Source organism: Macaca thibetana, chromosome 6, assembly GCF_024542745.1.
Source record: "Macaca thibetana thibetana isolate TM-01 chromosome 6, ASM2454274v1, whole genome shotgun sequence".
NCBI lineage: Eukaryota > Metazoa > Chordata > Mammalia > Primates > Cercopithecidae > Macaca > Macaca thibetana.
Genome location: NC_065583.1, coordinates 49,651,170 through 49,880,815, shown reverse-complemented (window position 1 = coordinate 49,880,815; position 229,646 = coordinate 49,651,170). Strand labels below are relative to the sequence as shown.

The 229,646-nt window shown below is 41.5% G+C and overlaps 2 protein-coding genes across 8 annotated transcripts; both read right to left on the bottom strand.

Annotated features, from left to right (window-relative positions):
* Nucleotides 1-9,883: 9,883 nt before the first annotated feature.
* On the bottom strand, nucleotides 9,884-149,886 carry MEIKIN (meiotic kinetochore factor). Of its 2 annotated transcripts, XM_050792843.1 has the most exons (13): nucleotides 149,588-149,886; nucleotides 149,366-149,459; nucleotides 148,880-148,967; nucleotides 146,843-146,903; nucleotides 136,716-136,844; nucleotides 125,361-125,480; nucleotides 120,451-120,490; nucleotides 115,429-115,493; nucleotides 84,665-84,739; nucleotides 61,947-62,023; nucleotides 58,318-58,437; nucleotides 21,717-21,843; nucleotides 9,884-10,024 (listed from the first exon to the last, which is right to left on the bottom strand). In XM_050792843.1, the coding sequence occupies exons 1-13, from the start codon at nucleotides 149,691-149,693 to the stop codon at nucleotides 10,002-10,004; spliced, it is 1,125 nt and encodes a 374-aa protein (XP_050648800.1). In that variant the 5' UTR covers nucleotides 149,694-149,886; the 3' UTR covers nucleotides 9,884-10,001. The 2 variants fall into 2 exon arrangements, with proteins under 2 accessions (XP_050648800.1, XP_050648801.1); XM_050792844.1 differs by lacking the exon at nucleotides 58,318-58,437 and having other exon boundaries at nucleotides 149,588-149,864.
* A 4,223-nt stretch (nucleotides 149,887-154,109) lies between these two features.
* Nucleotides 154,110-216,613, bottom strand: ACSL6 (acyl-CoA synthetase long chain family member 6). 6 transcript variants are annotated; one of them, XM_050792785.1, is made up of 22 exons: nucleotides 216,474-216,603; nucleotides 199,006-199,226; nucleotides 195,826-195,940; nucleotides 195,091-195,155; nucleotides 194,406-194,507; nucleotides 193,797-193,896; nucleotides 193,061-193,239; nucleotides 191,863-191,895; nucleotides 190,455-190,506; nucleotides 181,823-181,896; nucleotides 180,082-180,159; nucleotides 179,947-180,024; nucleotides 178,457-178,591; nucleotides 177,912-178,046; nucleotides 176,409-176,504; nucleotides 174,977-175,049; nucleotides 172,791-172,879; nucleotides 171,259-171,375; nucleotides 167,058-167,201; nucleotides 164,702-164,803; nucleotides 163,717-163,788; nucleotides 154,110-158,514 (listed from the first exon to the last, which is right to left on the bottom strand). In XM_050792785.1, the coding sequence occupies exons 1-22, from the start codon at nucleotides 216,520-216,522 to the stop codon at nucleotides 158,377-158,379; spliced, it is 2,247 nt and encodes a 748-aa protein (XP_050648742.1). In that variant the 5' UTR covers nucleotides 216,523-216,603; the 3' UTR covers nucleotides 154,110-158,376. The 6 variants fall into 6 exon arrangements, with proteins under 6 accessions (XP_050648742.1, XP_050648737.1, XP_050648738.1 ...); XM_050792780.1 differs by lacking the exon at nucleotides 179,947-180,024 and having other exon boundaries at nucleotides 216,474-216,613; XM_050792781.1 differs by lacking the exon at nucleotides 180,082-180,159 and having other exon boundaries at nucleotides 216,474-216,613.
* Nucleotides 216,614-229,646: the final 13,033 nt, after the last annotated feature.

Genomic DNA, 229,646 nt, shown 5'->3' with positions numbered 1-229,646 from the left:
GCTTGAACCCAGTAGGCGGAGGTTGCAGTGAGCCAAGATCGTGCCATTGCACTCCAACCTGGGCAATAAGAGTGAAACACTATCTCAAAAAAAATACCAAACAAAAATTAGACAGGTGTGGTCACGGCGCACACCTGTGGTACCAGCTACTCGGGTGGCTGAGGTAGGAGGGTATCTTGAGTGTGGGAAGTCAACGCTGCAGTGAGTGCCACTTGCACTTCAGCCTGGGCAACAGAGGAGGGCCCTATCTCAAAAAACAAAAAAATATTTTTTGAGAATTCATTTAATTAGGTATACAAATCAAATTTTATTTTCTTTAAGTGGCTACCAACTCCCACTGATTTGCAGCTAGAGTTTATGCTCTAAATAAGGGTCTGAAGATATTTAGAAAAGAAAATGTAATAGGCAGAATTTATATCTCTTTCAGAATTTGTCAGCAACCAAAATACTGAGTTTCAATGTTCCAAGACTTTTTTAAAGCACTATTTATTTATGACTAAGATACTGACATATTCATTCCACAATAATTTACGTTCTAGGCAGTGGGGATCTAAAGTAAAAAAGAGCTAGATTTCTAGGTGAGGAGACAGTATTTAAAGTTATTTCAGATAGTGACTACTGTTGTGAAGTTGGTAAGAACTAAGCAATGAAATGAGGGTGTCAGCAGAGTCTGAGGAGTTAACATATGAGGTGCTTAGGTTGAAAATAATTCAGTTTCTCTGTATATTACCCAAGGTCCAGAAGCTACTGGGCAATACAGGATCAAAACAGCAGTACTATTTCACCTAGACATTTCAGATAATCCTCTGGCATCAAATGCTGAAAGATTTCTAACAGAGTAAAATAAGCTGTGTATATTTTTCTCACAAAACATTTGAATGTAGAATGAAATTTTTGTATTAAAAAAAAAAGTCAATGCAGTTTTTAAAAAATAAACAGAAGCGTAGATCCTATCTGTCAATTAATGGTGCAATCATTTGGGGAAGTTTTGTTTTTACACTAAACTAAATGAGTACAAGTGGAAACAGGCTAAAGTCTGTCTATAAAGGACCAAAGACACTAAGGACTAATGGCTGTCCATGACTGACACAGAAAAGAGTAGTTCCAGGTCCCCTCAGAAGGAACTTTGCAAATACAATAACCTTGTGTGCTTTCATTGTGGGAAAAAATTGCTTCATGGGTAATTATAGATATTAATAGTAAGGGAAAAGAATATAACTCCTTGCATAAGAGACACTTTCAGTATTATCTAACCATGTAATGGTTTTATTTTTATAGTCTTATTTAGTCTTATACTTGAAAGGTACAGAAAAAAATTAGATTTATTTCCAATCATTCATCACATTTCTCCTACATTGCAGTGTAATACTAAAGTCACAGAATCAGAGAGTGCTGAAATGATACAAGTTTGTAATAAAAGAGGACACAACTATACATAATTATTCAGATTAAATTTTAAATATTTCAATTTTAGTATCAGTGAATATTATCTTTTATTTTTCCTTTTACTTAGTACTACGTCCTATCACAGAGAAGCTGAGGTGTCTTACAGGCAGCCTTTGTAAGTTTAACAAGTCAGCAAAGAGGAAATGTGAGAAAGAAAATAATTATCTACTCATTCATGCTATGTTATATCAATGTGGAACTACTGGGTTACAAAGATTAGACATAAAGCCTACACTCTCATTCAAGGGTAGAAGATTCAGTCTCCTCAAAACTCCAACAGTCTATGGATTTCTGTCCACCTGCTTCAAATATTCCCCTCCTGATAGCATAAAAGACAGGCATTCTTTACGATAGGCATTTGCTGGTTACTACATATAGGAAAAGGTGGCAATAAAACTAAAATCTTCCTCAACCACCATGTTAATAAGAATAGTCTCAATTATGCTGAATTATCATGAAACAAATTATAATTTCATTGATAACATCTCAGAACAAGACATTCAAAATCAAGATGATGAAGTAGACCTGCCTGAAAAACATTTAGATAGATGGGCTCAAGTTACCCCGCTTTTAAAAACTCTTAAACCAGCTGACCATTTATTGCTATATAATAAGGAAATGGCAGCATTCTGAAGCACCAGAAAACATAAATGGTGATTTATTCAACAAACATTTCTTGAGTCCCTCCAACATCTCAGACTCTAGGCACCGGGAATATGGTATTGAACAAGAGAGTCCTTATTCTTAGAAATTTTGTTTTTTGTGGGAAGAGACAAAATAAACAAGATGTTTGCAAGTTGTGCTAGGAGCCATGAAAGAAAGCATGGATAGCAAGCAACTGATGGAGACCAAATTTAGATAGGGTGGTCAGGGAAGGCCTATCCAAAGATGTGTGATTTTAGCAAAGATGTGAAGAATGAAAAGGAACCAGCCATAGGAAGAAGGTGGTGAAGAATATTCTGGCAAACAGAAGAAAAAGTACAAAGGCTCTAAGAGAGAAATGGTTTTGGCCTGTTTGAAGAGGAGAAAGGAGGTCAGAAGAACTAAAATATACTCTGAGAATGGGAGATGGTTTGAAATGGTTAGAAAGGTATGAGGGGCCAGATTACGTAGGACCTTGTAAATTATGGAAAGGAGGTTAGACTGAGTGTGATGGGAGCTATCAGAGGAGTTTGAAACAGGAGAGGGACATGACACAATTTATGATTCTACTGTGGCTGTTCTGTGGATAAGGAATTTTAAAAGAGGAAGAATGGAACCAGAGAAATGAAATGCGTGACTACCTGTATTTTAGGAGAGAATTGATGGTGGCGAGCAAGTTATTTTGGAGATACACACTTCTGTTAGGAATGAAGAAAAGAAAAATATGACTCCTAGGTTTCTGCTGTGAGCAACTAAGTGGAAGTTATTTCCTGATTAAAAGACCAGGGAACACATGGATTTTAAGAGGAAAACCAAACATGTTAAGTTTGGATGTATTAAGTTTGAATTGCCTATTAGACATCCACGTGGAGATATTGAGTAGAATATATGGGAAGAAGCTAGGATTAGTGAGAGAAATTTGGGAGGTGTCAGCTTCTAGACAGAATTTATATTTATGTATATATGCATGTATGTATGTTTGAGAAAGAGTCTCACTCTGTCTCCCAGGCTGGAGTACAGTGGCATGATCTCAGCTCACTGCAAGCTCTGCCTCCCAGAACTCCCAGGTTCATGCCATTCTCCTGCCTCAGCCTCACAAGTAGCTGGGACTACAGGCACCTGCCACCACACGTGGCTAATTTTGTTTTGTTTTGTTTTGTTTGTATTTTTAGTAAAGACGGGGTTTCACTGTGTTAGCCAGGATGGTCTCCATCTCCTGACCTTGTGATCTGCCCGCCTCAGCCTCCCAAAGTGCTGGGATTACAGGCGTGAGCCACCATGCCCTGTTGCAGGAAGTCCAGGACGCTGAACGGAGGGACCGGCTGAAACCATAGCAGAAGAACATAATTCTGAAGATTTCATGGACATTTATTAGTTCCCCAAATTAATACTTTTATAATTTCTTACACCTGTTTTTACTGCAATCTCTGAACATAAATTGTGAAGATTTCATGGACACTTATCACTTCCCCAATCAATACCCTTGTGATTTCCTATGCCTATCTTTAATCTCTTAATCCCGTCATCTTTGTAAACTGAGGTGGATGTATGTTGCCTCAGGACCCTGTGATGATTGCGTTAACTGCACAAATTGTTTGTAGAGCATGTGTATTTGAACAATATGAAATCTGGGCACCTTGATAAAAGAACAGAATAACAGCAATGTTCAGGGAACAAGGAAGATAACTTTAAACTCTGACTGCCGGTGAGCCGGGCAGAACAGAGCCATATTTCTCTTCTTTCAAAAGCAAATAGGAGACATATCGCTGAATTCTTTTTCTCAGCAAGGAACATCCCTGAGAGAGAGAATGCATCCCTGAGGGTAGGCCTCTAAAATGGCTGCTTTGGGGACGGCTGTCTTTTACGGTCAAAGACAAAGGGATGAAATAACCCGGTCTCCTGTAGTGCTCCCAGGCTTATTAGGATGAGGAAATTCCCACCTAATAAATTTTGGTCACACCAGTTGTCTGCTCTCAAACCCTGTCTCCTGATAAGATGTTATTAATGACAATGCATGCCTGAAACTTCATTAATAATTTTAATTTCACCCCGTCCTGTGATCTCACCCTGCCTCCATTTGCTTTGTGATATTTTATTACCTTGTGAAGCATGTGATCTCTGTGACCCACACCCTATTCATACACTCCCTCCTCTTTTGAAAATCACTAATAACTTGCTGGTTTTACGGCTCAGGAAGCATCATGGAACCTGCTGACATGTGATGTCTCCCCTGGACACCCAGCTTTAAAATTTCTCTCTTTTGTACTCTTTCCCTTTATTTCTCAGACCAGCCGACACTTAGGGAAATAGAAAAGAACCCATGTTGAATATCGGGGGTGGGGTTCACCCAATAGCGCCCAGCTGACAGAATTTACAATAATGGAATGGATGACTTTACATGAAGGGAGTGTGTATATAAAGAAGAAGGTTCAGAACTAAGACCCAAAGAGGATAACACTTACAGGTCTGGAAGAGAAAGATCCAACATAGAAGAATGAGAAGGAGCAGCAGTAAGACAAGAGAAGAAAACATCTCTAAAAAGAGAAATGAGTCAACTGTGTTGAATGGTGCTGAAAATTCAAGTGTTCATTAGATTTGTCAATATGGATATCCTGACAAGAACAGTTTCAATGGAGTAATGTGAGTGAAAGCCTGAAGCAGGTTCCAAAAGATAAAGGGGGCAAAAAGGAAGTGGTAAAGCAAATGCAGACAACAACTCTTTTTTGCTGAGATGGGGAGCAGAGAGGAGATGGAAAGGGACAACTGGTTTTCTTTTAAGATAGAAGATATTAGAGAATTGTGTATGCAACAGAAACAACCTAATAGGGATGGTGAAAATAAGCACCTACTATGTTCCAAGTGCTAGGAATACAATAGGAACAAGATGGATACAGGCCCTGCCCTTAAGAAACTAAATAATGAAAAAGCTATTACAGATTGTGATAAGTTATTTCAGGGAATCAAACTTTTCCTTCAAATATAAATTGGCTTGAAATCCTCATCTTGAATTATATTTCAAGTGCACAAAACTATGACAAAAATTATTACAACAAATATTTTTCAAACATTTAATATGCTTAATATGTGTCTGTGCTAGAATCCAGCAATACAATAAAGAATAAGACATAGTTTCTATGTTCAAGGACTTTACAGTCTAGGGAGAAAAAACAATTGACAGGCTGGGTGTGGTGGCTCACGCCTGTAATCCCAACACTTTGGGTGGTCAAAGCAGGTGTATCACTTGAGGTCAGGAGTTCAAGATGTGCCTGGCCAATATGGCAAAACCCTTGTCTGTACTAAAAATAGAAAAATTAGCCTGGCATGATGGTGCATACCTAGTAGTAGTAGTAGTAGTAGTAGTAGTAGTAGTAGTAGAAGTAGTAGTACGAGCTACTACTCAGGAGGTTGAGGCAAGAGAATCACTTGAACCCAGGAGGCGGAGCTTGCAGTGAGCCTAGATCGTGCCACTGCACTCCAGCCTGGGTGACAAAGAGCAAGGCTCTGTCACAAAAAATAAAAATAAAAATAAAAAATTGACAGGCAATTATAGTACATTTTGATAAATGCTATGATGTTGGAAACTCTAGATTTTGATTGAGTCCATTAGTCAGGATGTTCTACATTGTACATGATAGAAAACCCAAACAAAACTAGCATAAGCAAAGAATGAAATTGATTAGCTCTCATAACTGGATCTAGTGCAGATGAACAGTTCAGGCACAGCTTTATCCAAGGACTGCACCAATGGTATTGAGAATTCAGTTTCTTTTTCCCATCTCTAATTTTTCTGTGCAGACTCTATTCCCAGGCAGTGTCACCAACTGTGGACATAAGCTGGCTGCCAGCAGCTTCCAGGATATATCCTTTCAGACAAAAGTCCAAGAAAAAAAGAAAAGTCTGTCCCAGCATTCCAAGAAAAAAAGCTCTGATATTTAATCCCAATAGGATCAGTTTAGGCCTTGGACCCATCACCGAACCAATTACTGTGCCAGAGTTGAGAGGGCTAATGTGAATTGGCTTATGCCATGAAAGGCCTACCCCTGGAACTATGGGTGGGATCAATCCAACCTAAACCATATGGCTTAGAAATGTAAAATCCACTTAGGATAAAGTTAGAAGGAAAATGGATAGATGCAGGGGAAGTCACGACACATGTCCACTACCAATATCCATAACAGAGACAAAAACTTGGGATCAGCTACACAGACATGGTAACTAAAGCCATGAGTATATGAGATCACCCAGTGCAAGTGTTGCATGAGAAGACCCAGGACAGACCCCCAGGAAACACCAAAACTTAAAGATTGGGCAGAAAAAAAGGAGCCTTTGTAAGAAATGGAAGAGTGAGCTAGAGATGAGATGAGGGCCTGGAGGCTTTCACAGAATGTTTCAGAGAAGTCATTCTTTTCTAGAGGCTTTTAGGAAGAAAGTACTAGTCTATATAACATCATTAGCTGGAAGAAGTTAGGTAGGATGAGAACTGAAAAATACCCCTTAGATTAGCATCAAGGAGGTTGCTGGGAGCCTTAAGGGGAACAATGTCAGTGGAGAAACAAAGCTAAGGCCAAATTGTGTGTGTTTGGGTATGTTTACAAAGGGTAAAAGGTGAGGGGTCTGTGAGAACGTAGAAAGCACACTCTTTAGGAAACATGAATGCAAACGGATGAAGAATGATGGGTTAGCTAGAAGAACATATGGAGTCAAGGTAGGATTTAACATGTAAGATGATGAAACAGTTTAAAATTCAGGTTAGAAAATAAGAGTAGAGCAGTAGAGGTTGAAGATAACTTTTATCTGGAAAATCTGGGTGTCACACCCTTTACATAAACACATATGCTATATATACAACATAAAAGGCTATTCATAACTGAACAAACCATGATGAATGACATCTTAGAGAGGTGGGAAAAAATACCATTCTAGTTAAAAATGTAAGAATGGAAATGACATCAACTTTCATGTACTTTTTTTTTTTTTTTGAGATAGGGTCTCACTCTGTCACCCAGGCAGGAGTGCAGTGACATGACCATGGCTCACTGCAACCCTGCCTCCCAGGCTCAAGCAATTCTCCCATCTCAGACTCCTGAGTGGCTAAGACTACAGGCAAGCACCACCATTCCCAGCTAATGTTTGTACTTTTCTTGTAGAGATGGAGTCTCCCTACATTGCCCAGCCTGGTCTCAAACTCCTGGGCTCAAGTGACCTGCTTGTTTCAGCCTCCCAAAGTGCTGGGATTATAGGCATGAGTCACTGTACCTGGCTCTTTCACACACTTTTAACTGAACTTTTGGGGTACTTATGACCTGAGATTTGTTTTTAATGAGATAAAATTTTAAGATACAATTTTAAATGCTCAAAAATAAAGTTTAGTTACATGCTGAAGTAAAAGGGTTGTTTCATTAACCTTTTTTAGATCACAGCCTACATTGAAAATAGATGAAAACTATGAACCATGAACCCCTCACCCCATATTCTTTTTTCATATTCTTCCAGGGAGATTCACTGAAAGACCTCTGAGGCCTGGAACAGATACAAGATTAAGCACACAACCTTTTCTAAGGACTTGCCAATAGGATTCTTCTTTGGATTTCTCATGTGACCAGCCAGCAGGCTTCTTCTGCTTTCCATTTTTTTTTTCTGAGACAGAGTCTCACTCTGTCACCCAGGCTGGAGTGTAGTGGAGCGGTCTTGGCTCACTGCCAGCTCTGCCTCCTGGGTTCTCCTGCCTCAGCCTCCTGAGTAGCTGGGACTACAGGCGCCCGCCACCACGCCCAACTAATTTTCTGTATTTTTAGTAGAGACGGGGTTTCACCATGTTAGCCAGGATGGTCTCGATCTCCTGACCTCGTGATCCACCCACCTCGGCCTCCCAAAGTGCTGGGATTACAGGTGTGAGCCACCGCACCCAGCCTTTCCTTGCTCTTAATCATAATTGAAGTTGTTATATCCTCCACTCCTAAGCCTTGAATGCCAATGCCAATTCCAATTCCTTCCTCCCTCCGACCTTTCCTTGTGCTCTAGTCTATAAAACAAAAATATTGAATGTGCCTTTTCGGGGGAGAAGAAAAAAAAATTATACTCAAATACTCCTGCCCCATATCTTGGCTCTATCACTTCCTAAATTACATATCCCTGACCAAACATTTACCTCTCAGAGCTACCTATATTTTCTTCATCAGCAATGTGAAACTATCAAATGTTTATTTCTTCCAACCCCACAAGGCCCAATCCATGAATCAAGTATTATTCTTTCTCACAGGAACCTACCACCTGATTAGAAATTAGCAAATAATTCATTCTCATTCTCTCTCATCCTACTTGAAATATAAACTGCTTGAAGGCAGAGAAGAGGAGGGCTTCTATTTCATTCCTTACTTCCCCGCTGCTTATCACATTTCTTCTTTTAAAACTACCACAAGAGTTGCTGACTTAGTTGAATATTAATTTAGAACACAGGTCTAAATTTTATGCTAGCCTCCATCGTTAACATTTTCATCTATGTTTCTTCACAACTTTTCCATATTTCATCTTCAAGTGAAATCACAAAATCACAAATAGCTTTGTTAGTGGCTTAAAGCCTTGTCAAATCATTATAAGAGTATCTTCATAGGAATGCCTTGTTAAAAATGAATACTATACAGATTATTTAACTGCAAAATAACTCATAGATGTTACAATCTTTCTTAATCCTGAAGTTTTGAAAATTTGACTCTTATGAATGTATAATATTAGTAAAGCCCTTTAGCATCAAGGACTAATCAAGTTAAAATCTCTCCAAGTTATACAACTGGACTCTGTTCACTGTACAGGATTATTGCTTTTTAAGAAGGGAATTGTTGAGATACTGTAAGTTATATTACCAAATTTTTAAAAATCCTACCGATAGTATTAGCTAAAGAAGGTTTTTGTTGGGATAAGGTAATGTATTAAATAGTGTAGGACTGATTATACATATTATACATTCCCTACTTCAGCAAACCTTGAGTATAGAGTTTCTTTCAGTCAGACCTGAAATTAGGTCTCTCACTCATGTGGTTTCAATTAAGTTCTGTTAAAAATAGCTTGTAATATAAGCATTTTCATTTTTAGTACTTTAATAACTTCACTACTTTTTTGTTTTGTTTTTTGTTTTTGTTTTTCTCTACATTGCTTTAGAGAAAGATTTACTACTTTTAATCGTACTAGTGATAAACTTTGAAGGAAAAAAAACAATCAAAAGAAGTTACATTGTACCCTGGCATTGTCTTTTTTTTTTTTTTTTTTCCTTCTCTGACCTCTCAGGGATGAAGGCTCTTTATGAATAGCTAAAACCATCCATTTTAGTGTACAGTCTTCTAATACCAACTATTTGGTTCTTTATCTTGTAATATAAATACATATATTTAAGAAGCATATGGAAGAATTTTTTTTTTTTTTTTTTTTTTTTTTTTTTTGAGACGGAGTCTCGCTCTGTCGCCGGGGCTGGAGCGCAGTGGCCGGATCTCAGCTCACTGCAAGCTCCGCCTCCCGGGTTTACGCCATTCTCCTGCCTCAGCCTCCTGTGTAGCTGGGACTACAGGCGCCCGCCACCTCGCCCGGCTAGTTTTTTGTATTTTTTTAGTAGAGACGGGGTTTCACCGTGTTCGCCAGGATGGTCTCGATCTCCTGACCTCGTGATCCGCCCGTCTCGGCCTGCCAAAGTGCTGGGATTACAGGCTTGAGCCACCGCGCCCGGCCAAGAATTATTTTTTCTTAACTGATTAAAAGTAAATGACAAGAACCTCAGTAGAATTTCAACACAGAGATATATCACAAATAACTGGAGAATTTTTAATTTTTAATTTCATATAATTTCAGGCAGACATTCTGCTTTATAGACTTTGACTTCACATTCCTGTCTTCAAAGTAGTGAAAATTCAGCCACAGCTGTTTTTTCATGCCATTTTTATTATGATATCTGGAGAAAAAAATATAACAATAGATTACTTTGTATACAAGCAGGTGTCCAATACTTATTAATAACCAGTCGGCAGGGGAGAGAGCACTTGATGCCCAGGTCACTCTAGTTTCAGCCCATCAAAACTTAGGAAATAAATCCAGAGGCCACTAAAAAAAAAAAAAAAAAAAAAGGGAAAATTTGGCACATCCCTCATTCCTTCTAGGGCATGCTGAGGACATGTTCTCTTTGGAGAAGCAAGGAGATCTGCTCAACAACATTCTGGTTGAAAGCCCAGCAAAAATTGCTGTCAGTGGCCATCACAGGGCCTTTAACCCCAGCTTTGTAACCTGGAGCACTTGATCCAGTTGTTCTTTTCATCCCTGCCCTCAGCCACCACCCAGGAAGAAGCCTCTCATATTCTCTTGCCCACCCTTCCTTTGCATTTTCCTACCCTTTATTTCAGTTGAACCCAGGTTCCGTCCCGAAGACAGGACTGCTTCTGGTGCCTTTGCCCCCACATCTTGTGCCAAGAGATACAGAGTGGAACCAGCTTTACCTAGTTAACATTGCCACTTTCATACTATGATATACCTCATCTCTGGCCAAATCAGCCTATATCAATGGCTCTGAAATTCTGTTGCATCTAAAACTACCTAGGATTTTAAAATCCTGATATCTAGGCCATCTTCCGTACCAATTAGATCAGGGACCCAAATATCAGACAACCAGGAAGGTATGATGTGCAGCTAAGTTGAGAACCAGACACCTGTATCTTTGCTATTCAAAGTGGGGTCCATGGACCAGTTACGTCAGCATCACCTAAAAGGTTGTGAGAAATGTAGAATCAGCAGTCCCATTCTAAATGTACTGAATCAAAGTCTCCATTTGAATGAGATCCTCAAGCAATTCACAAGTACATTGAAGTTTGGGAAGTGCTGGCTACACTATACTACTCTTTACTACTCCCTGTTTACTGACCTCAGACACTGCTCACTCATTGAAGACTTCGGAAATGGTTCACAGTCATCCTCTCCACATGAACTTCTGAGCAACTTCCCAAGTGGGTAATCAGCCCACCCAACTATCTTGTCTCACCTACCCTTCAACTTCTCAGTCTTCAAATATACATCCAAGGCCATGACCTATATTTTCCCTTGCCATCACCTACAGTGCATCATTTCAGACACTTCACAATACTACAGACCCAAGTCATCTCTAACTACTATTCTTTCTTACTACCCTGCACCACTACCTATGTTAGTCACTAAGTCTTGTCAATTATACCAATAAAAAATTTCTAGTTTAGACTGGTTCTCCTAAATCCTACAGAAATCCTAAATCAGATGCCTGAGGTGATGACCTGGGAATCTGCATTATTTATCAGTTCCTCTGGTGGTCTGAGCACCACATTTTGAGATGCACTAGCTCAGATACTTATTTTTTCAACTTTGCTCACTGGAACTTTTGCAAAACTCCCACTTGGCCTTTTTGGTTTTAGGGTCATTTCTTCTCAAATCACCCCTATACTTCCTGTGAGAATGAGCAAATAAAAAGTAAATTTGGGCCAGGTGTGGTGGCTCATGCTTGGAATCCCAGCACTCTGGGAGGCCAAGGTGAGCAGATTGCTTGAACCCAGGAGTACGAGATCAGCCTGGGCATCATGGTGAAACCTGGTCTCTACAAAATACATAAAAATTAGGAAGGCATGGTAGCAACTGCCTATAGTCCCAGCTACTTGGCAGAATCACTGGAGCCTGGAGGGTCGAGGCTGCAGTGAGCTGCGATCACACCACTGCACTCCAGCATGGGTGAGAGAGCAAGACTCTGTCTCAAACAAACAAAAACACCTATATGCCTCCATTGGGCTTGTTTTACATATCTGACTTCCTCTATGAGACTATAAACTTTATAAAGACAACTATGTCTTTATATCAGTATCACCAGCAACTATTTCTAGCATATGACATCCAGACTCAACAAATGTTTGAGAATGAGTGAACAAAATAACTGGAGAACTTCATCTTTTCATTCTATAACCATATGACACTAAAACAAGAGACTTAAAAGGCCTCCAGGATGTCGAACTAGTTTGATTTCTTTATCCCCAAGGCGCACTGGCTGGCATACTTCATCTCTGTATTTTCACTAGAACAATGGTTCTGTGTCAAAGACTATACACACTTACCTGATATGTTCTTTACATGAGGTGGCATAACCAAATTTGCCAACAATGACACTAACCAGTCAGCATATTTTAGGCTTTCTACAATTTGATAAAAACTAAAGAACAGGCTGGGTACAGTGGCTCATGCCTGTAATCCCAGCACTTTGGGAGGCCGAGGCAGGTAGATCATGAGGTCAGGAGATCAAGACATTCCTGGCCAACACGGTGAAACCCTGTCTCTACTACAAATACAAAAATTAGCTGGACGTGATGGTACGTGCATGTAATCCCAGCTACTCGGGAGGCTGAGGCAGGAGAATCGCTTGAACCAGGGAGTCGGAGGTTGCAGTGAGATGCCACTGCACTCCAGCCTGGCAACAGAACGAGACTCCGTCTCAAAAAACAAACAAAAAACAAAAACAAACAAACAAACAAAATACAACCAAAGAACAGTTTTCAAAAGGGAGATGAAGGCTAAACTTGAGAAATTAACCTAACCTTTAGAAACAAATAATTATTGCATAATGAGTGACTATTATATGTCACACTCTTTGCAAAGATTATCTTAGTCCTCACAACAATTATTTGAAGTAAGAACTACTATTTTACCAAGATAGGAGGTAACAATTCTTTGAGGTAATAACTACTATTTTACCAAGATAGGAGGCTAAAATTCAGAAAGTTTAAGGAATTTGCTTAAGTAATAGTTAGAATTTGAACTTAGGGATGTCCTATTCTTAAGTGATTTCTACTACCATCTTTCAGATACTCGAATTAATATGTTTCCACTTCATTTGTCATATATCTGTGTGAATCTTCTGCCTGCTATTATTATCTAGAAAATCAAACTTCTCACTAAAGATAACATATGCATCCAGTTAAAGGCTGTGATTCTACAGTACTAGCCTGAGAGATGAATTCATAACACATAATTTATCGTCTCTTCTGGAGCTCAAAATAAAATAAAAATTATTTAAAGTTTACTATAAGGATAGCTACAGGTTTTGTCTGATTAACCAAAAGGTATTATTAGACTTCTCTAACACCTCAAAGTTAAAAGTGTCCTCTCAGGTTCCTACAGTGTCTTGTTCTAGTTCTGATTCTACAAGTAATAAGCTCTATGAACTTGGGCAAGTCACTTAACCTGGCCACGTCATTTTTGTTATATGTAAAATTAGTAAAATAAACTAATGAAATGGTTCTCAAATGTTTGTGCTTACTGGAATCACTTTCAAAATGCAGGTTCCTGTGCCATCTCTAGAGACTGTAGTTTACCAGGTCTATAGTTATTCTGGTGGAGGTGGTCAGAAGGACCATGCTTTGAGAAACCTTAGACTAGATGTTTTCTACAGCCTCCTTTATCTGGCTGTCACTATTCCAACGACTTACCCACACCACCTCCTCTATCACATCTCTTTGGTTCACTTTCAACATTGTTTTTTCTTTAATCAGCATAGTGCCAGTTATTAATGAACAAAAAGTATACTGATCACAGTCCTAGACTGAAATTCAAAGTGCATTTCACCCTGTAGTCCTGATTAGATTACTGCCAAAATAGCTAAAACTTTAAATGCCAGGACTAAAAATAGGCTGCTGCATGTTTAAAATAACATGATCACTAGTTAGCTTGGCACTTTGCTATTTTTACTAAAGGAAAGAGACAAGTGGCCAGAGGTTGAAAGGGAAACAGGAGGCAGCTGTTATGATGAGAGCCTAGAAAGAGGCCAGGAGATGGCACCATTAGTTCATTACTTCAACATTAATGGGGAGGGGAAGTAAGGGCAGTTATCTCTATAAATTAAACTGAAAAACTTCAGTCTGAACACTCAAAAGAACCCCCCAGACACACTTTAGTTCTGATTTGTTGCATACTTAAGTCCAGAATTTTGACAATATCTAATGTCAGAAACTAATATGACAAGCCAAAAAGATAAAATTAAAAGTGTTTTTAGTGTTATTTGTAAACTTTTTTTTTTTCTTTTTTTTATTTTTGAGACGGAGTCTCACTCTGTTGCCCAGGCTGGTATGCAGTGGTGCGATCTCAGCTCACTGCAACCTCTGCCTCCCAGCACCTGCCACTACTCCCAGCTAATTTTTGTATTTTTAGTACAGACAGGGTTTCACCATGTTGGCTAGGCTGTTCTCGAACTCCTGACCTCAGGTGATCCACCCACCTCAGTCTCCCAATGTGCTGGGATTACAGGCACGAGCCACCACGCCTGGCCAACTTCTTTTTTTTGAGACAGAGTCTCGCTCTGTTGCCCAGGCTGGAGTGCAGTGGTGCGATCTTGGCTCACTGCAAGCTCTGCCTCCCAGGTTCATGCCATTCTCCTGCCTCAGCCTCCCGAGTAGCTGGCACTACAGGTGCCCGCCACCACATCTGGCTAATTTTTTGTAGTTTTAGTAGAGAGGGAGTTTCACCGTGTTAGCCAGGATGGTCTCAATCTCCTGACCTCCTCGTGATCCACCCACCTCGGCCTCCCAAAGTGCTAGGATTATAGGCATGAGCCACCACGCCCAGCCCAGCCAACTTCTTCTTAAAGTATAACAAATACACAGAAATGTACACATATGTACAGCTTGATAGGTTTTCACAAACACAACATACCTGTGTAAACAGCACTGAGATAATGAAACACAATGTTACCGGCACCCTAGAATTCCCCCTTGTAATCTCTTCCAAGTAATGCCCCCACTCCAACAAGGGCATCCACTATCATGATTTCCATTATAATTTAGTTTTGCCAGGTTTTATACTGTATGTGAATAATATTAAATATACTCTACTGGGTCTGGCACCCTTTGTTAAATGCATCATTATGTGTGTAATTGTGTATATAACATGTAATATGTAACAGTTGCATATTTTTTTTTAAACATAACTTTATATTGTTGATTTTCACTGCTATATAGCACTCTAATGAATGAATATACCATAGTTTATCCATTTTGCTTAATGGGCATTTGGATAGTATCCAGCTTGAGGCTATCATGAACACTGATGCTATTAATATTCTAGTAAATATTTTTTGGTGACACATATATACATTACAGTTGGGTATATTCCTACAACTGAAATTGGTGGGTCTCCAAAGGCTTTCCACCTTTGTAATTTCCAGAGGTCAAGTAGTATAAGGGACATCCCTATTAAGGTGAAGAATGAGGTATTGCATCTGGCACCTCCTATAACCAAAAGGGAGACACAATGCCTAGTCAGCTTTTTTGGATTTTGGAGTTAACATATTTTCTCATTTAGGTGTGCCACTTCAGCCCACTCACTAAATGACCTAAAAAGCTGCTAGATTTGAAGGGAGGCCCAGAACAAAAGAATGATCGCAATAGGTCGAGGTTGCTGTGGAGCTGCTCTGACAATTGTGCCAAATGATCCAGCAGATCCAACGGTGCTTGAAGTGTTAGTGGCAGATAGAGACGCTGTTCGGAGCCTTTGGCAGGTCTCTGCAGGTGCATCACAGGGTGAACCTTTAGGATTTTGGAGTGAAGTCCTTCCATCCTCATTGGAAAACTACTCTTTTGAGAAACAGTTAAGCCAAACTTTAGTAGCAACTAAGCACTTAACCACAGGCCATCAAGTTACCATGTGACCCACGCTGCCCATCATGAACTATGTGCTATCTGACCTACCAAGTCATAAAGTTGGTGTTAATGGCTGCACACCATTATCAAATGGAAGTGGTTTATGTAAGATTGAGCTTGAGCAAGCCCTGAAGTCATAAGTAAGTAACATGAGGAAGTGACCCAAATGTCCATGGCCCCTACCCTTGCTGCATTACCTTTTTTCTCACTGCCTGCGCTGAAGATGACATGAGGAGTTCTCTACAATCAATTGACTGAGGAAGAGAAAACTCATGTTTGATTTACAAATGGTTCTCTATGATATGCAGGCACTGCCTTAAAGTGGACAGTTAGAGCACCTACAACTTCTTTCTGGGACATTCCTAAAGGAAATTGGTGAAGATAAGTCCTCCCAGTGGGCAGAATTAAGAGGAGTGCACCTGGTTGTGTGCTTTGTTGAAAGGAGAAATAACCAGATGTTTAACTATATTCTTTCTCTCTCTCTCTCTCTCTCTCTCTCTCTCTTCTGATGGAGTCTTGCTCTGTCACCCAGGCTGGAGTGCAGTGGCCCGATCTCAGCTCACTGCAAGCTCCGTCTCCCAGGTTCACGCCATTCTCCCGCCTCAGCCTCCTGAGTAGCTAGGACTACAGGCACCCGCCACCATGCCTGGCTAATTTTTTTGTAGTTTTAGTAGAGATGGGGTTTCACCGTGTTAGCCAGGATGGTTCTGATCTCCTGACCTCGTGATCCGCCCATCTCGGCCTCCCAAAGTGCTGGGATTACAGGCTTGAGCCACCACACCTGGCTGATGTTTAACTATATTCTAGAGTGGTAGCCAATGATTTGGCTGTATGGTCAGGGACTTGGAAAGAACATTGTATTAGTCAGGGTTCTCTGAAGGACAGAACTAATAGGAGATATATATATACACACACACACACACACACACACACATATATATGTATGTATATACACACACACACACACACACACACATATATATATATATATAAAGGGGAGTTTATTAAGGAGTATTAATTCACATGATCACGGAGTCCCACAATAGGCCATCGGCAAGCTGAGGAGCAAGGAAGCCAGTCCAAGTCCCAAAGCTGAAGAACTTGGAGTTCGATGTTAGAGGGCAGGAAGCATCCCGCATGAGAGAAAGATGTAGGCTGGGAGGCTAAGCCAGTCTAATCTTTTCACATTCTTCTGCCTGCTTTTTATTCAGGCATGCTAGCAGCTGAGTAAATAGATGGTGCCCACCAAACTGAGGGTAAGTCTGCCTCTCCTAGTCCACTGACTCAAATGTTAATCTCCTTTGGCAATACCCTCACAGACACACCCAGGAACAATACTTTGCATCTTTTAATCCAATGAAGTTGAGACTCAGTAATCCATCATAAGTGGGCTGAAAAATTTGAGAGGAGGCATTGGACGGACCTTTTTTTTTTTTTTTTTTTGAGACAGGATCTCACTCTATTGCTCAGGCTGAAGTGCAGTGGCACAATTACAGCTTACTGCAGCCTCCACCTCCTCGGGCTCAGGTGATCCTCCCACCTCAGCCTCCCAAGTAGCTGGAACTACAGGAGTGCACCACCACACCTGGCTAATTTTTGTATTTTTTTGAAGAGATGGTTTCACAATATTGCCCAGGCTGGTCTCAAACTCTTGGGCTCAAGCGATCCACTTGCCTCAACCTCTGAAAGTGGTGGGATTACAGGCATGAGCTATCACACCCGGCCAGGACAGACCTCTCTCAATGGGAAAAAAAAAGAAAAGAAGAAGGAAAGAAAAGAAGGATGTATCCCATAAAATTCTCACCAAAGGTGGTCTTAGCAGAGGAGGATTTTAATGATGAAGAGAATATAGGATAATCAAGTCTGTGGAAACCAGTCAGTCTCTATTCCAGCCACCTCTGTCAGAACAGGGCTGGGGAAAGAGGCTAACTGGTATCCTCTTTGCTCATGGCTCAGGAACAAAGTGGCCATGGTGGCAAGAATGGAGGTCATACATAGGCTCAGCAACATGGATTTCCACTATCCAAGGCCAACCTGGATGCCACTGCTGAGTGCCCAACCAGTCAGCAGCAGACAACAACACTGACTCCAAGTATGGCACTATTTCTCTGGGTGCTCAGTCAGCTTTGTAGTTGAGTACATTGAACTACTTCCATCATGGAAGGGGTAGCATTTTGTTCTTACTAGAACAGAAATTCGATACAGATTTGCCTTCCCCATACAAAATTCTGCCAAAATTGCCATCCACGGTTTCACGGAATGCTTTACCCATTGTCATGATATTCCATACAACATTGCTTCTGATCAAGGAACTCACGTCACAGCAAAATAATTGCAGTATGAGTCACTGCTCCTGGAATTCACTGGCCTATGTTCCCTATCATGCTAAAGCAGCTGGCCTAATAGGATGATGGGATGGCCCTTTGACGATTCAGTTATAGCACCAGCTAGGTGGCAACAACTTGCAGGTAGGGCAGAGATCTCCAGAGGGCTATATATATATTCTCTGAATCAGCATCCAATAAATGGTACTTTTTGCCCTCCATAGTCAGGAATCAAGTGGTAGAAACAAAAGTGGCACCATGCATTATTAACCCTGGTGATCCACTAGCAAAATTTATTCTTCCTGTTCTCATAATTTTATGCTCCACTGGCTTAGAGGTCTTAGTTCCAAAGGGAGAAATTCCTCCACCAGGAGACTAATTCCGTTAAACTGGAAGTTAAGACTGCCCCCAGTCACTGTGGAGTTAACAGGCTAAGAAGGGACTTATGGTGTTGACTGTAGCGACTGATCTGGACTACCAAGGGGAATCTGAACTACTACTCCATAATGTGGTAAGGAAGAATATGTCTGGAATACAGGGGATCTCTTAGGGTATCTGTTAATTTTATCATACCCTATGATTAAGGTTAATGGAAAACTACAACAACCCAATCCAGGCAGGACTACCAATGGCCCAGACCCATCAGAAATAAAGTTTGTGTCACTCACTAGGTAAAGAACCATGAGCATCTGAAGTGCTTGCTGAAGGCAGAAGGAATATGGCATGGGTAATGGAAGAAGGTGATTATAAATACCTGTTACAATCACCTGATTAGTTAGACAAGTATCTTTGTTTTCTTCTCTCTCTTATTTCTTTATCATATAATGTGAAATGTACTAATAACAGTTAACTTTATATCACAGTTTTTAAGTTGCAGGATAGCAAGAAGAAGGGTGAACATTGCCTGAAACTTTGTATCCTCTAATGGGGAAAGGGTTAGCACATTTTCAGTTTTATGCAGGACAGTTGTAGCGTGTTAGGCAAAAGTATGACTTTATTATTATCTTTATTTAGAGACTAAATATGGTTTAAGGAGATGCAAATGGATGCGTAGTTGATAAGGAATGTGCGGTGATGGTTAGTTGTATATGACAACTTGTCTAGGGTGTATTACACAATTATTCAATTAAATACTAATCTAAGTGTTGCTGTGAAGGTATTCTGTAGAAGTGGTTAATATCTATAGTAGACTTTATATAACCTTTAAGGAGATTATCCCTGATAATATAGGTGGGCCTCATTCGATCATTTGAAAGGCCTTAAGAGCAAAACTGAAGTTTATCTGAACAAGAAGAAATCTATCTGTAGACTGCATCATCGGCTCCTGCCCAAGAGTTTCCAGCCTGCCATACAGTTTTCAAACTTTCCCAGCTATACTTATACAGCTCCATAATTGTATAAGTCAATTCCTTGTTTTATTCTCTCTGGAATGGTAATTAGCATACATTAGGCCTTATTATATCCTCTATAACTTTCAACCTCTCTTTAATATTTTCCATATATATATATGTATATATAATTGGCTCTTTTTCTTTGGTAGGATCCTGACAAATACAGGATCTTGCTATTCCCTACCACTATGCTGATGTTATCAGAGATAGAGATAGAAAGAAGTCAATTATGTGCTTTCTCCTTGAAAACTTCATAACCTAAGGAATATGAAATATGAAAAGTCAGCACCATAAATTAGGTCAGGTAGCGATATATTATTGTGATGGTCAATTTTAGATATCAGTTTGGCTGGAATAAGGGATACTCAGAAAGCTGGTAAGGCATTATTTCTGAGTAGATCTGTTTCTGTGAGGATGTTTCCAGAAGAGACTGGCATTTGAATCAGTGAACTGAATAAAGAAGATCTGCCCTCACCCAAAGTGGTCAGGCACCATTCAACTGGTTGAGGACCAGAATAGAAAAGGCAGAGGAAAGGCAGATTTACTCTCTCTTCTGGAGCGAGGACATCCATTTTCTCTTGCCCTTGAACCTTAGAACTCCAGGTTCCCTGGCCTATGGATTCTGGGAGTTGCATTGCAACTCCCCAAGTTCTAAGTCCCTTGGACTTGGACTTAGTGATGCCACTGGCTTCTCTGGTTCTCCAGCTGGCACATGGCACGTCATAACCACATTAGCCAATTTTCGTTAAAAATCCCCCTCACTGGCTCGGCATGGTGGTTGACACCTGTAATCCCAGCACTTTGGGAGGCCGAGACAGGTGGATCACGAGGTCACGAGATCGAGACCATCCTGGCTAACACAGTAAAACCGCATATCTACTGAAAATACAAAAAAAAAAAAAAAATTAGCCGGGCATAGTGGTGGGTACCTGTAGTCCCAGCTACTCGGGAGGCTAAGGCTGGAGAATGGTGTGAACCCGGGAGGTGGAGCTTGCAGTGAGCTGAGATCGTGCCACTGCACTCCAGCCTGGGTGACACAGCAGGACTCTGTCCAAAAAAAAAAAAAAAAATCCCCTCTCATATATCTCTATCTCCGTTAGGTTCTGTTTTTCTGGAGAACCCTGACAAATACAATTATTAAGTATCAAATGAGTAGCACTGAATTGAGTATTCAAGGAACTTGTGAAAAAGAGAGATCTCTGTAGACTTAGAGAATGCTCAGGGCAGGTACTGTGGAGGAAATAAGTACAAGAATTAAGAATGGACATCTTGGTTCAATTGAAGCTGTACATATCTAACTAAATTTCAATTGCTTCATTGGCTGTTTATTCATAAAAATTCCAAAGTGCCACTGAGTAATTAGACGTTCTAGCTTAAGCATAGTGAGGGGAGATGTTAAGCCTTCTAAACTTAAAAACAAAAACAAAAACAAGAAAAAACAAAACAAAACAAGAAAAAACAAAACAAAACAAAAAAAACACTGCATTTGGAGTTTAGAAAGCTTAAAAGACTGAATTCCTCTCTACCACTTGGAAGAAGTATGATCTTGGACAAATTCCATACTACCTTAAATCTCAGAGCCTTAATACATAAAATGGGAATAACAGTACACATCTTATCTATTATAAAGTCATAATGAGAAATACATGAAATATAAGGTTCTTAGCACAGTGCCTTTCACAGAGGAAGTACTCAACCAATATGAGGTGAATGCAAAAACATCTCCACATCTCTAAAAAGAATGCTACTAAAATTGAAACCAAAACAATACTAAATTTCACATAACTATAAGAGGAAGTATCCTGGATAAATAGATTTTACATCAGTGTCATATGCTAATTTTTCAAAAGATAAAGTATCTGTCTTTAAAAAAATTATTTTACTCTGGTTCTGGTTCTGAAATCTGACCAGACTTTTTTTTTTTTTAATGAAGAGACAGACAGTGTCTCCCTCTGTCACTCAGGCTGTAGTACAGTGACCTGATGATAGCTCACCATAACCTTGAACTCCTAGGCTCAACTGATCCTCCTACCTCAGCTATCCAAAGTGCTGGGATTATAGGCATGAGCCACTGAGTCCACCCCTGAACAGGCTTTTATAATTTTACCATTTCCACTTTGTGCAAGAACTCTTAGAATACAATTTATATCTGAATTTCCTGTGTACATAAGGCATTTTTAATGAAAAAAAAGTTCTCTATCATTCAAAAAGTATGCTCTGCATTCATACTACAGTACCTTGAGGGATATCCTTAGGAAGAGAATATTTCTTCTTCTTTACAATAACACCTTTATTTTTCACTTGTCTAGTTCCTCCTGGTGATGCTCTAATAATACAACATATTTCTGATGCATTTGCAGGAAACTGGAAAAGAAAAAAAGCAGGTATTACATAATTCCTCCAAATATTACATTTGTATGTTGCTTTATTTCAAATGCAACTAGTCTTAATACCTGTATTTCTTAGATATTAATAATAGCAAGCATTTATTAAATGCTTACTCCACTCCTAACAGTAATTGGTTTTAAAAATATGTTCATTTAATATTCACAAAACCAAGCAAGGCAGATTATATTATCTCCATTTTATAAATGAGAAAGTTTCGGAGAGATTGACTTACTTAAGGATAGGGAGCAAGTAATGGTAGAGTTGAGATTCAAGCATGCTGAAGTGGGAGAGAAAGTTTGCATGATTTATTGAGTTAAAACACAAATTTAAATTTAACTGAGTTAAACACTAAATTCCTTAATTTTTTACCTCAGGTAATTCTGACAATTTCCCATCAGGCAGATAGTCTCTGGAATAAAAAAATACTGGCTGGGCACGGTGGCTCATGCCTGTAATTCCAATACTTTGGGAGAACAATGCAGGAGGATCCCTTGAGGCAGAGGCAGAGGCTGAAGCAGAGGCAGAGGGGGAAGGGGAGGGAGAGGAAGATGGTGAGGGGGAGCAGGAGAGGGAGTGGGAGGGGGGAAAGAAAGGAAAGAAATGCCTTATCTTTCAGAAGTGACATGTCTTGTTTTTTAGAATTCAGAAGCAGAGATGTATTTATCCAGGGCTTCTGTTATTTTAAATAAAGTCTATATAGAAACTTATGTAATTTTTTTTTTCTTTTTTTTTGAGACAGGGTCTCTTTCTTTTGCCCGGGCTGGAGTGCAGTGGCGTGATCTTGGCTTAAAGCAACCTCTGCCTCCCAAGTTAAGTGATTTTCGTACCTCAGACTCCCAAGTAGCTGAAACTACAGGCATGCGCCACTACATCTGGCTAATTTTTTTGTTTTTAGTAGAGATGGCGTTTTACCATGTTGGCCAGGCTCGTCTCTAACTTCTGACCTCAGGCGATCTGCCCGTCTCGGCCTCCCAAAGTGCTGGGATTACAGGAGTGAGCCACCGTGCCCGACCAGAAACTTCTTATGTAAATTTAAAAAAATATTTTTTAAGTTTTGTAAGTATATAGTAGGTATATATATTTATGCAGTACATTATATGTTTTGGTACAGACATGCAATGCATAATAATCACATCTATGGAAAATCAGGTATCCATCCCCTCAAGCATTTATCCTTTGCATTATAAACAATCCAATTCATTATTTTTAAATGTACAATTTTAAATACCAGACTTTTATAATTTTACCATTTCCACTTTGTGCAAGAACTCAGAATATAATTCATAACTGCATTTCCTGTGTACCTAAGGCAGTTTCCTATAGGGCCAGCAAATACCAGGTCTTATTCATTCTTTCTATTGTTTTGTACCCATTAACCATCCCCACCTACCCCCACCAATCCCCACCCCCAGCACTCAGCTATCCTTCCCAGTGTCTGGTAACCATCCTTCTATTCTCTATCTCCATGAGTTCAATTGTTTTGATTTTTAGATCCCACAAATAAGTGAGAACAAGTGATGTTTGTCTTTCTGTGCATGGCTTATTTCCCTTAACATAATGACCCCCAGTTCCATCCATGTTGTTGCAAATGACAGGGTCTCATTCCTTTTCATGGCTGAATAGTACTCCATTGTGTGTAAGTATCACATTTTGTTTATCCATTCATCTGTTGATGGACACTTAGGTTGCTTTCAAATCTTGGCTACCGTGAACAGTGCTGCAACAAACATGGGAGTGCAGATATCTCTCCGATATACTGGTTTCCTTTCTTTTGGATATATACCCAGCAGTGGGATTGCTGGATTGGTAGCTCTATTTTTAGTTTGTCTGTTTGTTTCCCCAAGACAGAGTTTCACTCTGTTGCCCAGGCTGGAGTGCAGTGGCGTGATCTTGGTTCACTGCAACCTCTACCTACCAGGTTCAAGCAATTCTCCTGCCTCAGCCTACCAAGTAGCTGGGATTACAGATGCACACCACCATGCCTGGCTAATTTTTGTAGTTTCAGTACAGACCGGGTTTCACTATGTTGGCCAGGCTGGTCTCAAACTCCTGACCCCGTGATCCACCCACCTCGACCTCCCAAAATACTGGGATTACAGGCATGAGTCACCGTGCCTAGCCTATTTTTAGTTTTTTTGAGGAACCTCCAAACAGTTCTCCATAGAGGTTGTACTAATTGACATTCCCACCAACAGTTTATAAGGGTTCCCTTTCTCCACATTCTCACTAGCAACTGTTATTGCCTGAGTTTGGGATAAAAGCCATTTTAACTGGGGTGACATAATATCTTACTGTACTTTTGATTTGCATTTCTCTGATGATCCGTGATGTTGAACACTTTTTCATATGCCTTTTTGTAATTTGTATGTCTCCTTTTGAGAAATGTCTTTTCAAATCTTTTCCCCATTTTTGAATCAGATTATTAGATTTTTTTCCTACAGAGATATTTGAGCCCCTTTTCCCTACAGAATTGTTTGAGCTCCTGGTTATTAACCCCTTGCCAGATGGGTAGTTTGCAAATATTTTCTCCCATTCTGTGGGTTGTCTCTTCACATTGTTGATTGTTTCCTTTGCTGTGTAGAAGCATTTTAACATGATGTGATCCTATTTGTCTATTTTTGCTTTGGTTGCCTGTGCTAATGGGGTATTATTCAATAAATATTTGCCCAATGTCCTAGAGTGTTTCTTCAATGTTTCCTTGTAGTAGTGTCATAGTTTGAGGTCTTAAGGTATTTAATCCACTTTAATTTTTCTATAAGGTAACAGGTAAGGATCAACTTTCATTCTTCTGCATGTGAATATTCAGTTTTCCCAGTATAATTTACTGAAAAGACTGTCTTTCCCCAATGTATGTCCTTGCTACCATTATGGAAAATGAGCTCGCTTTAGCTGTATGGATTTCCCTCTGGGTTCCCTATTCGGTTCCATTAGTCTGTGTGTCTCTTTTTATGCCAGCACCATGTTGTTTTCATAGCTCTGTAGTATAACTTGAAGTAATATCATTCTTCCAGTTTTGTTCTTTTTGCTCAAGATAGCTCTATTAGTCCATTCTCATACTGCTATGAAAAAAATACCCCAAATTAGGTAATTTATTAAGGAAGGAGGTTTAATTGACTCACAGTTCCACATGGCTGGGATAGCCTCAGGAAAGTTACAATCATGGTGAAAGGGACACCTCTTCACAGGATGGCAGAAGACAGAATAAGTGCCAAGTGAAGGGGAAGCCCCTTATAAAACCATCAGATCTTGTGAAAACTCACTATCATGAGAACAGCATGAGGGAAACTGCCCCCATGATTCAATTACCTCCACCTGGTCCCACCTTTGACACATAGGGATTACTACAATTCAAGGTGAGATTTGCGTGGGAACACAGAGACCAACTGTATCAATAGCTTTGGCTATTCTGGATCTTTTGTGACTGCATGTAAGTTTTAGAATTGTTTTTCCTGTTTCTGTGAAGAATGTCATTGGTATTTTCATAGAAATTCCATTAAATTTGTGCATTGCATTGAGTAGTATGGATATTTTTATGATATTGACTCTTCCAATCTATGAACATGAAATATATTTCCATTTTTTTGGTGTCCTCTCCAATTTCCTTCATGTTTTATAGTTTTCATTGTACAGATCTTTCACTTTTTTGGTTAAGTAAATTCCTAGGTATTTATTTTACCTATGGCTATTGTAAAAGGGATTACTTTTTAAATTTCTTTTTCAGATTGTTCACTGTTGGCATATAGAAATGCTACTGATTTTGGTATGTTGATTTTGTATCTTGCAACTTTCCTGAATTTATTTATCAGTTCTAATAGCTTTTTGGTGGAATCTTCAGGTTTTTTCAAGTATAAGATCATATTATCTGCAAACAAAGATAACTTCTTCCTTTCCAATTCAGATGCCCTTTATTTCTTTCTCTTTTCTGACTCCTCTAGCTAGGACTTCCAATACTATGTTGAATAACTGGTGAAAGTGAGCATCCTTGTCTTGTTCCAGGTTTTTTAAAAAAAAAAAAGGCTTTCAGTTTTTTCTCATTCAGTATGATACTAGTCGTGCATCTATTATGTATGGCTTTTATTATGTTTGACAGAGCAGAAGCACCATCATCTCAGACAAATACCGCCACTTTAAGTTCCAGCTACCTTTCTAGCCTCATGCATTTCAAGGAAATCATTTCTATTCTACCTACTAGCAGCCAGAAAGAGCAGACAGTAAAACACAGATAAGACAGCTCCCACACAGAGGGAAATGGGGGGGGAAGTCTCTTGGGTAACTGCCAAACTTCACCCTCATACAATGGGCCCCAGTAAAACAGTGGGCCTTAATAGGCACATTCCTTTCCCTGCAGGTGCACTAAGACAGGGAAGCTAAAAGCAGACTGGGGGCGTTGGTGGTGGGGAGGTATGCCTGCAGCTGCAGAAAGATGTATGGGAACACACACACAACTCTCCCTCCCAGATAAGCACAACAGGCCAGGCGTGGTGGCTCATGCCTGCTATCCCAGCACTTTGAGAGGCCAAGACGGGAGGATCAGTTGACGTCAGGAGTTCAAGACCAGCCTAGCCAACATGGTGAAACCCCAACTCTACCAAAAATACAAAAATTAGCCAGGCATGGTGGTGCATGCCTGTAATCCCAGCTACTCTGGAGGCTGAGGCAAGAGAATTGCTTGAAACCCTGAGGTGGAGGCTCACTTCCAGCCTGGGTGACAGAGCTAGAAGCTAGACTCCATCAAAGAAAAAAAAAAAAAGGCACAACAGAGAGACACAGAAGCAATCCAAGCTTCTAATAAACTCTCCCACTCTGAATCCTTAAAAACTCTTAGTCTATAAGACAGTGTGCCTCTGACCTAACTCGGCCAGAAGGCTCCTCTCAGGTTTGTTTTCCTAAGATAAACCTGCCTTGACTGGAAAGCTACCTTTCTTGTTTCTTTCCTTTCTTTAATTCTTACAGTGTTGAGATATGTTCCTTCTATGCCCAGTTTTTTTATTGTTTTTATCATGAAGGGGTATTAAACTTTATCACATGCTTTTCAGCATCAATTGATCATATGGATTTTGTCCTTCATTCTGTTGACACAAAGTATCATGTTGATTGATTTGCATATGCTTAACCATCCTTGCATCCCTGGGATAAAACCTACTTTGTCATGATACGGTTTTTATTTATTTATTTATTTATTTATTTATTTATTTATTTATTTGAGATGGAGTCTCACTCTGTCACCCAGGCTGGAGTATAGTGGTGTGTTCTCAGCTCACTGCAACCTCTGCCTCCCAGGTTCAAGTGACTCCCCTGCCTCAGCCTCCTGAGTAGCTGGGATTACAGGTGTGCACCACCATGCCTGGCTAATTTTTTTGTATTTTTAGTAGAGACAGGGTTTCAGCATGTTGGCCAGGCTGGTCTCCAACTCCTGACCTCAGGTGATCTGCCTGCCTCAGCCTCCCAAAAGTGCTTGGATTACAGACGTGAACCACTGTGCCTGGCTGATAAATGATCTTTTAAATGTATTGTTGAATTTGGTTTGCTACTATTTTGTTGAGGATTTTTCCATCAATATTCATCAGAGATACTGGCCTATAATTTTCTTTTTTTGAGGTGTCTTTCTCTAGTTTTGGTATCAGGGTAATTCTGGTCTCACAGAATGAATTTGGAAGTATTCCCTCCTCCATTTTTCAGAACAGTTTGAGTAGGATTGGTATTAGTTCTTCTTCAAATGTTTGGTAGAATTCAGCAGCAAAGCCATGAGGTCCTGGGCTTTTCTTTACTGGCAGACTATTATGGCTTCAATCACATTACTTGCCATTGGTCTATACAGGTTTTTGATTGATGGTTCAATCTTTGTAGGTTCTCTGTGTCTCAAAATTTCTCCATTTCTTTTAAATTTTCCAAATTATTGGCATATAGTTGCTCATAGTGGCCACTAACGATCCTTTGAATTTCTGTAGTATTCATTGTAATGTTCCTTCTTCATCTCTGATTTTATTTACTTGGGTCTTCTTTTTTTCTTAGTCTGGCTAATGGTTTGTCAATTTTGTTTATCTTTTCAAAATACCAACTTTTTGTTTTGTTGATCTCTTGTATTGTATGTTTCTTCAAATTCATTTATTTCTGTGCTGATCTTTATTATTTCTTTCTTTTACTAATTTTGGGTTTGCTTTGCTCCTGCTTTTTCTAGTTCTTTAAGATGTGTCGTTAAGTTGCTTATTTGAAGGTTTTCCTCTTTTCTGATGTAGGTACTTACAGCTCTAAATTTCCATTAGTACTGCTTTTGCTGTATCCCATAGGTCTTGGAATGTTGTATCTCCATTATTATTTGTTTCAACAATATTTTCAATTTCCTTCTTAATTTGTCATTGACCACTGGTCATTCAGGAGCATACTGTTTAAATGCCAGGTGTTTGTATAATTTCCAAAATTCCTCATTATTGATTTGAAGTTTTACTCCATTGCAGTCAGGATAGATGCTTGATATTGTTTCAATTTTTTGAGTGTTTTAAGACTCATTTTGTGACCCAACAAATGGTCTGTCCTTTGAGAATGATTCATGCATTGAGGAGAAAAATGTGTATTCTGAAGCCACTGGTTAAAATGTTCTATAAATATATATTAGGTCCATTTGTTCTACAGTGCAGATTAAGTCTGATGTTTCTTTGTTGATTTTCTGTCTGGGAGATCTGTCCAATGCTGAAAATGGGCTCTTTAAGTCTCTAGCTGTTGTTATATTGAGTTCTGCCTTTTTTTTTTTTTTTTTTTTTTTTTTTTGTGAGACAAGATTTACTCTTTTGCCCAGGATGGAATGCAGTGATCCAAACACAGCTCACTGCAGCCTCAACCTCCTGGGATCAAGCAGTCCTTCCACTTCAGCCTCATGTATAGCTGGTGCCACCATGCCTGGCTTTTTTTTTTTTTTTTTTTTTTTTTTTGGAGACATGGGGTCTCACTTTGTTACCCAGGCTGGTCTCAAACTCCTGGGCTCAAGTGATCCTCCCACTTTGGCCTCCCAAAGTGCTGAGACTACAGGCATGAGCCACCACACCCAGCCTCTCTCTTTAGCTCTACTAATATTTCCTTTATATATCTGGGTGCTCCAGTGTTAGGTGCATATGTATTCACAATATGCTCTTACTGAACTGACCCCTTTATCTTTATGTAATAACCTGCTTTGTCTTTTCTTACAGTTTTTGCCTTTAAATCTGTTTTGTCTAAGTATAGCTACTTTTTTTTTTTTTTTTTTGGTTTCTATTGGGATACAATATCTTTTTCCATCTCTTTATTTTCAGTTTGTGTGTATCTTTATAGCTGAAGTGTGCTTCTTGTAGGCAACAGATAATTTGGTCTTGTTTTCTTTCTTTTTTTTTTTTTTAATCCATTCAGCCACTCTATGTCTTTTCATTGGAGAGTTTAGTCCATTTGCATTCAATGTTGTTATTGATAGTTAGGGACCTACTGCTGCCATTTTATTATTTGTTTTCTGGTTGACTGATGGTCTTCTCTTTCTTTTTTCCTTCCTTCCTGTCTTCCTTTTAGTGAAGATGATTTGCTCTTGCAGTACACTTCAATTTCTTGCTTTTTATGTTTTGTGTATCCGTTGTATGTTTTTTGATTTGAGGTTACCATGAGGCTTGCAAATATTATAACTATTTTAAACTGATGACAACACTGATTTCATAAACATGCAAAAATAATATTAAAACTCTATACTTTAACTTTGTCCCCTCGCTTTTTAACTTTTTGTTTTTTCTCTTTATGTCTTATTGTACTGTCTATGTCTTGAAAAGTTGTAGTTATGATTTACTGGTTCACTGATTAGTCTTTCTCCTTAAGTCAAGAGAAGTTTATACACTGTGATAACAATGTTATACTATTCTGTTTTTCTCTCTGCTTACTATTACCAGTGAGTTTTCTACCTTTAAATGATTTCTTATTGTTTATTAATATCCTTTTCTTTCAGAATGAAGAAATCCCTTTAGCATTTTCTGTAGGACAAATCTGGTGTTGATGAAATCCCTCAGCTTTTGTTTGTCTATGGAGATCTCTATTTCTCCTTCATGCTTAAAGGATTTTTGGACAGATATACTATTCGAGGGTAAAAGTTGTTTTCCTTCAGCACTTTAAATATGTCATGCCACTCTCTCCTGGCCTGTAAGGTTTCTACTGTAAAGTCTGCTGCCAGATGTATTAGAGCTTCATTTTATGTTGTTTATTTTTTTTTTTCCTTGCTGCTTTTAGGATCTTTACTATATCCTTGACCTTTCAGAGTTTGATTATTAAATGCCTTGAGGTAGTCTTCGGATTAAATCTGCTTGGTGTTCTACAAACTTCTTGTCCTTGGATATTGATATCTTTCTCTATGATTGGGAAGTTCTCTGTTATTATCCCTTTAAATAAACTTTCTATCCCTATCTCTTTCTCTACCTCCTCTTTAAGACCAATAACTCTTAGGCTTGCCCTTTTGAGGCTATTTTCTAGATTTCGTAGGTGTGCTTCATTTTTTATTCTTTCTTCTTTTGTCTCCTCTTTGTCTTTTCAAATAGCCAGTCTTAAGCTCACTAATTCTTTCTTCTGCTTGATCAGTTCTGCTGTTAAGAGACTCTGATGAATTCTTAAGTAGGCCAAATTGCAGTTTTCAACTCAGGATTTCTGCTTGATTCTTTTTAAGTATTTGAATGCCTTTGTCTAATTTACCTGATTTCTAAATTCTAAATTCTGAATTCTAAATTCCTTCTCTATGTTATCTTGAATTTCTTTGAATTTCCTCAAAACAACTATTTTGAATCCTCTGTCTGAAAGGTGATATTATCTCTATTCTCCTGGATTGGTCCCTGGTGTGTTATTTAGTTCTGGTGAGGTCATGTTCTCCTGGATGATGCTGGTGTTTATAGATGTTCATCAATGTATGGGCATTCAAGAATTAGGTATTTATTATAGTCTTTACAATCTGGATTTGTTTATGCCTGTGCTTCTTGGGAAGCTTTCTTAGATATTCAAGGGACTTGGGCCCCAAGTAACACTGGTTTTTGCAGACTTGCAGCAGTACCACCTTGGTAGTGTTGGATAAGACTTATAGCAGTACCACCTTGGTAGTGTTGGACAAGATCTGGAAAAATTATCTGGATTCCTAGGCAGAGACTCTTGTTCTTTTCCCTTACTTTCTCCTAAACAAATGGAGTCTCTATCTCTCTTTGCTGAGCCACCTGGAACTGAGGGTATGATGATGCAAGCACCCCTGTGACCACCACCAATGAGACTAAGCTGGGTCAGACCTGAAGCCAGCACAGCATTAGACCTTGCCCATGGCCTTTCCCTTCAGCGTGGTGAGTTCCCTCAGGCCCCAGGCTCTCAAGGATGAACAAGCAACCAAAAACTATCAAGAATAAAATTCAGGTCAGGCGCGGTGGCTCACACTTGTAATCCCAGCACTTTGGGAGGACAAGGTGGAAGGATCACTTGAGGCCAGGAGTTCAAGACCAGCCTACGCAGCATAGTGAGACCTGACTCTAAAAAAAAAATTAGAAAACTTAGCCAGGTGTGGTGGTCCACATCTGCAGCCATAGCTACTCAGGAGGCTAAGAGAGGAGAATCACTTGAGCCCAAAAGTTGAAGGTTACTGTGAGATATAATCCCACTATTGCACTCCAGCCCAGGTAACAGAGAGAGACATCCTGTCTCAAAACAAAACAAAACAATAACCAGGAACGGAAAGAAGATTTGAAAAAGAAACAACCAGAATTTCTTGAAACGAAAAAGTTTTTGAAATAAAAAATTCAGTGAAAGGCTTAAGAAGCAGAGTAGATAGATAAAGAGAGAATTACTAAAGAAATTGTCCAGACTATAACAAATAAACGAACAATATTGAACAAAGGTTGAACAATATGGAGGACAGAATGAAGCCTAACATATAATTACCATTCCAGAGAGAATATAATAAATAATAGCTGAAAAATTTCCCAAATTGATGAAAGACATAAATCCACAGATTTAGGAAGCCCAATCCCAAGAAAAATCAGAATTTACAAAGAACAGCAAACAAAATTAATAATCAAGCCAGGTGCAGTAGCTTACACCTGTAATCCCAGTACTTTGAGAGGCTGAGGTGAGAGGATTGTTTGACTCCAGGAGTTCAAAACCAACCTGGGTAATATAGGGAGACCTCATTTTACTAAAAAAAAAAAAAAAAAAAAAGCTGGGCATGGTGGCATGCATCTGTAGTCCCAGCTACTTAAGAGGCTAAGGTGGGAGGATCACTTGAACCCAGGAGGTCAAGGATACAGTGAGCCATGATCTTACCACTGCACTCCAGTCTGGGTGACAGAGTGAGACCCTGTCTTAAAAAATAATCATCATCATCATCCACTTATGTACACATTCCAGTAAAATTATAGCATACCCCAAACAAAGAGACCTTAACAAAATCCAGTAACAAAAGATATATGTGTCAGGCCCCAAGACCACCCTCAGGCTCGGTGATTTGCTAAGACTCATAGGATTTAGAAAAGCTGTTTTACTCAGGGTTACAGTTTATTACAGCAAAAGGATACAGATTAAAATTGGCAAAGGGAAAAGACATAGGGCCAAGACAAGGAGCAGTTGTCCTACAGTGGAGTCACATGATCAGCACTTAATTCTCCCATGTGCAAAAGGGAAGCTCAGTGAGCCTTGAGGTCAGGGTTTCTATTTGGGGTCAGTCACACAGGCATGTAGTTCCTTCATGACAGACCTCAGCTACTCAGCCCCCAGAGGTCAAACAGACATAGAGTGGACCAAAACCTCAGGCATCAAAAACAAGTATTTACCATAAACCAAATTGTTTGCATAAACTACCTGACAAGGCCCAAGACTTCAGGCATACAGACATTCCTAAGAAGCAGAACACTCCAAGGACTCAGAGGTTATCTCCCAGGAGCCTGGCCACAGGACAGTCCTAAGGACCTTGGGAATGTGCAAGCCTGCTGAGTTAACCCTTTCCTGCATATACTTTACAAGGCAATGACAATTATACTATTAGGACAACTGTAACTGCCACATGTAAGTCAAAAGACAGTGGAATGACACCATCAAAGATCAGAGAGAAAATGACTGTCAACTTAGAAATGTGTACTAAGAAAAACTATCTTTCAAGAATAAAGACAAAGGCATTTTGTTAAACCTAACACAATCTACCACCAAAAATCTTCACTAAATGAACTAATCTAAATGGTGAATTTTTCTTGTTTTCTTTTTTTTTACTAGAGATAGGGTCTCGCTATGTTGCTCAGGCTGGTCTTGGACTCCTGGGTTCAAGGAGTCCTCCCCCTTGGCCTCCCAAAGTGCTGGGATTGCAGGCATGAGTCACTGTGCCTGGCCTAAATGGTGAATTTCAAAATAAAGAAAAATGGCCTGAGATGACTGTCCTAAGAGGCAAGAATAAAAGGTAAGTAAATTTAAATATATGTAATATAAACAAACATTGTCTAAATAATAGCAATAATGCTGATTATTATAATTCGGGATTAAAGAAAAGACAACCAAAATACTGTAAAACAAAAATATATGTTGGGAGTGGATGATTGAACTTAAAAGTATTATAAGTTCCTTATATTTTTCGCCAACAAAGTTGAGTTACTGTTTAATTTTTAGACATTACTAACTTAAATATACCATGTAAAATTTCAAGAGTAGGCATGATTGATAGGGTTTGGCTTTGTGTCCTACCCAAATCTCATCTTGAATTATAATCTAAATTATAATCCCATGTTGGAGAAGGTACCTAGTAAGAGGTGATTAGATCCTGGAGGCAGTTTCCCCATGCTGTTCTTGTGATAGTGAGTTCTCATGAGACTTGGTTGATAAGTGTCTGGCACTTCCCCTGTGCTCTCTTTTTCCTGCCACCTTGTGAAGAAGGTACCTGCTTCCCCTTCGCCTTCTACCATGATTGTAAGTTTACTAAGGCCTCCCCAGCCATGCAGAACAGTGAGTCAATTAAACCTCTTTCCTTTATAAATTACCTGGTCTCAGGTATTATCCTTATAGCAGTGTGAGAATGGACTAATACAATGCTAAGAAACAAAATAGAAAGTATGTTTCAAACCAGTAGGGGAAAGAAGTGAAATGGAAAAAGTTAATTTTTTTTTTTTTAATTTTTAAGAGTTTCACTGTGTTGCCCAGGCTAGAATGACACAATCATAGCTTACTGCAGCCTCAAACTCCTGGGCTCAAGTGATCCTCCCATCTCAGCCTTCTGAGTAGCTAGGACTACAGGCATGTGCCACAATGCCTGGCTAATTATTTTTTCTTTTGTAGAGACAGGGTCTCTCTATGTTGAACAGGCTGGCTTTGAACTCCTGGCCTCAAGCAATCCTCCAGTTTTAGCCTCCCAAAGTGCTGAGATTACAAGTGTGAGCCATCATGACCAGCCAAAATTGTTTTTTCAATGAATCAAAAATTGTTAAGAAGAAAAGGGAGGCATACAAAAAAACTAGATGAAAGGAAATAATAATTACAATCACAGAAACAAGTCCGAATATATCAATAATCACAGTACATATAAATGGACTAAATTTGAAAGTTAAAAGACAGAGCTCGTCAGACTGGAAGAAAAATCCAGCTATTTACAAGAGACGTACCATAAACATAAGACTATGAGAAGGTTGAAAATAAAAGGATAGAACAAGATATACCAAGGAAATAGGTAAAGAAAAGTAGGATAACTATATAGCAGACAAAATAGAATTCAAGACAAAAGAAAACATTATTAGAAACAGAAAGGCTTGCTAAAGAATGAAAACTGGTTCAGTTCACCAGAAAAACAACAATCATAAACATGCATGGAATAAATAAAAGAGCTTCAAACTACATAAAGCAAAAATTTATAGATCTATAGGAAGAAAGTAATGAATCTACCATCATAGTAGTGGCTAATTTCAACACATTCCTCTATGTTATTGATGGCTTAAATGATAAGCTATTAGGAAAGATAAATATTGAAAAACAGAATTAACAAGTTTTATTTAATTGACATATGGAGAATTTACCTACCAACAGTTACAGAATAAACATTACTTTCAAACACATGCAACATTTAATAAAAATTGACCATGTACTAGGCTGTAAGGCATCTATAAATATATTTCAAAAGAATTTGCCAGGCATAGTAGTGCACGACCATGGTCCCAGCTACTCAGGAGGCTGAAGTGGGAGGATCACTCAAGCCCAGGAGTTTGAGGCCATGAACATGCCACTGCACTCCAGCCTGGGTGACAGAGCAAGACCCTGTCTCAAAAATAATTAATTAATTAATTAATTAAGGTTAGAAGATGTAGTAACCATGAAATAGTGAAGTACCCAGAGAACAAAAAAAGAGCTGCTGTACATTAAAAATATTATTACATAGTACAAAAGCTTTAATATAAGATTTGTTTTGAGACAGGTCTGGTTCTGTCGCCCAAGCAGGAATGCAGTGGCATGATCTCACAATCTTGGTTCACCGCAATCTCTGCCCCCCGGGCTCAAGTCATCCTCCCACTTCAGCCTCCTGAGTAGCTGGGACTACAGGCACACACCATCATGCCCCGCTAATTTTTGTATTTTTTTTAGAGAGGGGATTTCACCATGTTGCCCAGGCTGGTCTTGAACTCCTGAGCTTAAGCGATTTGCTGCTTTTGGCCTCCCAAAGTTCTGGGATTATAGGCGTGAGCCACTGTGCCTGGCCTAATATAAGATTTGGAAGATAAAATTGAGGAAATCTTCCAGAGAGTAGAACAAAATGACAAAAGGTTTTTAGAAGAAGATAGGAAGATGAGAAGGCCAATATAGGAAGCCCAATCTCCATATAATAGATGCTCAAAAAAAGAAAGAAGTAGAGATTATCAATAAAATAATTTTTAAAATTTCCCCAAACCAAGGTGCTTATTTTTCCAAATTAAAAGAATCTACCATGTTCTAACACATTACATAGAAAAAGACTCATACTAAAGCACATTTCAAAGAATCCATACCAGGTATGCAACACTTTCTCTGACCATGATGTAATTAAGTTGGAAGTGAATAACAAATATATGTTAAAAGTCTTCATGCGCTCAGAATTTCTAAAATCCACATTTCTAAGGAACTCCTGGGTCAAACGAAGTCATAATGGAATGTAAAACTACATAAACCCAAATAATACTGAAATTATAACCTATCAAACTTGTTGGATAAAGCTAAACCAGTACTAAGCAATGTATAAAATAAGTTGAAAGAAAATAGAAGGAAAAAGTCAATAAAGATAAAAGCAGAAACCACTGAAACACATCATCATAAAATTTCAGAATATAAGGGACAAGGAGAAGATCTTCTGGCTTCCATAGAGAAATAGCTGATCATTAATAAAGGAGTAGAGATCAACATGGCTTCTCAAAGCAACACTGGAAGCTAGAACTATAATAAAGTTATGCTGAAAAAATTATAAAGAAAATTATTTCCACCTAAAATTCTAGCCAACTTAAATAATCAATCAAATATGAAGATGAAATAAAAACATTTTCGGTCACGAAAAGTCTCAAACAATTTCTGTAACATGTACCCTTTCATAGGAAGCCAATGGAAGATTAGCTCCTAGACTAAGGCAAAAAGAGAAAGCCATGGGATGGGGAAAACAGAAGACTGGCAAAGTGAGTTCCCAGGATGATGGTACAAAGAAATACTAGGATGGGGCACAGAGGGCAATAGCACCATATGGGAGAACAGGTCAGAATGCTCTAGGAGAGACTTCCTTAGTAAACTGAAATTTGTGGTAAATTTGGTGAATCTGAAGATCTAGAGAGGCAATACAGGCAATTGGCAAAGAGTTTAGGATAGACTAAACAGAAAAATAAAAAAGCAAGTGTTATGGGTTGAATTGTGTTCTCCTCCCAAAAAATATGTTAAAGTCCTAACCCCCAGTACTTGTGAAGGTGACCTTATTTGGAAATAAGGCCTCTGCAGACTTAATCAAGTTAAGATCACAAAGACAAAGGGGGAAGACAGTCATGTGAAGATGGGAGGTAGATATTGGAGTTATGCTGCCACAAGCCAAGAAATGCCTGAGTTTAACAGAAGATAGAAGAAAGTCCCTCCCCTCATGGCTGTGCCCTGCCAACACCTTGATTTCAGACTTCTGGCCTCAGGAAATGAGAGAATAGATTTCTGTTGTTTTAAGAAGCCACCTAGTTTGTGGTTCTTTGTTACAGCATCTTTAAGGCATTAATATAAGAAGTAAACAAGTTAATAATTTACTCTAGGACAAACACACAAAAAAGTGGTCACAGTTTACCATCTGCCATAAATTGGGTAGAATCTCCACTGATTTTAAGATTTGTGAGACTGGGCACAGTGACTCATGCCTGTAATACCAGCACTTTGGGAGGCTGAGGTGGGCAGACTGCTTGATTGCAGGAGTTTGAGATCAGCCTAGGCGATGTGGTGAAACCCCATCTCTACTAAAAAAAAAAAAAAAAATACAAAGATTATCCAGGTGTGCTGACACATGCCTGTAGTCCCAGTTACTTGGGAGGCTGAGGTGGGAGGATCAATTGAGCCTGGGAGGTCAAGGCTACAGTGAGCCACTATCATGCCACTGCACTCCAGTCTAGGCAACAGAGTGAGATCCTGTCTGAAAGAAAAAGATTTATGAAACAGAAAACAAAACAAACAAACAAACAAAAAAACCTTAAAGCCTATTTACATTACAAAAAAAAGTAAATTAAACTAGGCAATGATTGGAAATATAACAGAAAATGAGTTTAACACATTTTCAAAAGAAAAACATCTGCTCAGCAAGATTCTCATCTTCCTTTTGGTTATAAACTTTGTCACCTGACCACAGAAGTAAGCAAGTGACCCAGGATTAGCCAATTATAGTTTACTATTTCCCTGGCAATTGTAATTGGTCCAAAATAGAGGCATGTGGAACAGTCAAAGCTAACTGGAGCCCTTAACCAGGACTGAAAAACATACACACCTAGAAAGAAACCTCTCCCCTTCAATTTAGACTATGATAAAGTAAGCCACAAGAGATGGGTGGAAGGCTGTTTCTTGGGTGGAAGCCTGTTTCTTGGGTGGAAGCCCAAGAAAATGAAGCCAATCAAAGATAGGTTAACATTTTAAAAACAAGAACAAACAAAACCTACAAGACCTGAGGAGGACTTCGATTTTTTATTTTTTTATTATTTTTTTTTTTTTTTAGACAGAGTCTCACTACGTCACCCAGGCTGGAGTGCAATGGCGCGATCTCAGCTCACTGCAACCTCTGCCCCCTGGGTTCAAGTGATTCTCCTGCCTAAGCCTCCCGTGTGGCTGGGACTATAGGCGTGCACCATTGCACCCGGCTGATTTTTGTATTTTTAGAAGAGTCAGGGTTTCGCCATGTTGGCCAGGCTGGTCTTGAACTCTTGATCTCTGGTGATCCACCTGCCTTAGCCTCCCAAAGTGCTGGGATTACAGGTGTGAGTTGAAGAGGACTTTCTAACAAGATGCACTAAAGTTTGGATTCAACACTCTCCTTTCCATTTACATGAGTCAATAAATCTCCTTTTGGCCAGGCATGGTGGCTCACACCTCTAATTCCAACACTTTGAGAGGCCAATGCAGTAGGACTGCTTGAGGTCAGGAGTTTGAGACCAGTCTGGGCAACAAAGTAAGACCACTGTTTCAAAAAAAAATTAAAAATTAGCCAGTCATGGTGCCACATGCTTGTAGTCCTAGCTACTCAGGAGGCTGAAGTGGGGGGACTGCTTAAGCCCAGGAGTTTGAGATTACAGTGAACTATATCACACCATTGTATTCCAGCCTGGATAACAGAGCAAGACCGTGTCTCAGTCAATCAATCAATCAATCAGGAAGTCAATAAATCCTCCTTCTACACTTTTTATTTTTGGCTTACGCTATTTGAGTTTTTTTGTGATTGTAACTGTATTAGTCTGTTTTCACACTGCTGACAAAGACACACCAGAGACTGGGAAGAAAAAGAGGTTTAACTGGACTTACAGTGCCACATGGCTGGGGAGGCCTCAGAATCATGGCAGGAGGTGAAAGGCGCTTCTTACATCATGACAGCAAAAGAAAATGAGGAAGAAAACAAACGCAGAAACCCCTGATAAGCCCATCAGATCTCATGAGGCTTATTCACTATCATAAGAATAGCATAGGAAAGACTGGTCCCCATGATTCAATTACCTCCCCCTGGGTCCCTCCCACAATACATAGGAATTATGGGAGATATAATTCAAGATTTGGGTGGGGACACAGCCAAACCATATCATTCCACCCTTTGCACCTCCAAATCTCATGTCCTCACATTTCAAAGCCAATCATGGCTTCCCAACAGTCTCCCAAAGTCTCAACTCATTTCAGCCAAAAGTCCACAGTCCAAAGTCTCATCTGAGACAAGGCAAGTCCCTTCTGCCTATGAGCCTGTAAAATCAAAAGCAAGCTAGTTACTTCCTAGATACAACGGGGGTACAGGTATTAGGTAAATACAGCCATTCCAAATGAGAGAAATTGGCCAAAACAAAGGGGTTACAGGGCCCATGCAAGTCTGAAATCCAGCAGGGCAGTCAAATTTTAAAGCTCCAAGATGATCTCTTTTTGACTCCAGGTCTCACATCCAGGACACACTGATGCAAAACGTGGGTTCCCATGGTCTTGGGCAGCTCCACCCCTGTGGCTTTGCAGGGTACAACCTCCCTCCTGGCTGCTTTCATGGGCTAGTGTTGAGTGTCTGTGGCTTTTCCAGGTGCACGCTGTAAGCTGTTGGTGGAGCTACCGTTCTGAGGTCGGGAGGACAGTGGCCCTTTTCTCACAGCTCCAGTAGGCAGTGCCTCAGCAGGGACTTTGTGTGGGGACTCCAACCCCACATATCTCTTCTGCACTGCCCTAGCAGTAAGAACCCCACCCTTGCAGCAAAATTCTGCCTGGGCATCTAGGCATTTCCATATATCCTTTGAAATCTAAGAGGAGGTTCCCAAACCTCAGTTCTTGACTTCATCATCTGAAGCCATGGCCCAAGCTCTGCATTTGCCCCTTTCAGCCAGAGCTAGAGCAGCTAGGATACAGAACACCATGTCTCCAGGCTGCACACAGCACGGGGATCCTGGGCCTGGCCCAGAAAACCACTTTTTCCTCCTAAGCCTCCAGGCCTGTGATGGCAGGGGCTGCCATGAAGACCTCTGACATGCCCTGGATACATTTTCCCCATTGTCTTGGGGATTAACATTTGGTTCCTCATTACTTATACAAATTTCTGCAGCCAGCTTGAATTTCTCCTCAGAGAAGGGGATTTTCCTTTCTGTCACATTGTAAGATTGCAAATTTTTCAAACTTTTATGCCTGTTTCTCTTTTAAAACGGAATGCTTTTAATAGAACCCAAGTTACCTCCTGAATGCTTTGTTGCTTAGAAATTTCTTCTCCCAGATACCCTAAATCATCTCTCTCAAGTTCATAGTTCCATAAATCTCTAGGGTAAGGGCAAAATGCTGCCAGTCTCCTTGCTAATTTGCTAAAACATAACAAGAGTCACCTTTGCTCTAGTTCCCAACAAGTTCCTCATCTCCATCTGAGACCACCTCAGCCTGGACCTTATTGTTTATATTGCGATCAGCATTTTTGTCAAAGCCATTCAACAAGTCTCTAGGAGGTTGTAAACTTTCCTGCATTTTCCTGTCTTCTTCTGAGCCCTCCAAACTGTTCCAACCTCTGCCTGATACCCAGTTCCAAAGTTGCTTCCACATTTTTGGTTTAATTGGACTAACAGTTCCACATGGCTTGGGAGGCCTCAGAATCATGACAGGAGGCAAAAAGCACTTCTTACATGGTGGCAGCAAGAGAAAATGAGGAAGAAGCAAAAGTGGAAACCCCTGATAAACCCATCAGATCTTGTGAGGCTTATTCACTAACATGATAATAGCATGACAAAGACCAGCCCCCATGATTCAATTACTTCCCACTGAGTCCCTCCCAGACAACATATGGGAATTCTGGGACATACAACTCAAGTTGAGATTTGGGTGGGGACACAGCCAAACCATATCAGTAACCAAAGAAACCTCTGAAATATAATAAATTAATAATAAATTAATGTCTACCAAGTTCTAAGAAGAAAATGTTTATAAAATGTTTATCTTTGTTTCTATACAAAGATATTCTCAGATAATAAAAACTTCAAAAATAAATCACTGCATTCTTCATGAAAACCTTGTCTTCAGACACACTCTACCAACCTAAGAAATAAATAAAAGTTAACAACTAAAAAAATGAGAGCGCTATGTGAAAGATAACTGGTAGTGGATACTAAAAAAAACCATTTTATATGTTATATTTTGGTTTGGAAGGAGAGGTGTACTAAGTGTACACTGTATTTTATTTATAATCACCATTTTATTTTTTCCAGCTTTTCTCAGGTATAATTGACAAATAAAAATTGCAGATATTCAAGGTGTACATGATTTGATAATATACACATACATTGTGTAAGAAGTACCACAATCAAATTAACACATCCATGAACACACAGCTTCCCTTTTTTGTATATGGTAAGAACATTTCAAATCTGCTCTCTTATTATATTTCAAGTAAACAATTCACTGTTATTAACTATAGTTACCATGCTGTACATTAGATTCCCAGAACATACACATTTTATAACTGAAAGTTGTACCCTTTGACCAGCATCTCTCCATTTCCCCCAACCCCAGCCCCTGTCAACCACCATTCTACTCTCTGCTTCTGTAAGTGTGACATTTTTAGATCCCACATATAAGTGAGATCATACAGTATTTGTCATTTTATGTCTGGCTTATTTCACTTAGCATACTGCCATCCAGGTTCATACATGTCACCTTTCTTCTTTTCTAATGGCTGATTGGCAAATGTATGTCACATTTTCTTTATCCATTAATCTGTCAATGGACACTCGTGTTGTTCCCACATCTTGACTATTGTAAATATTGCTGCAATAAACATGGTAGTGCAGATATCTTTGAGATACTGATTTCATTTCCTTTGAATATATACACAAAGTTGAAATTACTGGAACCTATATTTCTAATTTTTTGAGGAACCCCCATCCTTTTATCCATAATAATGATACCAATTTACATTCCCATCAGCAGTGTATAAGGGTTCCATTTCCCTACACTCTTGCCTATACTTTTTAATCTGTTGTTTTTAAAATAAGCAATTCTAACAGGTATGAGGTGATCTCTCATTGTAGTTTTGATTTGAATTTCCCTGATTAGTGATGTTGAGCTCTTCATGTAAGTGTTGGCCATTTGTATGTCTTTTTTTGGAGAAATGGCAATTCAGGTCCTTTGAGCATTCTGAATACAGCTATTTGGTTTTTTGCTATTGAGTTTTGTGTTATATATGTGTGTGTGTGTGTGTGTGTGTGTGTGTGTGTGTGTGTGTATATATATATATATATGTGCTATTGAGTTTTGTGTTCCGTATATATATCTCTCTCCAAATATATGATATTTGGATATCATATATATATAATAGCAACTCTTTATCAGATATATGGTTTACAAATATTTTCTAACATTCCCTAGGTGTCTATTCATCATGTCGTTTTCTTTGTTGTACTTAAGCTTTTTTATTAGATGTAGTCCAGAATGTTTATATTTGCTTTTGTTGCCTGTGCTTTTGGTGTCATATCCAAGAAATGCACTGCTAAGACCAATACCAAGAGGGTTTTACCCTATGTTTTGTTTTGGGAGTTTTATTATGATTTCAGGTCTTACATTTAAGTATTTAATCCATTTTGAGTTAATTTTTGTATATGCTGTACTTCTGGGCACTCTGCTCTGTTTCATTGGTGTGTATGTCTGTCTTTTTTTAACTTTTAAGTTCAGGGGTACATGTAGAGGTTTGTTATTAGGTAAACCCGTGTCATGGGGGTTTGTTGTACAGATTATTTTGTCATCCAGGTATTAGGCCTAGTACCCATTAGTTATTTTTCCTGATCCTCTCCCTCCTCCTACTCTCCACCCTTTAAAAGGCCCCTGTGTTGTTCCCCTCTATGTGTCCATGTGTTCTTATCATTTAGCTCTCATTTATAAGTGAGAATATGCCATATTTGGTTTTCTGTTCCTGTGTTAGGTTGCTAAGGATAATGGCCTCCAGCTCCATTCATATTCCTGCAAAAGACATGATCTCATTCTTTTTTATGGCTGCATAGTATTCCATGGTATATATGTACCACATTTTCTTTGTCCAGTCTACCACTGATGGGCATTTAGGCTGACTCCATGTCCTTGCTATTGTGAACAGTGCTGCAGTGAACACACATATGCATGTATCTTTATGGTAGAACAATTTATATTCCTTTGGGTATATACCCAATAATGAAATTGCTTGGTTGAATGGTAGTTCTGTTTTTAGCTGTTCGAGGAATTGCCATACTGCTTTCCACAATGGTTGAACTAATTTACACTCGCACTAACAGTGTATGACTGTTTCTTTTTCTCCACAACCTCATCAGCATCTATTTTTTTACTTTTTAATAATTGCCATTCTAACCGGTGTGAGATGATATCTCATTGTGGTTTTGATTAGCATTTCTCTAACCATCAGTGATGTTGAGCTTTTTTTTATATGCTTGTTGGCCACATGTATGTCATCTTCTGAAAAGTGTCTGTGCATGTCCTTTGCCCACTTTTTAATGTTTGTTTTTTTTTTTTCTTGAAAATCTGTTTCAGTTCCTTGTAGATGCTGGATATTAGACCTTTGTTAGATGCATAGTTTGGGGAGATTTTCTCCCATTCTGTAGGTTGTCTGTTTACTCTATTGATAGTTTATTTTGCCGTGGAGAAAGTCTTTAGTTTCATTAGATCCCACTTGTCAATTTTTGCTTTGTTGCAATTGCTTTTGGCATCTTTGTCATGAAATCTTTGCCTGTTCCTATGTCTCCAGGATTTTCATAGTTTTGGGTTTTACATTTAGGCCTTCAATCCATCTCGAGTTGATTTTTACACATGGTATGAGGAAGGGGTTCATTTTCAATCTTCTGTATATGGCTAATCAGTTATCCAAGCACCATTTATTGAATAGGGAGTCCTTTTTCCTTTGCTTGCTTTTCTCAGCTTCATCCAAGATCAGATGATTGTAGGTGTGTGGCCTTATTTCTGAGCTCTCTATGCTGTTCCTTTTGTCTATTTGTGCCAGTACCATGCTGTTTTGGTCACTATGGCCCTGTAGCATAGTTTGAAGGTAGTGTGATACTTCTTCTTGCTTAGAATTGCCTTGGCTATTCAGGATCTTTTAAGATTTCATACAGATTTTAAAATAGCTTCTAGTTCTGTGAAGAATATCACTGGTACTTTGATAGGAATAGCATTGAATCTATCAATTGCTTTGGGTAGTATGGCCATGTTAATGATGTTGATTCTTTCTATTCATAAGCATGGGATGTTTTGCCATTTGTTTGTGTCATCTCTAATTTCTTTCAGCCATGGTTTGTAGTTCTTTGTGGAGATCTTTCACCTCCCTAGTTAGCTGTATTCCTAGGTATTTTATTCTTTTTCTGGCAATTCTGAATAGGATTGTGTTTCTGATTTGGTTCTTGGCTTAACTGTAATTGCTGTATAGGAATGTTAGTTATTTTTGTACATTGATTTTGTATCCTTAGAATTTGCTGAAATTGTTTATTAGCTTAAGGAGCTTTTGGGCCAAGAATATGGAGTTTTCTAGATATATGATCATGTAGTCTGCAAACACGAATAGTTTGACATCCTCTCTTCCTATTTCTATGCCTTTTATTTCCTTCTCTTACCTGATTGCTCTGGCCAAGATTCCTAATACTATATTAAAGAGGAATGGTGAAAGAGGGCATTCTTGTCTCTCTTGTGCTGGTTTTCAAGGGTAGTACTTCTGTTTTTGCCTATTCAGTATGATGTTGGCTGTCGGTTTGTCTCGGATGTCTTTTTTTATTTTGAGGTATATTCATTCAATATCTAGTTTATTGGTAATTTTTAACATGAAGTGGTGTTGAATTTTATCAAAAACCTCTTCTGCATCTATTGAGATAATAACGTGGCTTTTGTCTTTAGTTCTGTTTATGTGATGAATCATATTGATTTGTGTATACTGACTCAACCTTGCATCCCAGGGATAAAGCCTACTTAACTGTGGTGAATTAGCTTTTTCATGTGCTGCTAGAATTCAGTTTGCCCATATTTTGTTGAGGATTTTTGCATCAATGTTCATCAAGGATATTGGTCTGAAGTTTTCTTTTTTTGTTGTGTTTCTGCCAGGTTTTGGTATAAGGATGATACTGGCCTCATAGAGTAAGTTGGAGGGGAGTCCTTCATTTTCAATTTTTTGGAATAGTTTAAGTAGAAATGGTATTAGATCTTCTTTATACTTCTGGCAGAATTTAGTTGAGAATCCTGGTCCTGGGCTTTTTCTGGTTGGTAGGCTTTTATTTTTTATTTTATTTTTATTTTTTAAACTTTAAGTTCTAGGGTACATGTGCACAACGTGTAGGTTTGTTATATATGTATACAAGTGCCATGTTGGTGTGCTGCACCCATTAACTTGTCATTTACATTAGGTATATCTCCTAATGCTATCCCTCCCCCCTCATCCCACCCCATGACAGGCCCCGATGTGTGATGTTCCCCTTCCTGTGTCCAAGTGATTCAATTTTGGAACTCATTATTGGTCTGTTCAGAGATTCAATTTCTTCCTGGTTCAGGAAGGTGTATGTGGGAGGGTGCATGTGTACAGGAATTTATCCATTTCTTCCAGAATTTCTAGTTTGTGTACATAGAGGTTTTCATAATATTATCTGATGGTTATTTGCTTTTCTGTAGGGCCAGTGTTAATATCCCTTTTGTTGCTTCTAATTGTGTTTATTTGGCTCTTCTCTCTTTTCTCTATATTAGTCTAGCTAGCAGTCTATGCATTGTATTTTTTTTTTTCCAAAAACCAACCCCTGGATTTGTTGATCTTCTGAATGGTTTATCATGACTCAATCTCCTTCAGTTCAGCTTTGATTCTGGTTGTTTCTTGTCTTCTGCTAACTTTGGGGTTGGTTTCCTCTTGGTTGTCTTTTAGTTGTGATGTTAAGTTGTTAATTTGAAATCTTTCTAACTTTTTGATGTGTTCATTCAGTGCTACAAATTTCCCCCTTAACATTGCCTTAGCCGTGTCCTCGAGATTCTGGCATGTTTTATCTTTGTTCTCATTAGTTTCAAAGAACTTCTTGATTTCTGAGTTTATTTCATTATTTACCCAAACGTCATTCAGGAGCAGGTTATTCAATTTCCATGTAATTGTATGGTTTTGAACTATTTTCTTTGTCGTGAATCCTATTTAAATTGCGCTGTAGTCCAAATGATTGTTATGATTTCAGTTCTTTTGCATTTGCTGAGGAGTACTTTACTTTAGATTATGTGATCAATTTTAGAGTATGTGACATGTAGTGATGAGAAGAATGTATGTTTTGTTGTTTTGGGGTGGAGCATTCTGTAGATACCTATCAGGTCCATTTGATCCAGTGCTGAGTTCAGGTCCTGAATATCTTTATTATTTTTTTCCTGGATGATCTGTCTAATACTGTCAATGGGGTGTTGAAGTCTCTGACTATTATTGTGTGAAAGTCTATTTCTCTTTGAAGGTCTCTAACAACTTGCCTTATGAATCTGGGTGCTCCTCTGTTGGGTGCATATATATTTAGAATAGTTGGATCTTCTTGTTGAATTGAACCCTTTACCATTATGTAATGCCCTTGTCTTTTTTGATCTTTGTTGGTTTAACATCTGTTTTGTCAGAAACTTGGATTGCAACCTGCACTTTTTTCTGTATTCCATTTGCTTGGTAGATTTTCCTCCACCCCTTTGTTTGCAGCCTATGTATGTCATTGCATGTGAGATGGGTCTCTTGAAGACAGTATACTGTTGGATCTTGATTCTCTATCCAGATTGCCATTATGTGCCTTGTAATTGAGGCAGTTAGCCTGTTTACATTCAAAGTTCATATTGAAATGTATGGCTTTGATCCTGTCATCATGATGTTAGCTGGTTATTATTCAGACTTGTTTGTGTAGTTGCTTTATAGTGTCACTGGTCTGTGTACTTCAGTGTGTTTTTGTAGTGGCTGGTAACAGTCTTTTACTTTCCATATTTAGTGCTTCCTTCAGAAGTGCTTGCCTCCTTCAAGTCACATCTGGTGATGAATTCCCTCTGGTGAAAACAAATTGCTTGTCTGAAAAAGATATTATTTCTCCTTCACTTATGAATCTTAGTTTGGCCTGATATGAAATTCTTGTTTGGAATTTATTTTCCTTAAGAATGTAGAATATTGGCCCCCAATCTCTTCTGCCTTTTAGGGTTTGTGCTGACAGTTTCATTGTTACACTGACGGGCTTCCCTTTGTGGGTGACCTGACCTTTTTCTCCAGCTGCCTTTAATCTTTTTTCTTTCATTTCAACTTTGGAGAATCTGATGATTATGGATCTCAAGGATGATCTTCCTTGTTAAGTATCTTAGTAAGGTTCTCTGCATTTCCTGAATTAAAATGTTGGCCTCTTTAGCTAGCTTGGGGAAGTTATCATGAAAGATATCCTAAAATATGTTTTCCAACTTGTTTCCATTCTACTCTATCAAGGACACCAATGTGTCATAGATTTGCTCTCTATGGAGGTTTTGTTCATTCCTTTTCATTCTTTTTTCTCTATTCTTATCTGTCTTACTTCAGAAAGCCAGTCTTAAGCTCTGAGATTCTTTCCTCAGCCTGGTCTATTCTGCTATCAACACTTGTGATTGCATTATGAAATTCTTATAGTGTGTTTCTCAGTTCTATCACGTCAATTACATTCTTTTCTATACTGGCTTTTTATCTGTTAGCTCCTGTATCATTTTACTGTGATACTTAGCTTCCTTGGATTGGCTTTTAGCGTACTCCTGCATCTCAATGATCTTCATTCTTACCCATATTCTGAATTCTATTTCTGCCATTTCAGCCATCTCAGCCACATTCAGAATGCTTTGTGGAGAGGTAGTGCTATTGTTTGGAGGAATAAAGGCACTCTGGCTTTTTGATTTATCAGTTTTCTTGTGCTGGTTCTTTCTCATCTTTGTGGGTTCATGTTCATATTCCTTCAGTTTTTGAAGTTGCTGTTCTTCAGATGGGTTTTTTTTTTCTTTTATCTTATTTGATGGCCTTAAAGGTTTGATTGTGATATAAGGTGGGAGATTTTAGGGGGCCAAGGCTCAGCTCCCAGCTCCTGAACTGCGTGCTCTAACTCTGAGGGACTTGTATTGGGCCCCAACTTTGTTCTCTGGCTCCTCAAGGTTAGAAACCTACTGCACTAGGTTGAGAGTAGTTGGGGGAGGGGAGGTGCTCCCAGACTACTGGTCTCTACAATCCAATGAGTGGTGCCAGCCAAAGCATTTCACAGGTTGGTGGCAGTGGGATCCATTCTCATTCTCATGTGCCAGCAGTAGCAGCAGTGTGGTGGGGCACACACTCATCAGCTACAACAGGGTGCTAGTGGATCCTAGGGTACCTGCCACCCTCTGGGCATTTACAGCAGCAGTAGAGGCAGCACAGCTCTAGCGGAAGGGAAGTTTCCACTGGCAACTGTGTGCACAGTTCTGCTAGTGGTGGTGTTAGCACAGGGGTGGGACACTAGTGGGTGCAGGTCTGAGTGTATCCTTTGTGTGCATTCAAGCAGGCAGGGGTATATGTCTGTTTCTATGCCAGTACCATACTGTTATACAGGTATAGATTACTATTGTTTTCAAATATAGCTTGAAATTAGGAGGTGTGATGCCTCCAGCTTTGTTGTTTCTAAAGATTGCTTTGGCTATTTGAAATTTTTTGTGGTTCCATATGAATTTTAGGATTGTTTTTTCTACTTCTGTGAAAAATTACATGGGAATCTGGATAATGATTGTAATGAATCTGTAGATCACTTTGACGTATGGACATTTTAACAATATTAATTCCTCCAATCAATGAAATGGTATGTCATTACATTTATTTGTGCCTTCAATTTCTTTCATTAATGTCTTATAATTTTTAGTATATAACTCTTTTGCCTCCTTGGTTGTATTTGATCCTAAGGATATTATTTTCTTAATCTCTTTTTTGGAAGCTCATTGTTAGTGAAAAAAGACAACTTATTTTTGTATATTTGTATATTGACTTTGTATCTTGTAATATGATATTGTTTATTAGTTCTAACAGTTTTCATTGAAGTCTTTAGTTTTTCTTTCATATGAGATCATGTCATCTACACAGATAATTTAACTTCTTTTTTTTTTTGAGACAGAGTCTCGCTCTGTTGCCAGGCTGGAGTGCAGTGGCACGATCTCGGCTCACTGCAACCTCTACCTCCCAGGTTCAAGCAATTCTCCTGCCTCAGCCTCCCCAGTAGCTGGGACTACAGGCGCATACCACCATGCCCAACTAATTGTTGTATTTTTAGTAGAGACAGGGTTTCACCATGTTGGCCAGGATGATCTTGATCTCGTGACCTTGTGATCTGCTTGCCTCGGCCTCCCAAAGTGCTGGGATTACAGGCATGAGCTACCATGCCCAGCCAACTTCTTCTTTTTCAATGTGGATGCTTTTCACTTCTTTTCATTGCCTAATTGCTCTGGCTCGGACTTCTAGTACTATGTTGAATAGAAGTAGCAAGAATGGGTACTCAGGTCTTGTTCATCTTAGAAGAAACTTTCAGCTTTTTATCATTGAGTATATTAGTTGTGGGCTTATCATTAATGGCCTTTATTGTGTTGAGGTACATTCCATTTACACCTAATTTGTTGAGAGTTTTTATCATTAAAAATTTTGGATTTTGTCAATGGTTTTTATGCATTAATTGCAATGATAATATGTTTTATCTTCTCTTGATGTTTTTCATTGTGCTTTGTTGATTTTTTTTTTTTTTTTTTTTTTTTTTTTTTGCCATAGTGTGTGTTCATTCCTTTCTATTTATCTTTTGTGTATTTACTAAAGGTTTGTTCTTTGTGGTTACCATAGGGCTCACATAAAACATCCTGTAGTTAGAACATTCTATTTTAAGCTGATAACAACTTAACTTCAATCACATACATTCTATACTTTTACTCCACCCTTCCACATTTTATGCTTTAGATATCATGCTTTACAACATCTTTTTATTTTGTGTAATCTTTAACAAATGATGGTAGCTCCAACTCCACATTTCCCCTCCATACTGCCCTAGTAGAGGTTCTCCATGAGGGCTCTGCCCCTGCAGCAGACTTCTGCCTGGATGTCCAGGTGATTCCATACAGCTTCTGAAATCTAGGTGGAAGCTCCCAACTTCAGCTCTTGCCTTCTGTGCACCTGCAGGCCCAACGTCATGTGGAAACCACCAAGGTTTGGGGCTCACCCTCTTAAGCAATAACTTGAGCTGTACCTTGGCCCCTTTTGGCCATGGATGGAGTTGGAGTGGCTGAGATGCAGGGTACCATGTCCCAAGACTGCACAGAACAGCAAGGCCCTGGGCCTGGCTTACAAAACCATTTTTCCTTCCTAGGCCTCCAGGCCTGTGATGGGAGGGGCTGTTGTGAAGGTCTCTGAAATTCTCTGTAGGTATTTTTCCCATCGTCTTGGCTATTAACACAGCTCCTCTTTACTTACACAAATTTCTGCACCTGGCTTGAATTTCTCCCCAGAAAATGGGCTTTTCTTTTCTACCACCTGGTCAGGCTGCAAATTTTCCATATTTTCATTCTCTTCTTTCTGTTTAAATGTAAGTTGCAATTCAGACCGCCTCTTTGTGAACACATATAAACATAGGCTGCTAGAAGCAGCCAAGCCACATCTTGAATGCTTTGCTTAAAACTTTCTCCCACCAGATGTCTTAAATTATTTCTCTCAAGTTCGAAGTTCCACAGATATTTAGAGCAGGAGCACGATGCTGCCAGTATCTTTACTAAAGCATAGCAAGAGTAACCTTTACTCCAGTTCCCAATAAGTTCCTCAGCTCCATCTGAGACCTCATCAGCCTGGCCATCTCTGTCCACATCACTATCAGCATTTTGGTCAAAACCATTCAACAAGTCTCCAGAAGTTCCAAACCTTCCCTTGTGTTCCTGTCTTCTTCTGAGCCCTCCAAACTGTTTCAATCTCTGCCCATTACTCAGTTCCAAAGTTACTATCATATTTTCAGGTATCTTTATAGCAATGCCCCATTTCTCTGATATGAATTTTCTGTATTAGTCTGTTCTCACATGGCTATAATTAACTACCTGAGACTGGGTAGTTTATAAAGAGAAGAGGTTTAATTGACTCACAGTTCCACAGGCTGTACAGGAGTCACAGCTGGGGAGGCCTCAGGAAACATGGTTATGGCAGAATGTGAGGTGGTAGCAAGCCTATCTTCACATGGTAACAGGAGAAAGAGAAAAGGGAGAAGTGCCACACACTTTCAAACAACTAGGTCTCGCGAGAACTCACTCACTGTCACAAGAACAGCAAGAGGGAAACTACTCCCATGATCCAATCACCTCCCATGAGGTCCCTCCCCCAACATTGGGAATTACAATTCAACAAGAGATTTGGGAGGGGACACAAAGCCAATCTATATCATTCCAGATTTACCCTTTTGCCTAAAACAAAAATAAATCAGAAAAAAATATATGAAACAATAGTTTTCAAGACACCAGACATCAGACATTGAAGGACAGTATCTCCAAGACATGGAAAACAAACCATATGAGTCTTACAATTTCCCCAACTTATCGCCTTGAGAGAATTTCTAGCCTGCAGTACAGGGAGGGAAAACTAAGCAGTACCCAGGAGACTGCCTGACTTGAGGAGATGCAGCTGAGTGTCTAGGGAAACCAAAATGACTGAGTTTATAGGGCAGAATACCAGAGAGGAGAGAGCTACATACAGAGAGAACCCCAGCAATATGCATACTGTTCAGTACGCAGTAGAGTACTGATCAGTACATGCTTATGAAGAAACTATCTGAGGCAAGTAAAAGAACTATCTGAAAAGATTAGCAGAAATAGTGCTAATGCTGACACAATATTGGGAACAGTACCTGAAGATTTAATAGGCAAGAACCCTTTTTTCCTCAATTTTTTTCTTTTCTCCTTTTAGCAGCTACACAATAATGACTTCGACATTAAAAAACAACTGCATATACAAGGAAAGCTAAACAGTAACTGTGCATGTCTAGAGAAATATGCAAACCTCAGAAAAGACCTAAGAAGACCTTAAGTTTACACCTCAAGCTGATCCTTGGCACATAAGTAGCCTACGACAATGAAAACAAAAACAATTACAAAAGATGGCAAAGTTGGCCAGGTGCGGTGGCTCACACCTGTAATCCCAGCACTTTGGGAGGCTGAGGCAGGCAGATCACGAGGTCAGGAGATTGAGACCATCCTGACTAACACAGTGAAACCCTGTCTCTACTAAAAACACAAAAAATTAGCCAGGCATGGTGGTGGGCACCTGTAGTCCCAGCTACTCCAGAGGCTGAGGCCAGAGTATGGCATGAACCTGGGAGGTGGAGTTTGCAGTGAGCTGAGATGGCACCACTGCACTTCAGCCTGGATGATAGAGTGAGGAGATTCCATCTTTAAAAAAAAAAAAAAGATAGCAAGGTTTAAGAAGGGTGGAGAGACTCATTTCCACATTTACTACATTATTATATTCAAACATCCAGATTTTTTTAAAAAATCAAAAGGCATAAAAGAAACAGAAAAGTATGGTACATTCAAATGGAAACAAAATCAACAGAAACTGCCTCTAAAAAGGAACTGATTATATATCTATTCAAAAACTTTAAAACAATTCTCTTTAAAAGATGCTCAAAGAACTAAAGGAAGATGTGAAAAAAAGTCAAGAAAACTATGTATAAACAAAATTAAAATATCAATAAAAAGAGAAAACCTCAAAAGAAGCAAAAAAAAAAAAAAAAAAAAAAAAAAAAAAAAAAAAAAACCTAGAGCTTAAAAATACAATAACTGAAAGGAAAAATTCACTAGAAAGATCCAAGGGCATATTTAAGCAGGCAGAAGAATCTATAAACTTGAAAACAGGACAACAAATTCATTCAGTCTGAAGAAAATAAGTTTAAAAATTGAAGAAAAATGAACAGAGTATAAGGGACCTGTGGGACACCATCAAGCAGACCTACATGTATATTGTGAAAGTCCCAGAAGGAAAAGAATGAGAAAAGGGGGAAGAGAGAATATTGGAAGAAATAATGAGTGAAATTTTCCAAATTTGATAAAAGACATAAACATCTAAGAAGCTCAACAAACTCCAAGTAAGATGAACTGAAAGACATCCACTTATTATAATCAAACTTTAGAAAGAAAGACAAAGAAAGACTCCTGAAAGCAGCAAGAGAAGTGACCTGTCGCATACAAGGGATCTTTATAAGATAATCAACAGATTTCTCATCAGAAATGTTGGCTACCAGAAGGCAGTGGGCTGACAAGATTCAAAGTGATAAAAGAAAAATATCTGTGAACCAAATATCCTACATCCAGTAAAACGGTCCTTCAAAAATGAGGGAGAAATTAAGACATTCCCAGATAAACAAAGCTGAGGGAAGTAGTTACCACTAGATTTGCCCTGCAAGAAATGCTTAAGGGAGTCCTATAACATGAAATGAAAGGACACTAGACAGTACCTTGAAGCTGTATGAAGAAATGAAGATCTAAATAAAGGCAAATAGAAGGGGCAATTATAAAAGCTATTATTATTACAACAACAATTTATAACTCTACTTCTTGTTTTCTATATCATTTAAGAGACTAATAAATTTTAAAAATAATTATTGGCATAAAAGCTAGTATTATTGTAACATTGATTTGTAACTCACATTTTTATTTTCATAATTTAAAAGACTAAAGTGTTTAAAAGTATTATTGGCTGGGCATGGTCACTGACACCTGTAATCTCAGCTGCAGGCAGACTGCTTAAGCCCAGGAGTTGGAGGCCAGCCTGACAAACATGACAAAACCCTGTCTCTACAAAAAAATACAAAAATTAGCTGGACATGGTGGTGCATGCCTGTAGTCCCACCTACTCAGGAAGCCAAACTGGGAGGATTGCTTGAGCCTGGGAGGTGGAGGTTGCAGTGAATCCTGATCGTGCCACTGCACTCCAGCCTGGGTAATAGAGTGAGTTTCCATCTCAAAAAAAATATTAATTTATGTTTTAACGGACATGATGTATAAAAATGTTAACATCATCATCTGAAAGGGGTGGGGGCAGAGATGTAAAGGGGCAAAGTTTTTGTATGTCATTGAAGTCAACCATAAATTCTAATTAGAGTATCATAACTCTAGACTGCTAAATAAATTCAAATTAGAGTACCATAACTTTAGACTGCTAAAGGTAATCCCTCTGGTAATCACAAAGAAAATAGCTATAGAATATACACAAAAGGAAATAAGAAATAAATTCAAATATTTCACTACAAAAAATCAATTAACCACAAAAGAAGACAGTAATGTAGAAAGTGAAGGACCAAAAAATATAAAGGCATATAGGAAACAATGAGCAAAATGACAAAAATAAGTCTGTCCTTATCAGTAAGTATTTTAAATAAATGAATTAAATTCTCCTATAGAAAAACTGGGATTGGCAAAATAGATAAAAAGCATATGCTATATGTTGTTTATAAAAGACTCACTTTAGATTCAAATATATAAATAAATTGAAAGTGAAAGAATAGGAAAAGCTACTCCATGTAAATAGTAAAAAAAGAGAGCAGGGGCAGCTATCATAATATCAGATAAAGATTCAATCAAAAGGTTATAAGAGACAAAGATGAACATTATATATTAATAAAAGACTCAAGATAACAAAAACATATAACAATTATAAGCATTTATACACTGAATGACAGACCATCAAAATATATGAAGTAAAAACTGACAGAACTGAAGGGAAAAATAGACAGTTCTACAATAATAGTTGAAGACTTTAATACCTCCCTCTCAATAATTGATAGAATAACCAGGAAGAAGAGAATAAGAAAATAGAGGACTTAATACAATAAATCAATTACATGTAACATATATACAGAACAATCTTTCAAATAACAGCATATATATACTTCTCAAGTGCACATGGGATATTTTACAGGATAGACCATATATCAGGCCATAAATTAAGTCTCAATATATTTTAAAAGATAGATATCATACAAAGTATTTTGTCTGACCAAAATATAATGAAATCATAAAAAAACAGAGTTTGTAAAACTGAAAAATTCAACAAACTGTGAAAATTAAACAACATGCTCTTAAACACCAATGGGCCAAAGTAGAAATCACAAGGGAAATTAGAAAATACTTAGAGACAAATGAAAACAAAAACACAACATATCCAAACTTATGGAATTTAGCCAAAGCAGTGCTAAGAGGGAAATTTATGGCTATAAACGCTTAAATTGAAAAACAAGAAATGTCTGAAATCAACAACCTAACTTTACAACTTAAGGAACTAGAAAAGAAGAACAATCTAAACCCAAACTAAACCTTCTGCTAAACCTAGCAGAAGGATGGAAATAATAAAGATTAGAGCAGACATAAACAAAATAGAGAATAGAAAAAAACATAAAGAAAATCAATCAAACCAAAAATTGGTTCTTTGAAAACAGCAACAAAACTGACAAACCTTTAATGAAAAAATACTAATAAAAAGGGAAAGAAGACTTAAATTACTAAAGTTGGAAATGAAAGTGGTGACATTACTACCAATTCTACCAAAAAAAGAATTACAAAGAGAGTATTATGAACAATTGCATAGCAACAAATTTCATAACCTAGATGAAATAAACAAATACCTATAAACACAAAGCATCTCAATACTAAATCACGCAGAAATAGAAAACTGGAATATACCTACAGAACTAGTAGGGAGACTGAATCACTAATGAAAAAACTCCCAACAAGGAAAAGCTCTGATTCTGTTGGCTTCCCTAGTGAATTCTACCACACATTTAAAGAACTAATACCAATACTTCTCTAACTTTCCAAGAAGAGAAAGGAATGATTCATAACTCATTCTTTGAGATAAACATTACCCAAAGTCAAACAAAGTGTCTTTTCTGGACACTACAAGAAAAGAAAACTACAGGCCAATATCCATTATGAACATTGAAGCAAAAATCCTCAACAAATTACTAGTAAACCAAATTCAGCAGCATATTAAAAGGATGATAGGCCACAACTAAATGGGTTTTATTCCTGGAATGCAAGGATGGTTCAACATACAAAAATCAATCAATGTTTCTGCTTAATTTGGCAAGACTTAAATCAATCACTGTCATATATCACATATAGTAGAGTGAAAGGAAAAAACATGTGATCTTCTACATTGATGCCAAAAAAGCATTTGACAAAATTCAGTACCATTTTGTGATAAAAAACAATAAACTAAGAATTGAAGGAAACTACTTCAACAAAATAAAAGTCATTGATATGGTTTGGATTTGTGTCCCTGCCCAAATCTCATGTTAAATTGTAATCCCCAGTGTTGGAGGTGGGCCCTTGTGGGAGGTGACTGGATCATGGGAGTGGTACTTCATGGGGGTGGTCCTCAATTGTTTAGCACCATGCCCTTTTTGCTGTTCTAGTGAGAGAGTTATTGTGAGATCTTGTTTAAAAGTGTATTGCACCTCCTCATTTTCTCTCTTCCTCCTGCTCTGGCCATGTAAGATGCCTTGCTCCCCTTTTGCCTTTCACCATAATTAGAAGTTTCTTGAGGCCTCTCCAGAAGCAGGTGCCAGAATCATGCTTCCTATACAGCTTGAGAAGCCATAAGCAACCTCTTTTCTTTATATAAAGAAACCTCTTTTCTTTATAAATTACCCAGTCTCAGGTATTTCTTTATAGCAATGTGAAAATGAACTAATACGGCCATATATGAAAATTCACAGTAAACATCACATTCAATGGTGAAAGACAGAAAGCTTTTCCTCTAAGATGAAGAAAAAGGCAAGGATGTCTGCATTTTCAACATACTACTGATAGTTCTAGCCAGAGCAATTATGCAAGGAAAAGAAATAAAAGGCATCCAAATTGTAAAGCAAGAAGTAAAATTATCTCTGTTCACAGATAACATGGTATCATTGTGGAAAACCCTGAAGATTGAATTAAAAATTATTAGAATAAATAAATTCAGCAAATTAACAGGACACAAGTCAACACACAAAAATCAGGTGAACTTCTACACACTAACAATAAGCAATTAGAAAAGAAATTACAATTCAATTCATAATAGCATCCAAAAGAATATTTAGGAATTAACCAAATAAGTTAAAGACCTACACAATGAAAACTACAAAACATTGGTGAAATAAATTAAAGAAAACATAAATAAATGAAAACACATCCCATGTTTATGGATTAGAAGATGTAATACTGTTAAGATGCCATTACTACCTAGGGTGATCTACAGATTCCATTCAATCTCTATCAAAAGCCCAATGATGTTTTTTGCAGAAACAGAAAAACCCATTTTAAAATTCACATGGAATCTCAAGGGATCCTGAATAGTAAAAGCAATAATTTAAAAGAAGAACAAAGTTGGAGGACTCACACTTCTTGATTTCAAAATGTACAAAGCTACAGTAATCAAAGCCATATGGTACTAACATAAAGACAGACATATAGATCAATGGAATAGACAACCCAGGGACAAACCCTCAAATATATGCTTAAATCATTTTTGGCAAGGGGGCCAGACCATTCAATGGGGGAATGGATGGTCTCTTCAACAAATGATGCTGAGAAAACTGGATATCTACGTGCAAAAGAATGAAGTTGGACCCTTACCTAATACCATACACAAAAATTAACTCAAAATGGATCAATGACCTAAATGCAAGACCTAAAACAAAAACAAAAAACATTTGAAGAAAATACAGGGCAATAGCCTGAGCACCATAACAAAACCTTGTCTCTACAAAAAATACAAAAAATTAGCTGGACATCGTGGTGTACACCTGCAGTCCTAGCTACTCGAGAGGCTGAGGTGGGAGAATCACCTAAACCCTGGAAGTCAAGCCTATAGTGAGTCTGTGAGCCTTGATTGCACCCTAGCACTCCAGCATGGAGGACAGAGTGAGACTCTGTCAAAGAAAGAAAGAAAAGAAGAAAGAAAGGGAAGGACGGGAAGGAAGAAAGAAAAAAGGAAAGGAAAGGAAAGGAAAGGCAAAAAGCTTCAGACATTTGATTTGGCTATGATTTCTTGCACAGGACACCAAAGGAATAGGCAACAAAAGAAAAAATAGACAAATTGTACTTCATAAAAAATATAAAATTTTGTGCATCAAAGACCCTAACCAAAGTGTAAAAAGGCAACCCGCAGAATAGGAGAAAATATTTGCAAATTATGTTTCTGATATATTAAGAGATTTCTTAAAGCACCTCATATACAAAGTATCTAATGTAACAGTAATTATTTCCTTTAGTAATTGAAGGAAAAATGGAAAATACTACCTCATTTGAAGAATTTTCCTGCAAACTTGACACAGGAACAATTTCATTTGAATTAACATAATTGCTGACATTTGGAAATAGTTCTTCAAAAGATGCTTTTTGCACTGAGGACAAATCAATCTATAAAAGAACACATTATTCTTTTGTAGAAGTTAAACATTGCAAAAGCAATGATTTTTAAGTAATTAAAGAAAAGTTGAAAAATACCATCTCATTGGAAGCATTTTCCTGTAAACTTGACACAGGAACAATTTCATCTGAATACATGTAATTACTGACATTTGGAAATAACTCTTCAAAAGATGCATGTTTAGAGACAAATCAATCTGTAAAATGGGTTATAACATTCTTTGACTTTAAAGTTATTTTTTAATTAGGAATTTTTGTTTGCTATGATACATTTTTTCTATTCAGTCATCCAAACATTTATCAAATGCCTACTAAATGAAATTTATCTACTCAGCAACCATACCTCCTATAATAATTTCCCCTGCCCTTCCTTTAAATGTAAACTTCCCAGCATTATTCTCTTATCTTCATGCCTACCATTTGAACACCAGAGATTTTTAAATCACTATCTCTAACATAGAACTGTCTCCTAACTGCCATATCCATTTTTCTATCAGGTTACTGAAATCACCACACATTTCTGTACCAAATTAAAAATTTCCAAAAAGATGACTGATTGATTTAGAGATGATTTAAGGTGTGCAGGATGCACATAGTTTATACACCAAAAAAACAATACTATGCCATTTTATATTAGGAACTTTAGCATCCACATATTTTGGTATCTTTGAGAAGTCCTGGAACCAATTCCCCATGGATACTGAGGGATGACTGTATATAGTTAAGACAACTGAAAACACATGTTTAACAAAAACTTGTCAACAAATATTCATAACAGTATTATTCATAATAGATAATAAATGGAAATAAATGCCCATAAACTGAATTGATAAACAAAATACGGTATATCTATATAATGGAATATAATTCAGTTGATATGGTTTGGCTGTGTCTCCACCCAAATGTCATCTTGAATTGTAATCCCCATAATCCCCACAGGTCGAGTGAGGGACCCGGTGGGAGGTGATTGAATCATGGGGGTGGTTTTCCCCATACTGTTCTGATGATAGTGAGTTCTCCCGAGATCTGATGGTTTTATAAGGTAGTTTTCCCTGCTCTTCCATGCTCTCTCTCACCTGTTGCCACGTAAGACATGCCTCTTCCCCTTCCACCATGATTGTAAGTTTCCTGAGGCCTCCCCAGCCATGCAGAACTGTGAGCCAATTAAACCTCTTTTCTTTATAAATTACCCAGTCTTGGGTATGTCTTTATAGCAGTGTGGAAACAGACTAATACATTGGTCATAAAAAAGGAATGCAGTACCGATACCTGCTATAATATGGATGAATTTTTAAAACATTATGCTAAGTGAAAGAAGCCAGGCACAAAACGCCACGTTATATGATCTCATTTATATGAAATACTCAGAAAGAGCAAACCTACAGAGACAGAAACTAAATCAGTAGTTTCTTGGGACTGGAGGGTGGGATGGGGGTATGAGGACTGACTATAAATGAATGGGGTGATGAAAATGTTCTTAAATAGGATTGTGATGATAGTTGCACAATTTGTAAGTACACTAAAAACCACTGAATTATACAATTTAGTAAACTGAGTTTTATAAAATGTAAATTGTACCTCAATTTTAAAAATATGTTGATACTTGTAAAATAGTCACTAAATTAGTTTTGCCATGAAAAAATAATTTTGATACATTTGTTATTCATCAATACATTTTAACTCCAAATATCAACCAAGAATGAATAAAAAATGAGATACTCATTTTCTGGAAAAAGTATTGATTTTGGGGCCACTGGAAAGACTGTTAGCAGAGTATTAACAAAACCCTTTCTTCCATCATGAGCATCTCTTGGTTAAATCTGTAACTCCTTTTCCCTAGGAACCTGATAAGTGTAAGAATGTCAGCTGTGTTACTAGGCAATGTTGCTTATGGTAAAAATAATGTCTGATTGGAAAACTGTATCTCTAGGAAAAACTATAAATGCACCATAAATAAATAAATACTGCCCTACATAAAATACTTTGGGTTTCCCTGAGTGCAGGGACATTGTAATTACACATGGCCTTTGTGGAGACCATGGACGTTATGCCTAAGTGTTGTTACAAAAAATACTGGATTTCATCTCCTTGTGCCTGAGCAGTCCCCACACTGCCATGTAAGCTGCTGCATGGACCTCTGTGAGGATTGCTCACACTGAAGAGGAACATTGGATGTTTGACTGAAGACTTGATAAGATTGGATTTGATAATGATTTCTTGGATATGACACCAAAAGAACAGGTGAGAAAAGAAAAATAAATTTTACTATGACAAAATAAAAAACATTTGTGCATCAAAGGACGCTATCAACAGAGTGAAAAGGCAACCCATGGAAGGGGGCAAATTATTTGTAAATCATATGTTGGGTAATGGGTTAATATCCCAGATATATGAGAAACTCCTACGACTCAGCAATTAAAAATTCAAAAATAAACAAAGGACTTGAATACATATTTTCCCAAAGAAGATATATGAATAGCTAATTAACACATTAAAAGATGCTCAATGTCATCCTTATTAGGGAAATACAAATCGAAACCACAATGAGATATCACCTCACATCCATAACAACGACTATTACAAAAAAGAAAATAACAAGCACTGGTAAGGAAGTAGATAAACTGGAACCCTTGTGCATTTTGCTAGTGGGAATGTAAAATGGTACAGCTACTATGGAAAACAGTGTGGTGGTTCCTCAAAAAGTTAAAAATAGAATTACCATATGCTCTAGCAATTCCATTTCTAGATACATACTCAAAAGAATTGAAAGCAGAGACTCAAACATATATTTGTACACCCATGTCCATAGCAGCATTATTCGCAATTGTCAAAAGGCAGAAGCAACCCTATTGTCCATCAACAGATGAATGGATAAACAAAATGTTTCATATTCATACAATGGAGTATCAGTTCATCCTTAAAAATAAAATTCTGATGCATGCTGTAATATAGATGAATCTGAAGATGCCATGCTAAGTGACATAAACTAGTCACAAAGGACAAATACTGTATGGTTCCACTTATATGAGGTATCTAGAGTAGTCAAATTAATAGAAACACAAAGTAAAATGGTGGTTTCCAGGGGCTAGGGTAGGGAGGAGCAGGAAGTTACTGTTTAATGCATACGGAATTTCAGTTTTGCAAGATGAAAAAAGTTCTAGAGATGAATAGTGGTGATGGTTGCATAATGATGTGAATGAATATACTTCAACTGTACACTTAAAAATGGTTAAACTTATAAATTTTATGTTATATATATTTCACCACAATTTTAAAATTGAAGGGAAAAAAAGTAAGAATCCTGGTTGTTGCTGCAGTACTCTAGTTTTTCCTTCTCTTAGCACTATATAGAGTACTTCCATTGAAAGCGTGCTTAAGCAACAGGAAAACACAGATATTATTCTCCATAGGCAATATTCCCCTGATATAAGAAAAATAGAAGAACGGGGAGAGGAGGAGCCAGAAAACAGATACTACAAGTGTCAAATGCTAATACTTACCACAAAACCAGCTGTCTCTGAAGATGGAGTACTTGTTAAAAGGCCTCTGTTTTTCTTACCAGGAGTACTGGAATTTGCTTTCTATAAATGTTTTTATAAAATAGGGATTGAAAAGCAGAAAGAAATAAAATATTTTAGTATAGTAAAACTACAATTTAAAGTTAGTTGACTAGATCATAATATACGATACTAAGAAAATCCTTAATCTGTTCATTAAATTTTAAACCACGTCACAGGAAACTAAAGAATTTTCTCACTTGAGCTAGATCAAACAACGTCCAAGAAAACTCTATGTGGCATAGCAACTATATGAGAATACCTTTGTTGAAATGAATACTTTGGTTGAAATTACTATTAATTTAGAAAGAAAAGCTAATTAGAGTGTTGAGTTAGGAAATGGTGCTTCAGTTATCTTTGTTAACTGCTAAGAAAGGTATTTTACTTTCAGCATTTAATTCTTAGTATATTATTGTACTTTTTGTGGAAAGAGATTATAAGTTATTTCTGAAGCTGTGAAAATATATGTAGCAAGGATAATTGGTTTAAATATAACTTTAAATGTATACAGATACTTTCATTTATGGAACATCAAAGTTAAAGAAATTATAAAGTAGGATGTAGGCTCATTTTTTACTTCTTGAAGATACAAAGAGGCAGAAAGACAGGTAGACAAAGCAAGAAAGAGTGAAAGACAGAGTCAGGAAACAGACAAGATACAAGACCTAAAGAAAGTAACAGAAATCGAGGAAGGGACGGCCAAAAGAGAGAGATGAAGGAAGGGAGAAGAGGGGAATGGAGAGGAGATGAAGGAAGAGGTAGAGAAGAGGAGAGGAGGTAGGAGAGGAAGAATGAAAAGCAAAAGACAGAGAAGGAGAGAAAAAGAGGAAGACCAAGAGAAGGAGAGAGGAAAAAAGAGAAAGAGAAGACAGAGACCAACACAGATTGTGAACAGAGATTGAGAGAGAGAGAGAGAGAGAGAGAGTAAGAGAGACCAAGGAAAAGAGACAGAGCTTAAGACTGAGAGAGAGAGAACATCTAGGATAGCAAAAGCAAAGAAATGGGTAGAAAGGTAGAGTAGAAAGTAAGAGTGATAGACAATCAAACAGAGACAGGCAGCTTTATTTCCAGAAATCAGTTGCCTTTTCAGCCTTTAGACTCCATGAAGCAACCATGTCCCTTCTGGCTTAAAAGCTCTTAAACTGATTGTTGGTACAAGACATAATCTGGAATAGTTTATTAGGAAAATTTTTGTCAGAAATGTTTATGGGCATATTTACAATAAACTGAACACATCAGCCTCTAACTTACTAGTTATATTTAATTTTCTCATTTGAACAATGAAGGTTATTCTATATCTAGGGACTGTGATGCAAGGGTTACAAATAATATATGTAAAGAGAATCTATGGTGTCTGGAGAGTAGGAGCTACTCAATGATAACTATTATCATCATCATTGTGGCAGTCCTGAAGGTCCTCTGCTCAGGTTTCTTCAAAGAACCAGCTGTTCCAGTGCAAGGAGTGTAGTTAGCTGATAGCCCCCAACTACAACATCTTTAGAATATGCTTCAGCTTTCATGCTGAGGCCACCATCTTTTCAAGCAGCACCCAGCCAATGTCTGGGCATAACAGCCCAACACAAGACTTTAGTAATAGACAATCTTTACTCCAGAACTCCCCATTGTTGAGAGCTTCTGTCAGATCTGCATTGAAGACTGAGGCTATCCTTGCATAATCCTGCTTCTTCCCTGCCTTCCTTTCTTAGTCATTACCCCCTGATGTTTGAACTCTTTATACTGTCTGAATATCTGCTTCCCAGGGGTCTCATTTGATGTAATTGTCAACTATCAGTCCAATTTTAAAACATCAGCTTGTATGTAGCTATAAGTATATAGCTTCCCTACATTTTTCCTAGATTTGTTTATATATATATATGTATGTATATATTTCTAAATATTCCCAATCAGTACATATTTATAGTCTTTTCAAAAAATATTAGTTAATATAAGACTAGTTCTTATCAATGCAGGTTTTGGGGACTGAGTCAGAACTAAATGGTTCTACCTGCATTGCTTTCAAAAGCAGACCTATAGTGGGAAGATGGAATCTTGACTTTTAGATAATGAGAGTTTAACTGAAAATGTGTATCTCTATGTTCAGAATCTTTTCCAGGCTGAAACAAATTCATAATCAAGAAATACATTTTATAGTGCTATAAAAACATTTCCAGCGCTTCTCACATGTCCTATTATTTCAACTTGAAAAAAGATTTAAACTTAAATTATTTTCTGGAAAAAAATAACATGTCATACATTTAAGTTAAAAAATCTGCTGAAAGACAAAATAGTTTGAAATACAGGTGGAGCAGGATGGACAGTGATGCCCATCCTCCAAGGCTCACCATACTCTTCTAGGTGGCTTCAGCCTTTGGGTAACTGTAGGACCTGGACAGAGTAGGGCAGTCTCGTCCATGGGGATGTGCCCAGTTCGATCTGAGTGTCCTCATCTGCCAGCCTCTCCTGGGGCCCCAGCCTGGCATGCCCACTTGCTCACTTGCCCACAGCCTCACATGCCCAACCAGGGTGCTTCCTTGGGGCCCTTCTCATAGCTCCTTCACCAGCAGACCATGCCTCACCATCAGAGAGCTCCCACTGACCAGCCACCATGGATGCGCATCTGCCTACCTACAGCCTCCACTCCCCTATAGCCTTCCCCACCTCACTTTGCCGTCATGTACTCACCCAAGGTCCTCTCCACTGCTTTGCTGGCCCGCAAGCATGGGTGACCATACTTCCTCTCTCCCACTGGCATATGTGTGTACATGTACCCTGCCTCTTCACCACTGCTGGCGTGAGCACACCCTGCCACCACTAATGTGCGGCACTCTGCCCTGCCAATGTGGCCTGCATGAGGGTGTGTACAGAATCCAGTGCCTCACTCCCACCAGCAACTGGCCACCCTGCCCCACCACCACACCAGGATCCACACTCAAGCTAGCATAGATCCTGCTATGCTATGCCACTGCCTGAGGAAAGGCACTGGCCAGCACTCCCCATCAGAATGCTGTGGCCAGCAGAGCAGGAACACCGGGACCCTCCAGTGCAGCCAGTTCCTAAGCTCCTGAGACTAGAGAATAAAGCTGGGGGCTTGGTACCAGCACCCTTAGAGTTAGAGCAGGAAAACTAGGAATACTAAGCTGCTGCTTTGGCCCTCTAAAATCTTCTGGAAACAAACTTAACATAGACCAATGGAATAGAATAGAGAGCCCAGAAATAAAGCTTGCACACCTACAACCATCTGATCTTCGACAAAGTTGACAAAAACAAGCAATGGGGAAAGGACTGTTTTATTCAATAAATGGTGCTGGGACAACTGGCCCGCCATATTCAGAAGACTGAAACTGAACTCCTTCCTTATACCATATACAAAAATCAAGATGGACTAAACACTTAAATGTAAGACCTACAACTATGAAAACTCTAGGAGAAAACCAACAAAATACCATTCTGAACATGGACCCTGGCAAAGATTTCATGACTAAGATGCCAAAAGCAATTGCAACAAAAACAAAAATTGACAAATGGGACCTAATTAAACAAAAGAGCTTCTGCACAGCAAATGAAACTATCAAGAGAGTAAATAGACAACCTACAAAATGGGAGAAAATATTTGCAAACTCTGCATCCAACAAAGGTCTAATATCCAGGATCTATAAGGAACTTGACGCCATTAAAAAGTGGGCAAAGGCATAAACAGACATTATCAAAAGAATATATACGCATGGCCAACAAGTGTATGAAAAAATGCTCATCACTAATCATTAGATAAATGCAAATCAAAACCACAATGAAATACCATCTCACACCAGTCAGAATGACTTATTAAAAAGTCAAAAACTAATAGAGGCTGGCAACATTGTGGAGAAAAGGGGAATGCTTATCCACTGCTGGTGGGAATGTAAATTAGTTCAGCCACTGTGGAAAGCAATTTGGTGATTTCTCAAAGAACTCAACACAGAAGTACCATTTGACTCAGCAATCCCATTATTGGGTATATACTCAAAGCAATATAAATCATTCTACCATAAAGATACCTGCAAACGTATGTTCACTGCAGCACTATGCACATAGCAAAGACATGGAATCAATCTAAATGCCCATCAGTGGTAGACTGGATAAAGAAAATGTGGTAAATATACACCATGGAATACTATGCAGGTGTAAGGAAGGAGTCCAGTTTCAGTATGCTTAAGTCTTTAATCCATTTTGAGTTGATTTTGGTAGATAGTGATGATGCAGTATGAATATGTGTTCCCATCCAAATCTCATGTTGAATTGCAATCCCCAATGATGGAGGTGGGGCCTGGTGGGAGGTTATTAGATAATGGGGATAGATTTCTCTGGAATGGCTTAGCACCATCCCCTTAGTGCTGTTCTCTTGATAGACTGAGTTCTTACAAGATATGGTTGTTTAAAAGTATAGCACCTCCCCCACCCTCTCTCTCGTTCCTGCTTTTGCCATATGAAGCACCTGTTCCTGCTTTGCCTTCCACCATGAGTAAAAGCTCCCTGAGGCCTCCCCAGAAGCAGATGCTGCCAGGCTTCCTGTACAGCCTGCAGAACTGTGAGTCAATTAAATCTCTTTTCTTATAAATTACCCAGTCTTAGGTTTTTTTTTTTTTTTTTTTTTTTTTTTTTTTTTTTTTTTTTTTTTTTTTTTTTTTTTTATCACAACACAAGAACAGCCTAATAAAGGGGAGAAATAGGGGTCTAGTTTCATTCTTCTGCATGGGGATATCCAGTTTTCTGAGCATTGTTTACTGGAGAGACTGTCCTTTCCCCAGTGTATGTTCTTGATGGCTTTGTTGAAGATCAGTTAGCTGTAAATATGTGGATTCATTCCTGGGTTCTCTATTCTTTTCCTTTGTTCTGTGTGTCTATTTTTCTACCAATATCATGTTGTTTGGGTTAGTACAGCCTTGTAATATATTTTGAAGTCAGGTGGTGTAGTGCCTTGAGTTTGTTCCTTTTGCTTAGGACTGCTTTGACTATTCTGGATCTTTTTTGGTTCCATATGAATTTTAGCATTGTGTTTTCTAGTTATGTGAAAAACTACATAGCTATGTAGTTAGAGATTGCATTGAATCTACAGATTGCTTTAGGTAGTATGGTCATTTTTAATGATATGAATTCTTCTGATCGATGAGAATGGGATGTCTTTTCTCTTCTTCAATTTCTTTCATCAGTGTTTTGTAATTTTCCTTGTAGAGATCTTTCACTTCTTGGTTAAATTTATTCCTAGGTTTTTTGTTTTTGTTGTTGTTTTTGTTGGTTTGTTTTGCCACTGTTATAAATGTGATTGCCTTCTTGATTTTTTTTTCAGATATTTTATTATTGGTGTATAGAAATGCTGACTTTTGCTTGTTTGTATCCTGCGGCTTCACTGAATTTGGCTCAGTTCTAAGAGTTTTTTGTTTGTTTGTTTGTTTGTTTGTTTTTTGAGAAAGTCTTGCTCTGTTGCTCTGACTGGAGTTCAGTGGTGTGATCTCCGCTCACTGCCACCTCTGCCTCCTGGGTTCAAGCAATTCTCTGCCTCAGCCTCCCAAGCAGCTGGGATTACAGGCACCCGCCACCATGCATGGATAATTTTTTTTTTGTATTTTTAGTAGAGATGGGGTTTCACCATCTTGGCCAGGCTGGCCTTAAATTCCTCACCTCGTGATCCACCCACCTCAGCCTCCCAAAGTGCTGGAATTACAGGCGTGAGCCACCATGCTCAGCCTGTTTGGCTTTTTTTTTTTTTTTTTTTTTTTTTTTGAGAGAGAGTCTTGCTCTGTCACTCAGGCTGGAATGCAGTGGCACAATCTTGGCTCACTGCAACCTCTACCTCCTGGGCTCAAGTGATTCTGGTGCCTCAGCCTCCAGAGTAGCTGGGATTACAGGCATGCGCCACCATGCCCAGCTAATTTTTGTATTTTTTAGCAGACATAGGGCTTTGCCATGTTGGCCAGGCTGGTCTCGAACCCTTGGCCTCAAGCGATTGCCTGCCTCGGCCTCCCAAAGTTCTGGGATTACAGGCATGAGCCATTGTGCCCAGCCCTAAGAGTTTTTTGATGGAGTCTTTTGGTTTTCTAAAAATAAGCATAGGCCAAGTGCAGTGGTTCATGCCTGTAATCCCAGCACTTTGGGAGGCCAAAGCAGGCGGATCATGAGGTCAAGAGATCGAGACCATCCTGGCCAACATGGTGAAACCCTGTTTCTACTAAAAATACAAACATGCCTGTAGTCCCAGCTACTTGGGAGGCTGAGGTAGGAGAACTGCTTAAACCCGGGAGGTGGAGGATGCAGTGAGTCAAGATCGCGCCATTGCACTTCAGCCTGGGCGACAGAGAGAGACTCTGTCTCCAAAAAAAAAAAAAAAAAAAAAAAAAAAGAATAATGCAATCCCCAAAGAGGGTCAATTAGAGTTCCTCTTTTCCAATTTGGATGCCTTTTATTCCTTTTTCTTGGCTTACTGCTCTAGCTATAACTTCCAGTACAATGTTTAATGGGCATCATGGGAAGGTGGGCATCTTTGTCTTGTTCTTAGAGGAAAGGCTTTTAACTTTTCCTCCTTCAGTCTGATGTTAGCTGTGGGTTTTGTCATATATTGCCTTTATTATTTTAAGGTATGTTCTTTCTATGCCTAGTTTGCTAAGAGTTTTTCTCATGAAGGGATGTTCAATTTTATCAAATGCTTTTTCTGCATCTATAAAAATAATCATAAAGTTTTTGTTCTTGGTTCTGTTGATGCGATGTATGAAATTTATTGATTTGCACAGGTTAAACCATTCTTGCATCCCTGGTATAAAACCCACTTAATCAAAGTGTTTTATCTTTTTGATGTGCTGTTGGATTTAGTTTGCTAGTATTTTGTTGAGGATTTTTGTGTCTATGTTCATCATGCCTGCAGTTTTCTCTGTGCTGTTGTTGTTGTGTTTCTTGTCTAGTTTTGGAATCAGGGTAATGCTAACCTCAAAGAATGAATTAGGGAGGATTCCCTCCTTTTCAACTTTTTAAAATAGTATGAGTAAGATTGGTACTAGTTTTTCTTTATATGTTTGGTAGAATTTGGCAGTGAATCCATCTGATCCTGGGCTTTTCTTTATTGGGAGACTTTTTATTATTGATTCAATCTCACTACTTATTACTGGTCTGTTCAGGTTTTCTATTTCTTCCTCATTCAATCTTGGTATGTTGTATGTTTCCAGGAGTTTACCCATTTCTGTAAGTTTTCTAGTTAGTATATAGTTATTCATAAAAGTCTTGGCTAATATTTTCTAATTCTGTGGTATCAGTAGTAATGTCTCCTTTTTCATTCCTGATTTTGTTTATTGGGGTCTCCTCTCTTCTTTCCTTGGTTAATCTAGCTAGTGATTTATAAATTTTATCTTTTTGAACAACAAACTTTTCATTTCATTGATACTTTGTATTTTTTTAGTCTCTATTTCGTTTCTTTCTGCTCTAATCATTATTATTTCCTTCTGCTAATTTTGGGTTTTGTTTGTTCTTGCTTCTCTAATTCCTTAAAGTGCATAATTAAATTCTTTATTGGAAATCATTCTACTTTTTTTCTTACATAACATTAAATTTACATACGCACATACTACTTTTTTGATGTAGGTATTTATTCCTGTAAAGTTCCCTCTAAGCACTGCTTTTATGATATTCCATATGTTTTGGTGTTTTGTGTTTCAATTTTTATTTATTTCAAGAATTTTATTTTTAAGAGACAAGGTCTTACTTTGTCACCCAGGCTAGAGTGCAGTGGCACTATTGTAGCTTGCTGCAGTCTCAAACTTTTGGGTTCAAGTGATCCTCCTGCCTCAGATTCCTGAGTAGTTAGGACTACAGTCATGCACCACCATGCCTGGCTAATTTTTAAATTTTTTAGGAGACAACGGGGTTTCAGTATGTTGCCCACGCTGGTCTCAAACTCCTGGCCTCAAGTGATCCCCCCACTACAGCCTCCCAAAGTGCTGGGATTACAAGCATGAGCCACTGTTCCTGTCCTTATTTCAAGAATTTTTTTATTTCCATCTTAATTTCTTCATTGATCCAATGACCATTCAGAGGCATCTTGCTAAGTTTTCAAGTATTGTATAGTTTCCAAACTTCCTTTTGGTATTGATTTCTAATTTTATTCCATTGTGGCCTGAGAAGATACTCGAAACGATCTCAATTTTTTCAAGTTTGTTGAGACTTGTTTTGTGGCCTAACATATGATCTATCCTGGAGAATGTCCCATGTGTAAATGAGAAGAATGTTAATATGTATTCTGCAGTTGTTGGCTAAAAGGTTCTGTTATGTCTGTGAGGTCCATTTGGTCTAAAGTCCAGTTTAAATCCAACACTTATGTGTTGATTTTCTGTCTAGATGATCTGTTGAGTGCTGAGTGAGTAGGGTATTGAAGTCTCCCCCATTACTGTATTGGATTCTATCTCTCTTTAGATCTAGCAATATTTGCTTTATACATCTGAGTGCAGTACTGTTGGGTGCATATGTATTTAGTATTGTTATACTCTCTTCTAGATTGATCCTTTTATCATTATATAATGACCTTTGTCTTTTTTTTTTTTTTTTTTTTTTTCCTGTTTTTGACTTAAAGTCTCTTTTAGCTAAGTATAACTACTCCTGCTCAGTTTTGGTTTCTGCTTACATGGAATATCTTTTTCCATCTGATATAGTTTGGCTCTGTGTCCCTACCCAAATCCCATCTTGTAGCTTCCATAATTCTCACATGTTATGGGAGGGACCCACTGGGAGATAACTGAATCATGGGGTAGGTCTTTCCCATGCCGTTCTTGTGATAGTGAATACATCTCATGAGATCTGATGGTTTTAAAAATGAAAGTTTGCCTGCACAAGCTCTCTCTGCCTGCCACCATCTATGTAAGATGTGACTTGCTCCTCCTCGCCTTTTGCCATGACTGTGAGGCCTCCCCAGTCATGTGGAACTGTAAGTCCATTAAACCTTTTCTTCTTCCTAATCTCAGGTATGTTTTTATCAGCAACGTGAAAATTGATTAATTCACCATTCCTTTACTTTGAGTCTCTATTTTTCTTTACAGATAAAGTGCATTTCTTGTAGGCAGCATATAGTTGAATCATGCTTTTTTAATTATTTAGCCAGTCTATATCTTTTAAGTAGAGAATTCAATCCATTTACATTCAGGTTTATTATTGATATGTAATGCTTTCTTCCTGTTACATTCTTAATTGTTTTCTTATTGTTCTGTATACTCTTTGTTCCTTTCTTTTTCTCTTGTTTGTCATTGTGTTTTGGTGGTTTTCTGTAGTGGAATCATTTGAGTCCTTTCTCCTCCTCCTTTGTGTGATTGCTTTACTTCAGAGTTTTATAGTTTCATGTGTTTTCATGATAATAACTATCATCATTTCACTCCCAGTTGTAGGACTCCCTTGAGTTTAGTAGTAATGAATTCTCTTGGCATTTGATTGTCTGGGAAATACTTTATTTCTCCTTCATCGATGAAGAACAATTTTGCTGTATATAGTATCCTTGGCTGGCAGATTTGTTCTTTCAGCACTTTGAATATATCATATCATTCTTTCCTGGCCTGTAAGGCTTCTGCTGAGAGAGTCTGCTGTTAGTCTAATGGGGTTTCCTTTATAACTAGATACTTTTCTCCTGCTGCTTTTAGAATTCTCTGTCTTTCACTTAGACACTTGGATTACAATATGCCATGGAGAAGACATTTTTATGTTGTATCTGTTTGGGAAACCACTGAGCCTCCTGTATCTGGATGCCTAAATCTCTTGTTAGACTTGGGAATTTTTCATCTATTATTTCATTAAATAGGTTTGCAAACCTGCAGGGGCCTTTGAAAACAGTATGCTAAGAATAGATAGGGCTCAAGGACAGTATCTCCAATTGAACTTTTAATGAACTCCCATAGGCGCCAAGAAGGCGGGCAGATAAGGAAGAGCATAGAAACAAGGAACTGAGTAGAAGGTTACATCTGGGAAAAGACAGTTTGTTTTGCATTGCATTCTTTCTGCTGACGTGGGGTTTATGGGGTATAAATAAAGTGAGGCGGAGGCTCTGAGTGCGGCCGCCATGTTCTCTGTGTGTCTTTGTCTTTTGTGTGTTCTTTCATTCTCCACCACCCCCGGCACGGACCCCAACAAGTGGTGCAGCAAGCAGGGTAGCACGGGTGAGTAGGGGAGAACAAGAAGGGGAACCCCCTAGGGGCGGGTAAGGCCCGGATATTGTTAAGGGGAACCTTCTTAAGCTTTCATTATGGGAATTCCATCTCTCTGGCCTCAGAATATTTACGCCTGTTTCAAGGACTGTTGCTGTCTATAGGAGTAGAAGTGAAAGAAAAAGACTTTGAAGTGATTGTTTGCCCATGTTGAACAACATTGTTACTGGTTTCAGTATCAGACTAAAGTGCAGCTGAATCGCAGAGAATGGTTACAGGTAGTAAAAGCTCTGCTTAGAGCTCTCCAGTTAGGTGATATTATGCCTCTAAAATTGTGGACCTTGTGTAACTCTATCACTCAGACATTAGAGTTACTTGAGACTGATTCAGAGTGTGGTGATGTAGCCACAGGAGGAAAGGTATCTGAGGATTTGGAAAAAAAATAAATCTGAAATGGAGCCCATTTGTGCCAGGATAACAGAGGATTGGGGGGGGCGGTGTAGCAAAAGGGGGAGAAGAGAAAAAGCCAGCTTTTCCTTCTTCTAAGGGAAATTCTGACATGCAGTGTATTATGGAAATGCTTCAACAAATATTACAGATATATTCTTCTAATTCACCTTTGCGAGCTTTCCCTGTTTCTTTTTCTTCTGCCCTGTTAAAAAAGGATTTTCCAGAGCCTCCAACCCCCCGGCTTCCTTATCTTTACCTTTGTTTGGCAAAGTTGAAGCCCTGTTCACATCAGACATACTTTAAATTTATACTAAACACCTGTTTAATATGTCAAAACCAGTGTATATGTATATCTTATTGTTTGTTAAAATATTATGAGTATTTCAATAGTCAATAAATAAGCACATTAATATTAACTATTAATATTAATATAGTATTAATAACCCCAGCTAGGAAATTGTTATGTTATAGGGGTGCGTAGGTTCCACCAATTTACACTCCAAACAGAAGTTGACATTCAAGTTGCTTAACACATTAACTACCTCTTGATATTTTCTGTGTTTTTAAATTTTAACCATTGTATTGTGTATGTAATGATTCTCAATTTGGTATTAATATACATATTTCCTAGTGAGTAATGATGTTAGACATATAGGTTTATTGTCATTTCTTTGTTCTGCTACTTTTGGTTGGGTTATTTGCCTTTTCCTATTAATATGTTGGGATTCTTTATATTTGAGGATATGAGTATTATTATATATTATATATACTTTTAATTAAAAAAAAAATTTTTTAAGGAGCTGGATCTGTTTCTAATTATTTGTGCTTCTTTTGCTCCTAATGCTCAGTTTTCAAATGGTGGCAATAATGTCCAATTTAATGCCTTACAAATTAAATTTTTAAAAGAAATAAAAGCTGCCATTTCTAACTATGGACCCCTATCCTTGGTCTTCTTGATATTTTTTCATCAAAAAATTTGATAATTCCTATAGACTAAAAGACTTTGGGAAAGGCTTTTCTTAATCGTTCTCAGTGGTTATAATTGCACAACTGGTAAATGGACAAGACACATGTACAGGCTAAAAAAAATGTTATGTGTGATCCCCCAGGACCCACTGAGAAACAACTCACAGGCACGGGCCAATATGCTACTCTTAATGCTCAGGCTGGTCTAAATGATGTTGCCTTTACTCAAATCAAGACTTTGTTTTTAAGGGCCTAAAATAAGGTAAAAATAACAGGAAAATCTTCCCTTTCCTCTGTGAAGATTTTACAGGGCACAAATAAACCCTATCCAGATTTTGTAACCCATCTTTCCTCACCTCCCTCGGTGATAGTCCCCGCTGACAATTTAAAGGTTTGGTATCCTAATAAAAAAGGTAAGTATGTTCAAGGACAAGTTCTAAAACAGAGACGGGACTATACTCTTGTCCTTACAGGGAGCGGACCTGAATGGTTTCCTACAAAATAATTGAAACCCTGTTAAAAAAAAAACTAAATTCAACATACATTTCTTCCTTTGTTAGATGTGCCTCGGCGGGGGACTTATTTCTCTTAGTGAGGCTTTGTATAAATATTGGACTTATATTCCCTTTCCACCCTTGTATCAAAAAGTCGCCTGGGAGGAGGCGGAAATTAAGGTTTTCACCAATGACATTACTTAGATGCCATCCCCCTATATAGACAAAAACAACATAAAACGGAAACAAAAATTATAATCAACACATACCAATTTAAAGTAAAAGGACTTCCAATATGTATGAAAAATAGTCTTCATTGTCTCCAAAAATCACATAAAGCCTGGGCTGTTCGCTATAATCATAGTCATGTGACTACTAAAACTGTTATTATTGTAACTAGAAGCTTTTAATATAATCATACTGTATATAGTAATAAAACTATTCCTAGTTCTTTACTTTTTTGTCCTATTCTAAAGGTTTCTCCTAATATTAAGGTACTGGAGTGACAACAATGTCGGGAAACTAAACCCCGGATTTTATTAAAATACAATAAAATGTAAATAACTAATTGGAGTGTACACGGTAATTTTCAAATAAAATTTAGTCACATACCTTTAAAATAACACTGGGTAAATAAAAGTATTGCCACTAACAATAATAAAACCTTGGTACGGCGTAAAGGAGGCCTAAAGTACAGAGTCATCTTTGGAAGTTGTTAGCTACAGGCGATGCCATTAACACTTCTGTGGGAAATATGTCCCTTAATCTTTCTAACCCAAATAACTCCTTTCATATTCAGTTATATCAAAATACCTCCTAATATATTATTGCTTGTGTCCGTAAGCCCTACCTATTATTAGCGGGAAATTTAACATGTAATAATAATACAGAAATTGTTAATTGTACAGATACGTATACATTTTTGTCTTGCCTCAATCATTCTTGGTGGCAAAACTTTACTGGGGTTTTTTTTTTTTTTTTTTTTTTTTTTTTTTTGAGGCGGAGTCTTCACTCTGTCGCCCAGGCTGGAGTGCAGTGGCACCATCTCGGCTCACTGCAAGCTCCGCCTCCCGGGTTCGCGCCATTCTCCTGCCTCAGCCTCCCGAGTAGCTGGGACTACAGGCGCCCGCCACCGCGCCCGGCTAATTTTTTTTGTATTTTAGTAGAGACGGGGTTTCACCGTGTTAGCCAGGATGGTCTCGATCTCCTGACCTCGTGATCCGTACTGGGGATATTTATATCCTCAGGGCTCGTAAGAAAATTTGGCTACCTGTTAACCTTACACGACCATGGGGGGCATCACCTCTTGAAACTTATACTTGGACTTCTCTCCAGCGAACCCGCTGTGCCCTTGGACTTATAATTGCCTCGGTGATAAGCCTTGTCACCATCGTCTCCACTACGGCCATAGCAGGGCTCACTCTACATCAAAGTATACAAAATACTAAATTTGTACAACAATGGCACAAACAATCTCACCGGTTATGACTTCAACAACAAAACATTAACTCTTAACTTACTAAAAAATTAGACAACATAGAGCAAACATTGACATGGCTTAAAAATCAGCTCACTGTACTCAGTACTCAAATAACATTACAATGTAATTGGAACTCCACTCAATTTTGTGTAATGCCTGTGCCTTTTAACATCTCTCAAAATTGGACCGTAATCCGAAAATTATTAGTAGGCCATAAAAATATTAGTTTGGACATCCAAAAGCTCACTCAAAACATTTCCAAAACATTTCAACAACAATTACATGTGTTGTCCGGAACCGTAACCCTACAAAAACTGGGTCAGCGCCTTACTGCCTTTAACCCATAAACCCAGATAAAAACATGGATTTCTACAATCTCTGGAAGTATATTACTTTGGACACTTGAATTGGGTCTACTTCTTTTGGTAATTCGATGCTCCCTCCGTCGCCTCCAAAAACAAAAAAAACCACAGAAACAAATATGGGTTACCTTTTTAGGATTAAGGCAAAACAAAAACAAAAAGGGGGAAATGCAGGGGCCTTTGAAAACAGTATGCTAAGAATAGATAGGGCTCAAGGACAGTATCTCCAATTGAACTTTTAATGAACTCCCGTAGGCGCCAAGAAGGCGGGCAGATAAGGAAGAGCATAGAAACAAGGAACTGAGTAGAAGGTTACATCTGGGAAAAGAAAGTTTGTTTTACATTACATTCTTTCTGCTAACATGGGGTTTATGGGGTATAAATAAAGTGAGGTGGAGGCTCTAAGTGCGGCCGCCATGTTCTCTGTGTGTCTTTGTCTTTTGTGTGTTCTTTCATTCTCCACCACCCCCGGCATGGACCCCAACACAAACCCTTTCATTTTCTCTTTGCCCTCAGGGATATCAATATTTCAAATATTTGGCCACTTGATAATGTTCCATAGTCACAAAGGCATTGCTCATCCTTGCTAATTTTTTCTTTATTTTTGCCTAACTGGGTTATGTCAAAATAACTGTCTTCAAGTTCTGAGATTCTTTCCTTTGTTTGACTTAGTCTGTTGTTGAATCTTTTGAGTGTATTTTGTATTTCATTCAATGAAACCTTCAGTTCCAGAATTTCTGTTTGGTTCTTTTTTAAATAATATCCATCTCTTCGGTAAATTTCTCATTTGTATCCTGAATTTTTTTTCTGATTTCTTTGTATTGATTTTTGGAATTCTCTTGCATCTCACCAGACTTCTTTAGTATCAAAATTCAAAATTTGGAATTCTTTTTCCTGGGATTTTGTGATTCTTTTTCTTTTTCTTTTTTTTTAGACAGAGTCTTGCTCTGATGCCCAGCCTGCAGTGCAGTGGCACAATCTCTGCTCACTGCAAGCTCTGCCTACTGGGTTCATGCCATTCTCCTGCCTCAGCCTCCTGAGTAGCTGGGACTACAGACACCTGCCACCACGCCTGGCTAATTTTTTGTATTTTTAGTAGAGATGGGGTTTCACCATGTTAGCCAGGATAGTCTCACTCTCCTGACCTTGTGACCCGCCTGCCTCAGCCTCCCAAAGTGCTAGGATTACAGGCATGAGCCACTGTGCCCAGCCATGAACTTCTTTTGCATTAGGATCTGTTGCTGGAGAAATTATTGTGTACCTTTGCAGGTTCATATTTCCTTGCTGTTTCATGTTTCCTGTGTCCTTACATTAATATCTGTGCATCTGGTGTCACAGCTGCTTTTTCCAATTTTTTTGAATTTGCTTTCATCAGGGGCACATTTTTCTGAAGATGTGTATATGGTGTTGGTAGGCTAGAGCACATTTGCTCTGATTCTGGGCATATGCAGTATTATTGTCTTTGTATGATTTCTTTGGCTGTAAACAGCATCAGTGGTATCTGTGATTTCCTTGGTGGCTTAGCATGTGGTTGTTAGTGGAGACTATGATGAAGTTTTTCTGGGTTCTGGGATGCCAAGTAGACTGGTCTTCAGGTCTCAATGGTGGCAGTGGTATGTTAAGCATGCCTGTCCTTGGGCCCCAAGGCAGGATACCCTGGCATTGGTGTTAGTGGATCCAGGTAGCCAATTATTGGGCCTCTAGGTGGCTTGCTTGTATGCCAGGAATGGCAGCAGTAGGCTGTGTAGGTGGGTGAATTCTAGAGTCCTTGTGGAGTGTGCATGGCATGGTCAATGGCAGTAGCAGTGATAGGAAAATCCACTGGAACTCAGTCAACTGTGTTGGTGTTGGCATGGCTACAATGGGTTTGGCAGGCCGGTTTCCAGATCTGTAAGTGGCACATGCTTGGTGAATGCCAGCTGTAGTGGTAGTGGCAGGTTGATTGGACCTGATCTCAGACCCTGGGAAGAGTGCTTAGGTGCAACCAATGGTGTACTGGGCTGGGTGATCCTCAGACCTCTGGATAGCATCCTTGGGTACTAGGGGAGGTAGAGCCAAGCTAGGTTGTGCCCTTAGGCCTCCTCATGGTGTGTAAAGATGCTGGCTGTGGCATGCAGAGGCAGAATGACCCTGTGGCCATTGGCAGAATGCTCAGGTGGAGACAGCAGCAGCTGTGCTGTGGCCCTGCAACTGGGAAGAGTGGAGTTGCTTCCCCTGGGAATAGCCATAGGCAGGAAACTGAAAGGGATGGGCTTCATCTGAGCCTTGGCCTAGAGCAGGCGGTGGAATTTGTCTTTGGAGTGTGTGAGAATGCACAGTTGCCCCTCTGTGGGGGTGAGGGAATAGGACTGCTGTCTGTGGCTGCCTCTTCAGCCCCAGGAGGGAGGGAAGGTGAGAGAGTGGGGGTGAATTCATGGAACTGACAGTATGCATGGAAGCAGGAGAAGGACAGGTAATCATGAGGAAGTGAAGAAAAGAAAATGTAGAAAGGATTGGGAATATTTTTTATTGCTTTTGGCTAAAGAAGTGGAATTCAGGCCAAGTTCAATTAGATCTCTAGGCCATAGGGAATTCTAGTTGCCTATTGAGTTAAATTTAACTATCCTGTCTTCCTCCCTTCCTTCATTCCCATTAGTCCTCAACAATGACACAGTATATCTCATCTTAAAAGAAAAAGCTTCCTATAACCCTGCATATTCATCCAGTTACCATTATTTTTCTCTATTTCCCTTCAGAGTCAAGCTCTTTAAATAATTGTTACTTCCTCACTTTCCATGGTCTTCAACCTATTCTAATCTGGTTTGCCTCTCTTTAGTCTGCTAAAATTTTTCCTACCAAAGTCACCAGTTTCCTTCATGATTCCAAATTCAACTGACTTTTTAAAAAAATTAATGAATTTTATATTTTAGGTCAGTTTTGGGTTCACAGCAAACTTGAGCAGAAAGTATAGACTTCTCATATATCCCCAGTCACCACACATGTAAAACCTCCCCTGCTATCAAGATCCTATACAATAGTGGTATATTTACTATAATCAATGAACCTACACTAACACATCATTATCTTAAAAGGCCACAGTTTACCTTAGGGTTGGGTTCACTCTTGGTGTTGTATATTCTGTGGGTTTTGACAAACGTATAATGAGATGTACCCACCATTCTAATATCACACAAAGTAGTTTCCCAGTCTTAAAATTCCTCTGTAATTTGCCTATTCATTCATTCCTTCCTCCTAACCTCTAGCAACCACCAATCTTGTTATTGTCAACATAGTTTTGCTTTTCCAGAACATCATATAGTTGGAATCACACAGTATGTAGCCTTTTTAAAGTCACTTCTTTCACTTAGTAATATGAATTTAAGTTTCCTCCATGTCTTTTAATTGCTGGATACCTAATTCCTTTTTAGTGCTAAATAATATTCCATTGTTTGGATATACCACAGTTTATTTATGCATTCACCTACTGAAGAACATTTTCATTGCTTCCAAGTTTTGGCAATTATGAATGCAGTTGCTATAAATGTTCAGGTGCATTTTTTGTGTGGATATAATTTTTCAATTCATTTGCATAAACACTAAGGAATGTAATTGCTGGATCATATATAGGAGTTTGTTTAGTTTTTAAAAATCACCCAACCATTTTCCAAAGTGACTGTATCATGTTGCATTCTCAGCAGCAAAGAATGAGATTTCCTGTTGCTTCACATCCTCACCAGCATTTGGTATTGTCCGTGTTTTGGATTTTGACCATTCTAATAGATGTGTAATAATAACTCACTGTTGCTGTTTTTAGTTTTTTTGAAACAGAGTCTCACTCTGTTGCCCAGGCTGGAGTGCAGTGGCATGATCACAGCTCACTGCAGCCTCGACCTCCCAAGTTCAAGTGATCCTCCTACCTTCACTTCCAGAGTAGTTATGACTACAGGCCTGCACCACCATGCCAGGCTAATTTTTTTTTTTTTTTTTTTTTTATATTTTTTGTAGAGACAGGGTTTTGCCATGTCGCCCAGGCTGGTCTTGAATCCTGGGCTCAAGCAATCCACTTGCCTCGGTCCCCCAAAATGTTGGGATTACAGCCATGAGTCACAGCACCCAGCCACTCACTGTTGTTTTAGTTTGCAATTGCAATTGCCTAATGATGTAAGATGTTGAACAGCTTTTCATAAACTATTGCCATTTGTATATCTTCTTTTGTGAGGTGTCTGTTCAGGTCTTTGGCCCATTTTTCATTGGGTTTTCCTTTTTCTTATTCTTGAGGGTTTTTGCTTGATTGGGTTTTTTTGTTGTTGTTTTTGTTTTTTGAGATAGGATATCACTCTGTTACCCAGGCAGCAGTGTGCAGAGGTGTGGTCAGGGCTCACTGCAGCCTTAACCTCCCAGGCTTATGCGATCCTCCCAGCTCAGCCTCCCGACAGGGATTCTGTCTCTACAAAAAAGTACAAAATGTTGCCCAGGCTTGTCTCAAATTCGTGGGCTCAAACGATCTGCCTGCCTTGGCCTCCCAAAGTGCCAGGATTACAGGCATGAGCCACTATGCCTGGCCCTTATTGTTGAGTTTTAAGGCTTGTCTATGTTGGTTGAAAATCTTTTATCAGATATGTCTTTTGCAAATACTGTCTCCCAATCTGTGGCTTGTTATCTCATTATCTTGACATTGTCCTTCATATAGCAGAAGTTTTTTTATTTTAATTAAGTCCAGGTTATCAATTATTTCTTTTATAATTGTGCCTTTGGTATTCTATCTAAAAAGTCATCACCATACTCAAGGTCACCTAGATTTTATCCTATGTTATTTTCTAGAAGTTTCATAGTTTTGCATTTTACATTTAGGTCTATGACCCATTTTGATTAATTCTTGTGAAGGGTATAAGGTCTGTGTCTAGGTTCATGTTTTTGCATTTGGGGGTCCAGTTATTCAAGCACCATTTGTAGAAAATACCAAGTTTTCTCCATTATATTGCCTTTGCTCCTTTGTCAAAGATCAGTTGACTATATTTTTATGGGTCTATTTCTGAGTTCTCTCTCTATTCTGTTCAATTGATCTGTTTGTTTATTCTTTTACCAAACCCACACTGTCTTGATCACTATAGCTTTACAGTAGTCTTAAACACAGGTAGTATCAGTCCTTTGACTTTTTCTCCTTCAATATTGAGTTGGCTATTCTGTATCTTTTCCCTCTCTATATAAACTTTAGAACCAGTTTGTCTGCTACATAGGTCCCCCAGCAGGTTAGGTTCTGGAAAAACACTTTCTCCTGAGGCCAGGCCTTCTTACAAAAAACAAAAACAAAAACAAAAAACTTGAATGTTCTAGCATTCTGTTTCAAATAGTTCCTTTCTCCTCCCACTGCTAGAAGCATGAGAGGATTTTACTCTAACATTTACTGTGAAGACCTGATGGTAGAGCTCCTGGAAGTAAAACTCACAAAAGTGGCAAGGGGACCACCTAGGACTCTCAGATTTGTCCATATTGAGCCTCCAGCAATTCATCAACACTGTTTAGGTTTTTCTATCCTGGCAATGGTTCCCATGGAGGTTTCTGTTCATGGGTTTCTGTTTTGGTAGGTTGTGATTCTCTGTATCCTCCTGTCTGTCTCTCTAATATTTGGTGCAGCAGTTTTCTCTATGACCTTACTTCTCTGACAGACCCAAGAAAAACTGGTGACTTTTCAGTTTGTTCAGCACTTTACTTGTTGTTAGGACAAAGTGACAACTTCTAAGATTCTTACATTGCTGCACTGGAAACTGGAAGTCCTACAATTGACTTTTAAATTCCTTCCTAATACAAGAAACAATAAATTCTTGAGATGGTGGATATCCCATTTACCCTGATTTGATTATTATGCATTGTGTGCCTTTATCAAAACATCACATGTACCCCATAAAGACATACAGCTATTATGTACTCATAATAATTAATATTTTAATGTAAATAATCAAAATAACATAGACATACAAAAAAAAATTCTTTATAATACTGCACCTTCAAGCAGCACTCAACACTGTTGATCATTCCCCCTTTTGTGGGTGACATGATTTCCTCTCTTGATTTCTATGATACTACATTCTGTTTCTTTTTCTCCTCTTTTCCACCACTCTTCCTTTTGTACCTGACTATGAAGTTTTCCAGGGATTGACCTGGGTCCACTTCTCTTCCTTACTCTATAGATACTATTTCCTAGGAGATTTCACCCGTTACCATAACTTTAAAAAAATTTATAATATAGTACATCTGTTCCCCTGACCTCCAGATTTATAGCCAATGGCCTTCTCAACATTTCCATCTTCATGCATCCTCAGAACTCCTGTCTTTCCTATCACAGTAATTAGCATCTTTATCCACTAAAGAAGCTCAAAACGGAAACCTAGAAGTCTTTCTTAACATTTCTTATTCCTTCATCATTTGTATCCAATCTATCAACTCTACAGGCAAAATTATCTTGAATACATGGGTATTTCTTGATCTCTCCTATCAAACACCCTAGTCAAAGCCACCACTATCTTTCACCAAAAATCTTTGTAACTTTGTAACTCCCTACTAATGGGTCTCCCTATTCACCCTCTTGCCCCTTTTCTATTTGTTCCCTAATTCCTTACAGTGACAATCTAGTGTAGTAGAAAGAGTATAGGCTTTAGATCTGGAAAGATCTGCCACAACCTCCTCAAAAAACTGGTGAAAATCTAAACCTCAGTTTTCTCAGCTATAAAATAAGTAAAAACAAATAAGCAAACAAACAAAAACTAACTACTAACCTGCCTGGAATGATATAAAGAAAATATATAATTAATGAAAAGTCACTCAAAAAGTAGCCCTTGCTACATACAAAATAAAGTCCAAAATTCTCCCCAGAGACCTCCAGATTCCAGCTGGGCATGATGGCTCACACCTGTAATCCCAACACTTTGGAAGGTTGAGGTGGGTGTATCGCTTGAGCCCAGGAGTTCAAGGCCAGCCTGAGCAACATGGTGAAACCCCGTCTCTACCAAAAATATGAAAATTAGCCATTTGTGGCAGTGTGTGCCTGTAGTTCCAGCTACTAGGTAGGCTAAGGCAAGAGAATCATTTGAGTCCGAGGAGGTCAAGGTTACAGTGAGTGGTGAGCGAGCCACTGCACTCCAGCCTGGGTGACAAGGCAAGAGCCTGTCTCAAAAAAAAAAAAAAAAAAGATCCAGATTCCATGCCTAACATAATGATTCATAAGTAATCTTCAGCATTATTCAAAGAGAAGTTATAAAAAATGTAAAGTACACTGGTCTCCCCCATCACCCATCCACAGTTTTGTCTACCACAGTTTCAGTTACCTGTGGTCAACCACAATCCAAAATATAAGATGGAAAGTTCTAGAAATAAACAATTTGTAAGTTTTTAATTGCACACCATTCTGAGTAGCATGAAGAAATTGTGTGCCATCCCACTCAGTCCAGTCCACTCCAGGATCAATCATCCCTTTATCCAGCATATCCATGATAGACATACTACCCTCTCATTAGTTACTCAGTAGCTGTCTCAGTTATCAGATCAAAAACATGTAGTATACATAGGGTTCAGTACTATCCACATCCACTGGGGGTCTTGGGATGTATCCCTCACAGATAAGGGGGGACTACTATACATTTTCATTCTCTTTCATTAAACTGATATACAGTATATTCTTATTTATAAGCTGCATAGCTTTTTCACAAAATTGAATAATCTGTTTGATAAACTTCCAAAATGCTTTTAATTATTGATTTAAATAGCTGAAAAAGAATTCCTATAAAAGTATTGGTTGGCCAGGCACAGTGGCTCACACCTGTAATCCCAACATTTTGGGAGGCCGAGGCAGGCAGATCATGAGGTCAGGAGATCGAGACCATCCTGGCTAACACAGTGAAACCCTGTCTCTACTAAAATTACAAAAAATTATCCAGGAGTGGTGGCGGGCACCTGTAGTCCCAGCTACTCGGGAGGCTGAGGCAGGAGAATTGCATGAACCCTGGAGGCAGAGCTTGCAGTGAGCTGAGACCATGCCACTGCACTCCAGCCTGGGTGACAGAGCGAGACTCTGTCTCAAAAAAAAAAACAGTATTGGTTAAGGCTGGGTACAGTGGCTCATGCCTGTAATTCCAGCACTTTGGGAGGCTGAGGTGGTAGGATCGCTTGAGGCCAGGAGTCTGAGACTAGCCTGGACAACAAGTGATACCCCATCTCTATAAAAACATTTAAAAATTAGCTGGGCATTGTAGTGCATGCATGCCTATAGTTCCAGTTACTTGGGAGGCTGAAGCAGGAGAACAGCTTGAGCCCAAAACTGTAGTGAGCTATGATCGCAGCACTGAACTCCAACCTGGGTGACAGAATGAGACCCCATTTCTTTTCTTTTTTTTTTTTTTTGGAGACAGAGTCTCGCTCTGTCGCCCAGGCTGGAGTGCAGTGGCGCCATCTCAGCTCACTGCAAGCTCCGCCTCCTGGGTCCACGCCATTCTCCTGCCTCAGTCTCCTGAGTAGCTACGACTGCAGGCACCCACCACCATGCCCAGCTAATTTTTTGTATTTTTAGTAGAGACGGGGTTTCACCATGTTAGCCAGGATGGTCTCGATCTCCTGACCTCGTGATCCTCCCGCCTCAGCCTACCAAAGTGCTGGGATTACAGGCATGAGCCACCATGCCCGGCCAAGACCCCATTTCTTTAAAAAAAAGAAAAAAGTAAATTTAAACTGTTAGTTAAAAGTAAATTATTTATTAATGAAATTTATTATGATTTATGCAGTTATTCTGCTTCAATACTTGCTTTTTTCTTTGTTTTTTCAGGGATTGAAGGGCAAGTTTTCTCAGCAAGTAAAATCTCACAAGCTGCATTATCTATAAATAAAAACATAGTTTAGTATTCTACTTATTTCATCTGTCATTAACTATGAGTCCAAAGGACAAGAGAATTCAAATTTGACAAAACAATATTTTAAAAACCCCTGATTTTAATGACTGCACCTTTGTCAACAATTAAACAAGAAAAATGAATGTATGTTGAATAATAAAAACATCCTTATCTTAAGAGCTCCAGGTTTCAGAGAAGCAAATAAAATATATATAAAATATTTTCTTTTCAGTTAGTAGGGAAAGTTGCATGTGATTATAATTCTTCATTCATTATCCTACCATTTCCACTCTCCACATTTTCAAGCTATTTTTCTACTACAATTTTTTCTTTTTTCTTTTTTAAAATTTCAATAGCTTTAGGGGTACAAGTGGTTTTTGGTTATATGAAAAAATTGTACAGTAGCGAAGTCTCAGCTCTTAGTGTACCTGTTTACTGCAACTTTTCTATCAGCATTTTAAACATTCTCAAGCCTCTCTCATCAAAAAGTTTCCTGGTACCTCATATCCACCTCCTGCTGCAGCCCCTATATCTCTTCTTGCCCACAGGCAAATTTCTTAAAAGATCTTCCATGTATACTAACTTTATTTCCTCTCCTCCTATTTACTTCCAAATCCAAAGTATCCAGTTGCACTTCCACCAATATCAGCAGAGACCTTTCCTGTCCTACCTCACTAGACCTTACTACAACAGGCTGGAACACTTCTAACCTGGCTCCTTTTTATGTCTCTTCTTCAGTCTTGAGTCTTCCCTTTTCCCCTCTCTGGACTCAATCCAAGCAACAAATATTTATTGAGGGTCTGCTATGTGCCAATTTTGCCTATCATATGCATTTAAAGTTGTATATTCAGCTTTTCTTTTCCTTTTTTTTTGAGATGGAATCTCACTCTGTTCCTCAGGCTGGAGGGCAGTGGTGCGATCTGTGCTCACTGCAAACTCCACCTCTCAGCAATTCTCCTGCCTCAACCTCCCAAGTAGCTGAGATTATAGGCACACACCACCACACCTAGCTTATATATATATAATTTTTTTTTGAGACAGAGTTTCGCTCTTTGTGGCCCAGGCTGGAGTACAGTGTCATGATCTAGGCTCACTGCAACCTCCACCTCCCAGGTTCAAGTGATTCTCCTGTCTCAGCCTCCCGAGTAGCTCGGATTATAGGTGCCTGCCACCTCGCCTGGCTATTTTTTTTATTTTTTAATTTTTTTAGTAGAGACAGGGTTTCACCATGTTGGCCAGGCTGGTCTCAAACTCCTGAGCTCAGGTGATCTGCCCTCCTCAGCCTCCCAAAGTGTTGGGATTACAGGCATGAGCCACCACGCCTGGCCTTTTTTTTTTTTTTTTTTTTTTTAAGTAGACATGGGCTCTCACCATGTTGGCCAGGCTGGTCTCAAACTCCTGACCTCAAGTGATCTGCCTGCCTCAGCCTCCCAAAGTACTGGGATTACAGGTGTAAACCACCATGCCCGGTTCAGCTTTTCTTTATTCTTAACAATACTACCTTGAATTAAGGCACCAAAAGATTTTCTTTAGGTTTCAATAGCATTTCAATTCACCTCTGTCGGCAGTCCATTATCCTTTTATACTTAAAATGCAAATATTGTTTGCCTAAAACTCTTCAAAGCCTTTCCTCTGCCCCCAAGTTAAACTCAAGCTCCTTAATTTACCATTACAAAGTCCTTCTTTTTATGATCTGTGTATTTCTTATGTATTCCTCAGCCTCACTACTGAGGCTAATAGGGTTGCCAGATAAAATACACTATGCCCAGTTAAATGTGAATTTCAAATTAACACTGAATAATATTTTAGTATATCACATTTAATAGCACAAGCATGAGCAACATTTAGGACATACTTATCTTAAAAATTATTTGCTGTTTATTAGAATTCAAATTTAACTGGGTATTCTGTAACTTTATTTGCTAAATCTGTTAATGCTAGAGACTAATCACTCCTGCTATGTGGATCTTTGAGGGTAAGAAGCAGCAGGTAGGTTTGAGAGCTCTGTAGGAGATAAAACTAATACCAAGATTTGGAAATAGATTAGATATTAGCCTGAGAAATGACAAAAAAGGAAGCGTTAAGGATGACCCTCAGGTTTCCGGTTTGCTAAACCACATCTGTTAACCAACCTGGAGGACAATAATGTAGGACCAGGTTAGCTCTTGGCTGTGACAATTCTTAGTCCTCAATCCTCATGTGATTTCATAATCTTGATAACTTTTGTCATAGCTGGGATTATTCCTTCCTTAAAACACTCACCTCTCCTGGCTTCATCATTCTTTCCTGGTTTTCCTACTACAGCACGAGCCATTAGGTCTCAGTTTTGTTTTTTTTTTTAATTTTTTTGCTGGATATTTCTCCCTTTCCCTACCTCTAAATGTTGGAGTGTCCCATTTCCATTCACTGTGTATGCTTTTTAAAAATTATTTTTACCTCCTACATGATTTCATTTAATCCTATGGCTTCAAAACATCTCTTTGCTGGCTCCAAGTATGTATCCATAGCCCTAGCCTCTGGTCTGGAGTTCTCTAGACTCCTGCATCATAAACTGCCTTCATGACATCCCCACTTGAAAGCTAATAAGCCTTTCAGTTTTTAAATATTTTATTGAAGTATACCACATATATAATAGCAGTCACAATCTTGGTATATATGTATTCATCCATGTATCTACCACCCAGATCAAGATACAAAATATTTCCAGCACTGAGAAGTTTTCTGTTTTCTTTCCTTGTTGGCACCCTTTTTCCAAAGACTACCACTGTTTTGACATGTCACCCAGAATAGTCTTGCCTGTTCTTGAACTTTATATATATGAAATTATATAGTATATACATGTTCTGTCGGCGTTCTTTCACAAAACATTATGTGTATGGGCTGACAGATCAAATTTAATATATCCAAAAAAATTCTCTTAACCATTCTCCCAACTTGGTCTGCCCTACAGTGCTCCCATCTCAATAAATGATATCATCATTTATCTGATTTCTCAAGAATTTAATACTCATCCTTGACTTCTATTTTTTCTCTTACCTAATATCCAGGATAATCACAGATTCCTGGTATATCTGCCTTTAAAATATATTCCAAATCAGACCACTGCTACTATCATCGTTTAAAACACTATTATCTGATCACTGAAATAGTTTAATAAGGTCTCCTTGCTTCCACTCTTGCCGTCGTAGTCTATTCTCCACATAACAGCCAAAATGATAATTCTAAAATATATAATCTGAGTCTTTGGAACATAGAAAACTACCACCTCTTAGAACCTTAGGACCACAGATGCACTGGACCCAGACACAAAGAACTCAAGGGCTCTTGGAAGCTTGGAGTTTCTCCAGTTTAGAGCCTGCTCCTCTGGAGTGAGGGATAAAGCAGAAAGAATAGGTGAAACACAGTAGTTTCTCAGATTTATATTTAGATTATTTTCCATCTTGCTACAACATATATGAATATCCTAAAATGGTAATGTCAGGTGTTGTAGCTACTGACCTATGGGATTATTTAAATTCATTTAAAATGAAATAAAATGTAAAATAAAAATTATATATCTGATCATGTCATCCGTCTGCTCTAAGATGATCTAAGATGTATTTCTCAGTACATTTAGAATAAAATCCATAGTCCTTACAATAGTATACAAGGCTCTACTTTATAAAACCTGGTTAGCTCTCTGACCACAATTTCAACCATTCATCTTCCTACTCACTGTGCTCCAGCCACAATGACCTCTTTCCTCTTCCTCAAACATGCCAAGCACATTCCCATCTCATGGTCTTTTCATGTATTGTTCCCTTTGCCTGGCATGCTCTGCCTCCCAGGTTTCCACAAGTCTGACTCTCTAACTTTATTCAAGCTCTCACCTCCTCAGAGAGGCCTATCCTGATTGCTCTATCTAAAATAGCATACCTGGTTACACCTCTTTACCCTACCTTATATTCCTTAGTTACTGTTATTTCTACTTGACGTTATATATTTATTTATCTGTTTATTATCTTTTTTTTCCCACTATGTAACATTTGTTCTATTAGGGCAAGGATACTGTCATGTTTCCCAGTAGCTAAAACAGTTAGTGTCATACTTAGGTGCTTAATAAATATTTGCTGAATGAACTAAATTAATGAACACTAAATTGAGATGCCTCTAAAATATCCAAGAGGAGATATCTAGAAGGCAGCTGCATATAATGGTCTTAACCTCAGAGGAGGAGAGTCTAGGTTAAGAGAAAACCTGGAAATCCTGCCTATTACATGACACCTATACATGTCAGGCAGAAGATAAAAAGAGATTAGAATCTAGGAACTAACTCTGAAAAACTCCCACATTTAATGACTGATGTTGGCAATTAAGATTGCAAGTCTGAACAGGAGTTGCTTGAGAAGTACTTTCTTATTTATTTGTTTATCGCTATTACTAGACTATACAATCCGTGACAGCAAGAAAATAGCCATTTCTGAATTTCTTAACACTTAATAGAAGAGCCTGGCACACAGTTGAAACACAGCTGGATTTGTTGAATTAAGAAATGTGTAAGGAAGAACAAAGCAAGATGGCTGAATAGAAGACTCCACTGATCATTGCCCCTACAAGGACACCAATTTAACAACTATCTATACACAAAAAGCACCTTCATAAGAACCAAAATTCAGGTGAGCACTCATAGTATCTGGTTTTAACTTCATGTTGCTAAAGAGGCACTGGAAAAGGTTAAGAAAGACAGTTTTAAATCACCAACACCACACCTCCTTCATCCCCCGGCAGCAGCCCTGTGGTGTGTATAGAGAATCTGTGCATTTGGAAGGAGAGTACAGGGATTGTGAGACATTGCACTGAACTTAATGCTGCCCTGTCAAGTGGAGGGCAAACCTGGGCTGAACTCAGCTGGTGCCCACCTATGGAAGGAGTATTTAAACCAGACCTAGCCAAAGGGAAATCACCTATTCCAACAGTCAGAACTTGAGTTCCAGCAAGCCTTGCCACTATGGAATAAAATGCTCTGGGGCCCTAAATAAACTTGAAAGCCTAGGCTACAAGAACTGCAACTCCCAGGCGAGTCCTAGTGCTGAACTGGGCTCAGAGCCAGTGGACTTGGGGCGGGCGGGGTGGGTGGGGAGAGGGGATGTGACCTACTGAGACACTAGCCAGGGCAGCTAAAGGAGTGCTTATGCCGCCCCTCTCACAACCCCAGGCTGCACAGCTCATGGCTCCAAAAGAGACCCCTTTCTTTTGCTTGAGGAGAAGAGAGAAAAGAGTAGAGAGGACATTGTCTTCCATCTTGGATACCAGCTCAGCCACAGCAGGGTAGGGTACCAGGAAGAGCAGTAAGGCTCTAGCTCCCAGACAACATTTCTAGACACACCCTGGGCCAGAAGGGAACCCACTGCCTTGAAGGGAAGGAGGACCCAGTCCTGGCAGGTTTCATCACCTGCTGATTAAAGAGCCCTTGGGCCCTAAATAACCAGCAACGATACCAGGTAGTATACCATGGGCCTTAGGTGAGACTCTGAGGCTGGCTGCAGGTGACACTCAACACATTCCCAGCTATGGTGGTTATGGGGAGAGACTCTCTGCCTGAGAGAAGTGAGGGAAATGTAAAGGAGATTTTATCTTGCACCTTAGATACCAGCTCAGCCACAGAAGGGTAGAGCACCAAATGGGCTCTTGGAGGTCCCTAATTCCAGGCCTTGGCTCTTGGACAGCATTTCTGGATGTGCCCTGGTCCAGAGAGAAGTCCACTGCCCTGAAGGGTAAGTCCCAGGCAGCATTTACCACAAGCTGACTGGAGAGCCCTTGGGCCCTAAAGGAACACCAGTGGTAGCCTTGCAGTACTCCCCATGGGCCTGTGGTGGCTGAGGCCACAGGATGAGGCTCCTCTGCCTGTGGAAAGAAGACAGAAGAGTGGGAAGGACTATGTCCCATGGTACGAGTGCCAGCTCAGCCACAGTACAAGAGAACACTAAGTAGACTTCTAAGGGTTTTGACTCTAATTCCTGGCTCAGGACCTGCCCAGGGTCTGGGGGAACTTGCCACCCTGCAGGCAAGGACATAAGCTTCGCTGGCTTCTTCACCTGTTGTTTGCAGAGCCTTAGGGCCTTGAGAAAACATCGGCAATAGCCAGGTATTAGTTACAATGAGTCTTTGGTGAGAACCAGGGCTATGCTGGCTTTAGTACTGACCAAGTGCAGTCCCAGTATTGGGAATTGGAGGCCACAGAGGTGCTTGTGTTACCCCATCCCCAGCTGCAGGCAGCTCAGAACTGAGAGAGAGAGAGAGAGAGAGAGAGAGACAGAGAGAGAGAGAGAGAGAGATTGAGATTCTGTTTGTATGGGAGAAAGTAAGGGAAGAGAAAGAGTCTCTGCCTGGTAATCCAGATAATTCTTCCAGATGCTATCCAGGACCACCAAGGTGGTACCTCCATAAGTCTGCAAGAACTACAGTGTTACTGGGCTTTGGGTGCCCCCTAATGAAGATACAGTTTAGATCACAATACCCAAGTCCTTTCAAATACCTGGAAAGCCTTCCTAAGAAGGACAAGTACAAACAAGCCCAGAATGCAAAAATTACAAGAAATAGCTAACTCTTCACTGTCCAGACACCAACAAACATGTACCCAGCATCAGTACTATCCAGGAAAACATGACAGCTCAGTCACAGAGGGGTAGCGCACCAACGAGGTTCACCGAATGAACCAAGTAAAGCACCAGGGACCAATCCTGGAGAAACAGAGATATATGACCTTTTAGACAGAGAATTCAAAACAGCTGTTTTGAGGAAATTCAAAGAAATTTAAAATAACAGAAAAGAATTGTCTGGTAAATGTAACAAAGAAATTTAAATAACTAAAAAGAAATAAGAAGTAATGGAGTTGAAAAATGCAATTGACACGTTGAAGAATCCATCAGAGCCTTTTAATTTTTATTATTTATTTATTTTTATTATTATACTTTAAGTTCTAGGGTACATGTGCACAACATGCAGGTTTGTTACATATATATACTTGTGCCATGTTGGCGTGCTGCACCCATCAACTCGTCAGCACCCATCAACTCGTCATTTACATCAGGTATAACTCCCAGTGCAATCCCTCCCCCCGCCCCCCTCCCCATGATAGGCCCAGGTGTGTGATGTTCCCCTTCCCGAGTCCAAGTGATTTCATTGTTCAGTTCCCACCTATGAGTGAGAACATGCGGTATTTGGTTTTCTGTTCTTGTGATAGTTTGCTGAGAATAATGGTTTCCAGCTGCATCCATGTCCCTACAAAGGACACAAACTCATCCTTCTTTATGGCTGCATAGTATTCCACGGTGTATATGTGCCACATTTTCTTAATCCAGTCTGTCACTGATGGACATTTGGGGTTGATTCCAAGTCTTTGCTATTGTGAATAGTGCCGCAATAAACATACGTGTGCATGTGTCTTTAGAGCAGCATGATTTATAATCCTTTGAGTATACACCCAGTAAAGGGATGGCTGGGTCATATGGTACTTCTAGTTCTAGATCCTTGAGAATCGCCATACTGTTTTCCATAATGGTTGAACTAGTTTACAATCCCACCAACAGTGTAAAAGTGTTCCTATTTCTCCACATCCTCTCCAGCACCTGTTGTTTCCTGACTTTTTAATGATTGCCATTCTAACTGGTGTGAGATGGTATCTCATTGTGGTTTTGATTTACATTTCTCTGATGGCCAGTGATGATGAGCATTTTTTCATGTGTCTGTTGGCTGTATGAATGTCTTCTTTTGAGAAGTGTCTGTTCATATCCTTTGCCCACTTTTTGATGGGGTTGTTTGTTTTTTTCTTGTAAATTTGCTTGAGTTCTTTGTAGGTTCTGGATATTAGCCCTTTGTCAGATGAGTAGATTGCAAAAATTTTTTCCCATTCTGTAGCTTGCCTGTTCACTCCATCAGAGCCTTTTAATGGCAGAATTGATCTAGCAGAAGAAAGCATTAGTGAGCTTGAAGACAGGCTATTTAAAAATATACAGAGGGCCGGGCGCGGTGGCTCAAGTCTGTAATCCCAGCACTTTGGGAGGCCGAGACGGGTGGATCACGAGGTCAGGAGATCGAGACCATCCTGGCTAACACGGTGAAACCCCGTCTCTATTAAGAAATACAAAAAACTAGCCGGGCGAGGTGGCGGGCGCTTGTAGTCCCAGCTACTCGGGAGGCTGAGGCCGGAGAATGGCGTAAACCCGGGAGGCGGAGCTTGCAGTGAGCTGAGATCCGGCCACTGCACTCCAGCCTGGGTGACAGAGCGAGACTCCGTCTCAAAAAAATATATATATATATATAGAGAGAGAGAAGGCCAAAGAAAAAAGAATAAAAAACAATGAAGCATGTTTACAAGATCTAGAAAATAGCTTCAAAAGGGCAAATCTAAGGGTTATTGGCCTTAAAGAGGAGGTAGAGGAAAAGACAGGGGTAGAAAGTTTATTCAAAGGGGTAACAACACCGATTTTCCCAAATCTAGAGAAAGATATCAATATCAAGTACAAGAAGGTTATAGAACACCAAGAATATTTAACCCAAAGACTACTTCAAGGCATTTAATAATCAAACTCTGAAAGTTCAAGGGTAAAGAAAAGATATTAAGAGCAGTAAGAAAAAAGAAACACAACATACAATGGAGCTTCACTAGGAGCAGACTTTTCAGTGGAAAACTTACACTCCAGGGGAGAATAGCATGACATATTTAAAGTGCTGAAGGAAAATAACTTTTACCCTACAATAGTATATCAGGCAAAAATATCCTTTAATCTCCAAGGAGAAACAAAGACCTTCCCAGATAAACAAAAACTGAGGGATTTCATGAGTGCCAGACCTGTTCTATAAGAAATTCTAAAGGGGGTACTTCATTTACAAAGAAAAGGACATTAATGAGCAATAAGAAATCATGTGAAGGTACAAAACTCATAGGTAATAATAAGTTCACAGAAAAACACAAAGTATTATAACAGTGTAATTGTGGTGTGTTAACTACTCTTTTTTATTTTTTATTTTTTTATTATACTTTAAGTTCTAGGGTACATATGCACAACACGCAGGTCTGTTACATAGGTATACATGTGCCATGTTGGTTTGCTACACCTATTAACTCATCATTTACATTAGATATTTCTCCTAATGTTATCCCTCCCCCAGCTCCCCACACCCTGACAAGCCCCAGTGTATGTCGTTCCCCATGTGTCCATGTGTTCTCATTGTTCAATTCCCACCTACGGGTGAGAATATGTGGTATCTGGTTTTCTCTCCTTGTGATGTTCCCCGTGTGTCCATGCGTTCTCATTGTTCAATTCCCACCTATGGGTGAGAACATGTGGTATCTGGTTTTCTCTCCTTGTGATAGTTTGCTGAGAATGATGGTTTTCAGCTTCATCCATCTCCCTGCAAAGGACATGAACTCATCCTTTTTCATGGCTGCATAGTATTCCATGGTGTACATGTGCCACATTGTCTTAATCCAGTCTATCATTGATGAACATTTGGGCTTGTTCCAAGTCTTTGTTATTGTGAAGAGTGCTGCAATAAACATACGTGTGCATGTGTCTTTATAGTAGCATGATTTATAATCCTTTGGGTATATACCCAGTAATGGGATCACTGGGTCAAATGGTATTTCTAGTTCTAGATCCTTGAGGAATTGCCACACTGTCTTCCACAATGGTTGAACTAATTTACACTCCCACCAACAGTGTAAAAGCATTCCTATTTCTCCACATCCTCTCCAGCATCTGTTGTTTCCTGACTTAATGATCACCATTCTAACTGGAGTGAGATGGTATCTCATTGTGGTTTTGATTTGCATTTCTCTGATGACCAGTGATGATGAGCATTATTTCATGTGTCTGTTGGTTGCATAAAGGTCTTCTTTTGGGAAGTGTCTGTTCATATCCTTTGCCCATTTTTTTATGGTTTTTTTTTCTTGTAAATTTGTTTAAGTTCCTTATAGATTCTGGATATTAGCCCTTTGTCAGATGGGTAGATTGCAAACATTTTCTCCCATTCTGTAGATTGCCTGCTGACTCTGATGGTAGTTTCTTTTGCTGTGCAGAAGCTCTTTAGTTTAATTAGATCCCATTTGTCTATCTTGGATTTTGTTGCTATTGCTTTTGGTGTCTTAGTCATGAAGTCTTTGCTCATGTCTGTGTCATGAATGGTATTGCCCAGGTTTTCTTCTAAGGTTTTTATGGTTTTAGGTCTAACATTTAAGTCTTTAATCCATTTTGAATTAATTTTTGTTTAAGGTGGAAGGAAGGGATACAGTTTCAGCTTTCTACATATGGCTAGCCAGTTTTACCAGCACCATTTATTAAACAGGGAATCCTTTCCCCATTTCTTGTTTTTGTCAGGTTTGTCAAAGATCAGATGGTTGTAGATGTGTGGTGTTATTTCTGAGGCCTCTGTTCTGTTCCATTGGTCTATGTATCTGTTTTGGTACCAGTACCACACTGTTTTGGTTACTGTAGCCTTGTAGTATAGTTTGAAGTCAGGTAGCATGATGCCTCCAGCTTTGTTCGTTTTGCTTAGGATTGTCTTGGCTATGTGGGCTTTTGTGGTTCCACATGAACTTCAGTTTTTTCCAATTCTATGAAGAAACTCATTGGTAGCTTGATGGGGATGGCATTGAATCTATAAATCACCTTGGGCAGTATGGCCATTTTCATGATATTGATTCTTCCTATCCATGAGCATGGAATGTTCTTCTATTTGTTTGAGTCCTCTTTTATTTCGTTGAGCAGTGGTTTGTAGTTCTCCTTGAAGAGGTCATTTGCATCCATTGTAAGTTGGATTCCTAGGTGTTTTATTCTCTTTGTAGTATTTGGGAATGGGAGTTCACTCATGATTTGGCTCTCTGTTTGTCTGTTATTGGTGTATAGGAATGCTTGTGATTTTTGCACATTGATTTTGTATCTTGAGACTTTGCTGAAGTTGCTTATCAGCTTAAGGAGATTTTGGGCTGAGACGATGGGGTTTTCTAAATATACAATCACGCATCTGCAAACAGGGACAATTTGATTTTCTCTTTTCCTAATTGAATACCCTTTATTTCTTTCTCTTGCCTGGTTACTTTGTCCAGAACTTCCAACACTATGTTGAATAGGAGTGGTGAGAGAGGGCATCCTTGTCTTGGGCCACTTTTCAAAGGGAATGCTTCCAAATTTGCCCATTCAGTATGATATTGGCTGTGGGTTTGTCATAAATTTTGAGGTACGTTCCATGAATACCTAGTTTATTGAGAGTTTTTTGCATGAAGGGTTGTTGAATTTTGTCGAAGGCCTCTTCTACATCTATTGAGATAATCATATGGTTTTTGTCATTGGTTCTGTTTAGGTGATAGATTACGTTTATTGATTTGCATATGTTGAACCAGGCTTGCAGTCCAGGGATGAAGCCAACTTGATCATGGTGAATAAGCTTTTTGATGTGCTGCTGGATTTGGTTTGTCAGTATTTTACTAAGGATTTTCATATCAATGTTCATCAGGGATATTGGTCTACAAATCTTTTTTCGTTGTGTCTCTGCCAGGCTTTGGTATCAGGATGATGCTGGCCTCATAAAATGAGTGAGGGAGGATTCCTTCTTTTTCTATTGATTGGAATAGTTTCAGAAGGAATGGTACCAGCTCCTCTTTGTACCTCTGGTAGAATTTGGCTGTGAATCTCTCTGGTCCTGGACATTTTTTGGTTGGTAGGCTATTAATTATTGCCTCAATTTCAGAGCCTGTTATTAGTCTATTCAGAGATTCAACTTCTTCCTGGTTTAGTCTTGGGAGGGTGTATGTGTCCAGGAATTTATCCATTTCATCTAGATCTTCTAGTTTATTTGCATAGAGGTGTTTATAATATTCTCTGATGGTAGTTTGTATTTCTGTGGAATTGGTAATGATATCCCCTTTATCATTTTTTATTGCATCTATTTGATTCTTCTCTCTTTTCTACTTTATTAGTCTTGCTAGCAGTCTATCAATTTTGTTGATCTTTTCAAAAAGCAGCTCCTGGATTCATTGATTTTTGAAAGGTTTTTGTATCTCTATCTCCTTCAGTTCTGCTCTGATCTTAGTTATTTCTTGCCTTCTGCTAGCTTTTGAATTTGCTTGCTCTTGCTTCTCTAGTTCTTTAAATTATGATGTTAGGGTGTCAATTTTGGATCTTTACTCCTTCCTTTTGTGGGCATTTAGTACTATAAATTGCCCTCTACATACTGCTTTAGCTGTGTCCCAGAGATTCTGGTACGTTGTATCTTTGTTCTCATTAGTTTCAAAGAACATCTTTATTTCTGCCTTCATTTCGTTATTTACCCAGTAGTCATTTAGGAGCAGGTTGTTCAGTTTCCATGTAGTTGTATGGTTTTGAGTGAGTTTCTTAATCCTAAGTTCTAATTTGATTGCACTGTGGTGTGAGAGACCGTTTGTGTGATTTCTGTTCTTTTACATTTGCTGAGGAGTGCTTTACTTCCAATTATGTGGTCAATTTTAGAAGAAGTGCAATGTGGTGCTGAGAAGAATGTATATTCTGTTGATCTGTAGTGGAGAGTTCTGTAGATGTCTATTAGGTCTGCTTGGTGCAGAGCTGAGTTCAAGTCCTGGATATCCTTGTTAACCTTCTGTCTCATTGATCTAATATTGACAGTGGGGTGTTAAACTCTCCCACTATTATTTTGTGGGAGTCTAAGTCGCTTTGTAGGTCTCTAATGACTTGCTTTATGAATCTGGGTGTTCCTGTATTGGATGCATACATATTTAGATAGTTAGCTCTTCTTGTTGAATTGATCCCTTTACCATTATGTAATGCCCTTTGTCTCTTTTGATCTTTGATGGTTTGAAGTCTGTTTTATCAGAGACTAGGATTGCAACCCTTGCTTTTTCTTGCTTTCCATTTGCTTGGTAGGTCTTCCTTCATCCCTTTATTTTGAGCCTATGTGTGTCTCTACATGTGAGATGGGTCTCCTGAATACAGCACACTGATAGGTCTTGACTCTTTATCCAATTTGCCAGTCTGTGTCTTTTAATTGGGGCACTTAGCCCATTTACATTTAAGGTTAATATTGTTTTATGTGAATTTGATCCTGTCATTATGATATTAGCTGGTTATTGTGCCCGTTAATTCATGCAGTTTCTTCCTTGCATCAGTGGTCTTTACAATTTGGTGTGTTTTTGCAGTGGCTGGTACCGGTTGTTCCTTTCCATGCTTAGTGCTTCCTTCAGGTGCTCTTGTAAAGCAGGCCTGGTGGTGACAAAAATCTCTCAGCATTTGCTTGTCTGGAAAGGATTTTATTTCCCCTTCACTTATGAGGCTTAGTTTGACTGGATATAAAATTCTGGGTTGAAAATTCTTTTCTTTAAGAATGTTGAATATTAGCCCTCACTCTCTTCTGGCTTGTAGGGTTTCTGCCAAGAGATCCACTGTTAGTCTGATGGGCTTCCCTTTGTGTGTAATCCGACCTTTCTCTCTGGCTGCCCTTAACCTTTTTTCCTTAGTTTCAACCTTGGTGAATCTGACAATTATGTGTCTTCGGGTTGCTCTCCTTGAGGAGTATCATTGTGGTGATCTCTGTATTTCCTGAATTTGAATGTTGGCCTGCCTTGCTAGTTTGGGGAAATTCTCCTGGATAATACCCTGAAGAGTGTTTTCCTACTTGGTTCCATTCTCCACATCACTTTCAGGTAAACCAATCAAACATAGATTTGGTCTTTTCACATAGTCCCATATTTATTGGAGGCTTTGTTCATTCCTTTTCCTCTAATCTTGTCTTCTCACTTTATTTCATTAATTTGATCTTCAATCACTGATATCCTTTCTTCCACTTGATCAAATTGGCTATTGAAGCTTGTGCATGCATCACAAAGTTTTCGTGCCGTGGTTTTCAGCTCCATCAGGTCATTTAAGGTCTTCTCTACACTGTTTATTCTAGTTAGCCATTCATCTAACCTTTTTTTAAGGTTTTTAGCTTCCTTGCAATGGGTTAGAACATGCTCCTTAAGCTCAGAGAACTCTGTTATTACCAACCCTCTGAAGCCTACTTCTGTCACCTCATCAAAGTCATTCTCTGTCCAGCTTGGCTCCATTGCTGGCGAGGAGCTGCGACCCTCTGGAGGAGAAGAAGTGCTCTGGTTTTTAGAATTTTCAGGTTTTCTGCTCTGGTTTCCTCCTATCTTTGTGGTTTTATCCACCTTTGGTCTTTGATATTGGTGCCCTACAGATGGGGTGTTGGCATGGATGTCCTTTTTGTTGATATTGATGCTATTCCTTTCCATTTGTTAGTTTTCCTTCTAACAGTCAGGTCCCTGAGCTGCAGGTCTGTTGGAGTTTGCTGGAGGTCCACTTCAGACCTTGTTTGCCCGGGTATCACCAGCAGAGGCTGCAGAACAGCAAATATTGCAGAACAACAAATATTGCTGCCTGATCCTTCCTCTGGAAGCTTCGTCCCAGAGAGGCAGCCGCCTATATGAAGTGTCTGTTGGCCCCTACTGGGAGGCATCTCCCAGTTAGTCAGGGACCCTCTTGATGAGGCAGTCTGTCCATTCTCAGAGCTCAAACGCTGTGCTGGGAGAAACACTGCTCTCTTCAGAGCTGTCAGACAGGGACGTTTAAGTCTGCAGAAGTTTCTGCTGCCTTTTGTTCAGCTATGCCCTGCCCACAGAGGTGGAGTCTATAGAGGCAGTAGGCCTTGCTGAGCTGCAGTGGGCTCTGCCTAGTTTGAGCTTCCCGGCTTTGTTTACCAACTCAAGCCTCAGCAATGGCAGAAGCCCCTCCCCATGCCAGACTGCAGCCTCACAAGTCAATCTCAGGCTGCTGCACTAGCAGTGAGCAAAACTACATGGGCATGGGACCCCCCTGAGCGAGGCACGGGAGAGAATCTCCTGGTCTGCTGGTTACTAAGACAGTGGGAAAAGCACAGTATTTGGGCAGGAGTGTCCCATTTTTCTAGGTACAGTCTGTCATGGCTTCCCTTAGCTAGGAAAGGGAAATCCCCTGACCCTTTGCCCTTCCCAGGTGAGTCAATGCCCCGCCCTTCTTCAGCTTGCCTTCCATGGGCTGCACCCACTGTCTAACCAGTCCCAGTGAGATGAACCAGTCACATCAGTTGGAAATGCAGAAATCACCCATCTTCTGTGTCAATCACGCTGGGAGCTGCAGACCAAGGCTGTTCCTGTTCAGCCATCTTGGAACAGACCTCTACTCTTACCTCAATTAGAAAGACTAAATGATGTACTAGCCAAAAATAATAACTAAAATAACTTTTCAAGACATAATGCAATAAGATATAAAGAAAAACAACAAAAAGTTAAAAAGTGGGGAGATGAAGCTAAGATGTAGAGTTTTATTAGTTTTCTTTTCACTTGTTTGTTTATGCAAACAACGTTGTCACCAGCTTAAAATAATGGATTATAAGATAGTATTTGCAAGCCTCATGGTAACCTCAAATCAAAAAACATACAACAGATACACAAAAAATAAAAAGAAATTAAACTATACCACCAGAGTAAATCACCTTCATTAATAGAACACAAAAAGGAAAGAAGGAAGGCCACAAAACAGCCAGAAATACCAAAATGTCAGGAGTAAGTCTCTATTTATCAATAGTAACACTGAATGTAAATGGGCTACACTGTCCAAGCAAAAGACCCAGAGTTGCTGAATGGATTAAAAAAAAAAAAAAAATACAAGGCCCAGTGATCTGTTGCCTGCAAGAAACACACTTCACCTATAAAGACACACATAGACTGTAAATAAAGGGATGCAAAGAAACAATCCATGCCAATGGAAGTCAAAAAAGAGCAGGAGTAGCTATACTTATATCAGACAAAATAGATTTCAAGACAAAGAAGGTTACATATAATGATAAAGGGGTCAATTCAGCAAGAAGATGTAATAATTTGAAATATATATGCACCTAACACTGGGTCATCCAGATATATAAAGCAAACATCATTAGAGTTAAAGAGAAAAATAGGCCCTAATACAAAAATTGCTGGAGATTTCAACACTCCACTTTCAGCATTGGACAGATCTTCCAGACAGGAAGTCAACAAAGAAACACTGGACTTAATCTTCACTTATTCATTTGTCTTCAATTATTTAGAACAAATAAACCTTATAGATATTTACAGAAAATTATATCCAATGGGTTCAGAATATACATTTTTCTCCATACCACATGGATCATTCTCAAGGTCATATGTTAGGTCACAAAACAAGTCTTAAAACATTCCAAAAAACTAAAATAATATCAAACATCTTCTCTGACCACAATGAAATAAAACTGCAAGTCAATAACAAGAGGGAAGAGGGAGGTAAGATGGCTGACTAGACACAGCCAGCAGGAACATCTGTCACTGAGGGAATGGGACGTTGGGAAGACTGGTGCATTCCTAGCAGATCTTCAGAGGGAAGGCATTGAGAGTGAATGGAAGGAAGACATAGATGCTAGCCTAAAGGAAAAAGAAGCTGGGAAACCTGCACAGGGCTACTGCACACCGGGACTCATTCCTGGCCCCCAGTGACTCCTGGGGAAGGGGTGAGTTGAGCAGGCAAGTAGCAACCCACCCTCACCAGGGGCCTCTGGAATCCCGGCAGGAGGAGACCTCATGACCCCCACAGACACTTGTTTTGTAGGGGCAGAACTCCAGCTGGTGCAGATCCCAGAGAGTTTGGTGTTGGAGCCATGTGTAGCAGAGCACAGCCAGGGACGCCTATCCCCCAAGGCTTGCCTCACTCCTTTAGGAGACTTTAGCACTAAGGGAACTGTTGGACCTGAACAGCACAGGGTAGTCTTGCCCATGAGACCAGATTGGTCTACCTGTGCACCTCTTGCTTGGCTTGCCTATCCCGGGTATCCAGCCTGGCAGCACTTGCTTGAATGTAGCCTCAGATGCCCAGATGGGGTGCCTCCTGGGGAAGGAGCAGCATAGCTCCTGTGCTGGCAGACTGCTCCTGACTGGTACAGAGTTCCAGGAGAGCCGACACCGTGGATGTACACCAGGCCGCCCATGCCCTCCCCCTGCTGCAGCCTCCCTCATGCTGCTTTGCCTGCACACGTTTGCCCATGGCCAACACCTAGATCGCTTTGCTGGCACGTGTGTGCATGGGTGGACCTTGCTGTGCACCCCACCCACTCACCTACCATGCTTTCATTGCTGTTGAAGCATTTGCAGGCACGACGACTGCTAGCCCTATGCCTGCCAGTGCCCTGTCCTTGTGCTGACACTACCATTGGTGTGAAACTGCACGTGGTGACAAGCAGACTTACTCCACGCCCTGCAAGGCCACTGTCACTCACATGAATGCATGCACAGATGGTGTCAGTCCCACTCCTGCCAATGCTCTGTCCCTGTGCTGACACTGTCACTGGCACAAAACTATATAGGGAGACCAGCAGACCCACCCCTACCCTGACGGCCACTGCTGCCTGCATGGATGCCTATACAGATGGCACACAGAGTCCCACACCTGCCAGCACCCACCTCGTCCTAACATCACCACCAGCGTGAATGTGCACACAGACCCCAGTGGGAAATGTTCCCCCCTGTGCCATGCTGCCATCCCCACCACTGTGAATACCTGCATGGACACTGGTACCCCTACAATTGCCAGCACCCTGCCATAATCAATGAGTATGCACCCTGCTGCACTGCCACTGCTGCTGGCATGTACAAATCCCACTGCTATTGCCCTGTGAAGTGCTTTGGCTGGCACCACTCATCAGAGTGCTGTGACCAGCAGTCTAGGAATACCTTGGCCCTTGGTGAGCAGGTTTCTTACCTCAAGGGGCCAGAGAACAAAGCCAGAGGCCTGAAACAGGCCCCACAGAATTGGAGCACACAATCCAGAGGTCCTCAGCTGAGCCTTGACCCCCCACAAAATCTTCCAGAAACAAAGCCAGTTGACTGAACCCACCTTATACAACAAGAAAACCCCCAAGGATATCAAACGGGGCAAACGAAAAAAAAAAAAAATCCAAAGGGCAGTGATATGATTTGGATTTCTGTCCCTGACCAAATCTTATGTCTAACTGTGATCCCCAATGTTGGAGGTAGGGCCTGGTGAAAGGTGATTAGATCATGGGGGTGGTTTCTCAAAAGTGCTTTAGTACCATCCTCTTGGTGCTGTTATCATGATAGTGAGTTCTTATGAGATCTGGTCCTTTAAAAGTATATAGCACCTCCTCCCTCTCCCTCTCTCTCTTATCCTGCTCCAGCCATGTGAAGTGCCAGCTCCCTCTTTGCCTTCTGCCATGATTGTAAGTTTCCTGAGATGGCTGGGCACAGTGGCTCATGCCTGCAATCCTAGAACTTTGGGAGGCTGAGGTGAGTGGATCACCTGAGCTCAGGAGTTCGAGACCAGTCTGGGCAACACGGTGAAACCCTGTCTCTACCAAAATACAAAAAAATTAGCTGGGTATGGTGGTGCACACCTGTGGTCCCAGCTACTCAGGAGGCTGAAATGGGAGGATCACTTGAGCCTGGGAGGTGGAGGTTGTGATAAGCCAAGATGGTGCCACTGCACTCCGGCCTGGGTGACAGATTGAGATCTGTCTCAATTTAAAAAAAAAAAAAAAAAGAAGAAGTTTCCTGTGGCCTCCCCAGAAACCGGGAAGATGCCAGCATCATGCTTCCTGTACAGCCTGCAGAACCATGAGCCAATTAAGCCTCTTTTCTTTATAAAAACCCAGTCTCAGATATTTCTTTATAGCAATGCAAGAATGAATAATACAGATAGCAACTTCAAAGTCTGAAGAGACATCAGCCCACAAAGATGGGAAAGAACCAGTGCAAAAACTCTGGCAATTCAAAAAGCCAGAGTGTCTTCTTACATCCCAACAACCCCACTAGTTTCCCAGCAACGGTTGTTAACCATGCTGAGATGGCTGAAATGACAGAAATAAGAATCAGAATATGGATAAGAACAAGGATAATCCACATACAGGAGAAAGTCAAAACCCAATCCAAGGAATCTAAGGATTACAATAAAATGATACAGGAGCCGATAGACAAAATGGCCATTATAAGAAAGAACTGAACTGATGCAACAGAGCTAAAAAATACACTATGAGAATTTCATAATGCAATTGCCAAGTATTAAGAGTAGAATTGACCATGCTGAGGAAAGAATCTCAGAGGTTGAAGCCTGGCTGTACAAAAGAACTCAGATAAAAATAAAGAAACAATGAAAAAGAATGAACAAAACCTCCAAAAAATATGTGATTATGTAAAGAGGCCTAATCTACGAGTCGTTGGTATGCCTAAAAGAGAAGGAAAGAAACCAAGTAACTTGGAAAACATTTCAAGATATCATCCATGAAAATTTCCCCAACCTCGCTAGAGAGGCCAACATTCAAATTCAGGAAATGCAGAGAACCTCTGCAAAATACTACATAAGAAGGCCATCCTCAAGACACACAGTCGTCAGATTCTCCAAGGTCAAAATGAAAGAAAAAATGTTAAAGTCAGCTAGAGTTAAGGGGCAGGTCACCTACAAAGGAAGTCCATTAGGCTAACAGCAGACCTATCAGCAGAAACCCTATAAGCCAGAAGACAATGGGGGCCTATATTCAGCATTATGAAAGAAAAGAATTTTCAACCAAGAATTTCATATCCAGCCAAACCAAGCTTCATAAGCAAAGGAGAAATAAGATCCTTTTCAGACAAACAAATGCTAAGGGAATTTGTTAACACAAGACCTGCCTTACAACAGGTCCTGAAGGGAGTGCTAAATATAGAAAAGAAAGACCATTACCAGCCACTACAAAAAACACACTTAAATACATAGACAAGTGACACTATAAAGCAACCACACAAACAAGTATGCATAATAAGCAGCTAACAACATAATGAAAGGACCAAATCCACACATATCAATACTAACCTTGAATGTAAACGAGCTAAATACTCCCAATTAAAAGGCACAGAGTGGCAAGTTAGATAAAGAAATAAAACCCAACAGTATGCTGTCTTCAAGAGATCCATCTCACATACAGTGACACTCACACACTCAAAGTAAAGGGATGAAGAAAAATCTATCAAGCCAATTAAAAAACAAACAAAAACTGAAAAAAAGCAGATGCTGCTATTATAATTTTAGACAAAACAGACTTTAACCAAGATTTAAAAAAGACAAAGAAGTGTATTACATAATGAAAGAAGGGCATTAGAGGGCTCCATTAAACAAGAAGACCTATCTTTCCTAAATATATATGCACCTAACACAGGAGCACTCAGATTCATAAATCAAGTTCTTAGAGACCTATGAAGAAATTTAGAAAACCACAGAATAATAATGGGACATTTAAACACCCACTGACAGTATCAGACAGATTGTCAAGGCAGAAAACTAACAAAGATATTCAGAACCTTAATACAACACTTGACCAAATGGACCTAATAGACATCTACAGAACTCTCCACCCCAGAAAAACAGAATATACATTCTCCTTATATGCACATGGCAAATACTGATCACAAAGTCAGGTACAAAAGAATCTTCAGCAAATTTCAAAAAAAAAATGAAATCATACCAACCACTCTTTCAGACCACAGGGCAATAAAAATAGAAATAACTGCTAAGAAAATTGCTCAAAAAAATACAACTATTTAACTAATTTATACTCCCACCAATAGTGTAAAAGCATTAAAGACAGTGTGGCAATTCCTCAGGGATCTAGAATCAGAACTGCCATTTCACCCAGCAATCCCATTACTGGGTATATACCCAAAGGATTATAAATCATTCTACTATAAAGACACATGCACATGTATGTTTATTGCAGCACTGTTCACAATAGCAAAGACTTGGAACCAACCCAAATGCCCATCAATGATAGACTGGATTAAGAAAATGTGGCACATATACACTATGGAATACTATGCAGCCATAAAAAAGGACGAGTTCATGTCCTTTGCAGGGACATAGATGAAGCTGGAAACCATCATTCTCAGCAAACTAACACAGGAACAGAAAACCAAACACCGCATGTTCTTGCTCATAAGTAGGAGGTGAACAATGAGAACACATGGATACAGGGAGGGGAACATCACACACTGGGGCCTGTCAGGGGTGGGGGGCTAGGGGAGGAATAGCATTAGGAGAAATAGCTAATGTAGATGAAGGGTTGATATGTGCAGCAAACCACCATGTGTATACCTATGTAACAAACCTGTATGTTCTGTACATGTATCCCAGAACTTAAAGTATAATTTTTTAAAAAGTGAAAACAAAAACATACAATTAAATGGAAATTTTAAAAACCTGCTCCTGAATGACTTCTGGGTAAATAATGAAATTAAGGCACAAATCAATAACTTTTTTGAAACTAATGAGGAAAAAGATACAACATACCAGACTCTCTGGGACACAGCCAAAGCAATGTAAGAGGGAAGTTTATAGCACTAAATGCTCACATCAAAAAGTCAGAAATATCTCAAATTAATAACCAATATCACAACTAGGGGAACTCGAAAGACAAGAGAAAAACCCAAAGCTAACAGAAGACAATAAATAACCAAAATCAGACTAAAGGAAACTAAGATGAAAAAAACCATACAAAAGATCAATGAATCAGGGGCTACTTCTCTAAAAGAATTAATCTGATAGACCACTAGCTAGATTAATAAAGAAAACAAAGAGAAGAGCCGATAAACACGATTAGAAATAACAAAGGAGACATTACCACTGACCCCACAGAAATACAAAAAACCCTCAGAAACTATTATAAACACCTCTATGCACACAAGCTAGAAAACCTAGAAGAAATGGATAAACACACAGACCAATAGAGAAACAAAACAGAGAGATGAGACATAACCAGATCTTTGACAAATCTACCCAAACAAGCAATGGGGAAAGGACCCCCTATTCAATAAATGGTGCTGGGATAACTGGCCAGCCATATGCAGAAGACTGAAACTGGAGACCCCTTCCTTACACCTTAAACAAAAATTAACTCAAGATGGATTAAAGACTTATATCTAAGAGTCAAAACTATCAAAACCCTGGAAAATAACCTAGGAAATACCACTCTGGACAAAGAACACAGCAATGACTTCATAACAATGATGCCAAAAGAAATTGCAACAAGAGCAAAAATGACAAATGGGACCTAATTAACCTAAAGAGCTTCTGCACAGCAAATGAAACTATCAACAGAATAAACAATCTATAGAATGGGAGAAAATATTTGCTAACTATGCATCTGACAAAGGTCTAATATCAGAATCTGTAAGGAATTTAAAGAAATTTATAAGCAAAAATCAGTCCATTAAAAAGTGGGCAAAGGACATGAACAGATACTCTTCAAAAGAAGACATACACACAACAGATAAACATGCAAAAATGCTCAACATCACTATCATTAGAGAAATGCAAATCAAAACCACAATGATACCATCTCATACAAGTCAGAATGACTATTATTATTACTTTTATTATACTTTAAGTTCTAGGGTACATGTGCACAACGTGCAAGTTTGTTACATATGTATACATGTGCCATGTTGGTGTGCTGCACCCATCAACTCGTCATTTACATTAGGTATATCTCCTAATGCTATCCCTCCCCCCTCCCCACAATAGGCCCCCATGTGTGATGTTCCCCTTCCTGTGTCCAAGTGATCTCATTGTTCAACTCCCACCTATCAGTGAGAATATGTGGTGTTTGGTTTTCTATTCTTGTGATAGTTTGCTGAGAATGATGGTTTCCAGCTGCATCCATGTCCCTACAAAGGACACAAACTCATCCTTTTTATGGCTGCATAGTATTCCACGGTGTATATGTGCCACATTTTCTTAATCCAGTCTGTCACTGATGGACATTTGGGTTGATTCCAAGTCTTTGCTATTGTGAATAGTGCTGCAATAAACATACATGTGCATGTGTCTTTAGAGCAGCATGATTTATAATCCTTTGGGTATATACCCAGTAATGGGATGGCTGGGTCAAATGGTATTTCTATTTCTAGATCCTTGAGGAGTTGCCACATTGTTTTCCATAATGGTTGAACTAGTTTACAGTCCCATCAACAGTGTAAAAGTGTTCCTATTTCTCCACATCTGCTCCAGCACCTGTTGTTTCCTGATTTTTTAATGATTGCCATTCTAACTGGTGTGAGATGGTATCTCATTGTGGTTTTGATTTGCATTTCTCTGATGGCCAGTGATGATGAGCATTTTTTCATGTGTCTGTTGGCTGTATGAATGTCTTCTTTTGAGAAGTGTCTGTTCATATCCTTTGCCCATTTTTTGATGGGGTTGTTTGTTTTTTTCTTGTAAATTTGTTTGAGTTCTTTGTAGATTCTGGATATTAGCCCTTTGTCAGATGAGTAGATTGCAAAAATTTTTTCCCATTCTGTAGGTTGCCTGTTCACTCTGGTGGTAGTTTCTTTTGCTGTGCAGAAGCTCTTTAGTTTAATTAGATCCTATTTGTCAATTGTGGCTTTTGTTGCTGTTGCTTTTGGTGTTTTAGACATGAAGTCCTTGCCCATGCCTATGTCCTGAATGGTATTGCCTAGGTTTTCTTCTAGGGTTTCTATGGTTTTAGGTCTAACATTTAAGTCTCTAATCCATCTTGAATTAATTTTTGTATAAGGAGTAAGGAAAGGATCCAGTTTCAGCTTTTTACTTATGGCTAGCCAATTTTCCCAGCACCATTTATTAAATAGGGAATCTTTTCCCCATTTCTTGTTTTTGTCATGTTTGTCAAAGATCAGATGGCTGCAGATGTGTGGTACTATTTCTGAGGGCTCTGTTCTGTTCCATTGGTCTATATCTCTGTTTTGGTACCAAACAAAACCATGCTGTTTTGGTTACTGTAGCCTTGTAGTATAGTTTGAAGCCAGGTAGTATGATGCTTCCAGCTTTGTTCTTTTGGCTTAGGATTGTCTTGGAGATGCGGGGTCTTTTTTGGTTCCATATGAACTTTAAAGCAGTTTTTTCCAATTCTGTGAAGAAAGTCATTGGTAGCTTAATGGGGATGGCATTGAATCTATAAATCACCTTGGGCAGTATGGCCATTTTCACAATATTGATTCTTCCTATCCATGAGCACGGTATGTTCTTCCATTCGTTTGTGTCCTCTTTTATTTCACTGAGCAGTGGTTTGTAGTTCTCCTCGAAGAGGTCCTTTACATCCCTTGTAAGTTGGATTCCTAGGTATTTTATTCTCTTTGAAGCTATTGTGAATGGGAGTTCATTCATGATTTGGCTCTCTGTTTGTCTGTTACTGGTCCCAAGACTAAACCAGGAAGAAACTGAATCCCCGAATAGACCAATAGCAGGCTCTGATATTGAGGCAATAATTAATAGCCTACCAACCAAAAAAAAAGTCCAGGACCAGACAGATTCACAGCCGAATTCTACCAGAGGTACAAGGAGGAGCTGGTACCATTCCTTCTGAAACTATTCCAATCAACAGAAAAAGAGAGAATCTTCCCTAACTCATTTTATGAGGCCAACATCATCCTGATACCAAAGCCTGGCAGAGACACAACAAAAAAAGAGAATTTTAGACCAATATCCCTGATGAACATCGATGCAAAAATCCTCAATAAAATACTGGCAAACCAAATCCAGCAGCACATCAAAAAGCTTATCCACCATGATCAAGTGGGCTTCATCCCTGGGATGCAAGGTTGGTTCAACATACACAAATCAATAAACGTAATCCAGCATATAAACAGAACCAAAGACAAAAACCACATGATTTTCTCAATAGATACAGAAAAGGCCTTTGACAAAATTCAACAGCCCTTCATGCTAAAAACTCTCAATAAATTTGGTATTGGTGGAACATATCTCAAAATAATAAGAGCTATTTATGACAAACCCACAGCCAATATCATACTGAATGGGCAAAAACGAAGCATTCCCTTTGAAAACTGGCACAAGACAGGGATGCCCTCTCTCACCACTCCTATTCAACATAGTGTTGGAAGTTCTGGCTAGGGCAATCAGGCAAGAGAAAGAAATAAAGGGTATTCAGTTAGGAAAAGAAGTCAAATTGTCCCTGTTTGCAGATGACATGATTGTATATTTGGAAAACCCCATAGTCTCAGCCCAAAATCTCCTTAAGCTGATAAGCAACTTCAGCAAAGTCTCAGGATACAAAATCAATGTGCAAAAATCAGAATGACTATTATTAAAAAGCAAAAAAAAAAAAAAATACAACAGATACTGACAAAGTTGCAGAGAAAACAGAATGCTTATATACTGTTAATGGGAGTGTAAATTATTTCAAACATTGTGGAAAGCAGTGTGGGTAATTCCTCAAACAGCTAAAAACAGAACTACCATTTGACCCAGAAATTCCATTATTGGGTATTTACCCAAAGGAATATAACTTATTCTACCATAAAGACACATACAAGCATATATTTATCATAGCACTATTCACAATAGCAACGACATGGAATCAACCTAAATGTTCATCAATGGTAGACTGGAGAAAAAAATGTGGTACATATACGCCATGGAATGCTATGCAGCCATACAAAAGAATATATCCTCAGCAGCAACACAGATACATCTGGAGGCCATTATCCTAAACAAACTAATACAGGAACAGAAAACCAAACACTGCACAGTCTCACTTATAAGTGGGACCTAAACACTGGGTATATATGGACAGAAAGAAGGAACAACAGACACTGGGGCCTACTTGAGGGTGAGAGGAGGGTGACTATTGAAAAAATACCTATCAGGTACTATGCTTATTACATAAATGATGAAATAATCTGCTCACCAAACCACCGTGTCACACAATTTATCTATGTAACAAATGAGATATGTGTACACCTGAATCTAAAATAAAAGATAAAAAATAATGAGGAATTTTAGAAACTAATAAACACATGAAAATTAAACAATATGCTCCTGAATGACTAGTGAGTCAATGAAGAATTAAGATGGAAACTGAAAATATTCTTGAAACAAATCATAATGGAAATACAACATACTAAAACCTACAGCATACAGTGAAAGCAGTACTAACAGGGAAATTTACAGTTATAAATGCTTATATCAAAAATAATAAAAACATCAAATAAACAAGCTAACAATGCATCTTAAAGAACTAAAAAAGAGCAAACAAACCCAAAATTAGTAGGAGAAATAAAAAAGATCAGAGCAGAAACAAATGAATTTGAAAACAATACAAAAAAGAAATGAAACAAAAAATTGGTTTCTTGTAAAAAAAAAAACTGACAAACCTGTAGCCAGACTAAGAAACAAGAGAGAAAACCCAATTAAAAAAAGTCAGAGATTAAAAGGGAGACATTACAACTGATACCGCAGACATTCGAAGTATCATTAGTATCTACTATGAGCAACTACATCCAGTAGACATATGCAATCTAGTGTGACTGAACCATGAAGCAATCCAAAACCTTGGGCTGGGCGGGTGGCTCACGCCTGTAATCCCAGCACTTTGGGAGGATGAGGTGGGCGGATCACGAAGTCAGGAGTTCGAGACCAGCCTGACCAACATGGTGAAACCCCATCTCTACTAAAAATACAAAAATTAGCCGGGTGTGGTGGCGTGCACTTGTAATCTCAGCTTCTCAGGAGGCTGAGGCAAGAGAATCACTTGAACCCGGGAGTCAGAGGTTGCAGTGAGCTGAGATTGAGCCATTGCACTCCAGCTTGAGCAACAGAGTGAGACTCCGTCTCAAAATAAATAAATAAATAAAATAAATCCAAAATCTGAACAGGACAGTAAAAGTAACAAGATTGAAGCTATAATAAAAAGTCTCCTGGTAAAGAAAAGTCCAGGACCTAGTGGCTTCACTGTTGAACTCTACCAAATATTTAAAGAAGACCTAATACCAATCCTACTCAAACTGTTCCAAAAAATAGAGGATGAGGGAGTACTGCCAAATTCATTCAATGCAATCAGTATTACCCTGATACGAAAACCAGACAAAGATATATCAAAAAAAGAAAACTATAGGCCAATGTCTCTGATGAATATTGATGTAAAAATCCTCAACAAAATAATATCAAACTGAATTCAACAACTTATTAAACAGATCATTCTTCAAGACCAAGTGGGATTTACCCCAAGGATGCAAGGATGATTCAACATATGCAAATCAATCAATATGATACATCATATCAACAGAATAAAGGAAAAAACCGTATGATCATTTAAATTATGCTAGAAAATAATGTGATAAAATTCAACATCCCTTCATGATAAAAATTCTCAAAACACTACGTACAGAAGGAACATACCTCAATATAATAAAAGCCAATATATGACAGACCTACAGCTAGTATCATACGAAATGGGGAAAAACTGAAAGCCTTTCTTTGTAAATCTGGAACAAGACACGATGCTCACTTTCACCATTATTATTCAACATAGTATCGGAAGTCTTAGCTAGAGCAGTCAGACAAGAGAAAGAAATAAAGGGCATCCAAATTGTAAAGGAAGAAGTCAAATTATCTTTGTTTGCAGATGACATGATCTTATAATTAAAAGAAAAACTAAAGATTCCATCAAAAAACTAGTAGAACTGATAAATAAATTAGGAAAGTTACTGATACAAAATCAACATACAAAAATCAGTGGCATTTTCATATGCCAACTGTGAACAATCCGAAAAAGAAATCAAGAAAGTAATACCATTTACAAGAGCAACAAATAAACTAAAATATCTAGGGCTTAACCAAAAATCTGAAAGATCTCTACAATGAAAACTATGAAACACTGACACAAGAAATTGAAGAAGACAGTAAAAAATTGGAAATATATTCCATGTTCATGGACTGAAAGAATCAATATTGTTAATATGGCCACACAACCCAAAGCAATCTGTAGGTTTAATGCAATCCCTATCAAAATACCAATGAAATTCTTCCCACAAATAAAACAAAGTACTAAAATTTATATGGAACACAAAAGACCCAGAATAGTCAAAGCTATCCTGAGCAAAAATAACAAAACTGAGAAATCACATTACTTGACTTTAAATTATACTATGGCACTACAGTAACCCAAACAGCATGGTACTGACATAAAAAACAGACACATAGACCAAGGAATCAGAAAAGGGAACCCATAGATAAATCTGTACATCTACACTGAACTCATTTTTTTACAAAGGTGCCAAGGACATTCTTTGGGGAAGGGCCAGTTTCTTTAATAAGGTGCTTGGAAAACTGGATAGCTACATGGAAAAGAATGAAACTAGACCCTTGTCTGTTGCCATATGAAAAATCAAATTAAAATGGATTCAAAACTTTAAGACCTCAAACTATGAAACTACTACAAAAAAAACATTGGGGAAAGTCTCTAGGACATTGGGCTGGGCAATGATATCTTGAGTAATACCCCGCAAACACAGGCAACCAAAGCAAAATGACAAATGAGATTACATCAAATTAAAATGCTTCTGCACAGCAAAGGAAACAATCAATAAAGTGAAAAGACAACCCATAGAATGGGGGAAAATACTTGCAAACTACTTCACCTAATTAGGGATTAATAACCAGAATATATAAGGAGCTCACACTACTCTATAGGAAAAACAAAAATCTAATAATCCAATTAAAAATGAGCAAAAGACCTAAACAGATATTTCTCAAAAGAAGACATACAAATGGCAAACAGGTATATGAAAAGGTGCTCAATATCATTGATCATCAGAGAAATGCAAATCAAAACTACAATATCATATCATCTTACCCCAGTTAAAATGGCTTTCATCCAAAAGTCAGCCAATAACAGATGCTGGTGAGGATGCAGAGAAAAGGGAACCCTTGTATACTGTTAGTGGGAATGTAAATTAATATAACCACTATGGATAACTGTTGGGAGGTTCCTCGAAAACATAAAAATAGAGATATGATATAATCCAGCGATCCTACTGCTGAGTATATATGCAGAGATATCATATGATCCAGCGATCCTACTGCTGAGTATATATGCAAACGAAAGGAAATCAGTATATCAAAGAGGTATCTGCACTCCCACATTTGTTTCAGCACTATTCACAACAGCCAAGATTTGGAAGCAACCTAAGTGTCCATCAACAGATGAATGGATAAAGAAAACGTGGTACACAAACACAATGGAGTACTATTCAGCCATAAAAAAGAATGAGATCTTGTCATTTACAATAACATGACTGAAACTGAAGGTCATTATGATAAGTGAAATAAACCAGGCACAGAAGGACAAACATCGCTTGTTCTCACATATTTGTGGGATCTAAAATCAAAACAATTGAACTCATGGAGACAGAGAATAGAAGGATGGTTACCAGAGGCTGGGAAGGATAGTTGGGGAGGGTGAGTGGTTTGTAGGGAAGGTGGGGATAGTTAACGGGTACAAAAAAAAATAGTTAGAAAGAATGAATAAGACCTAGTATTTGCTAGCACAACAGGGTGACTGTAGTAAAAAATAATTTAATTATACATTTAAAAATAACTAAGAGTATAACTGTATTATTTGTAACTCAAAGGATAAATGCTTGAGGGCATGCATACCCTACTTACCCTGATACGATTATTATGCATCGAATACCTGTATTAAAATATCTCATGTAAGCCATAAACATGTATACCATCTACGTATCCACAAATGTTAATAAAAAAATTTTTAAAAGAAATGTGTAAAAAAATCTCTAGAGTCAGAAGTGACTTATTTAATTTTAAATTTTAAGTTACCATATAAAAGTAAAGATACAAAAACATACAGAATTCAAGAATCCCTATTCTGCCCTACCATCAAGCTTTGTAAATATTTTCCACAGCTAAAGCGACACTTTTTATTGGGCAAAACCTAGGTAAAATCATGGTTGTTTTTGGTACACTTACCACTTTCTTTTTAATTAGTGCTCATCTGTTATTCACACATTCCCTTATTCTTTGATATGTAAAACAAACCCTTCTTCCAATGCTAACCCTCCGGGGTAGAAGGTATTGCTCCTTCCAAGGATTTTGTGCTTTTACAAGATTAGTTTTCATCACTAGACTAATTTTGCTTAGAACAGAAAGTATATTAATTGTTTTATACATACAGTTCCTAACTTAATGTGTGGCATTTAGTAAATGCTCATTAAGATAACTTCTTAAAATGAAGATTATGCAAATATATATTCATACAAACATTTACAACCATCAACAGCAAAATCAGAAATTCTTCAAGTTTACTCTCAAATGGATGCTATAAAACTTGATGCAGGAAACACAGAAAAATCTGAGATACAGCAGAGGTTAATTAGGATGTAAATGTCTTGCTAAATTTATCCTAATTGTAAACTACATAAGGGTTAATAATGCAAGACACTTTGCTGATCCCTTTATTTTTCAATCATTATGCATAACTACAATATATGTTTACTTATTGTTCTCTCCTACAACTGAAATCTACAAGGGAAGGAAAAGTGCATCACTTCCACTAGTATACATAACAATGTCTAGTATGGAGTTCATATTCATTAAATGTTTATTAAATGAATAAATGATTGATGCTGTGGGGACAGTTAAGACCCACTTTCTGATCCCACATATCTTCATTTCTTAAATACAACCAAGCTAAAAAGTACTCGGTTCACTGGGCTACTAACTTTGTTAATAATGCATGTTGCAGGTAGCAAAAATAAATACAGAACCATGTATTTTAACAGAAGTATTACAATTACTACAGAAAAAATTAGTTTCATATTTATTACCTGATTCTGAATTTGAAGCACACTTTGCTTTTGGAGACACATTTTGATTTGCTACTGTCATCAATCTATAACAAGAACAAACTAGTTAGTGGTATTTTCTAAATCTTTCAGTAACTTTCAAAAATCCTCAAATAAGATTTAAAATAAAGATATTTATTTGTGATTAATTATCCTGTGGGAAAATATACAGTTGCTGAGAAAAATGTTACAGTATTTATATGAACAAATAGGTTAATTAAAAAGGCAACATATTTATACATATATGAGTGTGAAGCAATATGTGTAGAGGACAGGGCATAGTGTTTAGAATAAGACAGACCTTGCTTTAAACCCCAGTCCCACTACTCACACTTGAGTGGCCTTTGGAAAGCTACTTAGCCTGCCTTGAGTCTTGGTTACCTCATTTATGCAAAAGGGATAGCAATCCTGTTTCCTAAGATTCTTATGGAAAGAATTTTAAGACACATGACAGATTGATGATGATGATGATGATGATGGTATTATTATTATTATTGAAAGAGGGTCTTGCTCTGTTACCCAGGCTAGACTGCAGTAAAAGATGTTTTTGAAATTAATATCCTGGGTTTTTTGTGTACTTCTACAAACTAGACCACCCCCAATTCTATCTAAATGTGTAGGAAAGGACTAGCTATCACAAAAGGAATAAATACCAAAGGATCAAAACTCAGCCTTTGACCACAAAAATGGGATTTCTGAGTCCCTAGCAAGAAAATGCAGTTGAAAACCAAATGTGAGAAGGGGATTTTCTAAATTTCAATACTGATTAATTGAATAGTTGAACTCAATAAACAGAAACAATTTTATTCTTTCATATTTCCCTTTAAACGTATCCTGTCAAAATAGTACTTTCTTGCCCTGAATGAACTTCCAGGTAGATTTCTTTTTACTAATGCCTTTCTGGCATTCTCTTGTAATGAGTAGCTATTTTTAGGTAACACAAAGTTCGGTGTAATATTACAAATCCAAACTCTTCTTATGCAATTTAAATTTTTTCCTTTTCTCAGCTTGGGCATGATTTAGACTCAGAATATGCTGTGGGAAGAGCAACCACTATTGGTTTTGTCTCTGTTTCTTGTTCTTTTCCCTTGCCTATTTGGAAACTACACTTTGGTTTCCCCTGGAAGTGAATTATAGGAAAGGAGTTTTAGAAATGTACAGGAAAGGTCTTTTTCAATCTTGACTGAACAGTTATGGGCCATTGGTATCTCTAGGATACGACAGGTAATCAAATGTGGACTCTTTCAAACCTGAAGTATTCTGAAGGGTTCTTTGGAGGTTTACCTGTCACTGGAACTCTACCTACCACTGGAGCTCTCTCACTTGCTGCTTTTTATCACCTCCTCAGCTTTTGCCTTTGATGACAGAACCTCCAACTGCTTTTGAGTGAGGTTACTTCATCCTTTGCAGGAAGTCATATTGGGCATAATCGCTTTCAAGATGATCCATAATTAGCCCCATTCTATGGAATCCATATTTGGCCTATTGGCATTATGCACAAATCTTTGTCATGTCAAACTCTGGAAGAATATCTAGCTTTCTCTTTATTTTGCCATTCCAAAGCACCTAACAGACCCTCTTGCCTTTAGACTTTTCAGGTATGAGTCAGAAAGTAACTCCCAGGGACATATGTTGAACCTTCCAAATGGTCCTCTTGGAGCTTCCTTTCTTGTATTGAGGTGAGGGAGAAGTCTCCTCGCTCCATATGACACCAATAATAGCTCTTATCAAAGAAATATGTATTCTTGAACTTTTCATCTTTTTCTTAGCCTTTTCTTAGTTTGAAGATGAGTAATAAGCTAATGCTGGTAGAATTGGGTTTTGACCTCACCTTTTACAAACTCCACATAGATAATTCTACACAGAATAAGGAATGGGAGTACTTGTCAATGATTTGTTTTCATCAGTAAGGCAATTGTCCAAACTCTAAGACAACATGAAAACCACATTTAACATTTTGCTACATTCCTCAAGTTCCTATTAACATATGTAAGTTAAAACACAACTACAGAATTCTACTATTAGCCATTGCTATGGTTTGAATGTTTGTCTCCTCCAAAATTCGTGTTGAAATTTAATCCCCAATGTGGCAGTATTGAGAGACAGGGACTTTAAGAGGTGACTGGATCATGAGTGCTCTGCCTTCATAAATGGATTAAGCCATTCATGGATTAATGAAGTAATGGATTAATATGTTATCATGGGAATGGTATGATTGGCTTTACAAGAGGAAAAAGAGACACCAGAGCTACTATATTCAGTCGTTCAGTCCCTTTGCTATGTGATGCCCTGTGCCACTTCGGGACTCTGCAGAGAGTCCCCACCAGCAAGAAGGTCCTCACTAACTGCAGCCCCTTGACCTTAGAATTCTTAGCCTCCATAACTGTAAGAAATAAATTCCTAGCCAGGCATGGTGGCACATGTTTGTAGTCCTATTTACTCAGGAGGCTGGCTGAGGCTGGAAGATCACTTGAACCCAGGAGTTTAAGGTTACAGTGAGCTATGATGGTGCCACTGCACTCCAGCCTGGGCAACAGAGTAAGACTCTGTTTCTAAAAAAAAAGAAAGAAGAAAGAAAGGAAAGAAGGAAGGGAGGAAGAAGATGGACAGACAGATGGAAGGAAGGAGAGAGAGAGGGAGGGAGGGAGGGGGAGAGAGAAAGAAAAAGAGAAGAAAAAGAAAAGAAAAAGAAAAAGGAAGGTGGTGGGAGAAGGGGAAGGGGAAGGGGAAGGAAATGAAAGGAAAGAAATTCTTTTTCTTTATAAATTACCCAGTTTCAGGTGTTTTGTAATAAGCAACAGAAAAACAGACTAAGACAACCATATGATACAGAAAAAGCTAAGGAAGTTAACAAAGATAGATCTCTCCTCCACACCTTCCAGTCTACAGCATTATTCCAAAGAGAAGTGGGGCAAAGACTTAGGAAACAAGCAGACAATGGGAGCTGACTTTTCTCCTCAAGGCCCAAATATGGAGACGGGGTAATAAATGGGAGGATGACATTAGAAGAGGTGAAGAGAAAGCCAAAAGGAGAGGGGGTATGTACTAACTCCCTGTTTAGAACTCTAGGAGATGTCCATACAGGGTGGAAACAACATAACAAGAAGAGCTGGGGATGTTTAGGCAGAGAGGGGGCATCAGTTAGCTCTCCTGAGATTCTCTTAATGCCTGGGCATTGAGAACAAGTTCTCAAGGTTCCGTACACCAAGAGCAATGAAGAAAGTGGCCAAATTTACAGCCAAAACACCTGGCATAGGAGTGCTGTGGTGAGGTGACTCTACTACAAAGGTTGTAGAAAGCCACCTAATCAAACTCTGGATACAGGACTTCAATGAGACTCAAAGGGTTTGGGAGAGCAACAAAAACCAAGGTGAGGTAAAATCAGCAATGGAGGACCTTAGGTCCTAAATAAGGCCTTAAGTTTATGAGTCAATGATTTTTTCAGTGGAGTCCAGACCTGGTATAGAACCAGTCTAGAAGTCTTGCAGCAAGAATCAGTAAAAATCCAGAGACAGTTATGGGATTCCAGATACCCTCAGATCCTAACCTTACCTTTTCCCCAGCACTGCTACAAGGCTACGTAAAGTCTGCCACTATTCCTACACACTTACATTTAGGGTGACTATTTGTCCAAACTGGAACATTTCTGAGAGTACAAGGGTACTCTGTTAAGAATTATGTCAGAAAAACAGGCATATACTGAGACTGCCCAGGCAGATAAAAGGGTATGATCGCTTACCAATATGCCATTCTTAGGACTATGGAATGGGGAGAAAATCTAAGGTTCAGCATTCACCCAAAAAGGACTTCTGACCGGAAGTAAATGGATGACAATAAGTAAGTTTAACTCATTATTTCCCAGCTAAATAGGGGAGAAGGGTGATGAGGGTTTAAGAGAAGTTTAGATGAGTTATTTTAAAAAATAAATGAAGCTATATTTTCTTTGCACATATAAGTGGTAGGTTTTATTTTTCAAAGAGAGGTCAGTATTTAGGTGAGACAGGAAATAGTCTCAGATACACATAATCAAGTGTTTTATTACATGTGCTCCATTTCAATACATAGACAACAGTCATTAAAGTGGATCTGCAAAGAAGTTATAGCAATATAAATAAAACCCCCTTTCTCCATTAGCTACTATGTCAAAGTTGTAGGGGTTTTACTTTGTGAATGTGCTACTTAAATAAAGAGAATACCAGATGTCTAGTAGACAATAGGCGCTCAAATCTGGTATCATTATTATCCAAATACCATTCTATCCTCCTTAAGAATGTATTATATTATAAATTGCGGAAGGAATTTTTTTAAGTGATTCCATCATCATCTCTGGTGACCTTAGTCATTTATATTTACAGTTTTCACTGTCATTTACTGAAGGACAATTCACCCAAAAACAACAGTAACAGATTTTATTTTCTTCAGAAAATTCTCACCATTTAGATACAGGAATATTCATAAAGAGGCTATCATACTAATGCTACTCTCTTCTCACGCTACATACATTTCCCAAGGAGACAACTATGCCTTCAGCCCAGGACTTTTCCCTTGCTCTCTGGGCTGGGCCATCCAACTCATTGTTGGACACCTCCACTTCAAAGTGCTGTCGGTACCTCAGTGTTACCCCAACCCACTCCTGCTTTTTCATTTGTGTTCCCTCACCTAGTGAATAAGTTTTCATCCAATTTCCTAAGTCAGAGGGCTGAGGGCCAACTTGGATTTTGACTTCTTCCAATCTGTCATTAAAAACTATTGACTATCCCTCTTGAATTTTTCTCAAACTTTTCCTTTTTGCTATCATTGCTGAGGGCAGAGATTTTGTTTTTAATCAATTTCAATTTTGTTCACTACTATATCTCTAGCAATTACAACAGTCCTGACATATAGTGAGTCCTCAACAAATAATAAATGAACACCTGAGTTTGTGGACTAACAATCATATTTGCTATATAACTATTATAATACAGGGTTTCAGAAGCTCAACAATTTTAAGATTTTAATTCTTACGTTTCTCTGTGGCATTTCTGATAGTCTTCTGAAGAGGTACCTAGGAAAGAAAATAAAAGCAATCTATTAGAAATATAATTTGAAGACAAACCAGAGGCTAAAATTAGGTAAAAATGAATATTTTCCCCCAAGTGCAGTTTATTTTTATAACTTTTTAAATATTGTTTTTTTTTGTCTGTCACTTAAATTAGGTAAAAATATTTTCAAAATATCAAAGTAAAAAAATGTTGCAAAATGTTACGAGATACAGAAGTCTCTCCCTTGTATTTGAATAGTTCTTTATAATTTTTGAAGTCTTTTTACATGTATTATCTTACTTGATTCTTACAACAATCCTGTCAGGTAAATATATCAATTTATTATCCCCATTTTACATATAAGAAAAAAATAACTGGTCGGATTACAAAACTAGGCTGGGTACAGTGGCTCACGCCTGTAATCCTAACACTTTGGGGAGCCAAGGCAGGTGGATCACCTGAGGTCAGGCGTTCAAGACCAGCCTGGGCAACAAGGTGAAACCCCGTCTCTACTAAAAATACAAAAATTAGCTGGCCGTGGTGGCACACGCCTGTAATCCCAGCTATTTGGGAGGCTGAGGCACCAGAATTGCTTGAACCCAGGAAGTGGAGGCTGCAGTGAGCCGAGACTGCGCCACTGCACTCCAGCCTGGGCAACAGAGTGGTACTCTGTCTCAAAAAAATAAAAAAATAGAAAACTAATAGTCAAATACTAGTCCAATACCAAATGTATAGAAACGCATACTAGTAGATTGATTAGTCAAGAGAATTTCTGCCAGCCAACATTTGACTGCCTCAGGTACATTAAGATGTTAATAGAAATATAAAGAACCATGGGTATAGTTATCTAAAGAAATTAAAACCTTTAGTGGCTTTGGTACTTTGCTTATGTTAGATTAGGATTTTTAAATCTCACAAATTAAAGAGGAGACAAAGTGAATGATGCCTTTAAGCATTTCCTCAAAGGGAGGTTCTCAAAACATATACAGTGGACCCTTATCATCTAGCATCTATTCTGTTTTTGCTGGTAAGAGTTGCCTCGTTTTTTTTCCCTGATGGTCCAGGCATAGCCTATAACTCAATGCTGTGAGAGCCCTGTATCTCCCTGGACAAAGTGACTGGTTCAGGGAAAGGCACATAAACTAATGAAGCCCATGTGTAAGGTCCAGGACTTCAGTTCAAATTGTTGGGAAAGAGAAGCACTTTTTTCAATGTATTGTGAGTATGTAAGCCCAGAGCCAGCAAAAGTTGCTCCAAGAAGGGACTTGTCTGAGAGCATAACTGACATAGAGGGATCCTGAGCCAGGGGATAGAGAGGAATTGGATCCTACCAATATCATTTGAAACCCTGGATCAAATTGCCTATGTACCTGATTTATTGCTGAATTTTTCAGGTACATGTGGTAACAAATTCCCTTTTTAACCTAATACTGTTAGTTTTTTGACATTTGCAATGGACAAGAATCCTTACCAAAACATTTGCTAAAGAGACAGGCTGCTTCTTTGAGAACTTTATTTCAGCAAAGGAGTTGCCAAACTAAACATAAAACAGAAGACAAGGCCTTCAAACACTAGAAATATTGCCATCTAGACAGCTATCAACTTTCCAATAAAGGACCCTTAACTCAATGTTCTTTGACTAATATGACCCTTTCTTAGTGGCACGCTCTAATAGATGGGCTGCCAATATCCATTCCTACTCCCCTTCTTCATTTTCCTTGCCTTCTACCACAATAGAGGATAGGAAAGCAAAATACTTGGTTTCTCAGCCTCCCTGGTGGTAGATAAATGCATGACCCAGTTCTGGCCAATAGACCAAAGTAGAAGTCAGCTGGGAATTTCTAGGAAAGCTTTTCTTCTTTCAATAAAAGGATACATGTGGCGCTCAGCCTTCTCTCATTCTTTCTACCAGGAACATGACTGGCTGTGACACCTAGAGTTTAGCAACCACCTTGCAACTATGGGGTAACAAACCAACACACTTGGTTGTATGTTGACATAAGACCCTATGATCTTGATGATATTAGTGAGTTGCTACATAGCTCTGGGCTGGTATGGGAGAAACATAAACCCAATATAAATTTAAAAAATTTTGCATGACAAAAAATACCATGAACAAAAAGCCAATATTCTTCAAATAAAAATGGCCCTTAAACATATGAAAAATGTTTAAACTCACATGTAATTATGAAAATGCAAGTTAAAATAGCACAGAGATACTATATGTCACCTTTGAGAGTAGCAAAATTAAAAAAAAAAATGACAGCATATTCTGTTGGTAAGGATATAGGGAGACCAGCACTTTAACACACTATTGTTTGGAATGCAAACTGTTATAATCCTTCTGGAGGAAAATTTGGCAATATCCAATAAAATGATAACCTTCTGACCCAGCTATCCTACCTCTGGAAATCTACCTTGAAGATACACTGCCAATAACATGAAAATATATATCATAAGTTTATTCATTGTGTATTGTTTATAATGGCAAAATATTGGGGAAAAACCTAAATACCCAATATATAGGTATTTTTGAATAAACAAAAGTACATCCACAGAGTGGAGTACTATGCAGCTGTAAAAAATAAGAGGAAGATCTCTATGTAAACTGATGTGGAGTGATTTCTAGTACATACTGTTAGGTGGAAAAATCAAAGTGAAAGAAGAGTAGCTATATAGCATGGTACCCTTCATGTAACAAAGAAGAGGATATAAAGAAATACATTGAGATCTCCTCATTTGTACAAAAGAAACACAGGAAGGATAAGCCAAAAACTAAAAAGACCAGTTACCCACAGTGGGTAAGTGAGAAAGGGGTAGAAAGAAGAGAAGAATGGTAGCAGGAAGAAGGAGAAAGTGATAATTTTCTGAGAATATCTTTTTATATAGCTATGACTCTAAAACCATAGTAATATTTCATATTCCTAAATACATACACAAAACCAAACAGGACAGGTGAATGCAAAAGTGAATCAATAACAAATGAGTATAGCTATACATATTACAAGTGAATAACTTCTCATATGTTAAGGGAGGTGGGGAGAAAATGAACTTACATAACTTTGGAAAATTAGTATTTTGACTGGATGCTGTAATGCTAAAGACAAAAAGAACTGTATGCAAATGCTGTAATTTATTTACTTAAATGTGTTTCTTACAGGGGCCTGGGTTAACACTTCTGAAACTACTCTATATATACTAGAAATAAATAAATAAATAAATAAATATACAAATAAATAAATAAATGAATGAACGTATGATGAAAGTATTGGATTTCAAACCATAGAATAAATATCCATGAGTCTACACTGAATTAGTAATCAAATAAATAAACAAATGGCAGAAAAGAGAAAGTTCTTCTTTTACAGTAGAATTCCAATTAATAAAAGTAGCAGTAAAGCATAGAATAAAAAATCACCATTGGACAAACACCACAGTAATAAAGGTTGAAGTCAACTGGCTGCTCTGATGGCTGCTAAAATTAGTGAAATACAGTTTCAGAAGAAAGAGAGTTTACAGTCTCAAACTATCTTTTTGTAGATATTCAAAAATTACAAAGAGAAAACAGCAATTTTTAATTGGAGAAATTCAGCAGATACCACCTTAACCAAATGATGAAATTTAACATCACCAGTAATAAGACATAATATTCTTCAAATAAAAATGAGAGGACAACATGAACCCTTTGATACGATATGATACACTGCAAAGGCACAACATAATTTCTGTGGTACTCTTACCAAAAACTGCATAACTTCATTCCTTTTTTTTTTTTTTTTTTTTTCAGAAGATCCATATTCTGTCACCCAGGCAGAAGTTCAGTGGTACAAACATGGTTCACTATAGCCTTGACCTCCTGTGCTCAAGTGATCCTCTCATTCTCCCACCTCAGCCTCCTGAGTAGCTGGGACTACAGGCGTGCACCACCACATCTGGCTCTTTTATTTTTTGTAGAGATACAGGTCTCACTATGTTACCCAGGCTGGTCTCGAACTCCTGGCCTCAAGCAGTCCTCCCACATCAGTCTCCCAAAGTGCTGGGATTACAGGTGTCAGCCACTGCACCCAGCCATAACTTCATTCCTATCATGAGGAAACATCAAGACAAATCCCAACCAAGGGACATTCTACAAAATAACTCATCAGTAATCTGAAAGACTGAGGAACTATTACAAACTGCAGGAGACTAGGGAGAAGTAACAATTAAATGTGACATGGGATCCAGGATGGATCATGAAACAGAAAAAAGAAAGACTAAACGAAAAGTCTAAAAATAGTTCAAAATAAAAAGTTATAAAAGGCTGAGTGCAATGGCTCATGCCTATTATCTCAGCACTTTGGAAGGCCAAGGTAGAAGAATTGCTTGAGGCCAGGAGTTTGAGACCAGCCTGGGCAACATAGCGAGACTCCATCTCTACAAAAAATTGTTTAAATTACTTGTTGTGCCCGGGAGCAGTGGCTCACACCTGTAATCCTAGCACTTTGGGAAGCCAAGGCAGGCAGATCACCTGAGGTCAGGAGTTCAAGACTAGCCTGGCCAACATGGTGAAACCCCATCTCTACAAAAATACAAAAATTAACTGGGTGTGGTGGCACGCACCTGTAACCCTAGCTACTAGGGAGGCTGAGGCAGGAGAATTGCTTGAACCTGGGAGACAGAGGTTGCAGTGAGCCTAAATTGTGCCACTGCACTCCAGCCTGGGCAAAACAGTAAGACTCTGTCTCAAAATAAATAAATTTAAAAAGTAAACTAAACATACTTCTGCTGTTATTAGATATTATCTGTAGCCAAAGGTAATCCAACTGATAAACTTAGCTTAGAAATCATTCAAGAGAAAAAATCCTTTGCTTTTCCAACATAGATAAGAAATGTTCCCCCGTGTGTGCAACTCACTTAAAATTGCAGAGACATTTGAAAACTGTGGTGCCTTCTCTATCGCTACTGCTTTACTGGTATCCAGAAGAGTAGAATTCTTCCACTGCATGTGTTCTTCCAAGTTGGGACACTCCCAGTCTAAAACAGCAGAGAAGAAATAGCGTAAGACTTTAAACAGCAGCCTACAAATGATGGGTTCCTTCCTACCCCACCTTAGGTCCCCAGCCCATACCAAATGATGGTATTATAATTGAAGGTTTTGGATGAGACAGAAAAAAAATAAGCTTTGACAGATCAATATACTAAATAATCTATGGTCTATTCTGGTTCTTTTACCCTGCCTTCCTTTCTAGACTTTTCCACCATAAGGATTATTGATCTAAGAGACAGGTAGCACACGTGTGAACTGCCTGTTATATTTTATATATGTTATACCTATGTACCATTAAAAATCACATCACTAAATAACATACAGTCAGCCCTTTGTATCTATGAGTTCCATATCTGTGGATTCAACCAACCATGGACTGAAAATATTCAGGAAAAAATTGCATCCATACTCAACATACACAGTCTTTTTTTTCTTGTCATTATTCTCCAAACAATACAGTATAACAACTATTTACATAGCATTTACATTGTATTAAGTATTATAAGTAATCTAAAGATTATTTAAAGTATATAGAAGAATGTGCATAGGTTACATGCAAATACCATGCCATTTTATATCAGGGACTTCAGCATCCACAGATTTTGGTATCCAAGGGAGGTTTTGGAACCAACCTCCATGGATACCAAGGGACAAACTGTACATAAACTGCTATTACTTAATATCAGTTTTAAGCTTTCTAGTGATTTCCCACTATGGAAGAATAAGACTATTCCCTGTATATTCGCCCACCCCACCTTTCCTACCCCTCCCATTGTATCTATAGTGTTATATCATATATTAAGTTAGATCAATATTCATATAGACATATGATGATAAAATGTTTATAAAAATGCTGTTTACTCTGGTGGTATATCAAAACCACCTTTTGTTTTTCCTGGAGTCAATACAAGTCCCTTTCCTCATCTGTTTAGTTTTATACATACACACACACATACACACTCTTTTGAGACAGAGTCTTGCTCTGTCGCCCAGGCTAGAGTGCAGTGGTGTGATCTCGGCTCATTGCAACCTCCGCCTCCTAGGTTCAAGTGATTCTCCTGCCTCAGACACCTGAGTAGCTGGGATTACAGGCACCCACCACCATGCCCGGCTAATTTTTGTATTTTTGTAGAGACAGAGTTTCGCCATGTTGGCCAGGCTTCTCTCGAACTCCAGACCTCAAGTGATTCGCCCGCCTCAGCCTCCCAAAGTGCTGTGATTACAGGCATGTGCCACCACTCCTGGTCTCTATACATGTTTTAATCTATTTAATCTCAAACACTACCAAATTGCATAAATCCATTCCATTTATTCCACTCCCTGGTGTTTTAGAATTTCATAATGCTGTGCCTTGGTGTTTTTCATCTACTGTACTAGGCACACTATGGTCCTTTTAACCCAGAAACTCACAATTTATAGCTCAAAAAATGTTCTTGAATATTTACTGATAATTTTCTTCCCTTTTTTCCATTATCTTTTCCTGGATCTCCTATTGTTTGACGTTGGATTTCATATACTGTTCTTATAGTTTTTTCTATAAATTTTAATCTTTTTTTCTTTATTTTCTCCTTTTTCCCTCCTTTTTTTCTTATGATTTTTTTTTCTGGTAAATCTCAACTTAATATTTTAATCCCTTTACTGAGTTTTCCATTCTGCTATTGCATTTCATTGTTCTTAGAACAGCCTCTTTTTTATAGCATCCTATTCTTATTTAATGGATAAAATATACATTTTCTTATCTCAATGAAGATTTTTAAAAATATTTTCCTCTCCTTGTTCCTATTTCTCCTTGATTCTTTTTCCTCCTACTTAATTTCCTTGTTTCAAGATTTTTAAATTTTAAAAGTTTAAACATTTTAATTTTTAAAATTCCTTTTATAGTTAGAACACTTAACATGAGATCTACACTCAAACTTTTAAGTGTACAATCCAGTGTTGTTAACTAAAGGCACAGCATTCTATAGCAGCTCTCTAGAGCTCACTTCTACATGTGTAAGTGAAACTTAATATGGATTGATAGCAAATCCCAATTTTCCCTTCCTGCAAGATCCTGTCAAACATCATCCTACTCTCTGCTTCTATGAGTTTGGCTATTTTAGATAACTTATATAAGTGGAAATATCAAGTATTCGACCTTCTGTGACTGGCTTATTTCATTTAACATAACATCCTCAAGGTTCATCCGTGCTGTCACAAATTGCAGGATTTCTTTCTTAAGGCTGAATAACATTCCATTGCATTTATACATCACATTTTCTTTATCCATTCATCTATCAACAAACATTAAGGTTTTTTCCACATCTCGGCTACTATGAATAATGCTGCAGTGAATAAGGGAGTGCTAATATCTCTTTGAGATCCTGATTTTAATTATTTTGGATATTCACACAGGGACTGATGGACCACATGGTCATTCTGTTTTCAATTTTTAGAGACACCTCCATACTGTTTCTATAGCTGCTGTGCCATTTTATAGTCCCACCTACAGTGTACAAGGGTTCTAAATTATCCACACCCTTGCCAACATTTGTTATCTTTTGTTTTTGTTTTTTGGTAATAGCCCTTTTAACAAGTGTGAGGTGATACTGTGGTTTTGATTTGCCTGTTTCTGATGATTAATGATGTTGAGCATTTTTTCATATGCTTGTTGGCTATTGCTGCTGCTGCTTTGGAGAAATATCTATTCAAGTTATTTGTCTATTTTTTAAATCAGGTTGTCTTTTTTGTTTAGTTTTGCTATTCAGTTATAAGAGTTCCTCATGCATTTTAGTTATTTACTCCTTTATCAGATATATGACTTACAAATATTTTCTTCCATTTTGGTATGTTGTCTCTTTACTCTGTTGATTGTTTCTTTTGATGTTCAGAAGCTTTTGCTGTGCAGAAGTGATAATGTCTCACTTGTTACTGCTCTTGTTGCCTACACTTTTGGTATCATATCCATGAAATCACTGCTAAGACTAATGTTATGAAGCTTTTCCCCTATGTTTTCTTCTAGGAGTTTTATATGTAAGTATTTAATCCATTTTGAATTAATTCTTGTGTATTAGTGTCAATGTCCAATTTCATTACTTTGTATGTGGATATTCAGTTTTCCCAACAGCATTTGTTGAAGAAAGTATCCTTTCCTCATTGTGTATTCTTGGTACTCCATCCTGTCAAAGATAAGTTGGCCATATATGTATGGATTCATTTATCTTATGACAGTACCATACTGTTTGAATTACTATAGCATCACAATGTATTTTGAAATCAGGAAGTATGATGTTCCTACTTTGTTCTTCTCAAGACTGTTTCGGCTATTTGAGCTTCTTTGTAGTTCCATATACACTTCAGGGTTGCTTTGTTATTTCTATTAAAAAATGCCATTGAGATTTTGATAGAGATTGCATCCAATTTGTAGACTGCTTTGGGTGTATGGATATTTTAACAATATTAAGTCTTCCAACTCATAAACACGGGATGTGCGTCCATTTCTTTTTAAATTTTATTCATCATTGTTTTTCAGCATACGTATCTTCTACTTCTTAAGTTTATTCCTAAATATTTTATACTTTTTGATGATATTATAAATGAGATTGTTTTATTTCCTTTTCAGGTAGTTTATTGCTGGTATATAGAAACACAACTGATTTTCGTATGTTGATTTTATAATCTACAATTTTACTGAATTCATTTAATCGTTCAAATATGTTTGTTTGTGTGTGTGTGTGTGTTTTTAGACAGAGTCTCACTCTGTCACCCAGGAACCCGGCCCACTGCAACCTCCACCTCCCGATTAAAGCAATTCTCCTGCCTCAACCTCCTGAGTAGCTGGGACTGCAGACGCCTGCCACCACGCCCAGCTCATTTTTGTATTTTTAGTATAGAAGGGGTTTCACCATGTTGGCCAGGCTGGTCTTGAACTCCTGATCTCATGTGATGTGCCCGCCTCGGCCTCCTAAATTGCTGGAATTACAGGTGTGAGCCACCACATCCGGCCTTATGGTGTCTTTAGAGTGTTTTACATATAAGATCATGTCATCTGCACAAACAGATTATTTTACTTCAATTTAGACGCTTTTTATTTTTTTGTTGCCTAATTGCTGTGACTAGGACTATGCTGAATAAAAGTATTCAGCATACTTCCTGATCTTAGAGGAACAGCTTTCAGTTTTTTACTACTGAGTATGATGTTAGCTATGGGCTTCTCATATACTGTCTTTATTATGTTGAGGTAATTGCCTTCTGTTCCTAGTTTGAGAGTTTTCATCATAAAAGATGTTGAATTTTGTCAAATCCTTTTGCTGTATCTATTGAAATTACTGTGTAATTGTTACCCTTCATTCTGTTAAAGTAGTGTTACACTTTGTTGATTTTTGTATTTGGAACCATCCTTGCATTCCAGGGATAAATGCCACTTGGTCATGGTGTATGATCCTTTTAATGTAGAGATGAATTTGAATTGCTAGTATTTTGTTGAGGATTTTTGCATCTATGTTTATCAGGGATATTGTCTTATAGTTGTCTTTGCTTGTAGTATTTACCTCACTTTAGTATGAGGGTAATGCTGGCCTCAAAGAATTAGTTTGAAAGTGTTTTCTCCTCTTTAATTTTTAAGAAGAGTTTAAGAATAGTTTAATAAAGACCATATATAAGAACTGGAATTAAATATTCTTGAAATGTTTGGTAGAATTCACCAGTGAAGCCATCTGGTCCTGGACTTGTCTTTGTTGGAAGGTTTTTGATTGCTTGTTCAATCTCCTTACTAGTTATAGGTCTGCCCAGATTTTATATATCTTCATGACTCAGTCTTAATAGGTTATATGTTTCTAGGAATTTCTTCTTTCCTTCTAGGTTATTCAATTTATTGTCCTATAATTGGGCATGGTAGTCTCATGATTATTTTTGTTTCTGTGGCATCAAGTATAATGTTTCATCTTGCACTTTGAATTTTATTGAGTCTTCTTTTTTTCTTAATCTAACTAAAGGTTTGTCAAATTTGTCCTTTCAACAAACCAACTCTTAGTTCCACTGATTTCTATTTTTTTCGATTCTCTGTTCCATTTATTTCTGCTCTAAACTTTATTTCCTTCTATCTGATAATTTTTGGCTGTTCATTCTTTTTTCTAGTTCCTTGAGGTGTAACATTAGCTTATTTGAAATGTTTCTTTTTAAATGCAGTTATTGCTATAAAATTCCCTCAGTACTGCTTTTGCTATATTCCACGTTTTAATATATTGTGCTTTTGTCCAAAGATATTTTCTAATTTCCCTTTTGATTTCTTTGGCTCATTGGTTATTCAAGAGTATGTTAAATTTCCACATATTTGTGAATTTTCCAGTATTCCTTCTACTACTGATTTCTAGTTTTATTCCATTGTGGTCAGAAAAGATACTTGGTATGTTTTCAATCTTCCATTTGTTAAGACTTGTTTTGTGACATAACATGATCTATTATGGAGACTGTCCTATCTGTGCATGAGAGAAATATATATTCTGCCACTGTTGGGTAGAATGTTTTATATACATATTAGGTCCATGTTGTCTATAGCACTGTTCAAGTCTGCTGTTTGCTTACCTGTTTTCTGTCTGAATGTTCTATCCATTGTTAAAAGTGGGTTATATTGAATTATCCCACAATTATTGTATTACTATTTTTCCCTTCAGTTCTGTCAATGTCTGTTTTATATATTTAGATGCTGATGTTGGGTGCATACGTATTTATAACTGTATATTTTCCTGGCGAATTTACCTTTTTATTCTTATTTTTGTTCTTCTTTGTCTCTCATGACTGTTTTTGATTTGAAGTCTATCTTGTCTGACACAAATATAGCCACCCCTGCTCTCTTTTGGTTACCATTTGTATGGAATATCTTTTTCCATCTCTCCATTTTTAGTGTATGTATCTTTAAATCTAAAGAGGGTCATTTGTAGACATCACATCATTAGATCTTGTTCTTTTATCCATTCAGTCACTCTGTGTTTTGATTAGGAAGTTTAACTTATTTAAAGTACTTATTGGTAGGTAGGGACTTAACTATTGTCATTTCACTAATTGTTTCTCTCTTGTAATTCTTTTGTCCCTTTTTCCTTTAGTGCTGTCTTCCTTTGTGTTCCATTGCTTTTTGTATATATCGATAAAGGTTTTCTTTTTCTTCTTTTGTGATACTTCCATAGGAATTCTGTTTATGTTGACCATGGGGCTTATGTAAAATCTTATATAGTAACAGTCTAAGCTGATAACTTAATTTCAATTGCATACAAAAACTACACTTCTACTTCTCCCCCTCTTGCACTTTATTCATGTCACAATTTATATATTTTAGTTGTATTATTAACATCTTCAGTTAGTTTTTGACATTTTTATCTTTTAACTCATATACTAGAACTAAAAGTGATTTAATTCTGGTATACTACTATAACAATATTACTGTATTCTGTACAGTATTACAATTACTATTACATTACTATTGTAATAGTAAACTACTATAAAGAATTGGTGAGCTTGAGGACAGGTCATTTTTAAAGACTCCAAAAGCAATTGCAAGAAAAACAAAAATTGACAAATGGGACATAATTAAATTGAAGAGCTTAACAGTAAACTACTATTACAATATTACTGTATTCTGTATTTATCTATATATTTACCTTTACCAAGGAGTTTTATACTTTCATGTTACTGTTTAGCATCCTTGAGTTTCAACTTAAATAACTCCTTTCAGCATTTCTTGTAAGGCAGGTCTAGTCGTAGTAAATTCCCTCAGCTTTTGTTTGTCTGGGAAACTCCTTGTCTCTCCATTTTTGAAAGACTGTTTTCCTGGGTGTACTGTTCTTGATTGACTTTTCTTTCAGCACTTTGAATATATCATCCCATTCTCTCTGATCTGTAAGGTTTCTGCTGAGAAATCCACTCATAGTTTTATGGCAGCTCCCCTGTACATGTCAAGTCACTTTTTACTTGCTGCTTTCAAATTTTTCTTTATATATGGCTTTTGACAATTCAATTATAATGTTTCTCAGCATAGATTTCTTAGATTCCTTCTACTTGGGTCCCTTGGGCTTCCTGGATCTAAACGTCCATTTAATTCCCCAGATTTGGGATGATTTTAGCCACTATTTCTTTGATTACACTTTCAAGTCCTTTCTCTCTTCTTCTCTGGGACTCCCATATTGCAAATGTTGGTCTGCTTGATAGTGGCTCACAAATCTCTTAGGATTTCTTCAATCTTTTCATTCCTTTTTCTTCACTAATGGCATAATACTAAATGACCTTTATTTTTCTTCTAAATTTTACTTTAGATATAGGAGGTACACATGCAGGTTTGTTACATGGGTAAACTGTGTGTCACTGGGGCTTGGTGTACAAATGATTTGTCACCCAGATAGTGAGCACAGTATTCAATAGGTAGTTTTTCAATCTTCACCCTCTTTCCACCCTCCAACCTCAAGTAAGCCCCAGTATCTACTGTTCCCTTCTTTGTGTCCATGTGTACTCAATGTTTAGTTCCCACTTATAAATGAGAACATACTGTATTTGGTTTTCTGTTCCTGCATTAATTTGCTTAGGATAACGGTCTGCAGCTGCATCCATGTTGATGCAAAATATATGATTTCATTCTTTTTTATGTCTGTGTAGTATTCCATGGTATACATGTACTACACTTTCTTTATCCAGTCTACCACTGATGGGCATTTAGGTTGATTCCATGTCTCTGCTATTGTGAAAAGTGCTACAACAAACATATGTTTTCATGTGTCTTTATAGAATGATTCCTTTGGAAATACATCCAGTAATAGGATTGCTGGGTCAAATGATAGTTCTAGGTTCTTTGAGAAATCTGCAAACTTCTTTCCATATTGGCTAAACTAATTTACATTCCCATTTCCTCTGTGTACCAGCAGTGTATAAGCTTCCCCTTTTCTCTACAATCTCACAAACATGTTATTTTTTGACTTTTTAATAATAGCCACCTTGACTGGTATGAGATGGTATCTCATTGTGGTTTTGATTTGCATTTCTCTAATGAGAAGAAGACATACTTCTTTAATCTTCTTTATATTCATGCCCTTTGCCCATTTTTTAATAGGATTGTTTTTTGCTTGCTGATTTAAATTCTTTATAGATTCTGGATATTAGATCTTTGTTGGATGCATAGTTTGCAAATATTTTCTCCCATTCTGTAGGTTGTCTGTTTACTGTGTTGATAGTTTATTTTGCTGTGCAGAAGCTCTTCAGTTTAATTAGGTCCCATTTGTCAATTTTTGTTTTTCTTGCAATTGCTTTTGGAGTCTTTAAAAATGACCTGTCCTCAAGCTCACTAATTCTTTATTCTTCTTGAGCTAGTGTGCTGTTATATTGTTCTACTGAATTTTTCTTTTGTTTTTTTTTTAGAGCGGTCTTTCTCTGTCACCCAGGCTGGAGTGCAGTAGCATAATCACAGCTCACTGTAACGTCAAACTCCTTGGCTCAAATGATCCTCCCACCTCAGCCTCCTAAAGCGTTGGGATTACAGGCATGAGCCACTGTGCCTGCCCTCAGTTCAGTGATAGTATTATTCAGCACCAAAAATACCTATTTTGTTCTTTTTAAAACTTTCTTTTTGTTGAAATTCTTATTTTGTTCATGTATTGTTCTTCTCAGCTTGTTGAGCATCTTCATAATGATTATTTTGAATTAGTTGTCAGAAAATTTGTATATCTCCATTTCATTAGGGTCAGTTTCTGGGGATTTATCTTGTTCCTTTGTTTGGACCATGTTTCCCTGCTTCTTAATTTTCCTTGACTCTTGGTATCAGCATCTATACATTAGAAAAAACATCCACTTCTCCCAGTCTTGCAGACTGGCATTGTACAGAAGACCCTTATGAATAAGCCTACCCAGAGATCTCTCAAATCTTTTTGCTAGTCCAAACCACCATCTTTGTTGTTATCAGCCTCCAGGCATTTAGAATATGTCAGATCCTGTCAACATTTTAAGACAGGTGTGACAGAAGCTAGTCCCAAGAACATCCCTTAAAAAGCTGCAATGGACACACAGTCCAACTCCTTCTCTCCCGAGGGAGAAGCCGGAATCTGGTTTTTCCCCCCCCCAACTCACTCTGCACTGAGCCAGGTGGAGGGCAAATGGCAAATGTTTGTGTCCTAGAGCAAATTGTCATCTTTATTCTCAGCAGTCAGCAGTCACCTTGGATATGTTGGGTCCTATCAGCACTCTGAGACAGGCAAGACAGAAGTCAGTTCCCTCAGGCATTCCTCAAAGAATTCAGAACACTGGATGTATTGTCAAGTCCCTTATCTTGCTCTTCCCCTCAGGGAGAAGCTGAAAACTGTGGTATGGGTTTCCTCTCAATTGTATGATGTTGTGCTAGGAGTAGGAATTATGGTGAGGATGTCTCAAATTGTCCTACTGGCTTTGATGTGGCTGGCCCCATGCTTGCCAGGATGCAGGCGCCTGTCTACTGTGTTCTGAATTTTACACAAAGGGAACTGGTCCATATACTGCTGTTGGTGTGCCCATAAGGAGTAGGCAGGGCCATGGCTTCCTGTTTCAACATCTTGGCGACAGCATTCTCACACTTTGTTTTGCTTTGATATCTCTTTTTAATGTTAGAGGCTTTACTCAGAAGTCTGGTGATCCTTGGCTCTCTGTTCATATTTAAAAGTGGGTCCTAAAAGGCTAAGTGGTATCCCTATGGCCTAGGTGGGGCTTGTCACGTAGTTGGCTTCACTGTAGGGTCTTCTGCCTGGTCCATTTCATTGAGGACTCCTGAGGTCAGTATCTTTAGATATTTTCTTCTGGGGTACTCAGTTCCTGAGAAAATAATCTTTCATTTTCTCAACAGAAGGTTCAAGTCTGGGAAGCTGACAAGAAAAATGGGCTGCTGGGGTAGGGTGGAAATAAGCATTGGGTGAGCAGATCCCATAATTTAGGACGTACACTTTTACTTAATTTCCTCTTCCAAATTCAGTACATTATCTGCAGCAGTCAGCTTTGGCTGACAACCAAAAAATCTCAGTGGCACAAAATGAAAAGCATTTATTTTTTGTTTCCATGTCTATTAGTTGGCTCAGGTCTCAGATTACAAGTCTGCAGATCAGCTGGGGCAGCTCTCTAAAGTGAGCTGTTTGCCTGGGCTGCTCCACTCTGTTACTCTCATTCTGGGGTACCATGAGAGAGGCAGAAGCTAATTAGGATACATTCTCATGCTAATGGCAAAAGTGCAAGAAGACAAGCCCAACCACTTAAGCAATTTGAAAGCTTTTCTTAAATTGTGTTTGTTGCAGAAAGCAAGTGACATGGCCAATCCCAAAGCCAGAGAGTAGAAAAGTACACTCCACCCATTATGAGGGTAAATAATACTACAGAGAAATGAATAATTGAGACTGACATTTCAAAATACCACAGTATCCCTGCTATTAACAGTACCTAGTATTCTCCAGTCTGGAGTCCCTGTTTCAAAATATTCTAAAGAATAACTCTACAGGCTCCCTTTGAGCAGGAAAGGAGCAGTTAACCACATCTTTCATGTTTTTGACATCTATTTACAAGTATTTGGCACAATCAAATTATGAGCTTTTCTGCGACACTATAGTGCAAACTGGCTTGTTTCTGGGGTATTCACATTGTTGGTTTAGGACTCTGCTTTCTTAGGTCTGCTGCATCAGACCATCTGATTAACCTTCCAAACTTTGTACTTTTCTTTTTTCCAATTATCTTTGTCCTTATGAGTGTATTACTTTAAAGAAAAAGCCGTTTTCTGCCATTGTAAGATTGTAGAGTAAGGCATGTATTTGATCTGCCATCATTAACCAAAGGCTATATTTATATGTATAATAAATGTAAGTAACTCTTAATTTGTGAAGAAAATTCAAGCAGAGACTTGGCCTAGCTAACACTTAAGTTATTTGCTGAAAAGTAAGATAAGTACAGGAAAAAAAAAGATAACACATGGTTCAAGGGAATAAGTACACATTCATTAGGTGCAAAATTGATTAATAATTGGATGTGCGTTACATATAAATGCTAAATGACATTTCTTCATTCTTCCTTGATCTGAGGGCTTTTGCTCTATTAGTCCTATGTGACTAGGAATGAAACACAACAGGTAATGGTCAAGGAAGTGAGGTGTTGGTGAGGAAGAGGAGTATGCCTTCTCAAAAGGGACATTTATTCAGGAGGATTTGTGGACAAAGGAGTAATTTCTATAGTAGAGCAATTTAAGGTTGGAATTACTTTCTCACCTAAATAATCTGATTTTCTGAACAGTTCAGGTGATGGAAAGCTCTCTTCAAAACTCTTGTATTCTGCATAAGAGTCTGTTACTGAATAGCTCAGAGGAGAACTGGCCATACTATGGTGCAAACTTAATCCTGTAAAATAAAGGAACAAACAAAATGGATAAATGTTTTGATACAAAACAGATGTGAAATCCTAAAAATTGAAATGTATGGAAATGTACATGCTTAGTTACATATTATTACTAGAACATAAAACTGCTTCTACATACAACTAAAAAGGCATAATATTTTAAACTATTTTAATTTGATCTTGGACAATCATTCTATTTTTGATGGTGATAAATTTGTTATAATCCTCTTTTGTTGTTTTTCAAAGTTTTACAACTTACTCCTTTTCTCTACTTTGGGGTCAGTTGTGATTTTTGGCTCAAAAATTTAAGTTTTTTTTTTTTTTTTTTTTTTTTTGAGACCGAGTCTCGCTCTATAGCCTAGGCTGGAGTGCAGTAGCGCGATCTCGGCTCACTGAAGCCTCTGCCTCCCAGGTCCTGGTTCAAGCAATTCTCTTGCCTCAGCCTCCCGAGTAGCTGGGATTACAGGAATGTGCCACCATTCTGGCTAATTTTTTTTTTCTTTTTTTTTCGTATTTTTAGTAGAGACGGGGTTTCACCATGTTGGCCAGGCTGGTCTTCAACTCCTGACTTCATGATCCGCCTGCCTCAGCCTCCCAAAGTGCTAGGATTACAGGCATAAGCCACTGTGCCCAGGCAAAATTTAAGTTTTATATATAAGTAACCCACTAATTGTAAGCTAACTAGCCGAGGAAAGAGTGATTCTAGTTATTTCATCTAAAAAACAATGAGCCTACACATACACAAATAGATTAAAATAATTTAATAAGAGAGCATGGAAATAGACTCACACATAAATAAGCAACTGATTTTTGACCAATATGTAAAGGCAATTCAGTGGACAAAGGATAGTCTTTTAAACAAAATGTGCTGGAACAACTAGGTACCCGTATGAAAAAAAACAAAATAATAAAACTTGCACTCATACCTTCCATCATGGAAAGAAATTAACTCTAAATGCATCATAGATCTAAATGTAACTCCTAAAACTCTAAAACTTCTTTAAAAAAAAAAAAAGGGAGAGGCCGGGTGCAGTGGCTCAAGCCTGTAATCCCAGCACTTTGGGAGGCTGAGGCGGGTGGATCATGAGGTCAGGAGATCGAGACCATCCTGGCTAACATGGTGAAACCCCATCTCTACTAAAAATACAAAAAGAAATTAGTTGGGTGTGGTGGCGGGTGCCTGTAGTCCCAGCTACTCAGGAGGCTGAGGCAGGAGAATGGCATGAACCCGTGAGGCGGAGCTTGCAGTGAGCCAGATTGCGCCACTGCACTCCAGCCTTGGTGACAGAGCGAGACTCCATCTCAAAAAAAAAAAAAAAAGGAGAAAATTGTAACACCGAGTTATGTGAAGAACTTTTTTATTTAACACTAAAAAAGATTCATAAAACAACAGCACTGATAATTTGGACTTTAGCAAAATTTAAAACTTCCCTTCAAAAGAGACTATTAAAAGACAAGCTATAGGCTGGGTGCAGTGGCTTATGCCTGTAATCTCAGCACTTTGGGAGACCAAGGCAGGCAGATCACGAGGTCAAGAGATAGAGACCATCCTGGCCAACATGGTGAAACCTCATCTCTACTAAAAATACAAAAATTAGCTGGGCGTGGCATCATGTGCCTGTAGTCTCAGCTACTTGGGAGCCTGAGGCAGGGGAACCGTTTGAACCCAGGAGGTGGAGGTTGCAGTGAACCAAGATTAAAATTGGCCACTGAACTCCAGCCTGGTGACAGAGTGAGACTCAGTCTCAAAAAAAAAAAAAAAAAAAAAAAAAAAAAAAAAAAAAAAGAGACAAGCTACAGATAGGGAGATAACATTTGCAAATGGACTGAAATCCAGAATGTAAAGAACTGGCTTGGCACAGTGGCTCATGCCTGTAAAGACAGCACTTTGGTATGCCAAGGTGAGAAGATCATATAAGCCCAGGAGTTTTGAGACCAGCCTGAACAACATAGTGGAACCCTGTCTCTACAAAAAAAAAAAAAACACGAAAAACCAGAATATAAAGAACCGTGAAAACTCAATAATAAGAAAACAAATCCTCAATAAGAAAATGGACTATATATTTGAAGAGAGAATCTTCCCAGACTCAGAGGTCTTAAAGTTATTCCTATGGGAGTGGACTAGAATGAAGAACTGTCCAATAAATGATGGTGACAGAACATAGTACTAAAAGTTGAGAAGAACCAGAGATTTGGTAAGAAAAGGGAAAATGTGGCCGGGCGCGGTGGCTCAAGCCTGTAATCCCAGCACTTTGGGAGGCCGAGGCGGGCGGATCACGAGGTCAGGAGATCGAGACCATCCTGGCTAACACAATGAAACGCCGTCTCCACTAAAAATACAAAAAAATTAGCCGGGCGTGGTGGCGGCGCCTGTAGTCCCAGCTACTCGGGAGGCTGAGGCAGGAGAATGGCGGGAACCCGGGAGGCGGAGCTTGCAGTGAGCCGAGATCGCGCCACTGCGCTCCAGCCTGGGCGACAGAGCCAGACTCCGCCTCAAAAAAAAAAAAAAAAAAAAAAAAAAAGAAAAGGGAAAATGTGCTCTGCTATATTTAGTCTGCATTTATTAAACATTTCCAATATGACAAGATAGAAATCAACACTGATAGAAACTAGTTGCGGGGGTCAGGGGTGGTGAGTAAGAGATCACAGGGAAGCATTGTTCTGAAAACCTATTATTTCCTGCCCTGGAACTAACTTACACCTCTCTCTGCTCATCCATTACCTACCTGAGACAACTACCTCTTTGTCCTTCCTCCCAAGACCTCACCGCAACTTTTTCTCCTATGCCAACTCCCTTGTTAAAAATGAGAACTGTTTTCTACCTGGACATCTTCTCCAGCCGCCACTGCAACACTTAAATTGACTGACTCAATCTACCATCCTTCTCCATATCCTCAACTGTCAGAGTAGTAGGCTGTCTCTCTGAGCATCCTTTGCTTTCCCTTCTCCAACTGCCCTAGAGTGTCCTGTCCCTGTCCTAGCTAACTTTTATCCTTCTCACACTGTCTTCATCCTTCCCATCCACATGTTATATCTATCCTGCCTTCCATTCCTCAAAATTTAATGAATACCCCTCATAGCTGAGCTATCCTTAACACTAAGCCCCAGAACTCGAGCTGGGCTCAGAAATAAGGAAAGCCCACCATCTGGGTAGTTGAGTAGAAAAAATAATAAATGTTAATATTGTATCAGTGGGAGGCTGACCCTGGTGTCACAAGTTAGAAATGTAAATACAATTAAAAAATATATTTTTATCAAATTGTTCATTGTTAAACTGACAAATAGTTCTACAAAGCTTATAGCAAAAACTGAAATCTCTTGTCTCATATCTCCCCATCATAATTTTCTACCCTCTAGAGACAATTCCTTTCAACTTTATTAATGGTTTCTTTTGATAGGCACCTCCTTTACATTTCTAAATTAAATGCATTCAATGTTTCTATTATTATGACTATTCAAATATACTCGTAGCCAAGCCCTATACTGTGAGCCACATTCATCACCTTTTTGCTACAATTTCTTTTCCTTTGTTACCTAATTTTAAAATTTGTTTTCTAAGTACTTTATTAAGTATTAATACTAAGTACCATTTTGTTCCAACTTTTTTTTTTATTTCTTTTTGAGACAGAGTCTCACTCTGTCACTCAGGAGTGCAGAGTGGCAGGATCTTGGGTCACCGCAACCTCTGCCTCCCAAGCGCAACTGATCCTCCCACCTCAGCCTCCTGAGTAGCTGGGATTACTATTGCTAAACTGCTAAGCCTGGCTAATTTTTTTGTACTTTTAGTAGAGATGGGATTTTGCCATGTTGGCCAGGCTAGTCTCAAACTCCTGAACTCAAGTAATCCACCCACCTTGGCCTCCCAAAGTACTGGGATTACAGGCGTAAACCATGGTGACCGGCCTTGTTCCAACTTTTTCCAAGAGTTTAAATTTCAATACTTTAAAAATACTTTAAAATACTTTAAAAAAAAAACCAGGTTATCTATTTTTTATTTTCCTCCCTCTCTCCCTCTTCTTCTTTCTTCTTTTTTAAAAAAGTATAGCTATTGGAGATCTCAATCCATTTGCTCAAATTTGGACTGTTTGTCCTCTATACATCCTACACAGTTGTCTTCTTAGGATTTCCCTTTACCATTATCCTAAGAAATTCACATATTTCCTGTATTAGATAAGAGCCTTTGATTCCTAGATCCCATGATTTCTTCTTTATTGATTTATTTCCTGGTTTTCTTGGAACATCTGCTTCATTTCCGAGAAAAGGAACAAAGAAGATGTGTCTAAAAACTCCTTTATCCTAACACTTGAGTGACAGTTTGGCCGGGTAAGAATTCTAGGTTAGTATATTTAAGAGACTGATTCAATTTTTTGATGTGTGACAGCTTTTAAACCTCACTGTTCCCTCTTCCCCTTTCCACCTCACATCTGGGTGACAAGACAGCCTTAGTGGTCCATCTTTTGGCAATGGTAGCAAGTTCAAACCATGCACAGGAAACCTCAACCTGGTCCGATCCTCTAAACATCATGAAAACTCCAGGCCAGGTCTCCTTCCCCTTCATTCTCAAGTCATTTGCAGTCCTGCTTGGAGTCATCTTTCTCCCGAGAAAGGCTCATTATATGAGTAATATACCTTATACCTTTCCATATCTTCTTGGTGCGTAGATGGCATAATCAGTGTTGAAATCCAGGACACCTCTTGAATGGGAGTCCATCTTGACTCTGCAAAATCAGTGTTCTTCAGAATTCTGAATACATTTTTCTCCCCACCACATTCTACCTTCTGGAGTTGTTCTTCAGAAGTCCAATGCCATTGATATTCTTGATTGTTTATTGCAATTATTTTTTCTCTGGAAAACTAATACATTTCTCTATTTATCTTGAGGATTTAAAAATTACATAATGTTGTAACTTGGTATGGTTTTTTTTCACTTATTGGGGTGAGCACACTTTGCACCGTCCAAATTTGGCTCTCAGTATCTCTGTTCATATTCAGAATTTGAATGGCTCTTTCAGTAAATAGACTCATGAACATTTTTTATTCTAGGAAAATTTCTAGCTTTGTGTGTTTAATAATTTTCCTTCTGTTTATAATGTCTGAACTACTGTTTTTTAGATGTTAGAATCATTGGACTCATCTTCTAATTATTTTTCTTGTTAAAATAACAACTTTATTGAGATATAATCACATGCCATAAAACTCACCCTTTTTTTTTTTTTTTTGAGACGGAGTCTCACTCTCTCGCCTAGGCTAGAGTGCAATAGTGCGATCTTGGCTCACTACAGCCTCCGCCTCCCAGGTTCAAGCAATTCTCCTGCCTCAAAAATTCCAAGTAGCTGGGATTAGAGGTGCACACCACCAAGCCCGGCTAATTTTTTGTATTTTAGTAGAGACAGGGTTTCACCGTGTTGCCCACGCTGGTCTCGATCTCCTAGGCTTAGGCAATCCACCCACCTCGGCCTCCCAAAGTGCTAGGATTACAGGTACAAGCCACCGTGTCTGGCAAAAACTTACCCTTTTAAAGTGTACAATCAGTGGGTTTTTTTGTAGACTTATGGAGTTGTGTCCCGACTGACACTATTTCTATCCTTTATCTTCTCTTTCATGTTTGTTCAACTTTTTGGAATATTTCCTTAAATTTATCATCCAATTCTACAGAATGTTTTCTGATTTCATATTTTTATTTTTTAATGAATTTTTTGTTCTGAATACTTTTTATAGGAGACTGCACTTGTTTCATGGACACAACATTCTTTCAACATCCTGAGGATATTAATGAAACTGTGGCTTTTTAAAAGATTTCTTTTTCTTGTATTGTTGCCCTTCAAGTTTCTTTTATTTAGTTTCTATTATTTTAAATGTTTACTTTAAATGTCTGGTAATTCTTGAATGTTCAAGAATGAGGTACCAAAATGGCATCATAACTGGGGCATAGGAAGAAGTGGATTTTACTGAAGAGTATTTAGACGGGGACCAGGCCATACTACCAGAACGCAGATTCCACAGTCTTTTCCTGGGCACAGAAGTTTCCAAAAGAGGAATCCTTTAATCTTCTAGTTGGAGTGTATTTGCCTGAATGCATAATGGGTCTGGGTATTTCACATCAAAATATACAGACTTTCACTTAATTCCCTTTCCTCCCCGGCCACTGCTAGTTTTCAGTACAGTATCCTTGAATCCAGACCCTCTGCTTCAATGTCTTAGACTAGCAGGGTGGGAAGAAGCATAGTTTCCTGGCCACAGTGTGTTAAGGAAAGGATCAAAGCATCTAACTGTTACTTATGAAGATTCCAAAACATCTTATTTTAAATATTTCCTCCAAGAATATGTAATGCCTCTAATTCCTGAACCTTTAGCCTGAATCACTTTGTTTCTTGGTTTGTCTCTACTCTAGACACCTAGTTTTCAGCTTTTTTTTTTTTTTTTTAAGATCTGTTAGGTCAATTATAATTCATTAATCTACCTTCCAGATTCCAAACTTTCATTAATTATCTCTTGCCAGCTGAGGTCTCTTCTTTGAACCTATGGCTTTACAACATTTTTATGCCTTTATTGATATTTTAGTAGGGTTTCAGAAAAGAGAAATGTGTATTCAATCTTCAACATTAAATATAAAATCCTTAATTAATTTTTCAACGTGTTATAAAGTTACTAGATTCCAAGGTAGAATTAAAACAATAAATCATATATTAACTAGAATTCTGTGGGCTGCTCAAAACTTAGCCCATCACAGTGTTTTATTGTGGGAAAAAGTATTTCAAGTTTCAAATATCAGCAAATGAACTTTTAGAATACAAGTAGTTTGTAAGTTAGAGACAGTTTATTTTCTATTTCCTTATACCTTTCACATGTCAACTTGATAAACCTAGTAATCAAGGACATTTCTCATATATTTAAACTATGATTTTAGAAAATGCTGATTATGGTTAAATGGTATTTTCTCTAAATAGAGTACAAGACCCATCCAACAAGCATTTGAGACATTCAACAATTATTTGAACCTGTATTATCTTTGAAACTGTATTCCAAGCATGGGATAGGAAGATAAAAGATAGTGCTAATTTTCAGTGGCTTTAGAGTCATTTTCCTCTTTTTCAAGAGTTAAAGACAGACAAAAACAATTACACTGTGGTTTTGAGTCTTTTGGCAGAAGTATACAGAGTGCCACAGAACTACCAGGATAGAACAAGTCACCTAGAAAAAGAGAAGTCAGAAGAGGCTTCCCAGGAGAAATGGCTCCTGAATTTATTTTTGAAAAAGTTAAGGCCGGGCGCGGTGGCTCAAGCCTGTAATCCTAGCACTTTGGGAGGCCGAGACGGGCCGATCACGAGGTCAGGAGATCGAGACCATCCTGGCTAACATGGTGAAACGCCGTCTCTACTAAAACATACAAAAAACTAGCCGGGCGAGGTGGCGGGCGCCTGTAGTCCCAGCTACGAGGGAGGCTGAGCCAGGAGAATGGCATGAACCTGGGAGGCAGAGCTTGCAGTGAGCTGAGATCCGGCCACTGCACTCTAGCCTGGGTGACAAAGCAAGACTCCGTCTCAAAAAAAAAAAAAAAAAAAAAAAAAAAAAAAAAAAAAAAAAGAAAAAGTTAATAAGGCAAAGAAGGGAAAGGAAGGAGAGAAAAGCATTTCCTGAGCACCTCCTATGTCCTTTTGCACTGCATTCTAGGAAATATTCCTCTAGTCTTATTTTCTAGCTCACTAATTTTAGTTGAATTAATTCCAATATTAGACTCCTTGGTTAAGTTTTTAATTTGATAATATTTTTAGTTCCCAGGGACTATAATTTTTTTCATAGCAGCCTGCTATATTATGGATTCAGTGGCCTCTTGTATCTAGAGATACTTAGTTTTGTGCCATTTCCTCAAATGTTAGTTCTATTTGTTGCATTTGTTGCCTCTTTTCCTTGGAACTGGTTTTCTTCAAAAGTCTGGATATTCCTGGTTGCCTTATTCATGTCTCTGAGAATCTGTTTATATGGCAGTAAGTAAAAATTCTGAAACAGTGGCTTGCTTCTGGAGATTTCGGAAGAGTGATAAGACATTCTGGGAACTTGTGTTCTAGGTGGGGATGTCCTGTATTTTTTACATACTGTAGGTTACATGGAGGCACTGCCCTGTCTGGCCAGTGTCCACACTGGAAGTCTGCTGTATCAGAAGTCTCATGGTTCAGAGAGCCATACTAACTTTATTATGCAGTTAACAAACATAAGAATTGACTACCTCTTTTACTTTTTTCTTCCTCTGCTATCCTTGTGGCAATATGCAGTTACTTCAGACTCTCCTCTGTTTATCAACTCAGCCCCAACATTTGACCCTTAAAAGCCAGCCCCCCTGATAGTTCACTTTGCTTGGGAGTAATTCTCAGGGTTTTCTCCTGGCAGCAGGCACTGGTAGCTGCCATAGTTTCCAATATAAGAAGGGGATAATGAAAAAGGGACCAGATATTTCAAATGTAGTTCTTAATCCATCACCTTGACAATTCCTTCAAGATCTCTTTTTTTTTTTTTTTTTTTTTTGAGACGAAGCCTCGCTCTTGTCCCCCAGGCTGGAGTGCAATGGCACAATCTTGGCTCACGGTAACCTCCGCCTCCCAGGTTCAAGTGATTATCTTGTCTCAGCCTCCCAAGTAGCTGGGATTACAGGAGCCTGCCACCATGCCCAGCTAATTTTTGTATTATTAGTAGAGATGGAGTTTCACCATTTTGGCCAGGCTGGTGTACAACTCCTGACCTCAAGTCATCCACCTGCCTCGGCCTCTCAAAGTGCTGGGATTACAGGCGTGAGCCACGGCGCCTGGCCAAGATCTCTTTCATTACAGTCTTTTGCATTTACTGATCAAGGGTTTAGAGTATTTCTAGGATACTTTTACCTCTGCAGTGTTTTGTTTTTTTGTTTTTTTTTTTTTTTTTTTTTTTGCTCTTGATATGTTCATCAATTTTGTCTCATTTGCTTTTAAGAATTCCTCTATATTTCCAATGTGCTGGTGGCATCCTTGTTTTCAAAATAACTTTGATTATACTGATATGTAGATGGCTCACCAATTTCTATCTCCAGCCCTCCATATCCAACTACCTGGTGGATATTGCTACTTAGCCATCTTAAATGCACTCATAACTTAATATACTAAAAACTGAATTTTCAGTCTTTTCCTCAAACCAGTTTTTCTTTCAGTGAATGACACTACCTTGTATCCAGTTATACAAGCCAGAAATAGTAGTCATCTTTGACACCTCCATCTCCTTCACTCTTCATTTGCCAAATCCTGTCTCATTACCTCAAATAGCCATCACATCAGCACCCTTCTTTCCATCTCCAACGTCACCACCCTAGAAGGCGCCATTATTTCTCCACTAAACTACTTGAACAGCCTATTAACTACACTCTTGATTCTTTCCAGTCCTTCTTCCACACTGCAGCTAAAATGATCATATCATTCTCTATTAAAATGACTTCAATGACTTTCTGCTGCTCCAAATATAAACATTAATATTTCTGATATGGAAGACAAAGCTATGCAGGGCCTCAAACTGGTTGTCTAATCCTGTCTTATACTCACATTTCCTCCTACTCTCTGTACTGCAGTCATACCAACCTTCTTCAGTTACTCAATGCATAATGCTTAGTCCCATGTTAGAGCTTCCCTCTGCCTGAATTTCTCTCTACTCATCTCTGCATAGTTAATTTCTACTCTCCTTCAGATCTCAATTCAATTACCATTTCCTCATGGAAGTCTTCCCTAATTTCTCTAAATAAACTCAAATTAATCACATTCAAGTCAATCCCTTTTATAGTACTTATCACAAGTAATTTCACATTTACTGGCATGTGCTTAAAGGCTTTAAGGATGAGATCTATAGCACAGTCAGAAGGATTCACTTTGGAGTAGGAAAAAGATACCTCTTCCACTGAGATGGGAAGATGAGGACAGATACAGATGGATGCTTATGTTTGGAGGAAAGACAGAAAGCTGAGGGAGTTCACATCTGACAGTCTTACCTGATACTAGTTCACTATTTGATGAACTACTATCAACCTGGAGGTCGTCAGTAACTGATTCCTAAGTGAAATAAGAATTAAAGCTATAGCAAAATTATGAGATTGACCATTTCTATATTATAATCTTGTACATTGATTTATTTTAGAAAAATGAAAACATCAACTTTGTATTTGTTTCATATATATAATACATTCATTCAGTTTATTGTTCAGATGTAATCTGGTATTTAATATTAAACCTAAAAATAAATATTAAACTATAATACTATGAACATATCTTGTAATCAACAATATGCTAGTCAACTAACTACTGTGGGATGACAGCAAATAGAAGATAGAGGTGAATGTTTTTCTGGTTCCCTAGTGGGGAGGGGCTTTTTTTCCATCTATAGAGGCAAATATATAAATCAAAAGAAAAGACTAGTAAGTATAAAATACTAGAAATAAAATTAAAGGCAAGTAAACAAATATGGAAACACTGGTTATATATGTGTGTAGAAAAGCATAACTATCTTTAATATTTAATAGACATTTAACAAAAAAGTACAAATGGCCAATAATTTGAGGAAAAAAAGTATCAACTTCCCCAGCATTCAAGAAATGAAAAGTAAAAACCATGTTACTTTTCATCTATCTATCTATCTATCTATCTATTTCACATATACACACACACATATATATAAAAGTCTCCGGTAAGATGGTGCTGATTTATCAACATAAATAAAAAACTTGAAGCATGATCCAACCTGTGATCCACTACAAAGTATTTATCTTAGGGTAACAATGTGAGGTACACAAAAAACTTCTGTAACAGAATGTCTGGAGATCAATAACAGCAAAACCTAGGAAACAATCTCAATTTCCCAACCACAGGGAAACAGTAATACAAATTACAGTATATCTATCTACGAGACAAAACACTATGAAGACACTAAAAGTCATATTTTTGAAGACTAATGTATGGGGATATACAATAAGACAACTTGTAATTTTTTTTCAAGCACAGGAAAAAAAGGAACAGAAACATATAACAATTTGAAGAAACTTTCAAAACACTATTTTTTCATAGTATAAATACTCTACAAGGACTACTTTACACTGTTAAAACATGGGCTAAAAGCCTTTTTAAAAAATGTCTTGTGTTGAAACTGCCTTCCCCCAAAAACATGTCATAAAGAAATATTAAGTTAAAAAAAAAATAGAACTTGGCCAGGTGCGATGGCTCATGCCTGTAATCCCAGCACTCTGGGAGGCCTAGGTGGGTGGATCACTTGAGGTCAGGAGTTTGAGACCAGCCTGGGCAACCTGGAGAAACCTCCTCTATACAAAAATTAGCTGGGTGGTGGTATGTGCCTGTAATCACAGCTACTCAGGAGGTTGGGGCAGGAGAATCGCTTGAACCCGAGAGGCGGAGGCTGCAATCAGTGAGCCAAGACTGTGCCACCGCACTCCAGGCTGGGTGACAGAGCAAGACTGTCTCCAAAAAAAAAAAAAAAAAAGGAACTTGACTATGAAATTTAATGTTAAAGTCAGATGAGTTACAAGCAAGTTTTAAAATCTGAGTTTCCCTAAATTAGTGCTGTACAGCTTTAAAATATACTACAGAATTCATATTAAATACAGCACATCAAGAAGTTATAAACTATTCTAATGAATAAACATTAGAATGCTCTGTAACATATTAAACCCTTAGTAATGAATGTTTCCAGTTGTTAACGGAAAATCAAATGGAAAACATGATAAAAGGAGTTATTAAGTAACATTTTGTATTTGTCATACAGAAAATTCACCAATTATGGACGTTTCTCCAAAAACGTGTCAAGGGAAAGAGAAAAACAAAAATGCATGACTATGAATCTACCCAAGTCAGAAATTCAAGGCCCTGTCTAAATACACATCAGTGTTTATAAAAATACTGGCGAGCTATCTAACATCTACTGAACAAAGCCCATTTTATTATTTCATCCGGAGATAACATCAGGTACTGATAGTCTCTACACTAAGTGTATCCAAGGAATAAAAGAGAAACATACATACACTCAACGGTGCAATCTTCTCATCCTGGGTGTCTTCACTAGACCTATTTTCTTGCAGACTTTTCTCTCCTGTAACTCTTAAGCGAGGGCTAACAAACAACACAATTAGTTTGCACCGTCTGGATTTGGCTCTCCACATCTCTGTTCAGACTGTTTAGAATCTGAAAGGCTCTTCAGGGACATCTTTAGGAAGAAGTAAGGACCAGAGTGGTGACTTGCACCAAAACCCAAATGCAGTGAACAATCTTACAGCTCAGCGACCAATTTATCCCACTTCCTTTTACATAAATTGGCAAGCCTTCCCCTTTTTAAAAATAAATCTTCCTGAAGTCAAATTTTGGGGTCCATGTTCTTAGAAGAGCAAAACCAGAGTACTGTATTTGTTTTGTTCCTTGACTGTTAGAATAAAAGGCTACTAGCAGAAAATCCGGCTGGAAGGTTTCTGAGGCAGCTAGCAAGGGTGGGGCTGTTATTCCAGCCTACATACCTGGGCAGCCCAGAGCCGCTACTTCCCTGCCTGCTCCACTCCGCTTTCTCTGCAATCTTCGACAAGCCGTGCACCTTGCCTTTTCTCGTCGAACCTGAGAGAGGGCGGCACGTTTCAGGGCAAGAAACCCGGGGCCCGAGGCCTAGCACCGCCGACCGTCCCCCGTACCATCCCGCAGGGCAGCTTGGCTGAGCTTACGGTGGGCAAGCCTTGAGCCTGTACCTGGTGGGGCCTCCGCGTTCGCGGGAGAGCCTAGGTCTGGCGTCGGGGTGAGATTGAGCCTCTGACCCGCCCGCTTTTTGCGGGTATAGACCCGTAGCGGCCACATTGCTATCCCACCCTACCCCCAGGCCTTGGGTGCCTCTGGACCCTCGATGGCCTGCCTTCCTGAGGATTAGGGCTAAGTCGCAGGGAGTCAGCGTCCAGGCGAGGCCCGCAGAGCAGCCCCACAGCAATTAACCCAGCGAAAGCAAAAGCCCCAGAACTGGAGCCGCTGGGCCTCGCTCCCGCCTTTTTATGTCCGTGAGGCCGCGCAGAGGCTTCTGGGAAAACGGAGGAACGCGGCAGCTGTCCAGCCCTCCTGTAGGGGCCCCGTGGTTACTGGGCCGCTGGCGCAGGCTCCCTGAACTCCAGCGAAAAGGGAATTTTTTGAAAAAAACTTCCTCGTCCTGAAAAAGGTTTAATTCAGCCCCTCCTCCTCGGTCTGAGCACTTAGGTTTCCCCTGTGGCTGCATGCTTAATTCAATTGGGCATGAAGGAGTAAAGGCCTTCCCTCCTTTGGGTGGGCCCAACACTTCCTCTGAGCGAGCTCTGCCTATCACCACTGCGTAAGGCCTTAGTAATGGAGTTTTAGACCACCAGCACAGGCAGTCTTGTGAGGGGTCGGCCTCAGTGCAGGAAGGTCACAAAGAGGACTGAATGCACCTTAAAGTGACGAGGAGCTTCTCCCCGAGGTATCAACTTCAGTCCCCTGGGCCTCCAACTTACTGGGAGGCTATGGTAATTAAGAGTCTAACCAAGCCTCTGAAGATCCCGGGCTCTAGGAGGCTGCTTCTGGACGACAAACAGAGTCCCTTAGCCTATGTCCAGGAGCCATCTCTAGACATTTGGGTATCCTTATGGTTAAGGTAGAAGATTCCATAGGGACTCTCCTCCTTGTGCCCTGGGCCTCAACTTCTGCTGCACTAGACCAGTCAGTTTCTTCTTCTTTTTTTTTTTTTTTTTTTTTTTTTTGAGACAGGGTCTGGCTTGGCACCCAGGCTGGAGGGAGTGGTACAATCATAGCTCACTGCAGCCTCAAACTCTGGGCTCAAGTGATCCTCCCACCTCAGTCTCCCGAGTAGCTAAGACTACAGGCACATGCCACCACGCCCAGCTAATTTTTAAATTTTTTTTTTTGTAGAAATGGGGTCTTGCTATGTTATCCCAGCTGGTCTTGAACTCTTGGCCTCACGTGATCTTCCTGCCTTGGCCTCCCAAAGTGTTGGGATTACAGATGTGAGCCACCTTGCCCAGCCTTGTTTCAACTTTTATGTAACAAAATTGCGAGTTGTTTTTCAGTTGCCATGAATCCTCAGGTCATGTAACCTGAGCATGCCTAGATGAACTAAGCATGCACCCACAGGGGAAACCAAGTGCTCAGATCAAGGAGGAGGGACTGAATTAAGAAGCAGATATGCCATGGCAGGATCCAACCAGGTTGAGCTCTGGCTTCATCGCATAGCAGGATCCAGTCAGATCATGCCTCCCAGCGTCACCTCATTACAAGATCCAATCAGATCACGTCTCATTACCCTATGCTTATAAAAACCAACCCAAACCCCAGCTTAGGAAGACAGATTTGAGGATTTCCTCCTGTCTCCTTGCCAACCCACTTGCAATAAAGCTTTTCTTTTCCCAAAAGTCAGTGCCATGGTATTAGCCTCTACATTCATCAGGCCATGAGCCCACTGATTGCTCGGTAACAAACTCTTCTGCTCTGACAATTAGAGACATGTTGGAATTACCTCCCTTTCTCTCCATACTCTAGGTTGAACCATCTGGCGACATCAGATGAGCATACTATGCATGTAACAATAAGCATCTTTTTATTCTAAAAAGTGGAAATATTTCATAACATTTAAAATGCAGTTTGAAGAGAGAAAACTGTGAAAAGCTCAAAGATTTTTCTGTAACACCTCAATATTGTATGTGCAAATATAAGCACATATATATCCACAGTATTTTTGTAATATAATCACTCCGAATATTTTATTTAAAATCTGCTCATAGAAACATTTGTGATAATCAATTTACTAGATAATTAATCATCAAAATCTAGCTTTCTAAAGAACAGACGGTAGGCATTCTTGCCTGGTTTTACCTAGTGTTTTCAGTCACTGAATCAATATTTACTGAACACCTTAATCTGTATTAAGCACTGTGGTAGGTCCTAGAGATACAGAAGTGAATCGGAAATGGTCCTTCAGTTAAGGATCTCACAGCCTTGCTGCAGTATAAAGTAATTATCATCTTTCAACATCCTTTCTTTAGTCATGTCCATAATATGCTGGCAGGCAGTCTCTAGTTTACAAGCCAGGCCTTTATGGTCCCCCCCCTCTCTCTTTGGGGGCTATTGTGAAAAAACTCAGAGTTCTTAAATGATATTTGGGAGGTCTAGAGTCTGGGGTGCCTTAGGCCCAGAAATGGAAGAAACATTGCAAAATGGAAATAGGTTAAACCAAAAGCTGGTCTGCCATTTGGTGGTCCTGTTCCCTAGAACTCTGTCTCACTATACTGAATTACATTCACTGATGTGTCATCAAGTAATTCCCATAGGTTTGTGGGAATTAATATATATGGTTTCAAAACCAGAAATAAACTTTGATATGATTTCTTTAGCCAAAAGGGTCCTTAGAGATGATCTAGATGCCCCCTCATTTTGCCACTGAGGGAACCAGAGTGTAGGGAAGCTATTTAAAACAGATGATTGGCATAGGGAACATGGTTCTCCTGGCATCTGGCTGCTGCACTTGTCATACTCCCGTTCTTCCTAACACATGGCTAGGAGAAAAGTAGGGGGAGCAAAGACAGGAGCTTGAATTCCTTGGTAGCAAGGGGAAGTGAAGGAACTAGAGACAGACTTGGTCTCTTTGATACTTCACCTAGAGTCAACCTATAAAGGGGGAAAGAAACGTGTCTGCTACAAAAGGATGAGGTAGGGCAGACATAGCTCAAATTCAGTCATCTATCTCCCCCTACTCCACTTCCAAAGCTGCAAACACCAGTGCAAGTGTTCAGTCATGAGTGTTCAAACTTATTCCATTTCCCCATTGCACTGCTTCCATACCTAGACCCAGAACTCAGTAATCAGCATTTCAGTTCAACACATGGTGGATGTGACTAGGCTCAGAACAGTCATGGAGATATTAACTTCCATGGGAAAACAAATGTCAAAGAGATTTCTGAATAAATCTTTTGGAGAAACAGCCAGTTTGTGGGTTTGAGATTCCCCGAAGCCCAAAGGAAATCTTTTTGAATGATGTTTTCTTATGGAATAACCCACTGAGCATCTTTGTGGTGCTATCCATGAACTATGGGAGTCCAACTGCAAACCAGTTTATGTTTGCTTGGATGACAAGAATGGAATAAATTACAGTGATAGAGAAAATGTACCTTCAGGTATTGCAGTCTTAATGCTATGCAACATATGAAAAAGGACCAAGGGGATTTTCCTTCAATACGCATTTCTTTAGCATCTGCTATCAGCCAGAGCTGCACTGGGCCTAAAACTTCAAGCAACTCAGTCTAAGTGGGGGTGGGGCAAAAGGATCATCAACCAATCAACCACGTGGAAAGCTTCTCAGAGAAAAGGATGCTGGAATCTGAGTTTTAAAAGATGAGTGGTAGGAGTTAGGGGACTTAGAGGAAAAGGCATTCTAGGAGAAAGGGACTATATGTATAAAGGCATGTAGGCACAAGAAAGTATGATGCTTTTAGGAAACTACAAAAAGTAATGAGTATGATTGGAGCCGAGGCTCCATGGAGGAGGGAGTAGAAGAGATGCTAGTCCTTGTGTGCTGAACCAGCGAGTTTGAAGTTTATCCTGGAAACTATGGGAAGTCACTGAAGGACTATTAAGCAGGAAAGTGGCATAACTAAATTTTCAATTTAGAAAGATTGCCCTGGCTGAAATGTGGATGGCGAAATTTGAGGATGCTGGAGTGGAAACATGAAGGCTAGTTAATAAAGCACTGTAATATTCCAGAAAAGAGATAAGGGTGGCACAAACTACACTAATAGCTGTGACAATAGGGAGGAATGGATGATAGCAAACATATGGAGAAGGCAGAATCTGCATATCTTGGACACAGCAGAATTCATCATTTTAAGAAATCGTATCCATTATTCTGAATATGAGTAAAAGACATGGAAATGGTATTTTAAAGGCCACCATAATGGAAAATTTGAAGACAGTTATTTGTTATGTATTCATAAAAATGATTTAAATCCAGGCGATATCTGACAATAGCAAAAATTCCAACAGTGGCTTGGGCAAAGGAGCTCTTCTCTGGATGGACCATAAGTTCTTGGAGTTTGTGGAACGTTAACAGAGGGCGTAGAATACGAATGTAAAGTATACTGATTAGTAATGTAGCTTGATACTGTGTTTATCATAAGCACTAACTGTGATTGATAATTACCAAATATATTCACATGAGGGGATTATATTATATAAATATATAAAATAGTAATTATAAGCAACTTTGAGAAATGAAAAATCTTTTATTTTTTACAAAAATTTTCATAAATGCATTTTATATTTAATATACATGCTATTATAACAAAGCAACTGAAAATGTAATTACAGTTAAGGTACTTTTATGTATATTTAAAAAGTAATATTTTAATCCCCTCAATTTTTAAAAATTGAAAGTAGAATAAGCAATTCTTCAAAAAATATCCATTTTCCCCCATGCAACTGTTGCAGTGATTTAACAAGGTAAATTAGAATAATCAGTCAAATGAATGTTTAAAAGCCACCGTCACCTCATGAAACCCTTTCCATTTGGGACCAAGTTTAGAAATGCTCATATTTCAAATATTTATCTACTGCTTCTGTGTTACAACCAATAATGTGTTCTAACTGAAGAGCTTCTCATTTGGGGTATTGACCTTACTTGAATGCTAACCCACTTCTTATTGCAGTTAATTGTAAGTTCACAGAAAGTGTTTTCTAGCATACTTGAGAGGAAATTCAGACTACTAGGATCCCTTTTTCTTTTCATGTAAATGCTTCCTTAAAATTAAAACCAGCAAGGAAATACAGACAATTTATAGTTTACCAATTTTATATATGGTTATTCATTCTTTTTTTTCCTGAGATAGCACATTTGTAAGTAGTCTGTTTTCATGCAAAAATATATTTTCCCATTCTTTACATTCATTTTAAAGTATTTTATATTTTAAATAACTATATCACATTTGTGCTTCATACATTTGGAAAATAAAGGATATTTCATTTTCTTTACTGCAGAAAAAGGAAAGGTTATTGGTTCTTTAATAGGTAATACAATCAAATTAAGTGCTGATTTCAAATTGCTAAAACATTACCTGATTGTAAAAAATTCCAATGGAAAGTTCTATTTTTTTCTCATACTTGTAGTTTTAACTACATTTAGAATGAAAGCATGACTTGTGTAAATGAAGGAGACATAAAATGTTTAATCCTTGGATTTCTGAGTTTGTGAGTTCCTAATACATGGGGTTAGGCCTACATACTATACCTGACCAGAGTCTCCTCTCCCATTTGCAAGGAAAGTCTCAATATTATATAAAGACATCTTCCACAGCAAAGGGAAAAACAGATTTGGTATATATTTTATAATATACACAAAAGGATCTGTTTGCAAAATACGAGAATTACTAATATATTTGAATAACAGATAAAAAGGCCAAACATTTAAGAACATATTTACACTTAAGGAACTGATTCTCTATTATACTTCTAGGCTTAAATAGGATCTGATGCCCAATATGAATGTGACTATCATAAGTACAACACCTTTTTCTATCTTTGTTAATGAGAAATACAAATTTTTTTCTCCTCCAGAATAAAGCTGGGAAATCTGAAGCAAGAAGGATTTTTCCATTGATACATAGGGTTTCATTTCTCATTTCTTACAAAATTAAGTGGCATTAAACAGAGAAATAGATAAATGTACATGCAATATATTTAGGGTACACTATTTACTTTTCTCAGCACATCTCAACTAACCCATTTATTGGCCCAAGCGTGATGATTTCCACATAGACCTGGAAATCTAGAAATATAAGGTCTTTCAAGTGGCAAAAGAAGAAATCTGTTTTTTTTGTTTGTTTGTTTTTTGTTTTTTGTTTTTTTTTTTTTGAGATGGAGTATTGTTCTGTGGCCCAGGCTGGAATGCAGTGGCACAATCTCGACTTACTGCAAGCTCCGCCTCCCAGGTTCACACCATTCTCCTGCCTCAGCCTCCCGAGTAGCTGGGACTACAGGCACCCGCCACCACACCCAGCTAATTTTTGTATTTTTTTAGTAGAGACAGGGTTTCATCGTGTTAGCCAGGATGGTCTTGATCTCCTGACCTTGTGATCTGCCCGCCTTGGCCTCCCAAAGTGCTGGGATTACAGGCGTGAGCCACTGTGCCTGGCCAAAAAGAAGAAATCTTAAGTTGTCCATAATCAGTCATATCTATTATAAAGTATAAATAAAACAAAATAAGTTTTAAATTATTTGTTTATGTCACATTGTCCAAAATTCTTTTGGGCTTAAAGTCAACTATGAAATTTTAGTTGAGTAGGAGGACAATGAGAAACAGCTTCTTTTTTTGTTGTTATTGAAATGTAAGCAACTTGCCCTTAAAATAGTATGAATATCCAGTTCAGGTAACAATTTTCACTTTTAATTAGTCAAATATATATTAAATATAAAAATCTAATGCTATACAGATGCGACTTTGGACATTTTAAGTATTAGCTTATTCAGAAACGCCTTTAAAAATCAGTGTGTATAGAACTAGCTCATTTCTTAAATGTCAAATTTAGAAGTGCAACAGTGGGTCTTCAGAGAGAATATGCCCAAGAAAGACTGGATAAAAAGACTGGGTAAATACATCAAATGAAACTGTGATTCACTTTTGACAAGACTGAAATATAAGTATATAATCACTGATGCATATTTATTCAGTAGGCCCATGTGATTATGAGGTTTTTAACTAACAGCATTTATTTTTGCAAACTGCTTGGCATTGCTCCAAGGGAAAGGAGCTTCTAGACTACAAACACTGAGCATGTATATTTTAAATTAACACACAAATTGCATATGGATTGTTCATATGCTGTTAGAGTCCTGTCTCTACAGAAGAAAAACAGCTTCCTGGGATCCATTCGTTTTTCAGAGGCACAATCTCTAGTTTGGCACTTAATTGCTGTCCATGGTATCTGGACTTTAGTTATATGAAATTGTTGACACCCCAATACAGGGTGGGTCTAAATACATAATGCAAGAAAGGAGGTTTTAGTGGGTAAACTTGGGCACTTCTAAAGATTTTAAGAATGGAATTATGCCATTAGGTAGTATTTCTTTGTCTATGGACTTAAAAAGTTTTCTTGGGGCATTTTAAAGAGGTTTATCAAGTTATATTGTTGAAAAACTATTTTCCCTGGAAATAATATCCTCTCCTTCCCACCTTCTGCCCTGATATTCTTACTGGAAAAAAGTGAAATTGTTCAGAATTACAACCATATAGGGTTTCCAGGCATAGCGTGGGCACATTGGGAATGGAAAACTAGAAGACCCCAGCAAGGAATATAGGTACATTAATTGCTGCCTACCCTGAGAAATAACTCTGAGTTTCTTCTCCCAAGTCTTCCTCAAGGATCCATTCATTGTAGAGTCAACAGATGTCTTTTAGAATTCATTATGATAAGAAGTCCATGAACATATACATACTATCCTTGAATAGTTTTCCATTATATTTTTTCTAGATAGTTCCTGAATATTTTAATGAGCTTAATAAATGAGAAAACGTATTGAAAGGTCTTTGTAAGTTACTATATAAATATGACATGTGTTTCAATAATATCTGAATTTGGCTGTGAACAGTGGCTCATGCCTGTAATCCTAGCACTTAGGGAGGCCAAGGCGGGAGGATCCCTTGAGCTCAGGAGCTTGAGACCAGCCTGAACAAAATATCTAAAAAAAAGATTTTCTATTAGCCAGGTGTGGTGGCATGCACCTGTAGTCTCAGCTACTTGGGAGGTGAGACAGGAGGATCGCTTGAGCCCAGGAGATGGAGACTGCAATGAGCCATGATTGAGCCACTGCACTCCTTTGAGACAGAGCAGACCCTGTCTCCAAACATAAAGAAAAAAAAAAAAGAATTTCTGAATTTGCATTTTTCATGAATGAAAGTAAAAATCAGATAGAAAACTTTCACATATGACAATATGGATTGTCGTGTTTAAAGAATCTGAAGTTACATAGACTATGAGTTATCATGTTTTGTTTTAGCATGATTCTGTACACCTAGCTTTAATTTTTGAAGTCTGATTTAATTGTGATTTTGACAATCAGTTATTGAATGAGGTAGTCCGCACTGCCTAGATATTTACTGCATCTGGTTACTATTTCACAAATAATTAAGTACAATATATCACTTATGTTTTTCCTTTATGTTTAATAGGAGTTCTGTGAACATTGAGAATATATTACTTTTAGTGGTACACAGTTCTTGAGAAAATGTCTTGATTTTTACATTGCCATTTGTGATATTTTTAGCAGCCCGCTACAATATCATTTTAATAATAAAAATAAAGTGTACTCATTGATGATAGAGAAAATATTGTTAAAGACCTCTTGGGACAGGAAAAGGCTCAGTCATAAAATCAGATGCTTATTCATTTTCAGATGTGTCATTTTGACTCATTACTTTCAAGAATAACTATAATATTGCTACACAGTCCATTATACTGAGAAGAACTTTCCTTGAACTTCACATGGAGATTGAGTAAAGCTCTTCTATTTGTTTTTTGAAGTACTCTCTCAGCTCAGGTCTCTTAGCTTTTAGTGTTGGTGTCAGCAAGCCATTTTGAACTGAGAACATGTCAGAATGGATGTGAATGGCTTTAACCTAAAAACCAAATGCAGAATACATCTTTAACAGGAATAGAACACAGTATTCATAGTATACATGGTAAAAAGCAAACAGGCATATGAGAATAGATATATTGACATACAGACCTTATGCTAAGTCAAAATTATGTTGAGAACACTTCAGCCCATTTTACGTACCTAAAAGCCAACCTTTTTCCTTCCTATTCATTCATTTAGCCAGTCAACAGAAATGAATTAGTTGCTTACTCTATGCCAGGCACTGAGGATACAAAGAGGAATCATGAATGCCTCTGCCCTTAGGGAGTGCACATTCACGTCCAGTAGTGGAGACAAAGAAACACCGGGCAATTATCAGTATGGTATGCATGGGATAAAGGGCATCCATCTCAGGCATAGGAGGGGAGAGGGAGAGGCAGTCAGGGAAGACTTCCCAAATCAGATGGATGTTAAATAATGGGTTATAGTTAACCAGCAGAGGGGAAAAAGTGGGTGGAGAAGGGCATCATAGGCAGAGGCAACCCCGAAACAAAGCCATGGGAGTGAGAAATGGCAGAGTGTGAAAAAGGAACTCTAAGTGGTTTCTTGTTACATAAGAGGCAAAGAGTGTGAGGGATGAAGCTAAAGTGGTAGATGAGCCAGTTTATGGAGGAGCGCAAATTTTATTCCAAATACAATAGTAAGATACTGAAGATTTTTAGTTAGGGCAATGGTATGACTGAATACACATTTTGGAGAGATCTCTCCAAGAGAAATGGGAAGATTGTTTTTGAGGGGATTTCTACTTGGACATCCAATTTAAATAGGTGGAAATCTTGCCTAAAGATGGGCATCATCTTTATGGTATCATCTATGGCTAAAGATAGATATCACCTTAAATAGCTGGAAACCTTGGCTAGAGATATGTATCATCAAGAGTTTCAAAATCAGAAAAAGAAAAAAAAAGAGTTTCAAAATCAGATATGGTTATTGTAAAAAGGGTTTTGTCTGAAAACTCTCTCAGTGTGCTTGGTATTCAAAGAAGCACAGATTCAGTAAGGAATAGGGCTGCTGTTCTTTGTATCCTATAGAATATACTTTTTTCCTAATTTGTTGTTACCAAACATAAACCATCCTAGGAGACCCAATATTTATTGCAGACAGATCCCAAGGGAGACGTTTTTAAACCATAGTGCACTGAGAACTAGGTGATCTGCAGAGGCCACTGCCAGGGATGGTGTAGAAGTGGGGTTTAGATAGGTAAGGGTAGAAAGGAGATGGAGAAGGGTGGGAGGATGAAGTGAGGTGCTTAGGAGTAAGAGTGTGTGTGTAGAAGCTCTGGCTCAAGCCCTAAACCAACCTGAGTAGCACTGCTCTTATGTTTTGTGCATGCTCAATTTTTACATAAGATGTCATCTAAGTTCTACTTAAGTAAGTTTAGAAATCACCATTTGATGACAAAATTAATTTGTCTAAAGAAAACATTAACACAATCGAAATCAAATTTAATCTTAGTTACAGGGATTTAATGTAGTAGTAACTAACCTTTACTGTGAAAATGAAAAACTGAAAAATTGACAGTGCTAATATCCTTAACTTTTCAAAAAAAAATTTCTCTTTCTGCAGAAGCACTATCACATAAAGACTTCTGGTAAGTGCAAACCATCTATCCAACTTCTTTTGTTATTAAAATTAATACTATGCTTTTAAAAAGGAGATACAAATGCCAAGATATAATTTATCAGTGTTGTAGCCTGGGTTTTTGCTTGTCTGCATTCCTAACAGCATGTAGAGAACATTGTGTAATTGGGACAAGAGTCCATGTTCAGTATGGGAACTTGGGGTGAATATCTTTGAAAAGCCAGCAGTGACAAGCAGAAACTACTAAAAAAATACAGTACTGGAAATGTAGATTTCATAAGGAGAGGTATATAATATCATTTATATGGTTAAGTAGAAATGTAAAAGAAAACATTATGATCTTTGGAAGAAAGAACTGCATCAACAGGTAGCTTTGAATATCTGCTGAGCCAGCTACCTCCTCAAACCTAAATGGCTGAGTGGGACATCTGCAGCTCCATGTGGCTGTCTGCAAACTAGTTCTGCCTGAGAAGAGGCTATATCATTAAATACAGCCTTGCAGAAGATCAAGCAATATGGCAGCCTGCTCTGGGATCACCTTTCAGTCCCTTAGGGAGCAGGTCAGAGCGGCACTGCTGCTAGGCTGCCAGTCCCTGGTCTGATCTGACCTACGGCCATTGGACTATTTAAATCCTTCTATGAAAATACCTATACGACCTGCTTGAGTGACTAAAAACTATAGGCAGTAAGTAGAAAAAAAATGAGTCAGCCAGTTGTTTAACTGACAGTGACTTTAACTATGGGCCACAAACCTATAGTTTCTTTCAGAAGTGAATCAATGATAAAGCACATGTTCATTTTTTATAATTATTATTTTCTCATAAAGCCAAACTGTCCAATTGTGAACTTGTAAAAAACAGGTGTAAGAGTCCTTATTCTCTCTTTATGCCAAACACTTCATGAAACTGGAATTTCCATTTTTTAATTAGCAAAGTTTTTGTTGGGAAAAGAAAAAAGGAGATGGCTAATGTTAGCTTGCCTTCCTGAAACCATACTCTTTTCACTGAAAAGAGATGTTACAGGATTTTAAAAAATAATTCAGAAAATACTGTAACATTTAAATATGGCATTGGAATAAAATTCCTCAAAATTGTCCATTTATGCCAACTCATAAAAGCACAAACTTTTCATAATTTTAGAGAGACATAGTGTTTTAAGTTTTTCAATGGTCTTAATGAAATCCTTTAACACAATACTGCTTATAGATAATAAATACAGAATGAATAATTTAGGACAGGAGAGATAAAGTAAAAAAAATTACATGAGTTAGGGAAATGTTCATTTTTTATTTAAAGGCAAATTGGTTAGGTAAGTGTTCATTTCAATGACAGGAAATACAAGAAAATATTTTTAGTAAGTGCTTAATTAGCCAGAAATTTAAAAATCTATCAAGTGTCAAAGTTCACATTATATTGCCTATGCAAATTAATAAGGCATATCAATGTCAAACAAATAGTTAATCATGGTTAAGTATGCTCAAATACTTCCCAGCCACCTGTCTACTCATGAAAACATATCTTCCAAAGATCTCCATAAATTAATAATGGTTGGTGTAGTTCTAGGAATTGTCTGTTCTTGAAAATTAAATTACATCAATTGTTTTTCTAATTCAAAGTTTAATTCAGATCAACCAAGTCCAGTAAGTCTGAACTCCTAAAGCTTTTGTTAAACGACTTAAACTGGATATTGAACTCGAATTTGTTATTTGTGTGTGTGTGTGTATGTGTGTGTGTGTGTTTAATTAGAATTATGCCTTAATTGACCATTCATTTTTGAGGAAGAGGGAAAAGGACAAGCTGACAATGGATTATGGATTAACTGAAATAATTTATGTTAGGCTTTGGATCACAACTGAGAGCACACCCTCCTCAGGCATGAGGCCTGGTTTTTGCTTTCCTGTGGTCAGCTGAGGGCACACACTGGCTGTGGTGGGGAGAATGCCATAGACCAACAAAGAGGAGAATGAGAACAGAGAAAATCAAAAGGCGACAGCCTTGGCAATAAAACTAAAGGCCTCTGAGATCCCACATGACTTCCCTGTATTTGAGGTTACCATGGTGAGGGCAGATTATTAGAGCAGAAACTCTGCGAAAGGCATGTGGAAAGTCAAGAACATGTCTCCTCTCAGTGAAAGCTCTAACTAGAGCAATGGTTAACACTGGAAATTTAACTAAAGGTCCCTTTTAAGCATAATCTTAAGAGTTGGTATTTTTTTCCATGAAGAGGAATCTGGGTGTCATATACTCTGTGTGCCCTGGGGCAGGTCCCGCATCCAAACACCAGCAGGGGGCGTGCAGGCCTTGTGAAAGCACCAGGATGTCGGCGGGAACTGCAGCTTAAAGGCTGCAGCCAGCCCTTCAAATCCACACAGGCCCACACCAACCAGGCTTACGACCACTCATTTGTGGTCCACATGATCACAGAGGATCCCATCACATAACTCACCACTGAGGAAGGGCAATGAAGTCAGTTCTAGCATATTTGGAAATTTAAATAATAGTATGCCAAAATTGACCTTTATCTTTTAGAAAGATAAATATAACTTGCCTGAATGCCTCAGATTCCATACTTTTAAAAAATATTTATTTACCCAGGCCTAAATTGCCCTAAAACATACTGACAGATGAGGGTAAAGCAGTGTTTCTCAAAATGGATTAATGTAAAGATCTATTTTAAAAGAAAAACAGTATTTTTAGACCCTGAAACTATGCTTAGATTTCCTTAGTTTGAAACTAAAAAATTAAAATTTTAATCCATGAAAATTTTTTTAAATTGAAAATTAAAGCACTATAAGAGTTTTATATTTTAAACTGGTTTTAAATGTTTTTAGGTTATTAAGTGAACATACAAAATTTAAAGATTCTTGTCAAACTTGAAGACCCCTGTCATTAAATTTGGGGATACAAACTTGTATCAAAAACAATTATTTTAAATTTAAGGAAATTTTAAAAATCAGTATATTAATATTTTTCCATTTGAAGTATTTTTCTCTTTGAATTTTTGACAAAAGAGGATGTATAAATGGTATATGTAAGTCAGTCTAAGTATGCTTATGAGCTCAGTTACAATAAGAACCCAACCTTGCAGAAAAAAAAAAAAAAAAAGTCTTGGAGGACTGCTGTGTCCTCTCCCAAAGCACTCTGTTTCCTCCTCTTTACAGAGGGCATGCTGGGCTGACAGATCACTGGCCCGAGGAGACCAATCTTTCCAATGTCCTCCTAACAGGTAACCTTGTCTGCTGAAGCCAAGAAAACAGTCCCCATAAAAATAAAAATAAAAATAAGATAGGACTGTCGTCTTCGTTAATGCAGAAAGTTTGTAAGACAGATAATATACACATGATTTACTAGTGATAGCTAGGGTATTATCTTAGCCTTAAGAAAGTTTGTAATTATAAAGATGAGTACAATCTCTTTTGACATGTGACCTATTTTGGTTCAGGAGGCAGCTTGGAACAGGCCTTCAGGGGTCCATTGGTGCACAGCCTGCTGGCGGGCCACACCATGAAAAGTCAGGAATCTAGGTCAGGGTCACCATGGGTTAATTTAATTTTCATCACTGCCTAAAGGGCTGTAACAAGTATGGGGAGGGTAACAGTTACCTGCTCAAAAGAATGGAGTCCACTTTCTTTTCCTAACCTCACCATATCTTCCAAAATGGCTTTCTTCAGATCCTGAATCAAACCATATGAGAAAAATTACAAGACAAGAACACATTTAAAAATGGAGGTAGAGGAAACAACACTTTTGAGTAAAGTGCAACTGGTGATTGTGCCAACATATGCTAACCCACAGCCCACAACTGAGGCTGATACTGCCTGGCAGCACTCCAATTACCACCTCTCATCAAACAAGTAAGTACCTGAAATGGCCAAAGGAGTGACCATGAATGGGCTAATGGACCACTCAATTTTTTTTAAAGCAGCCTTTTGGTCAGCCTGGTGAATCTTGCTACCCCCAGATGAGCCCAAGGCCCAGGGACCAGTAGGAGAGGGAGGGTCTATGGTTACTGCTAAGAAATGGACCATATGACTCAAGGGGCTGCACTGAGTCAGAGCACAGTGACCTCCCCCACAGAGTTCTACATGTGCCATTAGAAGGTTTCAGGAAGGTGTGAATAGGTAATACTCTAAGCAGGAAGAATTGTGCTACTTTTTCTATTCCACGACTAGCTGTTTACACCCAGTAGACACAAAATCCACCTTCCATCTGAAGGAGCATGGTAGGTGAGTCAGAAAGCCTATGTTCACATCTGACTCTGCTGCTAACCAGCTGTGTGACCTTGGGCAAGTTACCACCCTCCCTGGACTCTCCTCTAAGCCACAAAGCAACAGGGCTGGATGAGCTTTCTGTGATGTCTCCTGGCTTAAAATCCAAACGTTTGTCAATCTTTCTAAGAAGAAATATGAGTTTCTTCAGTAACAAAAAAAGACAAATCTCTGGTTTAGACTCCCCACCATGTATAAAGTAATGTTAGAAATTCTGTACGAGCTTGAATTTCACTGGTCTACAGCTTTTCTGTCTTCTCATTATGTGGTATCATAAAACATTCAGTAACCTTTCAGGAGACAGCCCCAAGATACCAACCTTACTTGTGCAGAGATCTGCATATGTTCCTTCAATTCCTCTCTTCTGGGCCCAGGAGGGCATAACTTCAGGGTCAGGCACAACAATGCCTACCAAAAAGGCCTGTAGTACTCACCAAAGGAGAACACGGGCATGACAAACGCATTTAAAGTGGTTATTTGTGGTCCAGCATTAAAATTCTCAGACTCCACCTTTTTCAAAAACTAAGTATATGCTTATAAAACATTTGTTCATGTCATAAAATATTTCTGCCAATATATCACACTACTCATTATCTGATATATTCCCCTAGTTTTATATAAAAAATAAGTTTAAGGACATTAAGAATCAGTAAAGTTAGACTGATATGTACCTTTGATTCTCATGCAAATCTCAGATCAGCACATCTTTAGGAGGCTGATCAAACAACTCTCTGATCCAAATTCTATGAACCAAAAACCAAATGTTTCCCAGCATTACCAAACCACATTGAAATGGTTTCATTAGTACGATTTTCATTCATGAAAGACTTCTTCATTTTGTTTATTTTTTCTTTTGAGACAAGGTTTCACTCTGTTGCCTAGGCAGGAGTTCAGTGGTATGATCATGGCTCACTGCAGCCTCGACCTCCTGAGCTCAAGTGATCCTCCCATCTCAACCTCCCGAGTACCTGGGACTACAGGTGCACGCTAATTTTTGTATTTTTTGTAGAGATAGGGTTTCATCATGTTACCCAGACTGGTCTTGAACTTCTGGGCTCAAGGAATCCTCCTGCCTTGGTCTCCCAAAGTGCTGGGATTACAGGCGTGAACCACCATGCCAGGCCTATTTTAATTTTTAAAGCATTTCTTTGAAAATAATTTCATAATATTTATAGAAATGCAATGATAGTATAGAATATATCTGATATCAGGTGGGGCATGGTGGCTCACACCTGTAATCCCAGCACTTTGGGAGGCTGAGGCGGGCAGATCACTTGAGGTCAGGAGTTCAAGACCAGTCTGGCCAACATGGTGAAACCATGTCTCTACTAAAAATACAAAAAAAAAAAAAAAAAGCCAGGCATGATAGTGGGCACCTGTAGTCCCAGCTACTCAGGAGTCTGAGGCAAGGGAATCACTTGAACCCTGAGTGTAGAGGCTGCAGTGAGCCGAGATTGTGCCACTGCACTCCAGCCTGGGTAATGGAGCGAATATATTTGATATCTTAGATATCATAGAATATATTCATGATTTTTTTTTTTTTTTTTTTTTTTTGAGACAGAGTCTCACTCTGTCGCCCAGGCTGGAGTGCAGTGGCCAGATCTCAGCTCACTGCAAGCTCCGCCTCCTGTGTTTATGCCATTCTCCTGCCTCAGCCTCCCGAGTAGCTGGGACTACAGGGCCCGCCACCACACCTGGCTAGGTTTTTGTATTTTTTAGTAGAGACGGGGTTTCACCATGTTAGCCAGGATGGTCTCGATCTCCTGACCTCGTGATCCGCCCATCTCAGCCTCCCAAAGTGCTGGAATTACAGGCTTGAGCCACTGCGCCCGGCCTATTCATGATCTTTCTGACTTTAAATCTAAATACTATTGAAAGGAAAATAAGTGTAAAACTCCTCCAAATAACTGAATTCTAGTAACCTATATTAGTACTAGTACCATTAGTACATTTTTTTGCAGTACTCATAAATTTTGTAAAGTTCATTTGCATATATAAAAAAATCAAAACAGGCCGAGTGTGATGGTTCATGCCTCTAATCCTAGCACTTTGGAAGGTTGAGGCAGGAGGAGAATCACTCGAGCTCAGGAGTTCGAAACTAGCCTAGACAACATAGCGAGACCTCGTCTCTACTGAAAATGTTAAAAAAAAAAAAAAAAAAAAAAAAAGCTGGGCATAGTGGTGTGTACCTGTAGTCCCAGCTATTGGGGATGGGGAGGGAGGGAGAAAGGGATGAGGTGGGAAGATGGCTAGAGCCCAGGAGGGAGGTTGAGGCTGCAGTGAGCCATGATTATGCCACTGCACTCCAGCCTGGGTGAAAGAGCGAGACCCTGTCTCAATAATAATAATAATAATAATAATTTTTAAAATAAAAAATAAAAACAGCAGAAACCCTGAATCTTGCTCTAGTATTTTATCTCAAAAATCCTTGGAAGTAGGTTGAGCATAAGCAAAAAGGAATGGGAATGTTCATTAGTACTACTTCAGACAACTTACTTGACCTAATTACATTTTAGCAAACTATAAGTAAGATTTCTCCTTTAAAAAGGAGTTTTCTCTCATGTTTTAAAATGCAGAGGAGAATCCTTGTGTCTGATTGATTGGAGATTAATGTTTAATCTGGGTTTTTCAGCATGCCCAGGATATGTGGGAGGGCTGAAGCCCAGAGGCCTCACCTTTAAGCTGTCCCCATGGACATAGATTTGTGCCACAGGTTGGCTCCGGATGTAGATGTTCTCAATCTTCTCGGGTGCAACATATTCTCCCTGAGCAAGTTTAAATATGTGCTTCTTCCGATCAATAACTTTAAGAGTTCCTGCCTGTAGAGTTGGACAAACAGCTTTATAAGACCATGGCACTCTCAAGCCTGAAGCCTTCGCTCCTCAGTGCTGTAACCCCCTGCCCTACCCCACCCTGCAGACCCTGCCCCAATTTCTTTTCCATCTGTTGTGTCTGCTCTTAGGGAGCTGCAAGGCTCCTGGAGAGAACCACTGTGCACCGCAGGTTGATGGCATCCAAGCTCTGCTGGGCCATGAGCATCCACTGTCCTTTCCCCTCAGCAGTTAGCCACCCACACAGTCCTCCCACCACTGCCATCCTCATGCCTAGCAGCAGGTATCCTCACCTCCTCCTTCTTGGAGGCCCACCGCCCTTCCATCAGGGCACCCTTCTTGCACACACCCTTGCTCCAGCTGCCCTTTTTCTCACCAGCATCTTTGGTTCACTCCCTTAGACCAAACTCAGGTCTCTTGCCCAGCTACTGTCTCCACCCCTAAAGAGCAGCCTCTGCATCCCCTGGCATATAGCACAGACCTGACAGAGCCCCTGTGACTCCTACCTGACATGCCAGATGGCACTAGGTGCACAGGCCCCTGCAGAACTTCTGCAGCAGGCAGGTCACCTCCTTGGACAGGGAGTGCTGGTGCCACTGGCTTCCAGGACCTGTTCTCACCTCCCTGACTCTCCTCCACCTTTTTGAGCTTCCAAGGTGATTAGGTGGGCCTCTTGCCCCTCACCTCTACTGACAATGCACCTTGGAGAAAACACCGTTTTCTCTTCATTGGTCACTCCCAAGTCAGTCCAAGCTTCCAGCTCTTCACTGAGCTCCAGATCCAGAACCCAAATACCCTTGGAATGCTTCAAAAACTAGGCTCTTTGTCTCAGAGGATGTAACATGCTCCTATATGAAACTCATGACCAAGCTTCTCAAGCCTGCCCCAGCCTCCAAACCCCAAACCTGGAGATGACCTTGTTGTTTGCCTCTCCTGGGATCTCCAGCGGTCAGGCTCACCTGTCCTTGCTCACAAATTCATCTCATATCCACCTCCTCCCAGCAAAACCACTTCCTGACTGGACTTCGGCACACACTCTGTCTCCACTCCATCTGCTTGATCTGCCAGTGCCAGAGCAATCTCTCCAAAAGGAAAAAATGAGCAGACTCTGTTTTGCTCAAAACCCAGGCTGGACATCAGGTGCTTTCCCTACCCCAGCTTATTTGGTCCTCATGGTCCATTAGCTGAGTGTTGTCCCCTCTGTTTCACAGATGAGGAAAATAAGGATCAGAAAGGTTAGTTAAATCCTCCAAAGCCACACAGCTAGGAGCTAGGGGAACCAGGATTTGAATCCTGATCCTTCTGGACCAGAAGACTATGCTTACTTATTCCTTGATCTATTTAACATGATTTCAAAATAATATTTTTTGAAGCACAAATGTCTTTATAGATGATCTCTACCTAAATTTCAAGAATGAATCATTCAAAGCTTGAACATACTCTTCTAAAAAACAGGGAAAAAACCCACTTACCAACTCATTCAATAAACTGACAACAAAACTATAATAGGGATGTATATAAAAGGTAAATTACAGATCAATCTCATTTGTGAATATAAATGGAAAGATCAAACACAATTTTTAAGAAAAATATTATTTTAAAAGTCACATCATGGTTAAGTTGAATTATGTCAAGAATGCATGATTTGCTTTACATGAGAAATATAGAAAAATAAGTATCTCAATAACTGCAATAAGTTTTAATTAAATTTCAAAAATCATTTAAAAATAATAATTTAAATAATGGACTCTCACAGACTATCTGCCTGCAACTTTAGGCTCTGTGCTCAAGCACAACACTAAGTGCTTTACATGAATCCATTTATTTGCTTCATATTACCCTCTAAATGGTGGATGGTTTCATTCAAGTTACAGGGCATCAGCAGCAGATCCAGGGATTTCTGAGACTTCAAGCTTTTACAATATTGAGGGCCCTCTTTAAGAAAAACCAGGTAAAATGAAGTGCAGGGCCTTGGAAGGGGCTAATGCAAGTGAGGGGGCTTGAAGCCTAAGCTCCCTGAGCCGACAGGACAGTCCACCTTCTGCAGGTGTTTAGGGCCTGCTGACCTCACTAGCCTCTCTCTCCCACACCTATGGGTCTTCAGTTGGAATTAGTTGCTTCACATGTCTAGTGCCTCTACTCAGCATATATTACTATCACGCCCTGATTGTCCTTCCCACTCCCTCTTCTTGGAACATGACTCATATCCTAAGACTTGGATGCAGTAGGCGCCTGTCCTCCTCTGCCTCTCCCGAGGTGAGTGTGCACCCAGTGTGCCCCCAGCTCATGCCCATCACATTGGGTTGGGAACTGTCTAATCATGCATATCTTCCCTAAGCAGAGTCCGTGGGCCAGGGCACTCACTGGAGATACATCTTTGTCTGGGGCAGGCATGAGGGTTTCTCAAAGGGAAGTACACAGGCCCAAGCAGGGGCAGATCCATTCACCAGCCCACTCGGCCCCCCATGGGCTCAACATCATTCATGTGCCTGATTAACTCAACACCTCAAAATGTCCACCCAAACCTTAGTACTTCCCAAAGACACAGGAGAGGTTCCTGGGGTGGGCTGCACCAGGCAAGAGTTCTCAGTGTCAGTGACAGCCGTTTTCTGGTCAAAGAATTCATCTAAGCATCTCCTATGTGCCCGGCATTGTGCTAAGTGCTTTGCAGGCATAATCTCATTTGTTCCTCACAAAAATAACTTTATTTTTCTTTCTTTTATTAAAACATTTTTAAAGGATAAAATCCAGGCTAGGTGCAGTGACTCATGCCTGTAATCCCAGCACTTTGGGAGGCTGAGATGGGCAGATAACTTGAGGTCAGGGGTTTGAGATCAGCCTGGCCAACATGTTGAAACCCTATCTCTACCAAAAATACAAAAAGTTAGCCAGATGTGATGGCGGGCACCTGTAGTCCCAGCTACTGGGGAGGCTGAGGCAGGAGAATCGCTTGAACCTGGGTGGTGGAGATTGCAGTGAGCCAAGATCTCGTCACTGCACTCCAGTCTGGGTGACAGAACGAGACTCCATTTCATAAATAAATAATAAAGGATAAAGTCCAGATCCTGCACAACACAATAACTTCAGAGGTAAGCAACGTTATGATACCTATTTTAAAAATGAGAGAATTGGCCGGGTGCGGTGGCTCATGCCTGTAATCCCAGCACTTTGGGAGGCCGAGACGGGCAGATCACGAGGTCAGGAGATCGAGACCATCCTGGCTAACACGGTGAAACCCCATCTCTACTAAAATACAAAAAAAAAAACAAAACAAAACTAGCTGGGTGTGGTGGCAGCGCCTGTAGTCCCAGCTACTCGGAAGGCTGAGGCAGGAGAATGGCATAAACCTGGCAGGCGGAGCTTGCAGTAGGCCGAGATTGCGCCACTGCACTCCAGCCTCGGTGACAGAGTGAGACTCCATCTCAAAAAAAAAAAAAAAAAGAGAAAATTAGGCAAAGTGGTTTTGGCTAAAAGCTGGGGGCCATGGCCAAGGAATGCCATGAAGGCGTGTTCTCCTGTTCTATAAGTGAGTCAAGGTGAAGCCACAGACGGGGATGAGGCTCTGCTCAAGGTTACATGAGCAACTGCTGGCAAAGCCACAGGAACTAAAGCATCTTCCCACCTGTCTCCAAGCTTTCCCCTTCACTCAGTGCCACCTTTTGGCTGGGGGCCAGCATTGGTGGGCTTGCAGGGCTTGCCCTTCTCAGACGTCCCAGAGACATGTACCCCCTGTTCCTCCTACTTCACATCAGATTCCACACACTGTCAGAGGTCTTTCTGGAAACCATTAAGGATAGGAATTCAGTCTCCAAGACCTCAGTCACACCTACCTGCACAGGTCCCTCATCACCTTCATGAGACAGAGTGAGAAGAGAAAGAAGCTCTGGGGCTCAGGGAAGGAAGAGCCTCCTCGCAGGTCCCAGAGGTGCTCCTGAATGACTCATTTTCAGGAGGGATTTGGAGAAGACTCCTGTCTCAGTGACCTGGACCACACACCCTCCCACTGCCAAAATGTTTGGAGCTCCATGGTTCCAAACGTACACACCGGCAGCCATTTTCCGATGTCTCCAGTGTGAAGCCAGCCATCGCTGTCCAGGGCCTCCTTCGTCCTGTCTGGATCTTTCAAGTAGCCTTTGAACACATTTGGTCCTCTCACACATATCTATGGGACAAAAACCATGGCTTCTCTCAGCCACAGCATGAGGAATGAGGAGATGGGAGGCTGTCTCCAGGCATATGGAGATAAGGTGCACTATCCATCAGGAAAGCCACTGTGGATATGGCAGGGATGGAAACAGAGGACGAGGAACAGCCTGCAGCTGTCTGAACTGTCTCCTGCCTTCTGTCAAGCAACATCCTCCCCATCTTTCCCCGCTGCCCTGGCCACCCTAGGCCTTTGTCATCTCTTCTCCCTCAGGAGCCCTCTGGCCTTGGCCACATGCTGCTCTGTGACACTTGATGGGGACTCATCACAGATATTGATGGCTGGCTGATTCTACCAGGGATGCTTCAGCCCCCTGCTCCATTAGCAGGCAGTCATTCCCACTCACTCCCATGGAATGAACAAGTACAGGCCAGCTCTATCTACTCCATCTGGCCTATTTGTAAAGGGTCATATTTCTGCTGGGACAAATCACACAGCAGTAGGCCATGACACAGTTAGGGGAAAAAATGAATTTTTACAAAAGTTTGGGGCTAGGCATGATGGCTAGCACCTGTAATCTCAGTGCTTTGGGAAGCCGAGGCAGGAAGGATTGCTTGAGGCCAGGAGTTTAAGACCAGCCTGGGCAACACAGCAAGACCCAGTCTCTACAAAAAAAATTGAAAAGTTATCTTGGCATGGTGACACGTGCCTGTGGTCCTAGCTACTTGAGAGACTGAAGCAGGAGAGCTGCTTGAGCCCAGGAGTTTGAGGCTATGGTCTTGAGTTCAGTGGACTATGTCCACGCCACTGCACTCCAGCCTGGGTGACAGAGCAAGGCCTTGTCTCTACTAAAAAATTAATTAATTAAGGACCGGACACGGTGGCTCACGCCTATAATCCCAGCACTTTGGGAGGCCGAGGTGGGTGGATCACGAGGTCAGGAGATCGAGACCATCCTGGCTAACCCGGTGAAACCCCGTCTCTACTAAAAATATGAAAAAAAGTAGCCAGGCATGGTGGTGGTGCCTGTAGTCCCACCTACTCAGGAGGCTGAGGCAGGAGAATGGCGTGAACCCAGGAGGCAGAGGTTGCAGTGAGCCGAGATCGCGCCACTGCACTCCAGCCCGGACGACAGAGCGAGACTCCATCTCAAAAAAAAAAAAAAAAAAAAAAAAAAAAAAAAAAAAATTAATTAATTTAAAAGTCTGGGAATTCCAAATCTTGATTTAGACCAGCTCAGTCCCAGCACTGGCTCTTGGTTGCCTCATAAACAGGAGAGGAGATGCTGAGTTGAGCTGAGTCAAATTAATCAGTAGTTTAAAATGACTTTATACACAAGGCAAAAGGAAAATCATTCCATCCCTACTGTTCTTGTTTGTTTTTACTCACTACACGTAGCAGCCACAGGCATGAATGGCTAAATCCTTGTTTACCTCTCCCTCTCCTTTGCAGGCCCAATAGTTCAGTTCCTCAACATCAACGAGCTTGATATGATTGCAGGGAAGCGGTGCCCCTACGTGCCCTGGAACACCGGAGCAAGATGGCATTTGTTAGTGTTCAGATCCGTTTTAGCACTGAAGATGTTCCCAGCCCCTTAAAATCTCTGAGTGGCCAAAGTGGGGAATTATGGATGGAAAGTAACACACCTTTAAAGGGGCATTTGTTACTGGCAAGTGTTGGTAATAAAACAAAGTTCTGGAGAAAGCAAAGGCCAACCTCTGCCTGGGCATTTGTTTTACATCTGATTCTTAATGAGCAGGACAGGCACACCTGGCTCAGCACCAACATGCACAGGGTCCTGGGGGCGGGGGCACCAACCACAGGGTCAAGATTTTTGACAACAGTGCCCACATTACATCATTTTCCCCATTGTCAGATCACACGTCTTGGTTTGGGGATCATAAAATATAGCAAGCACTGCTTTTCCTCTAGCCACCAGACTGTTGATTAATGTGCTGGAAATCTAGAAATCGTAAGCTGTGGATTCTGATTCAGTGGGTTTGGAATGGGACCTGAGATTCGACATTTCTTACAGGCACCAAGGTGATGCTGCTGCTGGTCCCACACCACATGTTGAATAACAAACATATGGAAAGCTGGGATGAAGAAACTTGCCCCATGAAAATAAGACTCCAAATTCTCTTGGTCAAATTTACCACAAAATTACATCTAAGTCATTTTTCTAGTGATTGTGGTTGTTAGATAATTCACAGGCAAGTTGGAGAGGTTTTAAGCAGATGCTAGCCAAGGTCCTGAAAGAAAATTGAGCCACCTATATGAAAAATGAGACTTACCACCTTGGTTTCTCTTTTAAAAGAGAGGCTGTCAAATCTTTGACAATACTATTCAAATATATCTATCCTCATACACAAAAGCCTTTTCAAGTCTTATGGTAAGAGTCAAGTGAAAAATGGAAAAACCTCGGCAGTGTTTACATAGGAAAATGTAAAGGATGACTTGAGAGGGAAGAGATACATGTCCAAAAGGAAGGGATACATGAGGGTAGATACTGGAAGAATCTGCTCTAAATCTGGTGGGTAATCCATGGGCTGCCTACTACAGACCTGCTTCCCCTTTTGCTGAAAACCACTCAGCAAAAGAATCCTTCAAGATACTGACTTCCTGTCCAAGCCTGGGGCCACTCTTTGTACTTAAGTTTGCTCAACTACAAACTGGAAAATTTTAGGATGATGTGCATGTGAAAGAAATATACTGTTTAATGCAATATTATTTTCAGAGTACCTTGAGATAGTCAGCAGAAACCGGATAGGTGGATTTTAAACTGAAATCATATTTGGCCAAGGTAAGTATAGAAGCATTTTTTCCTTAGTCCTGTCTTTTGAAATTGTGGTTGAATAAAGCCTATTTTGTAAATAAATTATTTAATCACTTTGCTGCTGGCAGATCCCACAGGAACCACCTTTGGAGATCTTTTTTTTTTTTTTTTTTTTTTTGTCACAGGTTTTAGTATTTTCCTATTTCTTTTATAGATAAAGAGAAATTATGCACAAAAGAAGTAATAGATCACAAGATACAACTCTGGATGGAAAAATGTTTATAATATCAGTATATTGGATTTTTATAGATTCTAGATACTACATGGCCTTGCTTACAGTATTTTAGAAAGAAGGAAGCAGGCTATGAATTGGACATGATGTGTAAAGGAGAGGCAGGTTCATATTGGCCAGGGTACTGTTTCTTAAAGGGCTATTTTAGAGACCCTTTGAAAACTACGTTCTCCTGTGATATCAATGTCTCAAAGGTAGCGGCAACCTCAAAAAGGAACAGCTCTCATCCACACCCTCATTCTAAGGAGATTCATCCTTCAGGGCCAAGTGGAAGCATGGCTGTAGTGGGTAGCCCATGGATTACTCACCAAATTTACACCAGATTCTTCCAGTATGCTAAGGATGAATAAAAAAGGGAAAAACCTCAACAGTGGTTACAGATTCACAATGTCACAGCCCAGACATAACCACCATTAATGTTTTTCTTCTCTCTCTTTTGCTTTTTTCCTAAGTACCTGTGCAAATTTACTTTCCATGAGGGAGTTTTAGAGCTGGCTGCTTTTACTCCACAGTGCCTTGCAAGCCAGTCTCACATCTCTAGCCTGTCCTACCTGAGGTCCAGTCGCCAGGTGTGGTGAAGGTACATCCAGCTGTGCACTCAGTTTGGCCATAACCTTCATAAACCTTCAAACAAAACACAGAAGCCACACTGTGGGCACACACCCTCCAAGAGCTGACTGGCCGCCCCTTTCAGACAGCTAACCTCCCACTGAGAGCATCTGACTGCTTCATGATCAGGGAGGTGGAGGGAGGGAGGTGCTCTGGAGGTAGATAACTCCAGGTGAAGCTGAACACAGACAAGAAGCACGGCCACATTCTCTTGGAAGAAGTGCTATTTTTCTTTTTTTTTTTTTTCTTTTGAGATGGAGTCTCACTCTGTCACCCAGGCTGGAGTGCAATGGCACGATCTCGACTCACTGCAAGCTCTGCCTCCTGGGTTCATGCCATTCTCCTGCCTCAGCCCCCCGAGTAGCTGGGACTACGGGCGCCCACCACCACGCCCAGGTAATTTTTTTTGTTTTTAGTAGAGATGGGGTTTAATCGTATTAGCCAGGATGGTCTCGATCTCCTGACCTCGTGATCCACCCACCTCGGCCTCCCAAAGTGCTGGGATTACAGATGTGAGAAGTGCTATTTTTATCACAGACACTTAGTAGATAAGGTTATATAGTTTAGGGTAAAGATTTCTGACCTATTTTCAACCACTGGATCTACTTTTCATCTGGATAATAATGAATTAAAGGTAAACATTTTAAAATCTACTTTGTGTTTTATTTTGGCTCCATAAGCTATTCCCCTCCAGAGCCCCACCTGTTTGCATGAATACACCATGTGGAAGTGTCCGGCTTTAGAAGTGGTCAGGCCATGCTGATGTGGAATAGGAGTACGGTGAATAAAGACTAAGGCTTCTAGAGCAGAAAAATTTAAGCATGCACAATTATGAAAAAGATGGGTCTACTTTACTTAAAATCTGTCAGCCACAACCACATTATGATACGCTACATATATAGAAACTTAATAAATATAAGTTGAATGGAAAATGAAAAAATAAATCTTTAGAGATGACAAAACATAACAGATCAAATAACACATAAATGGGCTTTCTCCCTTGTTCTCCTTTTCTGGGTTGCAAGATATTTTGCAGGCTGAAGAAGGTAGAGATGCAGCATAGGTGTGATACAGATTCTCCAGCACATTGATGATCTATCTATGGTTTGTCTAATCCCTTTTGCCCTTTGTGAAAAACTTCCAAAGGTCCAGATAAAAGAATTTCCCAGAGTGGATAAACTTGGGTTTTCCAGAATGTGGCAATGCCATCCTGGCTTTCACTGGCTCTGAGTTTTTTCCTCCTCAGAGGAGGGAGCTTTTATCTCACAAAAATCTTGCCCCCTGGTTCTTTCTCTGAGCAGTAGAGGGTATAGTAGTTTTCCTGCCCTAACGTACTTCCTGCTGTTCCCAAGGGAGGACACACAATGACAATACCTGGCACCCTAGAGCTGCCCGGAGAAATCCCAGAACTGTTGGTGATGCAGGGGCTGCTCCAGTAACGATCATCCGCACACACCCACCAAGACTGGCCTGTGGGAAGAGAGAAGAGCTGCCGAATTTTGTGATGTCTGAGATGGTGTCCAGCCCATGTGGGTTTCATCCAAGGTCAACATCCAACAATTGGGTCCTACCTGGATGCTAGGGCTGGTATCAGAAAGAAGGCCTGAGGTTGTACAACACATGAGCTGAGGAAATTCCTTCCCTTTCCTAATGATAAACACAATCAGCTCTGTAACTCAATCCACCATATGGCCAATTATTTTATGCCTTTTGAGATAAGTACCATTAGTCTGGATGGCATTCTATAATATTGGTTCTTCTTCCTTCCTTAAAATACACAGCTGTGGCCGGGCGCGGTGGCTCAAGCCTGTCATCCCAGCACTTTGGGAGGCCGAGACGGGCGGATCACGAGGTCAGGAGATCGAGACCATCCTGGCTAACACGGTGAAACCCCGTCTCTACTAAAAAATACAAAAAAACTAGCCGGGTGAGGTGGCGGGCGCCTGTAGTCCCAGCTACTCAGGAGGCTGAGGCAGGAGAATGGCGTGAACCCGGGAGGCGGAGCTTGCAGTGAGCTGAGATCCGGCCACAGCACTCCAGCCTGGGTGACAGAGCGAGACTCCGTCTCAAAAAAAAAAAAAAAAAAAAAAAAAAAAAAAAAAATACACAGCTGTTCCCTCACTCTCCCATCATTGGCAAGAATCCAAAACAATTACTTAGGACAATTTCTTCCAATTTCCATTTTAATGGCATTGCCTTTTTTCACGTATAAATCAATACCATGCTTTATTTACTATACTGCTGAGGACAAAGAATACTTGAAACACTTTGTTTATGTAAGTTGAGCCAAGATATTTTAAATATTAATTTTCATAACTAAAAATAGAGTAGCAATAAAAAATGTATAATGCTACTAATTAACTACAGATTCCTTGGATAATGCAGAGCTTGAAAACTTTTGAGGAGGTACAGAAATGAGTAATTCAAGATTGGTCTTATGTGGGAGATATTAAAGGGACAGAACACAGGAAAGAAAAAGAAGATTTTGAACCATTTGGCTAGAACCATGCTGCTGGAAAGCCACCATGGCCAGGATTACAGGGAGGGGCAAGAGAACCTTCAGGGCCTAGGAGCTTCTCAGTGGAGCACTGACCTGACTACCCAATGGCAAAGCCACATTGTTGCCTGTGGAGATCAAGGGACCTACTATCCACAGTAGGTTTTCTTCTTGCTCATCTCAAATGTAACGTATCTCCAAAAATCAAAAATGTTTAAGTTTAAAACTTCAATTATAGCTTAAGCTTTGATTTCATGAGCAAATGAGTTATTATTTCACACAATTACAGGGCACTGGGGGATGAACTTCTCCAGTTCTCCTGTAAGGTCACCCGTTAGATACTTAGGTGACCCTCTACAATCACTTGTTCATTTTCTTACCTGAATCTTATTAAAGAAGAGTTCATCCCAGATACTATCATTCCTGATGATTCCACTCCGCACCTCGGCCTGCTTACGCTTTGCTGCAAACTCCAGGAGCCAGCGCTTTAATGGTGTGTTTGCCTGGCTGAAGATCTGAGGAACACAAGTTGGAAGCAGCTGTCAGGGCCTGAATGTCTCAATTCTAGACATATCCCCCAGGAATAAGGCCCAGACTGGCCAGAAGAGAAGCCATGTTCCATTTTGCCCCTGCAGGAGGTCAGTGAATGTATGACATTGAGCTGAAGGTTAACATTGCCAGGGTCCAGGCATGTTGTGAAGATGGAAGTTCCTGGAAAAAAAAAATCTCTCCCACAGGGGTTTTTGGAGAATAGGAAGAAAACAGGAGAAGGAAGAATGAGAAAGAGTCAGGAACTACAAGAGAGGAAGCAAGTTCTAGGACCTGGTGGTGGAGGCATTGAAAGCCTGCCTGGGGCTCCAGACCCTGTCCAAACAAGCAAATATGCAGCCCCTCAGCCTGGCTGAAGACTCCCTGCAGAGCTCACCTTGTCATACATCCGGTTCAGCAGTCGTGGGACCACAGGGAAGATGGTGGGGCATAGAGCCTTCATGTCATCTGAGAGGAGGCGGATGTCTCCCTGGAAGAAGCCAACGCGCCCTCCATGGCAATAGACGACAGACTGGAAGGACAGGACAGGAAGGGAGGAGTCCCTTAGGGTGGTCACTACTGGCTATAGTCCAAAGCTGTCCAAAGTGCTGCCCTACATGGAGGGCACCCATGACCCCCTGACCCAGCTCTGGCCGCTGCCATGAGACACTGAAGAATGCTATCTGAGGTGACCCCCACCCCCTACCTTCCAACTAAGTCCCACTCAGGCACAGGGAGATGAAGCAGAAGATGGAGAGGAATCCTGAGCCTCTGGGAGATGCCAAAGCAGCCATTCTCACTGGTATGTGCCCCCTCACCTACTCCCAAACCCTGGGCATGGGCCTCCCTGGGGACTCAGGTCTTTGAGATGAACTACAGCCTACTAATGGGTCTGCTCTAGGTCTTAGAGTCGTTGGATTTCTCCAGGGAATTCTGGAAAGGTGAATGTGTGTAGGTCCCATGAGTACTGGAGATGTTGCTGAAGTTGGCTGTGTGTGCTGTTTAGTGGGAGGCCAAGGGGGAGCCCCTGACTGGTTCCTAATGGGACTAGGAGTATGCCAGGAGCCTTATATATACCCCTTTCTTTAATGCTCATAACAACCCTATAAGGGAAGTGGCATTTCTACAGGTGAGGAACACAAAGCTCAGAGAGGTTACATGACTTGCCCAGGGTCACAAAACTAATTTACAGTAATTGCTGGCATTGAATCCAGGTCTGGAAAGCTGGAAAGCATGCTCTCCAGATGCCAGGGCCTTACCTGCACTATTATATAAGATCTCTTCCAAGGCAAAATGGGAAAGTCCTAGAAGACACAGTTTTTTCATACGCTGGTCCCTTGAGTGACACATATATGGAGAATTCCTTGTCTCCACAATCACATATGGATTCCTCCTCCCGCTCCCTCTGTACTTCCACAAGGCCTGTCTCAGGGCCAGCCTCAGGTCAGTCCCCATCTGCAGCCTGAGGAGCCATGCCAGTTTCATTCCCCAACTTTACTCTATTGTTTTCTCTTTTAGGAGTCTGTGAACTGTAAAAGTTATGGAACATAAGTGTTCTGGTCATAAATGGAGCTGTACTGCACAGAGCTTGAATGGTAAAGCACTTCTGCAGAGCTGCAATGCTCTCTGAGAAGATGCTATCAGCTGGGGTGTCTCTCAGCTGAGTGTGTCCATGGGTAAGACAGGGCAGGCCTGGGGGCTTCCCTGGAACAATGCTCCCAGGAGGGACAGGTAGGGTGGCTAAGGTCCTCTGAGCCCTCTGACCCCTATGGTACCTTCTGAGGACAGGGCAGTTTGGTCCTACTTCATGCCACCAGTGACAAGTGACACCCACTAGGGTCATGGGTTCTAGGCACAGAGTGTGCCTCCCTGATGCCAGGGCCTTACCTGCACCATTCGCTCAAACATGTGTGCTAAAGGCAAATAGGAAATGTGCACATCCGCACAAGTGGGAGCCCACTGACTCTGTAAGAAAAAAGAAGGAGCCCAGGCAAGGCCCCGTCAGTCAGGTGGGCGTCTTACCTGGATTACTCTCTCAAACATGTGAGCCAGAGGCAGGAAGGAGATGAGCACATCGTCCTGTCTCGGAAAGATCACTTTCTGCAGGCGACGGGCATGGGAGACAGAAAGGAAAGAAACACTGACAGGAAGACGACAAGAGAATCATAAAACAATAAAGAGAAAATGGTCCTGGAGGGCAAACAGGAAGAGAGGGAGGGGAATGGGAGTGGTGAGGACAGAGAGAGGTGAGATGAAAGAGAGAAGAAATGAGAGAGAGAGGGAAAGAGAGAGGGAGGGGGAAGGTGCAGAAAGAAGAGAGACAGAGAGACAGGGCAGCATAGGAAGCGGAGTATTAGGTCGCAGCGTCAGTGGGTCTAGGTTATCTGCAGAAGCAAAGAGCCAAATGAAGCACACAGAAACCAGCAGAATGGGCTCCGCAGGGAAGTCTCCTCTTAGAGGGCCTGCCCCTCACTTGCAGTCAGTCGATGCCAGCCCGGCTCTCTCCCCTTCCTCTCCACACCTGCAGGACCTGCCCCACACCCCATTTCTCCAGGCTCCCTGGGCCACCTGGGCAGGGATTCAGAAGGTCTTGGCTAGTCAGCACTTTCTAGTCCTTGCAGAGAAAGGGGCCCAGAGACTCCCAAGTCTATGCAACTGTGGCTGGGGTACGAGCCCCAGCCAGAGGAGGAGACAAGGCCAAACCCCAAACAGTGGCCTCACAAGCCATCCCTGGAGCCAGGGCCTTAAAGGAGAATACTGACAGGGAGCCCTGCTGTGCCCCGCCAGCAAAGGGAGGGCCCAGGACACATCTCACAGATGGGACTGACCCTAGGGACAGGGGCTACTCCAGCCAGGAGAGCCCTGTACAAGGTTTGGGATCCGGGTGGGCTGTGCCTCCAGGCACTCTCCTCTGCTGGACTTCCCTGCTCTCCACCCCTTTGCAGAGGCCTTCACTCTCCTGTGCTGGCTTTTGGGCCAGCTTGGGCAAACCTTGCTCCTGACCTGGGCTCAGCCAGCAACTGTCTCTCACAGTTTTCTACTAAAATAAATTGTCTTTCACAGTTTTCTACTAAGTGTTTGGGGCACACACTCCATAATGTCATCTGCCATGAACGTGGAGAGTGACTTTCTCCACAGTGGAGAAAAAGCCAAACTTTTTTGAAAAGATACACTCCTTTATGCTGAAGGAAACTGCAGGACATACTCACCACTTGTGGGAAAAGTCCTCCTTTGTTAGCCAGTTATAAAATGCTAACATGTTTTAGTCAGGCCAAGATATCAAAGCTTTTTTAATTTTAGATTTACCTTTAAGTACAGCCTTATAAATTAGCAGTTGCCGTTGTTTCTCAGACTCTAGTAGTCCTTAAACACAAAATGACTGAATTAAACCCTGACCTTCGAAAAACAAGTTATTAAGGATTACTTTCTAAATAAAGGTACACACAAAACCATAGCTATATCAATTTTCTAAGTTCTTTGAAGTTAGAAAGGAAAAATAGGTTTGCATGCTTTTCTTTCTGGGATCTTAGTACTCCCAGAAATCAACTGAATATTTATCATATATGGATCATTTCAGTATTTGGAGTGAAAAGTGATGGTAAAAGTGGGGTTGCTCTAATAAGAACAGAAACTCCTGCCTGTGAATGGCAGCCCAGATTACATCACAAAAAAAATAAAAAGAAAACAAACAAGTAAAAAAAATTCTCTGAGGCTTGAGGTTGTCCTCAAGAGACACCTGCAACAGTAATTCTACTTTATTCACCTCTGTCACTTTCAGAAAGCCTGAGAAATCAGCCACCACGTTCCCATGGGTGAGCATCGCACCTTTTGGGTTCCCTATAAAAAGAAAGCAAGAAGTCAAATTAGTTGGAAACTCAAGGGCCACTTCTTGAAAACAGTGCCCAAGTTGGCAGTCCCGGACACCCAGGCTGTCCACCCAAGCCTCTGGCCTTTGTCTTCAGCCACCTTTAGACTTACAGGCAGATGAATGCTGCTTCAGGGCCTGCCATCCTATAGACACAGCCTACCATTAGGCTCCCAGCAGCATGGGACCAGGAGGCAGGTGACATGGCTGCACAGGTGGGGTGCCTCAAGGCCTGAAGGGTGAACTGCTTGTGGTCTGTGCCTTATCCTCTCCGGTCTCCCTTCAGGAGGAGAGGCTCTCAGCCCCCAGTCCCCTTACGTACAGCAAGGGCTCTGTACTACTCCCTGGGCCTGAGCGGGGCTGATCTCCTGAGTCCAGCAGCCAACTCTGATGGCAGAGGACTTCTCTGCTGCATTTGGCACCTGGAAAGGCCCCAGGCTCAGGCCAGGCTGGAGATCCAGAGGGCTGGGCAGCCCTTCCTGCCTGCTCCTTGGCAGAAATGGGACACAAATATTCTTGCTTTGTTTTGATATGACCTTTCACTACTGCTCGTGAGGCCTGGTTCTCTGGGCCCTTGAGGAAGCCAGGCACTGCTAGGATGACTCAGAGGATAGAAGTGGCTAGGGATCCCAGGCACAGAAGGCTGGGAAGGGTGGCCAGCTTGGCCACCATTTCCTGTCAGAGTGGATACAATCCCAAAGTTCCTGCTGGACAGATCTGACAGGGCTTAAATCCTAGCCTTGCCACTCACTGCCAGCATAACACTGGCAAGCCACTGTTCCTCTCTGTTTCCTTACCTATAAGATAGGGACAGTAATGCCCACCTCACAGGCTTCTATAAGATCTAAAGATATAATCTAGGTATGAAAGATGTTAAATTAGTTTCCACTGAGGCAGCCAAAGATGTTAAATCAGATGTTTCCACTGAGGCAGCAGATACAATAGCTGCAAAACACGAAAGTGAGGGGCCAGACTACTTGCAGAATCTACCCAGGAGACATCAAATAAGCCAACATGTTAACTTTGCAACCCTCACCCTGAATGAGGCAATAAAAGGGCTGAGTAGAGACTAAGAGAGTGTTGTACTCAATGCCCCTGAATTGCTCACTTTAAAATGGTTGATTTTATGCTATGTGAAATTTGCCTCAAAGAGAGGGTGGGGGGAGAGACAGACCGACAGAGAGAGAGAGAGAGAGAGAGAGAGAGAGAGAGAGAGAGAGAGAATTTTTTTATCTTTGGAGACAGCTACACTGAGTCATAGCCCATCAAAAGGGGAGGAATGAAGGGTCCTCTCTCCCAATCCCAACCTAACACCCAGGCTAACTCAGCCCCTAATGGGACCACTTGAAGTGCCTGATTGTGCTCCCTGCAGCTGGGGGGCCAATGAGAAAGATGAAGAAGACTGTGGTTGTAAAAATAAAAAAAATAATAATCCCAGGGAGTCTGGATATGGAGTCTACAGAAGGAACATCAGTCTCAGAGAGCAGTGGTGGGAATGGTGGGGTGCAATAAGTCTTATCCACGAGACCAGTTTGCCAGAGCAAAAGGACCATCGCCCATAAGGGGAGACAATCAAGAGTACACCAGAGGCAGAAGCTGAAGTGGAGAAGGCAGCAGACAACCCAAGGAAGGGCACTGCCTAGATCAAGAGTGCTCATGAAGGCAGCCATCAAGCACAGGGAGTTTTAGATATTTGCCCAAAACCATCTTTCAACTTTCATATTCCACTTATTTATTCTCCCACCCCACTTCAAACCTGGTAAGAGAGGGCAGAAACCTCTGTTAGCAAGCTGGGGGAGAAGGAAAAACATCAGAGAGGAACAGAGGAGAGGAGGACCGTGCCCTCCTTACCAAGACTGCAGCCAGCCCTCGCTTGGGAGAGGAAGGAGTCTCCGTGAAGTGTACTGATTCCTATTTTGGACTGATACTTGTAATTCTGAATTAAGACTGTGTTTGTGACTTGCAATGTCCATAGGACTTTTTATTACCTGAGAGCGACCAGAAAAGACACAAGATGCCTGAGTTTTTGCCCAGGAGCAGAAAAAGACCTACCCCCGCGGCACAAATTTAAAGGCACGAATGGAGATAAAAATAAAGTTGTTCTCATAATTATGTCCCAGGAGGCCTACTTGTTCAACTTACTGGTGACCCATTTGTCAGAGATAAGAGCATCAGGCATGGCCCAATCTTTGAATTCAAGAGACAAGATGCATCTGTTTGACTGAAATGTATGGTGGATGGGACTTTAACCTATGCTCTGGCACTTCCACCCATATTGCAAATCACAGAGGTGATTCTGGGGACACAGAAGATTATGACATGATTTAAAAAGTTACATTTCTCTAATAAATAGCTGTCAAAATATCTTCCTTTTGAAAAGAAAAAGTGCCATAGGGTCTAATTTTATCTCTGCCTATCCTTCTTTCATACTAATATCTTTCCTCAAACCCAGGCCCAGATTAAGAAATATCCAAGTTGTCTCATATACAAATCCCACAGAGTACCTGGGCCCATAGAGTATTCTGAGTGTCACCTAGTAATTTCTTCCCATTGACTCTTAGGATCTGGAAGTTTCTAAGGAATATCTCCCAAACACTAGGTATGAAATCAGAAGTGTCATGAAATAGAGTTCTGTGTTACAGAGCTTTGGATTTGCAAGGTTGGCTGACTTGTTCATGCTTGATAGAACTCAGGGTGAATGGTGTAAGAATCTCAAGGGAAAACTGTCTTCATTGATTAAAAAAAAAAATTCTAAAGCCTCCATTCAGTTCAAGCCAAAACACATACAACAGCAGTAGTTATTCAACTCCACTTGGTTAGATAGGCCCTTTTCTTCTCCAACATGATGAGAAAAGTTCATGTCCTTTAGTTTTCTTGTGGATATGAATGCCATTTTATACATGTCTAATGGCCTATAGAATTTTAAAACATTCCCAGACATGCCCAAATTATTTCTTTAAGTTGTCTCTACGTGTGGTCCCAAAGGATGAAGAAGAAGTGAATGTTGGCAACAAATTGTGGGGAAAACTGAAAGGTTGCAGAATCAAATTGCAGAATTTTCCCTGGTTTTCTCTTTTTCTGGTGCAATGTCAGTAAGAGATGCTGGCTATCCAGGCCACTGATGTCTCAGCAGTATGAGACCCACTGTATTTCCCATCATCCCCTCATAAGCTGACCATTCTTGTACTTAATTTTCTCTCTAGCCACTGAAGAAAAACTCTCCAAGTGTTAGATTCTGCCAATGACATTTTGGCTTTGGTCAGTGTTCCTGGGCAGGCCTCCCATGGCTATTATGTAGAAAAGAATTTTGCTGGGTGACGATCTGCCCTGGTTGGATGTTGGCTCCAAGTGACAGCAGCTGCAGATAGAGTTGAGCTCAAGGTTTCTCCTGCAGGGGTGGAAGTGGGTTTGGGGACAGTTCTGGGCCACCCAGCTGGGGGATTCTGGCTGCTTGTTTCTGCTTTTAAATAGTCAAAGGTGGGTTATAATAGTTACTGGTGACTGAAATTCTCTGGAAGTTTCATAATGCAGGTAGAGTGTTCGTCTTCCTGCTAAAGGCTCTCAAATCTTTAGGTCTGAGTCTTACTTTTATCAATCCCATATCCATCAATTTTTTAAAAATCAGACTTGAGGGCTAGTAAGAATAGAAATAATAACTATAATAGTAGCCAAGTATCCAACACCCACTAATGTTGGCACTGTGCTGGGCACTTCATACATGGTAAATCAGTTATATCTTGAAACAACTCTATGCAGTAAGTTAAGTATATTCATCTAATACCCAAGAAAACAAGCTTAAGAGAGATTAAGTAATTCTATAGCTGTATAGTAGGAGTGCTGAGATGTAATTTTATGTCTACATTCATACAGGTCTTGAACCAAATAGCACAAAACAAATAGGTCATGGTGAACATTTTCCCCAGAAAGCCCACCTCTGAGTAGCCACAGTTCTGGGGCTGATGGGCATTTACATGCTCAGCTAAATGACTGCAGATGCCTGGGCTTTCATGGGCATCCTCAGTTAGAACAGAAGGGATGCCCCAATTTGAATGGCCTCCACCCCCTCAGCTTCCCAGGCCCATAGCCAGTGCTTAGAATTGATCCCTCATGCTTTGAGACACTTTCATATGACTCCAGACCTGTGGCACCTCCCCTCCTATCTTCCCTCTCATCCCTGCCTCCCTTCCTCCCATGCTGACTCCCGTGTCCCTCCCTTCAGGCACTCTCCCGTCAAGTGCTTCAGCTCTTGGGACTCCCCAAGGATCCCATTCTGAAAACCCCACCAAGCCAATCCAGCTGCCAACCTTCCCGCTCCCTCCACAGCACAGCCCCTGAGGCTCATAGCCTCTGTCCCAGAGGGGCTCTCTTCCCAGAAACTGTCAACACATGCCCCCTTTAGACTCCTCTCACCCTCAGCCAGGACTCTGACTCCCACTCCACAAAGGAGGCAGAAGCTGTCAGAGGATTCCCCACATCTTCCTGGCCTCCCAGACTCTGCTCTTACCCTTTCCTTCCTAGCAGGGCCATCTCCTCCCTGGTGCTTGGAGGCCTCCTCTCTCCCTAACCCACACCAAAGCTTCGGTGGCTTTGGTGCTTGAGCATCCTCTTCCTTTCCTCTGTCTCCAGTGGCCCCTTCTCAGCCATAAGAAACAATTTCAGAATCTCCAGAAGAGCAACAAACCTCCCCCAAAGCCCTTGACTCTACCAGCTGCCAATCTCACTCTCTGCCACATCTTCATAGTCAACTATTAAAAAAAAAACCACCACCTTCTCCTCAAGTATAACACACACATGGACAAGTGCCCAAATAAGTGTAAAGGTCAATGGAGTTTTCCAAAGTGAACTTGGCTATACAACCAGCACCCAGATCAAGACATAGAACATCACCAGTGTCCCAGAGGCTCCTGTATCACCCTTCCAGGGTGCTATTATCCCAGAAGACATCCCCTATCCTGATTTGTAAAACCACAGGGTAATTTATGATGTTTTATAATTTTATATGAAAGAAATCATACAATCTTTTGTGCCTGGTTTCTTTTGCTCAACATTGTGACATAATGTTCTACTGTAAGTAAATAAGCATTTGAATTATTTCCAGATTTTGACTGTTACAAATAGTGTTGCTATGAACATGATGGAGCATGCCTTTTGGTGGCATGGCCAAGCTTCTTGAAAGAAGTGCACACATGCTTGTACTGAATCAACATCTTTACTTTCCATTCACTCCTCAGTCCACAGCAACCAGGTCCTCCACCCCATGCCCCAGGACCACTCTTTTTTTTTTTTTTTTTTTTTTTGAGATGGAGTCTCGCTCTGTTGTCCAGACTGGAGTGAAGCGGCACAATTTCGGCTCAATACAACCTCCGCCTCCCGGGTTCAAGCGATTCTCCTGCCTCTGCTCCCGGGTAGCTGGGACTACAGGTGCCCGCCACCACACTCAGCTAATTTTTTGTATTTTCAGTACAGATGGGGTTTCACCATGTTAGTCAGGATGGGGTTTCACCATGTTAGTCAGGATGGGCTCGATCTCCTGACCTCGTGATCCAGCCACCTCGGCCTCCCAAAGTGCTGGGAGGACCAACCTTTGTCAAGAGCACCAGCAGGTCATTTCATGGTGACATCCTCCAGTTACAACTTAGCCACAAATGATGCTGACAGATCCTTTTCTCCTCTAGCCTCTCCAACCCCTCCTGCCTGACCTCTATTGGGAACTCCTGTCCCATCATCTCCCTCATGCTCGTGCCCTCAAGCCCTGCCTGGGGCCCTCTCTTTTCCTCTCAAAACTCCCTCAAAGCAGCGTGTTCTGTGCTACCACAATGCCTCCGCACATGCTCTTTCTCCTGCCGGGAATGCCCTTCCCTGGCTTCTACAGCTACCGATCCTTCAGGACTCTGCTTAGACTGACTTCCTCTGAAAATCCTTTCTGTCCTGATGTACTGACCTCTCGGTGGCCAGGTACCCCATGCAGCAGGGATGCAGACCTCAAGGCAGTGACCACACCATATTGTAACTGCCTGATGACACAAGCTGGGAGTTCATGGGTGCAAACCTATGTCTTCTTCATCCCTATGCCCTCGGCCCCTAATGCTAGGTGTGATGCATAGTGGGTACTCACAAAAATGAGCTGAATGAATAAATATAGATGAATTCGAAAAAGACTGCTAAAAACACATAGACTGGAAGTTATGTTTTTAAAAAACTCTGTATTTTCTTTGCTGTGAAGACAAGGTATATGAGCTCACAGGGATAAAACATCCTAACTATCATTCAAGGGACCCAATTTCCCAAACTGGGCTGTGCTACACCCACATATTGTCTTTTTTTCAGATGTGGGAGTGGGTTCAGATTCCAGTTCAGCTAACAGTTATTTTGAAATGAATAGCAAACCACATGCCCACCCCTCAGCCATCACTGGGTACAGGCAGACCACAAGCTCTCACCACCTCCCAGACCTTCTTGGCCTGAATAGGGACTTCAAAGTACTGACTTATTCTAGGAATCTCCACAGATTTTTCCACCGCATGCCAAGAAGGAAATCTTCCTGGAATGATTCCACCAGAATCATGGGCCAAGTGTCAGGTTCAGATTGTATTTTCCATCTTTCCCCACGAAAAGAACAATGTGGCCCTTGATAAGGCTGGGAGCCAGGACATTTAGCTTACATTTAAGGGAAGCTGTATCTGGGCTGTGACGCTGAGGACACACAAGGCTGATGTGCCCAACAAGAGGATGAGTACAAGAGGCACAGCACGGGCTTAGCCTAAAACCAAGGAAATCCAAGTGCACAGCCAGGTGGGGTGATATCAGGCCAGAGCCCTGCTCACTCCCCCAGCTCTGCCCAGGCACCAGCCATAGCTTTGGAGTGGGAGGTCTGGGAAAGTAAGTCATAGCCTGTGTTTCGAGGCCCACACATTCTGCTTCCGCCACACAGAGCTTGAGCAGGATGGCTTAGCTTCCTACAGTCTGGAAAAGCACTGGACAGGATGTCTGCCCTCCCCAGCCAGGCAATAGCACATTTCTGCATCATGAAGTTTTTCTCCAGATCCAAGGGCAATGTTTATGACCAAGTGACCTGTTAAAAGCCTGAAGGCACACTTTGAAGGCAGGTCCAAAGGTAAGGCCATAGCAGTGACCTGCTCTCCAAAACCATGTCAGCAAAAATTCACACTGTAAAACTCAAGACAAAAAGACATTGAAAGTGCTCTTTAAAAAGCAATATAAACCTGAAGGGCATTTCTGAATTCTGGGTTGGCTCTGGATGTCAGCCTGTGGAGAGGAAGGGCTGTGTTGTTATTTTTCTGACAGAGTTTAGTAGAATATGGTGGAAATCCTTGAACCCATATGACTTAATGGTAAAAATCGATATTCAATAAAGCGTTATTTATCATGATCCACTGACATGAATGATCCTGGTTATAGGGCTGGTCACAGATCTGCCAAATGCCTTAGAGGCTGCATCTGCAGAAGGCATGCAGCGCCCCAGTTCACTGCCCACTGAGAGCTGCCATCAAGATGGGCCAATCCTCAGTTTGGAATAAGAAGGCTGGAGACTTCCTGCCCATTCAGGGCAAGGCAAGTGACATCCACGTCATCAAATGAGATGGAAAGGCAGCACTGGGAAGGGCCCTGGCCTGGGAATTATGAGAACAGGGCACAAGTCTTGGTGCTTCTACTTGCTGATGGTGTCCCCTTGGAGCAAGCAGGCTTGGTGACAATCCTGCTCACCTCACAGGCTGTGCTGAGGCCCCAGTGGTGCAGAGAGAGGGTGGACAGCATGCTATAGAAATGCAGAGGGTTGTGCCTGTGCTGTGTCCTCTTGCACATTCTGCCACCCCCAGGAAGCCTTCCTTGATTATTCCTGCCACTGTTGATGTGTGTTCTCCTCTGTCAACTCCAAGCACAGAGGGTGTCATTTCTGCTTGTGTGCTTTGCCTGACAGCCTTGCTCACGGCACACCAGCTCCAGCCTGTGGAGCATCTGTATTATCCTTTCACACACTGCCCCATCTCCCACTTGGCACCTTTAGCCACCCTCATGGCAGATGAGAAATTGGGGACACTGGTGGCAGAGAAGTTAAATGACTGGCTCACAGTCCCCCAGCAAGTGGTGGAGGTAGGACTCAAACCAAGGCTCTCAGACGCCAAACCTCACACTCTCTCCCCAGTCCCCAACACAAAGGCCAGGTAGAGGCAGAAAGCAGGGGAGTGAGAGCTGTTTCCCAGACAGAAATGACCCCAGTGAGAAAGGACCTCCCTCAGCACATGATCCAGCTGCCCATGACTCTGCTGACTCAGCTCTGGGAGGTGCCAAGCTCTCACACTAGACGTCCCAATGCACACTGTCCATCTGCATCTGGCCACTCTTATGCTGGGCACTGGGAGGTGCAGGAGGGACCCAGTGTCTGGAGCCAGGCACCAGACAAGGCTCAGCCCATTTCAAACAGGGCATCAAAGACTCCAGCAGTCACCTGCTAGGCCACCAGGGAAGGGTGCAGGTAGCCGTGGCTGGGGATCTGTGTGCCTCTGCTTACCTGTTGTGCCGCTTGTGAAACACACAATGGAGAGGTCATCAGGCTGTGGGGGCTGCAGGGGTGAGAAGAGGAGTGTGTTAGGGAGACCCAGTGTGGCCAGCCAGGGCCCAAGATGCCTGAGCTCCCCCACCAGCCAGGCCCATGTGTATGCTGTATGTGGGTGTGAGCATGTGTTGGGCACGCCTGCATGCTCCTGTGTGCTGCACTCAGAAAGGTGGGCAGGTGAGCGCTCAGGAAAAAGAAGAAGAAGCTAAGGAAACCTAACTGGGGTGTGAACACTAATCTGTCCCACCAACTTCATATCTGGTCCCACTGCCTCCCCTACTTGAGTCTGGGCTGAATTATCCTAGGTGGGATTGGGTTGCAGTGGCCACATCTCAGTCTCTGTCAAAGCTCTGACCTTTCTAGTGGATGTGACCCAGTTTCCTCCCTCCTTCCCATGTTCTCCCAAGTATCTGGGGTTAAGCTTGGGAGCATGTGTGGCTCGGTCACTGAGCTGCTCACTGTGTCACCAAGGCTGCTCTGCATCAGCCCTTGCCCTGGCACTGGGCACACAGTCTGGGGTCACCAGAAGGAGCCCACCAAGTCTGATTGCATGTAGAGGATGGTTTCCCAGAGGAGGTGACAGTTGAGATGGAAGGGCAAGCAAGATTTCTCCAGATGAAGTGTGGGTGGGTGTTTTGGGGAGAGGAACCAGCCTGGGCACAGGCAGAGGCACAAGAGACAAAGGGTGCTGAGGGATGGGAGAGTGGTTCTCTAAGACTGAGCCCTGACGTGTGGGAGATGGGCAAACACCAGGGGCTACCCATGCAGTGCCCTGGGAAGCTGGGGGTGACCTGCTCAGGCCTGTGTGAAGGGAGAGGGAAGGACTGAGCTGGAGGGAGGCCTGGAGGCCAGATGGCTTTTAGAAAGTTGAAAACCCCCACATGGCCCATCCCAGGGGCAGCTGTCCTCACTGTGGCTCAACCCCAGGAAGTATCACAGGGGAATGACACACAGAAAAGTTCACAAAGCAAAGATGAACAAAGACAGCAGATGCCACAAGGCCATTTGGCACAAGAGTCCATTTCTGGTTCTGTTGCTGCTTCTGTCTACTGCATCTTCTGGAGAGTTTGCCATATTCATAGGGAGAAAATAAGACTTCCCAAATAAGTTACTTGAAGAACCAAGGGTGGCCACGATTGGCAGCTCTTTTTTCTCCCTCCCAAATACCTGACTCCTGTTCCAGGTCCTTCCCTGGGTCCTTGGCCCACAGAAGTCCTGGACACCCAAGTGGGCATTTCCTGGCTTGCACACAGGAGTTTCTTATTAACACAGAGGTGCTGGTCTGTGCACAGTGAGGGACTCTGGAAGGACAAGCCCTGCACACCATCTTACTCAGTAAAGACCTGAAGGCGGATTAGCTTACCACAGGAGCATGGTGATTCTCTTGGCCACAGTCCTGAAAGAAGAAAATGTTGTTTTTAAATGCTCAAAATTTCTCTCTCTCTCTCTCTCTCTCTGCCCCTCTGTCTGTCTCTGTCTCTCTCTGTCACACACACATACACCACACACACACACACACAAAATCAGAATAAACAGCTCAGTAGGCCTCACTCCTGCATCAAGCCCAGAGTTTAAGATTCCAAAGAGGTCACTGAGGTGGTCATGGCAGACACGACCTCAGTGGCCTCTTCTCAGACAGACGTCTAAGCCTGAGGCTCCTGGGAGACAGGGAGGGTGACTAGAGGTTCTAGGCCACCCCACACATTACAGACAGGGAGCCTGAGCCCCAGGGAGAGGCTAAGCAGTGTGCACATGCCAACTGTGTGATGGCAATCCGGGTGTGAGCATGTTGGGCTTAAAGTGCTCTTGGCACAGCTGGGCACATGCTCAGGATGCAGCAGCTGGGTGGACTAGGCTTCTGGATGAGCAGTCAGTGCTGGTGGGGCAGGTGGGGGCTACCAGTGTAGGTCAGCTGCCAGTGCCAGGGAGGGGTACAATGCATAGGCATTACCAGTACAGTGGGGAGCACACAGGGAGGCAGGAGGAAAAGGAGGGCCTGGGGCCTAGATCCAGTAGGGCATAGTGGGGGGTCAGCGGCTGCTGGGCAGGGCCTGAGGCCTTGGAGGCCAGAATGTCCTGTGTCACCCCAGCAGACCACAAACTGCCACCAACCTGATGTCTCAGGGGAGGACAGGCACAGACACATCCGTTCTGCTGGCCGCTGGGGGTCTGGATCACGGTTGCAAGAACCCTCCCAGACTCCTGGACCTATGTCTCTAGTTCTCAGACACAGACAGGCTAAGGCTAGCTGGAAATGAGGAAGCTCCAGAGGCTGCGTGAGTACCTCTGAGGTAAGCTGGCACCACGGGCCACCAGTCAGCATGTAGTGCGAGGCTGGATTAACTGATCCAGCCACAGAGCCTATCTCCCAGAGGATGCCTGTGGGCACCAACCCCACCACCCACCACCAGCCCTTGCAAAGCCTGCCCTGTCTGGACACTGATATACCCTGGGGGCCCAAAACAGCCACCCCAGGGCATGAGAGGGACAGATAACCAGAAGTTCTGACTTGGTGACCAGCCAGCGGTAGCCCAGCAAACCGCCCAGAAGCAGACCCTCACCTCCACGGCCTGCATGGACTTAATGACCACCCCGCACTTCTGCCCTCTCTCTTTCAGGGCTTCTTCAAATGGGTCCATGAGGATAATCAGCTTGAGGCCTGGAGTCTCCTTCCTCTCCACATGCTCTAGCAGAAGCACAGCCTTCTGAGGTTTGTCCACAATCACGGTGCTGATGTCCGCTGCAGGGGGCCATCAAGGAGAGTCAGACCATGTGGGCCCAGGCCATGAGTGCAGGCAGCATGTGCCAGGCAGCACTTCCATGGGCTGTGTGCCCATAGCTTATGTGTAAACAAATACATAAGACAGGCCTCACGTACAGAGGAATGTGCCATGGGCCCTAGGCGGAACCAAGGGCAGAAGGCCAGGGAACCTCTTCAAGCAGATTCCAAGCTTCCCTTTGTTCCAGGTTCTGCCCCCATCATCCCAGGTCTGCTTGAGATATTTACCACCCCCTGCATCTGTGCAAAGCTGTCATGAACTTCAGAGGGTTGTACCCTGTGTGGAGGGTGCTGCAGAGGTTCCTTCTTGGCAGCTGAGCCCTGTGGAAGGAACCTACAGGTGAAGTCTGACTGGGGACAGCTTGACTCAGGAAGCCAACTCAGGACCCACAGTGTAAGCCCCTAGTATTTTTTGAGAGCAAAGTGCCTCTTACAAGTGTCAGACAATCAGCATAACCTGAGAAACTGGAGGCTAGGGGCCAGCTGCCAGTGGCAGGGTGGGGTGGCAGTGGGCTTACCTGTATTGATGATGTAGCGGATAGCTCCAGGGCCCAGGGTGTCATAGAGCGGGACCACCACCATGGAATATGTGTAGCAGGCCAGCTCCGCAATGATCCACTATGGAGACACACAAGGCAGCGGGTGGGGAAAGAGGGAAGATTAGAGGGCTGTACTGCCCTTAGGCCCAGGTAACCAGGGTCCCTGCTCTAAGCCCTATGCCTGTGGCAAGGAATCCATGAGATTAATGGGTTGTGTCTGCTGTCTGCTTACCCACAGCCTTGTGGATCAGGTCTGTCCCAGGGAATTCTGTAACTCCCGGATTTCATGTCCAAACTGCCCCAAGGACAGCTCCACAGCCCACATGAGCCTATTCCTCACTTCTTTCCTCCCCACTGGCTCAAGGGGCAGCTGTTGGTAGAGCTGGGTGGGGTGTGGATGGAGCGTGACTGGGGTGGCCAGTGCTGATGAGGGGTAGAGCCAGGGTGGGAAGAGGAGTGGTGGCATAGCCCAAGGGTTTCTGTTTTTTCTTTTGTCCTGGGCCCTACAAACAGTGAAAGCAGGACTATTCCATGGTAGCCAAGCCCTACCCCACGAATCCCTCTAAACCAGTCAAGGTGGATGCTCACCTCTGGCCGATTTTGTGCAAAAACACCAATAAACTGATCGGTGCATGCTTTACAATTGTGCTGGAGAAGTCCAGACCCCAGAAATTCAGCCCGGTCGGCCACCTGCACACAGATGTGGGGGAGTGATGAGAAAACAAGGACTCTTCAACAGGGGAAGGAGATCCCCAGGAGGCATTCTTTTTTTTTTTTTTTTTTTTTGAATGGAGTCTCGATCTGTCACCCAGGCTGGAGTGCAGTGGCACAATCTCTGCTCACTGCAACCTCTGCCTCCCGGGTTCAAGCAATTCTCCTGTCTCAGCCTCCTGAGTAGCTGGGATTACAGGTGCATGCCATCACACCTGGCTAATTTTTCATATTTTAGTAGATACAGGGTTTCACTGCATTGCCCAGGCTGGTCTCAAACTCCTGAGCTCAGGCAATCCACCCGCCTTGGCCTCCCAAAGTGCTAGGATTACAGGCATGGGCCACCACGCCCAGCCAGGATTCTTACAGATCTGAGGGACCTCGCTGACTCCCAACCCAGGTATGCTGGAAGTCCTTCAAGGCTGTTGCCAGGAGTTTGGCAGACAGGCCAGGGAAATAAATGACCCTCTGAGACCCAGCAGGTGCCCGCATCCCTCCCTACCCGCCCTGAGGGCCAGATCTGTATGGGTGGCCAGGGTGGGGCCTGTCCTCTATCACTCACCTCCTGGTAGGACAGCCACTGGTAAGGCTGGTTGGGCTTCCTGAAACCAAGACAGGGCCCATTCCCTGCAGAGAGATAAGAAAGCCTTGTGCCAGGGAGGGGTCAGAGTGGATGTGCCACCTGCATCCGCCCATCAGAAACCTGGATGGACATCCCATACTGTAGTGTGTCCATGGGCCAAGTGAACTTCCCTCCTGCACTGCCAGCTACCTGTCTAATCTGCTGAAGCCCAAGAGGGCCCAAAGCACACAAGTATGGCATCACCCCAGGGATCAGGGAGGTCTGAAATGGGGAATGATGCAGTGCCCAGTCCCCACCATAACTTGTGTGGTGATCCCTGTTACAGACCCAAAGGATACAGACACCTGGGGGCCACTGGGAAGAGGTGGTAGGCTGCCTCTCTTTGCCTGTTACCCTCAGAGCACCCAGACATCTCAGAGGTTCAGGTTCAGAACCATGCCAGCCAGTGGCCTGACAGCTCAAGGCTCCCCAAGAGTATAGAGTGTGGGCCAAGAGATAGCCTAAGGTCAAGCTGTCCCAAGGGCTGGAACAAAGCTGAGGTCAGCCCTTTAGCCATATAATGCAGCTGCTTCTCTGACTGGTAGGAGGAAGCCAGGAGTAGCTTCTCTCCACTGAACCACCGGCCACGACCCTGGTATCATGCTTGTATACCCATCCTCGCACCCACTCAACCCCTGTCACATAGCCCCTCCACACCCCCACAACCCTTCTCACCTGAGATGCTAAGCCCACGGCGGAACACCTGGTACATGGTCCGGGCATCATCATAGTAGTGGGTAAGTAGCTGAGGGCCAGACCCAATCACAGATCGCCGTGCCCCGCCACTGTCCTACAAGCCAAGCACCGGCCAGAGAAGTTGGCTGAGGCAGGTAGGGGTGCCAGGAGAGGGCCGCAGCATGCACAAGGCTGTACACAGCTCAGATGTACAACCCGTGCATGCGGTTAGCACTGTGGCATCTGTGTGCCCACGTACACATGGACTACACACACCTGGACTGTACACACTCGATCTGCATGTAGCCACACTCCAACATAGTTGGCTCATGCATGAAGGCCGGGTATGCCAGTGTCCTCACATACAAACTCCACACACACATACAGCTTTCTCACAGCAGATCAGCATATACAGAATGTCCAGAGTTTTCAGTTACTGTTCATACACACCCATGGCTCATTCATACAACACAGTGGGGAGTATTGGCTGGATTCAGGAACAACCTGCCAAGGTATCTCCCATCCCATCACCTACTGCTATGCCCGAGTTAAGGATCAGTTGAGTGTGGTGTTAGCTAAGAAGGCTGCCATCCATCATTCATGTAATGATGTGAGTTAGAGGACTGTGCTGAAGGTTCTGTCCCAGACACAGAGGCCTAGGAGGCTAGGAAGGGAGGACAGGCTGAATTATGTTCATGTGCAATGAGGGAGGAGAGGCAGGCAGCAAGTTCCTGGGCCCAAAGAGGCACGGCTGCAGAGTGGGAAGGTGGCAAACCCCCTCGGTGCTGGTGAGTAGGGTGAAGAGCCAGCCTTTTCCTGCCTCCTCCCCTTCTACCCTGTCACCCCTCCCCAGGGGCGAGAGTTTCACAGCTCTCCAGTATCACAGCTCCACCTCTTCTTCAAGCACTATTTGAGCTACCCTGGGCTGGGCCAGAACCTGCCACCTCTTGGAACAGCAGGTCTAAGGAAAAAAACATCTGTGAGAACCAGAAAGCAAACAGCCAAACTCAAAACCACAGGGAGCTCCCAACTGTTTTGGAGTGGAAAGTTCTGCTTGGCCAGTGCTTTCAAGAACCAAGCCCACCTAAGACCTGCAAGAGAAGCTGGGACACATCCAATCAGACCCAGTTGGCATCTGGGCAACAGATATGGTACAAGGAGAGACTGTATGCCAGGGACAGAAGAGGCTCAACAACTGGGCATGTGTGTTAGCGAGCAGCTGCCAAGCTGGGCTTCGAAGGATGCACAGGGGTTGCCGGGCAGAGTGAGAAGGAGAGAACAGCAACCTGGGCATAGGCAGCATCACATGCAAATGCACCAGCAGGAGGCACAGGTGCGTTTGGGGAACTGTAGGCAATTCATGGAGCTCCAGATGGCAATGATCGGGGAGGAGGCCAGAGAGGCTGCAGATCAAGGCAAAGAATATAGACTTGAGGTTGAGGGTAATGGGGAGCCAGAAGAGGATTTCAGGCCGGGGGGAGTGACATGATCTGAATTGTTTCTCACCACATAGCAGGCACAGTCAATGCTGCCAGGCCCTGTCTGATCTGGGCCCCTCTTGCCTCTCCCATCTCGTTTCCTACCACTGTCTCCTTTGCCTACTCTGGTGCAGCCACTCTGGCTTTCTGTGCTCCTGGGGGATGAGGCAATGGAGGGTGCAGTCATTCCAGGAAGGGAGGCATTAGCTTCATCCCATGTCCTGTCTTCCAGACCCACAAGGTGACTCACTCAGTGGCCCCTACACATGAGCCAGGGTCATCCATCTCACCATTCTGACACCATCCAGACCACTGTCACCTCCAACCCAGGTGCCTGCAGCTGCTTACTTACGCTTGCCCCTGTCACACCCACCCTTCTATGGCACAAACTGGCCATGTATCTCCCTACTGAAAACCTCTAATAGCTCCACGCTGTTCCCCCTGCCGGTCCCTGCACAGTTCACGGAGCTCTGTCCTTGCTGACCTCTCCAGATGTGATATAATCACAAGCTTAACCAAAAACAGCTGTCCTTAGTGACTTCTCTGGGTCATCACACCCAATCTTTACCACACCTTAGAAAGCAGGTACTCTTTTTATTACACCCTTTACAACTGAGGGCCCTGAGGCTCAGAGAGTTAAGAAACTGCCCAGGGCCATACAACTCAGAGGCATAGCCAGGCTTCAAACCCAGGACTGCCAGTCACCAAAGGCCATTCTCCACAGCACTCGGCTGGCCCATCTCCAGCCCCTCTCCACTACCCAGCAGCCCACACAAAGCCCCCATGTGCTTCAGCACACACCTGCACCTTTGCACATACCATTCTTCTGCTGGAAAAATGCCCTGAAGATCCCAGCCCCTACCTCAACCTGCACTCTCCCCTACAAGGCAAAACATGCTTATGATAGCCAAGGTGCATTGTCAAGAGCAAAAGGCAAGGTGCACAACAGGGTATGTGGTGGATATGAGTAAAAACATGGTGAGTGTCTCTACACATCTGCTCATGGCCAGGACACAGCATTAGCGGGTTGCCTCAGGGAAAGAGAACTGGGAGAGCAGGAAAGAAGACAGAAGCTTTTCAGTACATTCCATTTGTTTCTTTTGGACTATGTGAATACATTATCTATTCCAAATGAACAGAATTAAAGAGGAGCAAATTTTTAAAAGGCAAAAATAAATTCCATAAACTTAATAATGAAACACACCTCACCAGTCCTTCCAGGCTTAGCCTAGAACACCCTTGTCCACTGGCCCCTGTATCGTCTCCCCCTTGGTGGCACCATGTGTGAGTCCACGTGCTCAGGGAGAGCAGGGCCAGGGGTAGGCTGAATCCTGGGTCCCAGTACCAGACCGGGAGAGTTTGGGAGGGAATCTACCAGGCAGCTCCTCATGAACCTGCTTAGGCTTCCTACTGCAATACCAATGAGCCAAGGCCTTCCTACCCGAGAAGCAGGCAAACCAGAGGCCCAGTGGAAGGCCCAGGTCAGGCTCTGCCCAGAGGCAGTTGCTGGGAGAGGCAGAAGGAGTGCCTGGTAAGAGACCCTGCCCAAGGCTGCTACAGAGCTAGGTGACTGACTGCCAGGAGAGACAGAGCTTCTCTGGGCCATGTGAGGTCAAATAAGCCACAAGTCTGGTTTCAACTTCCAATATGCCTGTCTTCTGCCCCCTACTTTCTGCAGTGGAACGTCTCCTACCCTGCTCACCTCTACTTCTTCTGACTGCATCAGGAGGTTGCATGGTGGCTGCAAGGCCTTTGGCCGGTGAGTGAACCAGTAGGCGAGGATGGCGGCCAGGGCACCCATACTCACGAGGGTGGTGGCCGAGAGGCTGCGGAAAAACTGGCCTAAGTCGCCTAGCTCAGGCAGTCGCAGTATCCTCAGGATCTCCTGTGTCTGCATCTTCTCCAGAAGTGAGAGGACAAACTCTGTTGAAAACAAGAGTCAGATGAGGCAAGAGACCTGACAGGCAGGTTAGGGAGGGGTCCTGGGTCACAGGACCTGATATCTGGTCTGATACACCACAGGGCAGGCCCTGGGGGAGTTCGGATGTACAGAGTGCACCCCAGAAGCTGGCTACCTAGAAGGGCTTTTCCCAGGAAGAGGCCAGAACCTTCTGCCGTCACACATCCTGCCCAGTTTTCCTGAGAACCACACGCTCAGGCCCTGGGCCATGGCTGACAGCTGCTTCCATATTTTCCAGGACCACTGCTCTGGCAGCTCTGGGAATGACGCCTCCCGGGCCTCAGGGCCTGGGTGCTCTGTTCTCCTGTGTGACTGCTGTCGTAGCGTTTTACTTATCTTTGCTCCTGGGGTGTGGAGAAGAGGGAAGGGCAGTAGAAGTGCTCAGCACGGTGCCCAGGGGTGAAGGAATGCAGGCTCCTCCCACTCTACTTCTAATCTCCCAACTCCAGGCCATGACCCTGAGCGAGACTGAGACCGAAGCGGGGCAGGGCAGACTGCAGATCAGCCCTGACAAATACTCCAGCCCTCATGATGTGAAGGTGAAGACCTATCTGACTGTATGAGCACTATGGCTCTGCACTGTCCCTGACCGAGTACCAAGAGGACAGCTGGCCCCGCCATAACTGGGCCCTGTGCTGTCCTCCCTGATCCCATCAGCAAGTGTTCAGAAGCAAGGCAGGTGGCAGAGGAGAGAAGGTGTTAAACTGGTAGGAAGAGAAACCACCGCTCAGAGCGAAATGGCTCAGCAGAGTGCTGTGTGCGCTCCCCAGGGGACCAACATCTCCTGCCATGTCACAGATGGCAGCCAGGGAGCCACCCTCACCCACTACAGCCCAAGCGGGTACAGTGGGTCCATCAGGGAGACATGGGAGATGCCCTAGGGTACACAGAAGGAAGGTCTCTGTGAGAAGCACTGGCGAATGGTTGAAAGAGAAGCAGGCCCCAGGGGCCTCCTGCATCCTCCTCTCAGCCACTAAGTGAGGCAGTGTTGGCAGAGCAAATACACAGCCAGCTTGGCTCAGGGGTTCTGCACCTTGCTTGGAACTGAGGAAACTATCAAGGGTGGGCAAGGTGATGGGTGCTGGCATCCCCAATGGGACCCCCTCATGTCACTGCCTAGTAGGACCTGAGGCTAGAGGCACCTACAGGTCTGCCAGCCCAGAGATGGCAGGATGGGCTTGAGGCTGCCCTGCACCATCCACCAGCACCCTCCTCACAGGCCCTTGGCCTTTGGAAGCATGGCTGTGCTTCCAAGAAGGGAAGCAAGGAGAATGCAATAGCGGCTACTCTGCAGCCGTGGGATATGAGTCAAACAATTGCTTGACCCCTGAGAGAGGGGAGATCTGCTAAACTCCCAATAAATGGCATTTGTGCTAAACCATAACATCAAAACACCAGAGATGAAGTCAGTTGCAGAGACAGTCAAAAAACTCTTTAGTTATAATTCCTTCTCCTTCTCTTATGAGCAATGCAAAGTTGAGCCTATCCTTCCTCTCTGAACCTCCACTTCCCCATCTTTAAAATGAGGGCAGTACAATTTAGACATATAAAGCCTCTTGCACTGCATCTGGCATGTTCGGAGGACTAAAGAGATGGCTAAAGAATATGCTCGTCAAACCAAGAGGACTGCTCAGCCCAGGACACATGAAAAGAGGTCAGGAGCAGGACTGGTTCAAGCACTGGGCACAGGTGATTTGGCCTGGACACTGTGGCCCCACAGGAGTTTATGCTCTGCAGATGGCACAGCAGGCTGAGTCCTAGGAACACTCATCAGCCACCCATAGGCTCTGGGTGAGCCTCTAGCCAAGTGTGGTATTGTCACTGTGCTCCTGAGCTGGAAATCCAGTTTTAATAGGCGCTTCCTTGAGCTGGGTCAGTTATGAGACCATCCTGGAGGAACAACCCACTCCTAGCATATCCATCCAATTCAGCTTCTGCATAATAAAGCAGAGGACAAGCTACGGACCACAGTGGATTCACCAGGGAAAATCACTCTGGAGAAGACTCTGGGGAGGTGACCTGCTGGCCTTCTTGGGACATTTACTTCCCTAAGCTGCAGATGGGAAGATAAAATCACAGTCAGGCCTATCAGATAAATGACTCACTACTTAGTAGAAAACCCAGACATGCTTGCCAGCTCTTAGGGTGGGTTCTGAGCTGATGGACATTTTTCTTAAAGGAGATGAACTGACTCAATGATCTGAGAAGCCAAGGACCAAAAAACTCATGCGTAGCATGAGGGCTCAGCTGTATATCCCAAAAGTTTTAAAGGGAACCCTGGAAGGATACCTCATTACCACCAGTCCCTGGTCCTTGGCAGTTGCTCACGGACTCTAAGCTTTGTGTATTGTGGCATTCGGTGCAATGCTAGAGTTTTTGCAGAGCACAGCCCAGATTAGCCAAGTCATCCATCTGTCCTTCTACCCATCTAGCAGACCCTCACACGGTCCCTGTTGTCATCTAGCTCAGAGTTGGGCCTGCCCTCGGTCCCATGGGGAGGACACATGAGGAAATGGGCAGTGCTATGATCAGACATGGGGAGCCAGAAAAGCTGCCTGACGCAGATATGAGGGAGTCAGGGCAGGCTTCTGGCAGGAAGTGATATTGATCCTGAGAATGAAAGATAAAGACAAAAGGGTGGCCCGGCAGAGGAAAGTAAATATACAAAGGCTGGAGTTGAAAGAGCACATGGGACACTTAGGGAACAGAATATTCTGTGCAGAAAATAAAGCACTGAGCCCACAAAATCTCATACAAAGATCAGTGCTACAAGTCTGTGGGGCTGGCCTCTTGGATATGCTGAGCTTTCAGCAGTCACCATATTACCATGGTCCTCAGTTGGAGGAAGAAGGGGACTTGGCCTAAAATTCCTGAATTCCTGATGCCTGGGCAGCCCTTTCCTACGCACTGTACTGTTTGACCCTCACAACAGCTGCAGGTACTCCCTCTAAGGTGGGAGCAGAGACTCCACTGGAGAAGCCACCTTGTTCAGCAAGCGAGGCACACAGTAAAGAAGTAGTAGAGCATGGACTCAAGCCCAAGACTGCAGTCTCAATGCCAGCCCCTCATGTGGTATGGCCACCCCAGCCCCTGCCAACACGGGGCCCACTCTCACAATCCATCCTTTCCTTTGCATTGGCACTGAGCCCACAGACAACCAGCTCCAGCTGCTTGGAAGAACCCAGGCCCGGGTTCAGGGGCTGGGGGAAATGCAAGGCCACCAGAGCCTGTGTGAGGGGACAAGCCAGTCAGGCCAGTCATTTGCTATTTTTCGCCAGCCCACATGGGTGGGCTTCTTCCTGGTCTCACATCAAGAACTCACCAACTTCTCCTGGCTGAGTCCTTCTCCTCCTACCTGGGGTGATGGAAGGCAGTGCACAAAGGGCTGGGCTGCCCACTCCTCCTTACAACTTCTACTTAGGTGCTCACCCCAAAGGAGGTATTTGCAGCAGGGGCAGCTCCTCTGGCCTTGAGGCTGGGCCTGCACCCCCCCTTGGCTGGGCAGCAACCAGAGGGTCTCATTCTTTCAGGCTTACCAACCTTCTCAGTCAGTCAGAACTGCTTGCATTTACACTGAGGTTCCCTTCAGACCTGGGAGCCACTGCAAGGCAGAGTTGTGAGTCCAGGTCCCCTGAGGACATGGGCCTCACAGTCAGCCCAAGCCACCAAGCCTTTGGCATGGGGAGGGCAGAGCCTCAGCCTTGGAGTCTGGTCTCATCTCATTATTTCACAGGGCCTTGGCCTCCTCTGACCTCCACACCTCTCTTTTGACCTGGGGTAGGGCTTGGTGGTCTCTAGGGTTCCAGCTATGCTGCCTCCTTCCATACCCCAAGAGACTCTCTTGGCTGCAGCAGAGATGTGTATTGTGTGTGTGTCGGGGGCAAGGGGAGTGCGGACAGCACTCAAGGGAATCAGTGGTGCTGGTGTTGCCAGGTGAGTGGCTGTGTTTGTAAATATTCACCTGGCAGGAGGACCCAGGCATGAACAAGCCACTTGACATGAACTAGCCGCCTCCTCCTCTCTTCCTGGAATATCCGACATCTTTTTCTTCAGCACAGACCAGTTCAGAATACCAAGTAGTATCTAAGGCTGAGGAAACTGGAACTTCCTCCCACCTCAGCATGCCCTCTGCTGATGTAGGGCAATCCAGCACGGGAGAGAACAGGAAGAAAGGGGCCCCGGTGGGAAATATGTTGGTTCCAAGGTGGTGGGGTGGCAGAAGCAAAGCCCCAGAGCACAGTCACTGTGGAAATGGCCCTAGGGACCCTGGCGTGGCTCCAAGAACCCTCTGCTGGTCCAGCCTCCTAACCTCAATACTCTAGGCTTCACTGTCTAGCTGGATACCCGACCACTCCTCTCTACCCCAATAGCCCCTGGCCTGACAGCCACCACCAAGCAAAGCCCAGTCTCCCATACCACCCTCTCCATAGGTCTCCTTGCTCTAACAGGTGCTTGCGCTGTTACCAAAGTTATTTCCTGATATGTAGATAGGATCATGTCATGCCACTGCTCAAAAATCTGATCTGGCTTCCTATTGCCTTAGGACCAGCGTCCAAACTAATGATCACACTGAGGCTCTCCATGATCCTCAGATTCTTCCCCCCCCTTAGAATCACTCCAGCTTCCTCTGTATCAGCCTCTCTAATAGGGCTTCATCTTATGGAGTTCTGGGCCTCTGAAAACCTCTGAGGTCTTCAAAAAGGGTGGAGAAGCTCAAGCCCAGCCACCAAATCATCGAAGAATCTCTTCAACTCCAAGTGAAGAACTCTAAAAGAAAACTACGACCTCTCCCAGGGCCCAGGGACCCTAGCAAACAAGCTTGGGAGAGGGCCCAAAGGGGGTATTCTGGTGCTGAACTGACCTGGGTCCAAATCTTGACTCAGTCTCTTGATAGCTGTGTGGCTTTGGGTAGGTCACTTTGCCCCTCTGGGCCTCATCTCAAACAAGCTCATGGACCGAGAGTGCAGTGCCAGGAATGTAGTAAGGGAAACACTTAGTAGACAGTAAGTAGCTGAAGCAGTTACTCCATCTCTTTGCAAGCCAAAGGGGCTCAAAGACAACTTGCACAAGTAGATGCATTCACACCCTACCTTTCCAGCAGGCTCCTGGCACTGGGGAGGCGGCTGAGCTCGTCCCACTAGAACCAGCCTCCCTTTATAGGGCCTGTGGGGCCCAGGGAAAGAAGTTACCACATCTTGATCAAAGCACAAAGTGGTGAAGGCCCTGCCCCGAGTCTGCCCTCCTGGGGACAGCCGATGGCAACAGCCGCCTGCTCTGAGAAGCCGGGTGGTGGTAGAGGCGTTAGCAGTAGTGGCGCAGGCTCCCTGGTGGCTGTGGGAGCAGGTCTGGCAGGGACCAGGGCACAGAGCAGTTCTGTAAGGAGTTGCTGGCCCCTCAAGGCCCCCGCCAGCCCCACCTCCATCTGCATGCAGGGCGGTGCTGGCTCAGATCAGCTCAGAGCCAAGCAACCCAGCCTTAACCCTCACCCTGCCAGTGTGCCAGAGCCTCAGCTTGCACCCCCTTGCTTTTCCCCTCACCTCACCCTGTTTGCAGTTCGGAAAGGGAGTTTGCCAGGCGGGTTTCTTAAAAACAAAGGCTCCTTACACATCCATTTGAGACAACGATTAGGGCCAGGCCTTTGCGATGGGCTTGGGACTGCAGTGAGCATGAGTTTATGTGTGTAGGGGGTGGTGGGGGGGTGACAGGAAGTAGTGGGGAGTAGGGGGTGGGGATGCCAGCTCTCCGGCACTGAGAGCGACTGCACCAGCCACCCGGGATATTCTGCCTCCAGCCGCTCCCAGGGGCTGCCTCTGCTCCCCACCCCCACAAGGTCACAGTCACAGCCAATCTACTTGGGAAGAGGAAAGAAACAACACAGTTCCAGATAAAACATCTGCTTAGGGATGCTCTGGGGAGTGAGGACACTCTGGACCAAGGATCAGAGCCAGCAGGTGGAAGATAGTGGCTGATCTCCACCACAAGACCCCAGGGCAGCACACCAGCCCTGCTGTCAGGCCTGCACTAAGAGATATTGTTGCCTGGCTTGCACAGGAATGGTCACCCTGGAGCCAGAACTCACACCCTTGCCTATTAGGATCAAAGCTGAGCTCTGAAGTCCTGCAGCACCTCTGCCAGACTGAGAGACTGAGGTCCCAGGGACTCCCGGAGGTCTCACTACTGCAAGATCTGTGAGGCTTAGGGCTGTGGGTGGCTACTTCCATAGCATTTTCACTCCTACTTCCAGGCTAACATGCGGCTGAGCACACAAATATGATTACTGCATATTTTGAATTGGACATTCATTCTGATCATAAGACAGACAGCTAGACTCATGGTGGCACCCGCTAATAAGTAAAAGACAAGTCCAGGCCACAGGACCCAGCTTACCACTGCCCCCAGGCCCTACCCACATCAGGTGCTTCTGGGCAATTATGAGTCTGCCTGCACTGGGCCACTGTCCATCCAAATTTAACCCTGCTCCCTTGCTGCAAGAATGTCCCAGGACAGGACCCAGTGCTCTGAGCTCCCTCTTGAAAGGTGTTTGCCTAATTGCCTGGCAAGTCTGGAGCCCACAGGCTTGCAACACCTTCCCTGGAGCTGATAACGGCTTCCACTACTCACCCTACCATCTGGGTGAGCCATGAGGAGAGCTTCCTGCCTCAGCGACCCTCATCTGGAACTTGGCCCTAGCTTCCCCCAACCCACCCTGATTAAAATGAACAAATATCTGAGGACCCCCGATCAGCCCACAAAGTCACTTCCCCTTTCTTCTAGGCAGGACCCTTACTTTTCTCCAGATATCTTCAGAGATGTTTTTAATACAAAAGCTTCCTTTAATGCTTCTCAAGGCAGTCTCTGGGGCAGGAAATCCAGTGGTCGGTGGGAAATCCCACAGAGTGCCAGAGGCATAGAGCTGAGGGAGTAGTTTTGTCCTAGGCAGTGTGCAGCCCAGTCACCAGGTTAAGAAATGCACAGCCTTCACTGTTACACATGTGCAACCCTGACCTGCAGAGGTGCAAACACAGCAACCCACACTTGCCTAACACCTACCTTCTCCACACAGGGATTCAAGCTTGTCTCTGCTGTGAGAGAGGGGCTTGCTCTCCATTTTCCTCTTGGGTTTTAATTAGATTCGCAGAACCACATAAGACCAGGGCAGAAATAGAGCAAAGAGCCTCCCTGACTTGGAAATTGCCAAGTGAGACCCACTGTGCATCCCCCATGAGACAGAGGTCCAGGATACGATATGGGATTGCCAGGTTACATGGTGGATCACCTGCCAAGCCTCCCCAAGGAGCCTGATCATAGGTCTGATGGTTCAATTAAGCCCCTTGAATGTAGAAAGGCCCAACTAACGCTGGCTGTGACTGAGCACTTTACAGAGCCACCTGTTGCAACTAGCCCAAGCTCACTGTGAACATGCCTCCCTTTAGCGGCCTCCACCGCCCGCTGGCCTCCCCATCTTCATGACAGTACCTCTCAAAAATCTCACTTACCCTAAGCCCCGCTCAGGGAATCTGGGTCCACATTCCTGATGCTAACACCAGGAAGCCAGGCACAAACAATGCTTTCAGGAACTTTAAAATACGAATAGCCTTGAGAAGAGAGGAGCAAACAGATACACAGTGTCTTTCACACGCTCTGAGATAAAGGTTGTCCTCACCATGAATCAGGCAGGACAAAGTTCTCAGGGCAAAGAGGGACAGCAGGAGCTAAAACAACAGCAGTGGTCCCTTTGGAAATATTTACAGGGTATGACAACCAGGACTGATGGTGTGGACAAGTTCAGTTCCTTCCACGCCAAGCCCTGGGACAGCAGGCAGGACCCTATGAATACTGACCAGGGCCACGATCACCTCACAGGCAGAGGAACACTCCCTGGCCAAGTCCTTCTGTGCAGGAAGCCAAGTCCTGTGGCTGTAACATGATCCTTTGCCTTCCCGGCCATGTCCACGTTAGGACTGCTGGTGTCCTGGCCTCAGGAGCAATGATCCATTTCTGTCACTGGCTCAAACTTAGGACACACTGCAAACTAAGCCTGAACCAGTAAAGGGCATATGGGCTGCTCATGGCAAGGCCATGCACTCAGAGCTCAACTGCAGCTGGCTGGGGTACAAGCACGATGGGATGCAACCTCCTCCAGCTAGAGGGAAGCTCCTTGAAGTAGGAAGGGTCCTGCCAAGATATGGTTGGGGGTCACTAAGGTGGGGGGAGCAAGAGAGGGATTTGCTTGCCTGCTTGTTCACTTAGGAGCCCTGCTGGTCTCCTGTGGACATGTGCTAGGGGAGATATGCCCAAAAGATAGAACCTGAGACATCCTTAGCCAGGGAAGGAGAGCAAGGAGAGGATCCGAGCTGGGTGGGAAAGGGAGGAGAACAAGGCTATAGCAGAGTGACAGAAGTGTGTTGGTAAGTCACAGGAAGAGCCTGTAAGATGTTAGGGCCCCTGGCAGGAGCCCTCACACAGTGGCAGGAAGGAAGCAGAGGCCTGGCTGCATTGAGGACGGGGGCAAGAAGCTGAGGCTGGCAGGATGGCACTTAGCTGTGGGGAGAAAGGACAAAGATGGTGATGGGTACTGTATATCTGCCTCATGCCTTCAGAGTCACAGCCCATAAGCTAATGGCACTCAGCCCTGGGGGTTTGGTATGCAAAAGTGCCCCAGGCAAGCTGTGCTCCTCCACCCTTGGCAAAGGGATTGCTGCTGCAGCCGGGATCCAGCATGGCTCCTTCACCTACCATTAAAGAGTCACTGAATGTTTTTGTAGACTAGAAAGTGAGCAAGACAAAAAGAGTTTTGCCTTTGGTTAAGGGTGCATTTTCTGGCAAATCTGGTAAATAGCTGAATATTCTGGCATCCCCATAGTCTGACAAAATTCCTCTTCTGAATGCCACAAGAAGAAACAAATCTGAATTTTCTCCAGTTTAGCAAAAGGCTGTGCTGGTCAACAGGAATCTGCCACCTCCTGAATCTCCGCTCTGGAGGTCAGGCAGCACAGCAGCTGCAGCCTTAAGCTGCCCTCCCTCCAGCAGCAAGCGGTCAAGTTCTGCTCTTGGCCTGTGAGAGCCTACAGTGTCCACAGAGTTAACACTAGACTGGAGCAGCCCAGCCCTCAGTGGGCAGGGAGCACTGGGAACTCAGGCCTCCTTTTCAAGGCCAGGATGAATGGGAAATATGCAAATGGCCATCTCCCAGGAGCGGCAGGGGAGGGCCTGCTGCTGGCAGGAGGGCATCACTCCACTTGGGTCTGTCACATGAAAGGGTTTGTATTCCTGCCGCTGGCCGGCTCCTGGCCAGGCTGGGGCTGTTCTCACCAGAAAACAAAAATGTCTTTCAGACCAAAGCAAAACGAGGCCCCAGCTGGCCCAGGCAGGTCCTTGGGTGTTGTTCACACTGACCCACTGTGAACACCCATCACTGGGGCTCTCACTTTGCCCCCACTGGAAGGAACCCACCATCTTTGGAGAGGCAGCTGGGGGCCTCGGTGGCTGCTGAGGAAAGCACTATGTAAGGTCGGGGGGATGGAGGTGGGATCCAGAAAGAGGGTCAGCCCCCTCTGAGGCTCTGTTGGTTTTGTGCTTTTCAAAAATAGTAGTGGCTGAGTCTGAAGTAGCACCTCTTTTTTTGTATAAGGAAACTTCAGTCATTCTCACAGTGTTGATGGTAAACATGGAGAAAGAAATGGGAAGAAAAAAGTGCTGGTACATGAGAAGACCCTGCAGTGCACAGAGAAGACTTTTAAGAATGGAGGCCACGTGTGTCCTCTGCCTGGTGCCCACAGTCCTGCTGCCGCAAGTGCCCTCGAGCTGGGGGTGGGGATGAGGGCGGCCCAGAGCCCCGTGTGTGGGATCAATAGCTTCCAGGACTCGGGCTCCTTCTTCAACCAAGGCTCTATGCCAAGGTCAGGCTTCAATCTTTTTTTTTTTTTTTTTTTGCTGACTTTCAGCAGACAAAGCACTGCTTCTCTGACACCCCATTGTCACCAGGAGTTGCCCATTAACCACAGCACAGACCTTGTGCCCTGTGGAGCATGGATGCCACTCGGACTCCCACTATCAGGAGAAATAGCACAGCAAGATCTCAAGCACATATGTGGCCATTGAGCCTGAGAGGACATCTAGAACAAAACCACTTTGGAATTGATTTTAAATTCCAATAGGTGGGTTGGTGGATGCTCCATAGATCTCCTGAAATCCAAGGGAGATATGTCTTGTCAGCCTCTGGGGCCAAAGGAAACTACTATTCGTTTGGGCCACACAGTATCTTCATGAAGCCAAGGTGCCAGGCATGTCTCTGTGAGAGGTCATGGAACTGTCCAGGGAGCAGAAGCAGGAGGCAGAGGAGACAGGACCCTTCAGAGTGATCTGGAAAAGTTGGCCCAACAGGTCATAGCCTTCCATATCTGGTCTGCGGCAAGGAGATCAGGGACACATGCACCCAAATCCCCTACCAGCCTACTGGATGGGGGAAGGCCCACCCTCCATTTTTCTCTAAACCCTCCCTGCCACAACAGACAGACCTAGGCTTAGGGGAGTTGGCCTGCAGAATATGCATGAGTTGGCTGGGCGTGGTGGCTCACACCTATAATCCCAGCACTTTGGGAGGCTGGGATTTTGAGGTGAGTGGATTACCTAGATCACCTGAGGTCAGGAGTTTGAGAACAGCCTGGCCAATGTGGTGAAACCCCGTCTCTACTAAAAATACAAAAAAATTAGCTGGGTGTGGTGGCAGGCACCTGTAATCCTAGCTACATGGGAGGCTGAGGCAGGAGAATCACTTGTACCCAGGAGGCAGAGGTTGCAGTGAGCCGCGATCATGCCACTGCACTCCAGCCTGGGTAACAACAACAAAACTCCATCTCAAAAAAAAAAAAGTTTATATATATATATGCATGAGTTGAAGGTGTCCCCAGAGAATCACATCCAGCCCATCTGCTGGAAAGCACAGTCACCATGAACACTGAAGTTCTCCAGCCACTAAGCCAGGTCCTGGGGTCTAGGTGGCTTCATGCAGCATCAGCTCTAGTGGCAGGGCAGAGTGGCCAGAGCTTTTGCCCCTTCCAAAGCAAAGGGGTCACTGCAGGCCTGGATGGGTCTCCACTGAGTCCACTTTCTCCATACTGACAGTTGCCTTCCTCTCACTGGCCGAAAGGCCTTGCCGTCCAGCCTCCAGCCAACCTCCCTGTCCAATCTCACTGGCCAGCTCACATCCCACCTTGCTGCTCTCTGTCCCAGCTCTGACTGTCCTTGCTGTGCAGCCTCAGCTGCCCTTTCTATCCAATATCTGGTTGACCTCACTGTCTCTCCCAGTGACATTTCTGCCTATTTATCAAGCAGGATCTGCAGTCAGTGTCTAGAATGGTCTGCCGCAAAGATAAGGCTGGGACAGGGGTGCATGGGCAGGAGGAGTCCCACAGGGGAGTCTCAGCCCCTACAACAGTCCATGAGTTGGTGGGAAAAGCAGGGCTTTGTAGCAGGACTGAGTCTTGATCAGTCACTTGGAATCCACATCCTGCACTGCTAGGCCAGGCTATGCTGAGAGTGAGGTCGGGTCCCAGGCACTGGTCAATAGGATCTGTCTCAGAGCTGCCCAGTCAACCTGGGCCTGTCTACTCACTCATTTATCCAATAGCTATCAATTACTAAGTCTGTTCCTGGCCCTAATAGGCGCCAGCCCACATTTGCTTATAGCAGGGGCTGAGTACTAAGATGCTGATTGTTCCGTCACTGGTCTGGCTTCCTGCTCTAAATTCCCAGGAGACAGTGATCTCGGAACACAGGCTTAAATGGGCAGATGGCAAATCAGAAGCCATTCCCAACTCCCCCGGACACCCCCTACTAAATACCTGGATTAGGTGCAGAGAGAGGAAGGGTGTCTCTGGGAAGAGTTGGCAAATAGGGTCAGGTGGGACTTCTTGGGATTTGAAATCCTTCCAGCTCTGAGAGTATTGGTTGGGTCTCAGAATAGATAGCTCGGCTTGGCTTGGAATTTCTGTTCCAATCCACTTCTCATCTTCCCATTTCTGCCTGTCCCAGGCCCCAAGATTCACATGAATTAGGAGCTACACAAAGGAAGTAGGCCCGGGAATAACCACGCCTACCACGGATCTCCTGGGGCAGCCGAGCAAATGATCAGGAACCACCCCTGGGCATCCTGAAGGACAACCCCAAGGGCTCAAAGCAGCATCTCATCCACAGCACTCCCCTAACCCCACCAATCTGGGGACCCAGTGGATGGTTAGTGGGAACTCTGGCGAGGTCAACGCAAGGAATGGGGCCATCACACCAGACCATCCAGTGAGATGAGGACCTTGACTGGGAATTCCTCTCATCTAGGCTTGGCAGAGTGGCCCAAGCTCCCCATCTATCAGGAGACTGGAACCTTGGAGCTCTAAGGAAGCAATAGCCCTCAGAGAAGACTCTCTTCCACAAAACCGGTCACCCAGAAGCTGTGGGTTCACTAGTTCATTCATTCATTCAGTAAACACTTCTGGAGCACCTCCTTCTGTTCCAGGCTGCACTGATTCTCAGCACTCGGGGTTCTCCAGTGAAGAGTAACCTGGCCCTGCCTGCAAGGAGTTTACACCTGCTTTTCCCTACTGCTTCTAACGTATTGGCGTCATCCCCCAGCTGGGCACAAAGCCTGGCATCCTAGCAGGAGCACACTCAAAATCTATTGTTTACTGATTGACTTGTGGTAATGAAACAGCTTATAAAACATATTATTAAAATAAATTACTCTCAGGGAATTCTTTATATCATTAGTTTATGCAATAAACACTTATGTACCCTGTGTGCCCAACTCTGGATTGGGGACATAGACATGAGATACCTGGCCCTGCCCTCAAGGAGACCATGGGACTTGTGGAGGAGGCTTGTGGAGCACAGGAATAGTGTCACCTTGGTCATCCACATGCCCAGTTCTACCCATACCTCCTTGACGCAACCACTGCACAGAATAAAGCCAATGCTGCTTGGCCTGTTATCCTAGGCCTGTAGAGTCCAGCTCTGGCAACCTCACTGGCCGAGCAGAATTTGTCCTTCAACTTCATTCAGATTCATTCAGATTCCTATTGCCAATCTTCCCTTACACAGGTCCCTTGGCCTGGAATGCCTTTTCTTTCCCTACTCCCTTTCTGATGTCAGAATCCTGGATCCTCTTTAAGGAAAGCCTAACACAAGTTATTATAATTGTAGCTAACATGGCTGACTGATCATGCCTAGTGGTCCCTTCCTGGACTGAAAGTCTGAGAATGTGGCCTGACTCACAGCTGTTACAAGTTGCTTCACCACTGAACCTCTTTGAGTCTCAGGGCCTCGCCTAGGTAATGGGGATAACAGCCCACAGTGTTGTGGGAGGATGGAAGGAAAGCTCGGAGAATCATAGACAGGGTGCTTGACACATGGTAGGTGCTCAGTGAAACAGCAGCCAAGTCAGCCTGTTTGCAGCAGCTAATCCCATAAAAACACCCCTCCACACACACCTAGTACTTAATGAGTATTTGAATGCCTACTATGTGCCCAGTGCTAGCTGGATACACAGCGTAGCTTCTGTTATACAAAAGCCTGTAACTTTTGCCCATTTTTACAAACAAGCCAGAGCCTCGTGATCACTCACCCCATGTATGGGACAGTCCTGAGTCCCATCTGGGGCTGTAGCTGAGCCACATCCAGCCTTCCGAAGGTCAACCTATGAATCTTTATAATCACAAGGGGCAGAACCCAGCTGGAGAGCATAATGACTGGGTTCTGCTGCCCCCTGGTGTCAGTATGCTCCTACCATACAGGCTGGAGAGCTGTGAGAAGGTGCTGAGGGCAAAATCCTGCTCCATGCTGGTGCACCCTGTACAAATTCAGGCTTCGTTTGTGAGGCATGTCCCCAGCTGGCCACAGAGCCACCTGTTCTGCCTGGAGCTCCACCATCTGTCCCAATTCATAACTGCCATCTCCAAACCCCTGGGGTGGCCCTAGACCTCAAGTCAGCTCTCTACCCTAATGGGAGCCCAGAATGGGGTAAGGGGAGGATCTCATGGGCCTGAACTAAGCCAAAGTGTGCAAGTCTACGCTTGCCCTAGGCATCTATAACCAGGAGCATGCCAAACCATTCTTTAGACCGGCAACCTTGTCTCACCCCACCAGGGCCAGCCCCACTTCTCCTAAGGCAAAGACCAGGGGTGGGGGCTTATCTCTTCTCCTTACTGGAGCCCAGCCTCAACTCAAGCCATCCTTGGGCCACATCTATTCTTATCCATAACATCATAATGACCTCCTACTACCCTCCTGGACTCCACTCTCTTCCTCTTGACTCAGCAGCTAAATGGAGGGCTCTTCTGTCACCCAAATAAAACCTTCTCCAGAATCCTCTCCCACAACCCACATTGCTCAGACACAAGACCCTGAAGACTCAGCCCTCATTGCAGTTTTTCCACAAACTCTGCTGGTTTGGCTTCCCCCACTAGGAACTTGGCCTCCCTATCTCTAACAAATTCCCCTGAATACTGCAGAAGCCCACTCAGAGGTCACTGATGGCTGGGTATATGATGGAACAGATTGGACCCTGCAGCATGGGACTGCCTTAGCCTAGAGGAAAGTGTGCCCTTTTATAAAGTTATCCACCAAGAGTGGGACTTCTTTCTACTTTGCACGAAGGTGCTGTATAGGCAGGCAGAAGCTCCAATCCACTGCTCCCATTGTCCTCTAGGTGTTTATGGCACTGAGGGCATGCTTCCCCAAACCAGACCTAGCATCTGACTCATACTGGACTTATTTTACTTGTCTCCTTGTTTAGTATTCAGCACACAGGTGAGATCTGGACTGGCCCAGGACTCTGCTGGCCTCTCCAGCAGGCAACAGGACAGACACAGCCCAGAACAGATGGCTACTCCCCCAGACAATCAGCTCCTCCTCCTGGTACATGCCACACCCCCATCCCCGACTTCATGTCATCTCTCCCTGAGGGCCCTTGAGGGAAGCCCTTGCCTGGCCCTACCTTGTCTCCCTAGGGCCAGGTTAGGTGGCAGAAAGCACATAACTCTACTAAAGAGAGACATTGCCTCCTGTTACTGGCTGAGTGGAAGGGATCTGGCAGCTGCCATGGGACCATGGGACCCTGGAGATGACAAGGCAGAGCATGTTCTCAGGTGTGCTCACAGAACTACAGCTCTTAACTCAGGAGTCTCTTCTGCCCCCAGAGAAAGGCTGAAGTCTCAAGGAGGATGGACACATAACTTAAAATGCCCCAGCGTTTGTCTGGGGTATTTTATCCAATGAGCACCATAGACCAGCCTCAGCCTCTTGCTTTTTGCATTGAGAAGCTTGGCCTCTGTGGAAGCAGCCACTACCTGCCCCAAGAATCACTCTTGCTTGACGGTTCTGAGGCCTGTATAGTCTCTCAGCAAGGCAGCCCCCAGTTTTCCCATTAGAGGAGGCAGCTGACCACTTTAGGAAATGCTCCACAAGGAAACAGGACTCCACTTTGAGTCAGTGCCAGCTAACCCTGCTCACAGACAAGGACCCCACATGGTGAGGGACTTTTTCTCACAGGCTGCTGATGACCCCAGTCACAAGTGGTCCTGCAGTTCCTAGACACCTCCCTGCAGCCACAGAAGACCAAGTCTTTAGAGAGCTGACCTTGGACCCATGGCTGGGTGGGGGCTTCCTGACAGTAGGGCAAAGGGGTCCTGGCAGTGGGGAGAGGTTCTGAGACCATCTATCATGCAGGCATTAAATGGTGGCTGTCACGACCACCATCACCATTATTTTAATTATCCTTGCCCTTTACCTCCAACCCCAGCTCTAGCCCTGTCCTTGCCTGCTGGATGTGCCTCAGGACCACAGTGCCCCTGTACAGCCGGTCACAGACACTGGCAGACAGAAGGAGCTTAGGGAGCTGAGGGGATTAGGGAGGCTTCACTCACTCCCTCAGCTCAGAGGAAGTGTCCCTGTGGCCTAACTCAAGGCAATGGTAGGGGTGGAGGAAGTGATTACCTGGCTCACCAACCCTCCAGGTTCAGGCCTGAGCCAGCCAAGCTCTTAGCATTGGTTGATCAATTAAAACCTCGAATGGAATCCCAGTCTGCCAGATATCCATGTGACATTAGGCAAGTCAATTGACCTCTGAACTCAGTAAAAAAAGGGATGGTGCCACCGACCTCCTAGGATTTTCCATGAATATTAAATAACACGTACAAATTATCAGGTAAGGATTTCAAAAGGGTCAACTTCCTCCCCTTACTTGGTTCATAAAGAGCTTTATTACCACTTCTGATGGTGCTGTTTGAATGTGAGATCATAATAAACACTAACATTCATAGAGCATTTGCTGTGGACTAGGACAGGTTTAAGGCCAATTTAAGGATCAAGCACTGCACATAAATTATCAGGCTGAATCTGCACATGGGGGTGGGGGTGGAGGTGGAGATCCTTTAGTGGTATTATATTCTGGAGGACCCCAGGCTCAGAGAGGGGAAGTAGCCGGTGCGGGTAGTAGAACTGGCAGAGAAAAGGGCCTGTGGTGAGATTCCAGGTGTGGGTGTATGGGGGGTTGGGGGAGGTAAGTGCGGAGGCGGGATCCAGCAGGGCTCCTCTTAGCCCCCTAAGAAGTGCAGTGATGAGGCTGACTCCTGTGAGCTGGAGGGGAGGGGTCTGGAAACAGTGAAGACACAGCAGCCCTGGGCAGAGCAGAGGAGTCAGGTGAATCCTACTTTACAGAAATCTTGTACTCTGGCTGAAGGACGGGCAGGGAGGGGTCGTGAGGAAGCCCCTCGCTGGGATCAGGAAGCCCAGGTCAGTCCGGGTTACATAGCTGACCTGCTGTGGGACCTCGGGGACCAATACCCTGGGTTCCTGGTCCCAGGAGATGGACAAGGACGCAATGTCTGTCCCTGGCCTTGGCTCGGCCTAATCTGATCCGCGGATGGTCCTTGCCATCAGGGAAGGGGGACGCAAGAACTTGGCGGGGGTTTATAGTGGGTCGCAGTGAGCAAGCCCCCATCTCCCTCCGCAGACCCAGGTGCTCCCCAAACCCGGCCCGGAGCCCGCGAGAACTGCGGGCGGAGGGTGTACCTAGGCGGCCCTGGGGACCTTGACGGGACAGCTCAGCAGCCGGGGATGGGGGCTTGGCGGCCGCGGAGATGTAACACCCCCACCTCAGTCGAAGACCTCATAGCCTGCGGGAGATGGGAGTTCGGGACGCGGACAGGACGGGCACTTACCTACGAACAGCCAGAGGGAGCCCCCCGACACGAGGAAGAAGGTCAGCATGGCGGTCAGCGGGGCCCGGCCCGGCCTCCCCGGCCCGCAGCCCCGCAGCCCAGCAGCCCCAGCAGTAGCCGCGCCGCCGCCGCTGCCGGGTATTTTTAGCCCCCGCCCTCCGGCTCCGCAGCTCCCGCCTCCCCGCGCCGCTGCGGAGACGGCTCAAGGGGGAGGGCGCAGCGCACGCTCGCACCCGAGCCTTACTCCCTGCCCAGCAACCGGGCCAGGTCTGGGGCTTGCCCCGCGCTGACCGCGGTGTCGGAACCGCCGAGCTCCCGGGCGGGGGAGGGGCCCGGCCGCAGAGCGAACCAGCCCTCTCCGGTCCGCTCCCCAACGTCAGTACCTGGCGTTCTGGGGAAACCGGCTGGAAGGGGGAGCACGGGCGACGAGCGCTAGAGCGTGACATTGAGCCCACCCCGCCGCCACCCACCCCATCAACGAGCGACCCTGCCCCCGCGCGACTAGCAGCCTGGGTTTTATGGCTGGGCAGGCTCGAATGGCAGCTGGGTCGCGGTTACCTGTCCTAGGAGGTGCACACTCCTGTGGGCCGGTGCCCGTTGACCCCAACGCCCCCTAGAACCCGAGTTTGCAGACATGGGGAGCCTCCGGGTGCCACCTCTGCAAACCAGTGAGGAGAGGGAGTGGCAAGGGTTCATCTAGGCTCTGACAAATCGGGCAGCTAGACCAGATAGTGCTCAGATCATCTGGGGACGCACGAGTTCAGGTCTGAGGCTACACAAGGTCACAGGAGACTCAGTGTGGTCACAGGCTGCCATATGTGTTCACCAGTAGTAACATGGTCACAGGCAGCCACATGGAATCACAGGTGTCTCGTAAGGAAACAGACAATCATGGTCTTCATACACAACTGTATGTGGCACACGAGGTCTCAAGAAGCCCCTCATAGTCACAATGAATGGCCATATAGCCACACACAGTCACAGATGGCCACACTGCTGGGCTGAGGACTTGGACACCTGTTTCAGTGTCTGCGATTGAAAGGAGGAAGCCCAGTTGCACATTTTCTGAAATAATAAGGGTAGGCATCCTGGTGGGCACCCCATGAACATCTACACCTCCATGCAAGATCACCTCCTCCCAATGCCCTTGCTTGTTTTCCTCAAGCATGCAGAGCCCACCAGGACTCCAGCACCGAGGACAGCGCTCAGGCAGCCCGGCCTTCTCTATATGCAGCCCTCCAGGCCAGGAACTGGCTAAGCCACAGCCAAGGAGGAAGAGGATAGAAAACCAGAGAGCAGAAGTCAGGAAGCAGAGAGTGGAAGAGCACGAGATCTCTTCAGGCCCACTAGAGACCATCAGCTATGAGTGCATGTGTGCTCACAACTCAACAGCTGGGCGTGAGTGTGTGGGGACCTGTATCTGTAGTACGAGTACATGGCATGTATGTGCCCAGGCCTGTATGTACCTTGTAGTGGTGCAAGTGTGCAGATGTGTGCCTCTGAGTCACTTCCAATCTTTACAATAGGATTTTACACCTGCTCCATCATAGGATCTGGACTCCTGGGAGAGCTGCTCCAGCTTGAACTCAGCCACAGCCTGGCAGGGACTTTGCTGGGATCTCAAGCTTGGCAGGGCTCCTCCAAGAGGGTGTGACAGAGGCTGTGTGGCAGGACTCCTCCCAGCAAGTAACATGGCTTTCAGAATCCCCCCACCCCTGCACTCCCACTGATAGCAGAGTGACTGGAGATCTGCTGGTACTGAGGAGGAGACCCAGGAGAACCAGAAGGCTGAGCAGAAAGAACATAACTCCCCAGACCAGATTGGCCTAGGGAGGTGGTCAGGTAATTTCCCCATAGGCCAGGGGGCCAACAGAGCATTTTTTCACAGAGAAGGGGGCCAGGAGCCAGGCTGCAAGCCTCAGGCCTCTGCGGCACTCAGCTGCAGGAGCACTCCAGGCACTATGCGGCTCTGGCAGCCTCCTCTTCAGAGTGATGTCATGGGACACATTTAGCTTGGCCTCCAGCAGGATGTCGCATCCTGTTACTCTCCCTACAGATGTCTCTGCTACTTGTGAATATTTTAATTCAAAAACCAGTACTGGAGCTGTGACTGATTCTAGCTTAGCCAAGTATTTTTCTGTTTTCCTCTGAGCATGGCTTGGTTTCCCCTGAGGGATGGGGACAGAAAGGCCCTAGCCTGGTTGTGGGATCATGGCCAGGTCTCTCTCCTCTCTAGGCCTATTCCTTCCACTGAGTAATGGGACTTGTTCTTTCCTGTCCTGAGTTCCCAAGGTCTTCTTCCTTCTTTGTGAGTCTCCATCTGTGAACCATCTGCAGGCATGGGTAGACACTGTGACTCAGGCCCTAGACTGCATGGGTGTGGCATCCATGGAACCCAGGGCCCAGAAATGCCCAGGCCAGGCTGGGGAGCCCTTAGATATCCCTCTTAGTCCTTAGACAGCAAATCCAGCCACCATAGTGGCCAGCCATGTTCACACACATCACCTCCCAGACCAGCATCTCTGAGAGGGCTGGCAGGTAGGAGCCTAATCATCTATTTGCAGCCCTGGCATGGGGTCTGGCCCAAAGAATGCAGAGGATATTATCCCATTTGACAGAGCAGAAGACACTGATGTCAGGAAAGGCGAACAACTGTCTTAGGTCACACAGCAGTTCTGGGTTCCTGACTACCATTTATTCATTTTTCATTCATTCTCTCCTACATTTTGATAGTTTCCCAAGTTGCAAGTGTCTCTGGTAGAATCCAGAAAACTCACTTTTCCAGCTTCCTTTGCAGCTAGGAGTGGATAAGTGACTTAGACTGTACCAATGAAACACTCTCATGAGCCTTTGATATAAAAGCCAGAAATGAGTGAGAGAAAGTCATGCACATGGCATCTACCTTGCTGGCACAAGGGTGGTAACAGAAGCCATGGATGGTAGGTGATTCTGGGAGTCATTTCAGAAACTGAAATTTGAGCCTGTTTCTTGAACTGCCCCCAAAGTTGAGCCTTTTAGAAGTGAACATATTCTTTAATGTACTCTTTTTCTGATTAAAATAGTCAGTCCAGACATTGTTTAGTCAGTTTGGAGCCAAGAACTCAAACTGATCCACTCACCATCCCACTGCTGAAGGTCTTTCCTGCCCTCCAGAGGGTGTGGCTATGGGGCTGGCACACAGCATGATGCATCCTCCGTCCCCATTACTGCATCTCCTAGTGGAAGCTCTGGCTGATGGGGCTGGGTGAGCTGAGCCAGGTCTTTGCTTCTCTGTATTCTAACAACCACAAATTCGGAGACCTGAACCAAAAATTTGAAACCCAACAAAGAATCCACCAAGGATAGCTACCCCTTCTGGAGCAATGGCTTTTAACACATGATATAATGGTTGGAGAGTTGCAAACAATATTCAACCATGTCTTTTACTGAATAGTGGTGTTTTCCCCCCTCAGATTAGTAAAATTGTTCAACATAGAAATTTTGGAAAATATAGAAAAGTATAAGACAAAATCACTTGTAATTTCATCCCCCAATGAGAATGCAATAATAACTAATGCAGTTTTGTATATTTTCTAACAACAATAATAATATCCAACATTTACATAGGACCTAGTATGAGGCAGACATTATTTCTAAGCACTTTACGTATGTGTTATGAACTGAATTGTGTCCCCCACATCCCAATTCATATAGGGAAGCTCTAACCTTCAATGAAACTGTATTTAGAGACAGAGTCTTTAAGGTAAGTAAGGATAAATGAAGTCATAAGGGTGGGGCACTAATCCAATAGGACTAGTGTCCTTATAAGAAGAGTGACATCAGGAATAAAGGCCTGAACTTTATTGCGAGAAAGTTTATTACGAGAACTTTATTGCAGAAAGAAGGCAGTCATCTGCAAGACAAGGAGAGGTCTTGCAGACCAGACACCAACTCTACCATCACCTTGACCTTGGATTTCCAGCCTCCAGAATCATGAGGAAATAAAATTCTGTTGTTTAAGCTGCTAAGTTTGTGGTATTTTTGTTATGGCAGCTCTAGCAGCCTAATACAATATGCTAACTTGTTTAATCTTTACATCAACCCTGTCTTTTCCACATGTGTAGTGCAGTTCAAGAAATACTCATTGAATGAATAAGTGAATTATGGATATTGTTTATTCAGTATCTTATGTTGCTTTTTTTTTTTTTTTTTGGAGAGTGCAGTGGCATGATCTCGGCTCACTACAACCTCTGCCTCCCGGATTCAAGCGATTTTCCTGCCTCAGCCTCCTGAGTAGCTGGGATTACAGGCACTCACCACCACTCCCAGCTAATTTTTGTATTTTTAGTAGAGACGGGGTTTTGCCAAGTTGGTCAGACTGATCTCGAACTCCTGACCTCAGGTGATCCGCCCACCTCGGCCTCCCGAAGTGCTGGGATTACAGCCGTGACCCACCGTGCCTGGCCCTTATGTTGCTTTTTAAAAACCTGACATGAGTTTTTTTCCCATGTTATTACCTCTTTACATTTTAAACAATGAATACCTGAGAGCCACTCACGCATTCATTCATCTAACAAGTATATGCTGAGTCCCCGCTATGTGCAAGGCATTGTTCTAGGTCCTGGGGATGTAGCAGTAAACAAACAAAAGGTCCCTGCCTGCATGGAAAGCACTTGCCCTGTGGAAATGCCATTGTCCATCTGTCAGGCATGAATTAACCCCGCTTATTTGGGAGGGTTTCTTTTAATTGAAAATTCTCTGTTGATCCAACCAGACCGACAAAACCAATGAGATTCTTTTTTTAAAAAAAAACGCCAATTAAATAACTGAAGGGTGTCTGGGATTTCCCCCAGAGCTATGGAAAGGCAAAGATAGAGCTCTTGGAAGTTGTCCTGAGTCCACTGGGCTGGGAGTTAGCACTGGTCAACTAGCTGGGAGTTAGCACTGGCACCTCCAGGTTCCTGAGGGGACACCTGTGCATATGTCTCCCACTCACACGAGGTCAGAATTGGATGGGAAACAAACTACATTTTAAAGACTGAAAATGAATACAACTTGAAGAAAATATAGATTAATGTTTACACCATCTGGGGATGGGGAAAGTCTTTTTATGCACAACAGAGAAGGCAGAAACCACAAAGGAAAAGACTGGTAGATTTGAAGGTATCTGACTACATGCAAATTTTAAATGTCTACGTGTTAAAAGCTACCATTACAAAGATCTAAAGAATCAATAGATAACTTGCAAAAATATTTATGCCACAGGCAACAGAGGGTTTGACATGTAATCCAAATCAATAAGAAAAAGAAAAAAGAGCAAAAGCCATAGCAGGCAATTCAATAAAGAAATGCTGCCCTTCTCAGCCGAACTGCCCACTTAGGCAAAACATGAAGCTGTTGCCTGTATGTTTTGTCTCCCTCTCCCAGAGATTATGGTGGCATCGCAGGGTGCTGATCCCTGTGATAAGAGAGAGGACCAGCATTCCATAAGCCCCAATCTCATCCAGCTGGAAGCCCCTCACCCACCCCAATCCCTTTTCTTTTCACTGAGAATCCAGACCCTTTTCCCCAGTGGCCACCTAAGCAGCTCAAGCCCACCAACCAGGCCAGATGATTTTAAACAATATAAGCAGGATAGAGATGTTAAGAAACTATGTATCTGAGGGTCTGACATCCTGAGAGCCCTTTCTGGCGGGGGGGGGGGTTGGTAAGGTGTAATATAAACCTCAAAAAATTCTTACCTTTGGACTATCAATGGTGGGTTGCTCAGGAATTAATACAAAATGTGTGCATGTGGTGGTGCGGGGGGGGGGGGGAGAATCAGGAATTATTTGTTCAAAAAGATTGTCATTGCAATATTATTTACAGTAGTGCCAAATTGGAAGCTACCCTAATGCTCAATCACAAGGTTGGAAACATTTTTGGATATCTATAGGATGGCATATGCTTTGCTACCCACAAAAACGATGATGCAGAAGACTGCACAATGACACAGAGGGATATTCATGGCATGCAGCCAATTGAAAAATGCAGGTTATAAAACAGTATAGTCAGCATTATTCAAATGATGTTTAGAAGCAGTTATATATTCATGGAAAAAAATAGAAGAAAGGTTAATATTAGTTATCAGTGAGTGATGGGATAATAAGGCTTTTTTCTTCTTTAAATTTATCTGTATTTTCCAAATTTTCTACAATGAATAAACATTTTTGTAACAAGGAAAAATCTATTATAAGAAGAAGCCATTTCCGGTGTCTCTTGGTTCAGTGAGGGCTGGGGTGCTGGAGAAGGATAAGCAGGTCATGGGAAGATAATTAGGGAAATCAGAGTGATGCCACCTCCCACATAGCCTGACAGCAGGGTATGAGTAAAGAGTTCCTCCTCCCGGGACCTGTCACCTTCTGACCCTGCAGTCTTTTGGCACCTACCCCAGGACCCCTTTCTCTCGTGGCCATTAGAAAACCACAGTGAGCTGGGGCTGGAGAGAGAGAGAGAACAGGGCTGGAGGTGGCCATGAGGACTTTCAGGGTAGCTCCTATAAGCCTGGGAAGATGTTACAGAGGGAGAGAAGGGGGAAGAGCCAGAGGCTTTAGAGGTGGTGGAAGGAAGAACTCTAGGAGGCAGCCAGGTGCCAGGAAGTCAAAAAAGAGAATTTCCAGAAGAGGGTGGTGCATTCTCTGGAGGCAGGCAGAATGTGTCCTACTCACAGAGCTTATTACAGGGAACCAAGACTTTAACACCTAAGACACTGAACCCTGCCAATTTGCACCCAGACCCGTGGAAAACAAAACCTGTGCTTTGGGAGGACACCCTCAGGGCCAGGGGAGTAACCGGAAAGTGGAAAAAAAAGTCACTCACTAGAAATCTGCTAGAGGGCGCCAGAAAGGTGCAGAAGGGGCCTACAAAAGAAACAATCCCAAGGACCAGTGGCAGACCACCCAGAAAGGCCAGCAAGGCAGGGCCCTGAGAAGCCATCAGAGCCAGCTGTCCTGTCCTCTCTAATTCCACAGAGGCCCAAGGAGGGGCAGGAACCTGCCCCAGGCCACACAGAAAATTAAAACTAAGACCAGACCAAATCATGGATTTCTAACTCCCTCCCTAATGCACCCTTCATTATTCCCTAGGGAGAATGTTTAAAATGTTGAAAACTTAAATAATTCCTGCATATAAATTATTTAAAACTATATAAAAACATTATTTGTCATCCAATTCAATTTATGAGGTAAATATAGACACAATTCCAAGACTTGATGTGACATCAAATTTTTTGAACTAAGAATAGGCCCATATTGAATATAAATACAGGCACCATAATCCTAAATGAAGTTTTAACAGATGGATTAACTATATAAATTGAAATTCCATGAAAATAAAATAGCATCTCTCTCCAAGGTGCCAGGCTGATACGGAACAAGCAGCCAGGGGCAGAACCCACAGACTTGTTGAGCATCATCCAAGCACAATTGCATGATGAACTCACATTCTACTCCTAGCCTACACTAAAATATAAGGATGCAGAAACTTCTTTAGAGAATGCCTGCTCTCACTATGCCCTTCATTCCATCCATAACTTTATGATAGCAGCTGCCATGGTCACAGAAATGTGACCCTATTCACTGGTTGCCTATGAAACGTCTGGGTGACCAATAATTAATTGGTCCAATAACTAGCTGGATCCATCATAGTTCTTCCCTGGGAACTCTGAATTGGGACTTTAGTCCTTTTCTTCAGAGAATATATATCTGCAGAAAACATGACAAATGAAGCAAATATGCCCAAAGAAGCAGAGATGAAAAACAGAGGAATGCATTGCTAGATTCTCTATAGGGCAGACAACAGGTGGGAAAATCAGTGCAAAAAATCAGACTAGAAGAGGGCTCAAAACCAACTATCTTGCATCTCAAAGCCCAGATAAAGGTTTTCAGCCAGTCCAGAATGGAGTCTGACCTTTCAGTGGCCCTCATTTCCCACCATTCCTGCAACTCTGATTCTAGTCAGCCCTGGAAGCCCAGCTGCACTCCTGCATTTGCAACATGTGAGATACTTCTGATGACTGACTAATCAATCTCAATTCCCTTTTAGCTGGCTTGAGTAGGTTACAGTGCTTGTGGTCACTTGCACTGACTAACATCTCATTTAACAGATGAGGAAACTGAGGTTTAGAGAGCTGACATAGCTTGCCCAAGGTCTCCACAGCTGGCCTGAGATTTGAACCCAAAGCCATCCAAATTCCAAGCATGTGTTCTTTCCATTATACCTATTAACAGGAAAACTGGCAAAGATCATACAAAGAGGAATTCACAACAATTTAACATCTTTTATCAATAAAATCTATTAAAATTAGAGATAGAGAATTTCTTATGTGGAAAAGGAAACACAAGAGTTAATTTCTTGGGAAGAGGCAAACTGAATTTGGGAGGCACTCTGTTTCGTAGTAGGAAAACATAGCAAGGGTAACCCCAGAAAACTTAGTAACTGGAGCCTTTGCTCTCATCACTGAAGCTACTATAGCCTTGCTGTGGTTGTGTAGGGGCAAATCCCAGAAGGAAAGAAACAAGATCCCCTGCATTTGTAGAAATACCAGAGCCAACCATGAGCTCTCAGTGATGACACAGCAGCAGGGAATCCACCCAATATACCAGCACATCCTCCACTCCAACCTCACTCAGAATAATTTCCAAAAAGAAAAGGTGAAATCTGTACAATGAAAACTCCCAAACAAGGAAAAAGTAATGACATGTAAAACACTCAGGACAGACACACTGAGCCAAGTGTGCAATGAAGAGAGCACAGTTTCACAAGGTGAATTCCCCTAAACTGTGAGGTGAGGAGTAAGGGAGGTGACTTGGCCACAAACACCTGTGAAAAGTCAGATTGAAACCCACAGGGCCACCCTTTCCTGACACTATGTCACCTCCTACACTCAGCATGCACGTGGTATCTCGCTCAGCCTTCTGGCAGTCCAGAGATACTCAATAAAGGCATCCACTAAAATTTTGTGCTATAGAATTTCAGAATGTAAGAGAGAAGTCCTTGAGCAGGTGTAAACACCAACAGGGCCTATTCTGGTGGAGAGTCAGAAAACAATTCACCCTGGGGTAGTACTTTTTGTGCCAGAGTCAGCATGTGCATTTTGGGAGCGAGGAGGATGGACCTCTAATTTGTGCCCTTGGAAAGGACCAAGAAGGGTTTCCTCAGCAGGGCAGGGGCAGACAGTAGCTCTTGAAGGAAAAGGAGCATTGGCAGACAGGTCCGTACTCATCCTGCGCCTTCCTCCAGGCACCTCTGTTCCTGCCAGCCCCCTTCTATGCACAGTCAGCCCCTCCTCCTCCATGGGCCATTATTCTATTCCCATCACCGTGCTCCTCAAGGGTGGGTCTTCCCTGCCCAAGCATAAAGTCCAGGTCCTCCGGCCAGCCCAAGTTCCCAAGGCCTGGTCCTGCTGAACCTTCTGCCATATTCATCACTACTCCCTCCATGTGCCTTCTGCTTCCGCTAACTGATTTGCTCCTACCAGCGGACCTATTTTCACAGTTCCCTGGCTGGGTATCCCTCCTGTCTCAACCTGGACAAGTCTATGCCTCCACATAAGACTCCTCTTTCCAAGATAAGTACCAATGAGCTCACTGGGGGAAGATCGCACTCCTCCGAGAACAGGAGTCCACACTGCTTTGTATTTATGCTTTGGATGACTCAAATTTAGCTCTGCATCTATATGTGGATGGAAGAGAGCAAGAGGAAAGACCCAAAGTGAGTGCCTAGAGGGCAGAAACTCCAAGGGAAGCAACTAAAAAGCTTTGTACTTAAGAGGAGTATTTATGAGGTGGCTGAATATTTATTACATATGGAAATAAACAGAAAAATTATAGGAAAAACGTTTCATTCAAAAAGCAACAAAAAATAGAAAATAACTGGGAATAAACTTAAGATTTACGCAGGACCTAGATGAAGAGCAATATAAAACTTTATAGAAGGACATAAATGCACAGAGGTAAACTCTATTCTTGGATTAAAATACTAAATGCTATGAAGACATTAATTCTTCCCAAACTTATGTTTGTATTTAATGTAATCTCATTTTTTAAGTTAACAATGTGAATCTAAATATCATTTGAAAGTTGTACATGTACAATGCTGGCTGAGAAACATTTGTGAAAGGAGAATAATAATAAGTATTAAAATGCCATAGTAAATAAGTACAATGAATAGCACAAAAATAAAATCTGTGATACAAGTACAAAAATGGATAGATCAATTAATTAGAAAGCCCAAATGTTAAATAAAAATACCACATAAAATTAAAAATTTTTTCAACTCAAAAAAGTATGTATTATATGAGGAACTCTTTATAAATCAATTAGGAAAAACACACCCCAAAAGAAGCTGACTAAGCAATTCGGAAAATAAAAAATACAAATCACTAGCAAATATTTGTCAATCCCAAAAGTAACCAAAGAAAAAAACCAATAAAAATAAAAATAAGGTACACCTTTCCTATCAGTTATCAGAGTTTAAAGCATGATAATAGATTCTATTGGAAAGGGTTAAGGACGTGGGTTTAGATCACCCTTTTGGGGAAGGAAGGCAATTTGGCAAAATACATAGAAAATTTTAGTAAGCATGGTAAACCCAGCAAGTCCCCCTTAGGAATTTATCTTAAGGAAATATGTGCAAAAAATAGCTATATATGAATATTCAAAGATGTTCACCATGATGTTACTGATAATATAACACGTTTGAAGCAACTTTAATATCTAACAATGGTGGATTAGAGAAATACATTATTGCATACTCATAGGACAAATACTATGTAGCCAGTAAAAATAATGGCATAAGAGAATGGAAAATAATGCCAGAAGATGACTGCACTGCATTAAATTAAAATGGGTTATGAAATCCATTCTTCCAACAAATATTTATTGAGTGACTACTATGTACTAGGAAACAACAGTGAACAAAGAAGATAAAACCATTGTCCTCATGGAGCTTACATTCCATTATGAAATTTATAAACTAGAATGGAAGGTATGGCTCCAAGTAACAAAAAGAAGATGTGATTGGAAGGGAGTCAGGAAACACACAGATTGATGTGTCAAAGTAAATAATGACCTCTGAGCTGGGATCGAGGGTGGTTTTTATACTCTTTTTGGTGCTTTTCTGAGTTCTCCAAACTTTCTATAATGAACATATATCACATTTGTAGTCAGAAAGAAAAATGAAGTTATATTTTTGAAAAGGAATGCAAATTAAGACATGTGTAATAATCAGGATTCCAAAATCACAGGGTTTGTTGTTCACTAAACGCATTGCCCACCCCTGCAGAGAAGACAGGCTGGATGGGACTCAGGAGTCGGCTGCTCTGGGAATGGAGGTGAGGGGGCACTGGGGAAGGGACGTCTCAGCAGCAGAGGTGGGTGTGGGATCCCAATAAGACAGAATGAGAGGTGGGAGGAAAGAAAGTTCAGGCAAAGGAACATCTTGCAGGTCTTTCTCAAACAACCTCCCCCGCAAAATCATATTGATCCTGATTACAGCGTCTTTCCCATGAGTCAGTGTCATCTCATCCCCAGGCATGGCTGAGACCCAGGCGTCCCCTAAGCAGCCGGGACAGACAGGTTGCCCACTGGCTTGACTCAGTCCTTCCTAACCTGGCCTTTTCAGTTGTTGTTTTTCTGAGCCTCTGCTGACTTTTTGGAAATTGACCTTCAGAATTGGTCAGTAATTATTTGACCACTTGTTTTCTTTTTATTCATCAAATGTGTCACTTTTGGTTCCTTCTAGTACCCAGGTAATGGGTGGCCAAGATTTTTTTCCCACATCCTGAGATGTTGTAGACCCACCATGCCCATGACAATCAACCCAGCCCAGTCCAAGCCCTTTCTGAGATGCGTGAGGTCCATTTTCTGACCTCTGCTCACCCTTAGGAGTATCCTGTAATCCCCTGGCAATAGTCTGACCCCTGTAATACCCACTCCTCAGGTCATTGGCCCCTCACCCCATCCCCCATCAGCGACCTCCACCCCAGCCTCTGCTCCCATACAGCCTTCCTGTGTCCTCTGGACTCCAGAGCAGGAAAATCTCAAATGTCCTGGAAGCCTTCACAGACCCTCCCTTCACCTCCTGTCCTGATCTGGCCCAGGATGCTGCTCCTGGAAGTCCTCGGTAGGGGCTGTTTCTTCTCACAGACCACACTAAGGTGGGTTTGGCAGATGGGCAGGACAGCAGCAGTCACAGATCATCTACTTACTCCCTGTGCTCCGGCTCCTGATTTGACCGCCAGTCCAGCCCTGCTCTCTCTCCTAGAGCTGGTTATGGTGATCCTCCCGAAAATGGAGTGCTGATAGTCATTGGGGTTTCATGTGGCTCCTAAGTCAGTCACGGATAGATCTTGCCCTGATCTGTGCAGCTAATCATGTGGCTTCTTTCCCAGGTGTGGATGGGCCACGGGCTGGAGTTCGGCGGCACGAGTGAAGAAATGACACAGCTCAGAAGGAGATGAATGCTTCCAAACTTTATCATGACACGTGTGATGACTTAGAACCAGCTTATGGGGCTTCTCCCAGCCCAGGCACCACTAGCCTCCAAGGATGGCCCAGAACTTTAGGACCCTGTTCCTGCTCTCTTCTTCCAGTCCATCACCTCTGTGTCCCGGCTCTCCCCTTCCATGACTTTTACCCACACACATCTCACACAACACAGCCTCAGAACGGTCCAGCACTCATGCCACTCTCCCTGCCATGCTGGCCATTGGGCCTCTATTCTCCCTCATCCTTTATTTCCACTCCTGTCCAGTCCCAACTCAGTGATGCCCATGCCCCCAACTCCCTATCAATCACTTTTTCAGTGCCCTGGATTTTCCATCTGTGCTGATGCCTCTGTGAATGGGGATTAATCCTCCACTCCGTTGTCCCCAGCCTGGGACCAGCCTGGGCTGCTGAGAAGAGGTAGGCATGGGTAGCTACAGCAGGGTGGGCTGTGTGCTCTGACAGAAAGACTCCAAGGGGTTCAGAGGGATAGGGCACAGAAGCTCCTAGCCCAGGGCCACTCTGAGTCCAAGTTCAACCCAGAACAGAGAAGAAAATGATTGTCCTGTGGCCTGGATGTCCTTTTGGACCACAGCTGTGGACCACATGGGCACTGGCTTCAGCCATGATAGACTCTTACTTGAGTCCATTTTTACCCCCAAATACCGCA

Coding starts and splice junctions, on each gene's coding strand:
- MEIKIN (XM_050792843.1), bottom strand. CDS start 149,693: ATGTGGCCGCTACGGGTCTATACCCGCAAAAAGCGGGCGGGTCAGAGG. Junction 62,024..84,664: donor AAAAACAAAGAAAAAAGCAA/GTATTGAAGCAG, acceptor ATTTATAGAAAG/CAAATTCCAGTACTCCTGGT. Junction 58,438..61,946: donor CAGAGACAGCTGGTTTTGTG/GTAAGTATTAGC, acceptor GTTCTTTTATAG/ATTGATTTGTCCTCAGTGCA.
- ACSL6 (XM_050792785.1), bottom strand. CDS start 216,522: ATGCTGACCTTCTTCCTCGTGTCGGGGGGCTCCCTCTGGCTGTTCGTA. Junction 199,227..216,473: donor CTCCCTCTGGCTGTTCGTAG/GTAAGTGCCCGT, acceptor TGTTTTCAACAG/AGTTTGTCCTCTCACTTCTG. Junction 175,050..176,408: donor GGGCAGCTCTAGGGTGCCAG/GTATTGTCATTG, acceptor TTTTGTTTGAAG/GTTTATGAAGGTTATGGCCA.